This window comes from Eulemur rufifrons, chromosome 1, assembly GCF_041146395.1.
Source record: "Eulemur rufifrons isolate Redbay chromosome 1, OSU_ERuf_1, whole genome shotgun sequence".
In the NCBI taxonomy this organism is placed as follows: domain Eukaryota; kingdom Metazoa; phylum Chordata; class Mammalia; order Primates; family Lemuridae; genus Eulemur; species Eulemur rufifrons.
This window is the reverse complement of record NC_090983.1, coordinates 364,788-590,855: the sequence shown is the minus strand read 5'-3', so window position 1 is coordinate 590,855 and position 226,068 is coordinate 364,788. Positions and strand designations below refer to the sequence as shown.

The 226,068-nt window shown below is 58.9% G+C and overlaps 8 protein-coding genes, 1 long non-coding RNA gene and 1 pseudogene across 20 annotated transcripts; 7 read left to right on the top strand and 3 right to left on the bottom strand.

Annotated features, from left to right (window-relative positions):
• Positions 1–22,054: 22,054 nt before the first annotated feature.
• BOK (BCL2 family apoptosis regulator BOK) lies at positions 22,055–33,995 on the top strand. Its single transcript, XM_069482921.1, has 5 exons — positions 22,055–22,169; positions 22,758–23,009; positions 25,184–25,312; positions 30,484–30,647; positions 32,884–33,995. Exons 2-5 carry the CDS (start codon positions 22,787–22,789, stop codon positions 33,007–33,009), a joined length of 642 nt encoding a protein of 213 aa, XP_069339022.1. The 5' UTR covers positions 22,055–22,169; positions 22,758–22,786; the 3' UTR covers positions 33,010–33,995.
• A 7,183-nt stretch (positions 33,996–41,178) lies between these two features.
• Positions 41,179–84,155, bottom strand: THAP4 (THAP domain containing 4). Of its 2 annotated transcripts, XM_069477251.1 has the most exons (6): positions 83,938–84,155; positions 80,315–81,477; positions 58,077–58,236; positions 56,333–56,442; positions 55,544–55,647; positions 41,179–41,455 (listed from the first exon to the last, which is right to left on the bottom strand). In XM_069477251.1, exons 1-6 carry the CDS (start codon positions 84,012–84,014, stop codon positions 41,336–41,338), a joined length of 1,734 nt encoding a protein of 577 aa, XP_069333352.1. In that variant the 5' UTR covers positions 84,015–84,155; the 3' UTR covers positions 41,179–41,335. The 2 variants fall into 2 exon arrangements, with proteins under 2 accessions (XP_069333352.1, XP_069334147.1); XM_069478046.1 differs by lacking the exons at positions 80,315–81,477; positions 83,938–84,155 and adding an exon at positions 65,122–65,202.
• Positions 84,156–94,374: 10,219 nt separating this feature from the next.
• ATG4B (autophagy related 4B cysteine peptidase) lies at positions 94,375–113,701 on the top strand. The gene is made up of 12 exons (XM_069473467.1): positions 94,375–94,480; positions 94,631–94,702; positions 97,018–97,116; positions 97,502–97,603; positions 98,216–98,288; positions 101,248–101,327; positions 106,829–107,022; positions 108,331–108,409; positions 108,733–108,878; positions 110,394–110,450; positions 111,237–111,330; positions 112,072–113,701. Exons 3-12 carry the CDS (start codon positions 97,056–97,058, stop codon positions 112,143–112,145), a joined length of 960 nt encoding a protein of 319 aa, XP_069329568.1. The 5' UTR covers positions 94,375–94,480; positions 94,631–94,702; positions 97,018–97,055; the 3' UTR covers positions 112,146–113,701.
• A 1,782-nt stretch (positions 113,702–115,483) lies between these two features.
• On the bottom strand, positions 115,484–123,620 carry DTYMK (deoxythymidylate kinase). 5 transcript variants are annotated; one of them, XM_069469267.1, is made up of 6 exons: positions 123,482–123,620; positions 122,925–123,031; positions 120,663–120,778; positions 119,685–119,775; positions 117,464–117,661; positions 115,484–115,888 (listed from the first exon to the last, which is right to left on the bottom strand). In XM_069469267.1, the coding sequence occupies exons 1-6, from the start codon at positions 123,609–123,611 to the stop codon at positions 115,778–115,780; spliced, it is 753 nt and encodes a 250-aa protein (XP_069325368.1). In that variant the 5' UTR covers positions 123,612–123,620; the 3' UTR covers positions 115,484–115,777. The 5 variants fall into 5 exon arrangements, with proteins under 5 accessions (XP_069325368.1, XP_069326909.1, XP_069326174.1 ...); XM_069470808.1 differs by lacking the exons at positions 119,685–119,775; positions 120,663–120,778 and adding an exon at positions 122,440–122,482 and having other exon boundaries at positions 122,923–123,031; XM_069470073.1 differs by lacking the exon at positions 120,663–120,778 and having other exon boundaries at positions 122,923–123,031.
• A 931-nt stretch (positions 123,621–124,551) lies between these two features.
• LOC138381092 (uncharacterized) lies at positions 124,552–130,537 on the top strand. Its single transcript, XR_011233038.1, has 4 exons — positions 124,552–124,647; positions 127,012–127,162; positions 128,801–128,927; positions 130,373–130,537. It is a non-coding gene; the product is annotated as an uncharacterized lncRNA (long non-coding RNA).
• Positions 128,292–128,616, bottom strand: LOC138381076 (elongin-C pseudogene; annotated as a pseudogene).
• A 5,564-nt stretch (positions 130,538–136,101) lies between the features above and the next one.
• Positions 136,102–155,701, top strand: ING5 (inhibitor of growth family member 5). 5 transcript variants are annotated; one of them, XM_069466882.1, is made up of 10 exons: positions 136,102–136,173; positions 137,900–137,971; positions 140,757–140,923; positions 142,461–142,560; positions 142,750–142,843; positions 143,169–143,185; positions 145,099–145,112; positions 150,619–150,747; positions 150,903–150,964; positions 152,439–155,701. In XM_069466882.1, the coding sequence occupies exons 1-10, from the start codon at positions 136,137–136,139 to the stop codon at positions 152,479–152,481; spliced, it is 735 nt and encodes a 244-aa protein (XP_069322983.1). In that variant the 5' UTR covers positions 136,102–136,136; the 3' UTR covers positions 152,482–155,701. The 5 variants fall into 5 exon arrangements, with proteins under 5 accessions (XP_069322983.1, XP_069322185.1, XP_069324199.1 ...); XM_069466084.1 differs by having other exon boundaries at positions 142,461–142,572; XM_069468098.1 differs by lacking the exon at positions 137,900–137,971 and having other exon boundaries at positions 142,461–142,572.
• A 1,978-nt stretch (positions 155,702–157,679) lies between these two features.
• Positions 157,680–191,442, top strand: D2HGDH (D-2-hydroxyglutarate dehydrogenase). 3 transcript variants are annotated; one of them, XM_069465371.1, is made up of 11 exons: positions 157,680–157,773; positions 159,523–159,881; positions 164,926–164,983; positions 165,790–165,929; positions 166,653–166,846; positions 168,302–168,470; positions 171,676–171,819; positions 172,775–172,917; positions 176,427–176,592; positions 190,600–190,882; positions 191,388–191,442. In XM_069465371.1, the coding sequence occupies exons 2-10, from the start codon at positions 159,533–159,535 to the stop codon at positions 190,857–190,859; spliced, it is 1,623 nt and encodes a 540-aa protein (XP_069321472.1). In that variant the 5' UTR covers positions 157,680–157,773; positions 159,523–159,532; the 3' UTR covers positions 190,860–190,882; positions 191,388–191,442. The 3 variants fall into 3 exon arrangements, with proteins under 3 accessions (XP_069321472.1, XP_069321471.1, XP_069321473.1); XM_069465370.1 differs by lacking the exon at positions 157,680–157,773 and adding an exon at positions 158,528–158,706; XM_069465372.1 differs by lacking the exons at positions 157,680–157,773; positions 164,926–164,983 and having other exon boundaries at positions 159,853–159,881.
• Positions 191,443–197,091: 5,649 nt separating this feature from the next.
• Positions 197,092–208,611, top strand: GAL3ST2 (galactose-3-O-sulfotransferase 2). The gene is made up of 4 exons (XM_069465368.1): positions 197,092–197,199; positions 205,258–205,344; positions 206,276–206,549; positions 207,267–208,611. The coding sequence occupies exons 1-4, from the start codon at positions 197,159–197,161 to the stop codon at positions 208,083–208,085; spliced, it is 1,221 nt and encodes a 406-aa protein (XP_069321469.1). The 5' UTR covers positions 197,092–197,158; the 3' UTR covers positions 208,086–208,611.
• Positions 208,612–212,455: 3,844 nt separating this feature from the next.
• On the top strand, positions 212,456–217,726 carry NEU4 (neuraminidase 4). The gene is made up of 4 exons (XM_069460193.1): positions 212,456–212,516; positions 215,012–215,215; positions 215,356–215,611; positions 216,460–217,726. Exons 2-4 carry the CDS (start codon positions 215,015–215,017, stop codon positions 217,449–217,451), a joined length of 1,449 nt encoding a protein of 482 aa, XP_069316294.1. The 5' UTR covers positions 212,456–212,516; positions 215,012–215,014; the 3' UTR covers positions 217,452–217,726.
• Positions 217,727–226,068: the final 8,342 nt, after the last annotated feature.

Sequence of the window (226,068 nt, the reverse complement as noted above, 5' to 3'; positions counted from 1 at the left end):
TGAGGAGGTTGTGTTAGTCCGCTCAGGATGCCGTGACAAATGCCAGCCTGGGTGGCTTCGACAAGAGACATCTCTCACAGTTCTGGAGGCTGAGAGTCCAAGGTCAAGCGCAGGTGGGTTCGGTTCCTGTGAGGCCTCTTCCCGGTGTGCAGACGGCACCTTCTCACTGTCCCCACGTGGTATCGGTGCCCTTGCTGAGAGAGGTGTCTCCTCCTAAGGGCACTGACCCCGTCATGTCAGGGCTCCACCCACATGACATTTAACTTTACCTCCCTGTAGGCCCTGGGAGTTAGGGCTTCCGTGTTGGGTGGGAGGAGGTGGGTGGCACAGTCCAGTCCATGGCGGGGGACCCGAAGGGCTCGCGTTCTAAGAACACGGTGAAGCCACCTGCCACTGGGAGTCACGTGGCATCCCTGCGGCTGCAGTCACAGGCCCACGCAGACCTCACGGGGGAACCCTCAGAATCGCACTGTGGGAAGGGCAGGCGGAGGTGGCGGGAGGCCGAGGCCATCTTTGCAAAGTACGATGTGCTACAGTGAGGAAACGTCATCGCAGTTGTCACAGCTCAGCACTGAATGACGTCTTAGTCATAACACCGTAAACCCCACATGTGGATTGTTAACGGTTGGAATCATTCCATAGATAGACCATGAAAGGTTTGCATGTGACTCCAGAACAGAACATAAAGATTTTCCAGCTCAACCATGTGAAAGGAAGGAAGGATATAGGAAAAGGGCATCTGGAAGGAGGAAAGGAGAAAGAAAAGTCCCACTTAGGTTTTAGGTTCAGAAAATGTCAGAATCACTTTTAGTTTTATTAATAAACCACTGAGTGCAGATGCCGCCTGATCACAAAAACCGAGGTTTTTATGGTGTGGGCGAATAGCGCGCTAGGACTCTATTTTGTGGGGAAGGAACACGTAAAAGCTGTAAGTCCGCAGCACGTTTATTGGCATCTACGATAATTAAGAGGGGGCGTGATCTATAATCCGTGACTCCCATTTGTACTGACCATGTTTTGTTTTCACTACATTTGGAAAACAACCAACCGAGACTTTCCAGAATTGAGGAAAGACGTGAGGTTTCACACTGAAAATGCCCTGCATGAGCCAAAAGCACAAATAAAAGTAAGCCCACATCCAAACGCAACAAGGTAAAACTACACAACATCAAGGATAAACAGACAATGTTAGACAATATAATCAGCAGAGAGAAACCAGATTGTGTATGAAAGATCAATAATCAGATTGATGGCAGGCAGTTCATCAGGAACTATCGGAACAAGAAAACAGTGAAGTGGTATCATTTAAGTGCTGGGAGGAAATAACTGTTAACTTAGAATTTTATAAATTTCTGAACTATCACTCAAGAGTAGAGGTGAAATGGCCAGGTGAGGGTGCACGTCCGTGGTCCTGCCCGCCTCAGCCTCCCGGAGTGCTGGCATTGTGGGCGTGAGCCACCGTGCCCGGCCCTTTGGAAGCTTTTGAAACTCAAAAGTTTTCAGTTTGGCCGGGCGCGGTGGCTCACGCCTGTAATCCTAGCATTCTTGGAGGCCGATGTGGGTGGATCATTTGAGCTCAGGAGTTCAAGACCAGCCTGAGCAAGAGCGAGACCCTGTCTTAAAATAAATAAATTAATTAGGCCGGGCGCGGTGGCTCACGCCTGTAATCCTAGCACTCTGGGAGGCCGAGGCGGGTGGATTGCTCAAGGTCAGGAGTTCGAGACCAGCCTGAGCGAGACCCCGTCTCTACTAAAAATAGAAAGACATTATATGGACACCTAAAAATCTATATAGAAAAAATTAGCCGGGCATAGTGGCGCATGCCTGTAGTCCCAGCTACTCGGGAGGCTGAGGCAGTAGGATCGCTTGAGCCCAGGAGTTTGAGGTTGCTGTGAGCCAAGCTGACGCCACGGCACTCACTCTAGCCTGGGCAACAAAGTGAGACTCTGTCTCAACAAAAAAAAAAAAAAAAAAAAAAAAAAAAAAAAAAAAATTAATTAATAAAATAAATAAAATAAAATGAAAAGTTTTCAGTTTTGATGAAATCTAATTTATGTACAAAAATTTCTTTTGTCTCTGTGCTTTTGGTGTTAGATCCAATAAACCATTTTATACTTTTGGGTCTGACATTCAAGTTTATGATCCATTGTGAGGTAATTGGGTCCAACTTCATTCTTTTGCATGTAGATGGCCAGTTGTCTCAGCAGCATTTGTTGAAAACATCATTCCTTCCCGACTGAACTGTCTTGGCTACTTGTCAAGAATCAGCTGACCATAATTCATTTCTGGACTCCGAATTCAATCCCGCTAATCGGGATGTCCGTCCCAATGCTGCTACCGCACCGTCATCACTGTGGCTTTGTAGTAAGTTCTGGAATCAGGAAGTGTGAGAATCTATCTTCTTTTTACAGATTGTTTTGACTATTCTTGTTCCCTTGCATTTCCATGTGAATTTTTTTTTTTTTTTGAGACAGAGTCTCACTCTGTTGCCCGGGCTAGAGTGAGTGCCGTGGCGTCAGCCTAGCTCACAGCAACCTCAAACTCCTGGGCTTAAGCGATCCTACTGCCTCAGCCTCCCGAGTAGCTGGGACTACAGGCATGTGCCACCATGCCCGGCTAATTTTTTCTATATATATTTTAGTTGGCCAGATAATTTCTTTCTGTTTTTAGTAGAGACGGGGTCTCACTCTTGCTCAGGCTGGTCTCCACTTCTAGGCCTCAAGTGATCCTCCCGCCCTGGCCTCCCAGGGTGCTGGGATCACAGGTGTGAGCCACGTGCCCGGCCTGCCCATTCTTGTTGACAGTGGCATCGGGTTCGATTCTAAATAGATCAGGCCTGTGCCGTGGGAGTGAAACGTGTGCCTGCAGGTGGGTACCTACTGTCACCACGAACCCCAGTGACTCCACACCACAGGAACATCTCCCAGAGTCACCACCGTGCGCAGCATCTAAAACGTTGGAACCGCAAGACCACGCGCCATGGGGCTGCACCCTCCGTCCCCGCCAGCGGCATCCCTGGTGCTCATCCGCGGCCGGACCTTCTGCACGACACCCGCTCTGTCCTCCACGGCGGGGGAAGGGTTACAATTACCCTGGGACGGCTGGGGGCGCTTGGCGCATGCTCAAAGCCACATTCTAGAAGGTGGAGGGCTGGGACTGGGCCCCCCAAGGGCTGGCTGCAGCAGTACCCAAACCACCCCCTCGTGCTGCCCTTCCGTTTTCTAATGTTTTGATCTTTCCTAATCTGATATATTTTTTAATAGTCTCTCCTTGTGGTTTCATACAAATCGTTTAATCCATATGTATTTCCGTTTGCATCTCTAAAAAATAAGGGCTCTCAGAATGTAACCACAATACCATTATCACACTATTAAAAATTAACCAGAGAGTTCTGGTTCCAGGTAAGAAGGAGTAAGGCCACCCTGCCTCTCCCAGGCAACGCAGCTGTAAAACCTGCGCGGAACACACGGAGCAAATATTCGAGCGCCCTGTGACGTAAACAGCAGCAGGCGGGGAGCAAAGAGCAGGATCCAAAGTGCACTGGGCTGGCGGTGAGTTTGCCTCCGCCCCGTCCTCCGGCACCTCTGTCTGGACAAGCTGAAACACGACACGGAGAGCAAAGAAACCAGGGTAACCTACACAATTTCTAACAAGATCAAAGTGGAAACAATCACGGTCCCAAGTTTGAGGCTCACTCCCAGCAGTGTAGTTTTGGCAGAGGGACATACACAGAGGTCTGTTGGACAGCAGAACCCAGACACCCGCACGAACACGGAGCCAACAGTGACGCGGGTGGGAAGGCAGGCGAGGAAAGGGCGGCCTCCCCAACAGCGGGCCTCGGAACAGCCGGACGTCCACACACAGAAAAAGAGAGAGATTCGATTTAAACCACATGCCGGGTCACAGATCTAAGGGCAAAATATAACACAATAAAATTTTTAGATAGACATATCTAAAATCATTGTGATGGCCAGACATGGTAGCCCACGCCTGTAACCCTAGCACTCTGGGAGGCCAAGGCAGGAGGATCACTTGAGCTCAGGAGTTCAAGGCCAGTCTGAGGAAGAGGGAGACCCTATTTCTACATAAAATAGAAAATTCAGTCGGGCATGGTGGCTCACGCCTGTAGTCCCAGCTACTCGGGAGGCTGAGGCAGGAGGATCGCTTGAGTCCAAGAGTTTGAGGTTGCTGTGAGCTAGGCTGATGCCACGGCACTCTAGCCCGGGTGACAGAGTGAGATTCTGTCTCTCAAAAAAAAAAAAAAAAAAAATCCTCCAACCAAACAACAAAAAAAAAATAAACAATCTGATTAAAATATAGATGAAGGACGTGAATAGATATTTTTCCAAAGAAAATATACAAATGGCCAACAAGCACACAAAAAGATGAGTAAATTCACATCTAATGGGTACAATGCACACTATCTGGGTGACAGGCACACTTATAGCTTTGACTCTAACTGTACAAAAGCAATTTATGTAACCGAAATGTTTATGGCCCCGCAATACTCTGAAATTAAAAAAAAAAAAAAAAAAAAAAAGATGTTCAACCTCACTAATCATTACAGAAGTACAAGTCAAAATTCCAGTGAGACACCACTTCCCACCCCTTAGGATGGCTACTGTCAAAGAAACATAAAATAGCAGGGCGAACAAGGACGTGGAGAGGTTGGAATCTAGTGCACTGCTGGTGGGAATGTCCACTGGTGCAGCTGCTGTGGGAAGCAGTATCACAGTTCCTTGAAAAAGTGAAAATAGAATTCCCACATGTCCTAGTCCGTTTTGTGTTGCTGTAACAGAATCCTAGAGACTGGGTGATTTATGACAATAGACGTTTATTTGGCCCACGGCTCTGGAGGCCGGGCAGTCCGACAGCAGGGCGCTGGCACCTGGTGGGGGCCATCGTGCGTCATCCCAGGCGAAGACGCAGGGCAGGGAGCGCGAGAGCCAGGGGGGCCACACTTAGCTCTACAGCAAAGCCATTCCCGAGATAACCAACCCAGTCCCTCCATCATGGCACCAGGCCCTTCATGAGAGCAGCACCCTCACCACTTAATCACCTCTCGTTAGTCCCACCTCCCAACACTGTCGCGTTGGGAAGTAAGTTTCCAACCATAGCACCATAGGATCCAGCAATCCCACTTCTGGGGATATACTCAAAAAATTGAAAAAAGGATCCTAAAGAGATACTTGTACACCCATGTTCGTAGCAGCATTATCCACGATAGCCAAGAGGTAGAAGAAACCCAAAGGTCCATCAACAAATGAACGGACAAGCAAAATGTGGTCTTACCCATCCACTGAGATATTATTCAGTCTTTAAAAGGAAGGAAATTCTGGCTGGGCGCAGTGGCTCACACCTGTAATCCTAGCACTCTGGGAGGCTGAGGCAGGAGGATCACTTGAGCCCAGGAGTTTGAGGTTGCTGTGAGCTATGATGATGCCACTGTACTCTAGCCTGGGCAGCAGAGCAAGACCCTGTCTCACAAAAAAAAAAAAAAAAAAAAAAAGGAAGCAATTCTGGGAATTCTGACACGTGCAACAACATAAAGTTGTAAGAATTCTCCACGGCCACACCCATGCCCTTGAGGTCACTGTGTCTGCACAGCGGAACAGTGCACGGTGGGTGTGGCTTCACAACCCTGCTGCAGCGGCCACAGAGGCAGCAGCACTTACCCCAGGGACACCGGCCGACACTACAAGGTAGAGCCTGGCTGTTGACCTGCTGTGGCCCCTCCTGGGGATGGGGCCCAGCTGCCTGGGGAGGCAGGAGGGGATGCGCTTGAGCGATGGCAGCTGTTGGAGACGCAGGTCATTCCAGAGGCACGTGCTGGAAACACACAGCCAGGGCCCAGCGGAGGAGGAACGCAGACGGGCAGGGCGGCGGCACCGGGCACTGGCCAGCAGCAGGGCCGGCAAGCGGGTGAGGAGGAGCGGTGAGCTCCCGGGGGGAGGGGTGAGCCAGAAGCAAATCCTAAGGGCAGGAAAGACACCGTATGGGGGAAAAAATCTTTCTACCCAATTCAAAGGATCAGAAAGGGGTTGCCGATTTAGGCCGCAGGGTTCAAAGGTAAAGAAAGGTGCAACGTGGGTTCTGCGCATCAGAGCACCCAGGGGTGTGGGGTGAGGGCTGCTTCTGGCTCGGCCAGATGCCACCAGGCACACAGGCCAGGAATGAGGCGCAGAGACACACCCAGGCCAGAGGACAGGTTACTGCACAGGGAAGAGGCCCCCTCAGCACAGGGGCCAGCGAGGGGGCAGAGACCTGGGCCCAGAAGGAAGTGGCATTAGCGGGTGCTGAATGTGGGAAATGTGCCAGGTTAGGGCCGGGGGCTGGTGACATCGCCCCGGACTCCACAAGAAGGCTGGGATGTGGCTCACGCGTCTGTCCACAGGGGGCCAGGCCGTGTGGGGGCTTCTCTCCTAGACTTCAGGTTCTCCTGTGGGGTCTTCAGGCCCTGCGGCCCCAGAGGAGGCGAAGCCATCGTTTCTCCTGCCTCCCTCTCCCCAACCCGCCCAGTCCCTCCTGCAGCCTTTGCGTGGCAGCGGTGGTGAGGTCGGACCTACGCTGTGACCTGGGTGCTGGGGACAGATCCCTGCTCTGGGCCGCTGTGCGGCCCTTTCTGCCCACGTCCAGGCCCAACAGACTCCTCCTGGGAGGGGCAGAGAAGCACACCCCTCCCAGCGGAGAGAGCCAGCAGCAGGCGGGGGGTGGGGTGGCAGCCAGGGGGCCAGCAAGGATGTGGGGGGGTCTCGCTGCCCTTGGACTTCACCTTCCCAGGCAAGGCGCTCTGGCTTCTCCCTGGGAGTGGGTCCCGCAGGAGCAGCCCCAGGTCCCCAACCCAGAAGCAGGGGGTAGACTGCTGCCCCCCCAGGGGCTCCCAGGTCACACAGTGGGTGCCTATGGACCTTGGCCAGAAGCCCAGGGGGTAAAGAGAAGGGGGAGCTCAGGACAGTGGGGAGGGGTGCCGAAGGGCCTGCATGCGGACCGTGACTCTGACAGCAGTGTCACAGAGCCCCGTGGGTGTCCCTGGGACGCTCCAGCAGTTGCGAGGCAGCAGGGGGTGCCCGGCAGGAGGAGGTCTCGCTGCCCCTGGGCTGTGGGCATGGGCCCTGGAGAGCGCTCCGGGCAGAGGTGCTGGATCCCCGCCCTCCCCCCCGCCAGCCCCCGTGGGCTCAGCACCAGCCCCTTGGGTCTCCTCCCGGCACCCAGACTTGGGTCCACCTCTTCCCTGTCGCCTCTCTGGGCCTCGGTTTCTCCTCTGTCCAGTGGGGTTGGGATTCTCCTTCAGGTTGTGAGTGCAAACTGTCCCTAAGCCAGGACACTCTGGGGGTTCCCCTGGGGCTGGAGGGGTGGGAAGGGAGGCCGGCTCTCGCTCCTGAGCCAAAGCACCCGGCTCCTCAGCACACCCCGGCGCCAGGTCCACGCAGGCCGCGCCTGCCAACTGGGGGCCTCAGCATCGGAGAAGAGTGGCGGGTCCCTGTCCCATGGTCTGTCACGGGTCACACAGGAGGACGGACTGCTCGGGGAGGGCGCGGGAGAGAGTCCAGTGCAGGGACGGACATCGCAGGACCTTCAAGAACAGGCAGTGCCCCAGGGACACATCCAGGATGTCACCTGCAGTGAAAAATCGGTTTCAGAACAACACTAACTGCACACCTGTGAATATTCTCCCCAGCGGAGAGGAAGTCGGCCCAAATACTCTGTCCTTATCGCTCCACAGTCATTGCAGATTTTTACGCGCTTTTCTACTTTTCCCAGAGTGCTTCAGTGCCCAGGTCTACTACTCTGCCAGCCACACTGAAACCTCAGAAAACATCCAGGGTTTCAAACACCTTTGTGCAGGAAGGAGCCCGCAGACCTCAGGAAGGGGAAACAAACAGAAGGAAAAAACACCGCTGAGGGAAACCCAAATGTCCTCGCGGGGAGAAAGGGGCCCGCTGGCCGCCCCGGACCCAGGGCCTGCTGTCGCCTGCGCAGGGGACCCTCCTGCTTCCCTGCAGGCACCTGCCGCCAGGCCAGGCTCCCCGGCAGCCTGAACCTGGCTGGCAAGGCCACACCTGGTGATAGACTTGGGGGCATCTGTCAAAAAAGCAAGCAGCACCCCCAGCAGCCAACAGCACCCTCAGCACCCCCATAGCACCCCGCAGCACCCACAACACCCACGCAGCACGCCCAGCACCCACGCAGCACCCACAACACCCACGCAGCACCCTCAGCACCCCCACAGCACCCACAACACCCACGCAGCACCCCCAGCACCCTCAGCACCCCGGCAGCATCCCGAAGCACCCCGCAGCACCCCCCAGCATCCTGCAGCATCCCCCAAGTACCCCCACAGCACCCCGCAGCACACCCAGAAGCCCACAGCACCCCACAGCACCCCCAGCACCCCACAGCACCCCCAGTACCCCACAGCACTCTCACTGCACCCACAGCACCCCACAGCACCTCAGCAGCACCCCCAGCACCCTGCAGCACCTCACAGCACCCCCACCGCACCCCCAGCACCCCGCAGCACTGCCAGCACCCCACAGCACCCCAGAACCCCGCAGCACCTCACAGCACCCCCAGCACCCTGCAGCACCTCACAGCACCCCCAGCACCTCACAGCACCCCCAGCACCCAGAACCTCACAGCACCTCACAGCACCCCGCAGCACCTCACAGCACCCCCAGCACCCCACCGCACCCCGCAGCACTGCCAGCACCCCACAGCACCCCAGAACCCCGTAGCACCTCACAGCACCCCCAGCACCCCGCAGCACTCCTAGCAACCGCGCGGGAGCAAGGCTACCTTACGGCGTCTTCCTGGGCCTGCGGAGGCCGGCGGAGGGGAGGGCGTGGTCGTGGGGAGGGCGTGGTCACGCCGGGCAAGTCCCTTTAGGCAGGGCGGGGCCTCAGCCCGCGGGAGAGGCGGGGACCGCGCTGGGGCGTGGCCTGAGAGGGCGCGGTCGCTCGGGGTGGGGCGGGGCCGGGCCAGTGTGGGGTGCGGTCACGCAGAGGGACGCCCGCGGGGAAGGGCCGGGCCTGGCGAAAGGCGGGGCCTGGAGGGCGTGGTCGCACGGAGCGGCGGGGCTTGGCGGGGCCTGTGGGACGGGCGGCCCTGGCGGGGAGAGCGGCGTGGTTTGGGGAGGAGGGGTGCGGTTTGGGGGAAGGGGGCGTGGCTTGGGGAAGGGGGCGGGTCTCAGCCGACGGGACCCCAGCAAGGGGCGGGGTCTTCCCAGTCCCGGGCGGGGACCTCCTGGCCGCCAGGGGTAAAGTGCCGCGTCCCCTTCCGATCGGCGCGGTCCGCTGGGGGCGGGCGCCGGGGTCCCCAGCGCCAGGAGCCGGCGTGCGCCCGTCCCCGCTCCGGCCGAGCGCCTCCCGCCGGGAACCGGCCCCGCGGGCCTGCAGCCTCCGATTCCCGGGCGCCTGGGAGGGCAGGGCAGGGCGGCGTGTGCCCGAGCCCGCCGCAGCCGCCGGTGCTCACGCCCCCCGCTCCGGCCCCACGCGGGTCTGCCTGCCGCGGAGCCCTACCCGCCCCGCCCCGGAGCCGCGCAACCCGCAGCGTCTGTCCCCCACCGCGTCCGCGGCCTCGGGCGCTGTGTCGGGCGGGGCAGGGCCGAAGGAGGCCCGGGGCGCGGCACCAACCCTGACGCGCCTGACCCGGGCGACCCGTCCGACGCCGGCTGGGTCCCGGGCCCGCGCGGTTCGGGCGGGCCACCCAGAGGCTGCGGGGCCGCGGCGGGAGCGAGGAGCCCGGTCGCCTTCGCCGCCCTCGCGGTGACGGTGCTCACCTGGCGAGACTGGTCTGAGTCTCGGGGACGGGCCCGCGTGCCTAACCTGAGCCTGGCGCGCCCTAACCGGGGTGCAGCCCGGCGCCCGCCCCCCATCCCGGCATCCGGCCTGGCTCGCGCCCCCCGCGCCCCCGGTGAGCGGCTCGGACGCCCGGCCCCGCCCCGCAGCGCCGCCGCCAGCCTCGGCGGGAGAACGAGGACGGCAGAGCCTGGTGGCGCGGGGGGGGGGGGGGGGGATGACACCGCGGGACAAGGCGTCGCCGCCAACCGGTTCGCGAACATCGTAACGACTTGGACAGGCGCGCCTAGAGGCCACAGCGGAAGTGGGAGAAACAGACGGAAAACCGCTCACATTACGCCCCGACGTCCCCTCCCCCCGTCCCGGTCCCCCTCTCCCTCCTTCCCGCTGCTGCACACAATGTGTCAAACCGTCTACAATGGCTGCCTGTGAGCCAGGGTATGAGTTTTATGCAAATTTTTATATTTTTATAAAATGCACCTGTATTTTTTCCACAAATCCCTGGGGGCCCAGAAGCCCAGCTCCTGCCACCCGTCCCCAGGCGGGCGAAGAGCGTGCGCTGGCCCAGTCACCCGTGGTCAACCGCAGTCCCAAATGTTAATGCAGTTAAGATACTTGAGAGAGGAGAGACCATACTCACAAACCTCTTATTACAACATACGGTTACACTTGTTCCATTGTATTTTTAGTTATCGCTGTTAATCTCTTACTGCACCTAATTTATATATTAAACTTTATCATAGTTATATAAGTATATGAAAAAACATAGCACGTGTAGGGTTCACTACTATCTGCCGTTCCAAGCACCAACTGGGGGCCTGGAATGTGTCCCCCATGGGTGAGGGGATAACTGTATGATGGAACCTCAGATATAAAGGTGGGCTCAGGGTCAGAATCACCTATTGCAGCCGTAACAAATTACCACAAGCTCAGTGGCTCAGAACAATACAAATTCATCATCTCACAGTTCTGGGGAGCCGTCTACAGTGGGTCTCAGTGGGCTCAAGCCACGGTGTCCGCAGGGCTGGTGCCTCTGGCGGTGCCCAGAGGAACCGTTGCTTGGGTTTTTCAGCTTCTAGAAGCCACTGCATTCGTTGGCTGGGGGCCCTTCCTCCACAAAGCCAGCAGCAGAGCATCGCTGTCTGCCTCCGGCCCTCCTGCAGCCCTGTAAGGACAGTGTGACGACAGGGCCCGCCCAGACAGTCCAGCACAGTCTCCCATCCCACCAGTCTCCACTTGATCACATCCGCAAAGTCCCTTTTGCCAGGAAAGGTCACCTGTCACAGGTTCCAGGGATCAGGGCCAGGACATCTTGGGGGCCGGTATTCAGCCGGCCACACGGCACCTGGGAGGAAGCGACCCACACGGGCCACCCGGCTCAGCTGAAGGAAGACCCCACCTGCACGCCCAGCCCCGGGGAAGCATTGCTGAGAGCAGTCGCAAGACCCCGGAACACGCACGGATGTCCCAAAGAGAGCCTGGAGGACGCTGTGTGTGTAGAGAGAAAGAGCTAGAGAAAGAGCACCCACGTCAGAAACTCGAGGTGAAGTACACCACCACCGCAAATGGACCGGACGGGCGAAAGGCCCGAGCTGGGGGGGGGGGGTCCCTCGGAATGTGGGCCAGGAAAGAGCCTGAAGGGAAAGGTGAGGCTGGGGAGACCCGCAGTCCCCATGTCCCCACTGGGTGCTCCAGGGGGACACCGGAGAGGACACTCCCGGGAAAATTCTCCCCACATTGAAGAGAAATGTGGGTTTTCAGGTTAGAAGGTAGAAACAAAATCTTGACCCCATGCATCATAATCAAATTTCAGAACTTTAGGATAAAGACAAATCTTGAAAACTGAGAGGGGTGTTGTGGGTTGAATTGTGTCCACCAAAAATGTACGTTCAAATCCTCACCCCCACCTGGCATGGTGCCGGTGTTTGGAAACAGTCTTTGCAGGTGCGATCAAGTTGACACGAGGTCATGCGGATTAGGAGTCCCAAGGACTGGTGTCCTTACAAGGAGAATGAGGCCTAAGCCCAGGACCGGTGTCCTTACAAGGAGGGGGTGTGGTCACAGACAGACACAGCGGGAGGCCTGTGGTGCGAGAGGCAGAGCCTGGAGTGACGCCACGAGCAGCCCAGGGAGGCCCAGGACCACGGGCAGCACGAGAGCTGGGGGCCAGGCACGGAGCAGCCTTGACCCCTGCACTTCAGAGGAGCACGTCTCTGCCAACGCCTTGATCTGGGGACTTCTGGCCTCCAGAACCCTGAGAATAAACACCTGTTGTTCTGAGCCGCCAGGTTCATGGCAGTTTCTTAGGAAACCAACATGGGAGGGACAGAAGGACAGGGGGCGGGAGGAAGGTCATGGGGGAAGAGGAACAGACATCAGAGTGGCCGGTACCGCACTGGAGCACACACGTGAGGGAGTGGAGGCCTCGAGTCTGTCCCAGTCACCGTCCCCCACACGTGGGAGTGGAAGGAAAGGCCTTTGCTGACCCGCCAGGACTCAGGGAGGTCGCCCCGGCGAGCCTGCTTCAGGGAAGGGATGACCGGGCGACGCTGCCCTGGCGAGGAGGGGGAGGGCGCAGAGGGCAGCTGGCAAAGGACACAGAGGAGCTGGCGGCTTGTGGCGAAGTCCTCGTGTGTCGGTGGTGAAACCAGCGGGGTAACGGCGATCCCAGTCAAAAATGCCTTCTTGGCCACCTCCCCTTCCCCAGACCCTTCTTTAAAAAAAGTGAAGGAACTGTTCTTGGGGAAAAAAAACCCACGAACAAAGACAGCTGAGAAGGAGGCTGGACAGGTCATCTTAACGTCCGTCTCCTTCCTCCTTTTGACCGAAAGCCGGAGGATGGTGCCGCAGGGGGTGTAGCTGTCAGCCACAGCAGAGTTGCGCTGTCCTGACAAACAGGCCCGGACCACAGTGGCTTCCGGCAGCCAAGGCTTCTTCCTCACTCAGGCCAGGCCAGTCCTGGACTCTGCAGCTCTGCTCGTCCTGCCCGCCTTCCCTGCTTCTGCCCGGAGCCAGGTGGAAAGAGCAGCCCTCCCTGGGGCCCTAGTGTCCCTCGGAAACAGGCACCAGCTGTTCTGGCTTCTGCCTGGGGGGGACCCAATCAGGCTGCCCAGCCGGCCATCTGTGGGCGGGGACAGTCCTGCTCCCACAGCAACTCCGAGGGTGCTGAGGAACTGGGGGTGCAGGGTGGGTGAGGCACCCCCCCATCCCCCCCCCAGCCATGCCCGGGCCCTTCCAGAGCTGACAAGACAGGGTCTTCTCTGGAGAAAATGGATCTGAGGATTCCGCCTGGGGGCCAGAGGAGGGCTGCTCCTGACCTCTGGGCCCTGGGCCCCGCTTCCTGCTGTCAACAGAAAAGAACCCGAGCTCCGTAAAATAGTTTAAAGCAGTTTATTCTGAGCGGAACATGAGTGACCATGGCCTGGAGAGCCACACCCAAGGAGCCATGAGCAAGGGGTCTCGCCGTGGCTGGGTTACAGGTTGGTTTCTGTTTTGTTTATTTTGTTTTTTGAGGCAGGGTTTTGCTCTGTCGCCCAGGCTGGAGTGTTGTGGCTTCATCATAGCTCACAGCAACCTCCAACTCCTGGGCTCAAGGGATCCTCCTGCCTCAGCCTCCCCTGTAGTTGGGACTATAGGCACGTGCCACCATGCCCAGCTAATTTTTACATTTTTTGTAGAGATAGGGTCTCACTTTTGCTAGGGCTGGTCTTGAACTCCCAAGCTCACCGATCCTCCCGCCTTGGCCTCCCGGAGTGCTGGGATCACAGGGATGAGCCACCACACCCGGCTATACAGTTTGGTTTTATACATTTCAGGCGACAGGACCTACAGGTAAAGTCGTAAATCAATCTATGGAAGGCATACATTGGTTTAGCCTGAAAAGGCAGGACATCTGGAAGTCAGGGGAGCTTACAGGTTATAGGTGGGTTTAAAGAGTCTTTGGTTTGTAATTGGTTAAAGAAATGAAACTTTGTCTATAGGCTGGGAATGCTTTAAGTTGACACAGGGATGTCTGCTAATCAGAGGCAAGCCACCAGACAGACGCAAACAACCTGTTACGGAAATCGATGACCTGCAGCTGTGGTTCAAGCTCTGTGTCGAGTGGCCTCAGGCCTGCTCACGAGTCACAAAGGACGTCTCCAGGAAGGCAGGTGGCAGGACGAGACTTGTCTGACCTCCCTTGTGGCCAGCAACTCAGCTTTGGGGTGTTTCTGGGGTCCCCTTGACAAAAAGGGGGTCCATTCAGTTGGCTGGAGGGCTGAGAAGTTTAGTTCACACTCCTCTGCCCCAAGATGCTACCAGACAGGGACCCTCCACCCCCCACCCCAAGCAGGAGACCTGAGGAGCCTTCTCGGAGACGTCAGATTGCCCAGGAAAAAGACCACCTTTCAGGGTCCCCAAGGAAGAAGTAGGCCAGTCGCCAGGTTCCCCCAGACACCTCACAGGGAGCTTCCGGGCCTTCCCACCCACCAGGAGGGCCATGCAGGGGGAAAGACCAGAACACAGACGCAAACACCTGGGGGAGACGGAGGCAAAGTGAGGGCATGGGAACGCCACCCACCAAAAATCCCCCAAAATGACAATCCCAGAGAGAAGAGAGACGGCCGTGACCATCTGTGAGCAAATTTCAGTGACCCCTGTGTGTTTTTATAATTCCCTGCCTCTCCTGTTTTAGCTTCTTAGGCCAGTAGACCTTGGTGGCCAGAACGCTGAAACTTTCAACTACTTGTCCTTTTTGAGTTGTTTCCCCAAAATGGCAGGATTTCTCCAAGACAAAGGCGTTGAGATTCCGTAGTCCAGTGGGCAGACTTCCTGAGGTCACGACCTGCCGCCCCCACCACCTGCCCCATGCCCTAGTCCCTAGTTACAGTTAGACAGATTTGAGGCCAGCACGGTGGCTCACACCTGTAATCCCAGCACCCTGGGAGGTCGAGGCAGGAGGATCGCTTCAGCCCAGGAGTTCGAGACCAGCCTGAGCAAGAGCGAGGCTCTGTCTGTACGAAAAATAGAAAAATTAGCCGGGCATGGTGGCGCCTGTAGTCCCAGCTACAGGGGAGGCTGAGGCGGGAGGATCCCTTGAGCCCAGGAGTTTGAGGTCGCTGTGAGCGAGGCTGACGCCACGGCACTCACTCTAGCCTGGGCAACAGAGTGAGACTCTGTCTCAAAAAAAAAAGAAAAGAAAGAAAATCTGCTCCACAGACAGAGTAGATGCTGGTTCTCCCTGCCCTCTCTTTAAGCAACAGCTTAACTGTAGGCTAAACAAGGGAAGGATATTCATGTTACTTCTTGGGGAGGGGCGATGTTTCCCTGGAATTAGGGTGACGCCCTCCTTTTGACTAAATATGGTCAAACGGGCGGTGTCCTGGCCTCAGGTGCATGATGGGAGTGTTGGTCCCGTGGGGACTTTCGGGTGTTGTGGCGGCAGGTGTCTCCTAAAGCTGCGAGGTGGAGGAGGGTCAGTCTCCCAGCGTCTGGTTCTAACAGGTTGGGACTCGTCCTGCCAAGGGCTGATCAGGGCAGCTCGAGCTGTGCTTGGGGCTTCCTGACTCCGGCAAACGAGGCCTGCACGGGGGACCGTCCCCAGGGCCAGCCCCAGGCGGTGCTCGAGGCAGCGCCCGCTGCTTGCCCAGCTCAACTCCAGAGTCGGGAGGGACCGTGGCCGCCCTGCTGACCCCCCGACTCGTCCTCCCGGGCCCCCGCCAGACATCTGGAAGGGAGGCGGGAGGCGCATGGCGTGGGGGCTGGGAGCAGCAGTCTGTGGCCCCTCTTTGGCCCTGCGGTCCCCGTCCGTGCCTGGCGGCACTGCCAGCGCACATGCCTGCTGGCTGCCGGCTCCCGCTTGTTTACTCGGCACTCATCTGAGTTTACATGAAACACTTCTGGTCCTTCACGAGCAAGAGGAATGAGCTTCTGGGGAAAATGAACGAGGAGGGCTGGCTCAGCAAGCCGCCTGGGCAAACGGGGTGACAGCCCCCCAGGCCTCAGCCCCCAAAGCTGCCCGGTGCCTCTGCGGCCGTGCACGCCCCGTGCCGCCGTCTCCCGCGCCGTGCATGGCCGTGTCAGCGAGGACTGGCGGCGTGTTCCCCTCCAGAGTGGGGGCCGGATCCAGGCAGCTTTCGGGAGCAGAGCCCCCACCCTGGGGCTCCCATCACCCCCCAGCCTCTGCACCGCACCGCTCCCCTGAGGTCACCTACCCTGACAGCGGCTCTCGAGGGACCCCGCCCTCGAGCTGTCAGGCAGCTCTGAGCCTTTGGGGTGTGGACAGTCCTTGGCCCCCTGTGTCCCTGGGGTGGGAGTGGGGCGCTTGTAGCAGCACCCGTGGGGAGACCCCTCCCTGGAACCAGCCCACTGCAGACACTGCGGCACCTCGGAAGCCCCCTCCTCGGGGAGTTCTGCCTGGCGGCCAGGGCAACGACCTCATCCAGGGGCCGGGGCCAAGCCGAGCGGGTTTGCAAATTGACGTCCACTTGACCACTTTATTAGCTTCTGCTGCTGGTGCCCTGTAAATGTCTCCAGGGCTGAGGACGCTGTAGATCTTGGTCAAGGATCTCTGGCAGCCTTTTCGTGCCCGCTGCCAGCACCCACGCTGGTAACGCGGCCCAGTCCTAACCAGCTGGAGAGGCTGGAGCCTGGGGACGTTGTTTCTCCTCCGCTGCCTTTTCTGGAGCCTTCTGAACCTCCTTCCAGCAGGGATCATAAATTCTCTTTCTGTTAGAAGCAGCGTATGGGCTGGTTTTGTGTTGCTTAGGACCAGAAGCGTCCTATTGCTAACTGCAGGGAGTCGGGAAAGATTATTTAATTGCTCAATGAAGAGGGGACTTTATGGACAGGAGAGAAAGGGGGCAAGAAAGACTCCGGGTTTGGGATAAACTCACCCCTGCAAAAGGAGACGATTTGAGGGGACCCACGAAGAGAGGAGGGGCCACATGGCAGCAGCCCCTGCTGTCAGCTCAGTCCACACGGGTTCTCCGTGTGCCTGCCGCCCCAGGCTCACGGGAAACGCACCGAGGAGGAGGCACACCTGTTCCACCCAGGAGGAAGGGCCCACGTTAGCCTAGCAGGAAGTGTGTAAATAGGCCGGGCTCAACCCTGGAATCCCAACATTTGGGGAGGTCGAGGCAGGAGGATTGCTTGAGGCCAGGAGTTCAAGACCAGCCTGTGAGCAACATAGCCAGACCCTTTCCTCTACAAAAAAATAGAAAAATTAGCTGGGCGCGGTGGTGCCTGTAGTCCCAGCTGCTGGGGAGGCTGAGGCAGGAGAATCGCTTAAGCCCAGGAGGTTGAGGTTGCTGCGAGTTACGATGACGCCACGGCACTCACTCTAGCCCGGGCAACAAAGTGAGGCCCTGTCTCAAAAAAAAAAAAAGAAAAGAAAAAAGAAAGAAAGAAAGGAAGAAAACAGCACCTGCTGTTGGTGAAGGTCTGGGCCGCACAAGAGGCGGCCGTGTCACCCCTGCTGTGCCCCCTCCCTCGTGGGAGACTTGCGGAGTGGGGGTGGGGGTGGGGGGCTCTCCGGAGGACGCGATGCATTGCAGAGTTGTGACCTGGTGGAAGAATGTTCCAGCAGAAGGAACACAAGGCCACGGGGTCTTTGATGATGTGCGCGGAGCAGAGAGGAGGCCACAGCAGCGGGGAGCGGCTCTGCTCACTGTGTGGGCGGCCAGGCCTGGCTGCCTTTGAAGGGAGCTCTCTGTGTCCTGTGCACACGGCCGGCTGGACGCTGGAGAGCGGGGTGGGGACGCTGGAGAGCGGGGTGGGGACGCTGGAGAGCGGGGTGGGGACGCTGGAGAGCGGGGTGGGGACGCTGGAGAGCGGGGTGGGGACGCTGGAGAGCGGGGTGGGGACGCTGGAGAGCGGGGTGGGGACGCTGGAGAGCGGGGTGGGGACGCTGGAGAGCGGGGTGGGGACGCTGGAGAGCGGGGTGGGGACGCTGGAGAGTGCGGTGGGGACGCTGGAGAGTGGGGTGGGGACGCTGGAGAGTGCGGTGGGGACGCTGGAGAGTGGGGTGGGGACCCCGCGGTGCAGCGTGTGCGTGGAGGGGAGGGGTGGCTTGGCCCAGGGTGGCCGCAGCAGACGAGGCAGGAAGCTGCTCCCTAGGACGCATTTGGAAGAGAGAGCGGAGGGGCTGTGGTGACGGCGGGGGCCTGCGCGGTGGCCCTGGCGGCACTGCACACGGGACTGCAGCACTGTCAGTGCCAACAGCCGCCCAGAGACAAGCAGAGAAAAGCCGTCGTGCTCCACGCCTGTCCACACGCTGTCCTGCCCGTCCCACCCTTCCACACGCCTGCAAACACTGGCAGCTCAGGCCCCTCCCAGGCTGGGCTCGGCAAGGGGCCACACGGGCTCCAAGCTGGCCGGGGCGCTGCAGGCAGAGTCCCGGGCACCCGGGCCCTGTGCTCTGGCGGAGGGTGCCGGGCCCCTGCGTGGCTGTGGCCCAGACGACGGTCAAGAGTGGGGCCAGGCAGGGACCCGTGCACGTCTGTGGCTGGTGTTGCCACTCGCCTCCCTCCATGTGTCTCTGCTGTGCCCTTTCTCTGCAGGTGTGTACTTTCCCCACAAAACCAGCATTTTCAGAGACTCGTGTCCTACTTTCTAACGCTGACGTTCGGTGGCTTGCTCCCCTCATCAGCGGGGAGTGCTCCCTCAGCCGCTAGCAGCAGCAAGCCCAGCTTAAAGTGGACAAGGGCGTTGGCGTGGCCCGTGGAGCCCATCCGTGGCCCGCAACGGCAGAGAAGCCGTGGCTCCCTGGGCCTTCAGAGCGGCCCCGCCCAGTGTCAGCCAGCGCTCCAAGGTGACCAGCAGGGGCCCAGCGCACATGCTCACATGCACCACCCAGCAGAAAATGCTGTGGGTGGCACACAGCACACCCCTCCACCTGGCTGCCGCAGAAAGGCAACATCTGAGGCCACCAGCTGTCGAGGGTGGGCGTCACTGGGCTGAGGACCCCTCTGCTCTGCACGCATGACTCACACAGCAGCCTTGAGTGAGCAGGTTTCTATGGAAATCCCGCATCCTCCTGTCACATCCCACAGGAGCTCACGGGCCCTGCCCTCCTCCATGCAGTGTGGGTGGCCCCTGCAGGCCATCCCGGGCCAGCTGTATAGGACCAGGCCTGGCCACTTAGCACCTTCCCCATCTCCAGCCATAGCTGGTTCAGAAATGGGCACACCACAGAAGCTGCCTGCCCCAGGGCGTCCCCAGGAGCTACCTGGAAAGATGGCTTTTTTCCACTGTCAAAGGCTGAACTTGCGGGGTGTAGACAGGGAGCAGTGGGCTTTATCCTGCAATTACTCCAGGACAGCCTGTCTGAGAGTGAAACCCTCACGGAGGAGCACAGACCCACAGATGGAACGAGGGAATCCTGGATCCAGCCATGCCTGAAACCATCAGACCTAGTTTCTTTCTCCCTGGACATTCTAGTCATACAGAGCAACAGATCTCCCTGTGATCAAGCCAGTTGGGGCTGGTGTCTGCACTCAGAAGTCTCCTCGCCAACCAGGGAATGAGTGCCACACTAAGGCAACCCGGGGCAGAGAGAGGGCTCCGCTGCACAGCGCGCGTGGACAGACAGGAAGCCAGGGCCAAGGCTGAGAGGGGGAATGTCGGCTCCCAGTGTGCAGGTCCACAATGAAGAGTCCATTAAAATGCACTCGTGTTGTACAGCTCTAGCTTTCCTGCAAAAACAGCCGACAGTTCCTGAGCACTTACTACATGACATGGATGAACTAACTCGGTCCTCCCAGCAACCACGCAGGTATTGTCACCCTCTCTCTTCTGCGGACGGGGAAGGCGCCGCAGGCAGAGGTTCCGCAGCTTCCCGGGCTTCTTACAATGTTCTTGACATTTGGTGTTGACGTTAGGTCGGCCTCACAAAATCAGGTGGGAGATACTCCCTCATTTTTAGTTTCTGGACAGGTTTGTATAAGATTGGTGCTATTTCTTCAACTGTGTAGAAGAATTTCTCCCTGAAACATCTGAGCCTAAAATTGTCTTTGTGGAAAGATTTTAAATTATAGACTAAATGTATTTAACTGGTGTAGGACCACCCAGACTTTTTATTTCTTCTAGTATCAGTTTTGGTAAATTGTGTTTCATCTAAAATTTCAAATTTACTGTCATAAAGTTCTTCATACTATCTTCCTCTTACCATTTTAGTGCCGGCCGTGTCTGTAGTGATGTCTTTCTTCATTCCTGATGACGAAGTGTGTGTTTTCTTTTCTTTTCTTTCTTTTTTTTTTTTTGAGACAGAGTCTTGCTTTGTTGCCCGGGCTAGAGTGAGTGCCGTGGCGTCAGCCTAGCTCACAGCAACCTCCAACTCCTGGGCTTAAGCGATCCTCCTGCCTCAGCCTCCCGAGTAGCTGGGACTACAGGCATGCGCCACCATGCCCGGCTAATTTTTTGTACATATATATTTTAGTTGGCCAGATAATTTCTTTCTATTTTTAGTAGAGACGGGGTCTCGCTCTTGCTCAGGCTGGTCTCGAACTCCTGACCTTGAGCGATCCACCCGCCTCGGCCTCCCAGAGTGCTAGGATTACAGGTGTGAGCCACCGAGCCCGGCCTGTGTGTTTTCTTTATTCTCACTCCACCTTTCCAGCGGCTCATCAATTCTATTCATCTCTTCAAAGAACCAACTTTTGGCTTTGTTGATTTTCTCTAGTTTTTGCTTTGTTTCATTAACTTCTGCTCTTATTTTTATCATATCCTTTCATCTTTGGTTTTAATTTATTGTTCTTTTTCTAGCTTCTTAAGTTGCATCTTAGAGCATTAATTTTCAACCTTTCTTCTAAAGCTATGAATTTTCTTCTGAGCACTGTTTTAGCAGCTTTTCACAGCATTTAGTTAGTCCATGTTTTCACTATTGCTCACTTCACAATATTTTGCAACTTCCATTGTGATTTATCATTGACCCATCGACTATGTAGAAGTGTGACATTTAATTTCCAACCATTTCGAGATTTTCTAGATAGTCTTTCTGTTGTTGACTTGGTTTCTGTTTGTTTGCTTGTTTGTTTTTTAGACAAGGTCTCTGCTCTGTCACCCCTGCTAGAGTGCAGTGGTGTCATCACAGCTCACTGCAGCCTCCAACTCCTGGGCTCCCGGGAAACCCCTGTCTCAGCCTCAGCTGGGACCACAGGCAGGTGCCACCTTAGCCTGGCTAATGTCAGTGAGTTTTAATATAATTCGGAGAGAACACACAGTATGATTTCAATCCTTTGACATTTGCTGAGACTTGTTTATGGCCCAGAATATGGTTGATTTTGATAAACATCCTATGTGGACATGGAAAAAATATGTATTCTGCAGCTATTGATTGGGTGAAGTGTTGTATGTCTGTAAATTAGGTCAGGTTGGCTAATTCTGTTGTTCATATTGTGTGAGGTTGGCTCAAGGATAAAGAAATAGACACTGGGTTAGAGCAGAGTTCAGAAGATCATATGTATATGATATCTCAACTGATTTCTGCAGAGAACTCTTCTCCCAGTCAGTGGAAAAATAATGCGTTTCAATACATGATGCTGGGTCAGCTGGACTCCATATGGAAAAGTGAGTTCTGACCCTACCACACCGCAGCGGGAATTAATCTGTGATCCATCATAGACCTAAATGTGAATCCTAGAATAATTTAACTTCTAAAAGAACACAAGAGACTGTGCTAATGAGAAAGCACTAACCATAAAAGCAAAGATTAATTGGACTCCAGCAAGAACAATTCCTACCCATTAAAGGCAGTAAAAGCAAACCAAAGACTGGAAGAAGATATTTGCAATATTTTCAAATAAATACAAACCCAAGGGTCCACCTACAATACATAGGCACGTGTCAGACTGAGAACACGTATCCAGAATATGTAAAGAACCTCTACAAATCAATAAGAAAAAGATAGACAACTCGATTTTAAACGTAGCCGGGCAGGAACCCAGGCGGCTGGTGCTGGAGCCAATCGCGCGGCCAGCGGTCAAGGCCAGGGTCAGGGTCAGGGTTCGGTTCGGCGCCTCCCCGAGCGCAGCCCGGGAACTCGCTCGGTCCTCCTTAAGCCGGGAGGCGGCGGGACGCTCGGGCCGCGGCTCCGCCCCCGGGGTCGCCTCTCCTTAGAAGGCGAAGCCCAGGCCTCGCCCCCGCCGGCGGGGAGGCGCGGTGCGCTCGGCGCTGCCCGGCCGCCGTCGCCGCTGCCGCTCCCCGGGCGCCGGGAGCCGCGGACCTCGCACCGGGCGGACCTCGCACCGGGCGGGCGCGGACGGGGCGGGCGCCGGGCGGGGCGCGCGTCCTCGTCGCCTTGCATGGGAGGGTCGAGATCGGCGGGGGCGGCGGCGAGCGGATCCTGAGGCCGGAGCCCCCCCAGCCCCGCGCCCACGACATGCGGCGGGAGAGGTGAGCGGGCCCGGCGGGCGTCGGTCCCCTGGACGCCTCCCCCTGGGACGGCGAGGCCGGGGACACACGTCTGGGGCCGCGGGTGCGGAGGTGGGTGGCCCCAGCCCGGGAACCGCGGCCCGGCTCGGAGCGCGCTGGGCGGGGGCCGGACGGGGGCCGGGCGGGGGTCCCGGCTGTCGCCTGTCGCAGAAGCCTGGCCGTGCCCCCGCCTCGCCGCCTCCTCTCCGAGGCGGCCCCCAGCCTAGACCACATCGCCGTCCCCGCGGTGCCTCCGATCGCTGGCAGGGCAGCCGCGGGGACCTTTGTGGTTTAATTGGAATCGAAAAGAATGTGACACTGTTTTTAAAGATTTGGGGTCCCGAAGCGGGAGGTTGCCCGCAGCTGGCTGCGGCCCTTCCCGAGGGCCACGCCCAGCCCGGCCTCCCAGGGCGCCCCGGCCGGGCGCGCGGTCCGGGCGCACGCGGTGGGGGCGGCGGCTCCCCGCGCCCGGCCGTTCCCGCGCCCGCCGTTCCCGCGCCCGCCGCTCCCCGCGGGGCCGCCCCCTGCGCTGGCCCGGCCGGGCGGGCGGCTGAGCGTGTCTGCCCGCAGGTGCGGCGCCCCTCGCCCGCGTCCCCGCCATGGAGGTGCTGCGGCGCTCCTCGGTCCTGGCCGCCGAGATCATGGACGCCTTTGACCGCTCGCCCACCGACAAGGAGCTGGTGGCCCAGGCCAAGGCGCTGGGCAGGGAGTTCGTGCACGCGCGGCTGCTGCGCGCCGGCCTCGCCTGGAGCGCGCCCGAGCGCGCCGCGCCCGTCCCCGGAGGCCGCCTGGCGGAGGTGTGCGCTGTGCTGCTGCGCTTGGGTGAGTGTGGTTCCCAGGCCGCCCTCCGGAGCTGGTGACGGGTCCTGCCGCGCCTCGGGGTGCAGCTGCCCCCGCCAGAACGCCCGGCCAGCGCCCTCCTCTGCGGGACCTCGGCCTCCCCGGAGGCGGGGAGGGGCCGCCTGGGTGCCAGAATCTGCCCGGGAGGCCCGCCCCGGTCGGTGCCCTGGTCTCACCTCTGGGCTTCCCCACGTGCTGGCTCCCCACCCCCACCCCTCTTGCCTGCTCAGCCCAGATCTGAGACATTCTTGCCATAAACAATAGAAAGCTCCAGGAAGAATGATTTAGTGGCTAAATTTCCAGAGTGACCCTTGTACTCAGCTGAGCGCAAAAATCCTTTGTCAGACCACGTGTGCCCTGTTTGTTTTGGAAAGTAGGTCCTTGCAGCTACAGGCTGGGATCCTGCCACCTGCTCCACTTTCCTCCCAGGCCCCTGTGGGAGTCGCGCCCACCACTGGGTGGGCGGCCAGATCTGGGTTGGCTGTCCTGTGAAGACTTCTGGGGGTGCTCGTTTGTGGGGTCACACGCAGCCCAGTGGCTGCCTCCCCTCTCTCCAGGGTCTGGGCCCCAGAGAGGGAGACTTTGGCCAGCCCCCGCCTCAGCCAGCGGGGCCGTCCATCCATGAGTGTTGCCCAGAGTGGGCACACGGAGCCCGTGGCCGGGCCTGGGAAGGGGAGGTGACAGCAAAGATGATGCCCTGAGTGGGGAGCTCTCCAGGCAGGGTGTGGGGGAGTCGGGGCTGTGGGAGTATCCCCTAAGGGGGGACACGGCCCTCTTCTCCAGCTGACGCCGGTGTGTGCTTGTCCCTGTTTTGTGCTGCTCCCAAGGAGGAGCCGGGGTGGGGACAGCGTCTCTGGGGCCAGCAGGGAGCTTCCAGGAGGTGGGGAGTCCGGGGAAGGGAAGGAGGGAGAGGCGCCTAGGTGTGGAGATGGGGGGTGCACGGGGTTCGGGGGATTGGCCAGGTCTCCAGAGAGCCTGGTCTGATGAGAGTACTCCGCGAGGCCAGCTGCCCCCTGGCCGTCCCTTCCATGATGACCCCAGTGGCACGCTCCAGGGGGCCTCTGGAGAAGATAAGATGATTCCTTGGCCTCTTGAGACCCCCCAGACCCCTGGGACGGCCAGAGGAAGTTCCAGATGGCCAAGGGGGCCCTGGAGGGAGGCAGCTCAGACCCCGGGGCGTCTTGTTCATGTCCGTCTGCTGTGTTCTGCCCTCGCAGCTGCTCAGGGTGAGCCCCCACGGGCTCTGGCCCCTGGCCCCTGGCCCGCCCCCGCCCCCAGGCAGCCGCAAACAGGAAGAAGCCCAGGTTGTGTCCCGCAGTGGCCCCTGAGGACTTTGTGTGGGAACAGGCAGGCCAGGCCCAGGAATTTCCACGCCCCCCACCCCACCCCCGCCTCTTCTCGGTCCTGCTCCGGTGCCAGATCTTTATGAATTAGATGGAGAGCAGCTGGCCTCACGGTGACACGGGCGCCCTTATCGCTGGGCTCTCCAGTCGGCAGCCCTTCCCTGTTTGCGTTGGCTGCAGAGCTGGCCGGCTGGGGACACCCCTTCTGAGGGCCGGCTGGAATTCCCGGCACTGTCTGCCCAGTGCCCGCACCCTGCAGGCGCCACCAGGCAGGCGGCCTGTGGGGGCCACTTCCCCGGCCCGAGGCCTGCCCAGGGCGGCCACATCCAAACAACCGCTTGGCACCAGGAGCCCAGGTTGGGGCGTGGGCGGTGCTGGTGGCCCAGCACAGTGGCTCAGCCTGTCCCAGTCCGTTCACCTGTGCCACCCCCCGAGTGGTGCTGGGACCCGAGCCAGGTTGCCTCCTGGGGGCTGCCTGCGTGGGGTCCCCCACCCAGCCCCGCCCCAGGCTGGGCTCTGGCGCCTGCCGGCCCCTCCTGCCGCCTGTCTGCCGTGAGTCATCGGGCAGGCACGGCCCACGCTGCACCCAGATTCCTGCCCCACCGGCTGGGCCGGCTGGGCCCCGGGCGGGGGCGTGAGAGGGGCAGCACTGGGGGAGCCCCTGGCACCTCCCTGGTTTCCCTGTCCCCAGGGGCTGAGGCTGAGGCTGGGGAGTCAGGTGAGGTCGGGAGGGGTCCCCGAGCCTGCCGTGTCCACGGCAGGGGTCAGGGGCTGAGGCGTGGCTGCCCCTGACCTGCTCGTGTGACCCCGCAGGGGACGAGCTGGAGCTGATCCGGCCCAGCGTGTACCGCAACGTGGCGCGGCAGCTGCACATCTCCCTGCAGTCCGAGCCCGTGGTGACCGACGCCTTTCTGGCCGTGGCAGGCCACATCTTCTCTGCAGGTAGGCCTGGCCCGGCCACCGGGACCTCAGGGAGGGGCTCGGGGTCCATAGATCGGGGCAGGCTCACGGGGGCCCCAAGGGACGACCCCGCCAGTCTGGAGGCTCACGGGGGGCCCCAAGGGATGGCCCCGCCAGTCTGGAGGCTCACGGCGCCCCTTGCTGCTGGGTGTCCCGCTGCGTGATGGCCCACCCCGCAACACTCACACTCGGCGCCGTGGGAGCCGCTTGGGGACCTGAGGGCCGCAGAGCGCTGGGCAGCTGGCACCGGCCTCGAGTGGCTGTGGTCTGGCATTGCTGGGGCTGCCGGGACCCGGGCGGCCCGCGCTGGCTGTCGGCTCCTGCACACGGCCTTGCAGGGGGCTCGGGCTTCCCCCGGGGTGCTGGGTCCCGGGGGCAGCGTCCCAGACAGTCCAGGTGGGCGCAGCCAGACTCTTACCATGTACCCTCAGAGGTCACAGGTCACTCTGCCGAATTCCAGGGGCCAGAGGTGAGTCTGAGCACGAGGTGTGGGTGCTAGGCAGAGTGCTCCTAAGTACTGTCCGGCGCTAGGTGCTGCTCTGCGCCAGGGACCCCGGGATGACAGGAGGCCTGGGAGCTTGGAGCAGGGAGGGCCGTGTTCCCCTGGGGCTTTCTGGAAGACCCCGCGCTGCAGGCGTGGAGGCCCCCCCGTCTGTGAGCTGCCTGGGTCTGTCGTTGTGTGGCCTTGGCCCTCCCCTCCCCTCCCCTCCCCTCCCCTCCCCGGCCTCAGTTTCCTCCTTGGTAGGACGGTCCTGATGGCAGAAGCCGGGCTTTAGGGCCGAGGGTGCCGTGGGGAAGCCACGGTCCCCGTGGGGCGAAGATGCGCCCTCCCCTCGGGGCCAGGGGCCTTCAGGAGGCCCAGTGACCTCTGCCCGCCCCAGAGATGACGAAAAGAGGCCGAGGGTGAGGGGCCACCGCGTCCTGCTCAGAGGAGGTCCCGGCCCTGCTGGTCCCGGCCTTGTGGGGTGATCCTGTGCCGAAGTCCCCTGTCCTCTCCCAGGGGGGCTCCTCTGACCCCTGGGCAGGCCAGATGCCCAGGATGTAGTGGGGCGGGGCCTGGGGGGCCGGCTCCCCACCCGGGTCCTGGGAAGGGGGTCCAGGCGGGGTCTGGTCCTGTCCCTGGGGCTGATCCATTGCTGCACGGGCTGGCCCAGACCACACCCGAGGGGGACCAGGTGACGGCCGGCCGTGGCGTAGGGGTTGGGGTGGGCCCTGACTGGTGCGGTGGCAGGACTCCCTGTCCAGTGCTCCTCACAGTGGCCCCAGAGCCTGGGGGCTGTCACTGCTCCCATGTTCCTTTGGGAGGTTGTAAACCAATCCCGGTTGTTAAGGTGGGCTTTGGAGGGCCCCGCATGCCAGCCTGGTGGGCAAGGGGGGGGGGTGGGCGTCCTGGCACGGCCTTTGCCTGGGAAACGAGGCACAATTGGTTCAGCCAACTGGGCCCCGCCCGGCGGAGGGGCCGGAGCACAGGGGCAGGGCTGGGGTTGCTATGGGAGCGGGGTGGGCGGCGGGGACAGGCCCGCTGTGGCAGGAGCTGGTGGGCCGCGTGCCAGCTGCCCAAGGTGACCTGGGCAGGCGCCTGGGGGAGGAGGCCGCGGGTGGGGCCCAGGGAGGAAGCCAGGAGCAGCCAACGTCCCGGGCTGACGACCACCCTCCGCCCTCCCTCGGCAGACGCCGGTGCGTGGGTGGCCGCCGGTGTCTGTCTCCGGGCTGTCGGGCCAGCGGGTTTACGAGCCGCCTGCTGGCTTCGAGAGGGACGATCGTTTCTGAGAACGCGGCTCTGGCCTGCTGCGGGGGCAGCAGCGGGGAGGGGAGGTGGGGACGGGCCAACACCCCCCGCTGCCCGGCCTGGCCCAGTGCAGGGGCCGGGCTGAGGCGGGGTCCCTGGGGGCCGCCCGGGGCACACAGCACACGCAGCACTCGCGTTTGTAGAGAGCTGAGTTTTTGCTGGAAAACTGGAGCAGAGCCTGCCCCAGCCAGCACCTCAGGCTCCTCCACCGGCCGGTGTCTCCTGCGGCAGCCCCCAGCCCCCACCGGCCCCTGGTGCCACTCGGGGCGGCCCCGCCTGTGGGGTGCTCTGCGGCCTGGGCCCAGGGCAACCGGTTTCTTAACCTTCCTGAACCTTGGAGCCGCCTGCGGAGGGAGGGAGGGGGGCTGGCCCTCTGCCCTCACTGCCCTCACTGTGCCCCCAGGCCAGCGCCGGCCACCGGTCCCCATGTCACCCTTCGTCCACCCACCCCGTCCTCACCTCTCTGGCCCCTCTGCCTGCAGGGCCGGCCCCAGCCCTGCCTCCTCCCTCTCTGCCCGAGGCCCCTCCCGCGCCCGCCAGCCCCGCGCAGCCGACTCTGGGTCTTCACCTCCCTCTTCCTCCCGCCAGTGCCCGGGGGGCGCAGCCGGGCCAGGCCTTGCCACCGTGGGGACACTGGCATGGCCCGGGCTCTGCCGCCTCTGGCCTGGCCGGGCTGTGGCTGTGGACGTGGGCAGGGCCCCGCGGTGGCCTCCAGCCTCCAGCCCCCGCAGGAACGCCGGGCCCCGCGACGGCGGAGGCAGCCGGTGATTCTGGCTGCGTTTTCACTCTGGGCTTCAACGTTCCCACCAGAGGAAAAACTCACTTTCCTCTCCAGATAGTTTTCTTTCTTCGTGTTACAAGAGCGAAATATTTTACGACAGAAAAATCAGAAAGTCCTGAAGAACTGTGTTAAGGCTCTGACGCATCACGGGAACAGGACAACCCAGTTAAAAGATGGGCAGAGGAGCTGCATAGACGTGTCTCCGTGGAGACGTCTGCGTGACCGACAGGCGCGTGAAGAGGCGTTTGGCGCCGGCGGTCCCTGGGAGGCTCAGGTCAGACCGCTGCTCCCGCCGCTGGCTGGAACCAGCCCGAGTGTCACCGAGGACGTGGCGGGGACGGACCCCTCGGCGCTGCTGGCGCGAGATGGAAACGGCCTGGCAGCTCCTCGCGTGGTCCACGGACCCTCCCGGCGTGTTCCCCAGAGGGACGGGAACCCGCACACAGGCGTGCACGGTGCTCATCACGCACCGCTCGCGGTGGCCTTGGCCACGCCGTGGGTGCCTCTCAGCCGTGCAGAGCAGTGAGGCGCTGACACAGGCCGCGGTGTGGACGAACCTCGCAAACGCGCTTGGTGGCCGTGCCCAGGGCCCCGTTTCCGTGAGGCGTCCCGAGTGGGGGGCCCTGTGGCCGCAGCCTCGCTCAGTGGTCGCCAGGGAGGGGTGGGGAGAGACTGGGAACGGGGTGGGGCTGCTTTGGGGCGATGGAAACGTTCTGGAATTAGATGGTGCTGGCTGCACAACGTTGAAAACAGGCTAAGAGCGATGTCCCGCTTAAAAGATGACAGTCATGAGACCGTGTCGCAACAAAGAAGAGCAGAAGAGCTCAAAGAAAACGGGACGCCGAGGCTGCCGCGGGACCCCCTGCAGCCCCCCGGACGCCCGCCCTCCTGCCTCCGCCTTCGCTGGCTCCCGAGCTGACAGGCGGCTGCTCACTCAGAACACGCTGTCCTCGCTCCACGGGACGCCCCTCTGCAGTGACACGTTGGCAGCTTCCCTGACCGCCCAGCCCCGGCCACGCTAACCCTGCAGCCCCACCCGCTGGGCGCCAGGCCTGCCTGGCAGGGCACGGCGGGGGCAGGACAGCCTGCTCCTCCGTGGCACCTGGCGTCAGTCACGCCGCTGAACCCTGGCGCCCGGCTGGTCTGGGTGGCCTTGGAGGAGGGGCTGGGACAGCCCTGGGGTGCAGCAGGTGAGGACCAGGGCCGGGCCAGGTGTGCGTGTTCCCGCAGCGACAAGGGCACCGTCCGGGCCTCGCAGCTGGGATCTCAGACGTGGGTTACTTTGGAGATGGGGGGCAGGTAGCAGCAGAGGCGGAGCTTGAGGCAGGGGAGTGGCCTGGTCTGAGCGCAAGGTTTTTGCATTTCTTTTCCTTGAGGTGAAATTCATGTAACGTACAATTAAACTTTTTTTCTGGAGGCTCCGTCTTGCTCTGTGGCTCAGGCTGGGGCTCAGCAGTGTGATCGGCTCACTGCAGCCTCCAACCCCTGGGCTCAAACGAGCCTCCTGCCTCAGCCTCCCGAGCAGCTGGGACCCCAGGCGTCACCACGCCCAGGCTGGTCTCCCTCCCGCCTTGGCCCCCGAGTGCTGGCCTGTGGCTCATCCACTCATCTGCTGATGGGCGTTCAGGGATCGCCAAGACCGCTGCTGTGCGTGTCTGTGAACAAGCACGTGTGGGCCGACGTGTTTCTGTGGACAGTCGCTCTGGCTGCCGTGTGCGGAGGGGCCGCGGGCAGCGCCTGGTTTCTGCGTGGGCCCCTCGGGCGACGTCCTGTGGGCGCTGGGCTGCCCCCGCCCTCGCCCAGCCCCTGCCCTCGCCCAGCCCCTGCCCTCGCCCAGCCCCCGCCCTCGCCCAGCCCCTGCCCTCGCCCAGCCCCTGCCCTCGCCCAGCCCCTGCCCTCGCCCAGCCCTCGCGGCTCAGGGGCGCAGTTGCCTGGAGCCTGACGTTGCCACTTGGAAGGTTTTAACGTGACAGGTCACAATCTGCATGTTGTTCTACTTCGTCTTTCTCTGGTGACTGGTGAGGGTGAACATTTTTCCGTATGTCTGTGTTACTGTTTTTCTTCTGTGACTCAGTTCGTGTTCTGTGCTCGTGTTTCTCTCGAAAGCTTCCTCTCTTTCCCATTGACCTCAAAAGCCCCGCAGGTCAAGGAGACGGCGTGTCCGCTCACTTGTGCTCCACTCGCCGTCCCTGTTCCCTCTCGGCGGCCTCCCCTCGGTTCTGCAGGTCGGCGTCCGGAAGGCCTTTCCTCCCAGGCGCCGCGGCGTCTTTGGAACGTGGGCGGCTGTCGGAACACGGGCCGCGCGGTGTGCGCTCTGCCAGCTCCAAGGCGTCGGCAGCCCCCACCCCTCAGCGTCCCCTTTTGCAGTCCCTGTGGCCCCCGGCACAGAGGGTGGGCTGTGTGGGGGCAGCCTGGGCCGGTGCAGGCAGGCGGCAGTGCGGCCGGGTGGGCAGGACTGGGCAGGAGACGCGGCCCGGCTCACGGCTGGCGCCCCGGCCATCAGCCGCGTGGCCGGCAGGAAGGCACCTCGCGAGGCTCAGCCCCTTCCCGAGCCCCCGGCCCTGACCGGCCCCCTCCCTGCAGGCATCACGTGGGGCAAGGTGGTGTCCCTGTACGCGGTGGCCGCGGGGCTGGCCGTGGACTGCGTGCGGCAGGCCCAGCCGGCCATGGTCCACGCCCTCGTCGACTGCCTGGGAGAGTTTGTGCGCAAGACCCTGGCGACCTGGCTGCGAAGGCGCGGAGGATGGGTGAGCACCTGCGTGGGGTGGGGGTGGGAGAACTGGGGTTCGGGGTGCAGGGGCTCCAGGTGGGGGGTGAGCACCTGCGTGGGGTGGGAGTGGGAGAACTGGGGTTCGGGGTGCAGGGGCTCCAGGTGGGGGGTGAGCACCTGCGTGGGGTGGGGGTGGGAGAACTGGGGTTCGGGGTGCAGGGGCTCCAGGTGGGGGGTGAGCACCTGCGTGGGGTGGGAGTGGGAGAACTGGGGTTCGGGGTGCAGGGGCTCCAGGTGGGGGGTGAGCACCTGCGTGGGGTGGGGGTGGGAGAACTGGGGTTCGGGGTGCAGGGGCTCCAGGTGGGGGGTGAGCACCTGCGTGGGGTGGGGGTGGGAGAACTGGGGTTCGGGGTGCAGGGGCTCCAGGTGGGGGGTGAGCACCTGTGTGGGGTGGGGGTGGGAGACCTGGGGTTCGGGGTGCAGGGGCTCCAGGTGGGGGTGAGCACCTGTGTGGGGTGGGGGTGGGAGAACTGGGGTTCGGGGTGCAGGGGCTCCAGGTGGGGGTGAGCACCTGCGTGTGGGGTGGGGGTGGGAGACCTGGGGTTCGGGGTGCAGGGGCTCCAGGTAGGGGGTGAGCACCTGCGTGGGGTGGGGGTGGGAGACCTGGGGTTCGGGGTGCAGGGGCTCCAGGTGGGGGGTGAGCACCTGTGTGGGGTGGGGGTGGGAGAACTGGGGTTCGGGGTGCAGGGGCTCCAGGTGGGGGTGAGCACCTGCGTGTGGGGTGGGGGTGGGAGACCTGGGGTTCGGGGTGCAGGGGCTCCAGGTGGGGGGTGAGCACCTGCGTGGGGTGGGGGTGGGAGAACTGGGGTTCGGGGTGCAGGGGCTCCAGGTGGGGGGTGAGCACCTGCGTGGGGTGGGGGTGGGAGAACTGGGGTTCGGGGTGCAGGGGCTCCAGGTGGGGGGTGAGCACCTGCGTGTGGGGTGGGGGTGGGAGAACTGGGGTTCGGGGTGCAGGGGCTCCAGGTGGGGGGTGAGCACCTGTGTGGGGTGGGGGTGGGAGACCTGGGGTTCGGGGTGCAGGGGCTCCAGGTGGGGGGTGAGCACCTGCGTGTGGGGTGGGGGTGGGAGAACTGGGGTTCGGGGTGCAGGGGCTCCAGGTGGGGGGTGAGCACCTGCGTGTGGGGTGGGGGTGGGAGAACTGGGGTTCGGGGTGCAGGGGCTCCAGGTGGGGGGTGAGCACCTGTGTGGGGTGGGGGTGGGAGACCTGGGGTTCGGGGTGCAGGGGCTCCAGGTGGGGGGTGAGCACCTGCGTGTGGGGTGGGGGTGGGAGAACTGGGGTTCGGGGTGCAGGGGCTCCAGGTGGGGGGTGAGCACCTGCGTGTGGGGTGGGGGTGGGAGACCTGGGGTTCGGGGTGCAGGGGCTCCAGGTGGGGGGTGAGCACCTGAGTGCAGGGCAGGGGCAGGGGCAAGGGCTGCGGGGCCCCGGCGGGGGTGTCAGAGTGAAACCCTTCCCTGTCTGCACGCGCCCGACTACCCACCCCGCCTGGCCAAGCCACTGGTGCTGCTGGGCCTGGGGCCTGGAGGGCTGGCTCCCCCCACAGGGACCCTAGGGGCCTCCCCTGTAAAGGGGGTGGGCAAGGGTGTGTGAACCGGAGTGGCCGGGGCGGGTGACAAAGCCCAGTCCCCTCTGCTGGGCCTCGTGAGGTTCAGGTCAAACAGTCGCCGGGCCGCAGTCTCACCTGGCGGCTGGACTGGGGGTGGGGCAAGGTGGTCCCAGCACATGGCTACCGGCATCCCTCCGCGCAGGGACCAAGGCCGGTCCCTGCCCTTCTCCCCGTGGAGCCTGGCACGGCCAGACACCTGGGCAGCCGCGGCGATGGGCGCGTGGTCGCAGTCCAGGCCAGCGGGAACGACCGCACTCAGCAGGAACAGAAAGAGGAGTCAGGAGTAGATGTTCATTTGTTCTCCCAAAGGGACTTCAGCTACCCAGGGCTCCTCAGGCTCCTGGAAAACTCAGTTCCTGCCCTTGTCCCCGGGAGCCCCTAAGCCTGCTCGTCCTCCCCTGGCAGCCGGGGGCGCGGGGCCCCTGCGGGGCAGCAGGCAGGAGCCCGAGGGGCACCGCACCCTGGCCCGGGTGTTTGTGGGGTCCTGCACGGGGCACAGACCGGGCCCCCTAAACCGCCGCGTGTGTCCTCGCGCTGTCTGGCTGGTGTCGGCTGCCAGGGGCGGGCCGGTGGCCTGGCTGCGCCTGCTCAACCGCCGTCTCCTTCCAGACTGACGTCCTCAAGTGCGTGGTCAGCACGGAGCCCGGCCTCCGCTCCCACTGGCTGGTGGCCACACTCTGCCGCGCCTGCCGCTTCCTGAGGGCCGCCCTCTTCATGCTGTTGCCGGAGAGATGAGCCGCCACCGCGCAGCGGCCGCCGCCTGGCCTGCCGGGCCCAACGCGGGGGCCCTCAGCACCCTGAAAACACCTCCCTCCTCCCCCGAGCCGGGAGCCAGCCGGCCCGGGGAGCCCCGCCCTGAGCCCCGTCCCCGCAGACCAGGGCCCTCTGAGCGGGTGACTGGGGACGGGCTCCCCGGAGCCAGCCTGCGGCCCCTCCCTCACACCGTCTCCTGGGTCCCCGTGTCTTCCCTTTCTTCCGGGACAAGAGAGTCAGGGTCGGCTCCCAGGCCAAGGAGCACACGCTCACCTGGTGCCCTGGGTCCCCTCCCAGGAGCGGGGCCGTCTCAGGACGGGCGTCTTCACGGGCCCTGCACGTCCAGTCTGAAGGTGACTCTGGTCTGGCCAAGGCTGGAAAAGCGCGGGGACTTCCTGACCCCGTAAACGGAGCAGAAGGCTCAGGTGCTGGCTGCGTGATCTGTCTCCGGAGGGACAGTGTGTCCCCTGCCTGTGGCAGGGCCTTGTAAGGCGGGGACCGGGGCTGGGGCTCCGGCTGACGCACCTGACCAATGAACGCGGAACCTTGCGGATGAGGACAAGTCTGCACGCCTTGGGTGGAGGGTGGCGGTGACCGCCGTGGCCTGTGCCCATCCTCACGCGACCACACAGGGACCTGTGAGCGTCCCCCCAGGACCCACCGAGGAAGCCCCTCCCCTCAGGGGGCACTGGAGGCTCCGAGCCACCTGCAGCCCCCCTTGGTGCCTGTGGCCCCCAGTCCAGGCACACCTACGACACCCTCCCCGCCCCCGCCCGCCAGTGTGGCCAGATGGGCGCGGCCCGTCCTCGGTGGCCCCGTGGCTCAGCCTGGCCCAGCAGCCCGCCCTGCTGGGTCGAGTGCCGGGGCGGCCGCGTGCCAGGACGGCGGAGGCCCTGGGGAAGCTGTCCCCATAGTCAGGTTCCACTGGAGGGCAGAGGCTGGCAATAAACTCGGTCATTTTCATTGTAGACAGTGTCTCTCACGGTGTTAAACAGTCTCTAGCTGTAAAGTGGAAAAGGTGCGGAGGGTTTGCTTGAAAGTCACCGGGTGGCGGGTGGGCGGGTCTCCGGTCGGGCTGGGGTTACAGGCACCGCCGCCCGGCTCCAGCAGCAGAAGGGGCACGGCGGCGTCCCCGGTGTGACGCGTCCCCGGTGTGACGCGTCCCTGGTGTGACGCGTCCCCGGTGTGACGCGGCAGAGGACAGCAGCGCCACTGGGCTCCTCGTCCCACGCTCAGAGCAGCCAGGCTGCGGGTGACTCGGCTCTTCAGCCAAACAAAGGGCGCAGCGCAGCGCCCGGCTGTGACGTGGGGAAGGTGAGCTCGGGATTCGGAGTCCAGCTCCAGCGCCCGCCACACGGACAACTGCACAGCTGCGGCGTCTGCCCGAGACACGGCTCCTTCGGCGGCAGGGCTGCGACTGCAGAAATCAGACCCGGAATCTGTCCTCTGAGTGGCTGGAGCACAGCGCGAGTTGAACTCCCAGTTCATGGAGGGCGCTGGCTGGGGGCGGGGGGTCCTGGCAGTCGGGTGGGGGTGTGCGAAGACCCTGATGAAGCTGGGGACATCGAGCCCCTGAATTCTGATCTGTCCTCACCAGTGGGACGTAGCCCAGCCTTTCCACGCCCGAGGTCGTGGCAGGACCCCACCCCTCTGCTTCTAGACTCACATTCCTCAGGCCGAAAAGAGAGGTGCAGACTGTGACCCCTGAGCAGATGTGCTTCACCCCGAGAGGACTCTGGTTTTCTAATTTGTGCATTAATCCAGAAACGTCGGAGAACAGTAGAAGGAACATAAAATTTCATCAGGCAGCATTTACTGGTGTGGACTCACCGAGAGTTTCTGCATTTACAGTGCAGCTGGTGGGGCCAGAAAGGGCTCTCGCCGGGTGGCTGAAACAGGCCACAGCGTGACCCCAAGAGTGAGTGGACATGCCTGGTCTCCCTTGGCTTCGTGTGCAGGAAGGGATTCAAAGGCTCAGGGAGGTTGGGATGCTAGAGTGGACTTGTCCCTGCTCCCCACCCTCCTCCCCCTACAGCGTCTTCCCACCTCTTCCTCTCCCCAGGCTACCCTGGTCATCTCTCAGGATCTAACCCTAATGCCAGCACCCCAAGCCTCCCTGCACCCTCGGCAAGGAGGTGGCTGGTGGAGGCCGGGCCCGCGCAGGAATACAGGTCCGCTGAGCGCGTTTGCTCACAGGTGATGCAGGAAACGAGCTCCAGCCCCTCCCGCGGCCACTGCCCTCGGCTCGTACATCTGCCCTTGGGTGGGGCCCCGAGGGCAGGGCTGGCAGGACAGCAGGGCTGGCAGGACAGCAGGGCTGGCAGGACGAGGATTTGCACAGCCTTCCTCCAGACATTGGCGGCCAAAGCCGGTGCCGTGAGACGTGAAGTGTGGGTGTTTCTGAAATCTCTGGGGGGGCTGGCCCAAACCCCTGAGGGAGGCGTCTTCCACCGCCACGTGCCGTGCCAGGGAGCTCCGCGTGCACAGACACCCCAGGGGTGCACACGCACACCCCCCTGCCCGGTGGCCGCGCAGCCCAGCTCTCCACGGCCCCGTCCGTGCAGCCATCTGCACCCTCTCCCTCTGCCCCCAGGTGTCCGTCTCTCTCTGGGCCAGCCTTGCCACGGGGCCGGGGGTTCCGGGCAGGCCCCAGCTTCCTGCTTTCTGATGCAGGGGCACCCTCCTCCCAAAGCCTGTCCGCCTCCAGCTCGGGCCACAGGGCACTCGGTGCTGGAGGGGGCACCCGGCCTCTCAGTCTCAGTTTCCCCTTCCGTACAACACAGGGTTGAGCTGAGGTCTCCTAGCCCTGCCCGCCTGTCCAGCCTCCTGATGAAGCCAGAGCCCCAGCGGACAAGGTTTCTGGGCACAAGGTACCCGTGGCCCCTGTGCACCCTGAGGCGCCCCTTCCTGCCTCCTTCATTGCCCACCTGCAGGCCGCTGCTTTCTCCTGCCAAGGCCCCCAGCCGGGAAAACACAGGGGGGGTCCCAGGGGAAATCCGGCTCCAGATGGGACCACCAAGCGGGCAGCCCCAGATGGGAGGGAAGGGAGCCGGCGGGATGGTGGGAGGGGGAGCGGAGGCCGCCTCACCTGGACGGGCTGCTGCCATCAAACCTTTGGCACGGGGCCAGCACAGGCGAGCAAGCTGCAAACGCCAAGGGAACTCGGAAAAGCAGCCGGACTTAAAGGGACGCGGGGATCAGTGGTCTTTGTGCATCCGGTTGGAAGACAGAACGGAAGAAATGACCCATTTCCAACAACATCAAAGAGACAAAATCCCTAAAGAAATGTAACTTCGTATGAGGAAAACTTAAATATACCTTAAAGACACCGATGTGTCCCCCGAAAGCTCCTGTGTTGGAAACTTGGTCCCCAATACAGTGGTGTGGAGGTGGGACCCTCAGGAGGTGACTGGTCATGGGGGCTCCGCCCTGAGTGGATTTGGTGGAAGGGAGGGGGTTGGTTCCCAGCCAGGTGGGTCTCCTGGGCCCCCCGCCGCGAGACCCCTGCACTGGAGACCCCGCCAGCAAGAAGGCCCCGGCCGGAGACAGCCCTGCGCCTGCCGTCCCAGCCTCAGCGCCGTCCCAGCCTCCGCGCCGTCCCAGCCTCGGCACCGTCCCAGCCTCGGCACCGTCCCAGCCTCCGCGCCGTCCCAGCCTCGGCACCGCAAGGAGCAACTCTCTCTGTCAATTACCTAGTCTGCGGTACTCAGTTACAGCCACAGAACAGACTGAGACAAACAGAATACCACGTTCTGGGTAAGACAACCATTTCATAAACAACTTCCCATAGCAAATTTATAAATTTAATGTAATCCTTATAAAAATACCAGGATGCTTTTTCCCCTCCATCTAAATAAGCTAATTATAAAGTTCACATAAAAGAGAGCAGGGGAGAGAGAGACAGAGAGTGTTGCACTCGGGAACGCAAAACATCGCCAGGAAAACCCAGAAAACCAGAGACGGGGAGAAACCAGTCCTGCTACCCCCGAGCCGCCCCGGGCGGCGCCAGGACGAAGGCCGACAAGCTGGCCCAGGACGCGGGTCCAGACACAGCCTCCACGCCTGGAGGCCGGCTGTGCCAAGGGCCCCACAGCAGCGAGGAAGAGGAGGCTGGTGAGCGAACGTTGAGACCACTGCTCACCACTCGGAAAAGGCCGGAGGGGGTCTGTGCTTGACACCACACACTGAGGCAGATCCCAGGCGGATCAAAGGCTAAACATAACAGAAACAAATGCTAGAAAAAAATCAGTGAATCCCTTTGCAACTAGGGAATGGGCAAAATCTGCCTAAATATGATCTAAAACCCATTAACAGTAAGAGACAAAATACATACTGGGAAAGAATGTTTGTAACATTGAATGTTTTCAGAAATGTTGGTAATTTGAGACACAAAGCAGAGGAATGGGGGGCCAGGGTTGGGGGCAGGGAAACGGGGTTACTGGGTCCGGGATTCCTTTCTGGGGCATTGGAAGTAGAGAGAGGGGGTGTTGTACATTATAAATGTCCTCAATGCAGCCCAGCATGGTGGCTCACGCCTGTAACCCCAGCACTTTGGGAGGCTGAGGTGGGAGCGCTTGAGCTCAGGAGTTCCAGACCAGCCTGGGCAACATGGTGAGACCCATCTCTGAAAAATTTTTTTAAAATTAGCCAGGTGTGATGTCTCTCGCCTGTAGTCCCAGCTACTCGGGAGGCTGAGGCAGGAGGATGGCTTGAGCCCAGGAGTTCGAGGTTACAGTGAGCTGTGATTGCACCACTGCACTCCAGCCTGGGCAACAGAGTAAGACCCCATCTCTAAAAATAAATAGATAAGTAAATAAATGCCACTAAATTATAAACTTTAAGATGGTAGAAATGTTGAACTTTATGTGTATTCTACTCTAATAAAAAATTGTAACTTAAAACGAGGGATATTAAGATTAATATTCCTAATTCAAAAGAGCTTATGAGTTCCAAAAATCAGGAAGAAAATGATAAACATAAGAGAGATGTAAACCGAAACTACCCCAAGACTCCATTTCTGCCTACCAGATTGGCCCCCGTCCAATCTGACACCAGACTCCACTGCCCTGGGCCTCACGGGGCGCCGCGGCTGCGAATGCCCAGCTCCTTGGGGAGAGGGACGGCTCCCTTCAGCAACCAGCTGGCCTGAACTCATTGTCTCGGGAGGTCACCAAGCCATTCCTGAGGGACCCACCCCCACGACCTACACTGGGGATCACATTTCAACATCAGATCTGGAGGGGACAAACATCCAAACCATATCACATATATAACTTTGTATCTTCAATGGAAAAAGTTTAAAAATAATAGCTAAAAAAAAAAAATCAAACTTCAATCAGTAGCCATTGTTAATGACTATTGTTATAACTATTCTTTTATCTTGTAATAAAGCAAATGATGTTAATGTGGTAGTGAACCACGATTTTTCAGCTTAAAAATAAGAAAATATACATTAAAAAACTCATAATCTTAAAATTTGAACTGAAAACATTAGTATGAACTCATTTTTTTTCCTAAAAAAATGTGTACATCCCATGCTAAAGTAGTTAGGGGTGAAGAATCATGACGTCTGCAATACAACCAACCTCACACGTTTCAGTGAAAATAAAAAAAAATTGACAAACAATTTTCTGGCTTTTGTCCATGGAAAGGCCTGGAAGCAGAGCAGCCCCGCCGTGATGAGCGCGTCAGTGCCTGCTCTGTGGTCTCCGGTTCCCGCCCCCCGCTAAAGACAGGCAGGCTCTGGAGAAGTGGGGACTCCGGCCCAGGGCAGGGGTGTTGGTGGTCGTGGCCCAGAGCCAGGGGCCCGGCCCAGGCTCCTGGACGGAAGGGCTGCCCTGGCCAACTGCGGGGTTCCCTGAGCACCTCCTGTCCGCCAAGGAAAAGCCAGCGCTTAGTCACATCACATGGAACACAGCCACCCTGGACCCACAGGTTCTGCATCTGCGGATTCAACCCACCATGAATTGAACGTAGTTGAAAAATAATAACACAACAGTAAAAAATACAAATACAGAAACACAGTGTACCAACTATTGACACAGCATTGTGTGGTATTAGGCATTCTAAACGGTCTAGAGATGGTGTGAAGTATCTGGGGAGGCCTGCAGTTCCAGCCACTCAGGAGGCTGAGGCGGCAGGATGGCGTCAGCCCGGGAGTTTGAGTCCAGCCTGGGCAGCACAGCAAGACCCCATTTCTACAGGAAGTACGCGGGGGGAAGTGTGGGTTCTAGGCAATCACTACACCACCTTACATCAGGCACTTGAGCACCTGTGGATTTTGGTATCCGAGGGGGGTCCTGCAACCAACGCCCCATAGATACGGAGGGACGAGGGACAGCTGTATACATGAAACCGTTAAGTTCCGTACGGGAGCAGGAGGAAGAGGGTGGTGTGAGGAACTCTCAATCCTTTGGATGTCACGGGGGGGAGGGGGTGCCAGGACATTCTTACCCTAAAAATTGATGATTAAAGGGAAGAATTCAGCGTTTCCTCGGGCTTTCTGGTAGGAATGTGCATCAGGGCAACCAAACCGCCTAACAGACAATGGAAGTTCTGAGTGAGCTGCGGCCACTGAACACAGCAGTAACCGGAGGGTTAACAGACCAGCGTTCTGCAGCCCTGGGAGGTGCTGGCTCAGGCCAGGGAAGGGTCACCTCGTGCGAGACCCCCGGGTGAAGGCTGGCAGGACACTGGCGGCGAAGGGGCCGGGCTCCGCCATCCAGGCCCATTAATTCAGCACCAACAAAGCGAGACCACCGGGCACGAGGCTCTGGCGGCTGCAGCAGGAAGAACTGAGCACGTCTCAGGGAGTGTTTCCAACCCGGGCTTCCCATCAACCTCCAGACCCCGGGGAGAGAGGGGACAGGACCACGGCACACAGGACAAGGAGTGGCCGTTGAATCCAGGCTGCGGACACCTCTCGGCCAAGTGCCCAGCTTCACCAGCAAGTCAAGGGCACAGGAGAGGCAAAGGGGGACCTTGGGGATCGGAAGGATCCTACACATCACAGCCAAGCTCAGAGCAAAGCTCCGGTGAACCGGCTGTGCGAAGAAAATGTGGAGAAGGGCTGGTGTCAGAGGACGTCACGAGTTCTTCCCAGGTTTGTCACACGGTGCCGTGGCCATGGCAGCCACTGCTGGTCTGTCGGCTCCCAGCCCCGCCTCCTGTGCTCTGCCCCGGCGCCGCCCCCAGACGCCCCGACAGGCCTGCGGGCAGCAGCAGGGAGGGGACGGGTGCTCCCAGCATCATCGGAGCAGAGCCGGCTCAGACCTCAGCCTCTGGGGGCCTGGGCAGGCCCAGCGCCAGCCTCCACGTGCCCTTGGCCCCTGGGGTGCCAGCCCAGGCCCTTCTGCGCGGACCGTGCCCCCCCACAAGGGCCAAGCTCCAGCCTCGGCTCTCCCCTGAGCTCTGAGGTCCCGGCAACCCCTCCCTGGTGATCCCTTCTGTCACCAAGCCCTGGAGGCACCGGCTGCGGCAGGTGTCAACCCCCAGCAGCTCGAGCACGACCTCCTTTAACGCTCTGCTTCCCAACACCTGTGTGACAAACCACGTCTATGTACCTGGCGAAGCTTCCCATACGGTGATGTGTTAAGAAAAAGAAAAAGGCTCTGTTTTGTTTTTGGACACAGACCAAAGCATTCAGGGGCAAATGACATTACGTCTGGAATTTGCTTACGGACACCCCAGCAGGAAAAGTGGGAGAGGAACAGAAGAAACGGGTGTGGGGAATGCCGCTGTGTCCCGACGCTGGTGACAGGACAAGGTGTCCTGTACATTTGGAGACTTTCATAGGGAAAAACCCGTAAAGCAAAAGGACTGTTTGCGCGGAGCTACCAAACGAAACTCACATGACGATGTTACATTACAACCAACCTCTCCTCTTGGGATGTCCCTCATCTGCAGGGTCGTGGGCTCCTGGGACGCTTAGCTCTTTACAGGACATAAAATAACTGAATCCTCTACCTTTTGCCTTCACCTTACTGGTGACTACTCTTCCGAAGATTTACAAATATTTCAGGTCTTTTCAAAACTGCACGGAGAGAGAGAGAAATAAAGACAGAGCCGTTCCTTCTTAATTTCTTATGGAAAAGACTTTGGAAAACAAATAATCAGCAGCACATGGAAAAAATGTACACTTTACACAAGTGATAATATCCAAAATCCTCAGCCATAAAAATAAAGGCCTTTTATTTGGTTTTCTATGCAATACAGGAACGTCGGACGACACTCTCGGCCCCACCTCTGCTGCCGGGACCGTCTGCCGAGGAGCCGGCCCTTCCTGGGGGTCCAGAAGCTCTACTCTAGGTCACGGGGTCACCTTCTTGTAGGTGACGTGAAGATGCGGAGTCATTGGCTGTGTAGTGGTTGCCATGGAGACTGTCTGTTCAAGTTTGCCTTCAGAATTCAGCCTGAATTTTCGGGTAATCTGAGCAGGAGAATAAAACAAAACACCTTAGTTTCACCTTCAAAAGATTCAACGGATGCCTGAGCGCCTGCCACGTGCCAAGCACTCGTCACAGGCCTGTGAGCCGGGCAGTGTCCCTGCCGGCAGATGACGGACCGCAGCCCAGGGCCACGCGGGGGTGTCGGGATCAAGGTGTCTGGCCCTGGCCCCGAGCCCCTGCGCGGCTTCCAGAAGGCCAGAGGTGAACACACGAATTGGCCTCATCTCGGTCTACTCAGAGCCTGTCTGCTGTTCTGGTCTCCACCACTGACGCACCTGACCAGACCACGGCTGAGCTCCCGATGCCCTCCGCCCTGTCCCCTCCCCTGTCACTCTGCAGCTGGAACGACGTCAAACGTGTGCTTGGAAATCTCAGCAACGGCACCTTCGGCACGTCCAGGTCATCAGAGCACAGCACCGTGGCTGCTTCCAAGATGACAAGCCTGTGGCAACTACGTCTTGCATGAGACAGTCCTGTGTGCCTGGGACGTTTGCCGACAGCGAGTGTCAAGCGTGACCACTGTCGGGAGCGACTCTCCAACGGGCGCCCCATCTCCAGGGTCCCAGGGGTGTGGGGGAGGGGACCCGGAACGTGGGTGACACGGGGCTTCTGCTTCTGGCCTTGGCCAACGACTCTGTAACTGACCAACCCCCTTGCAGGGGAAAATCCAGACTTTAAAAGTCTGTTTAACGGTATCGGAGAGACACCAGGGCGGCAAGGACTGATGTCCCAGAGAGAAGGGAGAGAAGAGCTGAGACCCGGTTTGCAGCAGCTGTTGGCCCTGAGGCCTGGGCTGCCCAGAGGTCGCGGGGTGCAGGGGGCGGCGGCCAAGAGGCTGGATGTTGGGCGGGGCTTTCTCAGAGCCGTGGGGCTGGGGGCACAGAAGTTGGAATCCGGTGCCTGTCTAGGGGGAGACACCCTGGAAAACACCCAGGCTCTCTCGGGGGACCCACGGAGGGCGGTGCCCTGGGAGTGAGGGTTGACCAGAAACACCGGGAAGTCCACTTTCCAACCTGTCTCTAACGATCTGCCCCTCCGGGACTGACCATCAGAAGCACAAGAACTGCTGTTTCCTGGGAGGTAACATCAAACAAAACCTCAAATCATCTCCGTGATTTTTCATACGTAATGTCTAGAATCCAAGGGGAAAGAAGGGGAAAAAAAAAAAAAAACCCAAAAACTACTTAGCTTACTAGGAGATAAGACCAAAAGAAAAAACAGGAAGCGCAACAGATCGCCCCACCTTGGCAGGGGTGCCAATACCGGAGCCGTCAGAAGAGAGTACGGAGAATTTCAGCAGAGAACTAGAATTTTTCAAAAAGAATACAATAGAAATTCTATAACTGAAAAACACAACAGACCAAGTCCCCAGCAGTGAGAGATAAACAGCAGATTCGACACAGACGAAGAAACGGCTGGTAGACTGGAAACCGTGAAAGCTCTAACTCGAGCAGTCGGAGGCCCGGAGGACGAGAGGAAAGAGAATGGACCGCAGGCAGCACTGCGTGACCACGGCTGACTTTCTGGGACTAACAAAAGATCCCGAGCCACAAATTCACACCACATCCAGCAAAACCTTGGCTGGTCATCAGCAGGAGCTTGAAAGCAGCCAGGGGTGGGGGTGGGAGCGACGGTCACCTTGGGTGTCAGCCTGACTAGATCAGGAATACCCGGAAACCTGGCGAAGCGTTAGTTCTTGGTGTGTCCAAGCAGACTGGCGTGTGCGTCCGGGCGGACTCGGGGGGCAGCTCTGCCCTCAGCGTGTGTGGGCGACACCCCCCTGATGGGCCGGGGAGAACATCAGGGAGAAGGGGGTGTGCATCTTTCTGCTGCGGCTGCGACACGCTTTCCTCTGCTCCCCGGGCGACCCCAGGACCCACCGGCAGCCTGGCGCCGACGCCGTCAGACTTGAACCACGCCAGCCCCCAGCACCCCAGGGTCTCTGGCTTGCAGACGGGACTTTTATAACTATCACAACTGCCGAGTACTATCAAATACATTTGTTTCAAGTGTGCATGAAATATTCACCAAGTTAGATCATACAGTAGCGCATAAAATAAGTCTGCAACACTTTTAACAGACTAAAATCTCAGAGAATATGTTTTCCGGACCTAACAAAATTGAATTAGAAATCAGTAGCAACAGAATATGTACGAAATTCTCAAATATTTGGAAAATAAGTAACACACCTCTAAATAACCCTGTTCAGAGACAAAAGAATAACTAGAGAAGTGAAAAAAATTTGAGCTAGGAGATAATAAAAGCACGGCATATTATGTTAGTATTTGTGCTAAAACAAGACTGAGAGGGAAATTTACAGCTGCAAATGATGTAGTACGAAAGAAAAATGGGTTAAAAAAAAATCAATGATGTAAGTTTCTACTTTAAGACAAAAAAGGAGAGGAAATTAAATCCAGAATAATTAGAAAAAATAACATGATGCAAAAATCTTCCAACACATATTAGTCATATGTAAATCCAATAATATATAAAAAAAGGTAACTCATTATGATCAAGTGGGGTTTATCCCAAGAATGCACGGCTGGTTCAACATTTGAAAACCAGTCACTGAAATGCATCGTAGTAAAAGAATAAAGGAGAATTACCCATTTATGGTTTTTTTTAAACTAGCAAACATCACCTGACAAAGGGCATCCACACAGCCGGCGGTGGGAGGCTGAGAACAGGTGTCTGCTCTCTCCCCGCACTCAGCCCGCACGGGGTCCCATCCAGCGAAATAAGGCAGGAAAAGAAAGAAAAGGCATCAAGATCGTAAGCGAATAAGTAATACCCCCAGCAATAGCAGAAAATGTAGTGAATCTGAAGGAATCCGTAAAGAAACTACCAAAGTATGTGAATTCAACAAGGTCACATGGTATAAGATCAATATACAACAGCTCATTATATTTCTATATAGTAGCAACAAATAATTGGAAAATTTAAAAAATCATTTGTAATAGCATCTAAAACCACAAACTACTTAGGAATAAATTTAAGAAAATATGTGTAAGACCAATATTTTGAAAACTACAAAAAAACTTAGGATGAGGGAGACCTAAACAGATGGAAATTTACCGTGGTGTTGGATTGGAAGACTCAGTTTACTTAGCATGGCACTTCTTCCCAAATTAATCTAATCTAGAAATTAAAATTTTTCCTTTTAGAAATTGACAAGCTGATTACAAAATTCATATGGAAATGCAAAGGGTCCTGGAGTAGCTAAAAAAATTTTGGGAAAAGAGGAAGAAAAAAAGAGAAAAGGGAAAAAAAATTCTGGAAAAAGAAACAAGCAAGTTGGACAACGTCTGTTACCTCATATAAAGCTCCAGCGACAAGCCAGTGCGGTGCAAAGGCAGAGAGAGCACACGGGGCAGAGCGGAGAGGCCGAAAGAGCCCCACACATGAAGTGAGTTCATTTTAGGCCAGCGGCTCACGCCTGCAATCCCAGCACTCTGGGAGGCCGAGGTGGGAGGATCACTCGAGGTCAGGAGTTCGAGACCAGCCTGAGCAACACAAAGAGACCCATCTCTACAAAAAACAGAAAAATTAGCCGGGCGTGGTTGGTGGCGCCTGTAGTCCCTGCTACTTGGGAGACTGAGGCAGGAGGGTACCTCGAGCCCAGGCGTTGGAGGTGGCTGTGAGCCGTGACCAAGCCACTGCCCTCATGCCCGGGCACAGAGCCAGACCCGGCCTGTCTCCAGTCAGTCAGTCAGTAAGTGAAGGAATGGTGGAGGGCGCTGGTTTCTGACGAAAGCAGACCCACGCTGCAGTGAGTGGGGCTGTCTTCCTACAAACGGTGCCGAACAATGAGCTGCCTGTATGAAAAAAAATTAAAAACGTGACCACCACCTTCACATCACACAAAAACAGTAATTCCAAATATCACAGATCTGAAAGTAAAAAGTAAAACCATAAAAATTCATGAAAATGCAGCCTGGGATAGGCAAAAAGTTTTAAGACAGGACACAAAAAACACTGACTCTACAGAAAGAACAGATAAGGGGACTAAACTGTTTTGTTCTCAGAAAGCCCTACTTACGAAACAAACAGGAAGCCAGGGTGGGAATGCAGTCTCAGTGCATCACCTGGGGAAGGGTTTATACCCAGAATGCATAACTCTCACAATTCACTGATAGCACAGCAAACATTGAAAAAACAGGCAAAGGATTTGAATGCTCACCTCACGAAACAGGAACCACAGTGGCAGGAAGCACAGCACCACGGTGCACCAGGAAAATGCAGACCAGCACCACAACCAGCGACCTTCACAGCCACCGGGACGCCAAGGCGCAAAGGCCCCCTGGGGAGGGCGTGGCACCGTGGCGCTCTCGCACGCCAGGGCTGGGGCGTAAGCGGTGCAGCCTCCCTGGGGAGGCCGTGCGCGTCCACAGGGCTCAGCATCCCACAGGGAAAGGGAAAGGTGTCCACTCAAGGGCTTGCACGCAGACGCACACGGCAGGTCCATTCGCAACAGCCCAGGGCTGGACACAGATCAAGCCAGCGCCCACCAACAGAGCGTGGACAGACAGAACCGTGACGCGCTCACTCAGCGGAGTGTCACCCAGCACTAACCCAACACTGACCCAGTCGCAGCATGAACGGACCCGAGAGGCGTCCCGTGGAGTGAAAGAAACCTCACACAGATGAGTGTGTGTCCCGTGCTCCACTGTGACAAGTCGCAGAACACGCCAACTAGCCGCGGTGGCCGTCTGGGGAGCACAGGGACTCTACTGGGGGTGATGAAAGTGTTTGTCTCGACTGGGGTGGTGTTACAAGGCTGCGTACACTTGTCTAAATGGATCAAACTGTACACCTGAGGTGTATACATTTATTGTGTATACATTATACCTCAATAGAATCCATTTTTAAAAAGTAAAAAAAATTGGCCGGGCACAGTAACTCACACCTGTAATCCTAGCACTCTGAGAGGCTGAGGCAGAGGATCGCTTGAGCTCAGTTCGAGAACAGCCTACAAAAAACAGAAAAATCAGCGGGGCCATAGTGGTGTGCCCCTGCCGTCCCAGCTACTCGTGGGGCTGAGGCGGGAGGATCGCTGAAGCCCAGGAGTTGGAGGTTGCAGTGAGCTACGGTGATGCCACTGCACTCTAGCCAGGGCGAGAGAGCAAGACCCTGTCTCAAAAAGAAAAAAAGTAAAAAAAATTCTGCTAAGCCACAGTAATGAGACAGGGCAGTCCTGGCACAGGACTCGACAAACAGACCCCTGGGAACCACAGCGACAGGCAGAGGCAGGACCCGGTGAAAGGCGGGGGGCGGGGTGCCCGTGGGGGAAGGGGGCAGGCAGGGCAGCTGGTCACTCGTGCGGAAAAGAAGAAAGTGACCACCTTGCGCCACAGACTCATCCCAGGTGGATCCACGACCTAAAGGACAGGTTTTAGGTTGAAGTGTAAAGCTTCCAAAAAAAATTTAGCATACATATTTTGACCTGTTAGCAGGGAAAGACTGCTTAACTAAGACACGTGGAAAACAAATCCACAGAGGAAAAGACTGACCAACTGAACCACATACAGTTGAGAACGCCTGCACTTCTTATTGCCTTAAAAAAAGAGAAAGAACTTCTATTCCTCAAAAACAATTTTTAAAAAGTGACAAGAGGCTGGGCGTGGTGGCTCACGCCTGTAATCCCAGCACTCTGGGAGGCCGAGGAGGGCTGATCGCTCGAGGTCAGGAGTTCGAGACCAGCCTGAGCAAGAGCGAGACCCCGTCTCTACTAAAAATAGAGAGAAATTATATGGTCATCTAAAAATACATATAGAAAAAATTAGCCGGGCATGGTGGTGCATGCCTGTAGTCCCAGCTACTCAGGAGGCTGAGGCAGAAGGATCGCTTAAGCCCAGGAGTCTGAGGTTGCTGTGAGCGAGGCTGATGCCACGGCACTCTAGCCCAGGTGACAGAGCCAGACTCTGTCCAAAAAAAAAAAAAAAAGAAGTGACAAAATACTCATAGTCTGAAAACGCCATTTGCAACACACGTAACTAGCAAGGTGCTTTGTCTGCAATACACAAAGGACGCCCGTGTGTCAGTCACAAAACGCACGGGGGCGGGGGGGGGGGGGGGAACCAGCCAACCCCCCTGGACGGGCACCTGCTGGGGGATGAGGCAGGACGACGCTGTGGGCCCGGGGGCCACTCGCTCGAGGGTGTGAGCGCGCGTTAGTGGGGGCGGGGGCTCTAAGCTCTCTGCTCAGCAGGGACGGCCGGCACCTGTTCCTGTCGGGGCCCCCGCCAGGCACGTGCGATTCAGACCACGGGGGCTCCCGCGGTCACGAGGCACAGACCGCACGACCGCACGGAGGCGGCACAGGCCAGACGGGGCCCAGTCACTCGAGCCGATTCCGACGTCCAGCCTCCGCTGGGGTCTGTGGCAGCTGCCCAGTCACCGCACAGGACGGACAAGCTGTCCCTGGGCCTGGCCGGCAGGGACCCTCTGGTCACTCGCAGGCTCAGCCAGGCCTGGCACACAGCTCACAAGGGCACTGCCACCCGCGGGGTCCACAGGCTGGGCCACACCCAGCACACGCCCACGCACACGCCCACACGTGACTCCCGTCGCGCCCCAGTGCCCGGGATACCTTGGAGCAGCTACGGGAAGGCCGCCCTCCCCCCAGCCACCCGCCCTCACGGGAGGCTCCAGCCCACAGTTCCGGAACGAGCAGGAAACCGGGTGCCGCGCACTCACGAGCGGACACTGCACGCCAGGCCGCTGACCCAAGACCAGACGCCCCCAGCAGGCAGCAGAGGCTGCAGCGCCCTGACAACCAGGCCCACAGACAGGTCTCGCTCACCCCACAGCCCACCCGGAGCTCGGGGGCCGAGACCCCAGGAAAGACGGCAGCTGGCACCGCACTCGCTCTCCTCACCCCCGACCCCGCCGAGACGGCAGGAATGTTTCCCAGGGCCCAGATCCACAGGACGGAGAGGAGGGCAGACAACCGCAGAACCCCGGGAAGGGACCAAGACGGCTGGACCTCGAGGAGGCCGGGCAACTGCTGACCACTTCACAACCTCGCCCGCCACAGCTCAGGAGTGGCTGTGACTGAAGGCTAAAAACGGGAGGTTTGCTGGAAAATGTGTTTAAGAGGCTGTTAGGTATCATTCTTACAGCCAACAAGTAGTGACAAGCAATCTGTCCATCGGTGATAAAGGGACAAACAAAATACAATGTATCTTTCTATTTGGCCATAAAAAGGCAGGTAGGCACGATTCACACTCCAACTTGGAACCTTGAAAACACGGTAATGCAAAGAAGCTGGACACAAAAGAACACGTCTGATACGGCCCCAATCACGAAGGTCCAGAACTGGCGAGTCCACCGCGAGTGGATCAGTGGCTGCCGGGGGCTGGGGGAGACGGGCGTTGGGGGTGACAGTTAGAGGGTGCCAGGTTTCTTCTGGGGGTACGAAAAATGTTTTAAAACTGATTGTGGTGACATATGTACAACTCTGAATACACTAAAAACCACAGAACTGTACACTTTATTATTGTCTTTTTTTTTTTTTTTTTTTTTTGAGTCAGGGCCTCGTGCTATTGCCTGGGCTGGAGTGTAGTGGTGTAATGATGGCTTCTCGGCTCACAGCAACCTCAGACTTCTAGGTGATCCTCCTGCCTTGGCCTCCCAAAGTGCTGGGATTATAGGTATGAGCCACAGCATCTGGCCATTTATATACTTTAGTTTATTTTTTGAGACAGAGTCTCGCTCTGTCACCCCAGCTAGAGTGTAGTGGCATCATCATGGCTCACAGCAACCTCAAATTCCTGGGCTCGAACAATCCTCCTGCCTCAGTCTCCGAGTAGCTGGGACTAGGGTGTGCACCACCATGCCCGGCTAATTTTTCTATTTTTAGTAGAGACAGGGTCTTGCTCTTGCTCAGGCTGGTCTCGAACTCCTGGCCTCAAGCGATCCTCCTGCCCCGGCCTCCCAGAGGGCTGGGATTACAGGCGTGAGCCATTGTGCCCGGCCCCATTTACATGCTTTAAATGAGTGGTTTGACAGTATGTGAATAATATCTTTGAAAAGCTATTAAAACATACGAGACGTGCTGAGTGACAGATGCACAGGAAGCAAACACCATGGGACACGAGCACGGCGGCAGCAGCCACTCCCACGGCCGTCTCCAGCTCCGTAACACGGTGGCCGCCCCTCCCCCCTCAGCAGAGGGTGCAGAGGGTCCCTGGCACTCTGCTGGCCGGATGCCGAGAGCAGGAACAGAGAAGGCGCAGGGCAACGCGCACAGAGGAGATGCCCAGCCCTGCCTGGCAGCCAGGCGCCCCTCTGGCAGCAGAACGGAGCCTCCTGCTTTGCAGCCCACAGTGCAAAGGCTGAAAGAGACTCGCAAGAGGTTCACGTCCCTCCCCACATGCGGGGACTCTCACGTGGGCAGAAGAGGGCCACAAGAGGCCAGCTGCGCTCTCGAAAGGCCTGCTGGCAAGGGTGGCCCTGGGCTGGCCGCTGGGACCGGGATTTCAGGGTGTTCTCCCCACCCTAACGGATCTGGGGGTCCCCTTCGCCTAACTGTTGGTGCAAACTGTGGTTCACGCCGGGCGCCTGCTTCCCCCCTGGAGTCTGGAACGTTCACACGCACCAGAGGGTGCTGCGTGACGGCCCTCACGACAGCCTGGGAGCCAGGTCTCTGACGGCTCCCTGGCTGGCGGCGTTTCCTCGCCCCACTCGCTGCTGGGGAGGACCCTGCCCCGGGCGCCTCTCTCTGCGCTGACCGTTTCAGGTCCTCTCTCTGTGACAGTCCTGGGTGAGTTCTGCCCGTCACCTGGCTCAGGGTGGTCTCAGGGATTCTGGACACACCAGGCATCTAGAGAAAGCCTGTAAGACGGAACGTGGAAATCAAAACAAACACACACAATACAGAAAAGCAACCTGGAAGGGACGGAGGGTGTGGAGGGAGAAGGAAAGAAGCCCCACATCGCTGTCCTCAGACAGGAGCGAGCAAGTGTCACATCCACGGACGGAAGGAAGTGAGGACGCCAAGACAAAGGACACAGCAGACAAAGGGAGCTCACGGAAATTAAAAGTTTAACAGCAAAAATAAAAAATTCAACACAATGTTGGGAGATGACAATGAGGAAATCTCCCAGAAAATATAGCTAAAAGACCACGAGAGGGGAGTAAGATCAGAAAACGAAGGGACCCTTCGGGAGATAGGGCATACAGAGGACGGGGGCTCTGGGGACAGGCGGGAGGGTGGGGAGGCGCCCCGGGACAGCAGCTGCAGCCACAGCAGACAGGACGGGCTGGGGGGGCTTTGCCCGGGCGGAATCTGTGGCGAAGTCGGGGATTGTGTCGAGTGCTGCCCCGAGGCAGAAACCGGCAGGGAGCTCGGTGCTGAACCACGGCTAAGTAGACGCAAACTAAGCGAACAGAAAAAGATGACTGTTCACTCCAGAAAGGTGTGGGGAGAAGGAAAAGCCCGTGCAGAGCCCAGTGACCTGGCTGTGAACCTGAGTAATCACTTGGAACAGGGACCCACAACCTTGCCACACAGGCTCCCGGCGAGGACGGGGCAGGACCGCGGGGACAGGCTCCCCCCGAGGATGGGGCAGGACCTCGGGGACAGGCTCCCCCCCGAGGACGGGGCAGGACCGCGGGGACAGGCTCCCCCCGAGGACGGGGCAGGACCGCGGGGACAGGCTCCCTGGCGAGGACGGGGCAGGACCGCGGGGACAGGCTCCCTGGCGAGGACGGGGCAGGACCGCGGGGACAGGCTCCCTGGCGAGGATGGGGCAGGACCGCGGGGACAGGCTCCCCCCGAGGACGGGGCAGGACCGCGGGGACAGGCTCCCCCCGAGGACGGGGCAGGACCGCGGGGACAGGCTCCCCCCGAGGACGGGGCAGGACCGCGGGGACAGGCTCCCCCCGAGGATGGGGCAGGACCGCGGGGACAGGCTCCCCCTGAGGATGGGGCAGGACCGCGGGGACAGGCTCCCTGGCGAGGACGGGGGAGGACCGAGGGGACAGGCTCCCCCCGAGGATGGGGCAGGACCGCGGGGACAGGCTCCCTGGCGAGGACGGGGCAGGACCGCGGGGACAGGCTCCCTGGCGAGGACGGGGCAGGACCGAGGGGACAGGCTCCCTGGCGAGGACGGGGCAGGACCGCGGGGACAGGCTCCCGGCGAGGACGGGGCAGGACCTCGGGGACAGGCTCCCTGGCGAGGACGGGGCAGGACCGCGGGGACAGGCTCCCTGGCGAGGACGGGGCAGGACCGCGGGGACAGGCTCCCTGGCGAGGACGGGGCAGGACCGCGGGGACAGGCTCCCTGGCGAGGACGGGGCAGGACCGCGGGGACAGGCTCCCGGCGAGGACGGGGCAGGACCGCGGGGACAGGCTCCCGGCGAGGACGGGGCAGGACCGCGGGGACAGGCTCCCGGCGAGGACGGGGCAGGACCGCGGGGACAGGCTCCCCCCGAGGACGGGGCAGGACCGTGGGGACAGGCTCCCCCCGAGGACGGGGGAGGACCGCGGGGACAGGCTCCCTGGCGAGGACAGGGCAGGACCGCGGGGACAGGCTCCCCCCGAGGACGGGGGAGGACCGCGGGGACAGGCTCCCTGGCGAGGACGGGGCAGGACCGCGGGGACAGGCTCCCCCTGAGGATGGGGCAGGACCGCGGGGACAGGTTCCCGGCGGGGACGGGGCAGGACCGCGGGGACAGCCAGTGGGTGTCTGGGGGCTGAAGGAGCCAAACCTCCCTCAGGCACAGTGAGAAGCCGACTGAGGAATGAAGCAGCAGCGACAACACACGTCATTAATCCATATGGAACGAAATACTAAAAGAATCAACGACAAGAGTTGAACCCGGTTACTTGTGAGCAGCAGGAAGTGAAGGTCGGACGCGTGGGAGCTGCTGCCTGCACAGTATCGCCCAAACTGGCAGACCGAGGAGGAAAAAGGGCCACAGAGCGCCTGAGGGACAGGGTCAGGAAGTCTGATTTTCATCGGGTGCCGTCGGGGGTCGCTCAGCACACAGCGACATGCTCCGCGAAACGCACGGCGGGGCGATTCTGTCACCGTGTGAGCGTCACGGGGCACTCGCCAGACAGACGCAGGCCTGCTGCACACCCAGGCTGCACCCCTACAACCCGCTACTGCACTGAACGCTGTGGGCAGCTGTCGCGCAACGCAAAACGCCTGTGTGTCTAAACATATCTAAACACAGAAAAGGTACAGTCAAAATACGGTCTAAAAGGTAAAAAATGTTGGCTGGGCACAGCGGCTCAGGCCTGTAATCCCAGCACTCTGGGAGGCTGAGGCCGGAGGATCGCTCGAGCTCAGGAGTTCGAGACCAGCCTGAGCAAGAGCAAGACCTGTCTCTACTAAAAATAGAAAAATTAGCTGGTGTGGTGGTGGCGCCTGTAGTCCCAGCTACTCGGGAGGCTGAGGCAGGAGTTCGAAGCTGCAGTGAGTGAGGAAGACGCCGCTGCAGTCCAGTGGGGAGACAGAGAGAGACTCCGTCTCAGAAAAACAAACCAAAACAAAACAAAGTTAAACCTGCACAAGCACGTACCATGCACGGAGCTTGCAGGACTGAGGCTGCTCTGGGGGGCGAGGGGGCGAGGGGGCGAGGGGGCGAGGGGGCGAGGGGGCGGTGAGTGAAGAGAGGCCCCAGGGCGAGACTGTGCACTGCTGGAGACTCCTCAAACACCGTGTGCTGAGGCCACACTACACTGACTTACTTTTTTATTTATTTATTTTTTTGAGACAGAGTCTTGCTCTGTTGCCCGGGCTAGAGTGCCGTGGTGTCAGCCTAGCTCACAGCAACCTCAAACTCCTGGGCTCAAGTGATCCTCCTGCCTCAGCCTCCCGAGTAGCTGGGACTACAGGCGTGTGCCACCATGCCCGGCTAATTTTTTTTTTTCTATATATATAATTTTAGCTGTCCAGATCATTTCTTTCTATTTTTAGTAGAGACGAGGGTCTCGCTCTTGCTCAGGCTGGTCTCGAACTCCTGACCTCGAGCGATCCTCCCGCCTCAGCCTCCCAGAGTGCTAGGATGACAGGCGTGAGCCACCTCACCCGGCCTAAATTGACTTTTAAAAAACAAACATGACCCAACATGGAGAAGATATTAATGTAATTTACTACATTAACAGCTTCAAGTGGAAAAACCACAGATTCCTCTCAAAGATGCTGCAAAAGCATTTGATGAAATTCAAAACCCACTCCTGAATACAATTCCTGATACACCAGAAGCTGAATCTTCTTGACTGAAAAACTCGTCTACCGTGAGGAACCTACGCGTGCATCCTGTATATGATAAAACACAGAACTATTCCCACTGGGGTCGGGGATGAGGGTGCAGCCAACGCTTGCCCTCGTTGCTCTGTCCGTGCCGGGCCGGGATCCCGCCGTCAGAGAGGTACGCAAGTCGCAGGAGTGGCCCAGCTTAACACAAACACACAGAAATCCTAACTTTCCCCACAATTACCAGTAATCAGTTGAAGATGAAATGGAAAAAACATTCTGTTTACATAACAACAAAAACTAAAGCACTGTTTACCCTGACAGGAAGCATGCAAGACCTGGATGATTAAAATTACATAAAAAAGCTTTACTGAGATGCAAAGTGAGACCTGAAATCACTGCAGGACACCACTGTGCTGCTGTGAGTGGCTGCCCATGGGAAGATGTCAGTTCTTCCCAGATCTCATTCAGGTATTCAATGGAGACCTGGCGTAAACTGTATGGGCCTTCAGAAGCTCATTCAGAAGAGAAAATGCTGTAGGCCCAGCACTCTGGGAGGCTGAGGCAGGAGGATCACTGGAGCCCAGGAGGTAGAGGTTGCAGTGAGCTGTGATGATGTCACTGTACTGTAGCCCAGGCAAGAGAGCGAGACTCTGGCTCCGAAAAAAAAAAAAAAAAAAAAAAAGAAACTGCTTAAGAATAACCAAGAAAATCTGGAGTAAGTAAAAGTATGGGGAACTTTCCTCCAGATACTAAAACGTAAAGCTGTGACAGTTGAAATTGTGTTGCTGGTGAGGAAGTGGATGGACAGAGGGAAATAAAAACCGACCCCACATTTACGTGGACACATGACACCCAGACCTGTGGGGTCGGTGGAACCCAATGCCTGGAACAGCCAGAACTGCGCACGGCCTCACCCCGGAGACAAACCCGAGAGAGACTGGCGGTCCGACTGTGCAATGGAGGCTGTGAGAGCACGGGAAAGCGAGGACTATTTTTATCATCAGAAAACGCCTTCCTGAGCAAGAATCCAGGTCTGGACACTGTGAACGAAACACTCCAGCAGCCACTACAGAGAAGCTCAGCCTGCGCTGGGCCGAGCACATCACGCCCACGCCACGGCCACACCACGCCCACATCACGCCCACGCCACGCCCACATCACGCCCAGGCCGCACACCCGGGACAGGCCTGTTACAAGGCAGCCGACAACAGATAAACCCATAGCGCATAAAAAGCTCCCACAAATCCGTAATGAAGTGACAACCCACAGAAAAACAGGCACAGACTGAATGTCAAGTACACAGAATAAGGACAAATGGCCACTGGGCACAGAATGAGTCCCTCACCCCTAAGCTAGAGTCAAAACACGAACGAGAAACTCTCTTTTATGTATCAGATTTGGAAGGATCAGAAAGTCTGAAAATACAGCACGTGGATAAAGGAGCGGGGAACCAGCTGCTTCCTGCCGTATCTATCTAGTGGGAACAGAATTGTCATGAAAAGCAATGTAACAGTATCTATCAAAATTTACATTGTACCTACCCTTTGATCCAGCAATTTAACTGTGAGAAATTCACAAGGCAGACATGGATATATTTGCATAAGTGCATGAGGCAACTGTAAAGGACGTTTGTGAAAATCATCCCACCTGAAAACAACCTAACCAACTGCCCCCAGCCAAGGAGCAGGTAACTAAATCACGGCACAGGCACCCCGGATGGTGTGAGAAGGGACAAGCTCGAGACAGGGAAGACAGACAGGCCTCCAGGACGAGGAGGGGAGGCGAGAGCCCGTCAGGGAAGACCACCGCATTGGCCACGAAACCGCGCTGGGAGCGAAGGCGGGGTGGGGGGCTCACCTGCTCCACGTGGGGCTCCTTGGCGAAGGAGATCCTGGCGATGGAGTGGGACGCGATGCACAGCTCCTGCCCGTTCACCTCGCCCTCCTCCACTTCCACGATGCCTGCAGGGAGGGTGAGTTTGCCTCAGCACCTGTCCCGCACACCTGTGCGCAGGAGACCTGAACTCCGCAGCCGCCCGGGCTGCGATGACTCTTCCCACCTCTGTCATCTTGTGGACACGAGGGGAGACGCAGCTGTCCCTACGGCACAGGGGCAGGTGCTCTATGGAGGGCCACCCTCTGCACAGCTGCCCTGGACCCCCGGCCTCCCACCCCACCGTGAGCGTGGGGAGTCTGCCCGGGGAGGAGCCTCATCTGAAGCCACGCCTCTGGGAGGAGCCTCACCCGAAGCCACGCCCCTGGGAGGAGCCCAGCAGAGGTCCTAGCCCCACCGGAAGACGAGGTGGGGTGGACATCCAGGAAGCGAGGCCCGTTTGGGTGAGCGGGCAGGGCCAAGGTCCCAGGCTGTTTCTGAGCCATTTCTAATGAACGTGGCTGATGACCACTTCGGAACCACCCCACGCAGGGCAAACTGACCCACAGCCCGCCCAGCGGCACCTGCAGGGGCACAGACAGGCCTCGCCACTCCCGGAGGTGCCCTGGGGCCGGTCCCCAGCATCCCCACTGAGCCTACCAGCACGTGGCAGGATGAGGGACACACCTGGGAGGTCACCCAAGCCGACCTACTCAGGGTGCAGAAGGCTCCTCCCTGCCGCTGCTCCCCCGCCCCACACACCCCAGGCCTCACCTGTGTTCTGGGCGCTGACGAAGGCCACCTTGTTGGTGTCAGGCTCGAGGCGGATGAAGCCACACTCCCTGTGCATGGGTTTGCGCGTGTCCGGGTGGAAGGAGTTGAACCTGGGCGGGAAGCAGGGACATAGGGCCAAGGCACCCGCCCAAGGACGTGACCTCGAGGGGCAGGTGCGCTGCTGGGCCCCGACCGTCCACCCTGTGCTTGAGGCCCGGAGCTCCCGCCTGCCAGACCCTCACACTTGCCCACTCATGTGGCAGTGTCTGTCCCTCCGGCTGACCGTCAACTCTTGAAGACAGAAACTTGTCCTAAAGAATCTCGGGGTACACCCTTTCCCCCGGTCCTAAGCACTCCACAAACACTAGAGACAATGACAGCAAAATCCCACCCTAACACGACTTTCCTCTTGAGCTGTATTCTCGGTAGGAGTTCAGTTAATGCATACGCTAACAAACAGAGCAGGCACTGAGTTACTGGGGTATAATTTCTTATCAGCCTTCGTCGCTGGTGCAGATTCACGAAGGTAAGCAAGAGACACCTGTCTTGAACTGACAGCACAAACCCACGAGTTAGAGACTAACTCACTGATCGTCTGGCTGGCATTCTGCGTTGCCGCAGGGAATCTATGCCTACCATTCTCAGAGAGAAACTTCCGGCAGGTCGTGCTGGTGCTACACCTTGTGTAAGTGGCACATGCTCGCCTTCTAACCCCGAAAAGGACACGAACTCTATCACAATCTAGTACACATGCAAACACATACACCGTTACATTTATCAAGGTATCTTTTCTGCTCTATCTTTTAATTTTTCTTTTAACCCGAGTCACAAAATTGACTTTCTGATCCTCTAACGGGTCATAATTTATGGTTTTAACAAGACGGCTTCCTACTGCTCTGGGCTGTTTGGCACTGCCCACAGTGTCTATCTTTCGGTTTATGTGCAGAGATATTACTTTGCCCTCATCCATTCAGTCAAGAATGATACAAAAGGGTAAGAGATAATACTTTTAAGAAGAATGAGATGTTCTACATCTTTCTGAAACTGCTAGGCATTATACAAATAGTGCCATGTCAATTTAGGGAGATTGTTAACATAAAATTGAACAGTGGGGACAGGGGAAGGAAAAGTTTTGCTTTTTATTTTATATGCTTCTTTACTGTTTAAACTTTTAAAATGTGAAATTAAAAAATAAAGCTATCCCAGCACGTCCCCGTCCCGGGGGGCCCCTCCACTTCAGAGCCCCCACGCTGCTGTCACCTTAGCAGCACCGTCTCCCCGCTGTGTGGGGGAGGGGGGGGCAGGGGGACTCCGAGGACGCCTGCTCCGTCCTGTGCGAGGGAGCTGAGAGCCACAGCACTAGTGGCTTCCTGAAGACCTCAGATAGGGTAAGTGTAAAAGAAGGCCATGCTCTCTCATTTTCAGGATACTAGGGTGATTAATTTTCATCAGGAATTGAGCACATACACTTGTTTTTACGCTTGGATTAACAAAGCTGTAATTCTGTGGTCAGCCTAACATCTCCAAAAACAGAGCCCACCCCCCGGCCCCCCAGGGGCACCTGTGTGGCACAGATGGTCCCATTGTCACCAACTGTGTCACTCTCAGTGGCGAGGCCCAGGCAAGGAAGAGGGTGCCCTTCTGAAACAGATCCACAAGCTCCTTTGCGCCTTCCCACCTGGCACTGGTCATTGATCAGTCTGGAATGATTTCCAGAGACCTGGGGGTGGGGACAAGGACTCACGAGAAGTTCAGCATGGGCTGGCCCACGTGGGAGATGTGCACCTCCTCCAGGTACCGGAAGGGCTGCAGTGTCGGGAAGGTTCCGGCTCCCGGCGGGTCCGACAGCCAGGTGCCCAGCATCCAGGACAGCGGCTCCACCACCGGGTTCATCGTGGGAGGCTCTGAGGACAAAGGGCGAGACAGTCAGGGGCCTCCTCCCAACCTGCCTGGCTGAGCGTTGCGTGGAAACACACGGCCCGCACCAGAGCATGCTTTCGGTGGTGACAGGTAAGCCTGGGGGACCAGCGGAGAGGGCAGAAGAAGGCCAAGCACCAGTGAGTGTCACACTGCAAGGTCCATCTCCGGAAGCCTCCGCAGTTCCTGCAGAGAGCCAGGAGGGCCTGGCCCCCAGCAAGGCCTGGCTGGGAGCAGCGCACATGGCACGTCGGTGCCCTGGCATGGGGACTCAGCCACGACCATAAGGAGCCAGAGGGAGAAAATGAAACGGGGCAGAGGCTCTTCCGGCAGGTGAAGTGTGGGCGGCACAGGCGGTGGGCGGACGTGCCTGGGAGCAGGGACCCGGGCGGCGCGGCAGCCTGTGCAGGGCCCAGTGGCCCCTGGGGACGGTCACCTCCCGGCTCTCTCCTCCCGCGAGTGTGGAGGACGACAGCGCAGGCCTGGGTGCTCCCGAGGGGGGTTCAGGATTAGCGCACGCGACCCTCACGCCAGCTGCACGCGGGTGCTGCTCTAGCCACGTTCTGGAGAAGGAGCCGCCGGGTGGGACCGTGGGAAAGCCCCACCGCTTGGCGCCCTCAAGGTCAGGGAAAAGGAGGTCGAAACTCTGCTGGCCACGACCTGCTTCCCACACACCTTCTGATACCTCAAGTCTAGGCGCTTTAATCGAAAGAATAAAAGCGACACTAAGGAGAAGCAGAAGTGGAGAGAAGCACACGTCGGCTGCCTGTGCACGAGCCTAAGCTACTGAGCCGTACTTTTTGTTTTTTGCCGGAGTCTTGCTTTGTCACCTGGGCTGGGGTGCAGTGGTGTGACTGTAGCTCCCTGCAGCTTCCAACTCCTGGGCCCAAGTCATCCTCCTGCCTCAGCCTCCCGAGTAGCTGGGACAGCAGGTGCTACCCCCACGCCGGCTAATTTTTCTATTTTTTGTAGAGACGGGGCCTCGCTCTGGCTTAGGCTGGTCTCCAATGATCTTCCCACCTCAGCCTCCCAAAGTGCTGGGACTACAGGCAGGAGCCACGGTGCCCGGCCCCGAGTGGTACGCTTTATTTAGCAAACCCACGCTGGGAAAGCAGAGGCCTGCTTCCAGATCAGGACTGCAAACGTCTCCTCCAGCCTGGCGTGAAGAGAAGATATACTGAGGGGGACAGGAGCTCCTAGAACCATCTCAGCCTCTGACACCACACAATCCTGGCAGTCTGGGAAACGGACATCCAGGAGGAAAGGCAGGCAAAGGGCCCGGAGGTGGAGGAGACCAAGTCTGAGGAATACCATGCTGAGAGGCCCACGCACGTGGCCTGGCCCAGTGGAGTCAGGGGCCCACGTGAGGCAGGGGGTGGAGGCCCAGGAATTGGCCCCGGGCCTGCCGGGCTGCGCAGGGCAGAAACAGGCAGCCCGAGGCAGGAGGCGGGTGAAGGTCCACTCCTCTTCCAGCCTGGCCCACACCTGTCAGTGTTCCCTTTTCAAGCTCCCCGGGAGAAGTCAGAAAGAGGATGGGAACACTGGGACTTTGACTGAACTTTCCTAAGCAGATACTAAGAGAACTCTAAATTCAGGATTTTAGTCATAATGTTTGATGGAGATACAGAGTAAAAGCTTCAGAACACAGTGTCAACTCTGCTGATTATTCATGTGCTACCTGTTATCTACGAGGGTTGAATCAATTCACTCCACGTGCCGGATGCTCTCCCGGGAGAAGGAGGCAGCCAGTAGCTGACAGGGCAGATAAACGCCGCTGCCCACCCGGTGGGCACACCCTCTGGCACAGGGAGACAGATGACAAAGAAATCAGTAAACAATGCAGAATTTAGGGTACACTGGAGATTAGCCAGGAAGGGAGATGGGGTTTGGGACACTTTGAGAACGTACTTTAAGGGGACAAGGACGGCCTCCCGGAGAAGTGAGCTGAGACCAGGGCGGGCTGGGGCCCTGCAGCTGGTCTGGAGAGCAAACCAGGCAGAAGTGTGGCAGGAAGCCAGGGCAGGCGCGGGAGGGAGAGCTGGGAGAGCCTCCCCCGCGGGCCCGGAAGGGCTCTGGCCTTGGCTGTGAACAGACACAAGTGCTGGAGAGGTCGGAGCAGGAGGCCGAGCAGGTGTGACTGCACGAAGCCAGAGGGGGCAACTGCAAAGCTCCTCGGGGCAGCGGCTGGGGCAGCGGGAAGGACCTAGTCTGGACCTATCTGGCGGCAGAGCCAACTGCATTTCTTTTTTTTTTTTTTTTTTTTTTTTGAGACAGAGTCTCACTCTGTTGCCCAGGCTAGAGTGAGTGCCGTGGCATCAGCCTAGCTCACAGCAACCTCAAACTCCTGAGCTCAAGCGATCCTCCTGTCAGCCTCCCGAGTAGCTGGGACTACAGGCATGCGCCACCATGCCCGGCTAATTTTTTTTTTCTATATATATTTTTAGCTCTCCATATAATTTCTTTCTATTTTTAGTAGAGATGGGGTCTTGCTCTTGCTCAGGCTGGTCTCGAACTCCTGAGCTCAAACGATCCGCCCACCTCGGCCTCCCAGAGTGCTAGGATTACAGGCGTGAGCCACCGCGCCCGGCCTGCATTTCTGATGGTTTGGACATGGGACGCGAGACAGAGAGGACTGGGGATTTTGGCCTGAGCTGCTGAGAAGACGAGCTGGCATCAACCCTGGGCAGAGATGAGGAAGACTGAGAGCAAGAGCTTGGGAGGCCTGAAGACATCTGCACTCGAATGTTTACAGCAGCACAATTCACACTTGCAAAGATGTGGAAGCAACCCAAGTGCCCATCAATACACTAATGGATTAATAAAATGTGGTATATGTATACCATGGAGTTCTTCTCAGCCACAACAACAATGGTGATCTAGCACCTCTTGTATTACCCTGGATGGAGCTGGAGCCCATTCTACCAAGTGAAGTATCCCAAGAATGGAAAAACAAGCACCACATGGACTCACCATCAAATTGGTTTTAACTGATCCACACTTAAGTGCACATATAGTAGTAATTCATCGGGTGTCGGGCAGATGGGAGAGGGGAGGAGGGGGTGGGTATATTCACACCTAGTGGGTGCCATGCGCACCGTCTGGGGGATGGACACGCTTGAAGCTCTAACTCAGGTAGGGCAAAGGCAATACATGTAACCTAAACATTTGTACCCCTGTAATATGCTGAAATTAAAAAAAAATTTTTAAAAAAGTCAGTCATCCCGAGATGGCCCAAGTCCTGTGATTTTCAGAATAAACAGAAATCATTATTTTTCAGACAGCTATGGCCTTAAAGAATCTTTTAGTTTGGCAGACTTTATCACGCTTTGCACCGAAAAGGAACATTGTTTGCAAACCTCAGGTTTTCCGGCCTGAACGTGTGGAGCACATGGCAAGGTGGGTGTCAGCGACCTGTCACCGTGCCCCGGCGCTCTGCCGGGCTGGAGCCTGGTGCCCACCCACTGCGCACAGCCAAGTTCATGACCCACCTGCACTGCAGCGGGACCCTGGGCACAGGGGCAGGTGCTGTTCTCAGGAGCCAGCCCTGGCCTGGGGAGGAAATGCAGTCAAGGGTGGGGGTGGCGCAAGCCGGGCCAGCGCGGCACCCTGGGTGCAGGGCTGCGGATGGGGCTTGGTCTGCCTGGGTCCGGTCCCAAGGGTGCAGAACCCACCCCGTGCTCTACTCAGAGTCGGGAGCTGCCGTGCCCGTCAGTGTGGACATCATGGGGACCTCGCTCTGCAGGGCCCCGGGAGGACTCAGAAGAGCTCGCGGCATCCCGACGCCCCCGCCAGTGCGACATGCAGGGCCCAGGGCAGGGAAGAGCCACGCACGGTCTCAGTCTCCGCATCCCAGGGCCCAGGGCAGAGGGCGGCGTGTGGAGCGTCCTGCCCGCTCTCCATCTGCTCGGACAACGCTGGGCCTTCCTGACAACGTCCGTCTCTTCTGAGGCTAACGTCCTTTCAGAATTGCTAGACAGTCACATAGAAGATCAGTCCTGCTGACACGTGTGCAGTGTCAAAGCCAGTGCCATTCCTCCTCCTAAGTTTTCTTAGCTAGTTTTGTCCTTTTACCAAGGCCGAGCAGCACCCCAGGAATGGGCCAAGCCCGCTCCCTAGGGTGGGAGTCACGCAACTGCCGCGGAGACCCCAGGACACTGGGGGGTGCTGGGGGCGGGGCAGAAGCAGCTCACCTCCTCCTCAGGACCCCCACTCGCCTTCCTGCCCCCCTGTGCCCTGGCGCTCACTGGCGCGACCCATGACAAGAAGCTCCCCTCAAACAAACGCAGGGGTGGGGACGCAGCCCCCCAGACCACTGAGGCTAAGCGGGTGAGCTCCCGCTGGGCCCACAGTGCCTGCTGGCTCCGTCCTGCCCTCCCGCCACAGCAGGGCCAAGCACAGCCCCAGCTGCGGCCGAGCCCGGGACTGCGGAGGGGGCTCCCCAGTGTCCAGTGAGAGACGGGGAGAGAGAGACGGCGGATGGGCCCTTCCTCCCTTCAGAACCTCTCTGGGAACACCGCCAGGTCAGTGTCATCTCCTTCTCGTCCAGGAGTTAAAAAAAAAAAACAAAAAAAAGATAATGAAAAAAAACTTTTCCGTGAAGTCGATTTCTAGGGAAAATAGGTCGCAGAGGTAACCCACCGCCACCAAGATGCACAGGAGGGCTGCGGAAGTGACTGGGACAGTCAGGACTTCGCTGAAGGGCAGGGAGGGGAGCTCAGGGACCGGCCAGGCCTGGACAGCTGGCGCGGGCAGGTCCTTCATGGCGGTGAGCGGCCCCCTGTTCACGACGGCTAGAGTGGGAGCCAGAAGGGGGGCCCTGGACCCCGAGTCCTGGGAGGCTCCCTGGTCCCTCCTCCACCACAGGCAGCTCCTGCAAACAGCTGGCCCAAGACACCCCACGGTTGCCAGGAAGAGGAAAACGGCCAGGCCGGCCCCCATGCAAGGCTGGCGGCACGGGACCCACAAACAGCCCCCCATGAGGGACCTGCCGCGACCCCGTGTGCTGCCCCGGGACACACCCTGCTCCCCCACCGACTGCAGGACACTGCCCAGCTCAGAGACCTCGACTGGGGGCAACAGTGTGGAAAAGAGCAGAAAATCCTGCAAACAGAGAGCAAAATGTTGCCAGGGAAGCAGTAAAATGGTGACCAGACATTTCCTACATGGTTTGAGAACAGAACGGGGCAATCGCCTCTGCGAAGACAGACCACTAACTAGAAACGCAAGAACTCGGGAAAGAGATGCCGAGAAAACAGGAGAAGGTGAAACAGGAGCTGGCAGAAGTCAGGAGAGAAATAAAAGGAAAAAAATCCGGGACGTGGGTGGCTGGGGCGCGGAGGGTGGAACACAGACAAGCGGAAACCGGCTAGAAAGGGCGGAGCGCTGGCGCGCGGTGGGGGCGCGGGAACGTGGCCGTGCGGCAAGGATTCCAGCGGGCCAGGCTGCCTGGGACACGTGCCGGCCACGATCCGCGCCGCGCCGCCGGCGGGTGAGCCACGTGCGCGTCTGCGCTGCGCTGCGTCCGCTGAGATGGGCCGAGGGTAAGACACACCCGGTGTCAGCAATTCAGTCCAAAACATGAACCTCAAGTATCTCAGTAAGTTCAAGTTATTGGTGATTACACGTTAAATTGACGTTTTGGATAATACTGGGTTCAATAAAATACATTATTGAAATTAATTTCACTTGTTTCTTTTTACTTTTTTCGAGACAGGGTCTCACTCTGGGAGCGCAGTGGTGTCCGCTCGGCTCGCTAAAATCAAACTCCCTCAGCCACACGTGAGCTTGCGAATCGGCTTGCGAATCGACTTGAATCGAATGACTTGCACAGCGGGCACGCGCCTGTCCCGGAGTTCGCGCGTCCTCGGGGCTCTCCAGACACAGACCACGCCACACTCGGCAAAGCGACAGGAGAAGCAGCGCTTCTTTGAAAAGACCAGACGAGTCTAGATGCCTCTTCAGAAGCAGCACTTGCGAGCAGAGAACTCGGCACGGCTGGAAAGCAAGGCGCCCGCCACTGACTGCGCACGCGCACGGAGGCTGTTCCCGTTGCCCGGGTTACGACGCGCCGCCGCGGGAGACCCGACTGCAGGGAAGGCCCCATTGCTCCGAGAAACGCTGCAAGTTCTGCAGTCCTCCAGGCTCGCTGCTATCTGCTCTTCAGCACAACGAGTTTCAACGTGGCCAAGGACAGCAGGCTGGGTCCTGCTGCCTCCTGGCCCCCTGCCCCGGCCGGGCACCTCCCTGCCCCTCGGTCCGGCTCACGGCTGCCTCCTGGCCCCCTGCCCCAGCCGGGCACCTTCCTGCCCCTCGGTCCGGCTGGGTCCTGCTGCCTCCTGGCCCCCTGCCCCGGCCGGGCACCTCCCTGCCCCTCGGTCCGGCTGGGTCCTGCTGCCTCCTGGCCCCCTGCCCCGGCCGGGCACCTTCCTGCCCCTCGGTCGGGCTCACGGCTGCCCGGTGCCCCGGGAACGGCGCAGCTCCGGCCACCCAGGCTCCTGCTTTCCCCCAGCGCGGCAGGGAGGGGAGCGCGGGACCACCAATCAGGTAATTCTAGAATCCAAGCATCAGGTTGGACTGAAACTAGATATACGTTAAAATTCACCAAACTATATTCTCAAAATTTGTGCATTTTTTATCCTATGTAAGTGACATTTCACTGGAAAAAGAAAACTAAATGTAAAACGAAGCAAAAAGTGTAATTAACAAAGCATCTGGCCTATTTGCCACTTTCAACCTCTTTAAATAAATCAGACAGGCTCTTCTATGCAGTTTTTCCTGATTTTTCTTTTACTAAACTCTCAACCAAAAATTTAAATTTTCTACAGGAAACTTAAATTTTCATTTTTTGGCCGAGACACTGAAAGCAGGCTTACCCATCCCTAAGTTTCCTGAACTCCAGACACACGCGCAAGGCTTCTCCAGGTTGCTTTCTGCCAGTTGGCGGGAAATGTTTGTACGCTGCAGGAAGTGCACGCTACATTAGAGTGCATTCTGGGAGCTCTAGTGCCCCGATAAAGACCATTTCTCAGAATACCGTGGAAGACAAAGGGAGCCCCGGAGAACACAGAATTTCAGAGCCAGAAGGAGCTCTGGAGATCAAGTCGAATTTTATGAACGAGGGGCAGGCCAGGGAGGTTGGCAAGGACCGAGACCCACTGCTGTTCCACCAACCGCAACCCATTAAACGGGAAAAACACGCTGGGCCAGACACATCACAGAAGCCAACTGTCTCTGGACCAGTCCCTCTGGAACCCCTGCGTGCACCGTTTTGTCTCCTGCGGCGCCGGCCACCACCTCTCTGGCTTTAACGGTGGAGGCTGAGAGACTGTCGTGTCCTGGCAAACTGCCTGGGAACCCAGTGACAGGAAGAGCGATACACTCACGGGGACCAAGAGACGGAATCCTTCCTACTGCCTCCCCACTCACAGCACTGTGTCAGTGACAAGTGTCCCTGCCATGGACACACAGAAACATGACATGTGCAGCCCAGTACATCAGGGTGTAAGAGAGGTGAGGCTGCCCGACCTGGCTGTCCCAGGAGGGGCTATCCTGGCACAGGGGGATGCGTCTGGGCCCCACTGGCAGGGTGGGGAGGGGACTGTTCTTTTAATACAATATCAAGGCCCTCAATTTACCAACCATGAAATGGAAAAAGGTGCACACATACACAAAATCACACACAGGGAAACCAGAAATGGTGGAGAAAAACTAGAGCAAATATTTATAAAATAAAAAAGACATAAAGGGGGCCCAAATAGTTATTTCCAGGTGCTACATTTGATTACCTAATCTAAAAGTCTAAATTGAAGAAGTATTAGCACTGATAGCACGGGGGCAGGGAGGATGTTGGCCTATCATAAGAGACATAAAAGATTTCAGGAGTTTTGTAGGGCTTTGCCCTGAAGGACTATGTGAACCTGTTAGTTCACAGATCAAAAGCTGCATGGCCTCAGGAGGGCTTCTCGGGCATCTCACCGATCAGTGGCAATTCCCGAGGCCACACTGTCTCTGACCTGAAGGCTCCTTGTAGGACAGAGGCTCAGTATGTGGCCACAGGGTGAGAAGTGATCAAGAGTGCCTGCCTGACCCACAGACACCTGCAGCTAGAAACAATCGGCCTAAGGGACAGTTCCTGCTTCACTCCTGACTACTTGTCTCAATCAACAAAAAAATAGATAAAGAAATACAGAGCCCCTATATTTCTGTTTAGCCTTTCTGCTAAGTGATAATTTTATCTTAGGACTTAAAAGTTTATTTTAGAAAGATTTTGTAACCATTTGCTCATGTAGATAGAGTAAATTAAGGGATCTCTAGAAGCTTTTTGGGAGACTTTAAACCTAACCGAACTACCTGTTGTTATGTAAATCTGTTACCACTGGCAACCAATCGCTATACCAATAAATACTGATGCGGGACTTCACTCGAGGCCTCACAGCTCTCGGGAATGTAGGAGGTCCCCCTGACTCCCCCATCTTTATAAACTATATTTTCACCTCTGTGTCTTCTTTTATTTCTATATTCTCTACTTTCTATTATTTCCTGATCCCTTTCAATGACCCCTGCCAAAGGGACCTGATTTTTGCTGGGAGCGTAGCTAACTCCCCGCAGGAGGAAGCTTCCAGTTTCAACTTTGCAATGTAAAGAGCTTAGAAGTCATAACTCCCATCTTTACAAGAAAAACACTGAACGAACTGAAAATCAACAACTTTTCTTGGACGCACCAGAGGAGTGAGGTCACAGACATCCCCCACCACCGAGAGAATCACCTCCACCTGCTTACCTGGAGCAGCAGCTGCAGGAGATGTGAACTGGTGGGACCTCCTGATTTGGAGTAAGTGCTGGAGGCTAACGGTGGCAAGCGTGAGAACCTCCTGGGGCCCCCACATTTCCATGAGTTTTACCTCCAGGAACCCCATCAGGTTCTCAGCATGAAAAGCCAGGGAGAAACCTCACGTCTCTGCCAGGGGAGAGGAAGGCGACCATGTGAAATGGGCCCAGGCATCCTCTAAGACAAAGGCTGCTCTGCACTGACAGACCTCACCAGGGACTCATCGCACCTGGGGGAGGGTGTTTCCCCACTTCACCCCCTTCCTGTCTCACCCACAGTGGGGAAAAGAAGGGAGGAAATGCCTGTGAAGGTCACAGGTCACAGCTCAGGGACACACAGGCCACTAAAAGGCTGACATCTATTAAATTAAAAAAAAAAAGATTAGCTGGGCATGGTAGTGGCGCACCTGTAGTCCTCCCCAGCTACTCGGGAGGCTGAGGTAGGAAGAGCTCTCGAGCCCAGGAGTTCGAGGCTGCAGTGAGCTATGACTGCACCACTGCACTCCAGCCTGGGTGACAGAGCGAACTCCTGTCTCTAAAAATAATAATGGGAAGAAGAATTGTAAGATATGGACTACTGCCCCCCAACACTACAGGGCTCCAGCATAACAACATGCCTGGCAGTGGACAAGCCCCCAGGCAGTGGAAGGTGTTCTTACAGAAACCCAAAGAACAGGGGAGACAAAAACAAGGACCCTTGACAATGGGAAGCCCCGGCTCCTTCGGCTACTGCAGAGATCAAACACAGCCTGACCGCTAGCTAGATTCAGGCGAGACCTCACAGCAAAGGCTCATTTACCTTGGCTTCTCTTACAGTCATGTGATGCCTAACAACGGGGGCACAGTACGAGCAGTGGGTCCTCGGGTGGTTTCTTTGTTGTGTGCACGTCAGGGTGCACCTGCACAAACCTACATGGTCCAGCCCACCCCACCCTGGGCTATGTGGGATGCCCTAGTGCTCCTCAGCTACAAACCCGCACAGCATCTTACTGTACTGTCTTGAATGCTACCGTCGGCCTGTGGTCCCCAGCCCCCAGGCCGTGGGCCAGTCCGTGTGGGGCTGCACCACAGGAGGTGAGTGGCGGGCAAAGCTTCATCTGTATTTGCAGGGCCCCCCCCACCCCAGCCCTGGTCCGTGGAAAAACTGTCTTCCATGAAACCAGTCCCTGGTGCCAAAAAGGCTGGGGACCGCTGCCGTAGGCAACAGTAACACAATGGTAAGTATTTATGTATCTAAACACATCTAAAAGCAGAAAAAGCACAGTCAAAATCTTGTATAAAAGATAACACATGTCACATCTGTACAGGCCACCTTCCACGAATGGAGCCTGCAGGACTCACAGTGGCTCTGGGTGAGTCAGTGAGTGGCTGGCCAGGACGTTACTGTACACGGCTATCAACTTTATAAACACCGTACACTTAGACTACACTAAATTGATTTTTTAACAAGTGACTGAGTTATGATGGCCACAATGTCACTAGGTGACATTAGAGATTTTTCAGCTCCATTATAATCCCACAGGACCACTATGGCGTATGTGCTTCAGGTGACTGAAATGTCGTTATGTGACATATGACTATATCTGATGTGTCATGTCCACCTTTCAACAAAAAAATTACAGGCTGTGCTAAAGGCACAAAAACACCGTGTCAAGAGACAGAACAAACATCAGAACCAGACCAACATGCCAGAGATTCGGGAATTCTCAGACACTGTGGTGAGCACGCCAAGGGCTGTCACGGAAAAGCGGACTTGTGAGAGCAGACGGGCAACGTAAGAGGAGAAATGGACGCAAGAGTCAAAGGGAAACGCCACCAATCAGAACACCGGGACGGAAACGAAGACCCTCTGACGGCTCATCAGCACAACGGACACGGTGAGGAAAGAACCAGCGAGGGGCAGATATGCCAGCAGAAGCTTCCCAAACTGAAATGCAGAAAGAAAAAAAGAACAAAGGATTAAATAAACTCCCCAAATCCAAAATCAGACTATCAGAGAACTGTGGGACAGTTACCAAAGTGTTACATATGCAGAATGGAAAGACCAGAAAGAGAAGAAAGGAGAAGAAATACTCGAAATAACAATAGCTGAGGCCGGGCGCGGTGGCTCAGGCCTGTGATCCTAACACTCTGGGAGGCCGAGGCGGTAGGATCGCTCGAGGTCAGGAGTTCGAGACCAGCCTGAGCAAGAGTGAGACCCCGTCTCCACTAAACAAAATAGAAAGAAATTAGCTGGACAACCAAAAATATATAGAAAAAACTAGCCGGGCATGGTGGCACACGCCTGTAGTCCCAGCCACTCGGGAGGCTGAGGCGGTAGGATCGCTTGAGCCCAGGAGTCTGAGGTTGCTGTGAGCTAGGCTGACGCCACGGCACTCTAGCCCAGGTGACAGAGCGAGACTGTCTCAAAAAAAAAACAAAAACAAAAAAACAATAGCTGAGAACTGTCCAACATCAGTGTCAGACAACCAACCACAGATCCAGGAAGGTCCAAGAACATCAAACAGGATAAACTTCAAAGAATCTACACGGGCATATCATATTCAAGCGGTAGAAAAGCAAAGACAAAAAAGAATGCTGAATGAAGCCAGAGGGAAAAGTTCTTACACGTAGAGCAAAAAGGATAAAAATTACAGCAGACTTCTTGTCAGAAACCGTGCAAGCAAAAAAAAAAACCCAAACATTAAGAGTAGAATTCTATATCCGGTGAAACTATCCTTCAGATGCAAAGGGGAAGTAAAAACTTCCTCAAGTAAGAATGAGGGGATCCCTTGCCAGTTAGACCTTCCTGCAAGAAATGCTAAAAGCAGTTCTTCAGGGAGACGCAATGTGACACAGGCCAGAGACACGACTGTGCGTGAACAAGGAAGGGCATCTGCGAGGAGTAAGGGAAGGTAAAATAAAGTCTTTCCTTTTTTCTCATTTTAACTGACCTAATAGAAACTACTTGTTTAAATTAATAATAGTAACTGTGTGATTGTAGTACACGTGCCAGTGAAATCAATGACTGCATTTCGTGAGAGATGGGAGACAGGAACTGTGAATACTGTTGGAAGGTGCTGGTACTGCCTACGAAGCAGCCTAGTGTTTGAACGTGGAATTAGTTGGAAATGCACAGTGCAAGCTTCAGGACAACCACTAACAACATTTAAAAAAGAAGTATAATTGATATGCTAAGAGAGGACAGAAAATGAAATCATATAAAATGCCCAGTTAATCCAGGTGTGGTGTCTCACACCTGTAGTCCCAGCTGCTTGGGAGGCTGAGGCAGGAGGATCACTTGAGCCCAGGAGTTCAAGTCTAGCCTGGGCAACACAGCAAGACCCCATCTCTAAAAAATAAAAAAAATTTAAAAATTTGAAAAATAGAACGCTCAGTTAAAATCAGAGACAGCAGGGAAAACAAAAAGAACCAAAGAATAGAAAGCAGTTACAAACATGGCTGACATCAATCCAGCAATATCAATAATCACTTTAAATGTGAACGGTCTAAGTACACCAATTAAAAGACAGTCTGTCAGAACAGATTAAGAAAAAAGACCCAACTATATGTTGTCTATAAGAAACACACTTTAAATACAAAGAGAATAAAAGTAAGGGGATAGAGAAAGACATACCATGTTAATACTAATCAAAAGAAAGCTGGAGTAGTTTCAGATGAAGTATTAACAGATACCAGGATAAGAAACATTGCCAGGGAGGAAGAGGGGCACCACGTGCCGATGAAGGCATCAATTCTCCAAGAAGACACGGGATCCCCAAGGCGGACGTGCCTAGCGACAGAGCGTCAGGCTGCACGAGACAAAAACTGACAGAACTGCCAGCAGCAACAGGTGATGGGCTCGTTGTTACAGCTGAGACTTCCACACCCTCCGTCAGAAACCGAGACAGCAGCAGGAGAAAAGCAGTGAGGACGCAGCGGACTCCACAGCACCAACCAAGGCCAAAATGGACACGTCTGGACTACTTCATCCGACAGAACACACATTCACTGAGACCACACTCAGGGCCACAAAACACGCCTTAACAAATCTAAGGGAATAGAAACCATACAAAGTATGCTCTTGGACCACAATGGAATTAACTAGAAGTCAGTAACATCAAGATAGCTGAACAGGCCAGGCGCAGTGGCTCACGCCTGTAATCCTAGCACTCTGGGAGGCCAAGGCGGGTGGATCGTTTGAGCTCAGGAGTTCAAGACCAGCCTGAGCAAGAGTCCAAGACCCCGTCTCTACTAAAAATATAAAGAAATTATATGGACAACTAAAAATATATACAGAAAAAATTAGCCGGGCATGCTGGTGCGTGCCTGTAGTCCCAGCTACTCGGGAGGCTGAGGCAGGAGGATCGCTTGAGCCCAGGAGTTTGAGGTTGCTGTGAGCAAGGCTGATGCCACGGCACTCTAGCCTGGGCAACAGAGTGAGACGCTGTCTCAAAAAAAAAAAAAAAAAAAAGATAGCTGAACAATTCCAAAATATTTGGAGATTAAACAACACACTTCTAAACATATGGAGGCCAGGTGCAGTGGGTCATGCCTCGAATTCCAGCACTTTGGGAGGCCAGGAGTTTGTGACCAGCCTGGGCAACATTGTGAGACCCTATTTCTAAAAAAATTCACCGGGTGTGGTGGCTCACACCTGTAGTCCCAGCTACTCGGGAGGCTGAGGCAGGAGGATCGCTTGAGCCCAGGAGTTCCAAGCTGCAGGGAACTGTGACCACACGGCTGCACTCCAGCCTGGGCAACAGAGCAAGACCCTGTCTCAAACAAACAAGCAAACAAATAACATGTGGGCCAAAGAAGAAGTCTTAATAGAAATTTTTAAATATTTGAACTCAATGAAAATGAAAACATAACTTATCAAAATTTATGGAATGCCACAAAAAGAAATGTTTAGAAGGAAATTTATAGCATTGAATATTGGCAAAGAAGAAAGATCTAAAGTCAATAATCTAAGGTTTTACCTTAGGAAAACAGAGAAAGAAGAGCAATTATGCCAAAACAAAGCAAAACAATAAAAACTAGATTGGAAGTCAGAGAAACTGAAAACAGAAAACGATAGAGAAAGCCAACAGCACCGGCGCACGGATGTGTTCACTGCTTGGAGGCCACCTGAACCCCACAGATCAGGGATTTTTATGAGGGCTGAATGACGCAGGCACGATCAATTATTAATTAACTCAGCCTCTAGCCCTTCTGCCCCTCCCAGAGGATGTGGGGGGAGGGTGGGGCTGCCAGTTCCACGCTTCCAATCCCGGCTTGGTCCTTCTGGAGAGCAGCCCCACCCAGGGGCCCCCAAGAGTTTCCTCATTAGAACAAAAGATGCTCCTGTCACCCAGAAAAGTCCCCGAGATCACGAGCTATGTGTCAGAAACCAAGTCAAAGACCAAATGTCACAACAAAAGATGCTCCTGGCACCCCATCACTCAGGAAATTACACGGGTCTTGGGAGCTCTGCGCCAGAATGTGAAGCAGAGACCCTTCTATCTATCTGTCTATCATTTATTATGTCACAGCATCTACTAAAGAAACTGAATAATTAATGCCTTCCAAACAGAAAGCACCCAGCCCAGATGGCTTCACTGGTGAATTTTACCAAGTGTTCAAGAAAGAAATGATACCAATTTCTATAATCTCTTCCAGAAAATATTAGCAGGGGAAATGCTTCCTAAGGCACTGTGAGTCCGGTATTACCCTAATGCCAAAACCAAATAAAAACATTACAGGAAAGGAAAACTATAGACCTATGTCTTTCATGAACACAGATGCAAAATCCTTAATAAAATGTTAGCAGATTGAATCAAAATATGCATTAAAAATTAAATAAAATTCTGATAAAAAAATAAAATTCGACCACTCTTGGGAGGCTGAGGTGGGAGAATTGCTTGAAGTCAGGAGTTCCAGACCAGCCTGAGCAAGAGCAAGATCCCGTCTCCACTCAAAAGAGAAAAATTAGCCAGGCATGGTGGCACACGCCTGTAGTCCCAGCTACTTGGGAGGCTGAGGCAGGAGGATCGCTTGAGCCCAGGAGTTTGAGGTTGCTGCGAGCTAGGCTGACGCCACGGCACTCTAGCCCAAGCAACAGAGTGAGACTCTGTCTCAAAACAAACAAACAAAAAACCTCCACAAAACTATAAAACTCCTAGAAGAAACACAGGAGAAAATCTAAGTGACCTTGGATTTGGCAATGAGTTTTAGATGTAACACCAAAAGCATGATCCATGTCAGAAAAAATTGATAAGTTGAACTTTATCAAACTTGAAAACTTCTGCCCTGCCAAAGATACTACTAAAAGAATAAATAGACAAGCCACAGACTGGGAGAAAATATTTGCAAAACACATATCTGATAAAGGACTTGTATTCAAAATATACAAAGAACTCTTAAAACTCAACAATAAGAAAACAAACAACCCCATTAAAAAACAGGCCAAAGATCTGAACAGTATACAGCTCAGTAAAAGAGATACAGACAGCAAATAAGCATTTATAAAAAGATGTCCAACAGCATATGTCATCAGAGCACTGCAAATTAAAACAGTAACGAGATACCTCTACACACCCATTGGTCCGGCTAAAATCCCAAATCCTGAGGCTACCAGATGCTGAAGGGAGGGGGCAGCAGGGGCCCCACTGACGGCCGGTGACGGTGACGCAGAGCAGGACAGACACTGCAGGGCAGCTCAGCAGCTTCTCACAAAGCTAAGCACACTCCTATCACACGATTCTGGAATCCCACTCCTAGGTATCTGCCCAGTGGACCTGAAAACTAATCTCCACACAAAAACCAGATGCGAGTCTTGATAGCAGCTTCATTCATCATCACTAAAACCTGGAAGCAACAAGACCTCCTTCAACAGGTGAACGGATAAACAAAGGGTAGTACCTCCATACAATGGAATATTATTCAGTGATAAAACGAAACGCCTACCAAACCAGGAAAAGACGTGGGGGAGCTGTAAACACACAGTGCTGAGCGAAAGGAGCCCGTCTGTCTGAGAGGACTACAATGTTATGTTCCACAATGGCCACGCTTTCGAACTACGCGGCATTCTAGAAACGGCAAAACCACAGAGACGGTAAGAAGGTCAGTGGTTGTGGTGGGCTGGAGGTGTGGGGGAAGGGACGGGTGGGTGGAGGACAGGGGACTTTTAGGGCCATGGAACCATACTGTGGGGTACCTGACAGCATGCATTTGTCGGAACCCACACGACGCAGAACGCAGCGAACCTCACCGTACACCATGGACTGTTAGTAATAACGTGACAAATATACCACACTAACAAGATGTTAATTACAGGGGAAACGGGGCCAGGCGGTGACGGGACAAAGGGACCCTCTGTACTGTCTTAACACCACGGAAATTCTCTGTAACATATGCTGAATTTTTCTATAAATCTAAAACTATCCCAAAAATCTATTAATTAAAAAAACAGGCCGGGCGCGGTGGCTCACGCCTGTAATCCTAGCACTCTGGGAGGCCGAGGCGGGTGGATCGCTCGAGGTCAGGAGTTCGAGACCAGCCTGAGCAAGAGTGAGACCCCGTCTCTACTAAAAATAGAAAGAAATTATATGGACAGCTAAAAATATATATAGAAAAATTAGCTGGGCATGGTGGCACATGCCTGTAGTCCCAGCTACTCGGGAGGCTGAGGCAGAAGGATCGCTTAAGCCCAGGAGTTGGAGGTTGCTGTGAGCTTGACGTCACTACACTCTACCCCGGGCAACTGAGCGAGACTCTGTCTTAAAAAAAGAAAAAAAAAACAATCAGCAGAAGTTGGGGAGTTGGTAGAAGTAGAGACAAAATAAGAACGTCGGAATATTGGTAAGTGCTGAAGCAAAGGACGGTACGGGGCTTTATTATACTACCCTGTTTAATCTGCATACATTCAAGATTTTTCACCAAAATTTTAAAATCCAGATTAATTCAAAAATTGTATGTAGATAATCAATCTATCAAGGAATGAAAAAAAAAAACCCAGATTTTTGAAGCAAGTCAAATGGCTGAATCGTATCTAATAGCCATGAGCACCCTCATTTTATCAAGAGCGTTCCCAATCAGCAAGCAAGCTGGGCAACGGCACCGGCAGGAAGGAGCTAAACAGTGAACACACACAAATGTCCCCTCATGGGTCACAGAAACGCAGACAGTGCATCCTCGAGGAACTCTCCTCCTTTGGGGGAGGGTTTTCTTAGAGCCAGGGTCGTAGCTCACTGCAGCTGAACTCCTGGGCTCGTGATCCTCCTGCCCCAGTCTCCCGAGGAGCTGGGACCACCGCGCCCAGCCTGTCCATGGTTTGAAAACGTGGTAACGTCCAGAGTCACAGAGGGCTTGGAGGGCAGTGACCACCCCCATGAGAACACCACCTGGCCCCAGCTCCGGGAGGACACCTTGGACTAACCTCTGAAGACCACTGGCCCCGCTGCTTCACTCTGGGGAACCTGTAGAGAAACAAAGGGGCTGCCCAGAGATAATGGACTGAATAAATATGCGCATACCCCTTTCCACATACATCCCTAAGAAATGACCCAAAGATTCCTTCAGCAGAGAACAAATCCGTATCAGCACTGAGAACCACGGAGAGAGCAGACATCTGAGGACACGGCACAGACCACGGACCGCAGGTGGAGCGGCCTCCTCTCCCTCCCAGAACCTGGTGCCCGACAGCTCCTGCACCTTCCCAGGCCTCGGCCTTACGCACGGCAGGGGGAGCCAGGCAGGGCAGCTCGCCGGCGGGGGGCGGGGGGGGGTCCGCTTCTCCCCACCCTCCCCGGGCTGCTCTGGAGTCCAGCCTGCCCCTCCTCGGGACCACAGTCCTCCCTGGGAGCCACGTTCCCTCTTGGCTGCTGGCTGCTTGTCCAACTCCCCTTCATGGGTACACTTCTTAGAGAAGCGCCTTGTCCCCGGCCCTCTCCTGCCCCTCCACCCCCACCACTCAAGGAGACTTGGTCCCCAGTGACCTCTGGTGGCCAGCGCTGTGCGCCCTCCTTTCTGGGTCGCCTCAGTCTCCTCTCCTGGACCCGCATCCGCTGCACCTCTAGCGACACGGCCGCTCCCGTACCCAGGGCTTCAAACACCTCTGCCCCCCACACTCCAGACCCACACACCAGCCCTAACAGGCTGGGTGCTGGCATCGGGCTGCCTGTTCAAAACCGGCATTAGCACCTCAAACTCGTCCTCACTCCCACCTGCCTGCTCCTTCCCCACCACAGTGGACATGGCACCATGCACCCAGGTGCTCGAGCCCAAATCCGGCAGGTGGCCTTAGAAGTCACTCTTCCTTCCCCACTCTGCCGAGTGAGTGCCACAGCACCCTGCCACCCCTGCCACCGCCCACCGTCTGAGCCACCACCACCCACCCTGGGGCCTGCAGCAGTCGCCAGAGCCCCCTCCCTCCTTCAAGTCCCCTGTTACCTTCCTCCACAGCAGTGGGGGGTCTTCTGCAAAACCTAAACCACATCAGGCTGCTCCCTGCTTAAAACCGTCCTATTAATTCCCAACACATCAGGAAGGAAATAATCGAGGAAACAATGAGGAAAATTTTCCACACCTAAAAAGCCATGAGCCTTCAGATCAAAAGGGCCCCTAAGTGAATGAAAGCAATGAGACCCAGCAGACAAAGCTGGTGACAGGGCAGCCAGGTACAAAAAGAAACCCCGCCCACCTCTGCAGGAAGAGGCGGTCTCCCACAAAGGAACCAGAGTCTATCCTGTTCCATCAGACAACGGAACCGCACAGAAGGCAAAGAAATGATTCTTTAGGTTCAGATAGGAAAGGGTTTTACACCCAGAACTGTGTTCTCAACTGAACTATCACTCAAATACTCAAGCACACAGAAAAACCGACTCCCTCAAAATATTACTGGCATATGAATTCTTTAAAAAAGCATTAAACATTTCCAAAAAGGGCTGGGCACGGTGGCTCACACTTTGGGAGGCTAAGGCAGGAGGATTACTTGAGGCCAGGAATTTGAGACCAGCCTGGGCAACACAGTGAGACCCTGTCTCTTCAAAAAAGTTAAAAATTAGCTGGGCGTGGTGACACACACCCATAGTCCCAGCTGCTCAGGAGGATGAGGCAGGAGGAGTCCTTGAGCCCAGGAGCTGGAGGCTGCAGTGGGCGTCAACTGCGTGACTGCACTCCAGCCTGGGTGACAGAGGGACACCCTGTCTCAAAAAGAAAAAAAAATTCCAAAAAGGAGAACAAGCGTGGATACAATAAATAGCAGTGAACAAAGTAACCAGTAGGATCTAAATAATTACCATTGCCTGATGGCGGTAAAAACGAGAACAATATGGGACTAAGATCCCAACAGTCTCAACCCAGGGAGGGCTCACCTGAGAACTGGTCTGAGAACTGGTCCACCCTAAACACTCACAGAAACACGAGCTTACTTGTTTTTAAAACTGAAAGGTATCTACTAGAAGAAAAAAGAAATGATGAGAAAGCTTAACAATTTAAAAAATAAAAAGGTAGGCCCAAGTTCTAGCTTATCAATAATCACAATGGCAAATAGATTGCTCTATAGAGACAGCAGCTCTCAGATTAAGTTAAAAATGTAACTATAAAATAAAGTGACATGAAAAAATTGAAAACGAGATAAAGAAATAAGAGATTAAATGGGACAAAGCAGCTTTTTTTGTGTCAACAACAGTGAGGAAAACTACGCCTCTAACAGCGTGGTCTTGACCATGAAGCAAAACTTGACAGACGGGCGAGACGCTCCTGGGAATCGGACACCGAGTACCCAGCAAGAATTACCTCGAGTACCCAGCAAGAATTACCTCGCAGACCGGCAGCTGATACAATTATCAAGATCGCAGCCTCTGCCCCACAGAGAACAATGTAACCGACGAGTGGAGAGGATACATTCTTCTCAAGCCACAATACAGCAGTCATAAAACAGACTGTGTATTAAGCCATAATGAAATCTCAAAAGATTCCAAAAAGTAGAACTCTTTTTTTTTTTTTGAGACAGAGTCTCGCTCTGTTGCCCGGACTAGAGTGCCGTGGCGTCAGCCTAGCTCACAGCAACCTCAGACTCCTGGGCTTAAGCAATCCTTCTGCCTCAGTCTCCCGAGTAGCTGGGACTACAGGCATGCGCCACGATGCCTGGCTAATTTTTTCTATATATTTTTAGTTGTCCAGATAATTTCATCCTATTTTTTAGTAGAGACGGGGTCTCACTCTTGCTCAGGCTGGTCTCGAACTCCTGAGCTCAAGCGATCCTCCCACCTCAGCCTCCCAGAGTGCTAGGATTACAGGCGTGAGCCACCGTGCCCCGCCTAAAAAGTAGAACTCTTTAAGGGATCATATTAAACCTTAATGTAATAAAATTTAAAAAACTACAAAACAATTAGCTCCCCTCCCCCATCTATCGACTTAAAAATCTGCCAACACCCTTCCAAATAACTGTAGGGTTAAAGGGGGACTCAAGACTGAAATTACAAGCCAGGCAGGCTTGAATAGCCACAGAGCAGCACCAGGCACGTGGCCGGTGGGGTAGGAGAGCCACAGCCTCAACTGCAGGTGTGAGGAAGGGTGCCCGGGGCCAGGACAACAGGGCAGAAGGGAGGAGCAGAGAAAGAAGGGAGGACCAGGGAACAGACCGCCATTCCGAGGTGCAGGCTGGCTGCCTGGAAAGACCTGCAGCAGTGACAAACTGTGGGAAGTCAGACCAAAAGGAACAGAAAAAAGCTACCAAAAGCAACACCAGGCATGAGAAACTACAAAGACAGCTTAAAAATGTGAGCGAATGTAGCATCTGAAAATCTAGATAAATGGCACTCAGTGCGGCTTTTCTCTCCCAGGTGCCTGGAAACACATGGAGGGGCCTTGAGGAGGGGATGTGCTGGTGGCTGTTGCTGTGGGGACCCAGCAGGCCCTGCCCACTTCATCCCACCAGAAATCGTCACCGTCCTCTCTGACAAACACTGGTCCAGATGGAATGAACAGTGTGGCAGGAAAACGTTTTCCGTATGTGTGTAACAGACAAAGAACGCTACCCTTAATATGTAAAGAACATCTAGAAACCAATTTTAACAAACACCTGACAGCAAAATGGGCAAAAACTTGGACGCAAGAAACATAAAATTATACTCAACCTACTCGTATACAGATAGACATGTATGGAAAAACACAAAAAACAATCTAAAAGATCACACATCAAATGTTTAATAGCAAAAACGAGTAAAACTTGGGAGGTGAAGCAGCTGAGGTGGGAAGATGGCATGAACCCAGGAGTCTGAGTCCAGCCTGGGCAATACAGTGGCCCCGTCTACATGTAAAACAAAACAGGCCGGGTGCAGGGGCTCACGCCTGTAATCCTGGCACTCTGGGAGGCCGAGGCGGGTGGATCCCTCGAGGCCAGGAGTTCGAGACCAGCCTGAGCAAGAGCAAGACCCCGTCTCTACTAAAAATAGAAAAAAATTATCTGGCCAACCAAAAATATATAGAAAAAATAGCCGGGCGTGGCAGCACATGCCTGTAATCCCAGCTTCTCAGGAGGCTGAGGCAGGAGGATTGCTTAAGCCCAGGAGTTTGAGGTTGCTGTGAGCTAGGCTGACACCACAGCACTCTAGCCCGGGTGACAGAGTGAGACTCTGTTTCAAAAAAAAAAAAAATAAATAAATAAATAAAAAATAAACTTGGAAGTGGAAGGTGGGTGAGAAATGGGAATTTTTGCCATTTCTTAGCCTATATATTTCTGTAGTGTTTTAACTTTACAACAGAGAATGCATTATACTTGAATAGATGTTAACATTGAATAGATGTCAAAAGAAATAATTATTAATGTTCAAAATGATAACTTCAAGGATATTCACTAAAACATGAATGGAAAGAATCTCCCATGGTTTTGAGAGTCTCTTATGTTTTTCCTAATGGTTTCCTTCATCTGTTTTATTTCACATTTAGACCCCGACTCACCTGCGGTTGATGCAACAGAAGCTACCTCCCCGCTACCCTGCACTGAGCAGTGCAGGCTTCCCCCACCGACGTGAAATGCGTCCTTCTCCCCTAAACCCCCACACACAAAGATGCCTCTCGCGTGCCCGGGGGCAAGTGAGGCCAGCTCTCCAACCTGGGTCCCTCGTCCACGAGCTCTGGCTGCTACCAGAGCTTCCTCCTGAGACCACAGGGCGCACGCAACCCACGGACACACTCAGGGGACGTCAGCCACCTGCAGGAAAACCCCTCCTAATGGGAAGGAAGCGTGGGAACGGCAGACGCTCTGGTACTGACCGCGGCTGGGGCACAGCAGGCCACTCAGGTAGGGGAAGCTCACTCTCTTCATCTCGTCCAGCTTCTCCTGCAGCTTGCGCACCTGGCTGTCGGAGCGGCTGACCCTCTGCCGCAGGCTCTTCAGCTCGCCGTTCTTCTTCTCCACCTGCTCCCGCAGGCAGCACACCTGGCTCTTGTTCTGCCGGGAGGAGAAGCAGTAGGAGTGCAGCGAGTCGATGAGCTTGCAGGCCCCTGACGCCGACAGGATCACCTCGTTGATGGACATGGGGCTGGCGTCGCTGTGCTCACTCTGCACAGCCTCCGCCGCTGGCTTCGGGGTGACGTCGGCTGGAGGGGCAGAGGGGCTCTGGGAAGGCTTCTGAGGTGTGGCTGTCAGCGAGGAACTGGGGGGGCTCTGGGTCAGGCTCTTGTCGGGCCCCAGGCCACTCCCACTGCAGCTGGGCTCCACATCTCTCTTCAGCCTCTTTCGGTCGATGGGCTCTCGGGGCACAGACGGCCTTTCTCGAGTGTGCCTGGAGGAGAAGCTGTACGAATGAAGCGAGCCAATAAATTTACATGCCCCAGATCCTGGGGGGGTAAAGTCATCCATGGAAATGCCACTCTTGTCTGCCATGCCCCCACCGGCGGAGGAGGGGGTGTTCTCATCACCTGCATCTGCAGCAGACACTTGTGCTTCTGCCCGGCTGCCTGCCGCCGTGGTGGCCGGTCCGTCTGCTGGAGTTCTTTCCAGAGCCTGCTGTGCCTGCGCCTGGCCGGCAGCCTCCCGGGCAGCCCTGGGCGCGGTTTCGCCCTGCAGAGCAGCTCGCTTCAACTTGCGGGGCTCTGGCTTGGCCATCGGGTTTTCACTCGAGGATGATGACCAACCTGCAGCCACTTTGCCAGCTGCTGTGCTGGAGTGGCCCCTCACACCCCCCGTGGTCTTGCTGGTGTCCTTTCTCCGAGTGCGGCCATGGCCTCCAGCCCCCCTCTTCTTCTCAGTCAGGTGGAAGATGGACGGCACAGCCGTGGGCTTGAGCAGCCGGTGCTGGTCCTCCAGCCTCTTGGAGAAGCTGTCTTTGGTGAAATGCTCACTGCAGAGGAATGAATACTTCGTGGGGGTCCAATTTTCTCTCTGAACAGCTTTTAACCACTGGATGAGACGTTTTGAGTCCTTTAGCGGGAACCTGCAGGACCAATAACAAAGTAATTAGAAACCAGTTAAGTGTTTCCCACTAGGAGGATCAACTATAAAAGCAAAACAAAGCTTTGTAAACACCCAAATCTATACTGACTTCATCTGCTTAAAATATACCTTAATAAAGATTTAAGAAACATCTTCTACTTGTAAGTTATTACTGGAACAGAAAGATGAAAGACCCATTGTCTACCATCAAGGAGTTCACAGTCTGTGGGGCAGACAGAGAAGGCAACTCCTCCCAGGCTGCTGTAAATGCCCCACAAGGACCCAGGATGCGTACGAATAGCCACTGGCCACGATGGCAGCAGGAAGTAGTTCCTAGAAGCTCACAGCTGACCAACCCTTCCACTTTGCCTGGAGGGCAGGACTTGGGGCACTAATACCAGGATGGTCGAGGCCCCTCCTGAGAAGCCAGGCTGGTGTCAGCCCACAGAGGTGGGAGCAAGGGGCAGGAGAGCACCCCAGATAGCCAGCATGAGGACAGCACCAGCCACCGCTCAAGCAGCTGAGGACGTGGGAACAGGCTCTGGAAGGTAAGATTCAAAAGCTGTAGTTCTGTGTTCCTGCTATACTTCCACTACCACAAGTAAAACTGCTCCCTTTAATGGTCAACCAGCCAGATGAACCTTGAGGACATCGTGCTGAGTGGAACACGCCAGTCACCGTGATTGGCTCTTGAGGTCCCTGGAGTACTGAGACTCACGGAGACAGAAAGTAGACGGTGGGTGCCAGGGGCTGTGGAGAGGATGCTATGGGGAATTAGTGTGGTGCCGAGATTCTGCTTTACAAGATGAAAACAATTCTGGAGATGGTGGTGGTAACGGTTCCACCAGAATGTGCCCCTGAACTGCACACTTGAAAATAGTTAGGATAGTAAATTTTATACATATTTACCATAATAAAAAATTCAGGGAAAAAAGCAACCAGTCCTGAAAAATACTGAATAAGATATTGAACTATTTCTTGTTTATTGCCTAATAAACATACTTAGTAACCGTTTCTTCACTGAGGCAAGATCTGTATTTCAGAAAACAGACCTGGCCAGGCCCAGTGGTTCTCGCCTGTAATCCCAGCACTTTGGGAGGCCAAGACAGGAGGACTGCTTGAGGCCAGGAGTTCAAGAGCAGCCTGAGCAACCCGTCTCTTAAAAACAGCAACAACAATAAAACTAGCCGGGAATGGTGGTGCAGGCTTGTGGCCCTAGAGGGGAGGCTGAAGTGGGAGGATCGCTTGAGCCCAGGAGTTCCAGATTACAGTGAGGTATGATTGGGCCACCGCACTCCAGCCCAGCCAACAGTTAGACCCTGTCTCTAACCAAAAACAAACAAACGAACAAACCAAAAAACCCCAAACTGCACAGGATGCTGAGGAAGAAGGGCGGGGGCAGTCGCTCCTCGCCGCTATTTGCCGCACCTGAGGTCCTGGATCCCACCAGAGGCCGCTGTGGACCAGGACCAGGACCCACCCTAGAAAGTTCTGAGCAGCGTGACCTTCTAACCTCCTTTCTCAATCTTTTGTGCGCCGATTCCAAGGACCCCCGCCCCGTCCCATTGCGCGTCCTCTGCGCCGTCCACCTTAGGCCGCTGCCGTGCTCCGCCTGGTCTTCAGAAACAGCAGCAGACCTGGCGGACACGGCTCGGAAGGAAGCTGTCAGGAAGGCACGCTGGCTGACGGCTGGCAATCCCAAGTTACCGGTTCTGATCGACCGCAACGACTCAAGGCTCAGAGCGGCCCACTGGGAACTTCCAGGATCGCTATAAATAGCACGTGCCAGTCCCGTCTTTAAAACTTACAAGCCGCCGTGCGACACACCACAGAAACATCTCGAAGGGGCTGTTCTCTAAGCGGAGTTCCTTCGGGCCGCCGTCCTGGCAGCTCCCGCGTGTCAAGCCGCAGCACGGGCGCAGCGGTCGCCGCGTCCACAGGCCCCGCGGGGAGCGGGCCCGGCGCGGGAGCCGGTCCGAGCTCGGCCCTGCGCGGCGGGCTGCGCGGCGCGCGCCTCTCCCGCACGGCGCGGCCGGGCTGCGGGGCCCCGCGCCGGCTGCCGGAGGGCCTGCGACTCAGGAAGTGCGGCGGCCGCGGGCGGGCCGGGCGCGCAGTCGGGCGAAACCCGCACCGTCGGCCGCCGAGCGGGGACTGCCGGACCGCGGCTCCTGGACGCCGGCGGCGCGGCCCACACCTACCGCGCGCGGGCGGACGCGGGGCCGCGGCGGGACAGCAGGGGGCAGAGGGGCCCGGTGGCCGCGCCGGCCCGAGGCGCCCGGCCCAGAGACGGCGGCCCGAGCCAAGGTCACACAGCGCCCGCGCCCACCGCCCGCGGCGCCCGAGCGGCCGAGGCCCGGCGCCACCGCGCCCCCGGCGCTCGGGCGGGCCGCGCGGCCTCAGTTTCCCCGCGGGGCCCGGCCGGGCGGGGGCGTGGCGGGCCGGGGCGGCGGCGCTCGCGTACCTGTGGAAGGAGACGGCGCGCTTCTCGCCCTTGCCCTGCCGGTTGGAGCAGTTCACGGCCGCGCAGCAGATCACCATCGCGGGCCTCGGCCCAGCCGCGCCGCCAGGCTCCGGCCCTCGCCGCCCGCCCGCCCGCGGACCGCCCCGAGGGAGGGAGCGCGGCGGCGACACGGCTCGGGACGTGGGCCGGCCCGCGGCGTCCGCGCCGTACGGCAAGATGGCGGCGCGGGCGCCCGCCGCGGCCCGCCCCCGCCCCCGCCCCCGCCCCCGCCCGCGCCCGCGCCCGCGCCCGCAGCGCGCTCGGGCGTCTCCGCGACCCGCGGGGCGCAGCCGGGCCCTGGAAGCGTCGGCAGGAGGGCCGGCGGCGGGCGAGGGAGCCGCCCCGGCGCGGGGAGTCCGTACGGCGACATGGGCGCGTCGCGGCCCGTCCGTACGGCAAGATGGCCGCGCCGGCGGGCGCCGAGCTGGCCTCCGCCGCATCGACGACTGCTCCTGCGTCCTCTGAGTGGAGGAAGCGCCGCGCGTGGCGAGCGCAGTGTCCCGTCAGGCAGCAGAGCGAGCCGCCGGCCCACGAGACCTCCCCGGACGGCCCTCCCTGCGGCGAGAGCTTGCGGCGGTGGCCCGGCCGTACGCCAAGATGGTGGCGCCCGCGCACTTCCGCCCTGCGCCGGATGCTCGCCGGCGCCCGCGTCCCGATTGGCCCCCGCGGCGTCCGGTCGCCGCGTCGCGCTGCGGGCGGGTCGGAGCGACGCCGCTCGGGTCAGTCGGCGGCCGGACGAGGAAGATGGACGCAGGTGAGGAGCTGCCTGGGCTGGGCCCCCTCTGCGGGAGGTGGCGGCCGCGCCCTCGGCCTGGCCTGCCCCGGCCCGGGCCGGCGTGACGCGCTGCGGGGCGCGCCGGGGCGGGATGGGCCCGGCGGTGCGGGGGCGCGGGCGGCGTTTGCGGCGGGTGGGGGCGGCAGGGGGACCCCGGCGAGGGCCGAGCCTGTCGGCCGCGCCCCTGACGGTCCGTCACGCCGGAGCTGCTGGGGCCTGTCCGCCCCGGCCCGTCCGCCCCGGGTTACGGGCTCGGCAGGCCCGAGCGCTGGCCCGGCGTGGCGGGCGGCGGGCCTGCGGGCCTGCGGGCCGGGAGAGGCGCGGCGGCCGCCGGAGCGCGCCGGGAGGGCTGCGGCAGTGCGGGGTGCGGACGCGAGCGGTCGGCCACAGCTTGGCCTTCCCGGCTGGGAGCGCGGGAGTGGAAACTGCAACTTTTGCGAAGTTATCGGTGGGCTCGAGGCGAGAAATACGTTTCAGTAACCACAGCGTCCAGGAGTCCTTTTTCTGTGATGGGGAAGAGAAACAGCGCATCCAGCTCATCGCGTCTTAATTTCCTGGGGTCCTAAGGGAAAGTGCAGGCGGCGTGCGCGTGTTGATGTTTTTGCCTGTCCTATCACGCTTCTGCCCAAGCCAACAGGAGACAATTTTTTGCTGCCAAGCTATTTTGGAGACTTAAGTCGGTACCAAACCCATCACTTGCCCAGTAGCCCCAGGTACATTTTCACACAGCAGTATCAGTTCTTTGGTTACTTACGGAAACCGATTTGCCGCCCTTCAGCTGTCCCCGTCTGTGAAGGGAGACCTTCGTCTGGTTTAATTCTACCTGTCATCCGGAATGGCATTGTTTTTGCTCGCTCTTTTCCTGGCAGCTGAAACATAAACTTATTAAGATCTTAGTTTGGAAAGTATAACGTGTATGGCCAATGTTTATTTGAATGATTTGTGGCATCTCGTCACTTAAATCTGTTAGATGGCTGGAGGAAACAGGAGCCCCGAGTCCCCAAGGAGCCTGTTGACAGATGTATGTTTTGTGATGGTTGTTTTTTAGAGCAAGTACTAGACACTATTGTACTATTTGCAGCTGTGTACTGTTAACTATTTGTTGTGCTATTTGTGTTTAGGTATTATTGTTTGGATAGGTAAGTCTATCCATGTGAGAGACTTGGTTAAGGTGAGAACAGTTTGATATGGGTCATTGTCTTAAATCTGAAAACCATTATGTTCAAGTTAGGAATACAGCTGTGTAGTCACATGATGATACTGAATAGGAAATGCTGGTACTTGTGGGATCAAAGTAGAAAAGGGTTTTGCATTTGAAGGCTTGTTTATGCTCATAAAAACATATGACGTTTTTAGGATATGGGAGGGAGTTTTCCATCCGTCATGATGCTGTACATCCTTTCAGGAATGATTAATGGTCCACCCTCCTCCAATCCCTAGAGTCCTTGAAAATTCTGCCTGCCGTGAGCATGTGTAGTATAGTTTCTGTTTGTTCTTGTAGTCATTCACTCAATAAACTGTTTGTTACTGTGTGCCAGGTATGTGCCAGCCCTTGTTCCCCAGGACTAGAGGAGCGAACAGATAGAAACCGCTGCCCTGGGCTAGCTGACGTCCTAGACGTGAGACCAGCAGAAAGCAGCAAGGTGTGTGGCTCCTGCGGGAGAGTGATGTGGGCCCAGCAGGAGGGGGATTGGAATTGTGGCCAGGGTGGCCAGGAGAGGTCTTACTTCGAAGGTTAAGTTCTGACCAGGACCCCAAGCAGTGCAGAAGGTGGGGCAAGTGGCTGATGGAGAAGCACAGGAGGCTGGTGGGGCTGGTAGGGCTGGGGCTGCAGTGGGGGATGAGAGAAGCAGGGGCTGAGAGCGGGAGGTGACGTAGGCCCGACCATGAGGCCTTGCTGGGTCACAGTGAGGACTTACGTGTTTATTCTGAATAGGATGGTGACACTCTGGAAGGTTTTGAGAGGAGGAGTAACATGATCAGACTTATGTTTAACAGAATTGCTCTGGCATCTGTGTGGAGGCTGTGCTGGGGCAAGGGCAGAAGCAAGGAGACCAGTGAGGAGGCTGCTGCAATAAGCCAGGCCATAGATGGGGGAGGCTGGGTCAGGGAGTGGAGAACAGGTTGACTGCTGGGTGTGTTCTGAAGGCTGAGATGATAGGGTTTTTTTATGGATTGGAAGTTGGGAGTGGGATGTACAGAGAGGCAGAAGTTAAAGATGGCACCACGGTTCACGGCCTGACCTAGGAGACTCAGATGGGGAAGGTTGGGGAGGTCCTGCCTGATGGGGAGCTCTGTGTCGGGAGTTTGATTTGTGTGTGTTAAGTGTGAGGTGCCCGTTGGACATCCTTGTAGCGATGCCCAGAGGGCTTTTGGATCTACGGGTTTGGAGCTACGGGAATAGGTCTGGGCTGGAGGTGTGTGGGAGGCCTCCTCAGATGACGCCATTCGCCTGCGGGTGTGGGTAGAGAAGAGAAGAGGCCAGGGGGGCAGCCCAGGGCCGCTGGCGTGGAGAGGTCCAGAAGGCGGCAGGCAGACCACAGCATGGTTGTGTTCCCCAGCAGTCCCCTCGGCACTGTCTGTACTTCACGTCTCTCCCGTCCAAGGAACAGGCAGTTCCCAGCTCTTAAGTAGCCACGCTCTGCACCCTGGAGGACGCAGCCGGCACATGCAGACGTCCGTGTGTACGTCCGTATGTAGCATGTATGGATTGATCGAGTGAGAGAGAGAGACAGGCTCTTGGTCTGTCTCACAGGCTCAAGCACAGTGGCTCAATCATAGCTGGTTGCAGCCTTGAACTCCTGGCAGAGCCAGTATCTTCTGTTTGCACCTCTGGTTTGTCACATCGTGTCTGGCATGTGGTTTGTAATTGAAAAAACAAAACTTGAATTAATGATAACTTACACATCCCCCTACTATGAGAATTTCAGTTTATAAAGTTTAATGTAAATCCAGTCTGTCAGCGTAACGTGTGAGTCAGTGGGGAGGCCTGCCACAGGGCGTGGGTCTGCACATGCGTGTTCTGCCACCGTGCTCTCAGTGCGTTCTCGTTCTCTGATACAGCTTAATTTTGGGTCCCTTCCCTTCTTCCTGCCATCCCCACCAGCATCTTCATGTGGACTCTCAGGGATTTTTAAAAAATAACTATGTGCAAACTGTTACTTTAAACGTAAGGGTTTTCTAAAGGAAGGGGAGAAGCCTTTGTTGAATTTATTTGTAAAGTATAATCTTTTGGAAGACAACTTAGAGGTGCTTTAGGAACACATCTTTCAAAAGGAGGTACATTATAGAAAGCCCTAAAAGAAATCTATTAGTTGCATATTTTTTGTGGTCCACCCCTCTTAATTGGTACTAAGTAGAGAGAAGTTGATTAAATTCATTGAGCACAATTCCCTGTTTTTCTGCCTGTCAGATTAATGCTATTAAATCGTAATACTTTTTTCTAGTGAAATCACCATATTATTAAAACACTTTCTGCCTTCTCTGGCAGTTGTGATCACAGAAGTCTCGGGGGAGGGAGTATGGAAAATCAAGCGTCTGGGGCCTCGGGGACCAAAAGGAGGAACTGCTTCTAAGGGGGTTTCTTTCCTAAGGGGGACAGTACCTCTCTGTCGTCGGGCCTGGGAGGCTGGAGGTGGGTGTTCCTTTCGAGGTTTGACTTCTATCCCAAGAGCTCTGTGAACTGCTTTGTAAATGACGTGATGTGGTGTGTAAAGATGGTGACATTATAACAAGGAATGTGAAATATGGCAAGGAAGCCTCTCTGGAGAAGTGTGCTGCAGCTGGCCGCAGGCCACGTGGAGCTGTGATCTGAGGGTCAGAGTGGAGTGTTCACGTCGGTCGGTCTGTGCAGGTGTTAGTGATGTGAGCTTCATGTCCCACCTGTCTCAGGTTCTCACCCCCCCGGGGCAGAGCTGGGGGCTTTGCCCAGTTTCATGGGCGAAGAGATGGAAGCTTAGAGAAGTGCAGGCATGTGCCATGCAGCCAGTGAGGGGGCTCTGTCTCCAAAAACAAACCTCAACAGAAATTAGAAGTGTCATTTCCGAAGAGTTTTCCTTCCTCCATCACAAAGTAAGATCTGGAAGGTCAGGGAGCTTGTGGTCGGGTCCAAGCCCCTCAGCCTGTGTTGAGTGAGGATGTCTCAGTCCGGGGCCCTCACAGGGTCTTCCTCTTCAGCTGGAGCCGTGAGGATGTCCAGGCAAGGTGGGGTCTGCTCGGAGGGCCCGTCTGTGACATCCTGTCCTCCAGCACGAGTGGGGCAGCGAGGAGCGTCCTGATTCAGGGCAGACTTTCCCACACCTGCGCAGGGAACAGCTAGCCCCGTTGGCCTCTTCTGGTGGGAATCACTGCGGGCCGCGTGATCCTTGCTGCCAGCACTGCAGGGGAGCAGCCTAAGGACCTTTAACCAGCCCCGAAGTGGTGTGGCTGGCTTCTGCTCTCTGAGTGCAGTCTGGTCTCTTTCTGTGCAGCGTTTGTTGTGTTGGATTCAGTTTTAACAGAGAAATTCCGGATTGGTTCAGTGTCTGCTTACATTGTGCCAGGGGTTGCACTTCAGTTTGGCCCCAGACTGTGTCTCACTCCGGCTGTGCTGTAATCCTTTCACCCCTTTCAGAGGTTCTGAGAAGCTGGCCCCGAAAGTGTCATTGCTGCGCTTCCTACACATTCACTTGTTTCTCTCCGTGCACTGCTCTGAGGAAAGCACAACTGTTCCCATTTTACCAGTGAGAAAACCGAGGCACAGAAAGGTTATCACCTTGGAGGATCCAGTGCCTGGCTAGTCGTGGGCTCCTGAGCAGCGCTGTGCGCTGCCAGGAATGTGTGCGATCGGTGTAGATGCTCCCCACCTGCGTAGACGCTCCCCACCTGCGTAGACGCTCCCCACCGTGTAGATGCTCCCCACCCGCGGTGTCCTCGGTGTCCTCCGCAGACAGAGGCGAAGATGGGCCCGTCGGAGGAGGGGGCAGTGCAGTGGGAGGCGTGTGGGGATGGGGTGAGGGGCGTGTGCGCAGCTGGTCCTGGGGGAAGGCGCGGCTCCCACCCACGGAGGGTACAGTTCTGGGGGGAGGGCAGGGGAGCCAGGAGGCCTGGGCATTTCTGTAGACAGGAAGAGCACTGAAGCGGGGGTTACGGCGTGGGTGCCCCCCTCAGGGACCCCATGGGCGATGTACACTGTCGCTTCGAGACCCCTGTTGCAGTGGCGAGAGCTGTGGCTGCTGCTTGTCGTTTTGCTTGCTCCAGGTGTCTTGGTCTCCCTTCGGGTTTGTGGGGGGCAGTCTGAGGCCACGCCCGTCCCTGTGATGGCTGCGGCAGATACGCGGATGTATTTGAACTTCACAGAGCACCTCTTATTACCTTCACTCTGAAGTTGGCTTCCTGGCCTGTAAAGTCTGCTAATAAACCCAAGAAATATGCCTGCTTTGCATTTTGCCACTTCAGTGGTGAAAACCCTCAACTTCAAAGCTGCGCAGGCATCGTTATTCTCCTTCCAGAGTGAGCGTTTCTCTTGTCTTCCTTACCTACGTGTCTCATTCCTTATTTATGTTTTTAAAATGAGAAGCTAGTTGTCTTAGCAGTTTCTCAGACTGGGTGCAGTGGCCTCACACCTGTAATTCCAGCGCTTGGGAAGGCCAAGTGGGGAGATCACTTGAGGCTAGGAATTGGAGACCAGCCTGGGCAACGTAGTAAGACCCCGTCTTCACAAAAAAAATTTAAAAGTAAAATTTTCCAGGGGCAGTGCACACCTATATTTCTAGCTACCAGGAAGGTCTCTAAAAATAATTATCTTTTAAAAAGAAGTTTCTCAGCCGGATCGGTGGCTCACGCCTGTAATCCTAGCACTCTGGGAGGCCGAGGCAGAAGGATTGTTTGAGCTCAGGAGTTCGAGACCAGCCTGAGCAAGAGCGAGACCCCGTCTCTACTAAAAACAGAAAGAAATTATCTGGACGATTAAAAATATATATAGAAAAAATTAGCCGGGCATGGTGGCGCATGCCTGTAGTCCCAGCTACTCTGGAGGCTGAGGCAGGAGGATCGCTTGAGCCCAGGAGTTTGAGGTTGCTGTGAGCGAGGCTGATGCCACGGCACTCACTCTAGCCTGGGCAACAGAGCGAGACTCTGTCTCAAAAAAAAAAAAAAAGTTTCTCAATGTCCAGATTCTGATACTACAGACTTCATAATTCAACGAGGTGATCCTTGTCCTAATGACATGTGCCACATCCCTCTGAAATATACATGTCCCCAACTTATGATGGTTCGACTTAACAGTTTTTCAACTTTACAATAGTGTGAAAGTGATACATGTTCAATAGAAACATAGTTCAAATTTTGGATTTATTTATTTAATTTTTTGAGACAGTCTTGCTCTATTTCCCAGGGTAGAGAGTGCAGTGGCATCATCATAGCTCACAGCAACCTCAAACTCCTGGGCTTCAGTGATCCTCCTGCCTCAGCCTCCCGAGTAGCTGGGACTACAGGTGTGTGCCCCACACTCAACTAATTTTTCTATGTTTTGTACAGACGGGGTCTCGCTCTTGCTTAGGCTGGTCTTGAACTCCTGAGCTCAAGCAATCCCCCTGCCTCAGCCTCCCAAAGTGCTAGGATTACAGGTGTGACCCACTGCACCTGGCTCAAATTTTGAATTTTGATCTTTTCCTAGGGCAGGGATATGTTCCATGGTACTCCCGAGACGCTGGGCAGCTCCCAGTCAGCCAGGGAGTCACAAGGAGAAACAACTTATGCTCTGCGGGTACTGCGTGGCCAGATGACTTTGCCCAGTTGTGGGCTAATGTAATTGTTCTGGGCACATTTAAGGTAGACTTGCCTAGGCCGTTAATACGATGTTTGACAGGTTAGGTATATTAAATGCATTTTCAACTTAATGATAGTTTCGAGTTATGTTGGGTTCTACAAAGAGGTACTCACCCAAATTGCTCATTTTAGCTCTGCAATACCTTAAAAGACATATATGCCAAGGCGGCAATAGAAATCACTACTGTTTTCTGGCCTCTAGCCTTCGTTTGGTATATAGACTCAAATCCAGAAAGTCTATTCTCGAGAAAAAAGGACGCAAACACCCATCTTATTTCGATTTACAACACTGCAGGACAGTAATTCCAATTTTGTTGCTGTTGGAATGTTCTACTGTTGTCTGAAACCCTCCCAGGGTATCCCGGCTTTGAACTGCTCTAGGAAAAGGGCAGAGCTGGGCCTGGGTCCCCGCAGCTGAGGACTCTTTCAGCAGGGAACACCGGGCCGCCTGGCGTCGTGGCCGTGTTCCTGCTGCCTGTGCTGCTGGAGACGCCGGCACGGGCCTCCCGACCCTGCGGCTGGGAACAGGCTGCATCCGGCTAAGCCTTCGGGGGCAGTAAAATGTGCGTGCCTTTGACGGTGGAGTCCTCACGTTAACGACACCAGCTGACATAGGAGCCATTTTGTCTGCCAGCAGCACCTAATGGGGAGTGTTTCTGGAAATACCACGGCCATGTGGCGAGGCTGTCCTGCCATCCCATTGTGTGGGTGAGGGACATCCACACTTAGTAACGAAGCGACCCAGGAACCTACTGCCTGTGAGTGCCTGAGCTGGGGTGTGAACGCTGACTGCCAGAGCCGGCACCCGCCAAGGGGCCTGTGCACGACTCGGGAACACCTGCAGCGACGGGGGCTGGCGGTCTGTGGTGGGGGGTCACTGGGAACGCGCCGAACAGGGCGTGAGTCGCCTGAGCGAGTCAGCAACCTCAGCACAGCGGGAGATCTGGAGGGGAGCTGCCTTCATGGGGAACGGTGATCCCGTGGTCGTGAAGGATAAAGGTGGGGAAGCCACAGATGTGGTGTCGTCCCGTCTGTCTGTGAAGTTGCGTGCACAGGCCTGTGCGCAAAGACTGTGGAAAGATGCCCTGCTCGGTGATGAGGCTTCAGATGACTTGTGTATTTTTGTAGTCTCCAGTATTTTTTATAATTAGTTTCCATCATTCCTTTTTTTTTTTTTTTGAGACAGAGTCTCGCTCTGTTGCCCGGGCTAGAGTGCCGTGGCGTCAGCCTAGCTGACAGCAACCTCAAACTCCTGGGCTTGAGGGATCCTTCTGCTTCAACCTCCGAGTAGCTGGGACTACAGGCATGCGCCACCATGCCCGGCTAATTTTTTCTACATATTTTTAGTTGTCCAGCTAATTTCTTTCTATTTTTGGTAGAGATGGAGTCTCACTCTTGCTCAGGCTGGTCTCGAACTCCTGAGCTCAAATGATCCACCCACCTCGGCCTCCCAGAGTGCTAGGATTACAGGCGTGAGCCACCTCGCCCGGCCAATTTCCATCATTCTTACTGAAAGGTGGAGGTATTGTCAAAAAGTAAATTTAGATGTGGGAGACGTTCATATAATGTCTTTAGTTTTCAAAAGATGTCCATGAAGTTGCAGGTGAAGGATGAGTGATTGGGCTCCGTCCAGCTAGAGAGGCGGCAGGTGAGACTGTGTGTCCAGACTCCCCTGAAGATGCCTTTGCCCCTGCGGCCACCCTGTAGTACGCTGTGTGCATCTCCCCACCTTGCGGGCACTGGGCCGCATGCCCCGCTGCGGGACAGTGTGGAACTGGGTCTCTGTAGACAAGAGGGCGCTGGGCCTCTCTGGTGTCTTCACTGAAGCAGGACAGAGTAAGGTGGCACCCGGGTCTCGTCAGCACCCAGGTGGACAGCCTGGCTCTGCGGCCTCCGTACAAAGTGGGCTGTGCACTGCTGAAGTGGGCGTAGCTTCCAGGCCTTGATCTCCGGGCCTCCTGGCGGCCGGGCACCTCTGGGCACTTTGCAGAGCGGCTCCTCTCTCAGTTTCCAGCGGTGGGTGCACACCCAGGAGTGGCACCCCTCCCTCCCAGCTGTCTGTGCCTAACCAGGAAGTCGGGGTGGCCGGAGCCACCGGCCTTTGGGAGCTCAGTATTTCTTGCCCCTGAAGCATCTGAACCTGCTGCCAAGGTGACATCTGCAAGCCTCAGGACACACGGACGCTTGCTCCATGTTCGTTTCTTCTGTGGCTTCCATCACCAACAAAGATGAAGGGAATGGTTTTATTTCATTTTTTGTCTTCTAGGTTCCAAACATTTTAAGTCTAAAACAATCGAGTGCTTGAATCATGTGGCTTTTTTTTTTTTCCTTTCTTTCCTCGGGTTGGCTCTGACTCGGTCTCTCTCTCACCCTTGTGTCAGCTGCTGGACGCTGACTCAGCAGCTTGGGGTCTGTGAGGCTGAGGAAGTGGGGTACAGGCCCCCCCTTCCGGCCCCCCCAGCAGAGCCGCTGCCTGACAGGCCCTCCTGTGTGTCCAAGTGCGTTGGCTCCAGCAGTGGTGTTGTCGTGGTAGCGCTAGGAACACAGCGTGTGCCGTTTGTTGCAAGAATTTACGCTCATGCTCTCCTTCAGTGCAGAAATGCTTGTGGGCTGGGGCGGCTCACGCCTGTCATCACAGTGCTTCAGGAGGCCAAGGGAGGAGGATCACTTGAGGCCAGGAGTTCCAAAACCAGCATGGGCAACATGGTGAGACCTCGTCTCTACCAACAAACAAACATAGAAATGCAATAAATGATCTCTTTTGATATTATTTTATGAAATTATAAAAGTTTGATTGATGGATGTCTTTGATTTCAACAGCTACTCTGACCTACGACACTCTCCGGTTTGCTGAGTTTGAAGATTTCCCTGAGACCTCAGAGCCCGTTTGGATACTGGGTAGAAAATACAGCATTTTCACAGGTATCAGCCACGCCGGAGCCCACTCTGCTCTGACTGCTCAGTCTGCAAAAAGCGTTTTGTGATAATAGTTATCTGCCAATGCTTCTGTGATACGTGACTTACAAACTTAAGGTTTTGTGTGTGTGTTTTCTTCTTTTAAACAACCTCCAGAAAAGGACGAGATCTTGTCTGATGTGGCATCTAGACTTTGGTTTACATACAGGAAAAACTTTGCAGCCATTGGTAAGTGCCCCATTTTTTTTACAATGTGTGGCAAAGTGCACAAGTGTTAAGAAGGTGGAAAATTTGTGCTTACAGTTTTGACTTCAATATGCCAGATACTTTGTTTTAATCCTCACGGCAACCCTGGCTGAGGTCTCACTCCCAGTAGTGGCAGAGCTAGAACCCAAACCTGGGCTCGTCATTCTGCCCAGGGCAGGGGTTTTTCAACTGCAAGTCACAGTATCACGGGTCATGACTAACACTTTCTAAAACGTAGAACAGAACAAAATATGAAACAGCGTGTTTGCCCTGGTGAGAGAGCATGTTGCTGCGGGAGATTTTAGTTTCAGTTTTACGTAGCTGAATGTGCGTCCTGGGTCGCGGCTGTACAGGAATGTCTGGAAGCCATTCTCTATCCATCATCTTTTCTAGTATGTTCCACACTTAGCTGTGGGGAGATTGGAGGGGCAAGGTAACTGTGACACGTTATCACTGAACACTACAGTGCGTTCCGTGAACAAGGTTCCTCGTGGTTGTGTCCTCGGGGTGGTCAGAGGGTGGGGACCAGGCTGGCTCCGCCTCTTCCCAGTGGCTGAGTCGGGCTTTTCTCCAAAGTGAAGTGGAAGTAAAGGAGCCACAGTGGCTTGACATCTGAGAACACTGAAATGTAGGGAGAGAAGGGGCTCGTCCCTGTGGGGTGACATTTAGTGGCACCGTTGGCCAGGTCTGCCCTGGAAATAGTTGTTCATTCCAGAAACACCTACTTCACACCTGCTCTGAGCCTGCCCTGCTCGGCCTCGGGTGGGTTAGTCCCCAGCCTCTGTCGTGTTGGGATCGGCTCTGCCAGGCTGCTAGGCGGGAACACGGGCCAGAGGAAGCTGCTCCCTGGCAGGGGCGTGGCGGAGGAGCCGCAGATGCGGGCGAGGCGGCCATTGTGGGTCTAGAGGCTGCGTGTGGTGCGTTTCCTTCCGCGGCTCTGCAGAGATGATTGGGTGGGGTTTCTAAAATTAATTTCTTTTTTAAGAGATGGGAGCCTGCTATGTTGCCCAGACTGACCTTGAACTCCTGGGCTCAAGCAGTCCTCCTGCCTCTGCCTCCCACGTAGCAGGGCCTGCTGCGCCTGGCTCTGAGAAATGGTTTGTTTTTGCCAGAAGTGAAAGGAGGGCGACGACAGGCACCGCTGATGGGTGTGTGTGTGTGTGTGTGTGTGCGCGAGTGCGTGTACATGCGTGTGTGTGGGGGGGTGTGTGTGGGGGGTGTGTGTGTGTGTACGCGCGTGTGTGTGAGTGTGTGTGTGTGTGTGTGTGAGTGTGTGTGTGCGCGTGCCGGCCGCCTCGCCCCAAGAGGTAGCACTGGTTGTTTCCCCCAATGTGTGGGAGGAGGTGCCCGGGGCTCGGAGGTGGGTAAAGGGTGGGCCAGGACTGCAACTCCCGTGGCCCGACCGCTGAATCCTGCTCACACAGTGTGCAGTCCCCGGCGTCTCGCCCCCACGGGTGCTCTCCCGCCCCCCGTGCTGGCTGCACGGTGCCGCTCCACTGGGCTCCCGCTGTCGGCTGGCAGGGCGTTTCCCAGCGTCTGTCACCTCACGCACGGCCCCACAGTGCCCCCCACGGCCCCGCAGCGCCCCCCACGGCCCCGCAGCGCCCCCCACGGCCCCGCAGCGCCCGCCCACGGGCCCACAGTGCGTGCCCCCACGGCCCCGCAGCGCCCCCACGGCCCCCGCAGCGCCCCCTCACGGCCCCGCAGCGCCCCCCACGGCCCCCGCAGCGCCCCCCCACGGCCCCGCAGCGCCCGCCCACGGGCCCACAGTGCGTGCCCCCACGGCCCCGCAGCGCCCCCACGGCCCCCGCAGCGCCCCCTCACGGCCCCGCAGCGCCCCCCACGGCCCCGCAGCGCCCCCCCACGGCCCCACAGCCCGCACTGTCTATCTGGGCCCCGGGAGTGAGGCTGGGGGGCCGGGTGTGTGCACTTGAAGGGCTGAGTCCAGCCCACCCAGCCGGCCCCGCCTGCACCTGCAGCAACACGAGGTGTCATGACGCCTTTGGGTCTTTGCCTTTCTGGCAGTTGGAACACGATTCTTCTTTAACTTAGCATTTTCTGGGTCACTCATGAGGGTCAGCATCTTTTTGTGTGTCTACCAGACATCCCTGTTGCTCCGTGACCGACTTGCTCACGTGTTTTGTCCGTTTTGAGGAAGCCGTCGGGAGGCTTCACTCCCCGGCAAGTGGGGCTGTGGCGTCCCTGAGTCCTCAGTGGCAGAGCTGACGGACGGCGGCGTCGGTGCCTTGGCCTGGCACCAAGCTCTGACCGTGAGCTCTGTCTGTCTGCCACGGCAGGGGGAACAGGCCCCACCTCGGACACGGGCTGGGGCTGCATGCTGCGGTGCGGACAGATGATCTTCGCCCAGGCCCTGGTGTGCCGGCACTTAGGCCGAGGTGAGTCACGGTGCTCTGGGAAGCAAAGAGGACTGAGGGGAAGGGTTGTTTCAAGCGCATCGTGGGTAAAACACAGATTAGAGTCTGGGGTTTCCCTGAGTAATGACCCATTTCTGTTTATTGATTAAAAATCTGACTTTAAAGAATGCTGGTAAGAGTTTATATTTTAGAATTTACCTTTAAACCACTGAAACTGTTCTGCTTTTTGTATGGATTTGTTTCAATGAGTTGGCATATGTGTATTTGAAATCCTAGAGAATTTGGCTTTTAACTTTAGAAAGATTCAAAAAAGGTTTCGATACCATCTATATCTTGAGCGTTTTGTTAAAAGTGAAGACTTGTTTCTCTGGTTTATGGTGGGACTGACCTGTCTTGTTCCCAATAGATTGGAGGTGGACACAGCGGAAGAGGCAGCCAGACAGCTACTTCAGTGTCCTCAACGCTTTCCTCGACAGGAAGGACAGCTACTACTCCATTCACCAGATAGGTGGGGGCCGCGCGGTGTCCCCGTCCTGGGCGGTTGAGAAAGGGCAGCGGCGTGGGCTTCCCGGAGCCCTTCTGGTGTGGCGTGTGCAGCGGGAGGCTGCAGGTCACACTGGCTGTGACTGCCGGGGCTGCTGCGGGGGGTCCAGCGCCAGCTCAGACCCCGGCCTCGCTCCCCTGCCCCACCCCCCGCCTGTGTCCCTTCTGTGCCTTGTCGGAGAATCTGAGTGCTCAGGTGGAAGGGAAGGCCGTGAAGCCCCCCGGGCCTCTGTTCCAGGCAAGCCGGCCTGTGAGCGTCATGTCCTCACTCACAGAGGGAAGGGAAGGACAGTCCCCCGTGACTTCCACGTCAGATCATGTCATCTCCTCTGTCCCCTTGTTTCAGTTCTTAGTGGAGGACAAACCTCGGGACGTGGTCTGTCCCTTCCCGACTCCCTCTTAGAGAAGGTGTCCCTGCATCTCGTAGGCTCGTCCCGCTGGAGGCAGGGTACGGGGTGGCTGTCCAGGCCTTCCTGTGACGTGTTCCCTGGTGCCACATGCCACCAGAGGTGGGGGTGGGGACCGCTGGGCTGACCGGGGAGGGCGTGTGTCACTGATCTAGGTCTGTTCCCTGCAGCACAAATGGGCGTTGGCGAAGGCAAGTCTATCGGCCAGTGGTACGGGCCCAACACCGTCGCCCAGGTCCTCAAGTATGTATGAGCCTCCACCCTTCTGCGTCTTTGGGGACAGCATGAATGTTCTTTGGGGGGTTTAAACTCTCCTTGAGTCTTTATTGCTGAAGAAAATAAGAGGTCCCTATTCTTAAGGGCCCTCGGGAAGTTCCTCAGAGGTGAGCAGGCCAAGGCTGTGTGCATCAGCTCTTGTGTTCAATAAAACGAACACCTTAATCCGGGTCACAGCCATTGGATCAGGTCCTTGTCTGTCTCACAGGTCCCTCTGTAGCGGTGGCCTCTGAGGGTGTGGGCAGGTGAGACTGGTCTGGCTGCTGCAGTTTGTGGGGAAGAGCAGCCACCCACTCGGTGCCGTGGCCCTCCCGCCCCTGCCCGCGTACCAGAGCTGGTGTCCCCTGGTGTCCCGACCTCTTCCTCACATTCCTCGCAGCTCCGCTGTAACCCCCTCCCGCCCGCATCGTTGGGGTCTGCCTGGACTCCACTTCCTGTCAGTCCTGCCTGTCCTTCCTCCCGCACCGCGCTTGTGCCGCAAGGCAGCCGTTCCCCGGCCTTTTGGCACCAGGGCCCAGTTTCACGGAAGACAGTTTTCCACCGACGGGTGGTGTCGGGATGATTGAAGCGCATCATGTTTGTTGTGCACTTTATTTCCGTCATTATTACATTGTCACTTGCCACTCACGGATAAGGTTTAGATACGAGTCTGCAAGCATTGATTTATGATGGTCTCTGTGCAGTCGGACCTCTCTGCTAATGACGATCTGTGTTTGCAGCCGCTCCCCAGTGCTAGTCACCCCCTCAGCTCCACTCAGATCCTCGGCATCAGATTCTCACGAGGAGCCGCAGCCTCGGTCCCTCCGTGTGCAGTTAGAGTCTCCTGTGCGCAGCTAACGCTGCCACTGCTGTGACAGGAGGCGGAGCTCAGGCCTGATGCCAGCGAGGGGGAGCGGCTGCGAATACAGATGCAGTTTCTCTCTCTCACCTGCTGCTCACCTGCCGTGCGGCCTGAGCTGCTGGAGCTGCAGCCCTAAGGTGTTTGCCTCCCCGCTCCTGCCCCACCGTGAATTCCCCTCAAGTGGCTCTTCCTGCACCTGCTAGGAGCTCACCTGTGGTTTCCGGTCACTTGCCACTTTTCAGTCCGCCTGTCTGTGGCCGTGTGCCCTGGCATCCCAGCGTTTCTGGGGGGCGTTCTGGGCTGTGCCCCCAGGTCTTGCCCGTTCAGGGCTCTTCCCTGATAGGCTGAGGGCCACCAACTCCCAAGTCTGTCACCAGCTGAGACTTTCGCTCCAGGTCCTGCCTCGTGCTTCTGCCTGCCCCATGTCCCCGCTCGAAGCCCCTCAGGCACCCCTTCCAGGCACTCGAGTCAACATCCGAGATCTTTCTAGAGTGCTCTCTTTCAACACGCCCATCTGGAAGTCTCTTCGCTCCCCACCCTGGTCCACGCCTGTTTCTTGTGTTCTCGTCAGTCTTCTCTCTTTGCCGTCCTGAAGCCTTGTTTTCTTTCAAGTGGCAGCAGAGCCATCTTTATAGAATGCGTCAGCCGTCACTCTGTCCTGCACTGCACAGTCCTGGCACTTCCCGGCTGGCTTGCAGCAGTGTGCACTGCCCGGCCTCCCAGCACAGCACACCTTGTGCTCCTTGGAGGTGCGCTGTGCCCTCGGCCTGGCGTCTCCCCCAGCGCCCTCACGGGGGGCCCCGGCCCTGCCATATTCTCTGCACCACTCAGGACCTGCACGGTTCCTTCTGTCTGCCGCCTCTAGAATGCCAGCCTTACGGGCCTGTCACCGTGTCCTCCGCACAGCGAGTGGGCTGCAGAGAGCGGGGAGGCGGTCGGCGGAGCAGGCTGCTCTCCTGGCAGCGCCTTTGGGCTTCCCGTCGGGAAGGTCTCTGCATGGTCGCCCGGTGCCCCCAGGCAAAGTCCCTCATTCTGTCCCCAGATGTACCATGTCCTCGCTATCTTGGGGCCTTGGCAGGAGCCGTGCCTGTATCTGGAACATTCCTCCTTGCTCTTCTGTTCTTTCACTTTCATTTGCATCTCCTGACCTCACCTCCACAGCGCCCAGGATTACAGTCCCGTTAGGCTTTGGCCGCAGGGTCTGCTCTTCCTCAGAACCACGTCTGTCCACGGTCCTCCTCGCCTCCTTCACGGCGGTGCTCCCCCTGTCCACGGTCCTCCTCGCCTCCTTCACGGCGGTGCCCTCCCTGTCCACGGTCCTCCTCTCCATCCTTCACGGCGGTGCTCTCCCTGTCCACGGTCCTCCTCGCCTCCTTCACGGCAGTGCTCTCCCTGTCCACGGTCCTCCTCGCCTCCTTCACGGCGGTGCTCTCCCTGTCCACGGTCCTCCTCGCCTCCTTCATGGTGGTGCTCTCGCCGGGCCGCACATCCTCTACAAGGACTCGAACCCCTCGGTTGTTAGTGCAGGGTGTTTGGTGGGGGGAGACCAGAGCAGGGCCTGAGGGGCCAGGGCGGGGGGGGACGGGGGGCCGCTGTGCGTGCACAATAAGGCTAGGCTGGGCCTGCCTCCAAGTTGTTTTTAACTAAAAAAAAAAGTTTCTCTCTATTTTCTAGTGATGAGATTTTTAAATTTATTTTTAAGACAGGGTCTCCCTGTGTTGCTCAGGCTAGTCTCAAACACCTGGGCTCAAGTGATCCTCCTGCCTCAGTCTCCCTCCCAAGTAGCGGGGATTACAGGCTCACACCACTGTGCCCGGAGAAACAGTGTCTAAAGAGCCGTGCTGCACGCGAGCCTCTGTGCTCAGCCTTTACGTGCACCGTGGGGGTGGAGGGAACAGCAGGCCCAGGCGAGAAGAAACAGGTTCCAGCCTCAGCTCTCTTGCCATCTGTGGCCTGGGACGTGCCCCCTGCCCTTCCGAGTCCTGGTCCTTCTCGTGCCCTGTCCTGCCGTCGTCGTCGCTGTAGAGACGAGACGTCTGCGGGCTGTAAAAAGCTCACGGCCGTGTTCTCCTCCGCTTTCCGCAGGAAGCTTGCTGTCTTCGACACGTGGAGCTCCTTGGCAGTTCACATAGCGATGGACAACACCGTGGTGATGGAGGAAATCAGTAAGTGGTTCCGGGCTTCCCTTGACAAGAAAGCAGGAGTTGTGGGTGACCCGTGTCCCCCTGGGCTGAGCCCACAGAGGAGCCTCCACGAGTGTCGTGAGTCTCCAGGAGCTGATGCCCCGCTGGGCCTGGGGGAGGCCAGACGGGGCGACCTCGTTCTCCCGCCGTGTGGACCGGCGAAGGAGGAGGGCCCCGATTCCCTGCACAGGTGAGTTACTGCGCACCCCACGTCACTCTGTGTCTTCGTTACAAACAGTGAAGCGTTTGGCTACGTCCTTGCGGGAATTCTGGTTACATTCCTTTGTGTGCGTTAATGTACCACAGAGAAATGCAGAACTGCACTCTAGCTGCATCATCTCCAGCAAAGGTGTGTTACGGAGGAGGAACGTTGCTCTGTTCGGCTTCTTGGAAGAAAGGTCTGCTAGAACCCTGAGGGAACCCAGGCTGCTGAAGTCACGTGCAGGAGGAACACGAGGCTCAGTCTCCACGAGTGGCCCATGCAGTGAGTTCCAGACTCGGGTCTCGCGTGCCAGGACGCGGCGGGGCCGACAGGACGCGGCGGGGCCGACAGGACGCGGCCGACTGCCCCGCACCGTCAGCAGCACCTTTTCCCAGAGGATTTCTCAGAGCTGCCTCAACCCCCGTTTCATTGACGTTCCACACGTAGGCTGTTGCCGTGAATCCAGTTTTACTTAAGAAAGAGCAGTTAAGAGACTTCCTAAAGGAGCATGGGTCTGCAGTGGAAGGGGGTCTTGCCAGGTGACCGCGGGTGTGGCGTGCTGCCACAGGCAAGACCGCGGGCTGGGACGTGATGGGGCCTCTGCACCCTGTTTCTTCACCCACTGGCCTTTGCGGTGCCGCGGCCCCTGTCCGGAGGGCACAGGGACGTGACGTTCCAGCACAGAGCAATTCTATTTTTTGAAATTTTTGTAAAACTTTGAAAACTAAGGAAAAGTGCAAAGAAAGAAAACACTAATTTTACCACTGAGAAATAACTCTAACTGTATCTTGACTGACTGTCTTCCATGCTTTTCAGAAACTTACATGGTACTGCAGGCGTTTTCTCCTGGCAATGAAAACAGGATAACCACCTTATCAGCCAGCTGCGCAATATGCTGTTATACTGTACCTTAACTGCTCCCTCCCCTGCCCCTCCCCCGGGTGTTGGAGAACTCACCCCCCCTCAGGGCCTAAGCCAGTCACGCTTCACCCCTGGCGTTAGGGAGGCTGGCTGCCTGGGTGTGACGGCCAGGAAGGGGCGAGGGACAGGCTGCTTCCAGAATCTCCCCCCACTCGGTGCATGCGGTGCTGGTGGGAGTCCTGGTGGGGGCAGCTTGACTGCGCTTGGACCCCGGGTCCAGTCTCTTCTGGGGTCTCGGGGTCGTCCGGAGCTGCACTGAGGGAGCTGTGACTTGTCAGAGGAACAAGGGGGTCAGGTCCTGGGGATGAACCTCAGTCTGCTTTTTTTTTTTTTTTTTCTTTTTTTTTGAGATGGGGTCTTGCTCGGTTGCCCAGGCTGGAGAGCAGTGGCGTCATCACAGCTCACAGCAGCCTCAACTCCTGGGCTCGAGCGATCCACCTGCCTCAGCCTCCCCAGTAGCTGGCACTGCAGGTGCCTCCACCACGCCCAGCTAATTTTTCTATTTTTGATAGAGACAATGTCTCACTCTGTTGCCCAGGCTGGTCTCCAGGTCCTGGCCTTCAAATAAGTCTTCTGCCTCAGCCTCCCGAAGTGCTGGGATTCCAGGCGTGAGCCACACACCCAGCCCTGAGTCTGCAATTTTAACAGCTCCGTGGGGACACCGGTTCCCCGTGGGATGTAGGAGCTGCGTGGCCGTGGCTGTGGCCAGCCCAGTCTCACTGCGTGCGTCACCCTTTCCTCCCCAGTCAGCAAGGACCCTGTTCATCACAGGAACAAGTGGCGGATGTCAGACCCCCGAGTTTAGGAAGAATGGCATCGAAACACAACCAGCAAGGACAGTGAGCCTGCGGAGTGGCCCCGAGTGCGGTCGGCATGGCGAGGGGTGCGCCAGGTAGGTCCGCAGGGCCCACGTCAACTGCCTCTGGCCGTAGGAGCCCCGGCAGAGAGGCAGGGAGGGGCTGCTCTCCCACCCACTATCGGAAGTTGCCCGAGGCGGCAGGCCTGGGAGAGAAGTCAGCGCAGCAAACGCTGGAGAAACTTCCCTGGCCAAGCAAGGACTTTTTTCTTCCAGTTTCTCAGACCTGCTTGTGGAAGGAACAGTTAGGAAAAGACTGATGACATTCAGAAATTCCACAAAAGGTACTTTCTCCAGCAAAAGAGCTGCCTGGCGACGATTCCGCTCAGACTTTAGGTACCGCGCGCCGGGCACGGGGAGGCCCTGCTGCCCAGACGTCCCCGTCCGTCCGTGCCGCCCGTCTCTCTGCCCGGCCACCTGTCCACCCCATCGGCCCTGTGGAAGGCCGGCAGGCTCTGCAGCAGGCTCTGCTGGCCCTTAGTGTCGGTGGACTTGGACCTTTCTAACCGCAGCAGACAGTGGGAACGTCACCAGCCATGGGGAGAAAATACAGAGTGGAAAAGGCATCAGTGTGGCAGTGGGTACAGATGCCCCCAGAAGGAACGTTAGATACCCGTGCAGTACTGGGGGCGGGGGGGGGTTCTCCAGCCGAGGCAGCTCCGAGAGAGCAAAGGCAGAGTCCACACAGCAGGGCAGAGGCGGCTGGAAGCCAGGCGTGAATTACAGCTTTTCTGGAGGTGAGAACAGCATCGATGCTGAAGGGAAAGGAAAAAGTCTCCCTGCGTTGGTGAGAGTTGAGTCTTTGCAGCTAAAGATCCCCAAATTTTTTTATCAAGAGGACTTAAACATACTTGTTCTTGGTGATATTTCCAAATTGCAAAAATAAGGAGAAACTTCCGTAAGCATCCAAATCAGCAGTCATACCAAGCTGCTCTGAAAAAAGGCTGTCGGACTGGCCTGTGCCTCCGTCTCTGGCCAGGAAGTGTTCGGCATTGTGAGGAAGGGGCCTGGTTTCCTGAGGCGGGGTACGGGCGTATGTCCTGTCTAACTGTCGTAACCGACGGAGAAGTAGACACTTAAGTATGTCAGCGTAAAGCGAGCACAGGAGCGTCACAGATGGTGCCAGGGACAAACAGCCTGCTCTGTCATACCCACGGCCGGGCGTCTGCAGAGCCCGGCCACACACAGCCGTGCAGTTCCCGGAGCGCAGACTGGCGGGTCCTGCTCTGGGTCATTCCTGGAGCCAACCCACATGTCCTGTCACATTCCTGAGAGGGGGAGACCTATGATGGTAACAAAGCCCCAGCCAGTGGCCGGCGTGGTGGCTCACACCTGTAACCCCAGCACTTGGGGAGGCCGAGGCAGGAGGATCAGTGAACCTAGGAGGTAGAGGCTACAGTGAGCTAGGCGGGTGACAGCAAGACTGTGTCAAAAACAAAACAAGTTCAATGAATCATAACCAACGAAGCCGTAAACCTTCCACCTGGATTCCCAACTGTATTTTGGCACACCTGCTTCCTCACAACACGCACGCTTTGTTTGTATGAGCAAGAGGGAGAACATTCTCCTTCAGAGCCACGCGGCCTCGCATCACAGGCGGGAGAGGCAGCGTTGCTGCTGTCATGGCGCCTGTCCCGGGGAGGACGCCCGGTGTCGTGTGTAGGTAGCTGCCACACCTTCCCAGTCTACTCGAATGTGGAAAGTCCTGCTCTTCTCTCTGGATCTTCCGTAGTGTTGACATTTTGAAGAATCCAGGCCAGCTGGACGTCCCATGTGCTGCTTGCTGGCCGCCTCCTGGCTGGCTTTGGGTCAGCCATTGGCCCCGATCCAGCCTGGGTGGCACTGTGTCCCTCACTGCACTGTCAGCCTGTGGCCTTGGTGTGTCCTGTTGTCACTGTGTCCCTCGCTGCACCCTCAGAGCCTGTGGCCTTGGTGTGTCCCTTGTCACTGCGTCCCTCGCCGCGCCCTCAGAGCCTGTGGCCCTGGTGTGTCCCTTGTCACTGCGTCCCTCGCCGCGCCCTCAGAGCCTGTGGCCCTGGTGTGTCCCTTGTCACTGCGTCCCTCGCCGCGCCCTCAGAGCCTGTGGCCCTGGTGTGTCCCTTGTCACTGCGTCCCTCGCCGCGCCCTCAGAGCCTGTGGCCGTGGTGTGTCCCTTGTCACTGCGTCCCTCGCCGCGCCCTCAGAGCCTGTGGCCCTGGTGTGTCCCTTGTCACTGCGTCCCTCGCCGCGCCCTCAGAGCCTGTGGCCCTGGTGTGTCCCTTGTCACTGCGTCCCTCGCCGCGCCCTCAGAGCCTGTGGCCCTGGTGTGTCCCTTGTCACTGCGTCCCTCGCCGCGCCCTCAGAGCCTGTGGCCCTGGTGTGTCCCTTGTCACTGCGTCCCTCGCCGCGCCCTCAGAGCCTGTGGCCCTGGTGTGTCCCTTGTCACTGCGTCCCTCGCCGCGCCCTCAGAGCCTGTGGCCCTGGTGTGTCCCTTGTCACTGCGTCCCTCGCTGCGCCCTCAGAGCCTGTGGCCTTGGTGTGTCCGTTGTCACTGCGTCCCTCGCTGTGGCCTTGGTGTGTCCGTTGTCAGCAGCAGTGTTGGGTCACCCAAGCAAGGTGGTGGCTCTTTTCCCTTGTAATTAGTGAGTAATCTGAGGGTGACGTTCATATGCACGGTGAGTTTTGCCTCCGTTGTTTGTCACACGTGTGGCAGAAGACAGTGGTTTTCTGCGTCACCCTTTCCTTCCTCGTCTGGCAGTGGCTTTCGGGAGAAGAGCCTCCTTTCGCCCCTTTCCCCTTCTTGTTTGAGCCTGAGAAACTTTTTCCAGGTCAGCAGATTCTCAGGCTCTTTGTCCTCGGTGTGTGTCGTCATTGTCACGTTTTGGTGCTCGGTTGCCCCCACTTGGCCAGGGGCCCCTCAGGCTGGCTCTGTCTTTGAGGTGTCCTGTCAGTTTGTTTGTTGGGCGCTTCCTCACTCTCTGGGCTAAGGAGATGCTCCAGGCTCCTCCCGCCCCGCCCCGCCCCGCGCAGCCTGGTCCTTGCGGGGGTGGTGTTTAGAGACCAGGGTGGGCGCGGGGTCCCCCTGCTGTCTGCGTCACTGACTGCACAGCTGACCGCCCAGGGCGTTCAGACAGGAAGTGAGGACAGGAGGGAGCGTCGTCACTCCTCAGCCTTCTTGGTGAAGGGCCCCAGAGGGCTTGCGGGGACCCGCGGGAGCTGCCTGTGGCCAGGCTGGTGGGGCCGTGGGTACTCACTTTGTCACTTTCCTGCAGAGTGCACGTGAATTTTCATGGCACCGTTTGTGTGTGTGCTTTACTTCACAATAAAAATGTTTGATTGAGTACTCCCAGAAAATGTCTTTTCTCTGCGGGCGGCAGGATTGTGCAGACTTTTTCTTACACAGGTTTGAATCGTGTTTGAAGTACCCGGCTTGGTAACACCCTCTTCTGTTGCAGAGTAACGCGTGGTGTGTCGGGGAGAACTCCTGCCGGTTCCCTTGGCCCATCACGGTGTCTTCCCTTCCAGGAAGGCTGTGCAGGGCCGGCCTGCCCTGTGCCGGGGCCGCCGCCTTCCCCGCGGACCCCGAGCGGCACTGCAATGGATTCCCGGCCGGAGCGGAGGTCGCCGCCAGGCTGTCGCCCTGGAGACCCCTGGTGCTGCTCATCCCGCTGCGCCTGGGGCTCACGGACATCAACGAGGCCTACGTGGAGACGCTGAAGGTGCGTCGCTCGCCCGGCTGCCCCCGGCTCTTGGCCACGGTTTGTGCAGCTGGCTGGTGGGGGGTCCGCAGCTGCGTTCGCAGGGCTCACAGGGGGTCCCTTCTGGTTTGGTTTCACGGTGTGGCCACCGCGTTGGTGAGCAGTGAGGACTAAGGTGTCAGGAGCCCGACAGGCCCCCACCTGCGTCTGCTGTGCCCTGGTGCCCTCCCCACACCGCCCTCGAGCGTGACATCCCCCTGGAGGGTGGGTTGGCCTTCGAGGAAGGGGGGCTGCAGGCAGGGCTTGGGGGTGACAGATGGGCCACTGAGCTCCCTGGGGAAGCTCCACCCACAGGCCCCTCCCCTGTCACGAGGAACCCTCTTTCCTTCAGGTGACTCGAATTTTAGACCAACGAGTCAGGTTTGAGGTCATCCCCGTGTGGACTTGAAATGCTACTTTTTACTAAGCTCTTTCAGTTGTCTCCACCTCATCCCCTGTCTCCGGCCGCCTGACCGCCCTTTGGTGTCCACCGCCCCCTGCCGGGCCCTGTGCCACCACCGCACCAGCCTCTGCCCCCTCCCGCCCGCCCCAGTGCAGCCCGACAGGGCCGCTCCCCGCACCCTGCTGGCGTCTGCGCGCCCGCCCGCACCTCTGCCAGGCCTGTTCTCCCGGCACGCCCCTGCCCCCCACGGCCCACCCGGGCAACAGAACCCCGCAGATGCTGTGTCCTTGGCCTGGGGATGGGTCTGGTCCTTCCTGGACTGAGCTCTTGAGGACCACGTCTCCTCGTTTGCCTTCCTGTGTCACCCGGTTGGGCTGCGACAGGCCCTTGGCCCACCTGTGGCAGCGGGTGGGGGCCGCTGGCTCCTGCGGGGACCTGTGCGGGGCTGTGCCTGTGCAGGCCACGTCCTCCTCCCGCGCGGGGTCTGCAGGTGGGGGGTCCGCAGGTGGGGGGTCCGCAGGTGGGGGGTCCGCAGGTGGGGGGTCGGCAGGTGGGGGGTCGGCAGGTGGGGGGTCCGCAGGTGGGGGGTCCGCAGGTGGGGGGTCCGCAGGTGGGGGGTCGGCAGGTGGGGGGTCGGCAGGTGGGGGGTCGGCAGGTGGGGGGTCCGCAGGTGGGGGGTCGGCAGGTGGGGGGTCCGCAGGTGGGGGGTCCGCAGGTGGGGGGTCGGCAGGTGGGGGGGTCGGCAGGTGGGGGGTCGGCAGGTGGGGGGGTCGGCAGGTGGGGGGTCGGCAGGTGGGGGGTCCGCAGGTGGGGGGTCGGCAGGTGGGAGATCGGCAGGTGGGGGGTCCGCAGGTGGGTGCTCAGCAGCCTCCCCCCCCCCCCCGCAGCGCTGCTTCATGATGCCCCAGTCCCTGGGGGTGATCGGAGGGAAGCCCAACAGCGCCCACTACTTCATCGGTTACGTGGGTGAGTCGTGGGCCCGCCGCGATGTCCCTGTGGGCCTCGAGGGAGGGCGTTCTGGGGGGCAGCGCCCCCGCCCCCCGTCTCACCCCAGACCCAGGCAGCCACTGCACTCAGGGCAGCCGGTGGCAAAGCAGCGCGCTCCGCCCCCTTGGGTCCCGGGTGCCGCCAGGTCTGTGGCCTCCTGCGCGCCCTCCTTCCCGGCAGTCCGGCTCCCAGCCCGTCCACCCACCGTGCCCAGGCGTGGCATGTCCCTGGGGGCGAGGGTGTGGCGGGTCCGAGACGTGGCTCGGCCACCTGCCCACCACCGTCTCCCTCCTCCTGCCCAGGGGAGGAGCTCATCTACCTAGACCCCCACACGACGCAGCCGGCGGTGGAGTTTGCGGACGGCGGCCCCGTCCCCGACGAGACCTTCCACTGCCAGCACCCTCCCTGCAGGATGAGCATCGGGGAGCTCGACCCGTCCATCGCCGTGGTGCGTCCTGGCCGCGGGAGCTGCGGGCAGTTCTCAGTCATTTTGTGCCAAATCCTGTTTTAGATGAAAAGGGAAACCTTCAGGTTTTTATAGTTTTCCTGAACATTTGGCCTAAGTGTCACATTCTCGCGGTTCGGAATGTGAAGGGCACAGAGCGTGGACAGTGTCCTTCACACACCCAGGTCCCTCCCCACAGGCATCTGCTCCCGCACGGCCTTCGAGGGGCCGGAGAGTCCGCGAGCGTTGACAGCCCCCACGCCCGCTGCTCAGGCTCGAAGGGCAGCCCCAGGCCCTCTGCTCCACCTGTGCAGCCCCCCGGGCTCGGCCGCAGCATCCGGGAGATGATCCCCCGAGAGTGAGCTTCCTCACTCCTGCCTTTGGATCACGTAGCTGGAGCTGTTGGTGCGGTTTATACAGACCTGCCTACCTCGAAATGTATCTGGTGGGGAAGGGGCCACGACCACCTTGACGTCCCCCGGGAGGCCATTAACTGAGCCGCGGACTCTCCGTCGTGGATTCGCTGCTCTGTGAGACAAGGCAGACCTGGTCCTGAGACGAGACAGCCTCTGAGCCGTGGCGCCGTCCCAGAGCGTGTACCGCGCCCGTGCGCCTCCCGGCCCCCCCGGGCAACCTGGCAGGGTGGCAGGAGCAGGGAGGCGGGTGCTCGTGAGTTGCTGTGTGACCAACATTCAGTGCGTGTGTCTTGGCGTTGGCACGCGCAGCAGTGAGGTCAGGCTGGAGAGCGGCAGGTGGGGAGAAGCCACGTCTGAGCGTCAGCCCGAACTTTGAGGAGCTGAGACCAAAGGGGACACAGGGTGCTCCCGTCCCCGCCCGCGTGGAGGAAGAGTGGGCGCTGGTTCCTCAGGCCCAGCAGAGCCGTGGGCAGCAGAAACCGTCTTCAGAGGAGAAGAGAGGATGCCCAGTTTGAGCTGCTCCCTCCGCTTCGTATTTCTGTTTCTCTTCTTGTTTATTTTTCTTTTCACGTTAACATCTGTGAATCTGGCAGTGTGAATTCCTAGCAGCTGTCAGTCCAGACGGCCTTAAGAGTATGGTTTTCCAGGTGGTTCCTGGCAGGGCCGCGCGTCAGCTTCCTTAGCGGGAGGCTCCCTGTTTGCGGTGCAGCCGCGCACGTCCTCGGCGCGTCCTGCTGGCCTTTGCTGCTGAGCTGCTCGGCAGAGGCTGGGTGGAGGCTGGGTCTCGGAGCCGCCAGCCCTGCCACTAGGAGCGGGGGCTCCCCGCTCTGCCCTGACACCCAGTCACAGCTTGCACACAGCCTAACACCTGTGGGTAAATCAAGGCAGAGGCAAAGGGCTGAGTGAAGCGACAGCGCAAGGAGAGTTGGGTCCTGGGTCCAGAGGGCCACGGACAGCATCGGGAGCCCGGGGAGCTCCCTTCCCGGCCAGGGAAGCCAGGCCAGCCTGCGAGCGCCCAGCGCCTGCGTGCGGCGGCCGTGTCTGCACTCGGGCAGTGTGGGTACGGGCATGCTGCTCCCCGCTTACAGTCGTTTCCTTTTAGGGGTTTTTCTGTAAGACGGAGGACGACTTCAATGACTGGTGCCAGCAAGTCAGAAAGGTTTGTAGCTGCCCCTGGACCCGAGCTGAGCTGAGCCCCCTGTACCCGAGCTGAGCTGAGCCCCCTGTACCCAGAGCTGAGCTGAGCCCCCCGGACCGGAGCTGAGCTGAGCCCCCCGGACCCAGAGCTGAGCTGAGCCCCCCGGACCCAGAGCTGAGCTGAGCCCCCCGGACCCAGAGCTGGGCTGAGCCCCCTGGACCCAGAGCTGAGCTGAGTCCCCTGTACCCGAGCTGAGCTGAGTCCCCCCGGACCCGAGCTGAGCTGAGCCCCCCGGACCCGAGCTGAGCTGAGCCCCCCGGACCCAGAGCTGGGCTGAGCCCCCTGGAAAGACCCAGGCGGGGGGGCTTGTCCCTGCCTCTCACAGCTGTGCAGCCTGCACAGGGTGGAGTGTACCCCGGCATCATGTCCCCCGGCATCATGTCCCCCGGCATCATACTCGTCACGATTGACAACCCTGGGGGCGGCCCTTGCACGGACTGGGGGGCGGGGTCTGCGGCCAACTCCCCCGTGCGGTGTTGACGTTGACGTGGGGGCAGGGTGGGCTGCCAAGGCTGCGGGTCGCTGGGTGCGCACATGCTGCTGAGCTGGCCTGAGTGCGGGCGGCTGCCAGCAGGGCAGGCCTGTGCTGCGTGTCGGTCACCACGCTGGGTTCCTGCTAAACTTGTCTCATCGCTGAAGTGAGGCAACAGCTGCGCTTTACCACGGCTGTGGCTGGCGTCCCCCTCCTCCTGGGTGTGGGGACCCCTGCGGTGGGGGCTGCGTCTCACCGCTGTGTCTTCCTGACAGCTGTCACTGCGTGGAGGCGCCCTGCCCATGTTCGAGCTGGTGGAGCAGCAGCCTTCCCACCTGGCCTGCCCCGACGTCCTGAACCTGTCCCTAGGTGAGTGCAGGTGGCACAGCCAGGCAGGGTCCCCCGGGGCAGTGGCATTTGCCATCTGCTTCCTCGGGTCCTGGTCCTTCGGCTTGTGAGCCTCACCCCACACTGGGCCCCTGCCCAGGGCTCCGTGCTGCTGGGTGTGTGCGTGGGGCGCCGTGGGGTGCTGTGGGGCTCCGTGGGGTGCCGTGGGGCGCCGTGGGGTGCCATGGGGCTCTGTGGGGTGCCATGGGGCTCCGTGGGGTGCCGTGGGGCACTTGGGGCTCTGTGGGGTGCCATGGGGCTCCGTGGGGCTCCGTGGGGCTCTGGAGATGCTTCGGTCCAGGCTGTCTCTCACGGTGTGTCCAGCAGTGGAGCCACCGGTTGCACTGAGCCCTCAGTGGTCAGTGTGCCTGAGAGCCAGCCCCGGCCTGGCAGCCCGTGCCAGCAGGTGGGCTCAGAGCCTGGAGTTCCCTGCGGCGCAGCGTGTGGCCCTGGGCACGGCCACCTCACTTCTCTGTCTCGCCGTAAAGAACCCTCCGGGGCAGGTGAGGATGGAGCCCGCGCCTCACGGACCACGGGGCCCGGGCGCTGGCCGGGGACACTCGGTGTGTGCAGCTCGAGCACGTCGCCCCCTGGTCTGTGCTGGGCGGTCTGGTGCCCCCTGTGCCTCCTGCGGCCCTCGGGCCCTTCTCCAGCTCCCGGTCCCCCCACACCCAGAACAGCCCAGGGGAGACGTCTCATGAGGTCGTATCTCGTTTCCTCTAGATTCTTCTGATGTAGAGCGACTGGAAAGATTCTTTGACTCAGAAGATGAAGACTTTGAAATCTTGTCCCTTTGAAATCCCGGGGCTGGGGGACGGCCTCCGCCGGCCCTTGCTGGGGGCGCCTCTGAGAGCCCAGCCCTGCCTCGGGGCACTCGCCGCCCCTCACCCATCCAGCCTGCCGAGTGCCCCCCGGCCGCCCACTCTGCTCGAGGACGGAGCCCGCAGGGCCCTGGAGGCCTCTCGCCCGGCGCCCGACAGCCCAGCCCGGCACTCGGCAGGGCCTGCACGTCCACGGGGAGCCGTCCACCAGGAGCTTCCAGAGAGTTCACCTGACACTGCCAGCCCTGCGGTAGCGCCTTGGCTTCGGTCCTGCTTCCTCCCGGGCGCCGGTTCTGTGGTTGGTTTGGAATTAAAAGTCCTGTTTGAAGTTGCTCGACACAGACATGCATTTCTGGGCGCTCCCCAAGGCAGTCTCAGAAGACCTGCAGGTTGGCGCGTGAGGAGCGACAGCCACCCTGGCCTCGTGCCCGTGGACTGGGCTGCCCGTGCTGCGCAGGGCGGGCTCGTGGCCGTGTCCCTCTGCCCAGCGTGGTTTGCCAAGGGCCACCTCAGTGGGAGCCCAGGTTGAAAGAATTGCAGCGAGGTTCGCTGGCTCTGGGGAGAAGATGTAAGGGGTGGGCGCGTGGGGACTCCAGAGACGTCAACGAGCGCAGGACACAGTGTGGACGGCCGGGCTGCGGGCAGCCGCCGTGCCCTGGGGGCATCTCCGGAGCGACAGTCCCGAGGGCCACTGTCAGGGCACAGCTCTGTACTTCAGGGTTGCGGCGTTTCCAGGTGCACCGCGTGCTGCTGCTTGCTTGCCACACCGGCTTCCCAGCGACAGGCAGGGCAGGGAGCTTCCTCTGCCTGCAGCATCGGCCCAGCGTGGGCTGGAGCTCGCTGCCACCTGGGAGCTTCCTCCGTGTCAGCCTTGCTCAGAAGTGCCCCTGCGGGTCACCGAGGTTTCAGATGGTTTGGGGCCAAAAGGGTCAGACGACCCCAGTGTGGGGTGTGAGGGACAGTCGGGGGCCAGGCACCAGCTGGTGACGTTTCCAGAACTCCCCTGGCACTAATTTCAGCACCTGCCACCTCTTGACCCTGGTGTCTGGGCCCCAGACTGCGCCAGAGCCACGCAGGTCTGTCCTGAAAAAGTGGCTTCCCCCCCACCCCCCGGAGGCGTGAACGGGAGGGTCTGGGGAGCTCGGGGTGGCGGCCACAGGGGCCTCTCACAGACTGGCCGCTGCTTTGCAGACAGGCCCCGAGCTCCCTCCAGGCGGCAGAGAACACCCCAGCCCCCGAGTGCCGGTGACATAATTTATTTCTGTATTCCTTCTCTCCCCTCCTTCCTCCCTCCCTCATCCTCCTCAGATGTAGTTGGGGGGAAGGAGAGAGGCCGGGACACTCCGCATTCCTTCAGCGCTCTGCGTCTTTCTGTCACCCCCCGTCACCCCGCCGGGAGCCGAGGAGGGTCTTGCTGCAGTGGAAGTGGCCGGGACACCTCGACCAAAGGGGAGCTTTGTCGTGTCTGTTTTGAAAAAGGCTTACTGAAGAGAACGTTGTTCGTTCTTAGTAGTATAGTTTGCGGTTCTTAATGGCAAATAATAACAGTTTCAGTAGAAAACTACGTTTGTGTCTATCGGTTCTTCCTACGGTCGGATGTGATTTCCAGGAAAACGGTGTGTCAGCCCGTGACGTCACATGGAAAGGGCGTGGCTGCCCTAAGTGAGCGAGCCGCCCCCCAGCCTGGCTCTCTGCACGCCGTGACACCTGTCATCAGGTATGTTGGGTGAACACGTGTCCCTGAGAGGAAAACGGTGCGAGCAAAAGTGGTCTGGGGCCGGCGAGCCGCAGCGCGCGTTCTGCTGCAGGAGGCTGCCGCGCAAAGTGCTTCCCCGCAGGGTTCGCTCGGTCTGATGTAACAGCGGAGCTTTCCCCAGGCGAGCTGTGGCCGGCGTGGGCTGCGGAAAGCAGGGACATGTACAGGGACGGTGAGGACATCCACTCACCCTGCCCCGTGAAGTCCCTGTGGACAGTCCTGGGCACCCCATCACCCCCAAATCCAGCCGGGAAAGGGGGAAGCACTGCTGGGCCTGAGAACTCGAATCACAGCCTCTTAAATGCCTCCGTTGGCTTCTTGTGGCTGCTCCAGAACATTGCCACGCGGACCTCGCCGTCCCCTCGCCGTCCCCTCCCTGTCCCCTCGCCGTCCCCTCCCTGTCCCCTCGCCGTCCCCTCGCCGTGCGGAGGGCCGGGTGCAGAGCGTGTGGTCGGGGGCACTGGCCCTTCCAGGCCCTGGGGGAGAACATTTCCTCCTCTTCCAGCTCCGCAGCCGCCCGTCCTTGGCCGCGGCCCCTCCTCCACCGTCACAGCCGCAGTGTAGCCCCTCTGGCCTCTCCCTGATGCCCGGGGTGACGCTGGACCCACCTGGATGACCCAGGACACTCTCCCATCTCAAAGTTACCCAAGCGTCACACCCATTTGCTCTGCCTAGATCTGTCTCCCGGCCACGGGAGTCCGAGACCCACAGCCGTTACCCTCCTGGGGGTGCCCTGGCGACCTCTGCAGCCCACTCAACGCTGCTCTCGACCCAGGAAGTGTCAGCAAATCGTTCGTCTCAGGGTCATGTAGAAAGGGAGGGGGCCGGGCACGGTGGCTCACCCTGTCATCCCAGCACTCCGGGAGGCCAAGGCAGGAAGATCGCTTGCACTCAGGAGATCAAGACCAGCCTGAGCAAGAGTGAGACTCCGTCTCTACAGAAAAATAGAAAAATTAGCTGGGCACTGTGGTGACACCTGTAGTCCCAGCTACTCCGGAGGCTGAGGCAGGAGGATGGCTGGAGCCCAGGAATCTGAGGTTGCTGTGAGCCATGATGACACCACTGCACTCCAGCTGGGGTGACAGGCAGAGCAGACCGTGTCGCAAAATCAGGGGGGGTTGGAATGGAATGAGAAGCTCCAGGGTTAGGATGAAAATAACAGCAAAGGTGACACCCACGTGTTCAGAAGACAGGCCTCGTGCCACTCAGCTGTGTAGCCTGGCTGGGCCCAGCAAGGCCAGGACTCGGGGGGCTCGGCGGCCACTGGTGAGACCACAGTGGGACTCCCTCGACCAGGCAGGAACCAAGGTCCAGCAGGGCCCTTCTCCGCCGGGATGGAGATTCCCGCTCAGAGCCAGCTCAGTCCTCAGCTGGTGTCCAGAAGGAGAAGCCGTCAAGGGCGGGGCACGGTGGCCGGCACCCGCACCCAGCTACTCAGAAGGCTGAGGCGGGAGGAGCACTCGAGCCCAGGAGTTCAAATCCAGCCTGGGCAACACAGCAAGACCCCATGAAGTAAAATTTTAAAGACAAGGGAAGCCTTTCACAAATACATTTTCAGGTCAATTTTTATTAGTGCCTATGAGAAATTTAGGAGAATTCCAACTGATTACCATTTCTCATGATCTCAATCAAACTGTTCAGTTATTTAATTTCAATAAGAAAATACAGTAACATAGAAACAGCTTCAGGACAAAGCAGGAGGCAGAGGAAGACTACTCCACTGTAGGTGTGGGGTCCACACTGCAGGGGTCCCTGGTGCACCCAGCGCTGGGTCAGGAGAGGCGACCTGAGATCTCTGCCCTGGGAAACAGCCCCCGAGGCTGTGGAATCTGAAACCTCGCACGGGCGCAGGTCACTTCCACAGCTCCCCCAGGGGCCTCTGGGCGGCAGCGCGGATGGCGTCCTCGGACAAGGCCAGGATTTCCTCGTGGACGTCTTCAATGCTCTTGGAGGCATCGACTATCTGTCCCACGGGGAATCGGGGAGAAGGATGACCATTAACACTTCCCTTCCACCCTAGCGCAGGTGGGGATTTCTTACGGGCCGGCTCTGCAAAGGCCAACCCCAGCCTCCTGGCACAGCACGGGGACCTCCGGGCTCCTTCAGCCCGCACCCTCCTCTCAGCCCAGACCTTGGCAGCGTCCTTGGCACCGAGCACCCCAAATTCCTGCCGCAGCCAGATGCAGGGGAAACACGGTGGCCGACTGCTCGCTCCTCTCCTACGCAGGCCCGGACGAGGCCGACCAGCCGGAGTGGGGAGGCGCAGCCCACGGCAGTCAGGTCCACCCGCGCGAACACCAGCACCCCGGGACTGTCCCAGCTCACCAGGGAGGAAACGGGCACGGAGGGCAGCCCCCGCCCGGCCATGCCCCGGTCACTCCCGGAGGTGTCTACACGGAACGGGAGGGAGTTCGCTGCCCGGCAGGGCCAACCCACCTTTGGGTCTAACTCCCGCCCTCTTGGGACAAACGCATTTTGTCCTAACAGCTGTGCTCACCCGCACATGAACAGCGCGTGGGTCACCGGCAGGGAGGGAGGCGGGAGGGAACCGGAAACACTGGCATTGCCAGGGATCGCCTCTGCTGCCGCGGGTCGGGGCCCCGGCCCTCAGCTCCGGCAGGGCCCCTCCCGGGCCTGCGGCACAGCACGCCTGGGCTCTCCCAGGGCTGAGACGGCACCCAGAAGACTGACCATGTCCTTGTGAGCGGGACTTCCTACCAAGGGCCACCCCTCCCAGGTGTCACCGCTCCAGCCACTGTCCGGCATGGCTCTCGGGGCGGCTTGCAGCAAGAGAACGCGCAGTTCACGGAAAAGGGTGTTCTCTGCCCGCCCTCCCAGAAAACAAGAAAACCTGCGTGATCAGCATCGTCTGCAGGTAACGCCAGTCGGGCCGGGGCGAGACTCGCAGCCCTGCTCTGCGAGAGGAGCTGCAGGACTAAGCTCCGCGTGGGCAGCGGCCGCAAACTGGACCGTGCAGGCAGGTGGCCGGCCAGGCCCTCCCGCTGCTGTGTGGACAGAGGCTGCCCTGGGCCGAGGTGGGCGGAGGCCGGAGCAGGGCGAGTGAGGCAGTGGCTCAGGCGTCCACCCCAGGCAGAGTCCACCCCGGGCAGAGTCCACCCCGGGCAGAGTCCACCCCGGGCAGAGTCCACCCCGGGCAGAGTCGGGCGTCCTGGGAGGGGAGGGAGCAGCGAGACGGCCCCCGGGCCTGTGCTGGGCCTGCAGGAAGCAGGTGCGGCGCACTGTCCTGCGCACAGGGGGACGGCCGGGACGGCAGTGACAGAAGACACAGGCACAGGCCGGGACTCGCGTCTGAAGAGGGGCTGCGACTGCGCAGGACTGTGCAAAAGCCCCTCACCCGCCAGCACGCCCTGCAAAACCCAGCAGGCACTAGAACTCGCCGGCAACGGGAACCCCCATGGCCGCTCCCGAGGCTCCACGGGGGTAACCAGACGGGCTGAGCCGGAGCCGCCGCTCTGGTCCGCACAGGCGGAGCCTGCACCTTTCCGGGGGCTCCCAGGCGCCGTGGTCGGACCCTCACCTTCCAGTTCACGGTCTCGTCGCCCATGAGCTGCTGGAAACAGTGCAGCGCCCGCTCCTGGAAAGCCCGGTCCTCGTAGCGCTCCTGGCCGAACTCGCCCCGCCGCGCCGCGTCCGCCAGCCGCAGCTGCAGGAACAGGACCAGGTCGGGCTTGGGGAGCCCCACGTCCGGCTGTTTGCACCAGTCCAGGGAAAAGTTCTGCCAACAAAGAACCCGACAGGGGAGGGAAGCTCAGTGGGATCTAGGTTTTTGGTTCAAGTCATAAAAGGGGGCAAAAATGAGGGGACATTTGGTGAGGTACCAAGAAATGAGAATTCTCACACAGTAGTGGCTCTTTATTTTTTAAATCTCAAATGTGTGGCCTTCCCCATGTCACTTAGAGCAGACAGAACGGCCCAGGCCCACGTCCTGGTCACCCACAGCCTGGCCCTGCGGTGACCTCCTGCTGCAGCTCCAGACCCCTGGCCAGGACGGGAACACGGTCCGTGTACAGGGACCCTCAAGGCCCACCTGGCCTAGGAGGCCTAGGGGGAGAGCAGCACCCCGAGAAGCCCTGGCCGTGTCCTTGCGCTCACAGGCCCCAGGGCGTCCCCAGGGCGTCCGCCCCCTCAGGAGAGCGGGACGGAGACGGGAGTCCCAGAGGCCGCTGTGTGTCGTCCCCCAGCCACGTGCCAGCCCTGAGCGCGAGATCTCCCAGAAGCCTTCCCTCTTGTCCCAACCACCAACCTCCACACGTGTCCTCTTTCTGGAGGAAAGGCACAGCCAGAACGCTTGTGACCCGAGGCCACACACCACCAGGAGCTGAGGAGGGAGCTTCCCCCGGGGCCCGCGTCGGCGAGGAGGGGGGATGCCGAGGACGAGCCCCCGGCGCCTCAGCCACTATCCCGTTCTCCTTGTCACACACTTAACCCTCCACAGGGGAAGGGCTGCAGCTAACACAGGAGGAAGAAACCACAGCATGAAGAGGCCATCATCTACACAGCGATTAGGGACCCACACCAACAACAAAATGAAAGGCCACCGTTTCGCAGCCAGTCACCAGCAAGGGCTGTCGCCGTCACGGGTCTCTGGACGGGAAGCCCAGCACGCCTCACAGTGGCCTCGCAGAAGTAAACTTTTAAAAAATTGTGATGCTAGGAAGAGCTGTGGAAATGGACTTTAACTGGATTCCTATTTAACTAGAAAAATATAAGCAAGACAAATCAAACAGCTCTTGCGAGAGTGCTGGGAAATCTGAACACTGAATGTTTGGTGACACTACAGAACGACTGCTGACTGTTTTTAGGTAAGATTACGTTCTTTAAAAGTTATTTTTTGGACGTGCACTGAAACATTTACCGAGAAACTGAGCATGTCATCTGGTGCGGCACAGAGGAGACCAGAAGGTCCCCAGGGCTTGTGACAATACTGGGTGGTTTGTCATTTTCTCTGCTGATACATATTTGGAATCTCTAGAATAAGCAGCAGAGAAAAGGCAGTGCAGTGGCCGCCATTACGCCTGCAAAGCGGCGGCTGCCTGGAACAGGGAGGGGACAGGGAGGGGACAGGGAGGGGAGCGGGAAGCAGGAGTCAGGCACCCAGAGGCTCCCGACATCGGGCTGGAAAGCGAGATGCCAGACAGAGAAGTGTTGTGATGAACCGTCTTTGAAAATGCGTGTGAAATACATTGTCCAAACAGCTGTGAGTGTGTCTGTGAGAACAATCTGTTTGCTCTTCTTGTCAATGAAAACCAAATTAAAGGCCGGGCGCGGTGGCTCACGCCTGTAATCCTAGCACTCTGGGAGGCCGAGGCGGGAGGATCGCTGGAGGTCAGGAGTTCAAGACCAGCCTGAGCAAGAGGGAGACCCCCGTCTCTACTAAAAAATAGAAAGAAATTAACCGGACAACTAAAAATATATAGAAAAAAGAAAATTAGCCAGGCATGGTGGTGCATGCCTGTAGTCCCAGCTACTCGGGAGGCCGAGGCAGGAGCATTGCTTGAGCCCAGGAGTTTGAGGTTGCTATGAGCTAGGCTGATGCCACGGCACTCTAGCCCAGGCAACACAGCAAGACTCTGTCTCAAAAAAAAAAAAAAAAAACCAAATTAATCTAGCAGAGAGGTAAAAGGAATATGAGAATCATAAAACTCCAAAGAGTGATTCCAATGTGTTACTCACGCTGTAACTGACGCAGGCCTGGGCCCACGCTGGGCCCACCGACAGGACGCCAGGCGGCAACTCACCTCTTTCGCACCCGTGAAGGCAACACCAGAAAACGCGTATCTGTCCACGACGAGGGTCACACCCTGGCTCAACTTTTCCTTAATTAATGGCCTGAAAAACAGAAAACACTCCTGAGCCCTGGTCCTGGTTTCGCAGGCCCTGAACTGTCCTGCTTAAATTATCCCGACAACACAACTCAGAAATCCTATATAACAATTACAGCACAGTGATTTGTAACCTGAGTTTTATTCCAAAAAGCTCTAGATCTTCTCTTTAGAAGACGCCATATGGGCACTCCCAGCAAAGCTCAACATGGAGAAGGCAACCCCACTCAGCAGGGACAAACACAACTGATGGAGCCAGATGTTCTTCACACACAGGTGGGGAAGAAGGAGCAATCTCAGCTGTCCGGGCAGGGCCAGCACTACCTGGCCGAGACGAAGAACCGCAAAGGACGGTGGCAGAGCGGGGCAGGCAGAGCCAGCAGGCGGTGCACCAACGCTCCTGCCCCAGGCCTGGACTGCAAGGACATTTTCAACAGACAACCCACAGGGCCACCATCATCCCCGCAGCCACCGAGACTGTGCATGTGCAAAGACAAGGGGCCTGACGTTAGCAAGAAACATCACCTGAGCCAGAGAAGGCCAAGGCAAATTCATTCCTCCCCCCCAGTCTCACTGGGGCCTTCAGATCACAGGACACCCAGCGAGAGTCAACTGATCTTTCACAAAGGAGCAGAGACATACAGTGGAGCAAAGACAGTCTTTTCAACAAATGGTGCTGAGCAACTGGACATCACATGTGACAGAATGAATCTAGACACAGACCTCACAACCTTCACAAAAACTAGGCCAGGTGTGGTGGCTCACACCTGTAATCCTAGCACTCTGGGAGCCCAGGGAGGGAGGATCACTTGAGGTCAGGAGCCTGAGAAAGAGTGAGGTGAGACCCCATCCCTACAAAAATCAGAAAAATTAGCCTGGTGTGGTGGCACACGCCTATTGTCGCAGCTACTCAGGAGGCTGGGGCAGGAGGGTTGCTGGAGCCCAGGAGTTTGAGGTTGCTGTGAGCTAGGCTGACACCACTGCACTCCAGCCAGGGTGATGAACGAGCCCTTGTCTCAATAAAAAAAAAAAAAGAGCAGTCATGAGGATTGAAGCAACAGGTTAGCACAGTGACATGAGGACGGGGCCACAGGATACAGGAAGCCTCCAGAAACGGATTCTCTCCTCAGAGCCTCCAGAAGGAACCGACCCTGTTGACACCTTAATTGTTTTAGCCCAGTGAGACTCACTTGGGGAACTGTAAGATAACGAATGTGTGTTGTTTTAAGCCACTAAAAACAAAACAGACTTAAATGTAAAACACAAAACTATAAAACTCCTAGACAATAACATAGGAGAAAACCTAGGTGCCCTGGGGTTTGGAGATAACTGTGTAGCTACAACACCAAAGGTACAACCCATGGAGAATTAATAAGCTGGACTTTACTAAAATAAAAATTTCTACTTTGGGAGAGGCACGGTCAAGAGAATGAAAAGACAAGCTGCAGACTGGGAGAAAATATGTACAAAAGACATATTTGGTAAAAGTCTGCTATCCAAAATATACAAAGAACTCTTGAAATCAAAAAAATAATCCCATTAAAAAATGGGCCAAAGAACTTGATGGACAGCTCTCCAAAGAAGATACACAGTTGGCAAATGAACTATGAAGATGCTCCACATCAAACATCCTCAGGGAAATGCAAATTAAAATGAGACACCGCTACAAACCTATCAGAATGGCAAAAATCCAGAACACTGACATCACCAAATGCTGGGGAGCAAGTGCACCCACGGGAACTCACTTCATTGCTGGTGGGAATGCAAAGTAGCACGGCCACTTTGGGGACAGGTCAGCAGTACTTTACAAGACTAAACATACCCTACCAAAAACATTCCAGCAGTGTTGCTCCTTGGTACTACCCAAAGGAGGTGAAAGCTGGTGACCACACAAAAACCTGCATGTGGATGTTTGTAACAGCTTTATTCATAACTGCCAAAACATGGAAGCAACCAAGATGTCCTTTAGTAGGTGAATGGGTAGACTGCGGTACATCCAGACAATGGACTGTTAATTGGCACTTAAAAAATAAACTATCAAGCCCAATAAGACATTCAGGAAACTTAAACACATGTTACTTAGTGAAACAAGCAACCTGTGGCAGAACAGATGGATGGGAGAGATGCAGACCTGGGTACCTGGGGTAAGATTACTATTTAGAAAGTAAAATCAGGATTATTCTTCATTTTGAACTGGGCATGTATGTGTTACGGTCACTTTTCTACACAGCCACAAAAAGCAAAATCAGAACAATTACTCCATAAGTTCCAGGTGTGTTAAAAGTTTATAAAAATGGTCTTGTTTTCATCTAAAACTTGGAGTGGGGAAAGCCTGTCCAAGCAAGACGCAAAGCTCAGCCAGAGCAGATAATGCAGGCTTCACGCAACAGGAACCAGGGGGATCGTGGCACGTCCGCCGGCAGGAAACTGGCTCAACGCGCCATGGAGTGACCTTTCTGGAGAACATTCTACAGCAGTGAAAAAGGAAGAGGAAGAACAGTTCAGCGATGTGTAAGTGAAGAGATCTGTAAGGCAGCGTTAGAAGGTAAGCTGACAAATAATTTGTACGCTATGACCCTATTTATGTTAAAAAACCAAACTCTGACTGCAGGTGTTATCTCCATGTGTATATAAACAGAAACAAAAACATTCGAAAAGACAGACCACGGGCACTCAATAAACACTGGTTAAATGTTGAATGAAGAGGAAGCCTACTGGGATGTAAAATAAAAAGGAGGTTGGAGAGTAACCCCTAATACAAAGCATGAACTTCAGTTAACGATGTATCAAAGTTGCTTACCAATTGTAACAAATATAACACACCAACACAACATATAAATAATAGGGGAAACAGGAGAGCACATGGGGTGGGTGGGGGAAAGCAATCCCTAGTATGCAGGAACTCTACTTTTTGATCAATTTTTCTGTACACCTAAAACTATCTTTAAAAAAAATAAGTCTATTAGTTACAAAGGCGGGAGGCAGGGGCGGGCAGAAGGAAGAAAAAGCACTAGTGCTCTTTGGGAACTGCAGCACCTCTGCTCACAGGACTCGTAAACATTACAGCACAAGCGGCCCCAGCCGGTCAGCACCACCGAGATCCAGGAGGCGGCAAAGGGCCTGGTTTGGGCGCAGCAGCGGGGCAGGTTCTCACACTTGTTCCCAGCGATTCGCAGAAAAAAGCAGGTGCACAGAGTGGTCCTCCACTTCACTTTTCTTCTCTAAGTAGGAACTCAGAAGTTTTCCGATTTCAGTTGATCTTTCTAGAAAAAAAGGGAAAAACAGGAATGCAAATGAGGCCAGGCTTTCCATCTACGTGGCATACAGTCTGGGCTGAACGTGTCCTCCCCGGTTCACGCTGCCGACTCTCTAGCCGGGCTCGGCCCCGCCCTGAAGCCCAGGGAGACCCTGGGGAGGGCGGCGAGGAACCGGCGCGGGACGGAAAGTGCTTCAGGGCAAAGGACTCGGGCATAAAGTGGGGACTTGGCGGGAAGCATCTGCAGGATGCGGGGACGGGCTGCCGGGGGGACCCGGCCACAAACACCCACGGGCTTCTGCCCCGCTTGCCGTCAGCGGAGACGCAGAGCCGGCCCCTAACAACAACGCCGAGACCAGAACGCGCCGCAAGCCCGACAAGGCGACGAGTCCCCGACGCAGGCAGAGTCCGGCCCCGCGGGGACGGGACACGGGCTCGCGGGGCCGCCGCCACCCACCCGGGAAGCGGAGCAGCTCGGCGCGGCGCCCCGCGGCGCTCAGCGCGGCCACCAGCCGGCCGGCCTGCGTGCTCTTGCCCGCGCGGTCCACGCCCTCCAGCACGATCAGCGCCCCGCGCCGCCCCGCCATGGCCGCCCCGCGCCGCGTCGCCGCGCCGTCGCCCGCGGCTCCCATTGGCCGGCGTCAGCGGCGCGCGCCACGATTGGCTGGGGTTCCCAGGCGCCTACGGGATTGGCTGGGATCGGCCGGGGCGGGGCCGCGCCCGCGCCTGCCCCTTGAGCCACCCGCGCCGGTGGGAGTCCCGCCCTCCCGGCCGGAAGTCTCCGACCGCGGGCGCGCGGGCCGTTCCCCCGGGAGAGCGCGTGCGGCCGCGGGCCGGGCGGCGCCGGCGGGAGTCTGGGCGCGGGAAGCGGGCCGGGCCGGGCCCCACGGCGTTCCGGAGCCTGGTCCCGCAGAGCAGGGCGGGGCTGCCCGGGCTCCGGCCACGCGGCAGTGCCAGAGACACGCTGGCTCCGTCACGGGCCGTTTCCGTTCTGTGCCGCCGACGCCCGTGAAACGTGAGTCACGAGGAGTGAAGGACAGTGAAAATCCCAGCGTCGCCCCGACTCCGTGTGCCGAGGAGGGGGCCGAGTCGCGCACCGCCCGCCTCCCGGGGGAACCGCGGGTCCCGAGGTTCGCGGCGCCAGGCCCTGCAAAGTCTGTCCCTTCCGCACTGTTAGAGAATTGCGAGTTTATCTTCTCAACAGGATCAGACGTTCTTCCGCCCACCAGGGACATCTGCATAACTGATCCTTCCTTCACTTCCTTTTCTTGTCTGACATTCAACTTACCTTATGTGAAATGCAGATTTCCTGGTCTCTCGGGAATGCAACCGTTTTGTCTCGCTACCCACCCCCTTTCCCCTTTAAAACCTCAGGTCCCAAATCCCGCTCCACCGCAGGTTCGTCTTGGCTAGTGTTTTCCCCAGGTGCGTCCTCAACTTTGGCTTACTAAACTTCCAGTGATTGAGATCTCTGCCTCAATCAACGATCTGAGGTTGTCTGATGATAAAAATTTCATGTCACAGAAAGGTGAAAAAGTCCTGAGAATCCCTGGAATCTAGAAAGCAGTTAGTAACCTTTGCTGTTACTCTTGGGGACATCCAAGCTGCCTGGACAGTTTTTAGGTGAAGCTCTTTTATTTATTTATTTAATCCTTTTTTATCCCCCCACGCCAGAGTGCAGTGGCATCATAGCTCACTGCAACCTCAAAATCCTGGGCTCAAGGAATCCTGCCTCAGCCTCCCGAGTAGCGGGGACTACAGGCATGCGCCACCATGCCTGGCTAATTTTTCCTTTTTTTTTTTTTTTTGTTGTTGAGACAGAGTCTCACTTTGTTGCCCAGGCTAGAGTGAGTGCCGTGGCGTCAGCTTAGCTCACAGCAACCTCAGACTCCTCGGCTTAAGCGATCCTACTGCCTCAGCCTCCCGAGTAGCTGGGACTACAGGCATGCGCCACCATGCCCGGCTAATTTTTTTTCTATATAGATTTTTAGTTGTCCATATAATGTCTTTCTATTTTTAGTAGAGACGGGGTCTAGCTCAGGCTGGTCTCGAACTCCTGACCTTGAGCGATCCACCCGCCTCGGCCTCCCAGAGTGCTAGGATTACAGGCGTGAGCCACCGCGCCCGGCCTAATTTTTCTATTTTTTATAGCGAGGGGGTCTTGCTGTGTTGCTCTCACTGGTCTTGAACTCCTGGGCTCCAGGGATCCTCCCTCCTTGGCCTACCGAAGTCCTAGGATTACAGGCGTGAGCCACCGCACCCAGCCAATTTGTTGTATGAAATGTCCAATTTTGAATCAAAAGCATAGTTTCTTATATCTCAAAAAAGAAGCAGTACAATTACTCAAAGTATGCGCCTAAACTATCGACATAGTTTTGCCATCTTAACAGTAGCTTGTTGATGCCAGCAGCCAAGAAGCCTGGAGAGCCAGTGGTGATGAAATCGTGAAAGGCGTTTTCCACAGCTTGTTGAGAATTTAATATTTTTCCTTGCAAGAAGTGGTCCAAAGCCTGGAAGAAGTGGTAGTCAGTTGGTGCAAGGGCTGGTAAATATAGTGGATGACAGAGAGTGTCCAAGTCCAGCCTCTGTAGTTTGAGCAGTGTTGCTTGTGCAACATGTGGTCGAGCCTTGTCTTGCAGGAGGATTGGTCAGTCTCTATTGACTAATCTTGGCTGCTTAATCGTAAGCATCCTCATCATTTCATCCAACTGGTTGCAGTAGACATCCGCTGTAATTGATTGACCAGGTTTCGTGAAGCTGTAGTGGATAATAACAGCGCTAGATCACCAAACAGACACCATTAGCTTTGTTTGGTGAATATTTGACTTTGGACTGTGTTTTGGCACTTTATCCAACCATTGTGCTGAATGCTTGCAATTGTTTAAAAGAATGCATTTTTCATCACACGTAATACAGTGTAGAAATGGTTCACCCTTATTTCGAGACAGCAAAGAAAGGCTAGCTTCGAGACGATTTCTCTTCTGATGCTCGTTTAATTCACGTGGAACCCATCTATCCAGCTTCTTTACCTTGCTGATTTGTTTCAAGTGGTCCAATATTGTTGGAATAGTAACGTCAAACCTTGCAGCAAATTCATGCATAGGTTGAGGTGGATTTGCTTCCACTACAGCTTTCAGCTCATTATCCACCTGGGTCTCAGGTCACCCACCTGGCTCATTTTCAAGATTAAAATCACCAGGATGGAACTTCTCAAACGATTGACGTACTGTGTTCATTAGCCACATCCTTTCCAAACACTTCATTGATATTTTGAGCTGTCTGTGCTGCATTGATTCTATGATGGAACTCATATTCAAAAATAACACAAATTTTTGACTTATCCATGGTTTCATAAAAATTGCTCTAACAACAACAACAAAAAAAATTGTGGCCGGGCATGGTGGCTCACGCCTGTAATCCTAGCACTCTGGGAGGCCGAGGTGGGAGGATCGCTCAAGCTCAGGAGTTCGAGACCAGCCTGAGCAAGAGTGAGACCCCCGTCTCTACTAAAAATAGAAATTAACTGGACAACTAAAAATATATACAAAAAATTAGCCGGTCATGGTGGCGCATGCCTGTAGTCCCAGCTACTCGGGAGGCTGAGGCAGGAGGATCGCTTGAGCCCAGGAGTTGGAGGTTGCTGTGAGCTAGGCTGACGCCATGGCACTCACTCTAGCCTAGGCAACAGTGCGAGACTCTGTCTCCAAAAAAAAATTTTGACAGATAATCAAAATCCAAAACGTGTGTTTCAAAGAATGAGGCTGTACCTTCACAATAAAAAAAAAGAAAAAAAAAAAGTGTCAAAGTGAGATGTCAGAGATATCAACTGTCAAACTCAGTACATAAGGAAATTGGATATTCCATACTTAATAACCTAATATTTCTGATGTCTAAAATACTGGTATCTATTTGAGCCAAATTGTCAGTTGTGAGCTAGACATCACTTTCTAGCTTAGCAGAGGAAAAGCTAGAAACTATGTTTTCCAGAATCGCGTCTATGCAGCTCTGTGTTGGAGTTTGCCGGTGCGAGCACTCCGAATGCTAAGGCCACTAACCCTGGGAGGCAGTCACAGCCAGAGCGTGGGGGACGTCTGGAGAGCGTTTGAGAACCACCTGCGTCACTGCTGCAGACCAGCAGGTAGGTGGGAGCTTTCTGGTGCTGTGATGGCTTCCTGGTGAGCAGCTCGAGCACTGTGGTCACACGTATTCGGCTCAGAATAAATCTCTTTAAATGATTTTACAGGGTTTGGGTTCTTTTTCTTTGACAATACCTAGCGTATGTTTTCCTGAGAGCACCCTGCCTGATTCAGGTTTGGGGTCTGGAAGGATGGTTTGCTTTCAGTCCGTAATGTTGAGCTTGGCCATGTGCCTCCCAAAGGCTCATGTCGTGTTCAGAGCTGGCGTGGGCCTGCTTGAGGCAGCAGCTTTAAAATTTGTTTTGTGGTTCATCCATCCCTTCCTGCGCCCAACGTGAAAACAGCTGTGTGCAGTTAGTGTTGACCTTTCACCCCAGATCCCGGCACATGAAGTGCAGTCACCGCAGCTCATAGGTAATGTCAACCCAGCACAGGACCGAGGCAGGGAAAAAAATCAACGGAGGTTTCATGAAGCCAAAGTTGAGAAAACTCAGACCACAGACAAGCTGTGGCTGTTTTCTGGAAGGGGAAGTTGGAACCTTCAGCATTTAAAGGCACATGGAGAGAAAGGAAAGGAGGGGAAGCTGCCCATGCAAAATTGTTACATTCTTGAGAGGCCCAGGACATTTACCTTTTACATAAAATAAGAATGTTAGAAGAGAAAAAGAAAGTGAGGAAGCAGGAATCACGCAGATGTCCCTGGGCGGGCGGAAGAATGCCGGATTCCATCTTGTCTCCGGTTATGTTACCTGTAACGATAAACTTGCAATTCATATTAGTGTGGAATCCCACAGGCTTTAGTTTTAGGTGCCAGACATGGTTGCAGTTTGCATGTCCTTGTTCATGGGAGATCAGCGAGGTATTTCCTTAACGAATGATCTGTGGGACCAGTTCTTCACAGGGGCCTGAAGCCTTTTTTTGTTCATTTCTGTTTGTGAAAATGTCCTTAATTTGTTGATGTAGCAAACAAATTTCAACCCTGATTGATATGCAAAAACGTAAGATAATCTGCTGTGTAATGAACTTTATGGTTCAGTTGCATACAGGCAACATGCTATGTACAGAAAAATTACTAACGGAACTACAGGTATTAAGTACTAAAAATTGACAGTCTATCATTGTTTATTCTATTTAACAATCTCGGAAGTTCGCAGCCATCAGCAGTCCCAGTGCAATGGGGAATTCAGGAATCTCCGTGGTTCGTTAGTGTAGGGAACCTTGTAGATAAAATATGCACATAGCTTTGATAGCACATGTGAAGGCAGCTCTCTACAATTGCCCTCATTGGTTTCGTTCTCAGCAAACTGACCTGGGCGCTCAGCGTGGCTTTTGTTGTTCCTGCTGTTAGCACATGTTCTCTTTTTACAATGAATTCGTGACCATCAGGAGGTATCGACTGGACACACGTGACTTCAGGGCCTTCACAGCCACCGTAGGTTTTCTCCTCTCCATCCATCATGTTTTTAGGAAACTGTCCTTTTCTTCCCCAGGAACTCCCGTAGTTTCTTGTCAGCCCCGCAGGCCAGCCACTGCAGCCACCGCCGGCCCGAGTGCCACCACAGCCCCTGCTCCGGGGCATTCACCGTCCCTCTGCATGAGGAGCCGGGCGGGGCTGTCTGAGACTGATGTCCTTTCTGCAGTAGGACCAGCAAGAAGTGACTGTTGGGACTTGGAAGTCACTGAGACTTTGGGATCGTCTGTTACCACAGCACAACCCAGTGAAAGCTGACAAATACTAAGAATGGTCCTTAATCCTGTCTTTCATAGGTAAGGAACAAAGGAATGTCCCTTTGTCTCACTGAGGTCTCTTGCTGTAAAATGTCCACCTTGTTGCTGTCCAAAGCATGGGGGGTCCGAGTGAGTGAGAGAGCCTTGCTGGGGTCAGGCAGGGCTCCAGGACGGCCTGTGTCCGGCGCGTGGCACCCGCCTGGCAGAGGGAGAAACACAGTTCGCCAGGCTTGTGAACGCGTCCCTTCCTGCTCACCTGTGGGGGGGGAGGGGAAGGTGGAACCGGCTGGCTGAGCCTGTGTGCTGGGGGGAGGGGCTGCCGCAGGAATTGCTCAAACTGCACAGACATTTGTTACTGAGACACAAGAAGCAGATTTTCTTCAGCCTGTCCCGACAGGGCAAACCTCTCTTATCCAGGTGCTTTAACTGCCGGTCCCAGAGTGCCAACCCAGCTGCCGCTCGGAGCATCAAGATATTTAATTATCTGGCCTTATATGAAGTCCAGATTTAGCTGAGAGCTACTTCTGCTCAGCGTGTGACTGGCCCCATTGGACAAATTTCAATGACCCATATATATATATATATATATATATACACACACACACACACACACACATATATATATATACACATATATATATATATTTTTTTTTTTTTGAGACAGAGTCTCGCTCTGTCACCCTGGCTAGAGTGCCGTGGCGTCAGCCTAGCTCACAGCAGCCTCAAACTCCTGGGCTCCAGTGATCGTCCTGCCTCAGCTTCCCAAGGAGCTGGAACTACAGGTGCGCACCACCACACCCAGCTAATTTTTCTATTTTCAGTAGAGATGGGGTCTCGCTCTTGCTCAGACTGGTCTTGAACTCCTGACCTCAACGATCAGCCTCCCAGAGTGCTAGGATTACAGGCATGAGCCACTGTGCCTGGGCCCCTATATATTTTTTTTTAATAATCCTGTCCCTTAACTAACTGCTTGACCTTTTGAGTTGTTTCCCAGAAATGGTGGATTTTCTACAAGGCAGAGGAGTTGAAATTCTGAAGGCTCTTGGGCAGATTCCTGACACGAGGACTCACCATCCCCCACAACCTGCCCCCAAAGCACTGCTGTGGCCCCTTAGTAGGTCTACCACCGCCTGCCCCAAGGCACAGGGCCCCTCCTTTAAAACCCCAAGGTCTCTGTTAGTTGGAGAGACGGATTTGAGGTGGCTTCTCCCATTCTCCTGCAAGATGAGTCTGTGTATTAAAAGTCCCTTTCTCACTTGGCAGTCCTCTTTGTCTCAGTAACTGCATCTTTGTGCAGTAAGCAGCTGAACCTAGACTGAAACTCCCTTGCGGTTTGGACAAGTGATGTCAAGCGTTGGGTCCACACCTGAGCAGTTCCCTTGGCTTTTCCTTCATGATCACAAGATGACCGCAGCATCCAATCTCGACGGCATGGCCTGCCACGGGCAGAGGAGAGCCCTGTGGGTAAACATTCGTCTCTGTAGTTCTGCCTCCCCGGCAATGAAGTCTGGGGCCTGAGTTCCAGCACAGCGTGCCCGGGAGCGGCAGGAACCAAAGTCTGTCCGCACGACCGCGTGGCCTGATGGGCGGACACGAGGGCGTCCACCTCGTGGGTGAAACGTCGGGCTGCTGGGATCTGCTTCCGGATGCACCGGGTCTGTAGAGACACAGGTGGAGTAAAATTGGCCACAAGCTGATAATTGCTGGAACTGCCGGGTGGGCATGTAGGGCGTTAGGTTCTGTTTCCACGTGTTTCAGATTTTCCACTAAACACGTAAAGCGGCAGGAAAGCCCTTTGCTAGTCCCTGTTCCTTAGTGCGCTGCGGCTCCGTCCCACAGGGATGGTGTCAGCATTGCTAACTGCCCACCAGAGCCCTCGCCGTCGTCTGCTCAGGCTTCTGTACAAAATACTGGGACCCGCTGGCTGAAACAACAGGAGTTTGTCTTTCACAGTTCTGGAGGCGGGAAGTCCAGGAGCAGGTGCCCGCAGGGCTGCCGCCTGGTGAGGGCTCTCGGGTTGGGTTGCAGATGGCGCCTTCTCACCGTGTCCTCACGTGGCAAGGAGAGTGCTCTGCTGTGTCTTCCTCTTCTCATGAGGACCCCAGCCTGATGACCTCGCTTAACCCTAATTAGCTCCTTAAAGGCCCTGCCTCCAAACACAGTCACGTTAGGGGCTAGAGAGTCACCATCTGCATGTTGGAGGGACGAAGTTCAGTCCACAGTACTCTCTCCCCGAAGAACAGGACTGCGCTGAGCCTGCCGGCCGCGTTTCCCAGCCCTCCTTGCAGTTAGACGTTAGACTACATCACCTCCAACGGGACGCGAGCAGACGTGGCAGGTGCTCCTTCAGGCAGCAGGCTGGCGTCCCCCCAGTCTCTCCCCACCACACCCCCGTTGCAGCCCAGCCTCGACCACTCAGACAGCAGCAAGGCCTTTGGGGGCAGATGCTACCAGGCTAGATGGACTCTGGGCCCCTGAGGGACCCTGTGGAGCTGCCCGCCTCCCGCACTGTTGCCACTGCAGCTGTGACGGAGCGAAACACAATTCTGTCTTCTAAGCCACTGCGTTACGGCTGGGCTTTGCTGCAGTAGCTTAGCTTTCCCTACACTACTGGCTTCCAACTGGGGGCGATTTTGCCCCAAGGAAACGTTTGGTGATGTCTGGGGACGTTGTGATTGGGCTGGGGTAGCATGTGGTGGGGAGAGGCCGGGATGCTGATAAACATCCAGTGACGCACAAGACGGTACCACACAACGAAGAGTTTCATCCCAAAATGTCCATTGCGCCCAGACTGAGAAACTTGCTCTAAGTATACAGCAGCAGAGAGAAAGACGGCCAGGGGGTTTTCTCTCCGGCAGTTTCCAAAACAGGGTTCTTGCAAGAGTTTGTCATTTTTTTTTTGTATGAATGAAGAAACATAAAAACTGATACCGGGGAGAAGTTATTTTCAATATATGATATATGAGGGACCAATGCCCTCAATAATAAAAAATTTATGTTTTTAGATGAAAGACATGAAGACCAGTTTCTTTACAGGGAATTAATAAGAGACATAAAGATGGAAATGGCAGAAGAAATACAGATAGGCAACAGATACATTAAAAAATATATATTTAGCCTCACTTAAAATTGAAAAAATAGAGTTAAAACATTGAGGGTTGGCAAAATGTGTAGAAAATATAGTCAGTGAGCATGTCAGTTGGAACCTTCCCCTGGGGCAGTTTGTTTAAAAGTATCAGCACTTAAAAGTTGCAGCCAGCAGTGCTATTTCTAATAATTTATCCTGAAGAGCTACGAGACACTGTGGTAGCTTACAGACGGCCACTGTTCCACAGGGAGCAGGTCTACCCACATCTATCCCCAAAGGCCGAGGGAACAGAGAGGCTGAAGGAGGCTGAGAAATCCAGTTTCTCAGAGGGAAGCACTCAGCAGAAACTCCTGAACAGAAGCCATGTTGGACCCCACACGCTGTTCCCCAGACCTGAGGCTCACAGACCACATGGGTGACTGCCCAGGACAATTGAAGTCAACCCCTCGGGAAAAGGCAAGAATGTGAACCTGTCTGAGGCAGGTTTACGGTACGGCACAGAGTAAAGTAGAGGCATTCCTGGGGCCAGAGCCCACATGGTGGGGTAGCATCCAAGATGGAGCTGCTGTGGCCTCCACAGCCACAGTCCTTGCTACTTCTCCCATTGTTTGGTGGGGGTCTAATTCCCCTCCCCCGGAACCTAGGTTGGCCCCAGTGACTTGTTTGACCAATAGAATGTAGTGAGGTGATGTCTTAGGGCCACCAAGGTGAGGTCACAAGAGTCTTGCAGCCTCCACCCGGGCCTCCTGGAACTCACTCTGGAAGCCCTGAGTGGCCAGGTAAGATGTACCATTACCTGGGACTGCTTTGCTGGAGAGGCCACATGAGGTGTTCTGGTCCACGGGGCCAAGTGAAAGCATTCTTGTAGCCATCCCAGTGATCTCTGTGCTACCACACAGAACAGAAGAACCACCCAGCTGAGCCCCGATGAAATTCCTGACTCAAACTGTGCCATATAATAAAATGTTTCTTTTAGCCCACTAAGTTTTCAGGTAGTCTGTTATGCAGGGACAGACAACTGGAGCAGTCACACACAGCTGGATGCATAAGCAGGTTCTCCGAAGCATTATTTATCATAAAACCTGGAAACTAAATAGTGTACGTCATTAAGGAGTTTGTTAAAGTAGGATACGCCAACACAATGAAATATATCTAGTCAACAGGATGAAGTCGCATGTTACCAATGCAGACCCTTGGGCTCTCTATGCAATAGAAATTAACGAGAGGCCAAAGGGGAACCAAAGGCAAGACTTTATTGGGGCTCATGTTCCAAGTAAGGCAGGCGGCACAAGGGAAAAACCCTCAGGCTGCTTCCTTGACTGTTGAGGGAGAGTTTTAAAGAGGCTCAGGCAGGAAAAGGGTGCCATGTAAAGATGTAGAGGTGGAGATTTTCTTGAGCCTGCGTGGTTCCATTACATGCTTCATATGTTGTATGTCTCACTAGCATGTTACATATCCACCCCTGGGTGTGACTTTTAGCATTAAAATGAGATTATAATGAGGGCAAAGTCAGGTTAAGATCAGTGTGGGGGTCTCTGGCAGCCAGGTCCTTTATCAGCTGGAGTCAGCATCTTACTTTGGTGATCTTGGAAAAACATTACTCAGGAGACAAGACGGTTTGGCCCCCTCCTTATGTGGGCACGGCCTGAATTCCAGCGGCCAGGAGGTCATTGGTTTTTTTGTTCTTCTGTTGTTACCTAGTCTGGGTCTTGCAGCCCTGTGTTGCCTCCTTTTGTCAGACGTGAGGCCTGAATCCTGTCCCCATACTGTCTCAGAATGAGTAACGAATGGCCAGATGTTTTCAAAGATTATCAAGTTAAAAACGTAAGTAGTAGAAAAATGGGTAGCATGACAATGCGAATAACCCAATTAAAAAATGGGCAAAAGATCTGAACAGACACCTCACCGAAGATATACAGATAGCAAATATGTATATGAAAAGTGCCCAAGGTCATATGTCATTAGGGAATTGCAAATTAAAGCAGTGAGCTACCTCTACACTCCTATTAGAATGGCCAAAGTCCAGAACCCTGGCCCTGCAGGCAAGAATGTAGAGCAAGGGGAATATGTATATGAAAAGTGCCCAAGGGGCCGGGCGTGGTGGCTCACGCCTGTAATCCTAGCACTCTGGGAGGCCGAGGTGGGTGGATCGTTTGAGCTCAGGAGTTCGAGACCAGCCTGAGCAAGAGCGAGACCCCATCTCTACTAAAAATAAAAAGAAATTATATGGACAGCTAAAAATATATATAGAAAAAATTAGCCAGGCATGGTGGCGCATGCCTGTAGTCCCAGCTACTCGGGAGGCTGAGACAGGAGGATCGCTTGAGCTCAGTAGTTTGAGGTTGCTGTGAGCTAGGCTGACGCCACGGCACTCACTCTAGCCTGGGCAACAGAGTGAGACTCTGTCTCAAAAAAAAAAAAAAAAAAAGAAAAGTGCCCAAGGTCATATGTCATTAGGGAATTGCAAATTAAAGCAGTGAGCTACCTCTACACTCCTATTAGAATGGCCAAAGTCCAGAACCCTGGCCCTGCAGCCAAGAATGTAGAGCAAGGGGAACGCTTACTCCCTGGTGGGAACGCACAATGGTGCAGCCGCTTTGAAGGACAGTTTGCCAGTTTCTTACAAAACTGAACATACCCTTGCCGCGATCCAGTGATGGCCCTCCTCGGCATTTACCCTACGTCCACGTGAAAACCTGTGCACCAGTGAGTACAGCAGCCCCATTCACAATTGCCAAAATTCGGAAGCAGCCAAAATGTCCTTCCATAGGTAATTGGATAAACTATGGTATATCCATAATTGGAATGTTTTTCAAATTGAAAAGAAATGAGCTATTAACCACAAAAAGGCATGGAGGAACCTTAAATGCATATTGGTTAGTGAGCAAAGCCCTTCTGGAAAGACTCATACTGAATGGTTCCCATCACGTGGCATTCTGGAAAAAGCAGACTATCGAGACAGTAAAGTGATCAGTGGTTGCCAAGGAGTTTTGCGGGGAAGGAGAGAGGGCTGAGTAGGTGGATGGTCGGTGTATGTAATGCGGGATAACTGATAGCACGCATTGGTCTAAACCCATGGAACGGACCACACAGTGAGCCCCGATGTCAATGATGGACTTTGGGTAATAGTTTTCATCAGCTGTTAACAAGTGTACGCCACTAACGCAAAATGTTTATAATAGGGGACAGAGTGTGTGTGTGTAGGGGGGTAAACGGGAACTCTGCGCTTTCTGTTCAATTTTTGATAAACCTAGAACTGATGGAAAAACTAGTCTATTAATTTTTTTAAAAAGTGGTCACTTCAACAAAGTGGGTAGTGTACAGCCACGTGCTTTCACGATCTCATTAAGCACCGAATAAGGCCAGGAAGGACGCACCCAAACCGCTAACGTTTGGACTCAAAAGTGGACAAGACAATGGGTCCTGGGCCCTGCGGAGGTGGGGAGCTGTACGTTCCTACATGATTTGAATTTTTATAATGAATGTAGAATTAGCAACGATAAATGTTGCTATTTTTCAATATTTGGGGTTTGGGGAAGAGTTTGAGAAGGGGAAAATGCACTTTAAACGTGACAGTGCTGCTGCCCTGGTCAGGTCATGCCGGACGGCAGCGGACCACGCGGAGTCTCGGGGTCTCGGGGTCGAGCACGCGGGCAGGGGTGCGGGTCCCCGCGCTCCTTGCACGCAGTGGGCGGCGCTGCCCGGCTAGAGCGCGGGGCTCCCTCCGAGCGGCGAGCGGGGGCGGAGCTGGCCGGGAACACGGGGAGCGTGGGCGCCGGTGAGCCCGGCCGCCACTCACGTGGCCGTTTGTCTCCCCGCACCTGCGCGCCACGTCTCCCCGCGGCGGGGGCGCCACCGGGCGGGCGGGGCCCCCAGCGCGCGCCTGAGCCGAGGGCCGCCGAGCCCACGTGTCGGCGCCGGGCCCCGCGGGCACAGGCCGGGCAGGTGCGGCCGGGGACGCCCCGCCGGGGGCCCCGCTACCCCGCGGCCTGGCCGGACCCGCGCCCCTCACCCCGCGCCGCAGCCCCCGCCTCCCGCCCGCGCCTGCCCCGCCCCCCGCCGACCGGAAGCCGGGGGGCGTGGCCAGTCGCGCGCCGCGTGAGCAGGCAGCGCCGCCCCCGCCAGCGCCGAGCGCACCCCGAGCGCGGCCGCGGACGAAGATGGCGACCGCCATGTACTTGGAGCACTACCTGGACAGTAAGCGCCGCCCGCGCCGCGCAGACCGGGCTGGGCGGGGAGGCGGCGGGGCCGGGGCGGCGGGGTGCGCGTGCGGGGCGCGGAGGGCGCGGGGGCGAGGGCGCGGGGCCGGGCGGGGGCCGGCGCCTCGGCCGCGCCAATTCCAGGTGCGTCACGGCGGGGCGGGGCCGACGGCGCGGGGCGGGGCTTCCGGACACGGCCCGCCCCTTTCGGGCCCGCCCCCGGCCGGCCGGGCAGGTGGGCCGCACCTGGGGAGGGCGGGCGTCCGGGCTGCGGGGCGCCGCTCTCCCGCCTGGCCTGACCCGCCTCGTCCCCGTCCCCGTGAGGCGCGGTGGCGGCCGGGCCTCCCGATAACCGGGTCGGTGATTCCTTCCCACTCCTCAGGGACGCGGACACGAGGCCCGGAGCGGCTCGTAGCTTGCTCACGGCCACCTGCCGGAGGAGTGGCAGAACCCACGTGTGGTGTGGGGACTGCCCGGGGGTCGCGGGGGTCGTGTTTGGGCTGGGAGGCTCTGGAGTGCCCTTGTGGGACCGCTGCCCTGGGGACACCACGGCCACTCGGGCCTGGGGCCGCTCTGGCCTGCCCCGGTGGCAGAGTGGTGAGTGAGCCTGGTGCTCAGAGCTGGGGGCCACCCAGGCACGTGGGCAGACCAGGGTGCAGCCCTGCCCGACGGGGACGCACCGTTTGCTCTGGTGTCTTGGGGCCTGTGTGTGTGAGGGGTCCTTTGCTGTCCGGGTGCCTGCCCCGCGGGCCCCCCCCAGGAGGGTTCAGTGTGAGTTCTGTCACCTGCGTGAAGGCACAGAATCGAGGCTCCTGAGCACCTGGTGCGCCCAGGTATTGGGCTGAGCAGCCAGGAAAGCAGACACCAGCCCCGTCTCCCTGCACCTCACCGTCGGGTGTGGCACATGGGTTTTTAAAAAGTTCACAGAAGACTGCGGACCCTGAGGGAACCCAGCAGGGCGAGAGCGGGCAGGGCGAGAGCGGGCAGGCGGTGCCCAGTCCCGGCTGGACAGAGCAGAGCGGCCGGGGGAGGGCGCAGGGCTGCTCTGTGGCTGTGTAGGGCGCCTGTGCCGCCCTCTGGGCGAGCTGGGGCAGCCGCTGGGACTTGAAGCAGCAGATTAGAGTTGGGTTTTAAGAGATTGCTGCGGCGTCTGCGGGAGGCGAGCAGGGTGTCCGGGTCCTCTCGGCTGACTGTCCAGTATTGTTGCCACCAGCCACGGGGCTATTTCAGCAAAATTAAAAATCGAGGCCCTCAGTTGCACCAGTCTCATTTCCACTGCTCAGTAGCCCCACGTGGCCAGCAGCCACTGTACTGGGCGGCTCAGAGAACATTTCCATTCTTGCATCAAGTTCTACTGGGCAGTGTGGTCTACACTGCCTGGTGCACTCTTTCTCAGGGGGGGAGATCAAGGAGGACCCCAGGTTTTTGGCTTGAGCCGTGGAGGATGCTGCTCACCAAGGTGGGGGATCTAGGGGCAGGGGCTGGGTGTGGCCTGGGAGGGGGAGTCGTGTGGCTGCGTCTGCTGGGGTGGTTTCTAACTTCGGAAGCGTGTCAGTGTGGTTGGTCCTATCCGTAAAGAGAGATCTGAATCCTCCTGCCCCCTAAACCTGACAGAAACAGACGACAGGGTGGGCTTGTCACCGTAAACTTCAGGTGTAAAGCTTTGGAGGCCAGTCCTTGCCCTGCTACTGAGACGTACGCGACTTCTATGTCTTGTGTTTTAGGTATCGAGAACCTTCCGTGTGAACTTCAGAGGAACTTCCAGCTGATGCGGGAGCTGGACCAGAGGACAGAAGGTGGGTTCAGGCCTGTCAGGGTAGTCAGGACGGGGCGCTGACAGCCGGGCCGGCAGCTCCCCAAGGCCAGGGGCAGAGGCAGCAGGGGCATGTGTGGGCGTGGAAGGCTTCGAGGGGCCCCGGTGTGGTGGGGCTGTGGCCTCGCCCTGGGCTGTGGGCATCACACAGTGTCTTGGAGAGAGTGCTGGGACTTTGCAAACCAAATTTAGTTTCCTGGATTGTTACACATCTTCATGTCACATTTTTATTACCGTCATCCTTTCTAGTCAAAATATTTGTTGCCTTTTTGTTTCCTTTTAAGATTTTTTTCTTTTCTTTTTTTCTTTTTTTTGAGACAGAGTCTCACTCTGTTGCCCAGGCTAGAGTGAGTGCCGTGGCGTCAGCCTAGCTCACAGCAACCTCAAACTCCTGAGCTCAAGGGATCCTCCTGTCTCAGCCTCCCGAGTAGCTGGGACTACAGGCATGCGCCACCATGCCCGGCTAATTTTTTGTATATATATATTTTAGTTGTCCATATAATTTCTTTCTATTTTTAGTAGAGACGGGGTCTCGCTCTTGCTCAGGCTGGTCTCGAACTCCTGAGCTTGAGCGATCCACCCGCCTCGGCCTCCCAGAGTGCTAGGATTACAGGCGTGAGCCACCGCGCCTGGCCAGATTTTTTTATTTTCAAAGTGCGTTAGTAGTTTAAAATGTTAGATGGTCCTTTTGGCCTCTTGGTATTTAATTTAACTCCCTATTTCTGAACAACATATTTTTGTTGCTAATTCTTTTTTCTTTTTTCTTTTTTAGAGATGTTTGGAGTGCAGTGGTGTGGTCATAGCTCACTGCATCCCTGAACTCCTGGGCTCAAGTGTTCCTCTTGCTGCAGCCTCCCAAGTAGCTGGGACTACAGAGGCACTTCAGTGTGCCTGGCCGATTTTTAAATTTTTTGTAGAGACGGGTCTTGCTATGTTGCCCATGCTGGTCTTGAACACCTGGCTCAAGCAGTTCTCCTGCCTTGGCCTCCCAGAGTGCTGGGATTATGGGTGTGAGCCACCGCGCCCGGCCTGCTAGTTCTTACTTCCTGTCAGTTTGGGCTTGACTTATTCTCGTGTGTCACGGCAAGTGCAGATGTGTTTCTCCAGTCGCCCCCCAAGCTCGTGCACACACACCCCTCCTCGGGTCTCACGTGTCGTGTGTTAGACTTGGTGGTCAGACCAGTGCTGGTGTTCCTACCCGGGCGGCCGCCCATACAGGTAGTTTAAAACTGAGTCATGTGACCTTTTTGAATCACTTCATTCTTTTTGCAGTTACTGATTGCCTTGTTTGTTGGCTTTGTTTTCCATATTCCACCCTCCCTGTCTCCCACCTCCAAGGGCTTTTCCCTGTGGCCTGACCTTCAGGTGACCTGCCCTCTGTCCCGACTGTGTCTAGGCCTGCTGCACAGTTCTTGCCCTGGGCCTGTCCTGGGATCTCCCGTGACCCCTGTTGAGTGTGGGATCCTGTACCCTGGATCTTATATATCCTCTTTTTTTTATTTGCTCCCTTGTTTTGGTGGAGCCTTTCCTCTGGTAGCTTCCTGAAAAAAGGTACACGGAAAGATACATTTCTTGTAACTTGCATGTCTGAAATGTGTTTGTTGCAGCCTCGTATTGGTTGGCAGTTTGGCTGGGCATAGAGGTCCTCGCTGGCGTCGTTTTCTGTGTCGAAGGCCTGGCTGCCGCGTCGCCGAGCTTCCGTGTTGCTGTTGAGAAATAGTTTGCCGTCTCCTTTATACGTGTGGTCTGTTTCCTTTTTCTTACTCAGAAGCTTTTGGTATATTCTGTTTATCCCTGAGAGTTTAAATTTTATAATGACGTGTTTCGGTGTGGGAGGTTTTTCATTCATTGTGTTGGGCACAGTTTTTGCAGGATTGGAATAGCTGAATTTTTTACTCAGGTCCAGCATGTTGGCTAGGGAACATAGAGACTGGTTTTTGCTTGTGAACTATAGCATACGTTCATAAATAAGCATAAAGCGTTTGTAGATTGCTTAACAGATGTTACCAGGTGAAGTTGTTCACTGCTCAGATGGAGAAATCCTAGAAGCCTGTGTGACTCTCCGAGTCATGACATCCCTCCCCTTCCAAGGGGCCACCACCCTGAGTTGGCGATAGTCCTTCACCACCTCCAGCAATAGTGTTCGCACCTCTCTAAACCAAGGAGTTGAGAGTTGTGTGTTCCTACCCTTGGTTTTAATGGAATCCTGCAGTTTGTCTTCCTTTCTGTCTTGCTGTTCTTGCTCAGTATCACCTCTGTGGGATTGAGCCACATGTTGTGAGCAGCTGCACCGCAGTCTCTTTGTTGCTGGGTGGCATTGTGTCGTGTGAGTGGATGACAGCTCGTCGGTTTTACTGTGGGTTGGACGTTAGGGCTGTTTCCTGCTGTTACGAATGTTTTCCCGTGTGTATCTGGGTGCCTGCGCACTCCGACTTCTTCAGGGCGTGTGACTAAGAGTAGTATGCCAGGTCATAGGTAGGGCGACCACATAACCACTTACTCAAACGGTGCGTGAGGGCACGGTCGCCGCGTGCTGGACAGCAGTCGTGAGGTGGGCGTGGCCTGGGCAAGGTGCCCTGCTGTGGAGTGTGTACGTCCACAGGGCACCAGGCTGTCTGCACAGAACGGTTGTGCCCACGTGTGCCCCCGCCAGTAGAGCCTGAGTCCGTGTCGGTCGCGTCTCTGCCACAACTTGGTGTTGTCAGCCTTTATTCGTTGCCAGCCTGGTGTCTTGTGCAGGGCTGGCTTCTGACCCGTTTCTCCATCAGATAAGAAGGCCGAGATCGACATCCTGGCTGCGGAGTACATCTCCAGGGTGAAGACCCTGTCCCCAGACCAGCGGGTGGAGCACCTGCAGAAGATCCAGAGCGCCTACAGCAAGTGCAAGGAGTACAGCGACGACAAGGTGCAGCTGGCCATGCAGACCTACGAGATGGTGAGGAGGGGCGGGGCCCGGGCCTCTTCCCGCAGGCACTCACCCCTGCCTTTCGTGCCACAACAGGGAAAAGCTCCTCGGAGATGGGTGCGTTGGCCGGGCGCGGTGGCTCAGGCCTGCGATCCCAGCACTCCGGGAGGCCGAGGCAGGAGGATGGCGTGAGCTCAGGAGTTCAGGACCAGCTTGAGCAAGAGCGAGACCCCGTCTCTACTAAAAATAGAAAGAATTAGCTGGATGTGGTGGCTCCTGTAGTCCCAGCTACTCAGGAGGCTGAGGCAGGAGGATCGCTGGAGCCCAGGAGTTTGAGGCTGCAGTGAGCTGCGCTGATGCCCCTGCACTGCAGCCCGGGAGACTGCGGAAACCCTGTCTCAAAAAGAAGAAACGGGTGCATCTGAGGTGGAAGTCTGTCTTTGATTGGGCGATTCTTCTAGATAAAGTATAGATTAGGGATCAGGGATATTCTTCAGCTGGGACTATTTCTGTGTTTTCTTTTTTTTCTTTATGGGCCCTTTTTGTTTGTTCATTTGGTTGGGAGAGCCATTTGTCTTTATGTATTTTTCCAATATTTGGTTTTGTCAGCTTTAGATAAACTAGATTTTTTGGTCCAGTTTCCTCCCAAGTCTGTTTTACTCGGGGCTCAGGTCGGGGCACCAAGCCATTGCCCTGTGATGTCCCTGAGACCTGAAATACTCGAGGGGAACCTAGTGCTCACGTGTGGGATGCTGATGCCCCAAACTGCCACGTCGCCAGAGCAGGCAGGCTGTTCTCTGAAAGGTTAGCTTTGGTTGGTTGTCACGGAGACGGAGACAGCTGCCCCCGACGCACAGTGAGCTTTCAAACTCGTTTATTCGGACGAGAGGGTGCGGGTGCTGCTCTGCGGACGTGCCCTCGCAGTGCTGGCTGCCACGAGCCAGCCGGACCGAGAGCAGGGCCCCTGGGGTCGCTCTGCAGGAGCCTGTCCCCTCTGAGTGACTCGGCGGTCATCTCCTGCTTGGTCCTGTGACCACGTTTCGTCTATTTCTTCTTTCTCCCAGCTGGTCCTGTCCTAAAGCAAAGAGTAACCTTCTGTTTTCTTTTTTGTTTTTGGTTATTCTTTTAAGAACCAATCTGGTCTTTAAATTTTTGTTTTTTTTAGAGATGGGGTCTTGATATGTTGCCCAGGCTGCCTCAAACTCCTGGGCTCCGGTGATCTTCCCGCCTCAGCTGGGACTGCAGGGTGTGCCTCTGTGCCTGGTCCCAGTTTAAATTAGGATTCCGTTACCAGATGTCCCCAACCTTTACTCCATGCCTCTCACTACTCTGACTCTCATTGTTGCCTTCTCTTACGTTTTTTCCCTCAGTAGGGTTTATTCTGTCAAAATAGGCAGAAAAAAACAAGGCCCTCGCGTGAACTTTCAAAGAGTGGGTCTGGTCTCAGTAGAGCTTTTGTTAATCGAAGGCTCGGTTAAAGGGCGAGGAAGTGCTCCCTCCGTGCGTTTGCGAGCTCCGAGGGGATTTGCTTTTGTTTTGAAGTAAGACTCTGTGTCTGCTCTTGCAGGTGGACAAGCACATCCGCAGGCTGGACGCGGACCTGGCGCGCTTCGAGGCCGACCTGAAGGACAAGATGGAGGGCAGCGACTTCGAGGGCTCCGGGGGGCGCGGGCTGAAAAGCAAGTCTGTTAATTTTTCCCGCATTCCGTCCCTGTTAACTGGGGTTTTGAAGAATGTTGCCAATAGACATTGGGCATAGCATGGTAAATACCACGTCTGGGCAGATCTTGTCTTGCGTTCCTGAATTCTGTGACAGTAATCTGGGTCTTTTTTTTTTTTTTTTTTTTTTTTCCCAGAAGGTCGGGGTCAGAAAGAAAAAAGAGGGTCCCGTGGCCGAGGCAGGAGGGCGTCGGAGGAGGACACTCCAAAGAAAAAGAAGCATAAAGCAGGGTAAGAGGCCCCCTTCCCCCAGGAGCACACCCGACGGCGTCCACTCAGGGCGTGCGGACACGGGCGGCCCCTGGGTGCCGCCGGGTGCTGGGGGGGCTCGATCTGCTCCGCACCTGCTGAGTCAGCCCGTCCTCCCGTAGCCCGTGAGGGGCGTGCCGTTGTCACCGGCATGGCGTGTCAGTGTCACAGGGACCTGCCCGGGCTGAGAGCTGCTGCCGCAGGGCTGGGCTTGCACCGGGAGCCGCCGCCAGCGCCGGTCGGTCCGCGCAGCCCGGGGGCAGCCCTGGCGGCAGGAGGAGGGTGCGCGCGAGTCGACAGAGTTCAGTCTAAGCCGCTCCTTACGTAGCTTGAGTTTTTATATATATTTCTCAATTATTTTATATATAAATATATATTTTGCATCTATTCATTGTTAAATTGTGTGACCGCATTTATTAAATATACATGTCATTTACCTGGAACTTCTGCGAGATACTTTATTTCAGGCGTTCTCGCGCTGACAGCCTCCCCGAGAGGGCTTTGCAGCGTTGCCTCCTGGAGGCGACGTTTAGGCCACAGAGGAAATGGCAGAATGCCAGGTCGCCTCTCTGCAGACGCTTCAGACAGTTCGGGCTCAGAAGAGTTAGCTTTTCTTGACCAAAAAGGGAAAAGTTTCGGTTCTGAAACCTGGTGTTTGCACTTTTATCTTTAAGTAAAACAACACTTTTGTAAAGTTATACGCAGAGACAAAAACTACACAGAACAAACATAGTTTAAGGAATTGTGGTGAGGTGAACATCTTGGTGACTAGCAGCTAGTTAGGTGGTGACTAGCAGCTAGGTGGTGACTAGCAGCTAGTTAGGTGGTGACCAGCAGCTGGTTAGGTGGTGACCAGCTCTGTTGGGAGAAGCCCGTCCGTGCGTCCCGTCCAAGTGGCTGCCTCCTCTCTCTGTCCCCAACCACACGTGACCCAGACTGCTGTAGTGTTTATTTCCCGTGGTTTTTTATAGTCTTACCTTCTAATTGTGCGTTCCTAGACTCTATATATCGTAGTTTAGTCTTGCTTTTGTTTTTAGCCTTTTAAATGAACTTTTTTAAGGAATAACTTACGTACAGTGAAGTGATATTTTAAGCGTACATTTTGGTGGTGCGCTCAGTTTCTGTAAAGTTGTGTGGGTATTCAGGCTGGTTTTTCTTGGTCAGTTTTGGTGACGTGTGTCTTTCAAGACATTTGTTTTAGGCCGGGCGCGGTGGCTCACGCCTGTAATCCTAGCACTCTGGGAGGCCGAGGTGGGCGGATTGTTTGAGCTCAGGAGTTCGAGACCAGCCTGAGCAAGAGCGAGACCCCATCTCTACTAAAAATAGAAAGAAATTATATGGACAGCTAAAATATATACAGAAAAAATTAGCCGGGCATGGTGGTGCATGCCTGTAGTCCCAGCTACTTGGGAGGCTGAGGCAGGAGGATCGCTTGAGCCCAGGAGTCTGAGGTTGCTGTGAGCTAGGCTGACACCACGGCACTCACTCTAGCCTGGGCAACAGAGTGAGACTCTGTCTCAAAAAAAAAAAAAAAAAAAAGACATTTGTTTTATATAAATTATCAGATTTTGTTTTTGACATCAAGTTGTTAATACTACATTCCTACCCTTCCGACATCTGTGATGATCTCCCTCTTTCTGCCCTGATGTTGGTGCTTTGTTTTCTCTATTTTTTGTTCTCTGTTGCATTTGTTTCTACCCTGTGTTTCCTTCCTTCTACTGAACATGGGTTTACTTTTCTTTTTCTGGCTTTCTAACGTGGACGTATCTTGGACTGTTGATTTTTATTCCTCCTTCTAATTACTATTCTACTTGCATTCCATAGATTTTGAGATACTATGTTTTTATTTTTATTCTGCCTAAAATATTTTAAAATTTTCTTTGTGATTTTTCTTTGCCCTATAACTTATGTAGAAGTATGTTTCTCAGTTTCCAAATAATTTGTGATTTTTTAGATAACTTTCTCAATTTAATTTTTAGTTTAAGTCTGTTGTGGTCAGAGACCATTGTCGTTGAAATCCTCTAAAATCAGTTGAGACCTGTGTTAGGGCCCAGTTTGTCATCTGTCCTGACTGTCCCGTGTGAACTTCAGAAGAGTGTGTTTTGCTGCCGTTGGGTAGCGTGTTCTGTGATGTCAGAAGACTTGGGTCACGGTATTGCTCAAGTCCCCTGTGTCCTTCCTGTTGTTCAGTTTCCTTGTTCTGTCAGTCGCGGAGAGAGGGGGCCTCACATCTCCAGCTCGTTACGGGTTCGTCTCCCGGTTTTGGCTTCGTCTGTTTTGATGCTGCTTTGCTTGGTACGTACACAGTGGGGCTTCTTTTCCTCTCCTTTGCCACGAGGAAGCGTCTCTCGATTCCCAGTAATGTGCTTTGCCTCGAGGTCTGCCCTGTGAGGGGCGCGGTGGGGGCTCCTGCATTCCCGGCTGCCCGGGAGGCTGAGCGGAGGATGCTCGAGCCCAGGCGTTGGAGGCTGCAGCGAGCGGCGATCGCTGCGCCCGGCCTGGGGTCAGCTCGCGAGTCATCTCGCCCTTTGCCTGTTCATTTCCATCTCTGTGGAAAACCTTCATAGAGGGGCCCGTCAGTCAGTACTTAGGACTGCAGGCCCCAAGCAGTGTCTCTGTCGTGACCGCACAGCTCTGCTGTTGGAACCCTGACACGTCTGTAAGAAAGGCGTGGGTGAGCGGCGTGGCGTGCCCCCGCAAAACCTCGCTCGCGGAGATGGCCAGCCCCTGGGTCAGGGTGAGCTTTTCTCCAGGGCTGGTTACGCGCACGGCGGGGGGGGGGAGGACCCTCCTGCGGTCTCTTCTGGGTGCTCTTGGTGTCTCGCGAGCTCCCTGCCCTGGCTGTTGGAACTCAGATGTCTCCGGCCTGTCTGTGAGCGCTGGGCGTCGTTCGCGTCACAGCTGAGCCGTGTTCTCTCCCCCTGCACGCACACGCAGAGGGCTCCTTTGCAGGTTTATGGGCAGCATTTTCCCTACGGCTGCCTCCTCCTAGGACTCTGCCCCAAATCCCAGCACGGGTGCAGCTCAGCAGGACACCGGGCGTGTGTGGTCTCCTCTCTGGGGACGCGTGGGCTGTGCCTCCAGGTGGAGGCCCAGGTGGTCGTGGGTCTCTTCCTGTTTGTTTCCCTTCTGTCGAGATCTTAGTCCTGTGCTACCTTTTGTCCAGTGTCTGAAAACAGTTGTTTCCTGTGTTTTGTGTCCCAGTTGTTCACAGTACGAGGGCAAGTTCCTGTTACTGTATCATGCCCAGCAGCAGAAGTCTTTTTATTGATAAGTCCTTTAAGTCTCTTGTTAAAATTTTTGTAATTTTAATAAAAATTTTTTTTTTTTTTTTTTTTTAGAGACAGAATCTTGCTATATTGCCTAGGCTAGTCTCCAACACCTGGCTCAAGTGATCCTCCCACCTCAGCCTCCTGCTGGGACTACGGGGATGGGCCACTGTGCCTGGCCACCGCCTGCCTTTTTCACATCTTATAATGTGATTATGAGTCATATTTTCCTGCTTTTTTCATGTCTTATAATTTTTTTATTATCTGTCTGACCTTAGGGATGAAAGAAGAGGGCCACTCCTCTGTCCCCTGCCGTGTTTGCTCCGCGTGGTCCACGCAGGTTGAGCTGCGTTAGGGCAGGGTCGGGGCGGGCTGAGCTTCCCCACCTGTCTCGGGGGCAGCCGCCCTTGGTGGGCACCCAGGATGCCTCCGTCCTGCCCTCCGTGGAGGCGCCGTGGGCTCAGACCGCACGTTGGTGATGCCCAGCTCTGCTGTGTCACCTCCTGCCCCAGCTGCCTCTGTAGTTGGCACAGGCCGGACGGGAGGTGGCAGCTGCGTCTGAGTAGGCCCGTTCTCAGGTCCTGAGGCTGTAGGGGTGTCCCTCTGCCCTTCCGCTGCCCTGCAGCCCGGGCAGCCCCTGGGCCGGGCTGACGCCTGTGGGGACAGGGCCGCCGCGTGTGCGGGCTCCCAAGTGTCGGTGGCTGTGCCCGCTCCGTGTGGCCCCCAGTCCCTGGGCACGGAGCCCTCGCTGCTCCACAGCTCTCCCACGCCTTTAAAAATGTGGGTTTTGCCCTTTGTTGGGTTTTGTGTTTTCACTTGGGGTGGCCACAGCGCCCTGCGTCTCCTGCGCCTTCCCCCTCGGACCCCAAGGCCACAGGCTGGCTGTGCCTCGAGTGGGAGTGGTTCTTGTCACCTCTGCCGCAGGAACGAGCTGTCCTCAAGGGCGTCCTCGGCAGGAGACTGCAGACGCTGGGGTCTGCGCGGTGGTGCGGGCAGCCCCGGGTCCGTGTGCTGGGCGTGTCCTCCCTGAGGGCCCGGCCGGGCTCCAGGGACCGTGGGGGCCGCGGGGGCATCTCGGACCCGTCTCCGCAAACACGTCGGGAGCTTGTCCTGGCCCGACAGAAGCCGTGCGCTGCGCACGGTGCTGCCGCTGCTGTCTGAAGGCAGATGAGAAGGGACGGTCACGGGTGGCGAGGACCGCAGTCCCCTGTGGCTAGCGGGCTGCCCTAGCGCTTCTGTGCAAATCCGTGTCGTCCGTGTGCCCTGGGTGGCCGTGTGGCTGCTGTCCTATTGCACAGACGCCAGACGGGCCAGAGAGGCCTGCTCTGAATCTGGCACCGTGTCCAGGGCGCTGGGCAGGGACACAGGGACGGTGCTGGTGGCTAGGGGGCGTGTCCTGGGAAACTGACGGGTGGACCCCGCCCCGGGCCCGCTGCGGGGGATGTGCGCGGCATGGCTCCGAGGACAGGAGTGTGTGCAGGAGCCTGCCTGCCGCTGGGCCTGGAGCTCGCACGTCTCGTCCCCGCGGACGCGGCGGGTCCCACGGCTGCCCCTGCGGTGGTGCAGCTGCACCGTCCCTGCTGCTTCCTGGCAGGTTCTGTCTTCCCGCCCGAGACTGGGAGGTGCTCGATCCCGTCCCCGTGACCTTGCTCCCTGCAGGTCCGGGGGGCGCAGGGCGGCCAGAGCCCACAGACGTCCTGCTTCCTGTCCGGGAGGTCCTGTGAACTGAGGACACCATGGCTGTCCCAGTCTTGCTCTCTGGCAGGGCAGGACACGCGTGTGTGGATGAAGGGGACGTGTCCTCTGAAGCCCCTGGGATCCCGACGTTTGGGCGCACCCAGCCGCCAGCAGTGCCGCCTGGGGTGCTGGGAGGCACGTGGGGGAGGCGTGGCAGGCTCCCTGGCACTGCCCGGCGCGGGGCCGCTGTGCCCAGGGACTGGCGTGGAGGACACCTCTGTGGCCAGTGGGGCCAGTGTGAGTCAGTGGCACCTGGCCTGCCCGAGACGTCCTGTCTGCCTCTGTGCGTGACGGCACCACGGAGCCCTGGGGTGGGACTGCGGGCTGGGTGGTGCGGCCGCGATGCCCAGGGCTCCACGCCGGGCTCAGCTGTCGGAGCATCCTTGCTAGGGGTCTCCTACCCCTCAGCCCCTCCCACTCCCCCAGATCTGGCCGGCGCCCGTGAACCTGGCGGTTCTGATGGATGCGGGTCAAGTGCCAGCTTGGGGGCCCCATGGGCACAGGCACGGGTGGCCGCGTGGAGCCTGCAGGGGACGGAGCGTGGGGGAGACTGAGGAGGGCGCCCCGCTGAGCCGTGTGGGCCTGGAGGGCAGGGCCGCCTCCCGCTGCTCACGGGCGCTTCTCAGGACAAGCAGAGGAAACGGCTTTCTCGCCGGAAGGGCCACGCGCGGCTGCTGCCTGGAAGCAGCATCGGCAGCACATCCGGACTCGGACACACTTCTGTGACACTTAGGACGTCAGGCGTAAAGCGCGGACCGTGTCCCTCCCAGAGGGAGACGGAGCAGGGGGCAGGTGGAGCCTCAGACGGGCCCTGGAGCCCCCTGGGTGGCGCCTAAGCCACAGGCAGTCCGGTGCGTTGCTGGGCCCAGGCGCACACGCACACGCGTGTGGTTGCAGAGGCGCGGGAGCCTCAGACGGGCACTCGGGGGAAGGGTGGGCGTCGCTCCCTCCGGGCCCCGATGTTTCATCTCTCTCTGGTGGTGACGGTCTGTCTGCCCGGCCACGTCCCCAGTTGAACCGGCATCTTCATAGGCAGATACGTGTTCCCGGGCTGGGGCGCGGGTTGGGGAAGATTCCTCTCTTCCTGCACTGACGGGAATGTGCTCTCCGTCCTGCAAGTTTATTTAAAAAATCGGAAATACGACAGAATGAATTGCCTTTCAAACAGGCAGAGTCTCCACCCAGGTCCGAGGTGCGGACGGTGGTGGTGGGTGGTGGTGGCCGCCGGCTGCGGGCCGGGGGTTGAGGGGGCCGGGGGTTGAGGGGGCCGGGGGTTGAGGGGGCCGGGGGTTGAGGGGGCCGGGGTTTGGGGGGGGCCGGGGGTTGGGGGGCCGGGGTTTGGGGGGGCCGGGGTTTGGGGGGCCGGGGATTGGGGGGGGCCGGGGGTTGAGGGGGCCGGGGTTTGGGGGGGGCCGGGGGTTGGGGGGCCGGGGATTGGGGGGGGCCGGGGGTTGAGGGGGCCGGGGTTTGGGGGGCGCCGGGGGTTGGGGGGGGCCGGGGGTTGAGGGGGCCGGGGGTTGGGGGGGCCGGGGTTTGGGGGGCCGGGGGTTGAGGGGGCCGGGGTTTGGGGGGGCCGGGGGTTGAGGGGGCCGGGGTTTGGGGGGCGCCGGGGGTTGGGGGGGGCCGGGGGTTGAGGGGGGCTGGGCAGGGCGGAGTTTCAGCTGCGGGGACGGGCGCTGTGGGCCGTGGAGCAGTGTGGGCGGGGGTGGCCCCTGCTGCAGGCCGGGCTGGGGTGACGGCTCCAGGGAGGGAGGGGCAGCTGCTGCTTGGTGGATTTGGGGGGGAGGTCCGAGCAGACGCACGGTGGGCCTGGGCACAGGACGCTCTGGCTGTTCCGGGGGGGGAGGGCGAGTCCAGCGCGGTGGCTGTGCCGGCCGCCTGGCAGCTGGCCGGGCTGGGACGCGGGTTCTCGCAGATGTCAGCTGTCCGCTGGTGGGCGGTGGAGTCTGCCGGCCCCGGGGCGGCCGGGGGCCTTGGAGAGACACTCAGAGGGGAGGGGCACCCAGAAGGCTTGCGGAGGGACGAGGCGAGGGTGGCTTCGCGAGCCCAGAGTGAGACAGGACCCCGACGCTGTGCGGTGAGCCTTGCGCTTTGCAGCCTCCCAGGTGCCTGTGTGCCCTGGCCGCGTCCCGTCCAAGTGGCCGTGGGGGCGCCACCCCTGCGCCCCTGCTGCCCCTGCTGCTTCTCGAGTTTTGTGGTAAATGGTTTCTAGCGAAATCTCTCTGCCCACGTCTGACTGACTGCCCAGGCTGAGTGCAGCGGCGTCATCACAGCTCCTGCAGCCTCAACTCCTGGGCTCAAGGGATCCTCCTGCCTCGGCCTCCGAGTAGCTGGGATGACAGGCGTGGCCAGCATGCCCGGCCACGTCCTAGTTTCTTACTATAAATCCTTAGGAGAACGTTGCTTGGTCCCAGGGGTCACTGAGGGTTTGATTGGAAATGTTCGACTCGCGAGGAAGACGTCCCTGAAGGGGATGCTCAGTGGGGGAACGTCCGCAGTCAGGGGCTCGGGAATCATTGACACGTCAGTTTCTAAGCAAGGACGACGGAAGCACGTTTATTCACGAAGAGTAGCTCAGAGCGCCTCACAGATCTGCCCCTTGGAAAAATCACCTCCTTGGTTTTGGGGTGGGGGAACCTTGGCCCAGAGGCAGCAGGGCCGGCCTCGCCGCCCGCCCGGCTCTGCCGCTGCGCCGCCCGCCCGGCTCTGCCGCTGTGCCCTCCAGTGGTGTCTGTGCCCCCCAGGTCGGAGTTCACGGAAACCATCCTGTCTGTGCACCCGTCCGACGTGCTGGACATGCCTGTGGACCCCAACGAGCCCACGTACTGCCTGTGCCACCAGGTCTCCTACGGGGAGATGATCGGCTGTGACAACCCAGACGTGAGTGTGCGGGTGCCGTCACAGGCCGTGTGGCCCGTGGGACGCGTGTGCCCTGGGCAGGGTCTCGTGGGGTCGGGCGGGGCTGTTGGCGTTTTCTGTGCTTCGAGTGCAGAAGACAAGAGGCGCTAACGGTGGCTTCTCGCTTTGCCTTGCAGTGTCCGATCGAGTGGTTTCACTTTGCCTGTGTGGACCTCACCACGAAGCCCAAAGGAAAATGGTCAGTACGGGGGTGCCCGCTCCGTTTTCTTCCAGCCTGTCGGGCGTCGGGCTGCTCCCCCCAGAAGGCGGTGGGTGGCCGGGACCGGGCAGCGTGGCGGTGCTGAGGGGCAGCAGCCGGGCGTGGCGGGACCCGGTGGGACCCGGTGGCTGCGCCTGCGCTTCCTGCCACTCGGGCAAGGCGGGCTGGCGGCTGTGGGTGCGGCTGTGGTTCCACCCCCCGCCCCTCGGCGCTGGCCCTGGCGCCCGGGCTGCGCCTGCAGAGGGTGGTCTGCGCCCACCTGCGCCTGCAGAGGGTGGTCTGTGCCCACCTGTGCCTGCAGAGGGTGGTCTGCGCCCACCTGCCCCAGGACTGCATTTGTTACGTTTGTGTCATTACATTTATGTCACCTTCCTGAAAACCAGCCATCCTGACTCGAGCAAGGGACACACATCTCTTAAGTGAGCAGTGACGGCTCTTGTCCCCGAGGGAGGTTTTGAGGAGAGAGGGGACGGAGCGCTGAGCCAGGGTGTGGGCCCGCGGCCGTGCCCGGGGCTGTCCCTAGGGGCCGGGCGGGCTGCGCCGTTGCCTGGTTCCTTGCGTTTGGCCGGCACGGTACTGTCCTTCCTAGGACTTCATTTGCATGAAGACCAAAGTGGTTTTATTTGTATGTGCTGAGAATGGACGTAGGGAGGTCTGATTCGAGACTGAATCTGGCGAGTTTGAGTTGCCCCCCAGTGTGGGGGGCGCTGGGAAGAGAGGCCGGCTGTCCCACGCACGGGAGCCGGGCCAGGGCAGGACACGGGGCGTGGAGGGGCGTGGAGGGACATGGAGGCTCCTTTGTGACCTTTCCATGGATCACTGAGCGTTCAGGCTGCTCTCCTGTTCCCCAAGATTTGCGCTCTCTTGGCGGACACAGTGCTGCAGCCCAGGCCTGGGGCTCCCGGTTGTCGGAGAGTGTTAGGGCCGAGGGCCCTGGGCTCAGCCTCGTGCCTGGCGGGAGGTCATGTTTGCTGTGGTGTGTCCGTGGCATGCACATCAGCCGCCTCCCGCCTGGGGAACCTACTAGAATGTCCCCTTGTGTCAGGAGCGGCTGCTGTTGTCCAGGACTGTTGAGGAGCCGCCCGTGTCCGAGGCTCCGGAACGTGCTCGGCCCGGAATCGTCAGGGAGCCCTTGCGAAACACGCAGGTTCCACAGCCCAGCGCGGGGCTGCCGGGGCCTGGGGTCCGTCGGCCCGCCCGGCCCACCCCACGCGCGTGAGCTCTGCACCACCCGACCCCACGGACTCCGGCCACGGTGGCGGCCGGGGAAGAGCAGCCCGCGTGGTCGGGGGGACGCGTGAGTGTGAGGGCAGAGTGCCCGCTGGTGCCCGCCGTCCAGTGCTGTCTCACCAGCGCCCGGCAGCTCTGGGGGATGTGCGCAGGGGGACCTGGGAGTCCCGAGTGCTGGGGGACGGCGCGAAAGGCGTCACTCACTGTGCCTTCCTCGCCGCAGGTTCTGTCCGCGGTGCGTCCAGGAGAAGCGGAAGAAGAAGTAAGGAGACGCCGCCTGCGGCTCAGAAGAGAAGCCGACAGGCCCCTCATCCGCGCTGCAATATTTCCTGCATTTCAAAGCTACCTTGTGCGATGGGTATTTAAGAACTCAACGGCCAGTTGTAACTCTGATGTTTCCTAAGGCAAGAAGCCACCACGCCCTGTGTGCACAGGGCAGTGATCTTACAGGGACTTGCCACAGTGACTCTATTCCTGTGACGTTTTATACAGACCCCCCACCGAGCGCGGCAGGTGCTGAGCGAGCCCGCGGGGACGCGGGGACGCGGGGACGCGGCGGCAGGCGCAGCCTCGGCGCGGTGGAGACTTTTTAACCCGGTACACTGCCACCCCTTCGCAGCTGGCGCGGTCAGTGCGTGCAGTCTGAGGAGTTTCCCAGGACCGTTCTGTGCAGCTCGGGGCTCCGCGCACCCTGACGCCGCCGTAAGCACACCTGTCACTCACGTGCGTGGGGCCAGTGCCTCGGTTGCTGGGCGGCCCCTGAGCGCTCAGCTCCGATGCCGATTCCGGCGACCCTGGACCGTGGTGCGGACGCCTCCGACGTGCCTGGGAAGGGCTGGGGCCCCTCTCGGGAGCAGGCGGCCTCAGCCTCACCGAGCGCTGCCTTTCCAGCTCGGACTCCCGTCCTGCCCTGGGGGTCGCCTTCCCGAGGAAACGGCTCTGCGTTAGCCAACGGCTGTCGGTGACCACGACCAGCACCAACAAGAGACGCGTGACGGCCGGGCTGACGCTCCGTTGCTCTGGGCATTCCTGACGTTTTTACTGTGAAGATGAGATTATTGTGATTGCATGACGATTGTGGGTCTGTGTGTCCGTGACGTGAGTCCGGTCCCGTGGGAGCCGACCGCACGCTGCCCGTGAGCAGCAGCGTCCGGGACGGCCGTGGCGCGACGCGGCTTGTGAATTTGTCGTGCCGCAGTAGTGCTTGTGCAGCGAAGTTAGGGAACTAGCGTGTACTTTTTGTTTAATCAGCATCCACCAAACGGCTTTCAATCATCTTTTCGGTAGTAAGTGGGTACAGTGCATACGTCGGTCTGGGACACGTGTGTGTGCCAGCGTCCTGGACTCCCGAATCCTCGGCCTGCGAGCGGGGGAGGTAGGGATCCCTCGGGGTCTGTCCTCACCCCAGAAGAGGAGAGAACTGAGAGAGAAGTGAGAGAACTGAGGCGTGAAGTTCCCAGTTAGGAAAAGTCTCGTCTGTACGCCGCGGGCCTTGGCGTGGTGGGCTGGTCCTTGACGGCCAGACCCGTCTTCCCTCCTGTTCCCTAGCGTTCCGCCAGGACGGGAAGCAGCACGGAGGGGACCTGTGAAGCGCTGGGATCTGGGCCGCTCCCGCCAGAGCACATCCGAGGACAGGCACGGCCCGTCCCCAGCAGTCTCCGGCCACACAGGCTGCCCGCCCTTCCCCTGGCGCGAGCGAGGGGTGGGCTTGCTCTCGGGCCTGCGGGGGTCAGTGGGCACGTGCAGGCCCCCCAGGCGGCCGGTGGGGCAGGGCGGGTGGGTGCTCGGCAGCTGCTGCAGCTCACATCCCTGTCGGCTCCCAGGCGCCGTCCAGCCGCTCGGAAGGTCTCACCTCAGTCTCAGCCATGGCCGTGAAACTAGCGACGTGGTTTATTTCCTTTTTAATAACAGCTTTTTATTAACACGGGTGTTTGAAGATCGTAGAGAATAAATTGTGGAAAAATTTTTTTCTTCACTCTTTTACCATCTTTTGTGGAGAGGGATCGGTAAGTGTGGAGAGCTTGTGCCGGGCGGTGCCTGAGGTTCTGTAGGAGCTAATTTAACATTCGCCTCGGACGGGCGCGGGGAGAGGTGCGTTTGTCGGGGTGGTTTCCGGCCTCGCTGCCCGGGAGGGACGCTGGCCTCACGGGAGCTCGTTCCACCTGCTCGTCCCCGTCAGCGCCCTTGTGGCTTCTGGCTTCATTTTGAAGTTTCTGTGCTTACCTGTTTTTAGTGTTTACTTTTGCCATTTAGAATAATATCACCAAAACAATGTGCATACGGCTTTGGAATAAACACGGAAGCGTGAGCTGACTAGGAGTCGTCCTCGGAATGCTGTTTGGACGCTGCCCGAGTGCCTTTCCCCACTGCTGGCCCGTCTGCGAGGGGGACGCTCGGGAATGGCCGTCTGGGTGGGAGAGAAGGTCCTGCCGCCCGGCCCGCCCCGGCCCCGCGCAGGGACGGCCGGAATGGTGCTGCTTGCACTGTCCCCGCGTCGCCCCCGTGGTTCGGGGGTTCAGTCTTGGACCAGAGCCCCCTCCACGCCTGCCTGGCTGCAGACCTGGCCTTGGAGGTGGCTGCGGAGCCAGCCCCGTCCGTCCTGGGTCGAGGGGTCTGGGCTGGACCCAGCGGGTCGCTCTGGCAGCTTTACCTGAGCTGAGGACGTGGCTCCTCCCTCCGGGGCCGTGGGTTTACCTGTGAGGGCAGGAGTGTCGTGCACGGAGGGGAAGCAGGGTCCCCTTCCTGTTCTCAGTGCTGCGTCAGAGCAGCGAGGTGAGGAAGTCCCCTAGTGTCCCTCTGGGACAAGGCATGCTGCATTTTAAAAAAAGGTTTGTTAACTGAGTCCCTCAGATCTGTGAATGTGCTGGCGCCGCTGCCTGGGACGGACACGAGCCGGAGTCCGCGGAGGCTGCCCAGCAGCTGGCCGTCTGCCTGTGCGGTCGGGCCCCTCGGTGGGCAGCCCTGAGACCAGCGTGGCCAGGGCCGCAGGGCCCGGGCGTCTTCCAGCAGGCCTGGGGCAGCCAGGAGCAGCTGTGTGGGCCAGTGGTGGTGGGAGGGCTTGTCGGGATGGATGGGGACAGCGGCCAGCTCTGTGTCACTCCCGTCCCAGCAGCCGTGCTGCGCTTGGCCTCCTGACCTGTCCGGGAGAGCCCGCGGCAGGGCCTGCTCCGAGCAACAGCTGTCCCAGAGCCTTTTCCCCACAGCCACAGAGCCAGGAGGCTGCCCTGTCGTGGGACCGGGAGGTCAGGTCCCCACGGGTCACAGTAACACCACGAGGGACATTTATTACGGGCATTGAAGATTTAAGGTTTTCCTAAATTTTTAGCGGACAGTGACTGGTCTTCATTAGCTGTGCTGAGAGGAATTTTAAAACGGGGGAAATGTAAGAAAAGTGTTCTCATTCAGGAGAAAGTTTTATGAAGTTTCTTTCTTCCCATCTGTGTATTCTGTGGTGTTCACCTTTAACCACATTTCATCCAAAAAGATGAGCAGCTTTAACATGAATGTTACGTTTTATTTTCAAGGATTGTCTATGTTCCCTTTGTAAAGGAAAGATAGTATTGTAAATCTTTTTATTAAATAATGTAAAGATGTATATCTGTATTTTTGGATCATGTTACAGATTATGGATATATTGTTTAATAAATAAAGTATTTTTTGGAACAAACGTTTGAAAGTACATCATTTTGGGAAACCGGTGTAAAATTTCAGTGTTGTGCCCAGAGATAAGCATACCTTACGTTGAGTTTTCAAGGGGATGTGCAGTGATTGGAGGAGAGTTGTTAGGGGCTTCTCCAAGCCCACTTCACCCAGCCGTGGCCTGGGTGGGTGCTCAGGAGGGTCGGTGGCCAGCGCTGGGCCTCAGCTATGTCGCAGCATCAGAAGTTGGTCCCCGACTGGGCGCAGTGGCTCCGCCTGTAATCCCAGCACTCTGGGAGGCCGAGGCGGGTGGATCGTTTGAGCTCAGGAGTTCAAGACCAGCCTGAGCAAGAGCGAGACCCCGTCTCTACTAAAAATAGAAATTAGCTGGACAACTAAACAAATATAGAAAAAATTAGCCAGGCATGGTGGCGCATGCCTGTAGTCCCAGCTACTCGGGAGGCTGAGGCAGGAGGATCGCTTGAGCCCAGGAGATTGAGGTTGCTGTGAGCTAGGCTGATTCCACGGCACTCACTCTAGTCCGGGCAACAGAGTGAGACTCTGTCTCAAAAAAAAAAAAAAAAAAAAAAGAAGCTGATCCCCAAGCTTGGCGTGTGCTCACAAGAAAGGTGTGTGCATCAGTGAGAACGTGCAGGTTGCTTTATAAAGGTGTGCTGTGCTTTCTCTGGAATGGAAGGGTTGCCTCCAGGACTTGCATGGGTATCGACACCCCTCTGGAAGCTGTCCTAGTCTGCTTGGGCTGTGATCGCAAAACAACGGACAGGGGAGGGCTTGACAAAAATTTATTTCCCAGCCGGGCTCAGTGTAGCCTGTTTTTCTCCAAGCATTCTCCAGGGTATTTGCAGCTGTTTGCTAGGGGGATGGTGCCCTGGGGGTGGGGTGGGGCAGGTGGTAATCTTTATTGGTTCTGAATTGTTACTAATTCAGAGGTCTGAGATGCCACTGGCCTGGAGAGTGAGGGCTGATGGTCTTGTGATAAGGAGCATTAAGGGGGTCCACAGGCCGGGCGTGGTGGCTCACGCCTGTAATCCTAGCACTCTGGGAGGCCGAGGCGGGTGGATCGCTGGAGGTCAGGAGTTCGAGACCAGCCTGAGCAAGAGCGAGACCCCGTCTCTACTAAAAAATAGAAAGAAATTATATGGACAACTAAAAATATATATAGAAAAAATGAGCCGGGCATGGTGGCACATGCCTGTAGTCCCAGCTACTTGGGAGGCTGAGGCAGAAGGATTGTTTGAGCCTAGGAGTTTGAGGTTGCTGTGAGCTAGGCTGACGCCACGGCACTCACTCTAGCCTGGGCAACAGAGCAAGACTCTGTCTCAAAAAAAAAAAAAAAAAAAAAAAGGGGGTCCACAGACCCCTTCTGTGGTCATCTCTGTAGTTCCAGAATGTGTAACTGAAACAGACATACCTGACAACTGGGAAAACTCCCAAACTGACTTTGGTGGAAGGAGGGCCATGTGGCATCTCTGGAACCTCCTTTTTCTACCAGGACGGTAACGCAGAGGCAAAATGCATCCTTGACCTGAGAGATGCAGGGGTGACTTAACGTCCCCGCAGTTGATCTGCTGTAAAGAGGGTGGGGCACCCTCAGGGAACGTGATGCACCTGCTGCTCCGGAGGTCACCAGAGCCACTCAGCACTCGCCTGGCACGCGGTGCGTAGCTGTTAACCTGTCTGAAAGGCTGGTTTCTCTCTGCCAATTAGCAAGAGCCTCCAGAATTCGTTTGCTTTTCCTTGACAAAGCCAACTGCACACCTCCAGCCTTCCTGGGGCGGCGTGAGCTCCCCTGCGTCCTGACCTGGCCAGAGGTCTTCACTACCTGACGCCCCACAGGACGCCCCTGGGCTGCCTCGCTGAGGACGGGGAGCCGGTGCGCCGAGGGACCGGCGCTGCAGGTGCCTGAGCGCCGCTCCGGGTTCCAGGGGCTGCATCCGGAAAGCAGAAACCACCCGAGTTTAACGGGTTAACTCAGCGCACGGAGCCCTGAGAAAGCAAACCGGGAACACGGGGGCAGCCCTCACCCAGGGCTGGGGGCCCAGAGGGGAAGGCGCTGTCTGGGCTTAGAGCTCGGAGGAAGGGCTCGCCAGGTTCAGACGCGAGCGGGGGGAGGGCTTAGGGTTAGGGTTACGGTTTTAGGGTTAGGGTCAGGGTCAGGGGGTTCAGGGCTCAGGGATTTAGGGTTAGGGAGGGTGCCCTGCGGCGCGGGGACTCAGGAGCGGCCGGCCCCCTCTCGGGCCCGCCCTTGGCTTTCCGAGCTCCCGAGGGGTCTGCTCTGCCTCGCGGGTCTGCATTGCCGGCAGGGATGTCTGCCCGATGGGCCGGAGACCCCTGGGGGACGCGGAGGCCCCGGGGTCCCGCAGTAGGACGCGGGGATGGGCATTCACCCTTCGGTGCCAGTCGGAGCGGACCGCGGTGGGGCCTCGGGGAAGGGTCCGCAGGGGTGCTGCGGCGCCGGGCGAGGCCTACGCTCGGGAGGCCCCGGAGCCGGCGGGAACGGGCACGGGCGGAGGGCGCACAAATGCGCAGGCGCAGCACCGCCCCGCCCCCTTCACCCCTCACCCCCGCGCGGCCGGCGGGACGGGGACAGTGTTGCGGGTGCGTGCGCGCGGCCGGCGGGACGCGGACGAGACTGAGGGTGCGTGCGCGCGGCCGGCGGGACGGGGACGAGACTGAGGGTACGTGCGTGCGGCCGGTAGGGCGGAGACACGCTGCGGATACGTGCGCGCCGGCGGGACGGGGACGAGGGTGAGGGTACGTGCGCGCGGCCGGCGTGACGGGGACGAGGCTGTGGATACGTGCGCGCCGGCGAGACGCGGACACGGTTGCGGGTACGTGCGCGCGGCCGGCGGGCGCGGGGCTGGGGGAGCTGGGGGTCCCAGGCGTGGCTACGCGGGCGGCGACCGAGTGCACCCGCCAGGGCCCGGGCGAGCCGGGGTCCGCTGCGGTGGGCGCTGGCCGACCTGCCCCTGCGGCGGCCCCTCGAGGCCGGCGCGTTCCTGTGACCCTGACCTGACCCTGACCCGACCCTGACCCTCTCGCGGCTGCGGGTGCAGAGCCCTGCTTGACCCTGGTGTGTGGTGCGAGACGTTTCCCCTCCTTTCTTGCCGTTTGTTTGTTTTTTGAGTCTGCAAACGTTTTTCAAACTTGTGGTAAAATATGCATAAAACATGAAATTTACCATTTTAATCATTTTTTTCGTGCACAATTTAGTGGCATCCTTCCCTTCCCTTTTAGTGCTGGTCGGTAGGCCTGTTAGGAAAACGGGGCGGAGCATTGATGGCCCCGCCCCCCGTGGAAAACTGTCCCCGAACCCGGTCCCTGGCGCCAAAGAGGCGGGGCCGCTGTTTTAGTGCCTTAAATCCCAGTTTTGCCGGGAAGGAGGAGGCCTGTTATTACAATGCAACTCCCCGGGGAGAATGCCCCCGCCACAGGGGACAGTTGAGTGACTTCTCACAAGGGGACCCTGCAGCACGACCACACTGGGGTCAAGGGCAGAGCCCTCCCGGTGCCTGTCCCTGCGGTGTGCTTCCGGCCGCTGGTGCCGGCCTGCGGGCGCCGCGTGCGCCACGTGCGGCTGTCCCCCTGGGCTGTGACGCCCTGGTCGCCCCGTCGTACGCCAAACCTGCAGTTCACTTACTTTTTAGGGCCAGCGTGATGGGGCCCCATCGGGTGCCCAGGTGGCCGTGGTGGCTGTTCCGGGCCTCTCCAGGCTGGGCGCAGACAGCGTGTACCCTCAGAGCCGGGGTGCCGCGGGGAAGGTGGCCCGGCAGCTCTCGGGGCGCCGCGGCGGCCGGCCCCCTGGCCCGCAGGGGCTGCTCCTCGGTGCCCTCCCAGCCCCCCGAGGTGATGCTGACCCACGAGCGCTACCCCGTGCGGCGGCTTCCGTTCTCCACGGTGTCCGAGCAGGACTTGGCGGCCTTTGAACGCATCGTCCCTGGCAGGGTCACCACAGACCCGGCGGAGCTGGAGGCTCACAACGTGGACTGGCTGAGGACGGTCCGAGGTGAGTCGGGTCTTCTCACCGACCCCAGGAGGGTGGGCTCCAGAAATATGTGCGTGGGGCACGGAGGACGTAAACACGGGCGGGGCGCAGCGTTGACTCCCCCGTGTGCCTTCCGTGCCTGTGAAGACAGCTGTTGGTGCTGGTGCCTGTACAGTGTTCTGAGAGAACAGTCTGTGACCTGTACTGGTGGCGCCGGCGTCTGCAAATTAAGACAGTCCCGTGGCCGCTGTGAGAGGCGCGTGTGTGTTGACTTCTACGCGCTGCGTTTCAGCCTGGACTCTTTGCTCCGGCTGTTGGGACAAATGACCTCAAACTGGGGGGGCTTAAAACAACAGAAATTTATTCTCTCAGTTCTGGAAGCCAGAAGCCTGGAGTGAAGGTGTCAGCCGGGCCTCGCTGTCCCCAGGGTCCCCAGGGGTGGATTCTTGCTGCCTCCTCCGTTGCTCGACAGCCAGTCCTCGGTCAGGTCTGGCACAGTGGGCGTCATCAGTGACCTTGACAGAAGGGACGGACACAGCACTGGGGCCGACTCCAGGGCATGAGGGCAGAGGGAAGGGAGCATTTTGGAGGACATCTTCAGGGGCCGTGCTGTCGGGGAGAGAGGTGGCTGGGGCATCGTGGGGAGCAGGGGCCCAGGGAAGGTTCTTTCCATTTGTTGATTTTGAGATGAGAGAGCCGCTACGGCAGGTCTGTACGGTCGATGGGAATGTTCAGCGCAGTGAGCAGCGGGGAGCCTGGCGTGAGGTCCTCGAGGGAGCGGGAGTGGGACCCACACCCAGGTGACGGCAGCCCGGCGCTCAGTGGTGGGGGGTGTAGGGCAAGTGGGCAGAGGGGAGGAGGGGTGTCGGGGCCATGCGTATATCATTAAAATTTAGGGAGGTGGCTGAAATGAGGGCAGGGCAAGGGGACACAGTGGGGGGCGGGGTGGGGCGTGAAGCCATCCAGGCTGGGAGAGGGAGGTGCAGGGACAGTGGGAGGTGGGGTTGGAGCGAGGGGCCGGGCCGATGGCTCTAAGCCAGGTGGGCAGGGATGAAGGGAGGACCCCTGAGGCAGGTGGTCCCGGTGAGCAGATGGATGGCCGCAGGCTGGGGAGCTGGCATCGTGTCGCTCAGCTTGGAGGTTTCCGAGGGTGGAGCAGACTGCGGTGTGGTGACCAGGTCCTGGGCGTCGGCAGTGTCATCTGTCAGGTCTGTAACGAGTGGGTGTGAATATTTGAGGCGTACGGGCCCCGTGGCCTGGGCAACGGCCCGGCTCTGCAGTGTTGGTGCACAGGCAGCTGTACACAAACACAGACACGTGGGCACAGCTGTGTCTCCGTAAAACTTTATTGATTAATTGAGCTGGTGATTGATTTATTGATTGATGGAGACAGTCTCACTCTGTTCCCGGGCTAGAGTGCCGTGGCTTCGGCCCAGCTCACAGCAACCTCAAACTCCTGGGCTCAAGCGATCCTCCTGCCTCAGCCTCCTGAGCAGCCGGGACTCTAGGTGCCCCCACGCCCAGCTAATTTTTTCTATTTTTAATAGAAAGGGGGTCTCACTCTCGGTCAGGCTGGTCTCGAACTCCTGAGCGCAGGCGATCCTCCCACCTCATCCTCCCAGAGTGCTGGGATGACAGGCGTGAGCCACCGCACCCGGCCTCCATAAAACTTTGTTTAAAAAGCAGGTGGCTGCATTGGCTCTTGGGCCTTGGTTTGCTGACCATGTAGGTGGATGCTGAGGTCCAGGGAGGACCCAGAGAGCTGGGGGTGCGGCAGTGGCGGGGCAATGGCGCGTGTGGGTGCCCTGACGGGGCCTGGGGGTGGGCAGGGAGGGTGCCTGCTGCACCGTAGGCCCAGGGGTGAGGGAGAGGGGCTGCGGGGAGTAGAGACCAATGACACAAGCAGGTGCTGGGGAGGCCCAGAAGCTGTGAGGTGGATGCCCCAGCAGTTCTGGCGGCAGAGATCGGGGGGTGGAGCGGGGCAGTGACACAGGGTCCAACTCTGGTTCTCCCCCGGAGCATGGGGCCCTGGGAAACGTGGGAGGGTGCTCTGTGGTTGCCTCAGACAGCAGAGGGTGCCGCTGGCGTGGAGCGGCGAGGGCCCCGGTGCCCAGCGGCTGGGCGGGGCAGCCCCGTCCCGGGCCCTGCTGGGGGGCACCAGGAGAGCGTTCAGGGTGGTGGGACGCGCTGGGCCCGAGAGGAGCGGGGCTGGTGTTTCTGCCCGGTGGCCGGGGGTGGCCCTCTCCCTGGCCCAGGCGGCAGCCGGCCCTTACAGCCACTCTTCCTTGGTGAGTTACGCCGCCTGGGGCGACTTTCTGCTCCGTCTCCGTGGAACTCCCGTCAGTGACACTAGGCCATCGGAGCGACCCCGCATTTCCCTCCTTCCCGGCAGGGGGAAACGTCACAGGAGTGGCCGATCCTGTGTGTTTGTGTCGGTGTCTGGAGCAGGGCCTGGCGCCGGGGGCGCCGACACACCTGCGGGGGGCCCTGCGCAGACACCCCGTGGGCGAGAGCGGCCCTTGCCGGGAGCCTGGGCTCGGAGCTTGCCCAGCACGGCGGACGCAGGGCTGCCGCCGACACAGACGTGGAGGGTCACCAGGGCCCCCACTGTGGGGTCTGGGCCAAGGCCTAGACCCCAGGCCACTCCCTCCACGAAAATTGTGTGTTTGATGAAAGGCAAACAAGAAGTGGCTTTCAGAGTCAAAAAAGTGACAGCTTGATTCTTGGAGCTCCACAAAGGGCCGTGGCAGCTGTGACGTTCCTGCTGCCTCTGCCGCCCCTTCCCCTGTGAGATCCTCTCCCAGAAGTCGGGAGGAGAAAAAACCTTATCATCTAGGAGCGGCGGCCCCTGAGCGGCTGACTGGAGGAGGCGGCGGGGGTCCCTGAGGGGCTGACTGGAGGAGGCGGCGGGGGTCCCTGAGGGGCTGACTGGAGGAGGGGGCGGGGGTCCCTGAGGGGCTGACTGGAGGGGGCGGGGGTCCCTGAGGGGCTGACTGGAGGGGGCGGGGGTCCCTGAGGGGCTGACTGGAGGGGGCGGGGGTCCCTGAGGGGCTGACTGGAGGAGGCGGCGGGGGCCCCTGAGGGGCTGACTGGAGGGGGCGGCGGGGGCCCCTGAGGGGCTGACTGGAGGGGGCGGCGGGGGCCCCTGAGGGGCTGACTGGAGGGGGCGGCGGGGGCCCCTGAGGGGCTGACTGGAGGGGGCGGCGGGGGCCCCTGAGGGGCTGACTGGAGGGGGCGGCGGGGGCCCCTGAGGGGCTGACTGGAGGGGGCGGCGGGGGCCCCTGAGGGGCTGACTGGAGGGGGCGGCGGGGGCCCCTGAGGGGCTGACTGGAGGGGGCGGCGGGGGCCCCTGAGGGGCTGACTGGAGGGGGCGGCGGGGGCCCCTGAGGGGCTGACTGGAGGGGGCGGCGGGGGCCCCTGAGGGGCTGACTGGAGGGGGCGGCGGGGGCCCCTGAGGGGCTGACTGGAGGGGGCGGCGGGGGCCCCTGAGGGGCTGACTGGAGGGGGCGGCGGGGGCCCCTGAGGGGCTGACTGGAGGGGGCGGCGGGGGCCCCTGAGGGGCTGACTGGAGGGGGCGGCGGGGGTCCCTGAGGGGCTGACTGGAGGAGGCGGCGGGGGTCCCTGAGGGGCTGACTGGCGGGGCTGCGGGGGTCCCTGAGGGGCTGACTGGCGGGGCTGCGGGGGTCCCTGAGGGGCTGACTGGCGGGTCTGCGGGGGCCCCTGAGGGGCTGACTGGAGGAGGCGGCGGGGGCCCCTGAGGGGCTGACTGGCGGGGCTGCGGGGGTCCCTGAGGGGCTGACTGGCGGGGCTGCGGGGGTCCCTGAGCGGCTGACTGGCGGGGCTGCGGGGGTCCCTGAGGGGCTGACTGGCGGGGCTGCGGGGGTCCCTGAGCGGCTGACTGGCGGGGCTGCGGGGGTCCCTGAGGGGCTGACTGGAGGGGGTGGCCGCGGTCCCTGAGGGGCTGGCTGGAGGGGCTGCGGGGGTCCCTGAGAGGCTGACTGGCAGAGCTGTGGGGGTCCCTGAGCGGCTGACTGGCGGGGCTGCGGGGGTCCCTGAGGGGCTGACTGGAGGGGGCGGCGGCGTCCCTGAGCGGCTGACTGGCGGGGCTGCGGGGGTCCCTGAGGGGCTGACTGGAGGGGGCTGCGGGGGTCCCTGAGCGGCTGACTGGCAGGGCTGCGGGGGTCCCTGAGGGGCTGACTGGAGGGGGCTGCGGGGGTCCCTGAGGGGCTGACTGGCGGGGCTGCGGGGGTCCCTGAGCGGCTGACTGGCGGGGCTGTGGGGGTCCCTGAGGGGCTGACTGGAGGGGGCGGTGGGGGTCCCTGAGGGGCTGACTGGAGCGCACGGTGGTGTCAGGGATGGGACCGACTAGCTCAGAGTTCTCTTGTCACCCACGTCTGCGCATCAGGCGTAATGGCAGCCAAGGATGGTACCTGGTGGATGAAACAAGAACCCGGGAGTCGGCACTGGTGCGTAAGTAGCTGACTAAGCGAGTCATCGGGGTGAGGCAAAAGCCCTTTCTAAGGTTGAATGTTTGCTAAGAAATGGAGGCAGGTGGCTGGATTTGGAAAAGTCACCATTTGGCTGCTATTGTGATAACTGATTCAGGCAGATGATCAACAGATGCTGAAATTAATGGGTGAATTTTGAGGAACAACAGGATATTTACATAGTGTCAGCGGGTCCCCACGAGATACTTATTAATTATAAACGGAAAGGTAGTAACTTGCGGTGGAGAAGCCGCGTCCCGCCCCCTTGCAGGGACCCGGCCGCCTCCACCACTGGTGGGTCCAGTGGATGTCGTGGCCTCCACGCCAGCGGGTCTGGGGGTCGCGGCCCACGGCCCACCGCGCCAGCCCGGCCCGCCCGCCGGCGTGTGGCGCGGCCTGTGTTGAACGGGCTGCTCTCACGCGGGCGGCTGCGGACTCCGTGGCCGTGGCTGTGCAGCCACCTTGCGAGCAAGAGACAGTGCCCGTGTAGGACGTTCTTTCCGGCAAGGATTCTTTCGGGTGATTCCAGTCGGAGTCGCCTCCCTGCACCATCTGACGCGGGCTCTGTTCTGTCACAGGCTGCAGCAAGGTGCTGCTGAGGCCCAGGACGTCAGAGGAGGTGTCCCACGTCCTCAGGTGAGGTGACGGTGCGGCAGCTCCGCGCCCTGCCCTGTGTCTGTGTCTTCCACGAGTCATTTCCTCACGAGGCCTGTTGGCAGCAGGTGGTGACGCAGAGGGTGCGAAGCTTGCGAGTGACATGTCGGCTGTGTGAGCTCAGCCTTTCTTCTGCACGCGTGTGTGTGTTTAAATGTCATCGCACGGTGTCTGTGATGTTATCGTCATCTCCTCCCGTTTGGCAACGCCCACGCCCACTTCTGACGCACGACGGTGTCACCACACCAGTGCCATTTACCGGTCCCCAGAGCTGCAGGCTGAGATGGTCCCGGGTCACATAGCCGTCGGCCGTGCTGCACGACGTCCTGGCCTCGGCAGGCAAACCGGGCACATCCGCACGGCTCTGTGAGGACCCGTCCCGGGGCTCCGGTGATGCCTGTGGGGAGCTCGTTTCTCCAGACCCCTCCCCGCGTGTCCTGGTTGCTTTGGGTCTCGCGGAGCCGGAGCCTGGGTGGGGAGGAGGCACCATCGGTGGTTCTGGTGAACGTCTGGGGGACCCTGGGCCAAGGACCAGGGAGCACTGCCCGGGTTGCAGGGAGTGGTGGGATGTGGGGGGCACGAGCTGGACCCTCTGTGAGCACCGGGTGGGCAGAGCGACCCTGGAATCGGGCAGACAGCCGGGCCTCCCCAGAGCCCCTCAGTGGGCCGGGCCGGGCGGCCTGGCTGCGCGGTGGGGAGGCCGTGGAGGGAGGCGGGGCCGGGGGCCAGGCGTGGGTCCTGCACCGCGGGGGTGGGCAGGGCCCTGACGCCTTCCCTGCTCGGCCCAGGCACTGCCACGAGAGGAACCTGGCCGTGAACCCACAGGGGGGGAACACAGGCATGGTGGGGGGCAGCGTCCCCGTCTTCGACGAGATCATCCTGTCCACCGCCCTCCTGAACCAGGTCATCAGCTTCGACGACGTGTCCGGTGAGCCTGTCCTGCCCAGCAGGGCAGCCGTGTGTCCCTCCCCGCGCCAGCCCAGGCTTTCCTGCCTTGTCAGCTGCTGGGACTGCTGGGCTGGGGGGTCCAGGGCCAGGAAAGAACCAGCCAGCCCCACTGTGCCCACGCTCCCATGTGTCTGCCACGCGCCCACCTAGGTGACGTATCCTGTGGCTTGTTCCAGTCCCCTCCCACTCCAGCCCTCTCTGGAGACATGTGAGGCTCAGTAGGTGACAGGTGTGAGGGGCTCCCGCGCCCCCACAGGGGTGCACCCGCGGCATCGTGGTCTCTCCTGGAGCAGGACTTCTCCACCAGACCTGGGCCCTGGGCCCCGGTCGTTCTCTGCGGTCAGGGCACCTGGGGGCTGTTGGGTGTTGAGCCACATCCTGGCCACCACCCACTAGATGCCAGCGGCACCCCCAACCCAGAACGTCTCCAGACGTCGTCAGGTGTTCCTGGGGGGCAGGGCCACCCCAGTGATTCCCTGCCTTGCAGCAGTCTCTCTTCCTCTCCCTTCCGGAGCGTGTGGTTTTTCTTCCGTATCACTGTAAGCATGAGGGTGACTCTAGGTCCAGGTGTGTTTATTCTGGGGGGAGATGGGAAGGGGACGCCTCTCGCCTCTTCTCCTCGGCAGGATCTGAGGCTGAGGTTCCACTGGTGGCTTTCCCCGGGGTCCCCCCTGCTGAGACCGTGCTCTGGCTGCGCCTGCAGGAACCCTGGTGTGCCAGGCGGGCTGTGTGCTGGAGCAGCTGAGCCGGCACGTGGAGGAGCGCGGCTTCGTCATGCCGCTGGACCTGGGCGCCAAGGGCAGCTGCCACATCGGGGGAAACGTGGCGACCAACGCCGGTGGCCTGAGGTTTCTTCGATACGGCTCTCTGCACGGCACCGTCCTGGGCCTGGAAGTGGTGAGCCGCGGGGCCGCCATGGGGCTGCTCTCTGGGGCCCCAGGTGGCGGCAAGGGTGCATGAGGCCACCTTGGTGGGGAGGGAGACGTTGGTTCCCATTGCAGCAGACGCTGCTCAGGGAGGCTCCGCTGTGGCCCTGACGGGGCGTCCTCTGCCTCCTGTCATGTGGGCGCCGCCAGGGCGCCTCGCACCAGCAGCGCCATCCCGCTGGCCAGGCTTCCAGGAGCGAGCGCAAGGAGGGTGACCCCAAGGTCAGCTCTGTGCAGTGACACCCATGCCAGCTTCTCCTCAGAGCCTCGAGTCCGTGTCCCTGAGCCCTCACCTGCCTGGGTGACTCTCACCGTCTTCGAAAGGGCAGAGCCTCTGGCCTGTTCCCCGGGTGGGTGGAGCACAAACCCTGCTCTGCTGCCGTCTGAACCGCGGCTCCCGGCAGCTTTGCTTTCTGGCAGCGGCTGCTTGTTTCCACCGCCGGTTCCTTCTCCCGTGGTGAGCGGTGTCAGCGCCCTCTGGTGAGAGTGCAGCAGGCAGGGCCCAGGCAGGGCTCAGGCAGGGCCCAGGCAGGGCTCAGGCAGGGCTCAGGGGCACGGCTACGGGGCACCCAGGGGTCCCGGGGCAGTGCGATCTCTGTCCTCGATCCACCCTGGGGTGCTCCCCTCTCCACCCCAGGGTGTTCCCCTCTCCACCCCGGGGTGATCCCCTCTCCACCCCGGGGTGCTCCCCTCTCCACCACCAGATGTTTTCTACCCCCAGGTATGCTCCCCTCTCCACCCCGGGGTGCCCCCCTCTCCACCTTGGGGTGCTCCCCACTGTACCCTGGGATGTTCCCCTCTCCACCCCAGGGTGCTCCCCTCTCCACCCCGGGGTGATCCCCTCTCCACCCCGGGGTGCTCCCCTCTCCACCACCAGATGTTTTCTACCCCCAGGTATGCTCCCCACTCCACCCCGGGGTGCTCCCCTCTCCACCCCAGGGTGATCCCCTCTCCACCCCCAGGTGCTCCCCACTGTACCCCAGGGTGCTCCCCTCTCCACTCCCCAGGGTGCTCCCCCGCTCCACCCCAGGTCTGTTTTCTACCCCCAAGTGTGCTCCCCACTCCACCCTGGGGTGCTCCCCTCTCCACCCCCGGGTGCTCCCGGACTCAGGTGGTCTCCCTTGACCAGCTGGGCAGTGAGCTTCCTGGGTGTGTGGTCGGGGTGGGGCTGGGGGACTCTTACTCCAGCGGGAAGAAAAGTCCCTCCTTCAGCCTGACTGGGGGACTCAGCTGGTCCCGTCCCCAGCCCAGTTCATTCCTGAGCCGGTCTGGGTGGGGCGGTGGGCTGCAAGTTCTGGTGTTCTCGGCGTCCTGGAGCCGGTCAGCCCCCCAGGTGTGGAGGCTGGAGAAGGGGGATGCTGGAGAGACCAACATCAGCTGTTAGGAAGGTGGCCGGCTGTGAACACCTGTCTCTCTTCTCTCCCAGGTGCTTGCCGATGGCACCGTCCTGAACTGCCTCACCTCCCTGAGGAAGGACAACACGGGCTATGACCTGAAGCAGCTCTTCATCGGGTCAGAGGGCACCCTGGGGGTCATCACCGCGGTGTCCATCCTGTGTCCGCCCAAGCCCAAGGCCGTGAGTGTGGCTTTCCTCGGTAGGCTTCCTCGGTTTGCTCCTGGAGCCGGGCTAGGGGGCAGCAGGGACGGGGGGAGCCGCGCGGGACGCCTGCCCTGTCTCTGCGCCGGGAATCCAGGGCCTGGCCTTGCCGCAGGCCTTCCCCGCTCCGGTCAGAGCACACTTCCTCCTCCCCCTCTCCTCTCCACACTTTCTCCTCCAACCAAAACTGAGGCTGTGGTCGTCTCTCTCCCCCATCACGCTCATTGTTTGAGGAGCTTGTGGGTAAGATTCGGAAGGGAATGGTGACATTTGGCATAGGTTCCGGGACACGGATCTGTCAATCACCGTGGGGATAAATAGCATCTCCCGCGAGGGCAGAGGAGGGTCCCCCACATCCGCCAGTTCCCACGGGCGGCAAACACACGGTGCCCCCTCTTGACAGGCCCCCCAGCACTGCAGCCGCCAGCCCCTTCTCTGCTCCCTTCACAGCAGCTTCGCGGGGCACCCACCTTGCCCGGCCCCCCAGGCTGTGGCATCTCTGCCTGCCGCCGCCGTCCGTCTGGTGCTGCCCCCCGCTAGTTCAGACGTCACCCGCTAGAGGGTGCGAGGGGCGTGCCGACCTCCCAGTCTGGATTCCATCAACGCCTTTACCCGGCGGGGAGCCGCGGTGATCTTGGAGAGCACCCCCAAACTCACGTTCTTAATTCTGTTTTTTTAATCTCTCTAACCGTAATAGTCACTATTGTATGGGCTACTTCCTGTGCTCTTCATTCTTTCTTGCCTCAGATCTTCCACTTGGGGTCTTGCTCCTTGCAGATGTACCCTGATCGTTCCTCATAGTACAGGTTTGCTCGTGACCAATTCCCTCACTTCTAGTGTGTCCGAAAATACCTTTATTTCTCCCTCATTTGAAAGATATTTTCGCTAGATATACAATTACGGTGGGCATTTGTTTTCCTTCCTCCCATTGAGAGTGTCATCCACTGTCCACCGGCTTCACTGTTGGGAAGTTAGCTGTCTCCTAACGCCGCTTTGGAGGGGTTCTGTCTCCCCCGCCCTCGTTGGGCCACTTTAAAGATCTTTCTCTTTCTCGTTCGTCTTCCAAAGTTTTCAGTGTGTTGTGTGTGAGCGAACATTCCTTTTCATCTTTCTAGAATTGTTGAATTTCTTAAACCTGTGGCTTGGTGTCTCTTACCAGTTCTAGAAATTCTTAGCTGTTTACTGCTTCACATATTTCCTGTGCTTTCCTGTCCTCTTGGGAATGTGAATAAACGTGATCGAACTTTTCAGTCTCTGACCTCCATTCCGTGTTTTCTATCATTTCGTCTCTGTGGGCTGCCCCTGCCTGCTTCCTTCTGATCCGGCCCCCCGGTCGCCGATGCCCGTTCCGCCGGGTTTAATGTGCGACCAAACCCAGCCGTGGAGGGTTTTCTCCCCTCCATCCAGTTTTCAGTTTTTGATAGTTTTCATTTCTAGAAGTTTTATTTATTTTTTTCAAATCTGCAGTATCACTTTTCATAGTTTTCTATTCCTTCCAGGTATTTTCAAACTCATTATTTGGTCTTTACACACCGTTAGCAGCCGGGCGTGGTGCCCACAGCCCTGGTTACGCGGGTGCTGGGGTGGGAGGGTCACCTGACCCAGGAGCTGGAGGCCGCAGTGAGCTGTGATCGCGCCTGTGCACTACAGCCTGGGTGACAGGATGAGACCTTGTCTCTAAAAAATAGATAGATGGATAGAGTTAGCATAATTTTTTGTAATGTTTTATATTCAGCCAATTCCATTCTTTTAGTCTGTGTGGTCTGGTTTTACTGTTCTTGCTCTTGGCTCCTCGAGTCCTCGTGTGGCTGTCCGTGGTGGCATGCGGCTTATTGTCATTGAGGGAGTCTTTGTGGGGGTTCCTAGAGGACAAGGACGAGGATTTGCATCTGCTTTCGCTGGGTGGCTCCCGGTGCTCCCAGTCGGGAGTGACCCAGACCAGGTTCCTGGGCGTGAAGTTGTGGGAACCGTCCAGGCGGCAGGAAGCCAGGCCGTGCGTCTGTGCGGGGCTGACCTGTGGCCACGGTTTTTCAGGAGAACGTTTTCTTCCCTCCTTTCCTCTTGTTCTGTTCGGCAGCTTCCCCTGCAGTCTCCGGGCGAGCGGGCGGGGGCTGGCCTGCTGCTGGCTCATTCCCAGGACGTGGCACGGTGGGGTCTCCTCGTCCCCGCCCTGGCAGGGCAGATTGCGAGGCCAGGCCTGCTGGCGCGGCAGGGCCGTCAGGGGAGCCCCGTCTGCTCAGCACTCGCACTCAAGACGCTGCTCGAGGCTTCACTTTGGCGTTTATGGCCCGGCGTTTCCGGTGGTTTTCAGGGGGTACTGGACCACGTGGCCTCCCTCTCTGTGGGATGGAGGCCTTCTCCCTCCTAGATCTCCCCTAACCGGGCCCCACCCACTTCACCAGCGCCTCTCCTGCCAAGGCTGCGGCCTGCTCCTGCCACCAGCCTGGGGGTCGGTGCTTGCTGCTCCTCCTGCCGGTCTGGCCTCTGGCACAGCCGGGCTCCTTCCGCCTCACCCTCCCCCAGCCCCGGAGGCTCCCCTCGCCCTCCTGACCTCGGAACTGTCCCCACAACTGGGCCCCGACCCCGTCTCCACACCCTGTCACTGTGCCGTGGCCACAGGCCTCAAGGTGCTCCTGAGTCATGCAGGGCGGGCGTCTCCCCCAGGCCCTGCACTTGCCGAACCTTCTCTCTGGAATGTTCTTCCCCCACGTCCACGTGAGCTCACACTGCGGCCTCGGCTCTGCCCGGGAAGACTGGGCACGTGCACCCTTGCACTGCCTCACCGCAGGGCCCCCCGGGCCGCCCACCCAAGGGACGCGTCCCCTGGGCTCCGTTGCTGTCCCAGCCCGGGAGCTCCGCGGGGCCCTGGGTGTCGGCGGACTCATGCTGGGTGAGTTCCTGAGGGCAGGCAAGGCCTGAGTCCCGACAGTATCAGGAGAAACGAGCAGTGTCCGGAGGCCGCTGTCCCGATTTCCCCGGGTGTGTCCTCCCTTGTCCCCACTGTCATCCCCAGTGCCGTGTGGTGGATTGGACGTGCTTCTCTGTCCTGATCTGGCGCTGGTGGTGACGCTGGCGTTTCCTGCAGCCCCAGCCTCCCACAGCAGCTGCGGTGCTGTGAGGAGGGCCTGGCGGGACGGGGGTGCCCCGTGGGCCGCGCCCACCCTTTCGCTGTGCGGCGTGTGACGCGCCATGGCCTGTTGCAGGCTGTCCCAGCTTTGCCGAGGTTCTGAGGACCTTCTGCACCTGCAAGGGGATGCTGGGCGAGATCCTGTCTGCGTTTGAGTTCATGGACGCCGAGTGCATGCAGCTGGTGGGACGCCACCTCCACCTGGCCCGCCCGGTGCAAGGTACTGACCCCGCAGCCGGGCAGCTGGCCCCTCTGCTCCTTCCGTGCCGAGGGACACACCGCACGGCCCAGAGGTCCGGGTGGACGGAGGGTCCCTGGGGGCAGCGCCGCTGGGTGTTGAGCATAAGGAAGCTGCTCTTCGAAGAGCAGGCACGTCCCTCCCGGCCACAGAGGAGAGCGTCAGGGCCACACGGAAACGTTGGTGTGGCTGTTTTGGGCAAGCTGGGGGATTTTCTTTGCATTTTTACTCCTCCCTGTTTTCCAGGTCTCTTTTCATTAGCATGTTTTACTTTTATAACGAGAAAAAGAGCCAATAATGTTATAAAAACCTCTTACTGTTTCTGTGTGAGCTGTGACAAATTTGACAGAATTTCTGTTTCAGCGTGGAAGAATGCCAGTATCTGAAAAATGTGTGTTTCTCTTTGTAGTAGAATGAACTTGTCAGATTTTTCTGGAAGAAACTTTAGTGTTAAGAGACAGAGCAGTGCCACCCAGTAAATTCTCATTTAATGATTTCAATAAGTGTGAAAAAAAATTCACAGTAGCTTTGGAAAAACATGCAAGCTTAAAATTTTCTTACAGAAGTGGTGCATATTTGAGCTTTTTTAGTAGCTCAAAAAATAGACACCGATGGTGAAAAGCACGACCTACCGAATGCGGCACCCGGTGTCTGAGGTTGTCACAGGCTGCCCCCCGCCGTGGCCTCTCCCTGCGGCTGTGGGGCTTGCTGAGAGTGGATGAGCGGCGCCGAGAGCCCCCCTCAAGGCCGGCGGGCGCAGTCAGCCTTGGGGCTGCTGTGTTTTCCGGGCGCATGGTCCGTCCGAAGCGCAGCCCACCGAGGGGGAGCTGCCCGGGCCCCTGGGGTCAGGCAGGCTGTTTCAGGTGACCCAGTGCGCCCGGGTCTCCGCCTGACCGCCTGAAGCTCTGCTCACTCTGCTGTCCTCGCTCACTTTCAGAGAGTCCGTTTTATGTCCTGATCGAGACCTCGGGCTCCCACGCAGGCCACGATGCCGAGAAGCTGGGCAGCTTCCTGGAGCACGCGCTGGGCTCGGGCTTGGTGACCGACGGGACCTTGGCCACCGACCAGAGGAGAGTCAAGGTGCGCTGTGCCCGCGGGTCCCCTCCCCGCCTGTCCGCTGCAGCCTGTCTGGGGCTGTCGGAAAGGTGCCGCCTGTCAGCACAGACACTGTGGGCTGTGGGCTGAAAGTGTCCAGGTTTCATGGCTTTGATAGAATAAGCTCTCTGGAACGGAAAATGTGTTCCTGGTGCCTGGACCACTTTCATCAGCATTTTACAAATACTCCCGCCCCACTTCATCCCTCCTTCCCTCCCGCTCATCCTCCAAGCTGTCGGGTGAATTCAACGGCCCCATAGCTGGCCCCTGGAGCCTGTGGTTTACCTGCCCGTGGGCAGTGGCTCCGTGTGGAGGTGTGCAGAGTGAGGACAGGCTTGGGCTGCGGAGGCCTGGCCTCGAAGCCCAGCGGGTCCTCAGGGCAGGGGGCAGAGTTTTCCGGAGGAGGTGGCACTGCACACATGGCCGGAAATGACTCGGTCTGTTGGAGGCCAAAGCAGGGGTTGGGCTGGCAGTGGGGGCCGCTGGTCGCCTTCCCTGGGCCCCAGGCGGTGGGGGCCGCTGTCCCGTGTTCCCACCGTGGTCCCGTCGCTGCAGTGTGGAGAGCAGCCGGGCCGAGGGCAGGGCTCCGGCGGAGGTGGAGGTGGGCCTGGGTGTGGCGGTCGTGCCTGAGCCGCATGTGACGGCCACGCCAGGCTTGCGTTTGTTGACTTGCCGTGAGCGTCACTGATCTTCTGCTTTGTTATCAAAGCTTTCATGTATCATTAACTTATGTTCATGAAAGCATTCCACCTGGGCAGTTACAGCAGGTGCCTTGTGCCCAGGGTTTGCTGTTGGAGCGTCGGCCCTCCCTGCTGTGGCTCCGAGACTGGGGCGTGGTCGCCTCTGTCTCCTGAGTAGCTGTCCGTGGACGTCGAGGCCACTTGGGACGTGGGTCTTCGCCACATCCTGCCTCGTCTCCTGACCGCCGTGGCTCCACTCTGGGGTGCAGGTGTCTGCTCCTCGGGCAGGGGCGTGGCCGGCTGTGCTCACCGGGGCCTGGCCCGGGAAATGTCCTCCGCGGGAGCCGTCAGGCACTGGGGCACCCCGGGCTGCCCGGTGTGCTCTGCCCACGAGAGCGGCGTGATTGGTTTTTCCTTCTCACGTCCTCCACGCCCCTTTTTCTAACTCCGCTGTGTCTGTCAGCTCTGTTGACTAAGTCGTGTAACAAACAGTCCTCAGACCCCAGTGGCCACAGAGCAAGGGCACACGTGTCCTTCCGGTTGCGTGTTGGTGTGCGGCACAGCTCCGGGTGACTAACGCGGGGACCCAGGCGGAACAGCTGCCCCAGCCCAGCAGAGAGAGGAGCAGGAGCTTCAGCACATGTTGCGGCTCCCGGTTCCTGCTCAGAGCTGGCCGCTGTCCTCGCGCCTCGCCGGCCCACCTGCCCTGGGGAGCTTGGGCGGGGCCCTCCTCCCGCGGCTCCTGCATTGCTGGGGAGGGCAGAAGAAATGTGACTGCCCTGCGTGCCCCCCGCGCCCCTCCACCCCCCTGTCCGGCCAGGACTCGTGTGCACCGAGCTGGGCCTGCGGTGCAGGGTGGGGCCGGGCTGGGGCTTCCCTCCCAGCCTCGGCGGCTCCCCTCCCTCCAAGAGCTTCCTGGGGAAGGATGAGGAGAGGTCGTGAGTGTCTGCCAACACTTGTGTTCTGTGCTCACGCTCGATTGCTGAGCAGTCTGGTTTTCTTTTTTGCACATGGCAAAGCCAGCCTTAAGTGTGCAGCTCGGTGCATTGAGGTGGGTACGTGGCTGTGTGGATTGCTGTTTGGAGGCTTCCCTCTGCTGTCTTCCCGCACTGAACGTGGCTCTGGGGACGTCCTGTGCCATTCTGCTTTCTGGTTCTTGTGTTTTCTAGTCCTTTGTAGGTTTTCCCCTTCTGGGAGCCTTGGTTTTCTGAAATACCTCCAAGACGGGCCTTGCACAAGGCCAGCAGGGTAGCGCCGGTGTCGCGTGTTTAATGGAGGACTCCGTGAGCCCTGTCCAGGCCTGGCTCTGCCCGTACCCCACTCCGCTGGTGGCAACGGGTGGCTCGCGCCACATGCCAAGGGTTCGTTTGGGCTGTGACCCTGGTCGGGGGTGTCCTCCCAGCACCTCCATTCAGTCGCCTCTGTTGGACGCCCTCTCTGTGCTGCGCGTGCCAGGGCTTTGCCCGCTGGGTGACAGCAGTGACCAGAACGGGAAAAGTGTTGCCCCTCAAGCTCACATGACGAACCCAATGAGGCAACTCACAGTCCCCGAAAAGTGAGCGGGTGCCGTGGAGGTGAGCAGCGCCCGGCGGGTGGGGAGGCCGTCCCTGAAGGGGCGTTTGAGCAAAGGCATGGTGCCAGGGCCCTGAGGGTGCTGCCTACGGAGTTCTAGGAGCTTCCAGAGACGGAGCCGGCAGAGTGAGGGGTGGGCAGGCAGGGAGGACCCGCGGGCAGCAGGCGCCCTCCAGGCGGGCGAGGCGGGACGTGCTGGGCGGCGCTCACACACCCGGGTCGAGGGCGGGCGGTAGGCACTGCTGCCCATCAGGGTGCGGAGAGACCCAAGGGGTAGAACTGACCAAACCAGCTTAAAACTGATGAGAGAATCGGGGAAGTTTGGACACTGGCTGGGTATTCGGTGGTGGCAAGGAATTCTTGTTTTTTGTTAGGCGTGAGCGTGACATTAGCGTTATGTTAAAAAAGAAAGGAGTCCTCATGTCTTAGAATTTCACTGTGACACGTTTCCGGAAAGGACGGGTCCTCTGCGGGGCAGGTGCGGGTCAAGGTCCAGGCGGGACCATCAGAGGAGGGTGGTCCGGCCCTGGAGGTGGCAGCTCTGTCCTCCTCCTCCTCGCGGGCCTCAGATTCCCGCGTGAAAAGCCAAAGCAAATAAAAGACCAGTAACCCATGGACAGATTTGAGTGGACGCGCCGCCACCCCAGTCTCCCGCCCCCCCCCCCCGCCCCAGGCCCCGCCCTAGGCCCCGCCCCAGGCCCCGCCCCTGCTCTCAGGCCCCGCCCCTGCACCCAGGCTCCGCCCGCCCTCAGGCCCCGCCCCCAGGCCCCGCCCTCAGGCCCCACCCAGGCCCCGCCCCGCCTGCTCTCCTCTGTCCCGCGCCAGCCGCCTCCCAGCGCCGTCTGTCCCCTGGAACATCCTTCCCGGAGTCCCTCCGGCAGCCGGACCCGCACGCCGCCCCCTCAGCCTGCCTTGCTCTTCCCGCACCTCCCTGCCCTGCGCCTGCCCTGGCTCAGGCTGTGCCCCGGGCCTGTCCTCACCCGGGCCTGTGCGGTGACAGCACCTGAGCTGCGGGGTCTGCCCCGCGTCGCCTTCGGCGCCGTCCCCGGGCGTCCCGTGGGCTCGCCGCCGTCTGGGGGCGTCTGCGCTGCGCCCCGCGGTGCGTCCGGCTCTGGGACGTGCCCCCTGTCGATCCGGGACGGCAGCCCCACAGCTCCGTGAAGATGCGGAACTTGTCCCGACCCCGGGACCTTTGCCGCCATCCCCACGGAGACGCTGTCTCGCTCCTTCTCGTCCACGCAGATGCTGTGGGCCCTGCGGGAGCGGATCACGGAGGCGCTGAGCCTGGACGGCTACGTGTACAAGTACGACCTCTCCCTGCCCGCCGAGCGGCTCTACGACCTCGTCGACTCCCTGCGCGCCCGCCTGGGCCCGCGCGCCAAGCACGTGGTGGGCTACGGCCACCTGGGTGAGCAGGGCCCCGCGGGGCTGGGGGTCTCTGCGGCCGAGCTCGTCACTCGGGGTCCCGCGGACACCAGCTGCGCGCGGCTTTTGACAGTGAGGGGAGAGAAACTCGAAATCGCCAAAGCCCTAATCGTTTTCATGATTCTTTTTGGATATTTTGGAAAAGACTGCCATTGTGGAATTTTAATGGCGGAGCACATGGCTCAGATTGCCAGAACATCCCGGGTCTTCCAGGACACGCAGTGGGGGGGCAGGAAGCTGTAACCGGGAGTCCAGAACGCGCATCTCTCAGGGCTTGTCCCGCAGGCCCCAGAGCCCTGGGCTTTCCCAGGGCGCCACGAGCAGCTCTCAGCAGCCTCCACCTCTCCAGCGTGAAGGATTTCAGGACCAGTTCCAGATAATTTTTGCAGAAAAATCATGGTTTAGGTTACAAGTTGTTGATTCATAGGAAGGAAACGTTTCATCCTCTCAGCTCTTGGCAACATCTAAAAGCCCACTTCATGGGGCAGCCGGTGGGGCCAGCGCAGGGGCCGGGGTGTGCAGTGTGGCCCTGGGGCCTCCCACCCGCGCTGGTTCTGGCTTCCTGGCTGGCCTGTGGCACTGGGGTCACTGACCCACGGTCTCCCTCCACCTGCCTGTGAAATGAGACTCAGGTGCCACCTCCTGTAATCACGGGAGGGCGTGAGGGAATGGGTTTGGGCGTGGCCCGTGGCAGTGACAGTACGTGCTGTTTACCGGGGCTGGCCTGTCCCACGGATCGGCCTGAGCACTTGACGTGGAGAAACGTCTGCACGCGAGGACCTTCAGGAGTGGGGCCGCAGCTCTGTTTCCCCTGTGCGTAGCAGGCTCAGAGAGGGTCAGTGACTTGCCCAACGTGGCCCAGCCTGGAAAGGGTATGTCTGGGAGAAGGGACGTGGTGGACGTAAGCTTCACTGTTAAAGGGAAAGGGTGAGCATGGGAAACAGTCCCCCCAGAGCTGGCAGAGGGTGCACGGCTGGCACAGCTGGCCCTGCGGACAGGCGGGCGTGGCTTCTCCAGCCTGTCTGCCCTGAGCCACTGTTCCCCACACGGCCGGGATCGCCCTCCTCACACCACAAATAGCCTCATTAACTGTGGACCAAAGACTGACCTCTGGAGGGCGCTGTGGGGACATTTTCAGGAGAAAACACAGGAGAATTTCTTATGACCTTGAGGTAGGAGAAAGATTTCTTACACATGACACAAAAGGTGTAGTGCGGGGAGTTAGCTACACTCCCCGCAAAGAGGTTTTTCCTTCCGATCAGGTCTCTCAGGCAGGGGTCATCACAAAGGATGAAAAATAGTAGGAAACACAAATAAAAAATAAAGTAATGGCAATAATAGTACACAGAGCCAAAGATATAGTTTATAAAGTAAAGGTTTATGAAAATAGATAAAGGAGGGTATCCGGATGGATATATTTTTACCCACATAAAATATCTCCCCGACTGAAACTCCACACAGGTATTATATAGGGTACATACAGGCTCCCCGTTGCCAAGGGCAATGGGATTTACATACTAACAGGCCGTTTGCTTTAGGGTCAAAGTCTCCTAAAAGGCTACTACAGATCCTTAACTAACTCCAACTAGGGGAACAATGAGTTATAAAATCGTCTTGGGGCAAACTTCTAAGTTTTATGATAAGGCTATTACTTTAGCAACAAACAGACATCTTGGCTCCGGTGATTGTGTTCTTGGAGACAGAGATGATCCCAGAAGTCAACATGGGCTGTGCTTTGTGTTAATTACTTTAACCGCATGGTTCCTGTCTGGGCCCGGCTTGGGCATTAGCATATCTATCTCATCAGCTCTCATCTCCGGGGATCCACCTGTCAGCTCCAGCAACCTTTGGTTCTGAGGGAAAAGCCTGCCTTGTCTTTCAAAACAGGTGAGAACCAAAGGCCCAGTTTACAGCTGTTTCTTCGAAGTGCAGCTTCTACTGACCAGCAAGACGCCCTCCTGACACGAGGCAGCTTTTCAACTAACACATTTATTTTTTCTTTAAGGCAAAGCCTTATTTGACTTCTGAAATCAAATCTTGTCTCCAGAAATACAGGGGGCATTTCTATGACTCAGTGTTCTTAGGCTCAGCAGTGTAGCCCATCAAGGGAGAGTGGAAAATCTGACTACGTTGAAAGTACGTACTTCTGTCCATCAAAACATTCTTAGTGGGATGTCGCCACGCAAAGCTACGGGGCTGGAAAACCTGGGGTTTGGGGAGGACCCCAGGGAGCGCCGGGAGTTTGGTTATGACGCAGTGTGGGAGGGGGTGGGGGACAGCCCCAGCCACACGGTCCGGAAGGCGGGACACCTGAATGGGAACGGGGTAAGAACGTGACGGGGGTGTTGTCACCCAGACAGGAGGGGTGCGGGAGCCCAGGCCACCACCCCAAGTGTGGAACACAAGACCCCGAGCCAGGAGGCCTCCCCTCGGGGTGACTGGCCTCAGACACAGCAGAGCATCTGGGTCAGAAACAGAGTGGCCTCTGCCACTTGGTGAAAGCACCATGAATGCTGGATTTGTCACTGCGTGTGGCCGGGGCGGTCGTCGGAGGGTGATTGCGCTGGTGGGTCCCTCTGAGGTCGAGCGGGTCTGTGTCTGTGGTCAGCCCAACAGCGCCATGGTCCTTTCTGTGTCTCGCGGGATCCAGTTTATTTACCTTCTTTGTGGGTGATTCTGTCATGCGCTGTTTTTCCTCTGTCCGGGCTGGATTTTGGTATCGAGATCATACAGTGATTTGGGGATCGTCACTCTCAGCGCTCCCTGCAGGAGGCTGTGCGCGGCTCTGAGTGTTTCTCCCTCGAGCGCTGAGCGGAACTCGCCGGCAGAGGTGTTTGGGGCTGGGGGTTTGAGGGCGGGGGTTTGACCGGGATCAGGGTCTGGCAGCCGTGCACCCCTGTAGACAGGCCGGGTAAGACGTTCGACCTCCCCTTTTCTTCTGAATTAGTCTTGGTAAATTTTTTGTCCAGGAATTTGTCCAATTCTAAAGTTTCAAATATATTGGCATAAAGTTGTTCAAATATTCTTTTTTCCCTTTACATCTAGCGCTTTTTGGGATGGCCCCTTTTTGATTTCTGGTTTGGTTTATTTCTTGTCTCTTTCTCTGGTTCAGGTTTTCAGGTATTTACCAACTTAGAAATTCCACAGTGTTTTCAAAGCATCAGGACTTGGCTTTGTTGATCCTTTCTCGTGTGTGTGTGTTTTCTACTTTGTTTTTCTGCTGTTAGCTTTGTTATTTTCTTTCTTTCTTCATTTTTAGGTTTATTCTGTTTTTTTCCCATAACTTCAAAAATTAAGTACTTAGCTCACTGATTTTCAGCCTTTCTTCTTCTCTAATATAAGTATTTAAATTCCTCCCTAAATGCCACTTTAGCTGATCCCAAAGTTGTTTTAAGATGATGTCTCGGCCGGGCACGGTGGCTCACGCCTGTAATCCTAGCACTCTGTGAGGCCGAGGTGGGTGGATCGCTTGAGGTCAGGAGTTCGAGACCAGCCTGAGCCAAGAGTGAGACCCCGTCTCTACTAAAAATAGAAATAAATTATCTGGCCAACTAAAAATATATATAGAAAAAAATTAGCTGGGCATGGTGGCACACGCCTGTAGTCCCAGCTACTCAGGAGGCTGAGGCAGTAGGATCGCTTAAGCCCAGGAGTTTGAGGTTGCTGTGAGCTAGGCTGACGCCACAGCATTCACTCTAGCCCGGGCAACAGAGTGAGACTCTGTCTCAAAAAAAAAAAAAAAAGATGATATCTCTGCTAGTTACTAATTAAACATACTTGCTAACTAAAACATAATCTCCGAAGTGCCTCAATAAAAATGGTAGCTATGTGGCTGTCACTTAAATAAACAAATAACGGGCTCAGGGATCCACTGTAAAAGGCTTTGGCCCCACTGTGGTGGACTTTAGCCAGACCCGGGAGTGCGTGAGATGCTATAGCCGCTCACGCCCCTCTCCTGTGCCCGGAGGGCTGGGTGCGGGCTGGTCACCGCCACAGCCTCCGCAGCCTGGCCTCACGGCCTCAGCCGGCTTCAGCCGGGGCTGGAGGGCAGGAGACTGCAGAGAGAGGCCTTTGGGGTTTGCAGTTCCAGCTGGAGCACCACTGGCTGCCTTGCGAGGGTGGTTTCTCCTTCGTTGGTGCTCATATCTCAACAGCTGAACACGTGTGTGTTTATATTGAAATCCCACCTGTTTGCATAGTGCTGTCATTATCTCTCAGTTCCAGATATTTTCTGTTCCCATTATCATTTCTTTCTTTGACCCTTAAGTTGTGCGGAAGTCTGTTTCTTTCTGTTTTTTTTTTTTTTTTTTTGAGACAGAGTCTTGCTCTGTTGCCCGGGCTAGAGTGCCATGGTGTCAGCCCAGCTCACAGCAACCTCAGACTCCTGGGCTCAAGTGATCCTCCTGCCTCAGCCTCCCGAGTAGCTGGGACTACAGGCATGCGCCACCATGCCTGGCTAATTTTTTTTCTATATATTTTTAGTTGTCCAGATAATTTCTTTCTATTTTTAGTAGAGACGGGGGGGGGGGGTGGTCTCACTCTTGCTCAGGCTGGTCTCGAACTCCTGACCTCAAGCAATCCACCCGCCTCGGCCTCCCAGAGTGCTAGGATTATAGGCCTGAGCCACTGCACCTGGCCTAGAAGTATGTTTCTTGATTTCCAAGCATGTGGTGGTTTTCTAGTTATTTAAAAAGTATTTGGGAGGCCGAGGCAGGTGGATCGCTCGAGGTCAGGAGTTCGAGACCAGCCTGAGCAAGAGTGAGACCCCGTCTCTACTAAAAATAGAAAGAAATTATCTGGCCAACTAAAATGTATATATAAAAAATTAGCCGGGCATGGTGGCACATGCTTGTAGTCCCAGCTACTCGGGAGGCTGAGGTAGGAGGATCCCTGGAGCCCAGGAGTTTGAGGTTGCTGTGAGCTGGGCTGACACCACCGCACTCTAGCCCGGGCAAAAGAGCAAGACTCTGTCTCAAAAACAAAAAAGAAAAGAAAAAAAAGTATTGACTTGTTTGTGGCGTTGTCGGCCGGGAGCTTGGTCTTTACACATCAGCTTGCTGGGACCTCATCAGTGGTCCGGCTTGTGGCCGCCTTTCATGACTGCTTCATGAGTTCTCGATTAGAGCGTGCTCTCTGCGGTTGGTGGAATCAGTGTCCGGGCAGATCCGTCAGATAAAACGCACAGGCAGTGCCGTCCGGTGTCCGTCCTGCCGAGCTGTGGCTCTCCGAGGGAGGGGCCAGAAATCCCCTGCAACTGACCGTCTGTTTCTGCTGGCAGCTTTGCCGTTTCTGAAGCTGCGTCCTTAGGGGCCTCCAGGAGGTTAGAATTGTCGTTTCATTCTGGTAAATCCAAACTCTTATCACGATGGACTGTCTCCTTTTATCTCTAGAATTGCGCTTTGACTTGGGGCCTATTTGTGTAGTACACAGTGACGCCAACTTGCTTTTACTTAGTATTTGCCTGATGTTTTTCCTCCTGTCACTTTCAGCTCTTGTCACCTTGCTGGCTTAGGTGTGTCTCCCGCCCACGGCGTACAGGTGGCCTTTCCTGCCCACTGGCCTGCCGGCCGCTCTGGTCTTTTAGGGCAGCATTTGGCTCATTTACGAATGTTGCAATTGCTCCATTATTTGAGTTTATTTCATCCTAGTTCGGGCCTCCTGTCTGTCCCTCATTTATCGTCTATTTCTTTTTCTCAATTTGTGGCCTTTTGGTTGATGTTTTTCTCGCTTCGTGTTGCCCTTTGCTAACTGGGAGCTGTGTCTGCCCTCTGGTCCTAGAGCTGTGGCAGGTGCTCCTGCCCTCGGGGCGGGGGGAAGCTCACGGTGCCACCGTCCTGCCCTACACTGTGTGACGGTGGATTCTGTGTGTCTGCCTGGCTGGGCCACGGTGCCCAGCTGTGTGGGCCGATACCGGTCTGGGTGCAGCCGTGGAGGTGTTTTTACGAAAATAACCTTTAAATCAGTGGACTCTGAGCACAGCAGGCGACCCTCCACGACCTGGGTGGGCCTCGTCCCATCAGTTGAAGGCCTTCAGAGACAGACCGAGGTCCCCGAGGAAGAGGGTTGTGCCTCCCCGCGGCCGTCAGCCGGACTCGCAGGCTGCTGCCCTGCTCCGCGGGTTTGAGCTTAGCCCCACGTCTGTGTGGGCCTCGTGGTTAGACTCGTGTCTCTCTCGTCTGTCTGCGTGCGTTTTCTCTGTGTGTCTGTGTGTATCTCTTTCTCGCTATGTCGGTATACCTGTGCACACACACAGCCTGCTGGTTCTGTCTCCATGGGGCCCCTGACTGCTACACAGCGCAAGGATTTCAGGACCCTGGAACTGTGGCTGTCACCCCCTCTGGTTCACACAGCACAACGCATGGTGTCTGCAGGTTCAAGCAGCCTGGGATGAGACCATAAAAAAATACACCAATGCAAAGTAAAACAGCAGGGCCTGGTGCCTCATGCCTGTAGCCCCAGCTACTCGGGAGGCCAGGGCGGGAGGATTGATTGAGGCCAGGAGTTTGAGACCAGCCTGGTCAACATAGTGAGACGCTGTCTGTAAAAAAATCTAAAAATATTAGCTGGCTGTGGTCCACACGCCTTTAGCCCCAGCTACTCGGGAGGCTGAGGTGGGAGGATTGATTGAGCCCAGGAGTTGGGGGCTGCCGTGAGCTACAGTCACACCGCTGCACCCCAGCCTGGGTGAGAGAGTGAGACCCTGTATCTAAAAAATACATTAAAATAAATAAATGAAAAATACACATAAAAACACAACGTGGCAGCTGTGTAGGTTGTGCTGGGTGTCGGGCGCAGTCTGCAGACGCTCGGACGCACACGGGGGCCGTGCGTGTCACGGTGCCCATGTGGGGACTCCAGCGCCCCTGGGCTCTGGTGTCCTCAGAGGCCCCGGCCCTGTCCCGGGGGTGCCGGGGACAACCGTGCCCTACTTTGGAGTATATTGGAGTCCTGTCTGGTTCAGCCAGGTGTGACAGCGTCACTGTGCTCACTCTGTGGTCGGTCTGCTCAGGTTCACGGACACCTCTAGGCTGTTGAGATAATTATCGCGTAGGACCTTAGCAGGTAATTGAGTTAATCAAAAATAAGTTCTCTTTTTCCTTGGAACGGCGTGACACCACTTTGACTAAACTCTCCCAAAGCGCTGCTCCTGGAGGAACCTGTCCGAGTGTTGGGTCTGCCGTCCTCCTGGGCCGTCAGTGGCCAGCACCTCCCATGCCACCTGCCCCGGCTTCGCGCAGTCCCGGTGCCGTCACACTCAGACCCATCTCCCCCGCGCCCACTGTTCAAGTCCGAATCCTCCGTGGCCGACGCTCGCTCCTCGTCCAGAGCCGTCTGCCGTCGGGTGTGTGGGGAGGGAGCCTGGCCTGGCCCTGCTGGTCTCGTCCCAGGCTGGAGAGAAACGCGCTGGTGACGAAGCCGGAGCCCTGCTCTGCCAGCGCCTGCCGTGTGCCGGGCCACAGGGGTGCGTCTGGCCGGTGTGTGGGAAAGGGAGTCTCTGGTCTGACTTGGTGCTTTCTGCCCGCCCGGTAGTGACGCCGTTAACACGTTATGGTCTACGATGCGAGAAATGACCACCCGAAGACCGAATTGAGCCAAATTAGGAGTCGTCATTAGCTGGCCAGCGACCACCCTCCCAAGGCGGCGGCACAGAGAGCAGCGGCCGGCCGGAACAGAGGAAGGTTTATACTGTTCTACATCGGGGTCTCATGTGACTCTGAGCACACAAGGTGGAGTCAGTTCTGCAATAAACTCCATTACCAGGGGCCTGGGGCCAGCCCCAGACCGCCTGTCTTGGTTACCAGCTATAAGCAAGCGGGTTTACGGAGGCAGAGAGCGTCGGTTAAGTCAAAGGACACTCTTCCATGAGCTAAGCAAGCACAACAGTCAGTTACAAGCTAATTACTTTGTTTTCCATTTTATAGGGTGTATTTCCTTTCTGTACACAGGTCGCGCAGCCGTGAGTCAGGTACAGCCACAGCCACAATGGCTGAACTGTAGCTACTGGCCGGCTGTGGGCCCTGGACTTGCTGGATTCCCTGTATGGGCCGCTACAACACACGCACCCGCGGGGAGCTGCCCGTGCTCCCCGGTGACGTCTGTGGGGCATCGGGGCGACTGGCCCGTACGAGGCTGGGCACGTCGTTGCCTCAGCAGTCGGCAGACAGACAGCTGCGCTTGTAGCCCCCTCACCCTCCTCAGAACAGGAGGACCCTTTCTCCATCACAGACGAGGAGTGCGGTGTCAGCGGCCTCGGACCGTCGGGCTTGATGAGTCTATTTGAATTTTAACTGGGGCAGCCCGGCTGATTTTTCTCGTGTCGGTGGAAGACTTTGACCGTAGCTGACCAGGTACTGCTTTGGGCAGTCCCTTCATGACCTGGTGTGAGCCAGCGTCCTCCCCGGCCACGCCAGGAGCAACTTGCAATAGGACAGTCAGGTTTTAAGTTTTTTGTACCTAGTGGGTATATTTTGTTTTGAGACGGGGTCTCGCTCTGTTGCCCAGGCTGGTCTGGCCTCAGGCGGCAAAGTGCTGGGATTGCAGGCGTGAGCCGCTGCATCCAGCTGTGTTTTCTAACTGTAAATACATTTGTCCTTTTTGGGAAAAGGAAATGTGGGTTTTGTATAATTCAGAAAAGTCTCTCCCTCTGAGATGGGTGAGGGCTGATGGGACCAGCAGGAAGACGTGAGTCTCTCGTAGGGAAAGAGCAGGGCTGGGGTGTCTGTGCCGATTCGGGGGTGTCAGTGACACCCCCTGAGTTGTTTACTCCAGGAATGGGGCCTTGAAACACGATGGCGTTTATTACAGGTCGCGGGGCTTGTGCGTGTTCTGCGTTCCAGATAATTTCTCCGTCTCCCAGAGAGTGAGCAGGGAGGACGGGAAAGGTCCGTTTAGGCTCCTCAGAGCGTCCCTACTCTGGCTTTGCTCTTCCCTGTGCTGTTCCTTCCATTTTAGTTTTTTGCAATCCTTACAGTGACTGGGTTTCTCGCAGTGCTGCAAAGCAGCGGGTAGGTCTGTGTGGGGTTTTGGGGGCATTTTGGAGGCCCAGATGGGGCAGGTCATTGTTCTGACTGTAAACGCCTTGTTTTGTTGGGCCTCGTTCCTCGACTTTAGTTACGGAACCAGACAGCTGCTCGGCAAGATGAACCAAGGCACGAATTTGAGAAGCAGCCCAACCGGGGCCTTGTCTCTTTACTATTAGTGCCAATTCTTCATCTAACTTGCTTATGAGATTTGAATTGAGGGGAATATCCTTTTGGTGGTTGGCATAACTTTCTTCAGACAATTCTGAATATTTAAGATTTTTTCAAATCTCTCAAAACATGGCATCACTGACGTGTGGCTTTTGTTGACATAGTTGCATTTTGCTCCAGCTGACTGTTTGGAAAGACCGCCGGGCTGGCACCTCGCAGAGCTTCAGCAGTGTCCCGGGCCTGTTCCCCAGCAGGAAGGCCTCCACGGGGTTTCTGCAATCTGCCTTCGCGCTCCCGTCCTCAGCTGTGTGAGCTGAGAGTAGCGTGTGAGCTAACTGATGCTCAGAAGCTGGAATATTCAGTTCAGATTCCCTGGCAACACCAGCAGGGGGCTTTGATTCTGCCTTTGAAGTTGACCTCTGACCCTGGCGGACAGACCAGGGCAGGTCCCCCACGTGAGGGCTGGAGGCGGCTCTGGGCAGTTCGGTAAGGAGGGTGGACACACAGGGCCGAGGGAGGAGGAGGAGAAATTTCAGCAGCCTTTTAAATCCAGAAATTGTTTTAGGCAATCTTTTGTTTTCTTCCTGTAAAGAAAGAACTTTATCAGAATTTCTTTTGGAAACTTCCAAATACGCTAGAAACGACCCTCCCAATTGCTCTGTCTCATTCTGGAGCCGACCTCTCCAGTGAGCTGCAGGTCAGCTAGTTGAGGCGTTTCGAAGGCACCCCGTTTGGCCACTGTAATTGGGGGTCTCTGTGAGTTATGTGAGACCGTTTTTTCTGAATGTGAAAAGGTGCCGTAAGATTTGGACGTACACCAGGCTGGGTTTCTGACGGTGGAGCTCGCCTTGGAGAGGAGCACTCGGTCGCAGGGGCGCCATTGCGTGGAATGGAGATTTTCCCCCCTGAATGACCAAGAACACCAGTGGGAGTTTGTTTAGGGCTGAGGGTGCCGCTTGTGGGAACAGCCCCCCAGCTTCACCCTTCGGTGGGCTCTTCCCTGGAAGTGCCTGGGGACCCCGAGAAGCTCTGGCACGTCAGGCGCGAGGGGTGGATCCTTCGCGTGTGCCCACGGGGTTGGCGGCGTTTCCTAGAGTGACGAACTCTGACCCTCCCCCAGACCTTGGTTGCCTGAGGTGCCTTTTGGCTGGGAGGAGCCGTGTCTCTCGCCTTCGGGATCTGTTTTGTCCTCGTAGAGAGCCTGTTAGCTATGTGATCAGCTCTAGTTTCGCTCATTCAAGAAGCAAGTTTGGATTTGTCAATTTAACTGAGCCGAACCTGGCCAGTTTTAAGGATTATAATTTTTTTGCTTAAGCCACAAAGATTCACTTCCTCTTTTCCAAGACTAACTGCTTCTCTCCTTAAAATTTCAAACGAGAATAGAGGTCCTGTTTTGGACAAAAACCTTAACTTCAGAGGAAAGTGAAGTCCTAAGTTGCAGTCGGCAGAGTCAGTGGCGAATGACAAGGACACTCCTGCCTCACGGTGGGACCTCAGTTCCCGTCTATCGAGCTGGGAACACGTGTGGCCCAGGTAAAGCCCGAATCCTCAGCCGCGCCAGGGGGCATTCGGCACGGGCCTTGCCAGGGTCCCCTTTCACGCTGGCGAGGGCAGGTGCACGGGAGTCTCTGGCGCCACGACCGGGCCGGCTGTCAGCGGGGTGACGGGCCTGCTCAGGGCCCAGGTGCGTCGCCCAGTGTCAGCCTCAATAATGAATTTCGGGCAAATGATTGAACATCGAGTTTATTCGAGCGCAGAGTTTGAGGATGGGCACTGGGTGGGGTCGGGCAGGTCTGGGCGGGACGAGCCGGGGGGCAGGCAGGCTCAGTGAGTCCTTACAGCGGCTCGCCTGGCCCTGGGCAGGCTTCCTTCTTTTCTTGTTTTGGGAAGGGCCCACTTACATTCCACGTTACAGGTGTAGCAGCCAAGGGGCCTCTGTCCAGTCCAGGGGCTTCTATCTCAGGGCCACCCGGGCTGAGCCGGGAACAAGGCAGTGAGGCAGCTACTCACGAAGAGGTCAGGCTCCAGCCCTGTGACTCAGTCTCCCACGTCAGCCCTCCTCGGGGCCGAAGAACTTCTAGAAGCCCAAGTAGACAGAACATCCGTTTTCTTTTACAGTCTCTTCACATATCGTTTCTGCCCCACGTCCCTCCCTTCTCTCTTTCCGTAACTTCGACCCCGACGCCACATCTCTGGCTCTCTGGGCCACGCCCGGGTGACCGGACTTGTCTTCCAGCTCAGCGATCTGCCTTCGCTGGGTTTTACCTGTGATCATGTTCTTCGTTTCTAGGAGATTGATTTGGGGTTTAAAACTTCTGCTTGGTCAGTTTCTGTGGTGCTTGTATTTTGTATCTCTTAGTTCTTTGCACATATGAAACATTTATGCTCCGTTTCTGGAAATCACGGTGTCTGGGGCCGCAGGGTCTGATTCCCCAGTGCTGTTTTTGGCGTCGGCTCATGTGTGTCAGGTTTTATCTGTGGGGATTGTCTGAGGCCTGGGTCGGAGGGGGTTTGCCTCTGCAGGGCCTGGGGAGGTTGGGCTGCAGGCCAGGCCCCTCCAGCCTAGAACCTCTTTAACCTTCCCGTTCTCAGCCCATCACCTGTGGGACCACCAGGCCACGTGAGTCCGGGCTGCAAACCCGTGGGCTGGCTGGTGGCCGCGAGCCCAGCCGTGCGTCACTGGACAACAGGGATGAGTTCTGAGAAGCCAGTTGTTAGGCGACTTGTTGTGAGAACATCAGAGTGCTGACGGCCCAGCGCCCTGCACGCCTAGGCTGTGTGGCGTGACCGGCCAGCAACACGCGTGTGCAGCACGTGCCATACTGGGCGCCGTGGGCAGCTGGAGCACAGCAGTCGTTGCCTGTCTAAACATGCCTGAACGTAGAGGAGGCGCAGTAAACACAGGATGCCAGAGATAAGACACGGGCGCCTGTGCCACGCGTTCCAAACTCACCACGGACGGAGTCGCGGGGCTGGAAGTTGCTCTGGGTGGTCAGCGAGCGGCGAGTTCACACGAGGGCCTGGGGCGCAGCTGCGCCCTGCTCCTGACACACACATGGTGCACTCGGGCCACCGAACGGATGAGCAGGCAAAGTGATTGTTTTCCGGGGGCCGTGGTGTCACTGGGGGGTAGGAAGTTTTTCGCTGTATTGTGATCTCTGGACAGGCGGGAGTGTGGTGGTGTCTCCACGGCTCACTGCAGCCTCGAACTCCTGGGTCCAGGGGTCCTCCTGCCTCGGCCTCCCAAAGTGCTAGGACGGCAGGCGTGAGCCACACGCCCAGCCCGTGATTTGATGCGACCACGGAGGTACGTGTGGCCCAGCCCTGACCGAGACGTGAGCTGCGCGACTGCCCTGCGGGCTTCCGGCTTCCACAGCCGCTTCTCCCCGGCAGGCCCCTGGGGTCGGTTCTGTCCTCCACCCTGAGACTGTGTCCGTGGGGAGTGTGTCGGGGGCGGGGTGTCTGGCCCCCAACGCCTGACCAGAGGCCCTCAGGGGAAGGTGGCGTTTCCCCTCGGGTTTCACAGCTCTCAGCTGGGATGGAGCCCGTAACTAGAGCCAGATCAGTAAGAAATACGAACAGAAGTTTACTGACGTGGATTTCACGTGTTCATGGGAGATGCCCCAGGAAGGAGTCATTCTCAGAGACGTGGCTTTGCGTTCAGCTGACGCAGCGTCTGCAGCAGCGACCAGCACAGTTCTAGAGACGTCCCCAGTCAGACCAGAGGGCTTGAGGCCCCGGGGCGGCTCCCTGGGGGCAGGCAAGCCGCGGCAGACGGCGCCGGTGGGTGCAGCTTCGCACATGGGTCCCCTGGCACCATCTCCAGGCCGGGAAGGGCCAGGCGCTGACTTTGGTTGTCAGCTTTTGTCCTTCCTGGCAGAGGGGAGGGGACACCTCTGTCTTTGTACATTCACGTCCTGCTTTCAGACGGGACGCATGTCAGCCGGGGTCACGTCAAAGTGGCCCGAGTACCGACGTGCTGTTTCGGGGCGGCCTCTCCCAGCTGCGCCCTGTCCCGTTCTCCTCCCCCAGGGGTCCTCCCGGGGCCCCCCCACCTTGGCCTGTGAGTCTGGGTGTGCCAGGTCCACCCGGAAGCGTCTGTGGTATGCACGCTCCTGCCCTGCGGCTTCGTGAGCTGTCGAGCCCGGGGCTCCTGGCTGTTCATCCAAACGCCAGTCCCTGGTCTCGTCACGCAGGGTCCGTCTCTTCCCAGCCCCCCTCGCCGCCCCCACCCAGCCAGGCCACGTGCGCCTCCGCCAGAGTCCAGCTGCTGCTCCTGGGGCCGGGACTCCGTGGTCTCTTGTCCACTGACGTGGGCTGGTCTCCTGTCCCCTGTCATTACTCTGGGACCACTGGGAGAGGAGGTGCATGGGGGGTGCATGGGAGGTGCACGGGCCAGGCCATGTTGGGACGGTTCTCAGAAGCCAGAGCCCTGGAGTCTCTGTGGGCGGTGAGTGGGCCAGAGGGGAGGTGGCTGGCGGAGCCGGGACTCTGTCTGCAGCGGGGGCCGCTGGCAGCTCTGGGGAGGCGTCCGTGGGGCGAGGGTGTCCAGGCAGAGCCGCTCTGGCCGGGCCCCCAGCCGGGCTCTCAGGCCAGGACAGGGGCGGGGCGTGAGGTCACTCACGGGGAAGGCAGAGCGATGGGGCACGGGGGTGGGGCGCTGAGGAAGGGGCAGCAGAAGCCAGGAGTGGCACGTCCAGGGCGGGGGCTCCCGGGGGGGGGGGGGGGCCTCAGGGACGGTCAGGGAGGGGCCTGGGGGCCACCCCGCCCAGCCTGACCCGCGTGCCCCGCCCTTCCAGGGGACGGCAACCTGCACCTCAACGTGACGGCCGAGGCCTTCAGCGAGCCGCTGCTGGCCGCCCTGGAGCCCCACGTGTACGAGTGGACGGCCGCCCACCGGGGCAGCGTCAGCGCCGAGCACGGCGTGGGCTTCAAGAAGAGGGACGCGCTCGGCTACAGCAAGCCCCCCGCAGCCCTGCGGCTCATGTGCCAGCTCAAGGCCCTGCTGGACCCCAAGGGCATCCTGAACCCCTACAAGACGCTGCCCACCTGGGCCTGACGGGCCCCTTCCCTGCGGCCGAGGTGTGTCTGGGTCAGTGAGATCCCAAGGGGCCGCGGTCCCGCTCTGCTTTGCCAGCTTGGGATGGACACCCGGGCTGGCGTGGGCGCAGAGGCCTCCCGGCCCGTGAGCCAGCAGCCGGCACGGTGGCCCCGTCGCTGGCTGGAGGAGCTGGGAGCGGCTTTCCGGCAGGAGCTGCCCGTGGCCTGGCTGTCCTGGGGCTGCGCAGAGCGGAGAGCCACCCGCCCCTCCTCTGCGGGCTGGCCGGGTGGTGGGCGCTGTGCCCCTCAGAGACAGGCTGGGTCTCGACACCTGCTCTGTGGTGGCCCTGGGGTCCCGCGGTGTCCGCAGCAGCCCTCGAGGGTGCCCAGTGGTGGTTCCGCCTGTTTGCTGCCGGGGGGCCCCCGGGCGACCCCGATGGCCCGAGGCTCTGCTGAACCTGGACCGGCGGCTGTGGCTGTCCTAGGGCAGGTGACGTGGGTCATACGTGGCCTGGGTGACAGTATGTACCACTTCCCCACTTTCTAGGGGGCCTGTCCGTTGGGAAGACTTCCTCCGAGCGAGGTGTGGTCGCCGAGGTCGCCTGCCCATGCCAGCCTTTCGCATCCTGCGTCTGCGGAGAGCGCCGGGTGCTGCCGCTCAGGCCCCAGGACACACGGACGGCTCGGGGACTGCGCCCCGTCAGCCACCTGACCTGGCCTGGGGACCCTGTTCATCCATGGCCCAGGGGCAACGGGCGGGCTGTGGACGTTCGGCCTGGGAGGCTGCACACGTGTCTCCTCCTGGCTGTCGCGAATTTCCAGGAAACATGTGAATTGATCACAGCCTCCTCCTTGCTCTGTTGCTGGAAAATCACCTGGTAAAAGCCCGTCACGAAGTGCCTGTGTGTCTCACTCCCAGAACACCCCGGCCATCGGGGCGTCCCCATCCCCCACCCCGTCCCCATCCACTGTCCTGTTGGGGACGAGGGAGCCATGTGGCCCTGGAGGTGGCCCCTGTCCCCGGGGGCCTTGGTACGCAGGCAGCCTGCTCCCAGGAGGACACGCACCCCTGCCCACTGCCCCTCGGAGGGCACCTGCCCAGCAGGGTCCCCTGGCTGTGGATGGGCCACATCCTGGCAGAGGTCTCCCAGGGGGGTCTCGGCCCCAGCACGACCTTACGGCACAGGGTCACTTTCCTGCCCCTGCCCCTGGCCCAGCAGTGTGGGTGTGTCGTGGCACCCGGCCGCTCCCTGCCGAGGGATTGGCGCGGTAGCCCCCAGCTTCCCCCTGCCGCACAGGCCTGAGAGCCGGCTCCGTGGTCCTCCACGTCCCTGGCTGAGCTCCCGTGAGCAGCCCCCACGGAGCCCAGCACGGGGCCCTGCTGTCCTGGGCCTCCGCCCTCCCGCGGTCGGCAGACGGCTCCTGGCTCCCAGCCTCTGGCCCTCAGCTCTGCCCTGGGCCTTGTGGTCCCTGTTGGGCAGGACTTCGGGCTGCAGCCGGGTCGGGCGCTGCCCCAGCCGGGTGGCAGCTGCAGGCCGAGGTGCTGGTGTTACTAAGCTGCTTCCTGCTCTGGCTACACGGCCCCAGGGCTGTGCGAGTCCCAGACTGGCTGTGGCCTCCGTGCTGACTCCCGTGCTCTGAGGCGGCCAGCGCCAGGCTCCCCACGGAGACGCGGGCTCAGCGCGGCACCTGCCTGCGGGAGGATGCTGGCGGGTGGGGGACCAGTCCCGCCCTGGTGCCCTCTGGATGTGGAGAGCGGGGCCTCTGCGTGGGCAGGCGTGTCGGAGGAGGGAGAGGCTGCGGCCACCCTGCCGGGGCCCGGCAGTGACCGTGGGGCCGGAAGTAGGCAAGCACTTTTTTGTGCCTGTAAATAGCAGATCGTAAGGTGGGTGGTGTCTGAGAGCTGGCGCCGCGCGACACAGCCAGGCAAAGGGACGGGAGACCCGCCGGCCAAGCTTGAGTTTGTGATGAGACACACACTCCCCGGGACAGGGAGGCCGTGTGTGCTCACACACCCAGAAAACCCGGTCAGGACCAGCAGGAAACACAAAACCCCCTTCTGTCTGGCTTGACTACAGGCCTCTCAGAGTCCGCTGGTTGACACAGACTAAAAGTGTTTTTTGGTGACCTAGAAACCCGGGGAAGCTGCCCCGTGGAGACGGCTCTCCCAGGGCCACGTGACGGCCTTGGGCATCTCTGGTCCACAGTCCAAAGCCAACGCCAAGGCCGTGACGTCTGCAGTGACGCGGACCTGGCCATGAGGCAGGCACAGCCACGCCTCTGGGGACAGGTTCCGCCTGTGTGGGCCGGGCAGGGATTGTCCCCAGACTGTCCTGCCGGGATTAGGGGAGGCTGTGATTTCCTCTTCAGGCCTCTAAGCTGCTGCTACCTGAGACCCTGTTGCATAACGAGGCCGGGCAGGGGGCCGAGGGGGCTGAGGATGAGGAGGGCGGTCCCAGGCGGGAGGAAGCCCCAGCTGGGCTGTGGGGGGCTGGTCTCAGCCAGGGAGTGTGGAGTGGGGGCAGGTGGCTGGCGTCCTCGTCCTCCAGAGCTGCCCCTGTGCGCAGAAGGATGGACCCGCCTGGGGCCGTCGGGGTCAGGGCTGTCAGGGCTGTGGACCCAGAGGGCTCTGAGGAAGGGTTGGGGTCTGTGGCCCGCAGGCCCCCGAGGACGTCTGCCAGGACTGGCCGTGTGCAGCAGAGGTGACAGGCCTGCAGGGCGGTGTGCCTGGCCCCTGGCGGACCCCACTGACTGGTGACGGCCCTCACGTTGGGTGCTGTGCCCCGGTGCCCACTCGCCGGGCCGTGCTCACCTGGCGCAGCCTGTCGGCCCCCTGGCGACGACCCCTGCAGGTTCGGGTCCATCCTGCTGCCTCTGGGCATCTGGGACCGAGAAGGCCCTGCTTTCGGCCTGGGTCCCTTGGGCTGTTGCTAAATGTTGGGGACCCTGAAGCTGCCTGGTGGTGGCTGGGCCCCTCCCAGGTGACCCACAGGAGTAGAAAGAGAACCCCTCCGTCAAGGAGCTGGCCAGGGCCGCCAAGAGCAAACAGTCACACCACGGTGCCATTCTGGCTGGGAGGGCTGGAGGCTCTCGGGCTGGAGCAGGGGCTCGAGTCACCCGTGTTGGGGCGTGTGGGGTGGCAGGCCCACGGGAGGCTGTCCTGGCAGGACCCTCCTGACACCTGGGCCCTGGGGCCGGTCCCTCCTGGGGCAGCTCCCAGACCTGAGCCCACCTGGTCGCTTTTCCTCAGGGCCCGCGGGTGCGAACCCGAGTCCTGGGACGGCCCCAGAGGCCCCCATCGTCTTGCCCCATACCCCACTCTGGGCAGATGCGGGTCCCTGGCAGTGGTGCCCCAGGACTGGCCCCTGGACCTCAGGGGTCTGGGGAGGAGCGGCTGCGGCAGGTCCCGGCACAGGCTCAGGGCCTGGGCGGCCCCACCACGGCGGGCCGGAGGCTTGTGCAGCCTCACACTCGCGCTGGCTCTGCCCGGCGCACCCCACTCCTCCCCGAGTGCCAGCCCCTCCAGCAAGCACCAGCTGTGTCTGCCCAGCTGCCCCGCGGGCCAACAGAGTCGCCATGAAGTTTCTAGAACAGCGCCGGTGTGGCAGGCTGGGGGGAGCTTCTCGGTGTGCCTGGACGTGGTCTGGGCACGGGCCAGAGCCCAGGTGCCTGTGGGCAGGGCTGCAGTCGGCCGTGCTGGCCCTGACTTGCCCACACCTGCCGGGCGGGAGGCCCTGTCCCCACTGGCCCTGTGCCAGCAGGTGTGGGAACAGGTGTTCTCTGGGGGTCCCAGGAAGTGAGACGATGTTCCCTTTGTTCTGGGCAGAGGGCACAGCACCTGGAGCCACCTTCTGGGTTCCACAGCCACAGGGCCCTCGGCACAGTGAGGGAAATGGGGGTGCAGGTGGCCAGAGGTGTCGAGGTGACCGGTGGAAGGGGTGACACCTGCTCTGCTCGGTGGAGAGAATTCACCCCTTGACCCCGGAAAGCAGAGACCAGGGAACTGGGCACCCTCCGGGGCACAGGGCGTGGGGACTGTGGCCTCGGGCCTCCTGCCCGTCCCTACTGAGCCCCGGGCTGGTGATGGATGGGCTGGAAGGAGCCTCCGGCCTGGAGCCCCTCCTGCCACGGGTCCCGCCAGCCCCTGGCCCACGGTCACCCACTGTCCTGCTCGGGGACAGAAAGCCTTTCCTTCCTGAGCCCCAGACCTGAGCTCTGAAACCCAGAGGCCGAGAACTGACGGCGTCTGCTCCGCTGCCCTCAGCCGGCCCGAGGCAGCGCCGGGCTTGCCCACGGCAGAAGGAAGCCTGCGCTCTCCGGCCACCGTCTTGGGTTTGACCGGGAGGTGTCCCTCCTTTTGGGACCCAGGCCACGTGCCCCACACATGGTGACCCACAGGATGAGGGAGGGAGGCGGGGCCCCAGGCACATGCAACCGTCATGTACACGAAGTGGCGGTGGGCGGGCAGGGAGGGGGTGGCCGTGGGGACCTCCAGTGGCCCCGAGGTGTGGTGTCTGCTCCAACATCACCGTGTGCATTTTGTTGGTGTTGCCGAGTCACCATCCACCCGGGGCCCAGCAGACCCTCTGTCTCAGTGGGGCTCTGGGACCCTCACCGGTGGCCGCCGTCCCCTGCCCCTACCTGGGCCTGCGTCCCCTGCCCCTACCTGGGCCTGCGTCCCCTGCCCCTACCTGGGCCTGCGTCCCCTGCCCCTACCTGGGCCTGCGTCCCCTGCCCCTTGCGGGCTGCACTGCATGTTGTGCCGGGTGGGCGAGGGGGCTGGAGGCGGGGACCACGCCTGCTCTTCTAGCTCAGGCCAGAGTCACTGGGGACCGGGGAGCCGGGGACCCTACCTGGGAGGGAGGCGCCAGGTTCTGGCCTCAGTGGCCCTGGGGCACGGACACACGAGGGGTGATCGTCTTGTTTCTGGGCCGAGCCTGTGGAGTCCTGGGCAGACTGGGTGGAGAAGCAGGGGAGGGTCTCCCCTAAAGGTGGAACAAGCCCCCCAGTTTCTCTGGATGGTGGAATGCGGAGGGTGGAAGTGTCTGGTGGAGCGGTGAGGCCCCGGCGGCCCACCTGCCCGCGTTGGCACCAGGAGAGCTGCTCTGCCGGCCCGGCACTCAGGCCTGGGGGGCTGCTATGGGGGTCTGCAGAGGGGTCTGTGCTGAGCTCAGAGACAGTGCCCGCCAGGGTGCAGGCGGCGGTGGCGAGCGGGGCAGGAGCCTTAGCGCCAGCTGAACCCCGGGCGAGAGGGGGCCGGGCACCCTGCTGGGAGGGTCTCCGATGCCACAGAGGCCGGGAGTCTCCAGAGCCCCTGTCCTCGCGGCTGTCTGGGTGGCAGGAAGGCTGGGGGCTCTCTCCTTCAAGCCCCTCGGCCCATCCTACCTCAGGGGCCACAGTGGGGCCCACCCCCCACCCCGCCGACGCCACGCACTGGCTGGGGTGGAGGCCGCCACGGGCTTGGCCCGCTGGGACTCGGGGCTCCGCTGGCGCGGATGGAGGGGTGTTGAGGGAAGGCAGCGCCCGGCTGGGCCGGCCGAGCCGTGCAGGGAAGGGTGTCCGGGCACGCGGATGCCAGGGCTGGCCGGCAGGGGTGAGGGGCCCCGAGGAGTCGGGACCGGTGGTTCTGTGGTGTTTGTCTTTTTCTGCTTGGCCTGCAAGAAACCTTCCTGTGCGTGGACTTAACACTTGGTCAAAATGTTGGAAACGTTTGCTTGGTTTGTTGTTTGCCTCAGAATTATGTCTGTTTCCTGAAGAAAGAAAAGAACTTTGACGCAGTAAAATCTGAATCAATATTTGTATTAATTTTCCACTTCAGTGTCCTCTTTTGAAAGGTTTTCCAGCTCACGGTTTGGAAGTGGCCAGAGTTTCACCTCCTGCAAAGCCGGAGGAGGAGGAGGAGGAAGGAGGAGCGTCTGGAATTTGATCTGGTGCTTCCCACACTCATCCTCAGAGCTCTCGGCCCAGCTGGCCTTCCTCTCGCACACAGACCGAGGCGAGGATGTTCGTGCGTGTCCTGGGTTCTGGGCCCCCAGGCCTGTCCCGTTGGGTGGGGACGGCGCTGACCCCTGCGGGCGGGTGGGCAAGTGGCCGTCCCCCGAGCCTGGCCGTCAGCTGTCAGCGTCCCGCCTGGCGAGACCAGGGAAGGAGCCCTGGGCGGGCCGTGCCCAGGACAGCGGCCCGGCCCTCAGGGAGAGGCTGGGACGGAGGGTGTGGCCTCCCGTGTGAGCCAGCAGGTGAGCACTGAGGGTTTCCAGTTTTCTGTGCCACAGTCGAGGTGGTGGGACCCCAGGGCGCCAGAGCCTGGGCCTCGCCTGGATGGAGGTCAGGATGCCGTCCGCGCTGGGCGGCTCGCACAGGTACGGCAGAGGGCAGTGGCTGGGCCCTTGCGGGTGGACGGAGGTGCGTTAAGGCTTGGATGGTCCAACAGGCTGACAGAAGTGAGTTGTGTTCGTCTTTAAAAGGAAGTTGGGATTGGGGGATATTCTCACTTATATGTCCCCAAATTCTACCTCCTCTGGCTTTGTTCCAGACAGCGGAGTAGCCCCTCTGGTCCTGCCCCACCTGGGCTGGTTCTGGATTTGGGGGGATGTGGGGCCTGGTGAGAAAGCTGCACCCCCAGCACCAAGGCAGGGGGCCTCTTGGGCGTCTGGGCTGACCGCCTGGGCGGGGTCCGGGACCTCCAGGACTCACCTTCCCTCCGGCGTCTGTGGAGTGCAGGGGCACGAGCCCCTGGCACCTGTCAGGGCCGCTGGGCTGGTGTGTGCATGGAACGATGCTCGCGGGGCGGGGGCCGCGCAAGCTGGAGCAAGACCCCCGCGGGTCGGGCGCCTGTCCCTGCCCGCCTGGACCGTGCGCGGTGCGGCCCGTTTCCCCTTCCACAGCAGAGGGGAGTTCAGGTTTGGAGGGAGGTGGGTGTGGCCGAGAAGTGCTTTGCGCCCCACCCGCCCGGCTCACCCCCTGTTTGCACTTCACCCCCCCGGTTTGCACTTCACCCCCGGTTTGCACTTCACCCCCTGGCTCGCCCCCAGTTTGGGAGATCCGGTGCAGTTTGGACCAGGGCCCTGAGCACTCCCCAGCCTCTGCCTCCCCTGTGGCACCCACAGTCGCCAACGTCATCAACCTCTTCTAAGGCGCGACTCGGGCCAGCGCCAGGGCTGTTGGCTGAGGGGCCTCCGTCGTGTGGCCGAGGGGCGGGAGGGTCAGCCTCGTGGCCCGGACCATGCTGGGGACCCCTCTGGTGGACGTCGCCACACCGTGAAGAAGGGGTGTGGAGGCTGCAGGTCAGCTGGCCCCATTAGCTGGGGCCACGTCCCCTGGCCCCTGGGGCTGCCCCAGGGCCCCCTGAGGTGGCTGGCAGTGGGTAGCCAGGGCACACCCACGTGGACCCCCACCCAGCCTCTGTGGGCACAGCCTGGGTGGGAATTTTGGGCCGTTGCAGGCAGGACAGGCTTCCCGCCATCGCCACGCAGGCTGCACTTCCTGACACAAAGGCCGGGCAGGTGGCAGCGGCCCTGAGCGTCCCAGTCAGTCTCCTTTGAGCGCACGGTCGCAGCACAAAGCCCCCCGGAGAGAGGGCCTGAGTCTCCCCACAGCCCTGACCTCCCCCGGCCTTTTGTTTATTTTCCCAGAACCGTGCAAGCCGTGGAGGCTCCCACTCCTGGCCCGGCTCTAGCCCGTGGATGGGCAGCGGGAGTGGACAGCCCGGGACAGAGGGCTAGTGGCGCAGCCTGGCAGCCCCGCCCAGCAGCCTGGGTGGTCAGAGGAGCTGCCTGGCACAGAGATCGGAGTCTCTGCCCACCCAAGTGGGGCCTTGGCCTGGCCTCCAGCGCTGTGAGCCCTGCCTGCTGGGCAAGGAGACCTGGACCCCCCCCCCAGGACCCTTGGCTGCAAAGTGCCCACTCGGGTCATGCCCAGAGAGGTCTCCTGGCTTGTGATGATTAAGTGCAAACTTCTCAGCTACCGCAAGGTTTGGGGTGACCCTTGACTTGGGCGCATTCACCTGGGGAACTCTTGCGTGGAGAAGATGTGGTGTGGAGCCCATGGGAGGCCAGGCCGAGTGCCCAGCCCTGTGGTCCGACAACCAGAGAGAGAAGCTCAGGGAGACCTTCCTGCTGTCAGGGGTGTCACCCGGGCCCCTCCTTGCAGAATGTGTTGTTTGGGGGTGACTCATGCAGTTCCCCGAGACAGTGCTGTCCACTCCTTCTCAGCCAGTGGCCGGCAGTGCAGGCTCTGGCCCGGGCGGCCCTGGTGGTCTCCGTGGTGCTGGTGGGGCCACCATGGCCAGAGGCTGCAGGCTGTGTCTGTACCCTCGAGGGTCTACAGGTCTTTCTGCTGACCTAGGACTGCAGCTTGTCCCAGCAGGGGCCGGGGTGGGAGGAGGGTGTTAGCCCAGGACTGGGCGGGCAGAGGTCCAAGCAGCTGCCAGGGTGTGCCAGGGTGTGCAGGGCGCGCACTCTTCCCGGGCACATTCCCAGACGGGGGGTTTGCCCTGGGGCTGCTCAGAGCCGCGGGAGCTTCTGGAAGGGCTGAGTTGGAAATGCTGTGCACCCCTCCTGTTTCCCGAGCTCCGTGAAGCAGCCCCTGCTGAGGAAGGAGGTGCCAGGACCGCGCTTGGCCAGTGAGGGGCCGGCCCTCTCCTTCAGCCTCGTGTGACCACCAGTCCCCCGAGCTACACTGGGGTCCGGGCAGGGCTGCGGCCCCCCCACCTTCACAGCTGCCCAAGTAGAAGCCAGGTGGGGCTGGGGGTGGCTGGCACACAGGGCTGCCACCTGGGGGTCTGGGTGAGAGGCAGAAATGGGGGCTGGAGCTGCCATCTCTCCCGGGGGCTCCCCGGGCCCCGTGGCAGCCCTGACCCGTGAGACAATCCGCCTTGGCCTGTCTAGCAGCTGCGCTGCCTCTGTGTGCTGAGGCAACTGGTGCACTGGAAGTCCCCCAGCCGGCTGCTCTCTGTCCCCAGCCCCACACCCTATTGTGGTGGACAGGGTCTGGCTTCTGGGAGTGGGACGGCTCCACATGGGGGACCCGGAGTGACAGGAGGATAGAGGCTGGGGGAGTGGCTCTGACACCCAGGCTGCTGGGCACAGGCCTTGGGTGCGGCCTCCCTCTAGGGCCACCGGCCTGGAGGTGTCTGGGGTGGAAGACGGCACCCGCCCCGGGAAGCTCAGGGGTGCGTGGCAGGTGCACCGGCCACACGACGGGCTGGGAGTGTGTCCCTGGTAAGAGGATGCGACGGCACCATTGGCCACTCGACGTTCATCCCAAATTCACCAGGCTGTGGAGCGGGGTGGCCGCCCGTGCCAGCTAGTTGGCTTATCCGAAGGGAAGGCAGGTTTCTCGTCTTTGCAGCGGGAGGTGGGTTTGCAGCTGGGAGCCAGGTGCTGTGACATTGGGCTCCCGCCCTCCAGGGACATGGGAGGGGCAGGGCGGCCCCAGGTCCTGGCTGTGGTGCCGGCAGGAGTCTTGTTCGGCTTTTAACAGGTGTGTGTCCGTCTCAAGGGGCAAGAAAGAATTCACACTCCCACAGTTTTGTGTTAAGTCAATGCTCAAAGAAAAGGCCTAGGGTGAGAATTTCTTTCTCTTTCTGGACTAGGAAATTAAGATTTATTTAAGACATTAAAAAATTTGTGTTTGTCCTTACATGAGAGCAAGTGGGCTGAGGCCAGAGGCGGGTGGGTGGGCTCAGGGGGCTCTGGGTTCTGGCTGCTCTGTCTTCCTGTTCCTCAGAATGGGGTGCAGGGTGGGGTGGGCTGGGGTGTGGCAGGAGCAGGGCTAGGCACTGTCCTCAGCCCCAGCTTTGGGGGGCTCAGGAGCCCCACTCAGGGTCACTTCTATTAGGCTGGGTCCTGGTGGCCCCCAGAGGGGCCAGTGCAGGCCCTGGGGAGGCGGGGCATGGCCGGAGCAGGGAGCAAGGTGTCCAGCCAGGGTGGGGCTGCAGAGGGAAGGCAGGAAGACTGGGGAACAGAGGGGCCTGCACGGCCCTGCCAGACCCTCTCAGTGGACGAGGGGACTCCCTTGGTTGAAGTGTCGGGCAGGGCCACATTCTGTACCAAAGACAGGTTCACAGAACAGTGCTCGGCCTTGCCTAAGGTGGTGTGCTCAGACGTTTTCTCGTTACTCTACTCTGTGTCTGTGTACTCGGTTCTGTGTTTATTCTCTGCTGTTCTTACTCTGAAATGTTGGAAGATAAGAGACGTAAAAGGTTTCAGGAGTTTTGCAGGGCTTTGCCCTGAAGGAATCTGTGAGCATGTTAGTTCACAGACCAAAAGCTGTCTGACCACAGGAGGGCTTCGCACGGGTCAGGGGCGGGTCAGGGGCGTATGCAAGGCGACACCTGTCTCCAGACCTGGCGGCCAGCGCCTGGCGCTTGTGTAAGCAGAGCTCGGCAGGGGGTCACAGCTTAAGGACTGATTAAAGAATGCCAGCCCAACGGACCCCTGCAGCTAAAGCCTATTAGCCTCAAGGACAGTTCCTGCTTCACTCCTGACCACTTATCTCAGTTAATAAGAAACTAGATAAAGAAATCTATGATCTCTACATTTCTGTTTAGTTTTTTAGCTAATTGACAATTTTATCTTAGGGCTTAGAAGTTTATCTTAGAAAAATTTTGTAACCATTTGCTTATGTAGATAGAGTTAATTAAGGGATATCTAAAAACTTCTGGGGAGCCTTAAAACCTAAACGAATTATCTGTACGCACAAATCTGTAACCACTGGCAACTAATTGCTGCACCAATAAACACTGATGCGGGACTTCACTCGTGGCCTCACAGCTCACGGGAATGCTGGAGGACCCCTGGCTCCCACGTCACTTTATACGGTGTCTGTGTCTCGGTTATTTCTCTGTCTCTGTTATTTCTCTATTTCTATTATTTCCAAATCTCTTGCAACGATCCTGCCTGGGACCTGTTTTGCTGGGAGCGTAGCTCACCCCTGACAGTGACAGTGAAGACTGCACCCCCACCATGGATGGTGTGACCCGCTGCATTGACTTCATGGCATGTGGGGTGCGTCCCACGGCAGAAAAGACACCACACTAGGCGTTGAGCGTGAAGCAGTGGCGTCTGGGGGGAAACAGGGGTTCCTGGAGGGTGGTGGGGACACAGCCACCTGGGGCTGTCTGCGAATCGTCATCTGCACACAGGCCCCGGCGCAGCGCTGGGAGCTGGTGTTCCAGGGCTCTGCGGTTGGTGGGGTGGCCCCTCTGTGGCTGCACAGGGCACGTCCTGAGGCGGCTCTGATGGGGGTGTCAGCCCCATGGCCTCACATGCTCAGTGGCTCCCCCCATGGGGCTTTTACCTCCTCTGGGTTAGAGCTGCCTCCTTGGGTCGCCAAGGCCACCAGCTCTTAAGGGCACCCTTGGAAATGGTGCAGCCTCGCTCCGGACCGCCCCTTGGTCAAAGCGTCCCAGGCCAGCCCCGTCCAAGGGCAGGGAGATGAGCCTGCGCTCGAGGGGGCGTCTGTGGCCCAGCTTCCCCTGGGTGATGAGCTGACAGCAGGGACACCGTGACATTTCCAGAAGAAAGCCCCTGGGTGGAGAGTTGCGCACAGCCCTTTCTGTTGTTATTTGGGAGGCGTTGAGCTTGGGCATCGTGCCTTCCTCTCCGGTTTGGCCTTTGCGCCGTGGTCTGTGCTCCGGGCTCTCGCTCCCGGGTCTTCAGCATTGGGAGCTGCCCCTGCTCCGTAGGCAGCCCTGGGGCCCGGTGGCCACCGCTTGCTGCTGGCCCTCAAATTACCAAGCTGGGGTGCTGCTTCCCAGAGCTGGAGATGGAAGGTCTTAAGACTGTTTATTATCCATAATTTTAGATCTTTTATTGGTTCTTACCCAGAAACCCAGGAATTTGCCCCAAATGCCTGGAACTGCCCACCTCAGGCACTCACAGAACACCTGGGTCCCCAGGGCCTCGGCCTCAAGCGTCCCCGACTGGCCACCCTGGAACTGGCCAGCACCACATCCTGCGTCGTCCCTCGGTCCAGGCAGCTCTTTCTCTTGAGAGCGGCGGAGGTTTGTGGCACCACTTCCAGGGCCTGGTGTGCTGCGGCCCCCGCAGCCCCGCCTGGCCCAGCCATCGGTCCCGGCACCCGGCCGGAGCCTGGTGGGAGCCTTCAAGCCCTGACCGAGGCTCTCCAGACTCCGGCGACTCTGGCCAACCCCAGAGAAAAGCGGCAGGGCCTGGCCGCCAGCTCTGAGCTCCGCAGACCAACTGCAGCTGGAGGGGAGCATCCATGGGGTGTCAGGAAGCCCCTGAGAGCTAAACGCAGTCACATGCAACGTTACATGGTTTATAATTTTCAGCAATATTTAATTTTTCCCGTATAATCATTGGCCTTCACATTTTATTTAGCAGCTGAACTCTTTAAAACTTTCTAAATTAATTTTTTTTTAAATAGCCCTATCGAGATGTAATTTGCACACCAAAGAATTCACCCATTTAAAGCACGATTCAGTGGTTTTCCGTGAATCCACAGTGGTGCAGCCGTGGCTCTCCTTGGAGAACGAGCGTCTGTCTGTGTGTCTCTCGTGTGAGGACGGTCACAGGCCCGAGAGGGGCCCTCGCACCCCTCCCTCTGCTTGGCGGAGCACGTCACCATCCCCAGCCTTGGAATCGACTCCCTGCCACGGCCCGGGCGGCCATGGCATTGGCTGGGCTGCCCTCCCTGCGCCTAGGGTCGCCGCCTTCCCTGGTGCTCCCACACCGACCGCTACCTGACCCCTGACCCTGACCCTGACCCTGCAGGCGCTGCTGGGAAGGGGAGCCTGTGTCCGGAAACACGGGGACCTCTGAGACTCCTCGTTCAGGCAGGCACGGCGATGAGGGGGGACAGACACACGGTGCTCCAAGGGGGCTATTGCGGAGGAAAAGCAAAGCTGTGGCAGGTGGCCAGCGCGCCTGTTTTATTAGAGCCTGCGAGGAGCCCATCAAGGTGCGGAGTTTGAGGAACAAAGGATGGCTGGGTGTGTGGAGCGGCCAGCCTGGGGAAGTGCGGGCCTTATCAGGGGCCTTATCAGGTGAGGTTAAACACTAACTATGTGCAGCTGTAAAACTACCGTTCCCACCTAGGTGGGAGGGGATGACAAACCGCTTTCCCGGGAGGGTGTCCTGACGTCGTCATGGCCAGCAGAGAGCACCACCACCCTGTGGGGCCTCTTCTGGGGTCTTCCTCAGAGGCGAGTGCCTCCCGCTGATACAGACCCCGATTGATCCTGCCGGCTCCCCTCAGTGCTGCGGCTGCCCTCCCCTCCCCCTCCCCCGCCCCGCCCCAGGGCCTAGCTGATTCGGGCCATCGTGGTTCTAAGCTTTACTGAGGCCTCGGCCACGTTCTGCCGTGGGGCCGTGGCAGGGCTGATGGGAATTACTGCTGAGGGGTTGAAGGGAGAGTGGACAGCCCCTGTCACGTCTGCGGGACCTGGAGCATGGTGTGGGCGCAGGGGCGTGTGCCCCGCTGGCACTGCTGTTGGGGTGCATGTGTGCCTGTGCATGGAGCCCACGGGGCCCACGCTCTTGGTGTGGCGGAACGGCCACGAGAGGTACAGGAGGGGCTGCTGAAAGCTGGAGCTGGGCCCGGTGTGCACTCTCGGGGCACTGCCTGTGTGTGCAGCTCCCAGCTCTGACTGCCGGGAGGGCCCAGAAAGTGGCAGCTTCTCAGGGCCCTGCGCACCCCCGGCACCAGCCTGTGGGCCCCGAAGGCCACTTCCGCCCAGCAGGACCCAGGGCTCCTTGGAGACGTGGCTGATTCCAGGCCTGGGCCAGGAAGCGCACGAGGAGCGCCCTGGGGACAAGTGCCATGGGCAGGAGCCCTCCCGTGCCACCTCCGAGCTGGCGAGCTGGCAGACCTCAGGGCCCCGCTCAGTTGTGACAACAGGGCCTCGGCCCCTTCCCGTGGCGGACGGCTTCTGTGGAAGACAGATCTGTCTCACCCAGAGTTCATGATTTCACTGTTGTGGGTGGAACCAGGCGTCCCCACTTCCAGGTGCCAGGTCAGTCCTGTAGAGGACTGTCTTCCTGTCCAGGCGCCATGCTCTGTGTGTCCTCATGTGGGCCTCATCCGACCCTCATCACCTCCCGAGGGCCCAAATCACCTCCAAATACGACACGGCTTCAGCGTCTGGGCTTTTAGGGGACAGCTCAGTCCATAGCAGCCGCCTCTCAGCCTCTCAACCCTGGAGGTGCCGAGCTCAGTCGGGGTCTCTGTCTCACCACAGTCAGTCCAGGGAAGGGGACGGGCAGCCCCGTGGGGGTGGCCGGGGTGGAGCCCCCACCCCACAGGTGGGCGCCCGGCAGATGTTCACACGGGTTGCTGCAGAGATTAGGGGAGGCCCAAGGATCTGGTTTGACTCCAGGGCAGGGGAGGCGGGGGCAGGGCAGGGGCTGGTGTGGCCCTGGACTGGGGCACTGACGGGGTCACCCTGCCCACAGGTGCTTCCAGGCCGTCCTCCTCCTCCTGGCCCTGACTGTGCTCCTGCTGGTCGGCTTCCTGCACAGGAACGTCCAGCTGCTCACGCCGTAAGTGCTGCCCTTAGGGGCCTCACAGCGCTGGGGGGCACGGCCGGGGGCCAGGGGAGCCTCTGGGAGGGCTCCTGGCTCCTCCCCACAGAGGTGGCCTGGTCAGCCTGGGCCAGGCCAGGGTGCAGTCTGGGAGGACGAGGGCCAGACCTGTGGCAGTCCCTGCTCACCTCTCAGACCACTTTAGCCAGGCTGCTGGGAGGGTCTTGAAACCCTGGCCCCCCCTTGCCCCAGGGCCCCCCCGGTTGGATCTCCAGGGGAGGGAGGGGCACCAGCACCCCCTGGGCCAAGCTGTGGCAGGCGGGTCCCAGGAGAGTGTCTGTGCCCCCCCCAGGCTGGGCGGGCCCCTGGGCCCTGTGTCCCCACCCCGGTCACGCTTGCTGGCCCTGCCCCGCTGCTCCCGGCCCCTAGGGGGGGTGCCACGATGGGGCACAGGAGGAGCCCGAGAGTCCGCTCTGGCCGAGTGTCAGGCCGGGCCTGGTCTCGGCTTTGGGGCTCTTCCTTTTCCTGGGTTGAAGGGTCAGCCAAGAAATGCTGCGCACGTGACTGAGATCATGGGCGGGGGCCAGGCAGGTGCCCTGGGAGCCCCAGAGAAGGCTGGGGTGCCCCGGGGGTTCCTGGGGCCGGGGCTGAGCCAGGGGCACGTGGTGGAACAGATGAGCCTGCGGCCTCAAGGCCACACGCGGCCTCCAGATCCCCAAGTGTGGCCGCTCGACTGAACTCAAACCTCACGGAACAAATCCCTTTATTAAAGGGGCTGGGGGGGAGGGGCGCAGAGCGGGGGCAGCACCGTGATGGGGCAGGGTGGGGTCTCGTGGGGGTCGCTGCGTCGAGGTCACGATACCGGGGCACAGGGCGCCTGCCCAGTGGGCCGCCCGACCTGGAGTCGGGGTGCCGGTGGGGGTCCCGCTGACGGCCCTGCCCCCCCCAGGCTGCTCCGGGGCCAGGACCCCGTTCAGGGGCTGCCGGTCACCAACATCATGTTCCTCAAGACGCACAAGACGGCCAGCAGCACCGTGCTCAACATCCTCTACCGCTTCGCCGAGACCCACAACCTGTCCGCGGCGCTGCCCGCCGGCGCCGACTTCCACCTGGGCTACCCCTGGCTCTTCGTGGCGCGCTACGTGGAGGGCGCGAGCCAGAGCGGCGCGGGCCGTCGGCGCTTCAACGTCATGTGCAACCACCTGCGGTTCAACCTGCCCGAGGTGCGCGGCGCCCCCGCGCGGTGGGAGGCCGCGGAGCCCGGGGCTTTGCCCTGTGCGGGGACGCGCGGGGGACGCGCGGGGGAGGTGTGGCTGGAGGCGGGGAGTGCGAGCCTCTTGCGGGCTGCGGGGGGCAGGTGGGCAGCTCAGGTGTGCTGCCGGACGGGCAGGAGGAGGGGCAGGGAAGGGCCGGGGGGCGCTGGGCGGTGGGGAGGCCGCCTGCTGCTCTCTCCTGGACACTGCTCCCGCGGAGTAGGACCGCCAGCGGGGCAATGGTGACGAGCAAACGGGACCTCCGTTGGGGCACAGCGGGAGGTGAACCCAGACCCTCCCCGCGAGAACCTCGGCCATGCGAGCCTTGCAGGCCCCGGGGCTCCTCGGGGTCCGGGATTCCTCATCTGTAAGAGGGGGCGCGCTCGAGGGCCCCAGTCCCAGGGACCCTGGCAGCCCTCCCCGCGGCTGGCCGGTCCCCACACCCAGGCCCTAAGGCCCCTGGGCTGCCCCTGTCCTGCCTGCCTCTGCTCAAGGGCTCCCTCCTCCCGAAGCCCCATCTGGTGTCCTCGGCCTGAGCCCCATGCCCGAGCACCGCGAGGGGACGCAGGCTCGAGTCTGGCCTGGCTGCTCCCGCGCAAGGTGGGGGCGGGGCTCGGGAGCAGGTGCGGCCGCGGGCGCCCCCGCCAGTCTCCAGCCCGCGTCTCAGTCTCGCCTGTCTCCGAGCAGGTGCAGAAAGTCATGCCCAAGGACACCTTCTACTTCTCCATCCTGCGAAACCCCGTCTCCCAGCTGGAGTCTTCCTTCATCTACTACAAGAACTATGTCCCCGCCTTCCGCGGCGTGGAGAGCCTGGACGCCTTCCTGGCCGCGCCGCACGTCTACTACAACGCCAGCAAGGGAATGAACAACGCCTACGCCAGGAACAACATGTGGTTCGACTTCGGCTTCGACCGCGACGCGCCGGCGAAGGAGAGCTACGTGCGCGCGCGCCTGGCCGACGTGGAGCGGCGCTTCCAGCTGCTGCTCATCGCCGAGCACTTCGACGAGTCCATGGTGCTGCTGCGGCGCCGGCTGCGCTGGCAGCTGGACGACGTGGTCTCCTTCAGGCTCAACGCGCGCAGCGCGCGCTCCGTCACCAGCCTGGCGCCCGAGAGCCGTGAGCGCGCCAAGCGCTGGTGCGCCCTGGACTGGCGCCTGTACCAGCACTTCAACCGCAGCTTCTGGGAGCAGCTGCACGCCGAGCTGGACCCGCGCGCGCTGCGCAGGGAGGTGGCGCTGCTGCGGGCGCGGCGGCGCGAGCTCACCGCCCTGTGCCTGCAGGACGCGGCGCCCAAGAACAAGACGCAGATCACCGACCCGCACCTGCGCCCCTACCAGTCGGGCAAGGCGGAGATCCTGGGCTACAACCTCAGGCAGGACCTGGACAACGCCACGCTGCGCACGTGTCAGCGGCTGGTGATGCCCGAGCTCCAGTACATGGCCCACTTGTACTCGCTGCAGTTCCCAGAGAAGCCCCCCAAGAACATCCGGTTCCTGGAGGAATAGAGGGGCCGGCGCCAGGGAGAGGGCCTCCAGCTGACACCAGCCCCTCTCCGCAGCCGTCCCGGAGGCCTTGGGCTCCAGCAGGGCCTGCCCTAGAGTGAAGAAGAGACTGAAGCCTCCAGGGAAGACGCTCACCCGGGACTCGCCCCTCTTGGAGGGGGCCCTAAATCCAGGGCCGCAGGCGTGCGTGTCTGCGGCTGTGCAGCTGCGCGTCTGTGCATTGGATGGAAGGTCTCGCGAGTAGGAGAGCGAATGATACTTCACTCTGGTTCCACAGTCTGCCTGCAGAGCTCCCGGAGCCCAGGGAATCCCTGGGGCCTTGGGCAGTGGGGCTGTGGGTCCCTGAAGGACCTCAGAGAGGACCCCCTGAATTTTCAGGCCATAGGGACATGGCACTGGCCACAGCAGCCACAGGCAGTGCCACAAAGACAAGCCCAGGCTTTGGAGTGTTTGGGAACAGCTCCCCATCTGTGGCTCCTCCTGAAATTTAGACTGAGAGATGTCAGAATTGCTCACAAGACAAGTGGTTTAGCCTGAGCACAGGCGGGGGGGGGGGGGGGGGCCCAGGCTCCCTGCTGGGGCAGCCCCCGCCCGTGCAGTGAAGGAGAAAACACCCCACCCGCTGAAGAGCTCAGAGGGGCCCCGTGTCCAGCACACCCGTGGTTAGTGGGAGGCCACGTTGGATGCGCTACCAGAAGGCAGCTTCTGGGCGCCCCTCCTTGTCACTCACGGGGAGGGCCTGAGTCCCCCTGGCTGGCAGGACGTGGCCCCTGGCTGCCTGGGGGCCATCGGTTGGAGTGGGGTGCAGGTCAGCCAGCACCACACACCCTGGAAAAGGCAGGGGGCCTGGAGCGCCTGGGAATCGTAGTCACTCTTGCATCCCAGCCGAGAGGCCCCGCCTGCCCCGTCCTTCTGTGCCAGGGCCCTCGGCCTGAGACGCTGGCACCAGGCTTAGGCCATCGTGTCTAGGCGGGCCCACACGTGTCAGGAGTCGGCGTTTCACAGAAGGCCCAGGCCCCCCGGTGCTCAGAGCAGGCAGCTCCCTTGAACACCGACAGAATGGAGGGACCTTTGAGAAGGGTGGATTTTTGGTGAGATTAGAGGAGATACTGCAATGAATTTGAGAGTAAATGAGAATGTTTGGAAACTGAAAAAGGACTCATCAAACTGCACAGAGACAGGGAAGAATGGCGCGGGCGCTGCTGAGAGTCGGCGCCAGCCAGACATCTGGATGGCTTGGGGGGGTTGGGGCCCCAGAAGGCAAAAAAGACACCAGGTAAGAAACTGTCACACAACGAAGGAAACAAGTCCCCCGCCCCCAGCTGGTGGGGGCCAGCGGACCCAGGGCGAGGAGAAGCGCTGCTGTCATGCCCAGAGAACAGGTGTCTCGGGGGAGAGGGAGGGTCGGGCACGGCGGCCACGGCGTTTGCAGCCCTGACGTGGGTCCTGCTCTCAGCTGCAGTCTAAGCAGTGAAGTCTCCGTAGCGATTCGCCCTTTTGTCTTTGCCTTCGAGGCTGCAGGGGAGGTAAACCGGTACTGTCCTTTTGGAGGGGAACGCAGGGGTCTTCACCACAGTGTGCACACGCCTGCTGTCTGCAATAGAGCCTTCCGAAAACAGCCTGTCCGGTTGTCCACCGAAAGGGTGTCTGGGCGGCGTCAGCACCGTGCAGCCAGGGAAAGCTGGGAGCACAGTGGTGTGGCGGAAACTTCTGGGGGAGGGGCATTTCCGGGCCTTCTTTGTGCTGCTGGGGTCTGCTGGGCTCCTGAGCCGCTGTCCAGCCCACGACCTTGAGCTCAGGAGGGGAGGTTCTGGCTTCTCCAGGACAGTAAGGAAAGTTCCCCCTCTGGGGCATTCACACCAAGGGGACAGAGCCTCAGACGTGCCCAGGGATCTCTGAGTGGCCGAGCCGTGGGCTGCGGGTGACGGACACACCCTGGTCAGACGGCCTTGCCCTGAGACCTGGCCTCTGCCTTTGGTCGGCCCAGTGAGGGAGCTTCACAAGGGAACTGGGGCTCCCTTTCCCTGTGAACCGGGGCGCTTAGCAGGTGGCGTTGGTTCCTGTCCCCCAGTCCTGGACTTGGGGTAGGAGAGGCGGGAGGTGGGCCTGCTCCATTCTGGTTGGGGTGGGGCTTCCGCCAGGCAGTGAGGCTGCCCCTTCTCACCCATCTGCCCGCGGGCCAGGACCCGTGGTGTGCGCAGAAGGGGTGTGTGCCGTGCTGTGTCCCAGCCGCCGGGACTCAGTCCTCCCCTCCTGGGGCCTGGCCGTGGCCCTGATGAGTGGCCCACGTGGCCACGCGGATGAGACAGAGGGAGCCAGAGCCCAGCCCTCCCTCCTTCCCTGTGTCCCACATCCTCCCGCCGGGTGCCCCAGTAAATCCCCTCAGGCCTCGGGGACCCGATGGGACACAGCAGGTTTAGCACCTTGGCCTGCACGTCACAAGATGCCCTGTTTTCCCACGGAAGCCCTGGATGTGGCAGAAGCGGCCGACCACGCCCTGCACCGCGGGGAGGGAGGGTCCTTGGGGCCCGGGGAGCCCCCTGGAGGCTGATCCCTTGGAGACCCTGTCACCGTAGCACCGAGGGCCTGTGGCCTCCTCTAAGACGCTGGGCTGGGCATGGGCCACCACAGCTGCTTCGGAGACAGCGGCCGGGAGTGGCCCGCGGGAACAGGGCTGGCAGGAGCCCTGGGGGGTGGCTGTGCTGCGCAGGGCTCCACCCTTTGCCCTGGGAGGCGCAGGAAGTTGGGGTGGGGTGCTGGCCCCCCAGGTCCCGGCCAGGCCTGGGAGCAGGGACACGGGACTGGTGGCTGTCGAGGCCCAAAGGGGGCGGCATCCTGGGGCCGAGGGGCAGCTGGACCCCAGCTGTGGTGTGCCTGGAGGCCAGGTGCCCTGGGCATCCCGGTGCAGAGGGGCCCTGGGCTGGCCTGGGCCGTCTCAACGCTGGCCTGGGCGCCCTCCACCCCTGGTGGGGGCTGCAGCTGTGCTGCCTCCCCCGCCCCCCGGGGAGAGTCGGCGTCCTGACGCAGCCCTGGGGCGCGGCCAGCCCCTGGGCTCAGCACCGCACAGTGGGCTCTTGTCTGCGCGCTGGGCCGGGCGAGCCGGCCACCCCTCCAGCGGCCCTGCAGCCTTCCCGAGGCGCCGGTGAGTCCCACCCCGCTCACCCTGCACCCCTGGCCCTCGGGCCAGGACCCGGCTCCTGAGGGCATCTGCCCCCGTCCCTCTTTCTCTGGGGGTGACGGGCAAGTCCCACCGCCAGGGCAGCTCCTCTAAAACGAAGGGTGGGCTGCTTGGACCCCACAGGCCCTTCCAGCCGGAGGCCCCACATGGATCCCCCAGTGGGACAATTTCGTGGCCACATGGTGGGTGTGACAGGGAGGGGCCCCGAGGGTAGACTGAGAACTCAGGCCGGACGCAGACTGGGTGGGGGGTGCCCGAGGCTGGGAGGCCCGGCCCCAGTCCGCACGGGCTTTCTGCAGATGGGCCCGTAGGTGACACGCCGCCAGGAAGAGCGGTCTGTAATCCCCAGTGCTCGCCCCGGCCAGGGCGCGGACGCTCGTGGCACAGGCTGGAGAACCCGTCTGAGGGGACGGGGCTGCCCGGGGGCCCTGCCAGAATTCTGTGCAAGGGGCTTTGCCGGCCACCTGGGTGCCGTTAATGCCCCCGGCAGGCTGAGCCTCTGACAGGCCCCAAGATGCAGTGGCCCAGGGGAGTGTGCGGAAGGAGTGGGCTGGCCTCACAGGACGTGTGGCCGTCCCTCCCGAGCCACGGAACGAGCCCTGGAACCTGCCCAGGGGTCCAGGTGCCAGAAGACCAGTTTCTCTTGGAGGTCCCCCTTCTCCGGGTCTCCACCTCCCCTTCTGTGACTTGGTTTCCCGGGGAGGGCCCTGCCGGGGAGGGTGTGTGGACGCTAGTTGATGTTGGAACAGATGCCCTGGTCAAGCCACCCGCTGGGCAGGCCTGGCCGTGCTCCTCCTCCTGGGCTGGGAGGCTCCCCTGCGACGTTGAGGCTGTATGGAAGCCTGGGGCCCGGCCCTGGCAAGGGGGCCCGACCGTGTGGCAGCCCCATGCCCTCTGCAGGCCTCAGTGTCCCCTCTGGGCAAAGTGGGCGGTGACCAGCTGGTCCCTGCAGCGTCCGTCTCTCCTGCTGTGTCCGGCTGCGCTGGGCCTGGGTCCCCCCTTCCGCAGGGTGTGCTGACACTTGCTCCCGTGCTCCCAGGCTTTGGGGAACGAGCCAAGTGCAGAGAGAATGTCTCGCTTGTGCCCGTTCGGCCCAGAGGGACACGTGGCACCCGCACCTGCTTCCCGCTTGGGCACAGTTGCCCTTTGAGCACAGAGCAGGGGCTGCCAGGAGACAGGAAGCTGCTGTCCGGGCCGAGCTGGCAGCGGGGAGCAGCGGGGAGGGCTGCGTGGCCGAGAGCCAGCCCCGGGCCGAGGTGGGTGAGCTGCAGGTGTCCGTCCCGGCCCTCGGGGTGCCGGCGGGCGCGGGCGCGGCCTGCCCTTGGGTTCCGCGAGTGTTCACCCTCAGCCCCTTCTCCACGTGCGGGGCCCACCCGCCCGGCGACTGTGCGTGGCCCTGTGGGGGGGACTTGGGTCCTGGCCAGGCGATGTGGGCGCCCTGCCACCCGTCCCCTCGGCGCGCCCATCTGGCTCCTGTGCGTGGCCGGCCAGGCCCTGGGCTCCGGTTGCTCCGAGTCCTGCGCGGCGGGTGCCACCTACTCACCTGTGTGCGTGCAGGTCCCTGTGTGCATGTAGGTCCCTGTGTGTGTGTGTCCCTGTGTGTGTGTGTCCCTGTGTGTGTGTGTCCCTGTGTGCGTGTGTCCCTGTGTGCGTGTGTGTCCCTGTGTGTGTGTGTCCCTGTGTGTGTGTGTGTCCCTGTGTGTGTGTGTCCCTGTGTGTGTGTGTGTCCCTGTGTGTGTGTGTGTCCCTGTGTGCGTGTGTCCCTGTGTGCGTGTAGGTCCCTGTGTGTGTGTGTCCCTGTGTGCGTGTGTGTCCCTGTGTGTGTGTGTCCCTGTGTGCGTGTGTCCCTGTGTGCGTGTGTCCCTGTGTGCGTGTAGGTCCCTGTGTGCGTGTGTCCCTGTGTGTGTGTGTCCCTGTGTGCGTGCGTGTCCCTGTGTGCGTGTGTGTCCCTGTGTGTGTGTGTCCCTGTGTGTGTGTGTGTCCCTGTGTGTGTGTCCCTGTGTGTGTGTGTCCCTGTGTGTGTGTGTGTCCCTGTGTGTGTGTGTCCCTGTGTGCGTGTAGGTCCCTGTGTGTGTGTGTCCCTGTGTGTGTGTGTCCCTGTGTGTGTGTGTGTCCCTGTGTGTGTGTGTCCCTGTGTGTGTGTGTCCCTGTGTGTGTGTGTGTCCCTGTGTGTGTGTGTCCCTGTGTGTGTGTGTGTCCCTGTGTGTGTGTGTCCCTGTGTGTGTGTGTCCCTGTGTGTGTGTGTGTCCCTGTGTGTGTGTGTCCCTGTGTGTGTGTGTCCCTGTGTGTGTGTGTGTCCCTGTGTGTGCGTGTGTCCCTGTGTGCGTGTAGGTCCCTGTGTGTGTGTGTCCCTGTGTGTGTGTGTCCCTGTGTGCGTGTGTCCCTGTGTGCGTGTGTCCCTGTGTGCGTGTAGGTCCCTGTGTGTGTGTGTCCCTGTGTGTGTGTGTGTCCCTGTGTGCGTGTGTCCCTGTGTGCGTGTGTCCCTGTGTGCGTGTAGGTCCCTGTGTGTGTGTGTCCCTGTGTGTGTGTGTGTCCCTGTGTGTGTGTGTCCCTGTGTGTGTGTGTGTCCCTGTGTGCGTGTGTCCCTGTGTGCGTGTAGGTCCCTGTGTGCGTGTGTCCCTGTGTGCGTGTAGGTCCCTGTGTGCGTGTGTCCCTGTGTGCGTGTAGGTCCCTGTGTGCGTGTGTCCCTGTGTGCGTGTAGGTCCCTGTGTGTGTGTGTCCCTGTGTGCGTGTGTCCCTGTGTGCGTGTGTCCCTGTGTGCGTGCAGGTCCCTGTGTGTGTGTGTCCCTGTGTGCGTGTGTCCCTGTGTGCGTGTGTCCCTGTGTGCGTGTAGGTCCCTGTGTGCGTGTAGGTCCCTGTGTGCGTGTGTCCCTGTGTGCGTGTAGGTCCCTGTGTGTGTGTGTCCCTGTGTGTGTGTGTCCCTGTGTGCGTGTGTCCCTGTGTGCGTGCAGGTCCCTGTGTGTGTGTGTCCCTGTGTGCGTGTGTCCCTGTGTGTGTGTGTCCCTGTGTGCGTGTGTCCCTTTGTTTGTGTGTCCCTGTGTGCGTGTAGGTCCCTGTGTGTGTGTCCCTGTGTGTGTGTGTCCCTGTGTGCGTGTGTCCCTGTGTGCGTGCAGGTCCCTGTGTGCGTGTAGGTCCCTGTGTGTGTGTGTCCCTGTGTGTATGTGTCCCTTTGTTTGTGTGTCCCTGTGTGCATGTAGGTCCCTGTGTGTGTGTGTCCCTGTGTGTGTGTGTCCCTGTGTGCGTGTAGGTCCCTGTGTGCTCACTGCTGGTGTCTCTGTGTTAGCTGTGGCTTCTTTGGAGTTGCGGCCCCTCCTTTGGGGACGCTGAGCCCCTCCTTGTCTGAAGCCCAGCGCCCTGGTGTCCACCTGTCCAGCGTCTCGCGGTGAATTCTGCGCTGACCGTGCGTCCCGGGCACGTGGGCTGGCAGGGCCTGGGTGCGCTCTGGCCGGCCTCCCCGGCACCCAGAACCCGCCAGGCCTGGCCGAGCGTCAGCTGTAGCAGCCGTGTTGCGAGGAGGTCGGGCTGATGGCACTGACATCGGGGTGCTGTGGCTGTGGGTGGCTGGGGAGCAGCTGCCCCGATCTGGGCTGAGGGAGCGTGAGACAGGGCTACCCCGAGGTGGGCACAGGGTGGGGCCAGGCGGGCGCGTCCGCACCTGCCGAGCCCTCCCCAGTCCAGACAGACCTGTGGGTGTGGGGCTGGGGCTCCCTGGGCCCCGTCCGCTGACCCGAGGCCCTGCTCTGAGCTGCAGAGCATGGGGCCCCCTCGTGCCCCCGCGCGGACCGTGCTCTTCCAGCGGGAGAGGACGGGCCTGACCTACCGTGTGCCCGCGCTGCTCCCGGTGCCCCCGGGGCCTACCCTGCTGGCCTTCGTGGAGCAGCGGCTCAGCCCCAGCGACTCCCACGCCCACCGCCTGGCGCTGCGGAGGGGCACGCTGGCCGGGGGCTCCGTGCGGGTGAGTGGCCGGATGGGGCTGGGGACGGCGGGTGCCCACGTGGGGACGGGCAAACCCCGGCCCCGCTGTCCCGAGGTGCCCCTGCGGGACTGGGCCTGGGTCCCAGACGTGCTGGCCAGCGGCCCTTCCTTCCCTGGCAGTGGGGGGCTCTGTGCGTGCTGGGGACGGCGGCCCTGGACGAGCACCGCTCCATGAACCCCTGCCCCGTGCTGGACGCCGGCACCGGCACCGTCTTCCTCTTCTTCATCGCCGTGCTGGGCCACACGCCTGAGGCTGTGCAGATCGCCACGGGCAGGAACGCGGCCCGTCTCTGCTGTGTGAGCAGCCGCGACGCCGGCCTCACTTGGGGCAGTGCCCGCGACCTCACCGAGGAGGCCATCGGCGGCGCCGTGCAGGGTAGGCGGGCAGGCGGGGGCCCACAGTCCACGTGGAGCAGGGCCCAGCCCGCCTCGGCCTCCGCCCAAGTGTGACCAAGCGTCCTGCGACACCCCAGCCCCCGGCACGTGGGACCGGTCACCCTCCCGGCCGCCTGGCGGGCAGGAGCAGGCTGCCCGGCCGGCCTGAGACTTTCCCGGCTCCTGCGCAGGAGCGGGTGTGATCCTGAGGCCTCTCTCGGCCCCCAGACCCGGCAGCCTCCCTCCCACCTGCTCTTTCTCTCGCCGCCTCCTCACTGCGGGGCCTCAGCCCCAGACGCCTCCTGCACCCCCTGCCCCAGCCCCGGGGGCTGCCCACCCACCAGCCTCCGTGGCACGTGGGAGCTGCACCGGGGGACGGGGACGGGACACACAGCTCATGCGGAGACCTTGCGGGTCCTCAGCCTCCCACCCGCCCTCTGCTCTCCCTGTCTGGGCAGCCCTCACGCCACGCACCACCGGGCCGTCAGCCTGGGTTCGGGGCTGGCCGAGAGCCCGGCCACACGGGCTCCTGGGCGCCTGCTAACGGCGGTGAGAGGCTCCTCCGGCCTGGGAGGACTCAGGTGGCCGGATGAGTTGTGTGTGGAGGGTAGGAGGACTCAGGTGGCCGGATGAGTCGTGTGTGGAGGGTGGGAGGACTCAAGTGGCCGGATGAGTCGTGTGTGGAGGGTGGGAGGACTCAGGTGGCCGGATGAGTCGTGTGTGGAGGGTGGTCGGCTACGAGCTGCCCCCGGCTGAGGCCCAGGCCCACCCTTCCCCCACCGTGTGGGCCCCGCCCGTGGCACCCTCGCCCGGTAACCAGAGCCCCCACCTCCGCCCTCCTCTCCGCAGACTGGGCCACGTTCGCCGTGGGCCCGGGCCACGGCATCCAGCTGCCCTCGGGCCGCCTGCTGGTGCCCGCCTACACCTACCGCGTGGACCGCCGGGAGTGCTTCGGCAAGGTCTGCCGGACCAGCCCCCACTCCTTCGCCTTCTACAGCGACGACCACGGCCACAGCTGGCACTGTGGGGGCCTCGTGCCCAACCTGCGCTCCGGCGAGTGCCAGCTGGCTGTGGTGGACGGCGGGCGGGCCGGCAGCTTCCTCTACTGCAACGCCCGCAGCCCCCTGGGCAGCCGCGTGCAGGCGCTCAGCGCCGACGAGGGCACCTCCTTCCTGCCCGGGGAGCTCGTGCCCCCGCTGGCCGAGACAGCCGGGGGCTGCCAGGGCAGCATTGTGGGCTTCCCGGCCCCACCCCCCAGCAGGCCTCAGGGGGAGGGGTGGTCGGTGGGTCCCAGGAGGCCCCCCCACCCTGCACGTCTCTGTCCTGGAGTCCAGGAACCCCCAGCGGAGGGTGCTGGAGACCCCCGTGGAGGCCACGTGCCGGAGGGGCCCTTCAGCCTCCCACAGGGCCAGGGGCATGGCCCTGGGCAGCCTGGCCCTGGGCCTGGGGTCGGTGGGGACAAGGGGTCCTGCGCCCTGGCCCTCCCGGCCGCCCCTGCCACCCTGCCCCAGAGCCCCACATGGCTGCTGTACTCCCACCCCGCGGGGCGCAGGGCCCGGCTGCGCATGGGCATCCGCCTGAGCCGGTCCCCGCTGGATCCCCACAGCTGGACAGAGCCCTGGGTGATCTACGAGGGCCCCAGCGGCTACTCTGACCTGGTGTCCATTGGGCCCAGCCCCGTGGGGGCCCTGGCCTTCGCCTGTCTGTATGAGAGCGGGGCCAGGACCTCCTACGAGGAGATCTCCTTCTGCATCTTCTCCCTGCGTGAGGTCCTGGAGAACGTGCCCGCGGGCCCCCGGCCGCCCCACCTCGGGGACAAGCCTCAGTGCCGGCCCCTCTGACTACTGGCCGGCCAGCTGCGCCCTGGGCTCCGGGGGCGGGGGTGGGGTGGGTGCAGGACGCACCGGGGTCGCGAGGCTGGGAGGCCGCGGGCCCAGGTGGACGGAGCTCGGCGGCCGGCTGGGTCGCAGACCAGCTCACTGGGGCTGTCGGGCGGGCGGGCTGCCCTCGGGAAGGGTTCGCGCCGGGGGACCAGCCCGGCAGCCCCGGCTACGTCCTGCCTGGCGCCGGGCTCTCCTTGGCGTGCTCACCAGTGAGGAATAAAGGAGTCGCCTGTGTCCAGGCAGATGCTTCCTTGCTGTTCTTTCCACGCGCAAGGCCTGGGGCGGCTCCTGGGAACCCCCACATCTCAGCTGCTGTCGCCACGGCCAGCACAGGGGCAGGAAGTGGCGCCTCTGTCCCCGCCGCCTCCGGCAACCGCAGTCAGCCTGGGACTCGTGAGTGGGTGCGTCTGCCCAGCGCCCGGGACCAGAGCTGTCCTTCCCCCCACCCCGTCCCCCGCCGAGGGCACAGCTGGACGGACGCCCGGGTCACCTCCCTGGACCAGCGGAGTTCCCTGGGGTGAGGGGGGGACCTTTACTTTCTGCTTTTAGCCTTCATTTCTGAGTGTAAAAACGAAACGTGCACATCAGGACACTGGAAAAGGCAGACAGGTGGGAAGGCCTTCCGTGGGCTGCCCGACCACCGCGCTCAGCGCACACGCGCTCCTGGGGTCGCCGCTGCTGGTGGCTCTCGGGCCTCCTCATTTCCCAGCTCCCCCCGCCCGCCCTGCCGAGGGCCACTTCTCCCCGGCTGTGAGTTGTGCGTGACAAGCTCCTTTGGGGTGTCTCTGGGTCCAGTCACCTCCCTGGATTCCAGGACAGCGGGGCCTTCCCAAGGCTGGGGACCCACTGCTGGTCCCCAGGGTGTCTGGGAGGCCTCGAAGCCACCAGGGTTCCCAGGGGAGTGGGCAGGACCGCCCCCCCCCCCCGCTCCCTTGTCCTCACAGCCACTGCCCTGCTGGGAGGGGGCTCTGGGGGTGCAGTGGGGGCAGGCTGGGGCCTGAATCTGGGGCCCCTCAGGGCCCCGAGCGTTCCGGGCACCATCAAGGGACCCCTCCCCAGCTACAGCCAGACTCAGCCCCTCAGAGGAGCGGCCGCCTGCCGGGGCCCTGGGCCTGTCTCTTTCCGTCTCCAGCTGCCATGGCCGTGCACCACGGGCGGGGTGGCTCAGGGACCATGGGGCTGCGCACCACAGCGGGGCGGCTCACGGACCACAGAAATGTGTCTCTCGTGCTGCTGGAGGCTGGAAGGCCAAGGTCGAGGCCCGAGACCGTGAGGGCAGACTCCGTGCTGGCTCCTAGACGTGCCTTTGCGCTGCACCCCCGCGCAGGGGGAGGGCGAGGGGACTCTGGGCCTCCTTGATGAGGGCCCCGAGCCCGTGCGTGAGGCCTCACCTTCCGACACCATTCCCTCGGGGGTTCACATGTCAGCGTGGGGACTCTGGGGGACAGATGTCCAGGTCATGGCAGCCTGCTCTTCTGCTTTCAGCTCTACACCAAAGAAACCTCTGAGGTTCCTTGTCATTCACTGCTACACCACGGCAAGTGGTGTCCCCAAATTCGTGTCCTCCCAGAACCTCATGCTGTGACCCTATTTGGAAATAGAGTCTTTGCAGATGTGACCAAGGTGACATGAGGTCTTACTGGAGCAGGGTGGTCCCCAGGTCCCCCGTGACTGCGGCCTTGTTGGCAGAGGGGTGTGGACTCAGCCCCGGGGGGAGCTGTGTGAGGACCAGGCGGAGGCAGGAACGTCCTCCCTGGGGCCACCGGAGACAGCGCGTCATTTGTCTTCACAGTCTCAGCTGTTTATCACGAGTGGCTTGGACGATGGGCAGGAGGCAGGGCTGTCTACACGGGGTGGATCCCGCGAGGGAGGGCGCAGGAAACTCTGGCTGGGGTTCCTTCCGGGATGCTAAGACGGAAGCGACCTTCAGCTGGCGTTCACGACGAAGCAGCCTGCACGAGAGACCTGCAGCCGGGACTTGTGGGTCCAAACCCTGGCTCCCCGCTGCGTTGCCATCTAAGTCCCCAGAGCCTTCTCCCAACCTGTTAATGTTTGGTGGCTGGAGCAAAGTGCAGGGTGATTCCACAGAGACTGTCTGTGCGGCCCTCTGGGGACCCCACAGCCTTTTCTGGGGAGAGCTACGGGTGGCAGCTGCAGGCTGGGTTTGCAGAGTGTTGGGACGGGGATGTCTGTGGTTGTCTGCGAACTTCACGCAGAACACACTAAGTAAAACCGCACCTGCGCAGGTCGTAGTGAAACCGCCGAAACCAAAGATGGAGGGAAATCTTGAAATCAGCCTGAGAGAGAGACCACCATGGAAGGGGTGAGGTCTCAACAGCCACCGTGGAAACTGAAGCACAGGGGGATGGCGTCTTTCACAAGTGCCGGATTCCATGGCAACCTGGAATCCCACGCCCAGCCGATCTCGTGCCGTGTTCTTCCAGAATGAAGGTAAGATAATGACGTTTGTAAACGCACAAAAGCTGACTAAATTTGTTGTCAGTGGACTCACACTAACAGAAACATGCAAGGCTGCTAAGTAGAAGGAAAATGATTCCGGAAGGAAGGTCAGGTGGAGCGTGGCAGGGACACCGTGGGGGTTCGACCTCACGCAGTCAAAGCCCGGAGGCGGACGGGCAGGAGTGTTCTGAGATCCTCACATTGTCCAGGAAAAGGCGAAAACACCAATTCGTATTAGCCGAGGATGCATGATGTCATCTCGCGTGTAAACACTGAAAAAATAGCAAAGTCACGTGATCCCTCGGCTAACAGAGGCAGCAAATGGGAAAACAGAAAACAGCCAACTCAGAAACGGCAGGGCGTGAGGGGGAGCGTGCGCAGCACCGGCAAGACAGAACAGAGAGCGCGCACCAGACAGCGGCTCAGCCAGACTCACTGACGTTGCATCCAACGTGAATCGATTAATACTCCAATTAAAAGACAGAAATCCCATGCTAGCAAAAAACAAGACAAAAACCCCTCCCAAGACACAGCTGTCCTGCACCCACAGTGGACATGGATGAGGCTCCACAGACCTGAAAGGATTGAAAATTACAGTGCAACTGAGCTAGAAATAAAAACAAAAGATAATTGAACATCTTCATGTACTTAGAAACTAAGAAACACAATTCTAAATGACTCACGGTTCAAAGAAGAAGCCATAGTGGAAATTAGAAAATATTTTGAAGTTAATCGTGCAAATGCTACATAAAACTTGTGGGATGGAGCCAAAGCCAGGCTTAGAGGGAAATACATAGCCTTAAAACGCATGTCTCAGGTCGGGTATGGTGGCTCACACCTGTAGTCCCAGCAGCTTGGGAGGCTGAGGCGGGAGGATCGCTTGAGCCCGGGAGTTGGGGGCTGCCGTGGACTGTGATTGCACCACTGCCCAGGCGACAGAGCGGGACCTGACCTTAATGCATATATCAGACAAGAAGAATCACTGGCAGTCATTGATCTTAGTAAGTTAGAAAAAGGACAACCAATTAAATCCAAAGAAAGTAGAAGGAAGAGAATAATAAAGATGAGAAACAAACAGCAGAACTGGAAAAATCGTACAATAGAGGGAAGAAAAAAAGCCAAAAGTTGGTTTTTGAAAAGACTAATAAAATCGGTAAGCCCTTGACAGGCTGCTCATGAAAACCAGAAAGAAAACACAGGAAGGACAGGGCTGCCCTGGAGACCCCACAGATCCCACAGTCTAGGATTTCCAGAAGTTATAATGAGCAATTTTATGCCAGTAAACTTGAAAATTTAGATGAAACGGACAATGCTTAGACAGTACAACTTAGTAAAACTGATACAAGATGAGATAGAAAATCTGAAAAAAATCTTACTAAAGAAATGGAATCCATAATTTAAGGTCTGCACATTAAGAAAATTCCGGGTACACGCGGCTTTCCCGGTGGACTCTGTGAGAGGACAGACCTCGCGTGTCCCTGCAGAGCGGGGGCCGAGCCACCGGCTCAGTGAGTGTCCACCCTCCCCGAGGTGCACAAGGACAAGTACGTCCCTCCCCCTGGGGGGCGTCAAAGAGCTGAGGAATATTAGGTACGTTGTAAAAAAATGAAGCTCAAAAGTACAGCTAATCCAACACCCAAAACAGTCCCTGAAAGAAAACATTGGTAAGAGAAATTGAGAGAACGAGACTGTTAAGAGAATGAAAACATGAACTTCAGACTGAGAAAATCTTTGCAAAACTCGGGTCTGAGGAGGGGCCAGTATCCCAAATATCCAAAGAGCTTTTAAAACTCAGCAATAAGAAAACAGAACCTGATTGAGAATCGGGCAAGAGACCTGGACAGACACCTCCCCACAGACGACGGCAAGCGTGCGTGGAAAGATGTCCCTGTCCTGCCACTGGGAAAACGCAAAGTGCAATGACAGCAAGGTTTCCCTGCACACCCGTCGGAACCGTCACGACCCCGGACATGGACACCACCAAACTCGGGCGTGGTGTGGGCAGCAGGAATCTCACGGTCCTTGCTGGGGGTGCAAAATGGCACTAAACACACCTGTAGCCGGGCACAGTGGCTCACACCTGTAATCCTAGCACTCTGGGAGGCTGAGGCAGGAGGATCGCTTGAGCCCAGGAGTCTGAGGTTGCTGTGAGCTAGGCTGATGCCACGGCACTCTAGCCTGGGAGACAGAGCGAGACTCTGTCTCAAAAAAATAAAAAATAGAAAAAAAAAATGGTACTAAACACGCTTTTAGCACGGGATTCAGCAGTCGTGTTTCTTGGTATTTATCCAAAGGAGTCGAACGTTCATGTCCACGCAAACCCTGCACGAGGTGTTGGTGGCAGCTTTATTCGTGATCGCCACAGTGTGGAGGCCACGGAGACGCCCTGCGGAGGGGGACGAGCAGACGGTGGTGCGTGCAGCCCGCGGAACCGGCCCGGTGCTGGAAGGGAAAGCCAGGCGGCCGTGGGAGCTCGGGGGAGAAACAGAAGTGCCTGCTGCTCAGCGCAACGCGGCTCCGAAAAGGCCACACACCGTCCGGCTCCAAGTACCAGGCGTCCCGGAAAAGGCAGAAACGTGGAGACCGAAAAAAGATCGTGGTTGCCTGGCGGGGGGAGGGAGGGATGAGCAGGTGGACCACAGAGGCCTTTCGGGAGCGACGCTGCTCTGTGCGGCCACACGAAGGGCGTGTGTGATGACACACGTGTCAAACCCACAGACCGGACAACACCGGGGGCCTTACGTAAGCTGTGGGCTCTGGGTGGCAGCGACATGTCCGTGTGGTTTAGCGACTGCAGCAAACACACCACAGGAGCCGAGATGCTAGAAACAGGGAGCCGTGTGTGTGTGTGTGTGTGTGTGTGGTGTGTGTGTGTGTGTGTGCGCGCACGCGCGTGTGTATATGTATGTGTGGTGTGTGTGTGTGTGGTGTGTGTGTGTGTGCGCGCGCGCGTGCGTGTGTATATGTATGTGTGGTGTGTGGTGTGTGTGTGTGTGTGGTGTGTGTGTGTGTGCGTGTGTGTGTGTGCGCGAGTGGGTGTGGGCGGGTGTTGACGGGGTGTCCGGGAACGCTCTACTTTCTGCTTAATTTTTCTATAAACTCCAAACTGCTTTAAAAATGAAGTTTATTATTTAAAAGTATAGCTATTTTAAATTAATTATTAAAATTTAATAATTTAAAAAAGCATTTTCTTTCTAAAAGTAAGACGAGATCATACAAATATTTCTATAATCTCGAGGCTGTCCCTAGGAGCCCCCCGCAGCGCCGGCTGCCTGCGAGCTCGGGGTCCCGCCCGCTGGCCACGCGGCTGCCCTGGGCCTGGAGCTGCCACCATGGTCGAGTCACCGTGGCCGGACGGTGGTCAGACACAGCCTGCTGTTGCCGTGGAGGCATTTTAAAGACGACATTAACATGGAGTCAGTTGACTTTGGGTGCAGCCATGACCCTCCGCAACGTGGGGGGTCTCATGCAGCCTGCGGGGGCCGGGGAGGGAGGTGTCGGCCGGCAGAGTGTCTGGGCCTGGCGGCAGCCTCGGCTCTCCCTGGGTCTCCTGCCTGCCCTCTGCAACTCCTCAAAACAGTTCTCTCTCTCCTTCCCACTCTCCCTCCAGACCACACGGGTTCTTTTTCCGGAGAACCCTAACTGATACAGGTACACCTCCGCGGGCCTCAGTTTCCCCTTCCGTACATCAGTGGGGGTGGCGGCCGACACCGGGGCCCTCCCTCCCCCGCACGCAGCCCAGGGGCAGCCCCAGGTCGGCAGGAGGCCGCGGCCCGGGCTCCCCACCCGCCTCTGCGGTTCAGGGCCTGATCTCCCAGCCCCGAAACCGAAACTCTTCACCTCGCAAAACTGAGACTGTCCCCACGGGACGCTACCCCCACCCTGCCTGGGCCTGGCACCCACCAGTCTGCCTCTGTCCCTGTGCATCTGCCTGCTCTGGGGACCTCGTGTGAGTGGAGTCACACGTTATTTGTCCTTCTGTGACCAGCCTGTCTCGCTGGCTCAGTGTCCTCGAGGCCCATCCTCCGAGAGGCAGGTGCTGGCGTTTTCTCCCCGTCCTTGGCTGAGGGATGCTCCGCCGTGCGGGGCCACACTCTGTTTATCCGAACACCTGTTGGCGGCCACCTGGGCTGCTCCCACCTTGCAGCCGCTGTGAGTGAGGCCGCTGTGGACACGGTGCGCAGACCGCGACGCTCTCGTGGCTGAACGCTGTGACATCATGCAGTGGTTTATTCTGGATCCCATGACCCAGGGCTGTGCTGCCCCTGCGCCCCCTCCGGCCATGCCCAGGGCCGGACAGACGCAGGCGGCCCGGTGGCGGGTGGGGCGGCCTGACCAGGATACAGGAGAGAAAACAGCACAAGGCCCAAGGAGGGGGTGATGGCGCAGGAGTTGGGGTGGAGGCCGGTGTGGCCACAGCACCCTGACCCCCTCCCGAGGACCCTCCACATCCTGAACCCTCCCAAAGCGCAGGCGCCTCACCCAGACATAAAGTGGGGTCCGTCCACACTGGGCCACTGCCCGCTGGGGCCGGGCGCCAGACCCTCACACTGGCCTGCTCCGTGCCCGCCAGCCTCCGGGACCTTGCTGCAGCGCCCAGGCCACCGACGCCCTCTGCCTCTGTCGCCCGAGGGGGCCGCCAAGCCCACATCCCCTGCCCAGCCCCACCGGCCCAGCACGGTCCCCCTGCAGAGGCCGGACTCTGCCCTGCTGCCCTGGGGGACCCGGGCCCCAAGCAGCCCCCGCCCCTGCGCGGGGAAGGCTGGGTGGGCGGCGGGTCGGGACGGGGAGGGGACAGAGGAGGCAGCTCCCAGCCAGGGGCCCTGCGGGCGGGTGCGGCAGAGCTGCCGGCAGGATTCCAGGCGACACTGGGGCCCGGTGGGGGCAGCCCCCGGCCTGGCCACACCCAGGCCCTCCGGCGGCCGCAGCGCTGCCTGGCAGGCAGGGACGACCTGCCGCGGAGCGTGGGTGGCGGTGGGCGCCGCCCGCCGGCCGGTGACACAGCGGCTGGGGCTGAGCAGGAGACGGAAAAAGTGAGTGCGAGGCGGCGGCCGGGGCCGCTTACGGGAAGGCGCGATGCGAAGTGCTGACTGCGCCGTCCCGTCCGCGGTTCTCCCCCAGCGGCCGCCGGCCCGGCCTCCCCGCGACCGCTGCCCCTCCCCCGGGCTTGTCCTTCTTTTCTTTCTGAGTATCAATTTGAACTGTTCTTTTAAATGCACTCAAAGTGTGTTAATCTATTTGATTTTTAATTTTAATTTTGGTTTTTTTTTTTTTTTTTTGCTCAAATTGCTCCCTTGTGGTTTTGACACCGCCCTAACTTCCCTGCCTCTGGGGACAGCGGGCTGCCCTGTCCCTCCGCGGGGACCTGCTCGCGCTCCGTGGACGCGGGGCCACCTCCGTCCCCCACAGCGCCTGTCCCCTCCTCTCGGGTCTGCCAGAGGTTTTAATTTGTAGCTTTGTTATTATGAGTAAAATCAAACATCTTTTCACCGTTTAAGAAATATATGTGCACACACACATATGCACGTGTGTATTGTACAAGCACAGTGTATGCACACACGTGTACACACGTGTGCAGACACACACATCTCTTGTGAACGCGGTTACGTCTCCTGCTCGCTTCCTGCCGCAGTTGTGACCTGGCTCTTCCAGCTGTCCCAGTCTCCGCGTGACCCCGGCTCCCTGCGTGAAGGTGCGAGCTTCCCCCCCAGGGTGCCGAGGGTGACTTTTCTGCATTTCTCGTTTCTGGTTTGTGGAGTCGGATCCGTCACTCTGTGCGCTGAGCTCTTTGATGGGCAATTGTGACACAGTGACCGAGGCTGGGGCCGAGCACATGTTCCTGTCCGCTCTGGGTCCCTGCATGTGCCCAGCACGGCGTGCGTGACTCCACACAGCCCTGTCCCTGTCCCTGCGCCGTCTGTGAGACTCTCTCCCCACCCCCCCACCCCCGGTTCGGGTCACCGGCGGCCTGCCCCGTCCTCCGTGGGTGAGCCCACCCTGCTCCGCCTCCCAGGGCTGGTCTTTCACTTCCTTTTCAGGGTTTCCTTGGCCGCTGCTTGTTTATTTTTCCATACAAATGTCATCGTTCCAGAAATGTGGTTTCCACTGGGATGAT

Bases quoted from the DNA above. Each gene is read 5' to 3' on its own strand.
- D2HGDH (XM_069465371.1), top strand. From the start codon at position 159,533: ATGGGGCCCCATCGGGTGCCCAGGTGGCCGTGGTGGCTGTTCCGGGCC. The intron at 164,984-165,789 runs GTGAGGTGACGG...TGCTCGGCCCAG, and splicing joins GAGGTGTCCCACGTCCTCAG to GCACTGCCACGAGAGGAACC. The intron at 176,593-190,599 runs GTGAGCAGGGCC...CCGCCCTTCCAG, and splicing joins GGTGGGCTACGGCCACCTGG to GGGACGGCAACCTGCACCTC.
- ATG4B (XM_069473467.1), top strand. From the start codon at position 97,056: ATGCTGCGGTGCGGACAGATGATCTTCGCCCAGGCCCTGGTGTGCCGG. The intron at 97,117-97,501 runs GTGAGTCACGGT...TGTTCCCAATAG, and splicing joins GTGCCGGCACTTAGGCCGAG to ATTGGAGGTGGACACAGCGG. The intron at 101,328-106,828 runs GTAAGTGGTTCC...CTTCCCTTCCAG, and splicing joins CGTGGTGATGGAGGAAATCA to GAAGGCTGTGCAGGGCCGGC.
- THAP4 (XM_069477251.1), bottom strand. From the start codon at position 84,014: ATGGTGATCTGCTGCGCGGCCGTGAACTGCTCCAACCGGCAGGGCAAG. The intron at 58,237-80,314 runs GTCAGTACCAGA...CTTTGTCCTCAG, and splicing joins CCTGCTGTGCCCCAGCCGCG to AGCCTCCCACGATGAACCCG. The intron at 56,443-58,076 runs GTGAGTCCTTGT...CTTCCCGCCCAG, and splicing joins CAGCCCATGCTGAACTTCTC to GTTCAACTCCTTCCACCCGG.
- ING5 (XM_069466084.1), top strand. From the start codon at position 136,137: ATGGCGACCGCCATGTACTTGGAGCACTACCTGGACA. The intron at 136,174-137,899 runs GTAAGCGCCGCC...CTTGTGTTTTAG, and splicing joins CTTGGAGCACTACCTGGACA to GTATCGAGAACCTTCCGTGT. The intron at 137,972-140,756 runs GTGGGTTCAGGC...TTTCTCCATCAG, and splicing joins GCTGGACCAGAGGACAGAAG to ATAAGAAGGCCGAGATCGAC.
- BOK (XM_069482921.1), top strand. From the start codon at position 22,787: ATGGAGGTGCTGCGGCGCTCCTCGGTCCTGGCCGCCGAGATCATGGAC. The intron at 25,313-30,483 runs GTAGGCCTGGCC...CCCTCCCTGCAG, and splicing joins AGGCCACATCTTCTCTGCAG to GCATCACGTGGGGCAAGGTG. The intron at 30,648-32,883 runs GTGAGCACCTGC...GTCTCCTTCCAG, and splicing joins TGCGAAGGCGCGGAGGATGG to ACTGACGTCCTCAAGTGCGT.
- NEU4 (XM_069460193.1), top strand. From the start codon at position 215,015: ATGGGGCCCCCTCGTGCCCCCGCGCGGACCGTGCTCTTCCAGCGGGAG. The intron at 215,216-215,355 runs GTGAGTGGCCGG...CTTCCCTGGCAG, and splicing joins TGGCCGGGGGCTCCGTGCGG to TGGGGGGCTCTGTGCGTGCT. The intron at 215,612-216,459 runs GTAGGCGGGCAG...TCCTCTCCGCAG, and splicing joins CATCGGCGGCGCCGTGCAGG to ACTGGGCCACGTTCGCCGTG.
- GAL3ST2 (XM_069465368.1), top strand. From the start codon at position 197,159: ATGGAGGTCAGGATGCCGTCCGCGCTGGGCGGCTCGCACAG. The intron at 197,200-205,257 runs GTACGGCAGAGG...CCCTGCCCACAG, and splicing joins GCGCTGGGCGGCTCGCACAG to GTGCTTCCAGGCCGTCCTCC. The intron at 206,550-207,266 runs GTGCGCGGCGCC...GTCTCCGAGCAG, and splicing joins TGCGGTTCAACCTGCCCGAG to GTGCAGAAAGTCATGCCCAA.
- DTYMK (XM_069469267.1), bottom strand. From the start codon at position 123,611: ATGGCGGGGCGGCGCGGGGCGCTGATCGTGCTGGAGGGCGTGGACCGC. The intron at 119,776-120,662 runs GCGTGTGCCACC...TCTGTTTTTCAG, and splicing joins CTGAGTAGCTGCGACAATAG to GCCATTAATTAAGGAAAAGT. The intron at 117,662-119,684 runs GTGAGTTGCCGC...CTTTGTTGGCAG, and splicing joins CCTTCACGGGTGCGAAAGAG to AACTTTTCCCTGGACTGGTG.